The sequence below is a fragment of the Dunckerocampus dactyliophorus genome, chromosome 17 (genome assembly GCF_027744805.1).
Source record: "Dunckerocampus dactyliophorus isolate RoL2022-P2 chromosome 17, RoL_Ddac_1.1, whole genome shotgun sequence".
NCBI classification, from domain to species: Eukaryota; Metazoa; Chordata; class Actinopteri; order Syngnathiformes; family Syngnathidae; genus Dunckerocampus; species Dunckerocampus dactyliophorus.
The window spans coordinates 14,009,251-14,253,043 of NC_072835.1; the positions used below are offsets into that span (position 1 = coordinate 14,009,251).

The 243,793-nt window shown below is 41.6% G+C and overlaps 13 protein-coding genes across 29 annotated transcripts; 7 read left to right on the plus strand and 6 right to left on the minus strand.

Moving 5' to 3' along the window:
* The first annotated feature begins 35,807 nt into the window (after positions 1-35,807).
* Positions 35,808-57,739, plus strand: cabp7b (calcium binding protein 7b). 3 transcript variants are annotated; one of them, XM_054758003.1, is made up of 5 exons: positions 35,808-36,584; positions 48,814-48,957; positions 49,058-49,170; positions 52,430-52,577; positions 52,662-57,739. In XM_054758003.1, exons 1-5 carry the CDS (start codon positions 36,476-36,478, stop codon positions 52,787-52,789), a joined length of 642 nt encoding a protein of 213 aa, XP_054613978.1. In that variant the 5' UTR covers positions 35,808-36,475; the 3' UTR covers positions 52,790-57,739. The 3 variants fall into 3 exon arrangements, with proteins under 3 accessions (XP_054613978.1, XP_054613980.1, XP_054613981.1); XM_054758005.1 differs by having other exon boundaries at positions 49,115-49,170; XM_054758006.1 differs by having other exon boundaries at positions 49,118-49,170.
* Positions 57,740-59,846: 2,107 nt separating this feature from the next.
* On the minus strand, positions 59,847-62,719 carry zmat5 (zinc finger, matrin-type 5). Of its 2 annotated transcripts, none has more exons than XM_054758136.1 (6): positions 62,626-62,719; positions 62,202-62,391; positions 62,063-62,125; positions 61,904-61,984; positions 60,707-60,815; positions 59,847-60,635 (listed from the first exon to the last, which is right to left on the minus strand). In XM_054758136.1, exons 2-6 carry the CDS (start codon positions 62,326-62,328, stop codon positions 60,494-60,496), a joined length of 522 nt encoding a protein of 173 aa, XP_054614111.1. In that variant the 5' UTR covers positions 62,329-62,391; positions 62,626-62,719; the 3' UTR covers positions 59,847-60,493. The 2 variants fall into 2 exon arrangements, with proteins under 2 accessions (XP_054614111.1, XP_054614112.1); XM_054758137.1 differs by having other exon boundaries at positions 62,202-62,351; positions 62,626-62,713.
* A 216-nt stretch (positions 62,720-62,935) lies between these two features.
* On the plus strand, positions 62,936-63,581 carry LOC129170485 (cytochrome b-c1 complex subunit 9). The gene is made up of 2 exons (XM_054758138.1): positions 62,936-63,119; positions 63,293-63,581. Exons 1-2 carry the CDS (start codon positions 62,979-62,981, stop codon positions 63,338-63,340), a joined length of 189 nt encoding a protein of 62 aa, XP_054614113.1. The 5' UTR covers positions 62,936-62,978; the 3' UTR covers positions 63,341-63,581.
* Positions 63,582-63,895: 314 nt separating this feature from the next.
* Positions 63,896-67,922, minus strand: gal3st1b (galactose-3-O-sulfotransferase 1b). The gene is made up of 2 exons (XM_054758135.1): positions 67,646-67,922; positions 63,896-66,134 (listed from the first exon to the last, which is right to left on the minus strand). Exons 1-2 carry the CDS (start codon positions 67,753-67,755, stop codon positions 64,880-64,882), a joined length of 1,365 nt encoding a protein of 454 aa, XP_054614110.1. The 5' UTR covers positions 67,756-67,922; the 3' UTR covers positions 63,896-64,879.
* A 1,875-nt stretch (positions 67,923-69,797) lies between these two features.
* prodha (proline dehydrogenase (oxidase) 1a) lies at positions 69,798-82,761 on the minus strand. Its single transcript, XM_054756458.1, has 14 exons — positions 82,295-82,761; positions 81,646-81,854; positions 79,583-79,617; positions 77,636-77,785; positions 77,282-77,346; positions 76,705-76,821; positions 76,546-76,625; positions 74,800-74,881; positions 74,290-74,382; positions 74,069-74,215; positions 73,227-73,402; positions 73,052-73,150; positions 72,855-72,943; positions 69,798-71,245 (listed from the first exon to the last, which is right to left on the minus strand). Exons 1-14 carry the CDS (start codon positions 82,631-82,633, stop codon positions 71,055-71,057), a joined length of 1,872 nt encoding a protein of 623 aa, XP_054612433.1. The 5' UTR covers positions 82,634-82,761; the 3' UTR covers positions 69,798-71,054.
* Positions 82,762-83,027: 266 nt separating this feature from the next.
* On the plus strand, positions 83,028-98,872 carry srsf9 (serine and arginine rich splicing factor 9). Of its 3 annotated transcripts, none has more exons than XM_054756463.1 (5): positions 83,028-83,187; positions 88,497-88,676; positions 88,830-89,017; positions 92,346-92,518; positions 92,598-98,872. In XM_054756463.1, the coding sequence occupies exons 2-5, from the start codon at positions 88,519-88,521 to the stop codon at positions 92,814-92,816; spliced, it is 738 nt and encodes a 245-aa protein (XP_054612438.1). In that variant the 5' UTR covers positions 83,028-83,187; positions 88,497-88,518; the 3' UTR covers positions 92,817-98,872. The 3 variants fall into 3 exon arrangements, with proteins under 3 accessions (XP_054612438.1, XP_054612435.1, XP_054612434.1); XM_054756460.1 differs by having other exon boundaries at positions 83,041-83,187; positions 88,500-88,676; positions 92,598-98,871; XM_054756459.1 differs by lacking the exon at positions 83,028-83,187 and having other exon boundaries at positions 84,705-88,676; positions 92,598-98,871.
* Positions 94,327-106,962, minus strand: sgsm1b (small G protein signaling modulator 1b). 2 transcript variants are annotated; one of them, XM_054756456.1, is made up of 25 exons: positions 106,769-106,962; positions 106,634-106,677; positions 105,332-105,407; positions 104,657-104,819; positions 104,247-104,399; positions 104,087-104,154; positions 103,835-103,977; positions 100,967-101,098; positions 100,722-100,846; positions 100,586-100,653; positions 100,287-100,450; positions 100,082-100,211; positions 99,880-100,006; positions 99,753-99,817; positions 99,509-99,654; positions 99,308-99,436; positions 98,271-98,444; positions 98,084-98,152; positions 96,839-97,930; positions 96,643-96,767; positions 96,489-96,571; positions 96,184-96,293; positions 96,021-96,117; positions 95,782-95,949; positions 94,327-95,617 (listed from the first exon to the last, which is right to left on the minus strand). In XM_054756456.1, exons 1-25 carry the CDS (start codon positions 106,773-106,775, stop codon positions 95,529-95,531), a joined length of 3,747 nt encoding a protein of 1,248 aa, XP_054612431.1. In that variant the 5' UTR covers positions 106,776-106,962; the 3' UTR covers positions 94,327-95,528. The 2 variants fall into 2 exon arrangements, with proteins under 2 accessions (XP_054612431.1, XP_054612432.1); XM_054756457.1 differs by lacking the exons at positions 104,087-104,154; positions 104,247-104,399; positions 104,657-104,819; ... (1 more) ...; positions 106,634-106,677; positions 106,769-106,962 and having other exon boundaries at positions 103,811-103,943.
* A 2,816-nt stretch (positions 106,963-109,778) lies between these two features.
* git2b (G protein-coupled receptor kinase interacting ArfGAP 2b) lies at positions 109,779-122,294 on the plus strand. 3 transcript variants are annotated; one of them, XM_054757831.1, is made up of 20 exons: positions 109,779-109,967; positions 110,401-110,534; positions 110,613-110,737; positions 114,120-114,225; positions 114,326-114,412; positions 114,503-114,633; positions 116,200-116,294; positions 116,375-116,420; positions 116,632-116,683; positions 116,764-116,836; positions 117,311-117,408; positions 117,500-117,611; positions 118,121-118,272; positions 118,337-118,489; positions 119,049-119,258; positions 119,409-119,498; positions 119,864-119,940; positions 120,006-120,158; positions 120,930-120,993; positions 121,200-122,294. In XM_054757831.1, exons 1-20 carry the CDS (start codon positions 109,916-109,918, stop codon positions 121,392-121,394), a joined length of 2,205 nt encoding a protein of 734 aa, XP_054613806.1. In that variant the 5' UTR covers positions 109,779-109,915; the 3' UTR covers positions 121,395-122,294. The 3 variants fall into 3 exon arrangements, with proteins under 3 accessions (XP_054613806.1, XP_054613808.1, XP_054613809.1); XM_054757833.1 differs by having other exon boundaries at positions 116,635-116,683; XM_054757834.1 differs by lacking the exon at positions 119,409-119,498 and having other exon boundaries at positions 109,780-109,967.
* Positions 122,295-123,591: 1,297 nt separating this feature from the next.
* LOC129170354 (glycolipid transfer protein-like) lies at positions 123,592-128,937 on the plus strand. Of its 2 annotated transcripts, XR_008566584.1 has the most exons (6): positions 123,592-123,774; positions 124,787-124,845; positions 124,947-125,080; positions 126,213-126,363; positions 126,442-127,761; positions 128,157-128,932. XR_008566584.1 is itself a non-coding variant. In XM_054757787.1 (5 exons), the coding sequence occupies exons 1-5, from the start codon at positions 123,672-123,674 to the stop codon at positions 126,622-126,624; spliced, it is 630 nt and encodes a 209-aa protein (XP_054613762.1). In that variant the 5' UTR covers positions 123,592-123,671; the 3' UTR covers positions 126,625-128,937. The 2 variants fall into 2 exon arrangements, 1 of the variants encoding a protein (XP_054613762.1); XM_054757787.1 differs by having other exon boundaries at positions 126,442-128,937.
* Positions 128,224-152,987, minus strand: LOC129170353 (protein FAM222A). 2 transcript variants are annotated; one of them, XM_054757786.1, is made up of 4 exons: positions 152,767-152,987; positions 141,643-141,724; positions 140,881-141,052; positions 128,224-131,776 (listed from the first exon to the last, which is right to left on the minus strand). In XM_054757786.1, exons 3-4 carry the CDS (start codon positions 141,014-141,016, stop codon positions 130,542-130,544), a joined length of 1,371 nt encoding a protein of 456 aa, XP_054613761.1. In that variant the 5' UTR covers positions 141,017-141,052; positions 141,643-141,724; positions 152,767-152,987; the 3' UTR covers positions 128,224-130,541. The 2 variants fall into 2 exon arrangements, with proteins under 2 accessions (XP_054613761.1, XP_054613760.1); XM_054757785.1 differs by lacking the exon at positions 141,643-141,724 and having other exon boundaries at positions 128,225-131,776.
* A 3,032-nt stretch (positions 152,988-156,019) lies between these two features.
* On the plus strand, positions 156,020-179,267 carry cplane1 (ciliogenesis and planar polarity effector 1). Of its 7 annotated transcripts, none has more exons than XM_054757825.1 (51): positions 156,020-156,033; positions 156,472-156,565; positions 156,632-156,832; positions 156,892-157,027; positions 157,102-157,221; positions 157,515-157,747; positions 157,910-158,013; positions 159,098-159,254; positions 159,329-159,432; positions 159,507-159,689; positions 159,961-160,210; positions 160,975-161,178; positions 161,249-161,985; positions 162,102-162,283; positions 162,369-162,455; positions 162,525-162,689; positions 162,767-162,922; positions 163,194-163,425; positions 163,498-163,625; positions 163,700-163,917; positions 163,985-164,149; positions 164,235-164,379; positions 164,447-164,544; positions 165,326-165,469; positions 165,545-165,656; positions 166,331-166,613; positions 166,681-167,673; positions 167,750-167,901; positions 167,975-168,057; positions 168,139-168,185; positions 169,035-169,284; positions 169,348-169,680; positions 171,018-171,593; positions 171,663-171,838; positions 171,922-171,988; positions 172,063-172,126; positions 172,204-172,353; positions 172,468-172,536; positions 172,623-172,711; positions 175,554-175,803; positions 175,878-176,137; positions 176,212-176,362; positions 176,435-176,626; positions 177,143-177,185; positions 177,259-177,393; positions 177,468-177,654; positions 177,728-177,777; positions 178,038-178,214; positions 178,320-178,432; positions 178,503-178,696; positions 178,767-179,266. In XM_054757825.1, the coding sequence occupies exons 3-51, from the start codon at positions 156,752-156,754 to the stop codon at positions 178,923-178,925; spliced, it is 9,384 nt and encodes a 3,127-aa protein (XP_054613800.1). In that variant the 5' UTR covers positions 156,020-156,033; positions 156,472-156,565; positions 156,632-156,751; the 3' UTR covers positions 178,926-179,266. The 7 variants fall into 7 exon arrangements, with proteins under 7 accessions (XP_054613800.1, XP_054613799.1, XP_054613801.1 ...); XM_054757824.1 differs by lacking the exon at positions 156,020-156,033 and adding an exon at positions 156,071-156,130; XM_054757826.1 differs by lacking the exon at positions 156,020-156,033 and having other exon boundaries at positions 156,139-156,565; positions 177,471-177,654; positions 178,767-179,267.
* A 210-nt stretch (positions 179,268-179,477) lies between these two features.
* Positions 179,478-216,030, plus strand: LOC129170139 (WD repeat-containing protein 70). The gene is made up of 18 exons (XM_054757382.1): positions 179,478-179,520; positions 179,979-180,032; positions 180,111-180,194; positions 180,270-180,357; positions 180,425-180,614; positions 181,808-181,867; positions 182,118-182,251; positions 183,763-183,916; positions 185,632-185,708; positions 192,144-192,318; positions 202,088-202,187; positions 202,289-202,373; positions 202,449-202,587; positions 209,447-209,547; positions 209,637-209,716; positions 210,842-210,958; positions 212,026-212,188; positions 213,419-216,030. The coding sequence occupies exons 1-18, from the start codon at positions 179,499-179,501 to the stop codon at positions 213,504-213,506; spliced, it is 1,911 nt and encodes a 636-aa protein (XP_054613357.1). The 5' UTR covers positions 179,478-179,498; the 3' UTR covers positions 213,507-216,030.
* Positions 214,992-224,613, minus strand: gdnfa (glial cell derived neurotrophic factor a). The gene is made up of 3 exons (XM_054757383.1): positions 224,192-224,613; positions 223,564-223,816; positions 214,992-218,255 (listed from the first exon to the last, which is right to left on the minus strand). The coding sequence occupies exons 2-3, from the start codon at positions 223,793-223,795 to the stop codon at positions 217,714-217,716; spliced, it is 774 nt and encodes a 257-aa protein (XP_054613358.1). The 5' UTR covers positions 223,796-223,816; positions 224,192-224,613; the 3' UTR covers positions 214,992-217,713.
* Between the last annotated feature and the right edge of the window lie 19,180 nt (positions 224,614-243,793).

A 243,793-nucleotide genomic window follows, 5' to 3' on the forward strand; every position in this document is an offset into this window, starting at 1 on the left:
CAGTCCACTCACAGACTGACCTAAAATGAAACTGATGAATATTTAACTTGATGGAGGCTTAGTGTTGCATAGCTTAACCCTTTGTAGCAGCGGTCCCCAATCTTTTTTGACCCATGGACCATCTCGTGTTCCCACAAATCTCCGGAAGATGGGGAGGGTCGTGCGGGGTGGGGTCCAAAATTATAGCGATCTAATGTGCCGTATTTATTATGTATTGTATGAAACTAAGATCGTAACAACATCAAAGTACAAAATGAATACAGACCCACCATCCACCAGTATGTGCCTGGAGTTTGTTTGAAAAGATTATTACGTCGCTGTTTGATGTGTGTGGTAAAAGGCAGTGTGCTAGCATGAATTAACGTGAGGTTGTGCACCAACAAATATGCACATTAGCACTCAATAACGTCATCAAAACTTACCTTTATGCATTCCCATATACTATCAGCAATTGAGATCAAATATGAGGTCTAAGAAAAATGGGGAAAAATAGCGTGGAAGAATGTAAGCGCACGCACAATGGTGCGTTCAAGGACTGAACAAAGTGGGACGGGTTGCACTCGTGATGACTGGACACCATATGATTACTTAAGTTGTATTCACATGGAGTATTTTGGTCTCATAACCTATAGCGTAGCTTCTTGCTTTTCAGCTTGTATGTACTGTATATATGTCAGCTGGAAAACAGACGGCGTTCAAGGCACTTCCAACGCTAATTAGTGCGCATGATGGCGGTCCATGTCAGGTAGTGATCATTTTTAGATTATCTGTGTGGCAGAAACTGTGCCCATTATTCAGGATTAAATCAAGAATCAAGAAAAGACCAAATGTTATCCAAGATTCATTTTATCATCACTATACGTCAATAAGGTATCGATTTCAACCATGCAATGTCTATTTCCCCTACAGCTAACAATTTCAAAATATATATAGAAGAGAAAAGGTCTCTGCAGGTTCGGAGAACGTGTCATATATTGCAGTACTATGTGATAATTGGGGGTTTTAAATGATCTTTTAATGACTTTCCTCTAAAATTAGACTCCAAATTTACCTACTTGTTAGTTTTTTAAGAAGAATTAGCAACCTTTTTATATGTGAGAGTTTGCATGAAGCAGTTGGCTGACGTTTGGTCCCCCCTCTGTGTATTCCTGTAGTATTCCATCTGAGTGATGACGCTGCAAAAAATAATATATATACACTGCTAAACAAGCTTCTTCCATATCACCTGCACTGTGTACCTGTTGGCATTTTGGCCTGCTGACTGTGCGAAGGAGCACTCTTCAATGCAAGTTTTTAAAATGACTAAGTTGAATCTAAAGCCCTCTGAGAGACAACTGAGAAAATACCACGGCAGCCGAGATTGATGCGTTTGCTCTTACACCATCAATCCGCCCACACAAGGGAAAAAACAGTTTTCCTCTTTATTTGTCCTTCAAATAAATATTGCACAATATTGTCTTTCTGGGTTTGTGCACCGAGACCATACGTGATCACACAGCACTCAGACGGCTTGAAATTGATTTGAATAAATATGGCAGGATAAAATGATGTTGCGCGTCTACATAAACCGAGGGGGAAGAGGTAGTGTAGATGTGTGGTCAAGGAGAGAGGGCAGCTGGCGCCTGCTTTGCATGCACGGGGGGCTTCAATGTGGGGCGAAGGAAGTTGACAGGGCGCCGCAGTGCCGCCTGCCTGCCTCCTCTGGCTCTTAGACAACAGATGCTCGCAAAGAGGATGAGAAGACGACGTCCTGAGGGCGCTGCAATGTCTTGCTCTTTTTTTTTTTTTTTTCCCTTTACCTGCCTGCTGCCTGTCGCTTCACTGAGCAACAGCTAGCTAGACACATGTCCGACATACACTGTGGCATCCCTGTGGATGCATGTACAATCACCCACCACAACATTAGCTACACTCGCACACTATTTTCCAACTCCAAGCTGTATGAACCTGACTGCATGTTGGATTTAAGCATATTTGGTGATGTGTGCTGATGGCTGTGGCCTAAGATCACTCTGAAAAGTCTAACATTTTCTCGACAGGGTTGCAAGAAGACACACATGAAGACTCAAAGGTGAAGCTCCCAGAAGTTGTTATCCTCCAGCTGTCATTCCGAAAGTGAAACCTCCTTAGAGTGGCCCAAAGTACGGTATGGAGTTGTATGTGGGTGCATTGGAAGACATGCTCTCATACATGTAATACATATATCCTCAAAGTACTGTATTATAATCATTAAACAAATGGCCAATGACTTGTGGCCACTGAGCTGCGAGTTTGACGTTTTGCTTGATGGCGGCCATGTTTTTCAACAATGTTTCTCAAATTTTACAGACATGGGCTTGTCAGTCCCTGAAAGGTGTGTACCAAATTCCATGTTGACTGGCTAAACACTGTTGCACAGTCAATTTTATGTAAATTATGGGGCAATTATGCAGTCAAATTTGTTTTTTTGTTGTTGTTGTTTTTTTTTTAAACTCAAAATAACAGCGTCTGTATGTAGTCTATGAATGAAAGAATTAATAGCAGAGGCAACACATTAGGGATGCATGCTTTGACAAATTTTCACCCTTTTTTGTTCAGGAGTAGAAGAGTCAGTTTACACAAACAGAACACAGTAATCCCTCGTTTATCACGGTTAATTGGTTCCAGACCCGACTGTGATAAGTGAATTTCCGCAAAGTAGGATTGCTTCTTTATCAATGGAATATTTTCGTAATAAGAACATAGAACACCCGTGTACAGTACAACATTTTAAATACGGTTTTTAACATTACAGCCCTGTGGACACCAAATAACACCCCAACTTTATACTCTTATTGCCCAACATAGTAGACATAATAACAGTACTTCCTGCGGTGGCTATTGTCTCATTAATGTAACGCTATTGACACCCCGTGACCAGTGTCGAATACTACATCAAAGTCTTCTTATGCTTGATGAAATTAATTAATTAATTTGGGTGATGAAATTATGATTAAATAAGCGCATTTTTTGAGTAGACCGTTGTCAACCACAGGGGATAATGTAGTAATTAATTTTGGTGAAAAACCATGATAGAGTGAAGCCGCGAATAACAACATGGCCCCCTTCCTCACCAGACTGAAGCCAGAGTGATGACTTTTGGCCCAACTTAAAGGGGAGTTACGGTTACGGTGAAGGTAGACAGTGTCTCGAAGGCTGCTGCACAAAAAAAGTTGATGGTTAACAGATCAAGAATGACGAGTTTCTCATTTTTGGTCCATCCAGCTCGTGTGCTAGTTCAAAGAAATGCGCACGTGTACCTAATAAAGTGCCACGGTGTGCGATGACGTTGTGAAGCCTTGCCTGTCAGCAACACCCCAAGAGTGTTTCAGCTGTCATCATGAATTGCGTGGCTGTCTGCGCTCAAAGAAAACACTCATAAATCAAATGTAGCTTCAAGATGGGGGGAGGAAGACGAAGAATCACCGTTGATTTAATGCTAATAAAACGCTTCTTCTTATGCCGCCTTTCTCGACGCTGACAGAAAGTTGAGCCTTTGTGCAATTATTTATTATAAGTGGTGCTCGATGTTCTGTCACACTGACTTGTGACAGTGACGCCTTTTTAAATAGCATTGTGGCTTATGTTTGATGTGACAGCCCTAGTTTTCAAGCCTTTCCCCACCCTTTTTGGTGTCTGTATCTTTGCTCCACATAAGTTTCTTTTCATTCGTTAAAACTTTATTAGTGGGCTAATTAAGCCAAGCGTGTGTGTGTGTTATGGTTTTATGAAGGGTCATTCTGTGTTTACAAGACTGAGCGGACGCATTCATGTACTTGCAAAGGGGTGAGTGATGATGTACGTAGCGCTCATCACTTTGGAGGTGACCCACTTCTCAAATAAAAATCAACAGGAAGTGACGAGTCCAGGATTTCAGTGGACACTCATGAAGTCCGTACATTGTTTTGGTTGTGTCACAATAGCCAAGGAGAAGTCGTGTCTAGACGAGACAAAACAATCAATATGAGAGTACACGGAGACAAAGTAAACTTACAGTCCAAGACAACGTTTGAGGTTCTGTGCCAAGGTTGTAGAAAGCTGTAGAAAGCATGATCACATTATGGCCAGGTTTTAATTGAGATTACTTAAATCCGTCAGAAGACAGACGGTGTAATTCCCTGCACTGCTTCCCCAAGCCAGATGTGCACTGTGTGGTTCCTGAAGTGTGACCTCCGGTTCTGCCCTATGGAGCCGTCCTGGTTCATCATGCTTGAGGAGAACTCCAAAGACAGGCCCAAAACACCACAGCTACCTTCTGATAATGCAAATGTCTGCCAGTTCACATCTGTGGTTGTTTTCTTGTAGACTTAAACAGAGTCATATTCATAGTTTGTACTATCTTCCGTCGTCCCTTGTGTATCACGGTTAATTGGTTCAAGACCCAACGGCGAAGTGGGATTCAATATTAATAAATTGAATATTTTTGTAGTTGGAGCATAGAAAACCTGTTTGACTTTTTTTTTCTGTTTATGACTTTTTCAATATGGCTTTTACTATTATTAGAAGTCTGTAGACATGAAATAACACCCCTACAGTCATCTTTACAGTGCTGCTATTCTTTGTTTACAACATTGCGCAACTCTTATGTGCAGGATTCGGGATCACTGCAGGGACACGAGACTGCTGCCACCTTAAGCACAGCAAGCTACCACGCTGACGAGTTTGCCTCCAATTTATTTATTCTAAACTTAAGGGTTTCAAACGTAGTGGTTTAGAAGGACAAAGTAAGAAGCCAAAAACGTACCACTACCACACGGAATGGGAGGAGAACTTGTTTTCACTCAATGGCTAACTTCATGACTGCAGTGTTAAGGTAATGTAATGTAAGGTATTGTCTCATCAATGTTTTGTGTCATTACTGACAGCTTGTGACCAGAATACCACACATGACTTGTCTTTCAATACGTTTTGACTAATAACAGGTAATAATCAGCCATAAAACAGTAATCATGTATTAATTAATACATTTTTTTTTTAACGTAATAGAGTGAGTTAGCAATTGTCGAACTGCAAAGTGGCGAGGGACGACTGCACTTTCTTTCTCAATATAATTAAATGCATTGTTTTCAATTTTAAAGTTGCCCTTTTATGCAAAATTTATATTTTAATAGAATATCCTTGAACCTCCTTCCTCGTTGACGTGATACCTGCTCTGACCCGCCCTAGCTCGAGGAGCCTGACTTGTGTGTACAGCGGACAGCTTTGTTAAAAAATAAAAATAAAAAAATCTGTAGTGTTTGCTGCTCATTTTAAAATAAAAGAAAGCCTGTGTCTTTGCAAACTGTCCATCAGTTAGGCAAAAACATGTGAGCTGCAAGTCGGATAAATATGTTTTTCTTCAGTGAATAGGCTATCCTAGCATGATGTTGCTGTTAAAACGTGAGTGTAATGTTAGCACTGTAGCTCACATAGCTATGCTCGTGTTGCTAACATTTGTGTCCCACTCCTTAATGTTGTTATTGTACGTGATATGTGCCCCTATTACGTTGGACACGTGCAGCATGACATTGTATATGTAAAAGTGGATAAAATGAACAATAGCACTTCTTGGAGACACAAAGTCTTAAGGAGAAGGTGTGAACAGTTGCACAAAACGGCGTGTTCCCAGTAGGGCTTACATTTGGGCCAACACACTTTCAAAAGACTATTGTGGGACCTATTGTGGGTATTTAAAATTGGTGAGAAATATTGTAAAAGGGACTTTTAAACAATGGTAAGAACTTTGGTGTCATTGTTCTGCAGTAATTGATAAGCGTGTAATGAGACACCCAACTCACGAGACGAGACAAGATTTTAACATTAATGTTGTTACTACTAATGTAGTAACAACAACAGTAATAATAAATACTATATCATAATAATGCAATATGTCCTTTAATTTGTCATCTTTCACCACTCGACCACTCTCTAGTCAGTTCAGCATACTGGATCATTCGTGTTGATGGGCTCATCTTGCTTGTTATTAATATTCCCACATGGGGGCCGTGGCATTTGGCTTTGGAAGCATTTTTTTCCCTCCTAACGTCTACTACATTACCTTACTTGCATTGCTGCTCACGAAGCTTCACTCTTTTGCTTTGTGTGTATGCTAGCTACCTCGCTTCCCCCCCACAGAAACAAAGCAACTGGATGACTGACGAGGTCTCTCACTGTTCTCCACTGTTCTATGCCACAGCTATGGGTGAACCCTCTCTCCTGCCTATGTGGAGGCAAGACAGGAGGAAAACAGACACGCATGCACATGGCAATATATGGAGGCCGGCAAAATGATCGAGTTCATTGTCATGTATCGTTTGATTAATTACTTTATTTATTTATTATCGCAAGACAGTTTTTTTCAGATCGAGAAATTTTATCACGTTTTAACCTTGCGAGATCTTGTGAAACAAGATCTTTTGACCCCAAGTAATTGCGAGTCAGCTCCTCATACAAAAACATGAGAAAATAAGTGTTGTCCAGCAGCGAGTCAGTGTCTACAGTTTGCCCTTAAGATGGATTGTCTTTAGTGGCTGCGATGTCTCTGCCGTATACGAGCTGCTGAAGGGCATGTGGGCCTTGCTAAGCGAATGACTCAAAGCAGTGGGTGTGCATGTTCAATCACACAGTTATTCCGCAACACAGTTATCTAAATATCATGTCCAAATATATCCGCTTTAGGCTGATTTTCATGGTGACAAAATTAAATGCAAAGGTCACTCATTATGGAGTGGATTCAGGATTCAGGTAAAGATTCAGGCTGTTAATAATATTCCAAACATGACACATTGAGATGCCATCATCGACCCTATACCCTGACGCTTACATAAATCATGTGCATAAAATGATGTGGTTGTGAAGAATTTTTCCATTCGGAGGAGCAAAAACGCTCCGTTCTTGTATGTAAACAATACACTCAGTGCGTGATGCACATATATTTTGAGCAGGAACAGCTGTTTAAACCCTGAGAGCGAGTCAAGCAGTCGATGAGGGGCGTCACAGAGGTGATTCGCTCACCCCGCAGAATAGAATATGAATATGAGATGATTGGCTGGAGGACAGTCAGCTGTAATTAGGATTTGCTAACATTCCCTGTGGCTCACATTAATTCAGTCCCCCAGACTGGCCTCATTTGATATTCATCCTTAATATTATTATTATTATTATTATTATTATTATTATTATTTGGTGCAGAAAATGTGATGTTTCCTTGACTCTGTAGAGAAGAATAACAGTAGAATTGCACACCGCTGTACGCTATACACATACTTTATCCAAAATTCAATCCCATTGTGCATTCAAAGAGCACGATAGCCTCCTTTTGACCTCAGAAAGTAAACGGCGCACGCACGTAAGCCCGTGTAGCAATGCATCACCGCGAGGCCGCAAGGTCAACAGCAGACATTTATCAGTATTTCACAGGAGTGTGACCAGGAAAAAAAGAAAATCTTCCCTATTGACATTTTGTTCATCAAGATTGATAAACGTTAAAATTCTAAACAAAGCGTATAATCTCTTATCTTGAACCATCAAATAATACTGTGATTATACTGTATTTTGAAGCAACTGAGGCAAGATGGTTAGTGCATGACTTGGTTGCAGCCAGCAGGGGTGCTAATGATTCAGTTTCAACTAGTTGGCTGTCTGAAGAAGAACAACATGACCTCCGCTACGCGGGGTTGAGCTAAGTTTGTGCACTTGGAATGTGTATATGTGTACATATGTGGAATATGTATATTGTACAACACAGCAGCAGAAACAGAACCAATGTTGCGGTAGGAAGTAAACTGCTGAGCCAGCAATAATGCCACTAACGAGTTAATTAGTAATCAACAGTATGGTAACACATGATTATCAAACAGCTGAGTATCAACATTTTAAAGCGCATACAGAGGTGGATGCTGCTGGATGCTGACCACTCATGATACTTGAAATGTAGCTACTCTTATCTTGTGGAGTTAATGGGGGAAAAAACTACATCAGGAGTTGCCTACAGCCACAACTGTTAATGTCAATGTGTTTTGACTCAGTGGTTAAATGAATGGAGCCGTTAGTTGGAGTATTTATGATAGCGCTCTTATTGGATCTTAAGCCGTAATGTTGTAGCTGGTGGTCAGTGTGTAGTTCATGGTTGACAACCACGCTGGACCTCAATAAATTGGATGCAGTGTGCCCATCCTGAAGAAATCAGGGAATTGCCTCTTCCCTCTTTTTCCTTCCTTGTGGTCAGTGCATTTTTCTTTTCTGACCCACATCTCCCCCTCCCCATCAATACTTAATGAGCAGTGTTGACATGTGTGCAAGTCGGAGCTCAGGAGCAGTCATATTACGTTATCGTTGTTTCTCTACTGTCTTTATAGCATCCAGCGAGGATGTGTCGGGTTGAGATATGAGCTGGCATCATGCTGCGCAGCGGTGGCTCTCGCCGTCATGTTTATCTGCCATGTAGCACTCAAGGTCAACCAATTGCTGATGGCTAATTCATGAGTATGAGGCTTGGGACTTGCACCCAGTATTACACCCTCCGTGGACCAGGATTGATGAGGATTTAGTGGCCGTTGTGGTTGCATGTTGTCAAACTTGATGGGGAATGTTTTGCTGTTCACTTTCTGATGATGGAAGGCTGTCAAATGTAAAGGTTAAACTTTGTAAACCATTTAATCACACCTCAAGTGTTACCTGACAAGCCTACCTGAGCTGTCCTTTACCCTTCACTGTCATTGCTTTGTGACATTTCTTGTTGTCTCAACCCTCTGTAATACATCTTTTAATTGTTTATCAGGGTCATTATCACACACAGTCACAGTTGGTGATGCCAGGGGTAGATCCATAATGGCGTATCGCTGGAGTCATCCATCACAGGAAGGCTGACGTCTAAACCCAAACAGCACATGCAGATCTTTGCTTAAGCTCTGCTAAACGACTTTCGGGATGAGGATTGGAGGAGGAGATAGCAGGGAAATAAACACAGGCCTCTTTTTATGCGGCATTAAACCCGAGACAATTAGATTTGGCTTGCAGGATTCGGGTCTGGAGGATTTTTGTCTTTAGTTCAATCTTCCATTCGTAAATATAATAATAATAATAATAATAATAATAATAATAAAGAAAACGAACAATCCCATTTCATTTCATGTACAGTACAGTAGTGTGAAAAAGTGTTTGTCCCCCTGCTTTATTCCTTATTTTTTGCATGTTTGTCACACTTAAATGTTTCAGATCATCAAACAAATTTAAGTTTAGTCAATGAAAACACAATTAAACACAAAATGCAGTTTTTAAATTACACTTTTTATTCTTAACGGAGAAAAAAAATCTGTGTGAAGAAGTGAAAAGCCTCTCATTTAAAGCATAACTTAATTGTGGTTTATCACACCTTAGTTGAAGTGGAAAAGGTTATAAAGCCATTTCTAGACTTGCTGTGATAAATGGAACCATGAATTCTGCTGTCTACAAAAAAATCTTGAAGGTCTACCTCTGAATGTCTGAAGAAAAACAAAATGAAGACTTTGCAGTGGCCTAGTCAAAGCCATGACCTGAATCCTATTGAGATGCTGTGGCATGACCTTAAAAAGGCGGTTCATGCAGGACAACCCTCCAATGTGGCTGAATTACAACAATTCTGCAAAGATGAGTGGGCCAAAATTCCTCCACAGCGCTGTAAGAGACTCATTGAAAGTAACTGCAAATGCTTGATTGCAGTTGTTGCTACTAAGGGTGGCCCAACCAGTTATTAGGCTTAGGGGGCAATCACTTTTCCACACAGGGCCATGTAGCTTTGGATTCTTTTTTTCTCCTTTTAATCATAAAAAGTTTCATTTAAAAACTGCATTTTGTGTTCAGTTGTGTTGTCACTGACTAGTACTTAAATTTCTTTGATCATCTGAAACATTTAAGTGTGACAAACCTGCAAAAAAAAAAAAAAAAAACAGGAAGGAGGCACACACTTTTTATTGTTTTACTTGTATATATGTTTTGAATACCATGTATGATGTTTTCATGTTTGTGGGAACAGTATGGTGAAGGCCTTTCTAAAATGTTATCAATTAATAATATATTGTGTATAGTTACCTATTATACAAAATGTACTTTAACATAAATGTTTGTGTTTATGACTGCCAAACATGAGAAAAATCTATGACTCACTTGTTTGCTCTTTGTGAGAAGAGGTCAGCTTTGAAGGGTTTTATGACATCATCAAGGAAAACCCCCCCTTCATGATGGACATGATACCACCACTGACCCGCCTCAAGTTGGATAAGCCTGCCCCGTGCATATGCTAACCACTTCATGAGGACAGCTTTGTAAAAAAAAGAAGGCTTCACTACACATCTTAAAATAAAGCCTGGAGTGCTGCTAACTATCAGTCAGCTCCACACATGGGCAAGTTTGATCACATTGTTTTTCTTCAACATGACATTGCTGTGAAAATGTGAGCGTAATGTTAGCACTGGAATTCATATAGCTATGCTAGTGTCGCTAATATTTCTGTCCTCCTGTTCCACTCCTTAATGTTACATTGTTGTATGTGACATGGCATCTATTTCATCTGACTGTGCAGACTTAGTGTACAGTCGTCCTTCGCCACTTTGCAGTTTGAACATATCGCCCTTAGTTATCGCGTTTTTCAAAAATTAATTAATGATTGCTGTTTAGTGGTCAACTACGGCCTATTATTAGTCAAAAATCTGCATATTTAAGCAAATTTTATGTATTCTTGGCCTAAATTAAGTATTTTCAAGCATAAAAATGGCAAAATTAACAAAAATACAAACACAGTATAAGGCATTAAAAGATGATTAAATGTTATATTCTACACTGGCCACTAGGTGTCCCAAGTACAAATACATCTGTCACGCTCTGCAGGACAGGAGCTAGCGTCTCATGTCTTGCGCTCTTATTTTGCCAGGCTGTGCCCTCTCCGGGGAGGAAGAGGCAGCCGCTTCATGCCTGGTGGCTGCGCAGCTGCGGTCAATTAACATTAGTGGCGGTTAAAAGGCCAGCGCCGTCGATTGTGCGGCGCTGGTTCATTGTTGCTATTGTTGTTGTTCCTTGCACTCTCACCGGTGCTGTTACCCAGACATTCTCCTTACCTGTTGTGACTACCTTGGACGGACCTATATTGTTTTTTTCCACAGAGCCTTCCACTCTGTCGCCTTTTATTTTTGTGCTTTTGAGTATCTGCACCATTTAAAGATCTTTTATTTGTGCACGCCATCGCCTCGTCTCTGCATACTGGGGGTCAGACACTCGACAGCCACAAACCGGATCGTGACAACATCAGACTTGATTTCTGGAACAAAAGGCTTTTATTGTAGGTTTGAATGATCTGACAACAGACACAATAATAACATAATCATCATCATAATCAGAATCAGAATGATAACACGAGCTACTGTTGTGGCCGTAATCCAGGTAAAACACACTCGTCTCAACCCCTGACTTACCCCTTACCCACACCCGGAAGACATTTATTCCAACACACACGAGCACAAGTTGTATTTATATCTTAAATGGCTTATTTCATCTGATTGTATCTACTATGTTGGTTAATATGAATGTAAAGGTGACTATAGGGGTGTTATTTGACGTCTACAGGGCTCTAATGATGTTAAAAACCGTATGTAGAAGGTTGTAAACAGGTTTTCTATGCTCTGATAATATTCCATTTATAAATAAGGAATCCTACTTAAAATTCACTTATCACAGTCGGGTCTGGAACCAATTAACCGCAATAAACAAAGGATAACTGTATATATAAAAAGTGGATAAAGTGCACAATAGCGCCTCTTAAAGACACACGGAGACAGGCGTACACAAACACAACTCATTAGCATTAACGCTATGGACACACACACACACACACACACACACACAACGGCATAACCCCCCCGTAGGGCTCACTAAAAGCACTTTTCAACTGTGTAAATTCCAGAATCAAAGCTGGATTTTGGACGATTCACTCGTGTGGGATTTATTTAAAATTGTAGAAAAAAAAACCTTTGTGTACTGTGAATGCATTATCATAAACTAATCATTGCAAAGAGACAGGAAGTGATGACAGCTGAATGTCTGAAGAGATAAAACTTTGAGCTTTATTCTTCTTATCATGTCATAGTATTTGTTATTACAGGGTATGTATGCACACAACATTTACGATAATGTTGTTTTACTTTAATATCATTACATTCAGCTGTGAAACTACAGTGTGGGATGCGTCTGGTTATGTCTTATCTGAAGTCGGCAGCTTGAACGTTTGATCCCTCTGATGTTCCATCACCTTGAAGGCATGTCGACAAAAAGATGATCATCATTCTGCTGTGTTTGCTGCTCACTCAAAAGCTTGCCTTCCCTTCCCCAATTGATGACACTGTGCTTTTTTTGGAGAGCTTGCACAGCCGACGGTGTGTGTAGGTCCCTTTGTGGCATATTCGATGTGCGTGAGTCATGAATAATTTGTCATTTTCAAGTCAAGGTGAAGAGAGTCTGTCAGACAAACCAGTAGGAGAACGACTGCAGGAGGCGGAAATAGAAAACTTTTTTGTTGACCGAGATGATTGAGTTACACAGTATTTCATCTTTGCTCAGAGAGCGAAAGCTCAGCTAGACGAGTGTCACTTGTGTGGAATAATTGCACACCTGCGGAGACCGTGTCACAGCTGGTTCCTTTGGTGGAAAGACAAGTAGACACAGGTGGGAGAACCCGAAGTGAGGGAACTGACTGGCTGGCTATGCCTTGATGAGCTACTGGTAATCTGATGGATTCTCACCAAATTGTATCTCTTTTATACTGTAGGTGATTTGATAGTGTATTTGCCATGTGATTTCACCCATTCAGAAAAGCAGGCTTTGCTACGCATGTTAAAATAAAGCCCGGAGCTCTGCCAACCATCCGTCAGTCAGTTACACACGTGGGAGCTCTTCTTCAGCAAATCGGTTAATCTGCCATGAAATGTAATTGTAAGAAAGTGTAATGTTAGCACTAGGTCACATAGCTATGCTAGTGTTGCTAACATTTGTGTCCTCCTGCCCCACTCTTTGATGTTAAATTGTTGTATGTGATATATGGCATCTACTGTATTTTGCTTGATAAGTACAGGGTTACAGTGTTGGACAGTAAACAGTGGATAAAGTGCGCTTCTCGGAGACACGCACCCTGTCAAAGAAGGAAGTGGACAAACACAGCTCATTAAAGGAAAACTGCACTTTTTAAAAAATTTTGCCCATCGTCCACAATCCTCATGTGAGACATGAACACATGTCTTTCTCTTTAAGAAAAAAAAACAGCTTGAGCTGTCTTTTTTTTCTCTTTCTCTTAAAGACGGCTATTAAAACACCTCCAACAGTGTTTTATGGTTTTAGATACATGCCGTGACCATGTCGTGACAGGTACATTCATGATGATATATAACACTTACAGTATTTTGCGTATTTTGTTCATTACCGGAACTTTCTTTCTCGGCGCATTGATTTCACATAGCAGCATAGAAACGAACACCTAGCATTAACTTACCAAACTCAAAAATAAAAAGACAACAGCACTGGCGGCATCTCGAATATGGAACTTTACCTTTTGGTAGTAGTATGAGGCATTGTGAGCGTGGCGCTGCAGGCGAATCTGAGGTAACGCTCATCGCTAGCCAGATGGTAGTTACTCTGTGTGGTATGGCGAAGTGTCAGTGCGCCAGTAATGTAGTTCAATTTGCGTAACAATGTTAATAATAATAATAATATCGTTGTAGCTTGGTTAATATGAACGTCACACTATGTAAATGGAGCGTTGTTGCCACTTAGCTGGAGACTTTTTCAGATGACTTTATAGGCGGAATAAGTAAGCCCCATACGTGCAGTAATGAGCTGTCTCTTTTTATCTGTTTTTATATCTTTAGAACGCACAGAAAAGAGAGGCATATGTGTTCATGTCTCATATAAGGATTGTGGATGATTGGCAAAATAAAAAAGTGCAGTTTTCCTTTAAAGCTGCTGTGCAGACACATAAAATGGGGTGTTCCCAGTAGGGCTTACTAAAAATACTTTTAAACTGTCTAAATTCCTGCATCAAGACCAAATTTTTCCCAACACACTTCCAGTACTACGCTGCAATTGTCTATGATTAATACAGTATTATTTTTATTTCATTCACTTACTTTCAGAAATGTAAAAAGTCCACAAAGGATGTTGCAAACCCAAACCAAATGCAAAAAAACATTTGAGAAGATTACATGAGCAGTCACGTCTGGAAAGTAATCTGGATGGGTGATGTGCACAGAGGAGATTAATATGGCACTTGCATTGACACAATAGGGGACGCACGTGAAGTGCTTTAATAGGCCTGATCTATCTCAATCAAGACAGCGACTGTCTGCGCATCAATCTTGCCGCCTCAACAGCGCACGGCAACATCTTAATTGGCAGGCGACGCAAATCACGCGCTGGTTGCATAACAAAAAACACCATTTTTATGTGAGGCTGTGTGCCCACGGAAACTGATGTGGGATTTAGTTGATTGTCGGCTCAACATTCACACGCACACGCACACACACACAGGTACAGGATGCAAATGAATGTTTTAAAATAATGCAAAACTACAATGCAACACAGGAGAAAATTAGAAGCAGATGTAATGCTTGATCCCAGAAGGGTCTCTGCATTGTTATTCATTGAATGGCATGCTTGGATTTAGAGAGTTCCACACACACACTCGCACACCCTCTCACTGCACAATATTGTCACTTAAACCAATGAGGGTGCAATGAGATGGGTTTGTTTCTGCAGATGGACACAATGTAGCAAAGATAAAGAATAATATTATTTATTGCGCTAACGACATATCATTTTGCCCTTGTATGATGTTTTGTTTGTCTTTGGCATTTCAGCAGGATTACATAAACACTGTTGGCCAAAGACACAACCTATAAAATGTTCAATTTTGTGATAAATATTTGAAAATAACAATCAAAAAGACTGCACACTCTGATATATCTCATATGATACTGCATATATGGATTTTTTTTTCCCAAAAAGATGGGTTTTGTGGTTGTTTGGTTCTTGGGGTTAAACTTATTAAAATAAATGTCGCCACAGCATCTCCATGGACATCAGAAGTATATAATCAGAAAGTAATCAGAAAGTATATAATACTGTATTACTTTATCACAACAAACATGTATCAAAAAGCTTTTTGTCGAGAAATTTCTTAATAAAATAGCATACAGAAATTTACTAACAATTGCAGACCTGATTAAAAACTGGCTTTTGACCCTTCAGACCCTTGACTGCTGTACTGCAAATTGCTGCATGTTAAAAACATAGTTAATTAGTTTTTCTGTATGTTTTATAACGTTAACCACACCTTAAAGATCCCTAGATTACCATATTGTCCTGAATAAAAGGTGAGCCCCCCTCCCAAGACCTGTTTTTGGAAAATTATTTTCAAAGTTGTATTGAATCTATTTTTAAAAAAATCCTATTTTCAATATCAGTTGCTTCATATTTCATTTTGTATGCTTCATTGATCACCATTATCTAAAAAACTGCATTTGTGGTTCCGGACCAAAAATACAAGAAGATTGTCATGAGACAGAATGTAAAGAAGATGTGCATTAAACAAGGACTTGAAAGTAAACAAAAACAACAAAAAAACAAGGACTTGAGGACTTGGGCCGCTGTTGTGACAAACTGTATTACGTGACATAACTCAAATATTCAGAAATAAAATGTCATCTCACAACACACAATGGACGATGTGGAACTGTCTTGGTTGACACGTCTCTTCAACATTACATGGAAAGCGGGAACAGCACCTCTGGGATGGGGTCACCCTTTTCGAAAAGAGTGACTCCAACTACAGGGGGATCACACTCCGTAGCCTCCCTACTTTGGAGAGAAGCGTATAACTGTTACCCGAACCTCAGCAACAGGAGGTGCAATGTGGTTTTCGTCCTGGTCGTGGAACACTAGATCAGCTGTACACCCTTGCAAGGGTACTGGAGGGTGCAAGGGCTTTGCCCAACCCGTTCACATATGCTTTGTGGACTTGGAAAAGGCATTCAACAGTGGCCAGCTGTGTTCAGCGTTTACTGGGATGGTTCACAGCTGAGTGTGAAGCTTCTGGGATGAGACTCGGGACATCCATATTTGAGGCCGTGGTTCTCAGCCGAAAAACGGTGCACCCTTCAGGTTAGGAGTGACGCCTTGCTCCAGGTGGAGGAGTTCAAGTATCTTGAATTGAAGTATCTTGTCTTGTTCACAAGTGAGAGAAGGCAGGAGCGTGGGATCCACTGAAAAGAGAACTGATCCGGAAGGCAAAGCACTCGATTTACCGTCAGTCTACGTTGCTACCCCCTCTTATGGTAATGAGCTTTGGGTAATGATTGTAAGAACGAGTTTGCAGATACAAGCGGCCGCAATCAGTTTCCTCCGTAGGGTGGTTGGACTGACCGCAAGAGAGTGTGAGGAGCTAAGTCGTCTATGAGGAGCCCAGAGTAGAGCCACTGCTCTGTCACATCGTGAAGAGACGTTTGAGGTGGCTCTGCCATCTAGTCCGGATGCCTTGTGGACTCCTCCCTAGTGAGGTGTTCCGGGCATGCCCAGCTGGGAAGAGGCCCCGTGTTCGACCTAGACACGCTGGAGGGATTATGTCTCGCAGCTGGCCTGGGAACGCCTCAGTGTCCTCCCAGTGGAGATGGAAGAGCTGGCCGGGGACAGAGAAGTCTGGCCTTCCCAACTGAGTCTGTTTGTAGGGATCCATATAAGCGGAAGAAAATGGATGAATGGATGGATGGAAATGATATCTGATGGGTTATATAGGTAGATGATTTTCATATTCTGCTGTATTTACCAGCTTACTGTATATTTCACTATAAGCTTCTACTGTACAATATACTTTTAAAGAGCACCGTAACAAGTGCAATTTTGTTTGCATTGCGCTCTTCGATGGCTCTTGCACTTCCGAACTTGCTAGCTATATCACAAAAAGACTTCGGACCCCTTATTAGATTCCAGTGACCATTTCATATTTAGCCCTATAATGTTGAGAGGGCTCCTGTTGGTGTAATTCGTTAAGGACATGCTGCTGATCCAAGGTGACAACACCGAAACAGGATGCACCAAAGCACCTGGGCCAGATTCCAACATGTCATGGTTTCATGCCCACTGGTCCATGGAGGATCTCACATTGCTGCTGTTCTGCAAGTAATGGCGCATTGTTACTGCCCAGCAGCTCTACTGGGCTGCATCTTTAATGATATCCAATCTGAGCCTTTTAAAGATGCAGAATAAAAACTGGAATGGAATTCTGGGATGCACAAACCTCTGCCACGGCCAAACAATCCTATACCTTCTTACTGGGTAGCTATCTGGATTTTGTCATTAAGATTCATGCACTAGTCATGGAAAATGTAGAGTTCAGATGAGGGTGCAGCTCTGACACCACCAGATAATCTTCACTGACCATGAGTCCTGGCACAGCATGTTTCACCACCCTCTCCTCTTGGCCCAAACACCCCCTGGAGGGTCCTGATGGCTGATGTGCTATCAGGAGCAGTGGCTTGTTCCAGAGATAACATGGCCACGGGAGAGTGGAGGCAATAAGCTGACGAGAGCCTTGAAAGGAAGTGAATAAATATTGGGCATCATCAAAAGCTCTGCTTTCCGCCAAGTTGTACACATTTTGTTTCCATTGTAAAGGCTCCTGGAATAACTAAACCTTTTTGTCCAACATTTTAATTACATTTCATTGTGGTACTGGTCACATGAATATGGGTTTGTTGTACTTGAAAATTGTTGCGAAGGTGTTACAATGGCAGCTTTTGTGCAACTTTAGAGGGGTATTTTTCCCTAAAAATTTGTAAGGAACTGGGTCTTTACAGTACTGTGGACTATAACCAAGGAAGTATTGTAACTGCACCAATTAACTTCTGTATTCAATTAACCGGAGTCTCCAGTAGTCACAGGGTGCATAGTCTACGAAAGCAAATAACTGCCAGGGTCTCGGATTAGCGCTGGGTCCAAAACAGCATTAACGGCTATGGCTGTAGGAAATCTGTAGTAGATGTGTTTTTTTTTTAATTAACTCCAAGAGTTAATTATAGTATATAGCTGCATTTCAAGTATCATGAGTCGTCAGCATCCAGCAGCTTTACCTACCTCTGACTGCGCTTGAAAATGTTGCTAATCAGCTGCTGGTGTGAAACTCATGTGAGCATTACACTTGCCATACTGTTGTCTACATTGTGGACAGTTTGCTACTTACCGCTATTGCAACATTGGTTCTGTTGCTGTCGTGTTGCGCAATATACTCGTTAAAAAATGATTATTTCACTTTGCACGGCAATCATTCTAATAAAAATCTTTGTTATACAGTACCTATGGTTTTCTTAATTTTTTTTGGCTTTCCTTATTATTTCCGAAATCTCCGACAAAAAACGAAATGCACAAAAACTGAAGCAATTTTTCCATAGAAAAGAATGTAAATTTAATTGATCTTGTTTGACACCCAAAAATATTAACAAAAAAATACATTTTATAGAGAATAATTATAGTTTTACATGCAGAAAACAATGTGAAATGATTACCAATGACAAATGAAATGGATAAATGAATAGTTAAAATCACTTTTACCTTTTATTGAAGACTTATTGACAAAGATGGCGAGGAGTACTTTGCGATGAGTTATTTCTTGAATAGTGTTCTCACCTTCTTTATCAAATTGTTGGAACTTGCAACCTTTTTTGACCCAATGGCGGGCTATTTAGCGGTCTCCTTCAACAAAAAAATGCACCGACCAACTTGTAGGGTGCTTTGTTTTGGTCACTTGATTCTACAGAATGATGCAGGACACTGCAAAAATCTTTTGCCGTAAATTTTCGTCAAAAACCGAATCATTTGAAAACTGAGGCATGTATATGATTAGTCGCAGAAAAAAACGCCCCTCTCCAATTATTGCCTGCTTCCAATTAACGTCCGGTTCTGTTTAGTTAAATACACCTCGGTAGGCCTGTCATAACAAATTTTGCTGGATGATAATTGTCCCAAAAATTATTGACGATAAACGATATTATTGTCAACACTTTGATAAAAAAAAATTCCGTTAATGTAATGATAATATATGGCATAGTAATGCTAGTATGCCATTTCAAAAGCAACTAAAATTTCTCAAGAGCATTTAACATAACTGGAATGTCAAGAGCTTAAAATAAAGAAATAAAATACATTAAACAACATAAAACATTAAACAAAAAAAAAAGACAGGAAAAACCCCAATGAAAATAAAATGCCTCAGTCTTTTAGCAAAAATTGCACTTACATCACAATCACAATATCTCTGATTTTGAATCAATGTCACTTTCGTTGTTGTCTGGATATGGACAAAATAAAAAACGGATAAATAACCCAGAAATACTCTGAAGTTGACCTTGTGTGCGAAGCAGATGTCAGCTCATGTGCATAAACACTTCCTTGATTGACTTTTAGCAACATTGTGTGTGGAATACGCTGTTTACGTGTAATGGGGTGTAACGTTTTGTCGGAGTTTGGTCAAAGTACATGTTTTGGATGCAACAAAATGCGTCTGGTCCACAGGGAGGTTTTATACTTGGAGAATCACTGCAGCTGAAATGTACTGTAGGTTCCACCGTTTTGTATTCTTTCATTGTCTTTGTCCAAAAAATCATGTGCGCAAACGGGCTGAAATTGACATCAGATTGTCTTTTACACACAACAGGCTCGAACAAAGTAGTCGATCGTGTAGCACACGACACACACAGCTAGCGAGTGCACACTTGCTAGCGCCCCACCTCTCCGAACTGGGACAAAGAGGCTGAATGACAGGAGGGTTCACTCACTCCGTTCATTCCACGATAGAACCAGTGCGTTCAGGTGTTGTGACAGATGCACAGAGTGAAACCTCTTGTCATCCAGCCCGTTTGGTAGAGAGAGAGAGAGGAGGAAAACAAACACGCATGCACATGTCAATATATCAAGGCCAGCAAAATGATCAACTTCATTTTTATTTATGATGCGATTAATCGATTTATTGATTATCGTGACAGGCCTACGCCCCGACTACAATTAGTGTTTACAGTAATTTACGTTTGTGTCAGTTTTCTCTATACTGTGGCATAATTATTATAGCATCTTCACTGAAAATCTGAAAATATGCAGGAATCAAGTTCCTCAAAGCAATCTTCCCAAACCGCAGCTCCAAATCAAGTGATACAACTGGGGGCTGCTGTTGCTGCTGTAGCTGGGGTCCACACGGCCACGATTCTCGTCCTCCTTTTGGATGTGATAATTGAAACTGCGCAGGTGTGAAGCTCAGTGCACAGGGACTTCATTAGTAAAGAGAGAGCTTTCACCTGACCCATTTTTCGGAATACCCAGAGGGCTTCCAAGCACTTTATGACATCCCGAGTCTTTAGACACTAGGAAGAAGCGGTGATTAATTTATCGCTTTGGCACATAAATCCACAGAGGGGCTGGACTCTGGACCTTGAACCCTGAAAGGTCCACATTGGTAAGAGGTACAATGGAGTTGGAGAGCTAATGAATGACTAATTGCTGCAGGAAGATGCCAGGGAAAGAGACCTGTTTCTTCCTTTCACTGTCAACTGTGACGAAAAAGGCAAACACTGACAATGATGCGGCTTCCTTAAAAATGATCCTGCAGTTGTGTTGGATGCTTAATGAGCCTGGAGTCAACCCTCGGCACACAGACGTAACGGGTCATGAAAAGCTTATTTCACTCTGCGTCAACCAGGGAGGGCGGATTCTGATTCATGCCAAATCTGCACAGCCCCCCCATTTACATTTCAAAAGGCAGCAATCCTTCTAATTTCCATGAAATTGGGTGTATCAGCTGGGTGCCTTGGATATATGGAACACAGAATTGAGTGCCATAGAGGCGGCTGAGGACACAACACATGGGAGACAAACCTGCTTGTGGTCAGATTAATAACAAAACACCACCATGGCTAACATGGCAAGTTTTATGTTTTATTCACCAAGGATTTAGTTAATCATCTCCAATTATGGATTACCTCCAGGGGGGTCCCTAATAGTTTTAATTAAAATTGTCGTGTTTAAAAACATCAAGCCACTGTATTGCTTTTTTTGTATTTTTGTTTTTGTTTTTGTTTTTGTTTTTGTTTTTACCTCTGCTGCACTGGGATCACAGACAGCATTATGTAACTCTGTGATTCTGCTCACTTGGATCATCCTCAGATGTTTCCTGGGCAAGACAGAAGGATTTTCTTGACCTAATTCTCCCAATACACAATTCAATGTATCCGAAATGTGGGTCACCATGGCAGTCTTGTGTGGTTCAGGGCTTGCTGAATGGCTGCGACTAATACTGTATAAGATGTAGTGCAGCCAACATTGTATAGGACAAACAATGGACTGTAGTGTTCATAATTCCTACTGTGAATGGCAGAGTAGTAAGAAAAGAACTATAATGTCGACAAACTTAATTAATGATACCGTAGTGACCCGAATATAAGACGACCCTGAATATAAAATGACCCCTCTTTGGCACCCATTTTTGGGAAAAGTTAGCTAAGCACTTGTTTGCATGTTTAAAGCTCTAGACCCCGAATATAAGACAACCCGTCATTTTCAGACTGTCAGGGAAAAAAATAACATCCTATACTTAGATTGAAATGGTAATTATTAGTTGTGTCAAGGTACGCCATAGTCACGGTTGGGTAGTACAGTAATCCCTTGTTTATCACGGTTAATTGGTTCCAGACCCGATCGTGATATGTGAATTTTTGTGAAGTAGGATTCCTTATTTATAAATGAAATGTTTTCATAGCTAGAACATAGAAAACCTGTTTACGACCTTCTAAATATGTTTTTTTTAACATTATTACAGTCCTCTAGACATGAAATAACACCCCTATCGTCATCTTTATACTCATATTTCCCAATACAGTAGACATAATAAGAGTAAATAAGCCATTTTGGTCATAAATAAGACTCATGCTCATATGTGTTGCTATAAATGTGTTCCCTAGAGGAGCTGAGTGGAGGGCGAACAGGAAGTGACATCGGGGGTTCAGAGATGTGTTTTTGCATGGTGTGAGTTATGGCCGCAACGGTAGTCCGTGTTCTTATTCAGGATTATTGTGTTGGGATATAATTCAAACCTACAATAAAAGCCTGTTGTCCCGATGATCAAGTTTGGTGTGTGTCTCACCGAACACTACAGTAACATTACTCCTGGTGACCAGTGCGGAATATTACATATCATTCACAACATCTTTGAATGTGTCTTATGAGTGCCTTATATTTGTATTTAAGTTCATTTAGCCATTTTTATGCTTTCAAATGCTTAATTTAGGCAAAAAACACGTAACATTTCTTTCAGTATGCATATTTTGACTAATAATAGGCCATATCTAGCCACAAAACAGCTTAATTTATTAATAAATATATTTTTGAAAAACCGTGATAGAATGAAGCTGCAAAATTCGAATCGGTGAGAGACGACGGTACATCAGTTTTAAGGGCAAGTTTTGGTTCATGTTTGGTGTGGGAAGGAAGCAAAAAGCAAACTATAAAATTGTTTAGCTTTTGTGTAAACAGCTTGAATTACTTTTAAAATAAAACATGAAAAGCTGCAAAGTGCTTGCAAGGAGTTTTCTAATAAATGCAATTCTCAAATAAGGAATACAAAAAAAATTATTATAAATAAATAAATATAAATATAATAGTTGACAAAGTTTTTTTTTTTTTTTTTTTAGGAATGATGCAGAGAAATGCAACAGTAACAGTCTGAATAGTGTGAATTATTCTATTTTTAGGAACTTACTTATTGTCTGAAGTGCAGCATAAATAACTCTAATTTATAACCCCGTTCCCCATCTGTACTGAACAATGCCAGGACACTGGTTTCGTCTTGTCCACTTGTCTTTGTCAGTCTGCGTATTTTGCAAAGATGACAAAGGGTTCCCAAACAGCCAGGAGACTTGATGATAAAGGGTTTTCAAATTATGGCTTCTTTAGCACTATTTCTAGCCATGACTCCTATAGGCAGTTATACTTCCGGTCTCTAACTCCATGTGTACTGTGTGGGAACTCCACTTGTACCGTGCCGAATGTTTCATACAAAAAAAAAAATCACCATTAGTAATTATTATTATTATTATTATTATCAACTATCTTTCAGAGAGTGAGCATTTTATTTTTTTATAGAAGCAAAAAAATTGGTTCAGCTCAGGTATCGGCAAAGAAAAGTTAAGGGGAACATAAATGGGTCTTGGCTGAAGGGTCAGAGAAGTCGCTGAAGCAGTGACTGAAAGAACGATAAGGCCAACAAAATGATAACACACAAACGCGCCCTTGTGCAGAATTCCCGACCGTTTGAATCCAAACAATGTTTCATTTTCCAATTAAATCTCTTTCCGTCAAAGACAATGGCAAGCGGGGATGAGACAGAAAACAGCTTTAGAAAGCACAATAAAAGGGACTAAAAGAACGCAATTATACAGTGGGCGCTTGAAAAGTGATGGTTAATTTGAAAGGTCATTTATGGTAAACCTTTCATCCTCCCCCCCCCCCATATTGTAATTTAAGAGCACGAAAATACAGCTTCATTTGATCTGTCTAACATACAACAAATAGGGGCATTAAACACACTGCATCCCAGTTTTACAGCTTCTTAATGGTGACGGTGTTTTTGCAGCAGATGGGTGAAAGTGCCGAGTCAGTGTCCTTCAAAGTGTGTTTTTTGCTCTTTTTGTTTGATGAGATGTGCATCACGAGGATGTGAATACTGACCGTGATAAGCTCAGATAAATAGTGGAGAAATGTCCTCGCTCTGCAAAGATGCGATGCAGTGCCTGAGGCGGCGGGATGCTTTCTGAGAAGTGACCATTCACAAATGATGGTTTTAAAGGGATATCATTTGAAGGAGAACATTGAAAAGCTATTTATGGTAATCTTATATATTCTACAATTTTCCTTTGGTTCTTTTTGCAAGCGAAAACCTGTAGTTTGCAAAGGCATCTTTTCATCAGCAGTTCAATTTTTATTTTGATAGCAGTTCTGTGTTCCTCGGATGATTTATCTTCAGCATACTTTGTTTAATGGTCCTATAATCACAGAATGCTTTTTTGCAAGACTTCTATATGTTCTAAAAGTTCCCACTGTCCTATATTGTCTTGGATCGCTCTTCAACAAGGATTGTTAGAGTTCCTCAGAGTTGATCTTTTAAGAGCTCTGTATATCTTCCCACTTTCTGAGTGGATATATTTTTGCTATATATTTCAAGCATTCCTTGTCCCTGAGGTTCCATAAGATCCAATTGGTCTATGACATGATGGTTCTATAAAATATTCCCAGGGTCCTATATGTTCCCTTTGTACTATGTGTAACTTTTGTTTCACTTCATGAAAATACATTAAATTGCAGTTTGAATTGGAGGTAGTGCAAAATAACACGGTGTGCCAGCACAAAACAAGTGATCAGCTCAGCAACAATACGATTTTATACACAAATTCATACATTTGGAAAAAAAATTGTGTGTAAATGTTTTTCATATGTTACATCTAGGGAGTTGAATCACCATTTCCACATGGACCTGAATGAGAAGTCAAACAAGAAGTGAAAAATCAAGCGAGTCCAGTTGCTCTGATTCAACACCTAAGTTTAATAATAATAGGAGGACAGTTTCTCCTGTAGATCTATCTGCCCCTGCGTAGGCCAATTGATCGAATTGGGAATTAAACTGTACCGTCATACTGTACCTGGAAGTCTTCATTGTGGGTGGACTTTCCTCATGCCACACAACGTGAGCTTTTGCTTTATGCCGTGCTCTTCTCCAGTAGATATCCAGCTGTGTGTTGGACGGATGGTGCCTTAAGTCCACACTCAATGTCCTTCCGCTCTAGCTCAAACTTGACCAAGTCGGCTATGAACATGGCACGCACCTCGTGAAGGCGTAGCTAGCGAACAGCACAGACGCGAGGTGCGTTCATGGACATCGGGTCATATACTAGTTTTTTCTTTTTGCAAACACCCCGCAACCCACTGAAAATGGCTCAAAACACGACCCACCAGTTCAATCACTGTTGTCAAGAACGGTCATTTGAACATTCTGTTCTCAGAATTTAAATTCTGAGCTGTCAACACCATTCATAGATCACAACGTCTGTTATGACTCTTGTTTACCGTCTTGTCTTTTTTTTTTTTTTTTTCCCAAGGACATCTGAAGCATCTTTAGTACACTGCACTCTGTTGGTGATTGGCTGTCTGCTGACGCCATCAGTGGAGCAGTCTGAGGTTAAAGGGGAATGCGGGGGAAACGATGGTGTTGACCCCTCAAACTGGCCATCTGTTTAGAAAAACACACTTTGCTGATTCATCGTATTTAAAATCAGGAGCAAGGAAACTTCAGCAGCATCCATAGACTTTCTAAAAGTTTGGAAGATGCTGCCCTTCTCATTTTATCAGCCGACATGAACATCGGTTACAGTAGAGAACAACCTGAAAAACTTTTTTTTTTTGTACTTCAAAGTAATTAAAAATTGGTCAGCGAAATTGCATCGATTTGGCTTTTTAAAAGTGCTGCTGTGATTGGACTTGTAATGTGTCTTTGCAAAGATCGATATTATTATTCCTCATGTGAAGCAAAGGGATGAAAATTAAATATCAAGCATTCCGTTAAAACACTACAGTATATTTTTTGGAAGCGAATATCATCTTTGCCGTTCGTAAATGATCCAACCTTATGAAGACCTTTTAAGAGCAGCAGCTGGAGATTGGCGTTTTTCATAATTGTGCTATTGTAAACATATGTGAGACTGACCGAACACAGGACGCTGCGACCTTGCAGCAGTGGTCCCGACACCAATCTCGACATTGGATGAGATAGGGAGCCGGTACAACCAGCTTGAGTGGACAATGACTGATCGTCCAGGGAATGCTGCCTAGCATAATGCATTACCGCAACATAATTCACTTTAGTGCCGGACAAGATCCCCCTCAAACTTACAGTTAGACCTGAAGGTCATCGTTTTGGAAGCAAGGCAAGCAATCCCAGGTGTTCTTGTCAATATTTTTGAACAAAGCAAAATAGACAAAGGAAAACAATCATCCTTGACCTTGGTTACCTGCAGAATGTAGTCTAAAAAAGCAGGGCTTTTTCGATTTAATGACCACCCCTTTAATAGAACCCTGACCTCAAAAGCCAATTCAAGTGCCTCTCCTGGATAGTAATATTTTATCAGCCAAAATCCAATCAGCCCTTGCAGGAAAGCTGGGAGATTTTCTTCCAACGAACTGCCATGCATACCTTTTTTTCAGCAGAGAATTCTATCACTGAGTGTAGAGAGAGTGTGATGGCGCTGAAGGCAGATGCTTCTGTCCCTTAACGAGTCAGGCGTCAGTCCCAGGCCCAAATGACAGCATCCTTATCCTCGCCACCCATCAAGCAGCTGTCAGTCCGCTGTGCCTCATGTTCTGATTGATGCTACACCCCCGGGCGTGTAGTGGATGGGCGCCATGGCAGTATATTTGTGGTAAATGAGTTGCTGGAAGGTTTCCGCGATTGAATGTGTGGGTAAAGTTACAATCACACTTTGAGCAGGTACCAGTCCAACGAGGCTTGCGAACAAATGTGCAAATTTGGGATTATTATGATGTACAGCAGATTAGCATTGTTGTTTGGTTCTCAGAGGGATGGCGTGCAGAACTTGTGGATGGGAGTGGCATCTCAGATAAACATTAAGTTTTCCTAAATAAAAATATAACAAAAACTATAAAGTATATTAAGATGGTAAGAGAGGACACTGTGAAGTGTAGTTATAAGTTTTGACCATTAGTGGTGCCCCTGAAGTCAACCTTTCACCCTTATCTCTATTCTGAAAAAGATTTGATTGTGTACAATGGCAATGATAGTTTGATGGTCAAGGTGAGTGAATAACATTTGAATCTTAAATGTTACATTTTTCAGCAATGTTAAATAAGTCTCAGAGGTGCCAGAATAGTGTATTGCCCAAAGCCTCCCCTTGATGCTGGAATTTATTCTGTTTGAACTGCTTTTAGTAATTCTCCTGCAGCTTTAATGCAAATGAGCACTTGTCCACACCTGTCTCCAACAGAGTGTGTGGCTCCATTAAGCGTCAGAGGGGCTATCACATCCATAACATTCATGACGTCATGAAAACCTGGAGCTTTAACTTTACTTGCAGCTCTTCTCTCTCTTCTCTCTCAAAATGGGGGCTCTTTAAACATCACAATGAAGGAGCAGCTACTGTACATGTTACAGTATGTACCAGACTGCCTCTCCGGCTTATTGCTGCTCATGACTCAAACATGACATCATTTATCTAATCCAGTATGAATAATAATGTTCCTTCCTGGAGGCCAAACAAGAGGGGAAAATTTGCATTGTTGTGCATTAGAATATTGCAATATTTATGCTTTTGCGGTTTTGGTGGCTGGTGCAAGGATGACAGTCCAGCAATGCAATAGAAGCTGCAAGCACTGACTGTTTTTCAGAGAGGTTTTTTTTTTTTGCTGCTGTGATCGTGATGTCCCTCATTTTTTGGGGGGAACTGTGTCTCTGTGGGGTTCCAGGAGATGAGCGATGATAGAAACTAGTGAGGCCATTCAAGTAGAGTCCAGCTCACATTGGGCTGTGAAATGATTCCTTCAAAAGTCGATGGCTCGTGAGGAGCTGTGAGGTGGATAGGGTCAAGGTTTAGTGCGCACACGGGAGATGAAGGTTCCTCGTCTTCATCCTTGTGGGCGTGGGGGGGGTGAAGGATTTTATGGTCTGGCCTCTGTCAGTCAATCAAACATGTTTTTTGGTGCTGAGCCCTCAGCCTTGGAAGGGTCAAAGAACTTCAGATCATTAACTTTTAATAAACTATTCTTTTAAAACTAAAATGCCCATAATGATCAATATATTATTACGCCGAAAAAAAGTATTAATAATAAAATAAATAATAATATAATAAATAATAATAATAAAATGCTGCAATACTTCCAATGCTGTTGAACCCAAGGCAGAAATGTCTGATAGACCAGCCACTAACATTTTCATCCAGTCTCGTCCCGTCAACGAGCACTCACTCACGGCTTGTCACGTTTTAGTCACCAAAGAGCCATGTTTAGCTCGTCACCGTCTCATTTTTGTCATGAAAAAAGCCATTGTTGGTGAAAACAACATTGACATAGAATAAATAGGTTTATCGAGACTGCAACGACGCATGTAATAAAATGTATGCTGTTTTTCCTGTAGTTAAAAAAAGAGAACCCACCCAAACTATGCATCTATATATATATATATATATATATGTATGTGTATATATATATATAATATATGTATATGTATGTGTATATATATATATATATATATAATATATGTATATATATGTATATGTATGTGTATATATATATATAATATATGTATATATATATGTATGTATATATATATGTATATATATATATATGTATGTGTATATATAATATATATATATATATGTATGTATATATATGTATATATATATGTATATGTCTGTTATGGTCTCTCATAGTGTCTCATTTTCGCCAGCTTTTTTTTGTACCTGTTGGAATGTTTTTCTGTCTGCTGGGGTGGAAGCATGTTTCCTGATTGTGGGATGAAATGGACAAAGTGAGGACATGAGGCTGGAGATGACATAGTAGTTCTGCCCTTGCCACAACACCATAGCTTATGATCCAATGACTTTTTCTGCTTCATGTGAAAGATAAATTGGTCTGAAATTTAAAAAACACATGATATATGTGTTATGATATAACACATATATATGATATATACGTATACGTGTGTGTGTGTGTGTGTGTGTGTGTGTGTGTGTGTGTATATATATATATCTATATCTGAGCAATTTGCTATGAACTACTATTCCAAAATTGGTTCTGTTGCTGCTGTGTTGTGCAATATACTTGTTAATAAATGACAATGCGGTCAAATATATTAAAAGTATAAAAAAATTTTTTTTTGCACACACACACACACACACACACACACACACACACACACACACACACACACACACACACAGTATATGTGTGTGTGTGTGTCTGCAAAAAAAATCCTTTGTTTTTACTTTAATAACGATATATTTGACCGCATTGTCATTTATTAACAAGTATATTGCACAAGACAGCAGCAACAGAACCAATGTTGGAATAGTAGTTCATAGCAAATTGCTCAGACCACATCATTAGTTACTGACGAATGCATTGTTTACAACAGAGATGTGTTGTCGCCCGCAGTTGAGTAGCAACATTTTAAAGCGTATGCAGAGGCAGATAAAGGTGTTGGATGTTGACCACCCATGATGCTTCAAATGCAGCTACTGCAACCTTGTGGTAGACTGTGGTTAATTGAATAGAGGCGTTCATTGGCGCATTTACAGTGAGTTTTCCACCAGAGTGATGGTTATATAATAAAGCTTTACTCAGGTAAGCTATGGGACAGTTCAGGGACTGTTTTAATACATTTTTATTAGATTTTTTTTTTATTATTGTGTTCAAAGTATGAACCAATTAGATCTTACACAGGTGAAAAGGTCAGTGGTTGATATTTTTGACCAAGAGTTTTAAAATTACGTGTCTAGTGTATAATTTATGTAAAAAAATGTCAATGTGATGTCGTACAACTCTAACAAGACACTTGACTAGCCCTTGATCACTCTTGCATGACTCTGTCAGAGGATGAGGCCATTGTGTCTCCAACTAACGTGTTTTTAACAGGAAGTGTCCTCATTGATTTTGACTAACAGTGAGTTTTTATATTGATTCAACTCGTCATGCTTCTGACAGGCTTCTATGTGGGACTGACAGTTGGATGTCTTGCTAGTTTACTCTCTTCGCAGAGCCATCGGCTGATGAGGCCTGTGGAATTTGGGGAGGGGGGTTGCACCATCAATTCCTGCGGTACACCTCCCCTGGATGTGGATCAGCACCTGTAGATGTCCTCATTATGTTTTAATACATCACCTGGATATGCCATGGTGTCAAAATTCAATAAGGTGGTCCTCACAAGGCGTGAGACAATACGAATTGCACCGCTATTGGTCATGACGATGCGTGATGAATAATTCATCTGCGTTAATGACAGAGTGTGCCATCTGCCCGAGCCACAGGTAATTTAAGAAATCCATCATAATGTGTTGTCACAGATGTACATGATACAGTAACGCTGCAAAGATGTCTGGATGTCTTGTTCTCTAAGAATAATCAATACAGATCCACTTTCTGGGCTCAACTCGGCTGGATGCTGCCCAAAATTAAATGTAAGCGATGAATAAAACATCCATAGAGCTGCTTTTTTAATCACATTTTAATTGAGCGTAATTTGCCACGTGACGACATCATGACCTCCCTCAAAGAGCCAGAGCTGGCGGAGAAAAAAAACGGGGGCTTGGCCAAGGACTAGCCCGCGACACTCCCCACGAATAGGAATCGCTGTAAATGTATCAAATATTCATGAATCCCGCCACATTCCGGGTCTATGTTGTATGTGGATGTCTAATTGCCAATTAAACCCGCTGCTCCTGGGGCGCGATGGTGAAGAGGATAGTGAGCTTGTGTGTCGCCCCTTGAGGAGGAGAAGAAGCCTTTAAGTAGGACAAAATAACAGCAACTTCTGAAATGAATCCGTTCCTCAACAATAATTAAACATTTATTGTTGCGAGTGTGTCTTGAAGGGCACATGAAGGAGAAACTTAATCGAGAACGTGTGCCCTCCTGGAGACAGGAGAAGAATCCACATCCTTGATGTTCTTCTTAGAAGCCTGAGCGCTGCAAGCCATGTGATGCAAAAGTACACTTTGCAGGCCTCTTAGCATTCTCAACACGCCAAACATGCCTTGTAGGGCCGATCTCATACTTTCTACTACCAAAAAGGTCCTTGAGTCAATTACAAGTGTGATCAATAATCCCAAATGAATCTCTGACATTGTTTTGATGTACGTACCACTGATGAGATTTTTTCCCCCCTTTCCCCCTCCTTTTAAACTTATTTCTGCACTGCTAGTTTTATAGATTAGATTGCATTTGCCGCATCAGGCCGATACTGTTCCAAATTGTTTGTTTTTCAAAATGACCCGCATGATCCCTCGAGGTAGACACTGCCGACCAGACTCCGCCTCCTCTTTGTCCTCCTCCGTGGAGTGAATAATGAAGATATATAACAGTACGTGAATGTCAATGCGTATTTCTTACATCTTACAGCTGCACACATTCAAGGATTACGCTCAAGAGAAGCAGGTACAACATTGAGCTTATGTGGCTTCCAGTACCGTGTCCCTAATGTCACTAACAAGGTAAGCAAAATACCCTGCTCACTACAGACTGACATAAAGTTGCTCTTAACTAGAGGTGCTCAGTATTGGCTTTCTTCTTGGATATCAACAAATATCGATAAAGGCAAAAGTTCTTCCGTCAAGCTAATGCCAGCATAATGAATACATATATGCTTTTACTGTGATGCCACTGGATGCATTTCACAAATAAACTAAAATAAGACACATACTGCAATATGTAATTGAAGTTGTAGAAAAAGTGCCATATTAGAAACATTTTGTCTGAACAAAATAGTCATTAAAAAAGTTATGACCTATTATTATTATTATTATTATTATTAGCTGGCAAATGATTAAACATTTTAATCAAATTAATAACTATATTTTGATCCCCATTTTCCACTATGTGTGAAATATGCTCGTTTTTGCTGTATTTTATGAACAGAACGATAAGTGACAGGACAGGAATATTATTTATGCTGTAATTTCTGGTGTATAAGCCGCTACTTTTTTCTTAAACTTTGAACCTTATACCGCAGTGCAGCTAATTTATGGTCATGTTCTAATCTCGTGACATCTCCTTTACTTCAGAACTACTGCTAATTGATTAAATACTGTCAGAGAGGTAGCTTTTTCTTTGGCAGGAGCCAATCACAAGCTCTAAGGGAACTGAAGACGAGCTTATCGACCCATCGGAAATTGCAGGAGGTCATTCCTCAATATAACAGTCTGACTCACGGTGTCATCTTAGAAAGAATGCTAAAATCATCACACAGCAACTTAACACTCAAAAGGTAGCTAAGAAATATGAGTTTAGAATAAAAATCAACAACTATTTTAACTGTTTCCCTTCATACATTTCTTCCCAGCAAAGCATTTCATTGGCCATGGTTGCCAGGGCGCTGCAATGATTCATTCAGCTGCCTCTGTCCACCAGAGGGAGCCTTCCTCTGGTGAGAAAACTATTGAGAAGCGCTATTGTATAACTTAAACTTTGTACAAATTTGGTTCAACCGGAATAAGAGGATTGGCATTCACAGCTTTCACTCGCCGCTGTCTGGTAGTCACGTGAATGTCACATATACAATAGCAGTTTCAGGGAAGCCATCGGCAATTTGGAGTTATTGCGTGGATAATACATTCGATGATAGCTAACAGTAGTAGTAAAACTTCCAAGCCAAATCACTACTGTCAACTGACAACAAACATCTTATAAGGGTGTGTGTGTGTGTTATGTGGCGTGTAGCTTGCAGTGTTGGAGCAGGAAGTGAGCAGGGTATAGTTTTCGAGGGCTTGCGCCCCCATACAGTACCAGCCTTGGTTAGGCACCTTTTGAGGACTGGGCCAGGAGGACACAAAGGTCAGCAACACTAGTATAGCAAGATGAGCTACAGTGCTAACATTACAGTTACATTTAAACAGCATCCATTGCTCATAAATCAATCATACCTAATGTTTGTGTTTGACATGTCTACGTAACCTTTACTCCACTGACCCACTGACTTTTGCACATTTTTCAAAGTGTACTTTTCTGACTATATCCATCTAGACTTCCATCATCTTTGGCTCTCGACGTGTGTGTGACCTCGCTGCTTTCAGGTTTGCTGCCTGGTGTAGTTGACGCACAGCTCGCCCCGCAGGCTTAATTTGATTATGATTGGATGTATGATGGATGTCAGGACTGCGGCGGCGCAAGTGCACAGAGGCTCCCCCAGGGCTGCAGCGATCCAGCCTGTGATGGCTGCTCAGTGACCACCTTTTTCACTGGGGGTGGCTTAATTAACTTTACAGTAATGACTGTGAAACTATTGCAGCGCAGTGCATTCATCAGGACTTCTGTCTCGTAAAATTGGGAGCTTACTGTGCTCACACAGGCGTTTTAATAAACTGATATATGACCTAGCTTTTGCATTTAATGCTACTTGGGGATCTTTAAGTTGCACATTTGATAGCGGTGGCAGCTTTTAGATATGCTGCAAAGGTGCCATAGGCCTTTACAGGACGACTGCAGATGATCCCCTGGGGCAGAATTCCTTTACTTGTAACTCAGACCGTCCAGCAAATGCCACCTAAATGAAAGTCTGTGTGGAGCCTTCAGCCGCACAGACGGAGCTGCCATTTATAGTCACTGTAAATGTTCATCTTCCCTGTTTGCCCTCCTGTGTGCACCTCACGCTCCAAATTTGTACAAGATTGATTTTGAAGTATCCATAAAGAGTTCCAATTCCAACAAGCCAAGAGTCCATTTCAGCGGATTGTTGATGTTTTTAAATCAAAATGCAAATGCCCCTGCCAAATGTCCCTGTCCACACGCCCAGTGAGTGTCCCGGTCTGTTTAAAAACACATTTTGGACGCCAGTTGCTGACGTTCAGGTGCAGCAGACGGAGAATCGAATCGATCTGTAATCCTCCCTAAATCCTGGAAGAAGCCAACATTGGAACTCCACGTGCCCTCTCTTGGCGCATGACACACTTATCGCTTGTGAACCAGAGTGGAAAGACTCAAACACGGGCTTCACCGTGCATCGTTTGTGCCTTCTTTGTGAAGCGTTGCCATGTTGTTGGTGTGATTTGCACTGCACTGAACATCTCAGTGGTTTGTAAATCTGCTTTTCAACTGAAATATGTTGCGTTCTTGCAGGTTGCATTAAAAAAAAAAAAATAAAATGCACTGTCACCCCATGACTCTGGTAACATACTACTTTTCTCTTTGTTGACTGCAATTGAAGAATATTTTGCATTTTATTCAGATTTTATGTTCTCTGTCTGCTTTTTAGCCAGTTATCTGATTCCATTTACATTCATTATCGTTTTACACTGTTTACATTCATACACCATAGAGTATGAGTTATAACATGAGCATTTTTAAATGTTTAGAGGCCACCATAGTCCATACCAGTCAACTCTCTCGTTTTCCCTGGGAAACGCTTGTTTTGCCCTTCTATCCCGTAAATTTCCTGCATTTAAACTTTCATCCAAAAAAAAAAAACAAAAAAAACCTTGAGTACTAACAATAGTGATGGTATCCATGCTTGAGCAACAGCGCTGGCAGTGGCCATTTGGGTCAACCATGGGGTTGGGCATCAAGTCTTCAACGTTCCGATTCTTCCGGGGTCGTTCAAATTTTTTTATTTTGATTCCTAGTTTCAATGCCCAGTCCGCCGACCAGAAGAAATAGCCACGAACACCAACGAAGAAGATGAATAAAGGATGGAGCCACGACTGCAGGATGCAAGTTTATTCATGTACATGTACAGTATGTATTGATGTCTGTCAGCGCGTCTCTTTCAGCAAAAGTCAAGAGACCTTCTTAACCCACACAACACACTTCCAGACTTCAAAATACAAGCGATGTGCACTACATCCTGTTTGTGCTTACAAAATAAGGGTGTCATAAAAAGTAGCTTCCCACAACATTGCGGCAGCAAAGTATACTAGTGCTAATATGGTAGCTCAAGGCTCACAGCTCATAGACAAACCTTTTACAAGTTGTTTGATATTCTGCAGCCAGGTTAGTAAGTTTAAGTGCCTGCAGCTAACACATAAACAGCAGCATATGTGAAAAGGTGTTTTCATGAGCTTTTTAAAGGTAAACAAAACTCCTGTGAAAATAGCGCTGTAAGAAATTCATACTGTAATAAAGTTGTTAAAAAGTTCATATTAAAAAAAATTCACGGAAAAGTTTAGACATTTGGTTAGCGCCCTCATTTAAACCGTGCAAACTCTTACGATCCTACCTCTTAAAAACATCGGAATCGAGAATTGTGAAGAATAGGTATCGAAACAAGGAGTCGGAATCAGAAACAGAATCGTTCAAACTGAATTTTTCCCCTTATTTTCAGAGTGTTGACAGGTATACCACAGTCAAGGTGTTCAAACAACTGTCTCAAAGATTGTGCTTGGGTGGATGCTGCTGTTTGGAGTAGCACTGAGGTCAACTATTTTATGCTCACCATGTACTCGGGTAATTATTGTGTAGTAACTTCCTGTCTCCGCCTGAAGGCAACATCTTTTTGTTATCTTGAGTTGATGACTATTAAATGGACGGCAATTATTTAAGTAAATGCTTATCTTTCAGTTAATAAGTTTGAATATGAATAGTTACTTCATATGTTTCTAATGTAGTTTTATTTTTACTATTTTAAAAAGGAAGACTTCCTTAGCAGCACTTTTTTTTTAAACCGCTTACCCCCAATAAGATGCCTTGTCCTCTCTGTAGTTGAGTAAATTACAACACATTGCAACTATATTGGCATTTTTTTCTCTTTTGAAATTTCATGCTGCAAATATTTGATCCCCCTAATATAAAAACGAGTCAAAGATTGGTACATAAATTTTGAAATGTTAAATCCAGCTCACTGTTAAATTGCATTTGGACTTAGCAGCCAGACTAGAGTGCAGAAAACGATCCCATTTAAACAAGGAGTAAGTGAGAGAGAGAGAGAGAGAGAGAGAGAGCAAGTGAGTGTGTGTGCGTGCGCGTGTGTGTAAAAAGAGAGCGAGAGAGGGGCAGTGAATGAGTGGCACTCAGTCAGTGCAGTGCGTTTGTGTCAGAAAAGAAGGGGGTCGCCCGGGAATCCCTCGAAACTGTTTTTAAGGAAGAAAACCCGCCTCAAGATGCTTATTCCTCTTTTAGTGGATTGAGTCAACTCGCTGCTTTAGAGCCTTTTTCATCATTTTTTTAAGAGGATGCACAAGCCGGAGGGAAAAGTGACAAGGATCATGTCGAGATCATTTCACTAACTGTATTATTTTCCTTTACTAATATCACTTAAATGGACCATCTAGACGGAAAATAGTTGCTCCCTTTTGCTGCATTTCGGAGTTAATGGACATCATTTTTGGGAATGCATGCAAAAGCGTGCATTCTGCTATGAATTTCAACAGCAGAATGTGATATTTTCTGCGTTCTGTTCTGTCATATTCCTGCAGACATTTCCCACAAGGCGAGCTGGTGTCTGCATTGTTGCTCCATGCTGCTGCAAAGTGCGAGCTGATTCTTTACCCCCCCCGTCCCCAAAATATGCACAACGGGCGCTGAAGTTGCACAAGAAGAGGATTATTTTTAATATTTTGTGGGGAATTTAATTTGCTTGGTAGAGCCAGGAGGGAAAAGTGTGCGGAGGTGCAGCCAGACTATATGAGGATCGGCACACGGTTGTTGGTTCCCCCACGCAGAGATGCCAGTGCGCGCCGTGACCACCAGGTTCATGTACAAGGGACTGTGTACCATCCCGGATGTCCTCACCTACCGGACCCCTGTCAACCTGCCTGAGGATGAGGTGGAGGGTGAGTCTCCCTACCTGTTGGGGCTCTCTTTTGTTCACTTTTACACGAGGCCGACTGTCCGTGTGCTTGTCGTCATCATGTATGATCAGAACCTCGGATAGCTCCAGGCTGCGCACATACCCAGCGTCAATTTCGTATGTTTTGGCACAAAAACACCAACTTTAAAATTAACTAAAAGTAATTTCCTACGCTGAAGAGACAACCTGATGTAATCAAATTCAAGATTTGCATGCAAAATACAAGAGATTTATGAGTTTAGTGTATTTTATGGGCTGTATGCTCACTGGACACTTTATTAGGTATACCAGCATGATCTAAACCATCCATCCCTTTTCTATGCCGCTTGCCCTCACTAGGGTCGCGGGGGGGTATGCTGGAGCCTATCCCAGCTGACTTTGGGCGAGAGGCTGGGTACATCCTGGACTGGTTCCGGGCACATATAGACAAACAACCGTTAACACATACATTCATACCTATATGGACAATTTAGAGTCTCCAGTTCACCTAACATGCATATTTTTGGTATGCGGGAGGAAACCGGAGTACCCGAAGAAAACCCACGAGCGCACGGGGAGAACATGCAAACTCCACACAAAGATGCCCAACAGAGATTCGAGCTCAGATCTTCTCGATCTCCTGACTGTGTGGCCAACATGCTAACCACCAGGCCCGCATGATCTAATGTGATGTGTTAGAATATTCTGTCTCTAGACGGATGACTAAAAATGCATGGTAGTACACAACCACATTGTATCACAACAGGCACCTTCCAGTAGAAGTGCACTGCATCATACATTGGTTCTGAGTGTGATGCAGTGCAATCCACTGCAATCACAGTAATAAACATATTGTGAAAGGCATGCCTATAAAAGTAATCATTGTGTGAGCAATACCGTTGATTCTACTTATTGCCTCATGCAGGTGTACAGTTATTTTCCATTGAGTAGTTTATGATTACTAATGACGATTTTTACTCAAAATGCTTTTCTAAACGTCCATGCTGGTCATTATTAGCATCGTTATTACTTTTGGTTGACTTGTACTTGATATTAATGACGTTTACCAGCTGTATGTGTGTAATGTATAGCACAGGTGCAGCAGCCATGGATGATACAGAACCTTTGAGGTGGTGGCAAGTGACATTTAGCTGGGCTGAGTAGCTGCTTCTTAATGTTAATGCACCGTCACCAAAGATGGAGTGCACCATGAGCCTAGGTCCAAGTTGTTTGGGCAAGGGCTAAGGTAGAAAAAGCCATGAAACCAGGCTTAAGAGCTCCAAAGTAGGAACCTGTTGTGCATTTTAATGGACAATAACCATATGTATTTGTTGAAGATCTCTGGTGGATGAAAGCCATTAACAAGATGGACGACTTATACATTTCCAGACTTCAATTACATCCGCTCCTCTCCTCCACACTTTTTGTGTTGCTTGATGCATTGTGTTTTGTCATTAATTAACAAAAAGGGAATCAATACATGACAACGTTGCCACTGGTAAGATTTGTATGAGCTTCCGCCATTCCTCTTGCTTATAAAGCTTAAGCTATAAAAACCAAAGGTGTTGTTCTGGAAAATAGTGAGGGAAAAGTAAAGCAGACGGTGCCAGCAGATTGATTTGTTATCACAGAGTCTTTTAATGCGAAGGTATTTCAATTTGTTCTTATGTTGGAGGGTTGCATGGTGGTCTGCCCTTGCTTGGAGCCCCTCAGCTGACATTGACATTGACTGTCTGTAGTGGCAACATAAATTTGCAGCAAAAGGTTGATGACGAAAATGGAGAGAACATTAAAATGACACATGCATTGTATGTCAATTGAGGGACTTTTGTATAGTTCAGTAACGTTTAGCCACGGCTAGTAGAGCCAATAATGTCTGAGGTCAAAAGTCAAGAATGTGGTTATGATTGTGAGTGTAGCTTGCAGTGTTGCGGAACTGTACTGCACCATTCTGAGTGGGTGTTTCCACTGCAAATTGCAACCATAATAATAGCTAAATCATAATAAAAAAAACTGAGCATTGTTACCTTTTGCAAAGGCCGAATCTGAGCCTGTACTTGATTAATCTAGTCTGTCTCCGAGCCCTCCCCAAACACTTTTATCAATGCTAAAAGTTCCTCTTTTTAATTACTTCCCCTAATCATATTTATGATTTTATATACACATACACACACACACATCCAGACGGCTATGTATTGTGAGAAGCCTCATACAGTATATACACTACTGGTCACAAGTTTTAGAACACTCCAATTTCTTTGGAGAAAAAAAATCCAACCTTTTTAAGTGTTAAGATGGTCTGTCTCTCTACCATTGTTAATTCCCTTTTTTCTTTCCATTTTTGGAGCAACAAATTACTTTCTCCAGTACAGTGCTGTTCAACTGATGTTCACAAGGGTATAGTACCACAGTGTGTTCCGAACACTGTTTTTATGCAGACAGAGGAGGTAGTAAATCATCCAGAATTTGGAACACCTGTAGGAATTAGTTGCACCAGCTGCCAAGGCCCATTTTGTGGTCCCTCAAACAGGCCTTTTTGTATAATTCTGAAATACATATTATTTTTCAGTTTTGGGTAACCTTACCTTTTAACCTCTGGCACTTCACCACTTACCTTTGCACCATTTCAAGCTATTCATTGGACTTGAACTACTTGAATTTCAATCAATAACTGGAAAAATTGGGGTGTTTTAAAACTTTTGACCGGTAGGGTACATCTGCACAAAAATGCATTTTCCAGCATGCAATCTTGTTTTCAGGCAGTGGTAAATTTGGGAGGAAACTGTACTGAAGTTAAGGAAGTGTGTTAAGTTTGTTGGCCGGCTATTTTTCAGCAACATGGCCATCTTTGGACCAAAAAAAACATTTGCAATGCTAAAAAAAGAAAAAATCTACATGTTAAGATCACGGACGGAGGAGGGACTGGAGGATCTTTGGTACCACCAACCCAGGCCACCCAGTCAGAACCTAACCCAGGGATGTGTGGAGGGAGACCTGGAGGAGGGTCTTATTCAGATGCCACACAGTAAGGACTAAGCAAGTATGCAAACAAAAAGCATTTGCTGCTACTACTGTAGAGTGAAGCAATAGCTAAGCCAAAGTAGCAAGCATGAGATAATGTGGACAGATGCAGGATGGTGAAGATGGGAATACATTGTGGCGTCTGTCTGGCATGGAAGCAAGACTTAAGAAGGCCTAATCGCCAAGTGCCAACAGGTGTGAACCAGTGGCTCTCCCCAGGAACACCAAATAAGGACACCTGTCCTGTGGAGCATGACATTTAATGTACAAAATGTATCTGTGTCCCCCCACATCCTTTAGTTGTTCTTTATGCTATAGCTATACAGCAGAAGCTTTAACATGTTTTTTTGTTAACATGGAAAAGTTAGGCCAGAATTTTGCCTCGGTTTGCATACATTTTCCGGTTAGCATACAATACGGCGAGCGTCTTGTCACATTAATACATTGTGTGAGTGCAGATGTGTTATTAATGTATTTTTATCACAAATGTCCTTGTGAGCATCCTTAGCTTGCTTACAAAATGGCAGCCAGAACTGGGCGTAAGAAATGTCGCACGTCTACGATGTCATCACTGATTGACTCTCAAAAATGTCAACGCAAAACATGTTTTTATAGTTTTACAATTCTAGTTTTATATGCATAAAACAATTCTAAATGCATATAAAGGACGAATAACAGGGAGAAATGAACATTTAAGGTTACTTTTACCTTCAGCGAAGAAGTGACTGTTCCCTAATACACGATGTGGCAGCGAGAACAACACCTTTCTTCGGACACCACCTTCCTGGTTTGCCATGAGTTATTTCTTGAATTCAGTTGTGTTTCTCACCTTCTTTATCAAATGCCGGATGTTTGGAACTTTCTGTGACTCCATTGTGGGTTATTGAGGTGAGAAACACTATTGAATTCAAGCAACAACTCATGGCAAAACAGGAAGGTGGTGGTGGTTGATCTTGCTGTCACATCGTGCCTTTGGGAGCAGTCACGTCAAGAATCACGCCTTCCCGAAGGTAAAAGTAACCTTTAAATGTTCATTTATCCCTTTCAGTCATCATTTATATGGATTTATATGCATTTCAAAGTGGTTTCTGCATGTTAAACTATAATTGTAAAACTATAAAAACATGTTTGGTGTTAACATTTTTGGCTTTCTGGAAGGGATTAATTGGATTCACATGATTTCTGATTTCTTATGGGAAAATGGTCAGTGCCAAAACACACATCTCCTTTGTGTCACCTACACTTGTCATAAACTCTGATGTGTGCTCAAACAAAAGCCCATCCCTCCTCTTTCATCAGCGACAATGCAGATATTTTATGCGTGTTATGGAAATTCATGCTTTGAAATGTGGTCATAAATCAGGCAATAAATGTTGGATTGCCGTTTTGTTGCGGTACAGGTAAAAAAAAAAAAAAGGAAAAAGAATCCTATTAATGCTGCAACTCATTGTGCTAATGACCAAACTGGGTATCTCTTGAAAGCATCTATCAAACTTACAATTATTACCCGCGATAAATTGTTACACGCGCAACATGACCATCTCACCTTTTCATGGCCGCTATAAAAAGTATGCATCATGCATCGCCAGTGGGGAAAAGAAAAAAAATATCCTTTTGACTGTCAGCCTTCTTAAAAATGCTGTTTTTACATGCAAACTAATTGTACATTCAGCTCAGTCACTCACAGAATGACTGCTTTGCCAGTGTTACTGATGCCAATTGGACACATCATAAATTGTTCCTTTTAAAGGCAGCCGAGCACGTTTTACCAGTTACACTCTTGAACTCCATGGTGCTTCCCCCTTGACATATTTATACAGGAAAATCCCCACCCAAGCTTAGCCAAACTTAGACATACTCAGTGAAATTCACTAAGGATTGTAATGTATCTGATGCATCACTATATACCATAGCAAGCCCCAAAAATGCCCCCTATGGGTCATTTGTCATCTTTAATAATCAAGACCGCACTGAAAGAAAACCAACGGTGTTGCAGTGGTACCCTCATTCCCTTTCCCAACCTGCCTGTTGTTATTGTCTTTCTGCGGAGCAAAGAGACTTCCGGTTTGCTTAAGAGTAACCTTGTTTTGCTCTTTGCTAATGCTGCAGCATGTCGGTTTTACACTCGGGGTTAAAAATGCACACTTTATCTGCATTACAACGTCTTTGCAAGACAAGTAGTGTTTTTTCAAAAAAATAAAGGGGAAAAAAAACGTATTTGGTCAGTTTTATTCCCATTTATCTTCGCCTATCAGGCATTTCAAGATTCTAGTAAAAAAAAAAAAAAAGATGCTTCCACTTCTGCACTTCCTCAAAAACAACCCTTGTCAGATATGTTTTTTATCCAATCAAATTCCAGGAAGTGCACTGAGCCCAGCTCTCATCATAGTGCTAAAATTCCTTTTACTGTTTTTCCCTCTTCACTTGTTGCTAGGCAGAACTTGTAGGGCCAGTGTGTTAATTCGAGTTAGGCAATTTCTGTAAATGCTTCTATTCATTTTGAACCATTTTCTCCTATAGTGCTGCAGTATATGTGCGTGGTCTGCAAAAGCAAATAACCGTCAGGGTTTCTAAAGTATTGTAAAAAAAACATAGCATTAACATCTACTGCTGTAGACAACTTCCTGATGTAGTTTTTAATAACTCCACAAGACAGTCTTAGCTGCTTTTAAAGTATCATCAGTGGTCAGCATCCAAAAGCTTTAGCTAGGCTTTAAAATTATGCTAACCAGCTCTTGGTTGAAACGCATTTGTGTTACACTTTTTTTTTTTTTTTGTAATGAACTCATCAGCGGTATCAATTCTGTCACGACCCAAAGCTCGTGACCGTTGGAGAGCGTGGGAACATAGATCGACCGGTAAATTGAAAGCTTTGCTTTCCAGCCCAGCTCGCTCTCCACCACGACGGTCCGGAACAACAACCGCGTTACTGCAGACGCTGCGCTGATCTGCCTGTCGACCGCATGCAGGACCCCGAGATATTTGAACTCCTCCACCTGGGACAAGACCTCGCTCCCAACCCAGAGGGTGCAATCCACACTTTTTCGACTGGAAAACCAGGGCCTCGGATTTGGAGGTGCTGAATAGCATCCCAGAAGCTTCACACTCCGCTGTAAACCGCCTCAGTAAATGTTGAAGGTCACAGCCCGATGAGGCCATCAGGACCACACTGTCTGCAAATAGCAGTGAGATCCTAGGGCCTTCAAACTGGACTCAGTCGATGTGTTGGCTGCACCTAGAAATTCTGTTCATAAGAATTATGAACAGAATTGGTGACAATGAGCAGCCTTGGCAGGGGCCGACTTTCACCGGGAACAGGCTTGACTTATTGCCGCCAAAGCGAGCCAAGCTCCTGCTCTGGTTGCACAAGGACCGAATGACACGTTGTAGCGTGCCACCAATCCCGTACTGCCGGATCACCCCCCACAGGACACTGCGAGGGACCTGGTCAAATGCCTTTTCCATGTCCACAAAGCACATGTAGACCGGTTGGGGCAAACTCCCATGTACCCTCCAGTACCCTTGCAAGGGTGTAGCGCTGGTCCAGTGTTCCAGGACTAGAACGAAAACCACATTGCACCTTCTGTAGCCGTCGTTTGAATAACGTACCCTTCTTTCCAGCACTCTGGAATAGACTTTCCCAGGAAGGCTGAGGAGTGTCAATGGCTGGCAGATTCATACAAATAACGGTGTATGCCGTTGAAATGATTTGCTCCAATTGTGTGAGTGTGAAAGCTTGTCTTCCGCGTCAGACATAATGAATGTAGCTCTTTTATGCCTCTGTGTTCTTACACCAAGTCAAACTGCATGAATACATTCTTGTATATGTCCTCCATTGTTTTGTTGCTCTGTTTTTCCAAGGGGGTGTTCATTTAATAATGATTTTTGTTAAGTTCCCTCCCAGTAGCCTGCAGTTGACATGGGCGGCTCATATTTGCTGCTAGATTGTATATCCTTGACTGAACACCCGTTTATTTCTACAAATATTTGTTTTAAACAAGTGAAGGTGTGTGCTCATAGTCAAGTGTTAATGATGGGCCAAATACGGCTGATGCTGACTTTTTTCACATCTTTATTTGTTACTTTTCCATGTACTATGAATACTGGTGGTATATTTATGGTGTTTGTTGAATGATTGCACACTTACACAGTTGGAGCATTTAGAATAAGTGTTTATGAGGAAATGACCAATCAATACTTTTTTTGTTGTGAGTCAATTCTTTCTGCATTTCCCATTTTCATGAGTATTTTCGAGTTCCAACAAGATTTTAACTTCGGTTTTACTGTAAATTTTGCTTGTTGCTGCTCACTGCAAACTCAAGCGTGTCCATACTCGGCTCCACGTGACGAGGGACAGGTTCAGCAGGCACCTTTCTGCATTTTTTTGGTTGTTTCTTGAACTTTTGTCCCGTTTATGATGCACTATTTTAGTAATAACTTTTTCCGAAATCCGTATTTGAATGATTTCCGCATGCGAGAACAGCACTTGCATGTGGCGCTGACTTGTAAATGTGGCTTGTTTGACCCCTACCTGCTTGACCCCTATCTGCTTGAGCCTGTCACAACTGCAACAGGATATGACATGACAATGTGGTCAAAATAAGCTACATTTTCCTTTTCACTTTTCTCATGCACGCCAAATAATGATCAAAGTAAAAGAAACATTTTTTTTTTTATGTAATGAGTTTTCAAAGGCTGTCTCCAATTATCGCATGCTTTCAATTACTGCCTCGTTGTCTGTGGTTTGCAGTAGGCAAGTAAATGAAAGCATTCACAGTATGCACATTAATTTTACACTGCACTGTATTACATGTGAAGTTACAGCGGTGGAAAAAAACAGTGGCATATGTTGCGTGGGTATGACAGTGCACTGTATGGTCCAGATGTGAATAGGTCATCTCGTTAAAAAGGTCATGAATTTGTAATGTAGCATTGCATGTGTTTTTGTTTTACGATATCATGCATTTTTAACAGTTACAGCTGTTTGATCTCGCTCAAAAAGTCATGTTTTAGAACTCTCCTTCCGGCTGAAACAAGTAGTATGACATTCCCGGTGATATGTGGCATTAGAAATATGACATTAACTTTCCCATACCGCATGGCACTGGTCACAAAGGTCAACAGGGTCTATTTTATGTCACATAGAAGGTCAGAACACTTTCAAGCCCTCGCTCACGTTTCACGCATTTGGCTTCTCTCTTTGGTGCTGATATTTAAAATTAAAGCACCCCATCCAAAAAAGAAAATCTTTGAAGTCTCTCATCGAGGTTAATGGAACACATAATTGAAAACAAACACGCATAATCAACATCATCAATCTGTTGCTCTAACCTGTAGTGGAACTGACTATAAATATTTGAGTTCTTTTTTTAATGAATGAAAAACGGGTCCGTTCCACCAAGAAGATGGTTTATAATATCACTTTACATATTTTAATTTTGTGAGCAAAGCCTCTAGCGCAAACTCCATGGATCTAATTTAATCTCAGGCTTGAAAGTAAAGTGATTTTAGGAACTTTTGCGTCCACACTGCCACGAGTATTAGGAACCACATGTCTGCCTTTACAAAGATGGAATTGATGTAACAACATGTTCATTTATTAGAGTTGATGATGCATTGCAAAAGAATCAAATTAGTCTTAGTGGGGGTTTGTTCTGGCTCTTATTTGTCATTATTGTACAATATTAAAAACAAAAAAAAAAAGCTGACCTGACTGTGATCTGGTGACGCAATAGTTACGCTCAGCGCAGTGACTTCCCAGCATCCTGTGTCTTAATATGAGTCACCCGTCTGTATCTCTCGTTCTGAAAGATGACTTGTTGGAGTCTTCCAATCATCAAATGTAGTGTGCAACATTAAGGCGCCTCGCTGTCATATTGTTGCTGCTGCTGCAGGGAGAATGAGGAGTTAAGCGAATAAACCGCCATCAGGACATCCAGCATAAGGCATTTCATGGCCTGGTGCTGGCATTAAAGAACCAAGCTGTCATCCCCTCAAGTCGGTGCATCAGCGTCACTTATATTATTTTTCTAGCTATTTATTTCAGAACAGAAAGTTCATCATTATGAGTTTTTTTTTATAAACATTTATTTCATATTTGAATGGCTGCTTTGTATTCATTATCAAATGCATGTTTTTTGTTGCTAAATGAGTTAACCAAGTGACGTAGTTTTTGTTGCACACATGTACAGGTTCTTCCTAAATCTCCACCATGTTTGCAGGCTATCCTAATACGTTTGTCTGTCCAATCATGTCCTTGCCTGCCCTTGTGTTGTTCTACCCACCTGTGTCTGCTCTTTTATAATGTGTCTCGGTGTGTTTACTTCCCAGGCTCAGCTGGACTCTATTGTTACACCAGTTTTGACTTCATAAGTTGTTTTGTTTTGGAGGTTATGTCCTCTTTTGTGGATGGTTCTGTCTCTCCGTCACAGTCCACAGTCATTTTATTTTGGACCAGCAAGAGTTGTTTCTGTCCGTTTGTATTATCCCAATCCGCCCAGTCTGCCCTTGCGTCCTACCCAGCTGTGTCTTGTAATTAGTCTGAGTGTATTTGCCATCTCTGCCTGTCTTATCCTTGTTTTTGGTCATGTCGTTCCTGTTGTCCTTCCGGATTATTACGTCGTCTTTTGTTCCGCGTTGTCCTCCACTTGTTGACCTCCATCACCTTGATGGTGTAACATCAGTTGGTCATCATAGCAAACAATAAATAGCAAGGTGGGGGTGTATTATCTACAGCAGGGGTGTTCACGCTTTTATTCTGAAGGTTTTTAAAAATGCAGCTCGGTATCTATTGACACTCTATATAAGGTGGCGAGAACGCAACACACAGCGCAACTGCACCACATGGACATAACTATATCCGCATCTACAACCCACAAAGCATGCTGGGTAATCTGCCCTGTCTTTTCATTAAATATAAGAATTTCCACAATCTGGGTTGCCCCTTGTCATTAAGGGGTGATGGTGGGTCTTGCAGCCAAACCAATCAAGAACCACTGGCTTAGCATACTCTATATTGGCCTACGTTGGATTGGTTTTAGCATATTTAATGCACAAAATGTATCAAAGTACCCCCACATAAATGAATACCTCTATTATGCATTACACAGGGGTGAAAGTGTTTGTGTTTTTATCTGTTTCTTTGAATATTCACACTCCCCTCGGAAAAGGGAACAATCAGCAAGCCGGCAACCGCCGTGCGGGTTCAGTAAATTCATTATTTGTTACTAGCAGTGGGTCATGACATTGACTCAAGGTGGCGCTAAATGAAGATAACAACACTCCAGCCCCGGCACCACGTGTAATGTAGACAAATGTGTAGTGTGTGTGATGTGTGAGGCTCCCTTGCACACAGCATCACTGGCTGTGTCCACAGGGGGTAAAGTCAGCTGGCCTTGTGTACCTTGAGTAGCTCACATGTATCACGGCTGTGTGGCCTGTGTTTAACTTGCTGTCGTGTCGTATCCTAATGGAGGAGCGTTTCAATCACGAGGATCACATACCGCAGCCGTTCTCTACTGGTGGACCTCAAACCATAACAGAGTTCATGCGCTTCAAATGTCAGACTTTTTATTTTGAAAGGCAGGCGGCGTGCATGTGCAGTAGTGTATGTATGGTACAGTATTTATGACAGTTTTTCTTTGTTTATGTGTCGTGATGTGAGGACCATCGTTGATTTGTGCTATTTGATATTTTATGCACTTTTCATGTTTTTGTCCTCCATTTGTGAAACGTGTAATTTTGTGAAATTTTTATTTATTTATTTTTTTAAATTTATTTACTTTATGCAGGCAGTTGTCATGCTCCTGAGATAAGTGAAATATCTAACTTTGTGTACTTATTTGTGTGCACACACATGCAGTGTATATGCAATATGTGTGTTGTATACAGCATATACTGTATGTATGTGTATATACAGTATTAGGAGTGTCACATGATCTCATGCCACAAGATCTCGCGAGGTTAAAAGATGACAAGATTTCTTGTTCAGAAAAGTGTCACGTGGGCACTAGGCCTGGGACAACAATAAATTAATTAATCAAGAGTGAGCCCTTTTGTCAGTCACACAGTCTTTTTGTCTCAGTGGATGGAGGCGGGGCCGCTAGCATACACACAGTGCAGAAGAGTGTAGCCTCATGAGGAACAATGCAGTAGAATTAAACTTAGCATTGCACTGTATAACATGTTTTTAGATGTTTTCATTCTACTGTTCTTAAAAGTAATCTTGTCTCGTCTTTTTCTCGAGAGCCGAGTGTCTTGCTACTCCCCGTAGCATAAACACTCCTGATCAAAATTTTAAGGAAAATTGCGCTTAAAAAAACTTCAAGTGCAAAATACATGATAAGGTAATAAGTCCAGTCCTGTGTGCGTTTTTATCACCCCCCCTCTGTTGTGTTGAAAAGCCACATGGCGTGGGGGAGAACTCAGAAGTATAATGTCTAAATTTGTGGCCTTATTTATTATATTTTTAGATATTTTGTTGTATTTTACTCCTCGGTTCTGTAATAATGGACCCTGAAATGCACTTTGGACACGTAATTATGTGCATTTATGTTTAATAATCTGTTTTTTGAAGCAATCCTCCTTTTAAAAGTGGGTTACTACCGTGTTGGTAACCACTAGCATACAAAATATTAGCAGGTTTTGAAAAAAATAAGCGTCCTCCTTTTGCTTGCAGATGTGCAACTGCTCTTTTTAGCACTTCAAAGAGAATATAGGTATGCAGGTTGTGGAGGAGATCAGCCAAAAAAAGCGCTTGCCAAAAGGTGCACTTAATGAAAAGCACAGCGAGTGTAGCGCGTCGCCTTCTGTCACAAGCAATTGTGCTTAAAAGTCAGCCTGGCGGCTTTTTGACTCTGATCACTGATGTCTACTGCATTCTGAACAGGCAGGTCTGATGTTTGTTTTCCTCGTGGCTCAGATGAAACACAAGCTTTGAACAGCCAAAGGGGTCCATATCAATCAAACTGTGGAGAAAGCATCCAAATATTAACAATAATATATCTTTCACAAGGTTGTCCAGTGAAAACCATGAATCTCCCAAGTTTGGAGATTTGGTTTTCTTTCATGATCGTTCTTTAAAGAACTAATATTATAATAATATGAATATTTTCAAACATTGAAATGAAATTCTATTCATACAGGCAGAATTCCATGCTGTACCTAATGAGTCCTGCTACAGCAGCTTCCTTCTACCTCTCTTCTTCTATTAGAGATCCGTGAGGCGTTCAAAGTGTTCGACCGGGATGGGAATGGCTTCATCTCCAAGCAGGAGTTGGGCATGGCCATGCGTTCCTTGGGCTACATGCCCAACGAGGTGGAGTTGGAGGTCATCATCCAAAGACTGGACATGGACGGTGAGCGTCGCATGTGCTTCGTTTCATTTTGATACCAAGTCTGTGTGACATGACTGCTTTGTGTGTGTGTGTGTGTGTGTGTGTGTGTGTGTCGTCTCAGGCGACGGTCAGGTGGGGTTTGACGAGTTTGTCACATTGCTTGGTCCCAAACTGTCAGCAGCGGGGATGCCGGATAAGTTCCACGGGGCAGACTTTGACTCTGTGTTTTGGAAGGTGGGTTGGGCCACTCACACGCTATTTATCCTTAAAACATCCTCATAATGACGTATAACTCATCAACCATTTGCACAATACACTAACTCATGGGGACAACATTACAAAAAATCTAGTACACCTTATTTTGGCAATCTGGTGAGTTTAGCTTCATGATGATGATTTCCATGCATTTGCGTCCTATTATGATTGACATGCATACCAAATTATGTGTCAACCACTAAATCTGTACATTTTCACCGTGACACATGTAAATGTATGACATTTTCCAGTATGTTAAAGTTAAAGTAGAGAGTTGATTCGATTCTTTCGGTTAGAATAGAAAAACTAAATGATGCGGGGGCCATTTTAATATTCTTAGCTAGGGCTCTGAAAAGTAACGCGTTAACGGCGGTAACTAATTTATTTCATTAATTACACAAAATTGTTAGTGTAAATAACGCATGCGCACCAGAGCAAGCATGCCTCTCTGTTATGACAGCAGACGGGATCACAGTGGAGTGTCCCCACACAGACACACAGAGCCTGACGATCTTTTAGAACTTCGCTCTGACCTTATCACTCACTTTGTAACTCTTAATTCAGATGTACAATTTAAGTATGTCGGAAAATACACTGAAAATGAGTAAATTTACCTTCAATTACGTGGTGTCTTTGAACGCAACCCCTCATTGCTCATAATTACACGGTTTAAAGTGTGATCCAAATGTTGTGCTACTATTAAAGAGACTCGTGTTAGACAAATACATTTTGAGACTTGTGTGGTATCTTTTAGCTTGATGGACATGTTCAGTATATAATCCTGTCCTGTCATTTATCTTTCTGTTCATTAAATACAGTAGAAATACTGGCATATTTCAGACATAGTTGCTAATGGTGATTAATCATAATTAATTTAAAAAATTGTGATTAATCTGATTCAAATTTTTAATCATTTCACAGCTCCACTCTTAACTTTTTTTTTCATAAACGCGCTACAACTAATAAAATGTAGTCTGGGAAACTGAAAGGGACAAGCAGTTGTGTGTTGTAGAAAAATGCACAAAACAATCTTAAATGCAGTACAAAGTTGGCTGAGGGTTCATTTAATGTCCCTTTCTGTTCAATAGTCACAACATTAGACACACCTTCACGATAAAAAACAAGCAACATTTTAGCAGTTTCGATTGACATCATAAGAGAGGTTTTAATTTAAATGAATGTAAGACATTACAATGTACAGTTTATAAACTTATTAGTCATGTGCCTCGAGTAAGTGGACTGTAATGGCCACAAGAGAAACTGTAGGATTTGCAACGAAAAGTGAAACTATTCCCTGAGCACATTCCACCGGATCAACTAACAGGTGATGAAAACATGAACTTTTCTGGTGGGGTTGGGACAGATTATTGATATTGCGCTTACAGTATATCATGATAACAATAATACACTTTGACATGCGGACTGGATTATATAATGTAACATATTAGCATATCTATGATAGATGAATAAAAATACATTTTAGTTGCAGTGCACTTTACATTTGAAAGAAATGTGAAATGTGCCACACCACAGGGAAAAAAAAAATCTCAGAGCAAAGATAAAAACAAGAAATTCTAGCAAAAAACTCAAAACAAAACAAAAAACAATGAAAGCTACATAAAAATGTCCTCATAGGCCGTCAAGGATAAATATGTTTTTAACTGGCTTTTAAAAGACATTTTAAAAGATTAGCCTTTTTAGAAAATAGAACATATCAAAATGGCCCCAACGTCCTTTGCTTTAAAAAATAAAAAAAATAAAAAAATTTAGTATGCGCCCCCACTGTTCGATTCCATTCCATTTTCCTCCGCTTATCCGGGTCCGGGTCGCGGGGGCAGCAGTCTCAGTAGGGAAGCCCAGACTTCCCGGTCCCCAACCACCTCCTCCAGCTCCACCGGGAGGACACCAAGGCGTTCCCAGGCCAGCTGTGAGACATAATCCCTCCAGCGTGTCCTAGGTCTTCCCCGGGGCCTTCTCCCGGCTGGGCATGCCCGAAACACCTCACCAGGGAGGCGTCCGGGAGGCATCCGGACTAGAAGCCCGAGCCACCTCAGCTGGCTCCTCTCGATGTGAAGGAGCAGCGGCTCTACTCTGAGCTCCTCCCGGATAACCGAGCTCCTCACCCTGTCTTTTAGGGTGAGTCCCGCTACCCTACGAAGAAAACTCATTTCAGCCGCTTGTATCCACGATCTCGTTCTTTCGGTCATGACCCAAAGCTCATGACCATAGGTGAGGGTGGGAACATAGATCGAACGGTAAATTGAGAGCTTTGCCTTCCGGCTCAGCTCTCTCTTCACCACGACGGTCCGGTACAGCGACCGCATTACTGCAGACGCTGCGCCGATCCGCCTATCGACCTCACGCTCCAACCTTCCCTCACTCAGGAACAAGACCCGAGATACTTGAACTCCTCCACCTGGGGCAGGACCTCATTCCCAACCCGGAGGGAGCAATCCACCCTTTTCCGACTGAGAACCATGGCCTCGGATTTGGAGGTGCTGAGTCTCATCCCAGAAGCTTCACACTCAGATGCAAACCGTCCCAGTAAACGCTGCAGGTCACAGCCCGATGAGGCCATCAGGACCACATCGTCTGCAAATAGCAGAGATGAGATCCTAGTGCCCCCGAAGTGGACTCCCTCGACACCTTGGCTGCGCCTAGAAATTCTGTCCATGAAAATTATAAACAGAATCGGTGACAAAGGGCAGCCTTGGCGGAGGCCAACGTTCACCGGAAACAGGCTTGACTTACTGCTGGCAATGCGAACCAGGCTCCTGCTCCGGTTGTACAAGAACTGAATGGCACGTAGTAGCGTGCCACCAATCCCATACTCCCAGAGCACCCCCCACAGGACACCGCGAGGGACACGGTCGAATGCCTTTTCCAGGTCCACAAAGCACATGTAGACCGGTTGGGCAAACTCCCAAGTACCCTCCAGTACCCTTGCAAGGGTGTGGAGCTGGTCCAGTCACCCCCCCCCACTGTATTACACCCTTTTTTCATCTAGTTAGCACTTTGTTCTATTCGAATTTTGCATGTGGGGAACAATTTTGAACTGCCACTTAAGCAACCAAATATGCTTCCTTGCCCAATAAAGGCCTGCACATCAAGCATAACATTTCAACCTTAGTCAAATAATACTAATGGAACATTTCATTCTAGTGATCTGATAATAAGCTTCGCTGCTGGTTCAAAGTAAGCCAGGGATTTTCTCTCAATTCCTCCCGGTTTCCCTCAGTGCGACATGCAGAAACTGACAGTAGACGAGCTGAAGAGGCTTCTCTACGACACCTTCCGGGACCACCTCACCATGAAGGACATCGAGAACATCATCATGACTGAGGAGAGCCACCTGAACAGTCCGGAGTCCCACGTGAACATCGACAGTAGGTTCCGTCCACACCCCTCCGCTCGCCCTTCCAAGTCTCTTTAGGCTAACGTTGACCATCGTTGTGTGCATCTTTCCACAGCGAGCCCAACACAACAGGAGAAACACACGTGCGTGCGTAAAAGTTTGATCTGTGCCTTCGCCATTGCTTTCATCATCAGCGTCATGCTCATTGCTGCCAATCAGATGCTCAGAAGAGGGATGAAGTGAATGTTCACGTTACTTAGCGATAAACCAAATATTGTTTGTTTTTCTTAATGTTTCCGACATTTCACCAGCTTCTACAGTACAGAACAAGGAATCACATTACGAAAGCGAGAGACACTTCAAGGGCCGATCAGAGTTCTAACACTGTCGCAATTCACTGCAATACAAAATCAAATCTTCTCATGTCGTATTATACATAACCATATGTCTTGGCTCGAAGACAGCTGAGCTTTTTAAGGTGCAGATGCTGATTTGTTGTTTAAAAAAATATATATATTTTTTTTAATTGTTAAAAATCAACTAGACAATAATCAGGATACAAGGAAATCTGTAGTGAAATAACACATTAATAAATAAATGTGAGCCTTTTTTCAAAATAACTTGACTTTCCAAGTATTATATCGCCCCTCCGAGGATAAATGGTTGATGGTTTATCAATTACATGCTAGAATCGAATTAAATATACACTATAAATTAAGCAAAGGAAAACTGCGCTCTTTTTGGAATTTTGCCCATCATCCACAGTCTTTTTGTGAGACATGAACACACATCTTTTTCTTTTCTTTGTGTGTAAAGAGCGAAAAACAGCGAGCAGGGAGCCGCTAACAATGCACCGTAATGCTAAGCACAGCCTCCAATGCATAGCATCATCTCCCGACAGAAGAGCAGTTTCAGTGGCAGATTACTATCACTGCCCTGCTCAACCGAAAGACTTGAGCAGATCATTGCCTGTCTTGCCTTGTTTGTTTATTAATAACTTTGCCACGATTTTTGGAGAGCTGCTGGAAACGGGATTTATTCATGGAGATGAATAAAGCACTTTATCTATCATAAATCTATCTATAAAAACGGCAACAATGTTCCATTTACGTAACGTGACGTACATATTAATAACCAAGCTACAGCGACATTGTTATCGGAGGAGCTAACCCCGAAGAACTACTTTTCGGGCGTAGTGACACAGTGTCTACTGGAGTTGCTGCTAAGCTACTGGAGTTGCTGCATCGCCTATGAATTTGAATTGAATTTACCAGCTCAACGCGGAGCACAAGTCTTGTGCTGAAAGATACAACCGTCCCATCAGCATCCCAGTGCGACCATTTCACTGTGGTTGTATTCTGTCAATGAAACGTTTAGTACTAGTGCTACATGCTACCTTGCTATGAGAGTGTTTCACGGTAGCTGGATCTGCCTAGCACCCAGCAACATTATTCTCTGCCTGGGGGGTATAAGGGGAAAAAGTAGCTGGCGGCGGCTCGCAAAGTCTGCCATGATTAGCGGTAGCAAACGCTCTCTCTATGCTGCTGCTGTTGACGGAAGTAGCGTTCGTTGCTGTGGGCTCTGTTAGGAGTTCCAATAATGCTTAAAATGACCAAAATACGGCAAAATACTGTCAGTAGAAAGTGCCTGTTACTACATGGTCACAGCATGTGTAGAAGATGGAGTTTTTAGAGGTGTTTTAATAAAGGGCGAATCACATTACATTGCATTATTAGCTGCCTCTTGCTAGCAGTTGTTCAATGTTTACAACACAGAAGAGAGAGACGTGTTCTCATAAGGATTGTGGATGATGGTGTGAATGACAGGTAGGATGACGTTATTCAGTAGTTTGTAAGGGAGTGACCTCTTGCTTGTCAAATAGTGAGCCCGCAACTGCTTTTATCTACCCCTTTCTAAATGGTACAGCGGAACACGTTTATGTTGACGCCCCTCGGACCGGCTGACAGATGTTGACATGAACAGTTGTCGACATAGCCGAAACTGAAACCGAAATATGCTGTTGCGTGCACATTTACTTGTGAGTTTAGCCAGAGGCTCTTATGCAGAGATGCTGTGGTCATTTTTTGGTATGTCTTGACTACAAATGACAATAAATCTTTAGTACAGGCGCCAATCTTTCCTCCAGTGCTTTACAACTGGGTGCATTTTGTTAGTTGCTGTGGTATACTGTCATTATTTTGAAGCTTACTTTGCACTGAACAGGAAGTCTGTGTGCATGTTTTATGCTGTGTAACTAGGTAGTAATTGGTAGTTGTCTTTTTACGCTGCTTAGCGATAAAGTTAGTTATAACAATACAGACGTCCCTCGCCCCTTCGCACTTCGCGGCTTCACTGTATCACGTTATTTAAAAAATACATAAATTAATAAATCATGCTCTTTTTGTGGTTGAATACGGCTTGTTAGTAAAAAAAACAAAGCATATTTAAGAAAATGTTTACATTTATTTGGCTAAATTAAGCATTTTCAAGCATAAACATAGCTAAATGAACTCTATAAGGCATTCATCAGAAGCATTCAAAGACACTAATACTGGTCACTAGGTGTCAGTAATGTTACTGTAATGTTCAGTGAGACACACAAGCACCTGGTACAACAGGCTTTTATTGCAGGTTTGAATCATCTTACAACAGGCAGAATAATCCCTACTCCCGCTACTGTTGCGGCCGCAATCCAAACTAAAACTGAATTCTGAACCCCCAACGTCACTTCCTGTCCCTTAGCACCAGAACACATTTACAATTTTCTGTTATTATGTCTGCTCTACTGGGAAATATGAGTGTAAAGGCAACTATAGGGGTGTTATTTCATGTCTAGAGGGCTCTAATAATGTTAAAAAAAAAAAAAAAACATTTATAAGGTCGTAAACAGGTTTTCTATGCTGTAACTACAAAAGCATAGTAGACGCCTGCATGTAGAAATAAGGAATCTTATTTCACGGAAATTCACTTATCACGGTCGGGTCTGTGGGGTCCAATTAACTGATAAAAGAGGGGCTACTGTACATAAACTGTCCAATTTTTTGTACAAAATAGCAAATGTCAACGTCGACTTTTTAGTAATCAGAACACAGTGCACCAGGACTTGATGAGTTGGTCCACATAAACCAGGGGTCGGCAACCTTTGCTATCGAAAGAGCCATTTTGGCCCTTCTTATACTAAAGAAAAATAGTCTGGAGACGCAAACGTAACACGGGTTTTAGTCTTTTTAAATTGTACCCCTTACAACAACAGAACACAACAAACAAAAGTGCAGTTTGCGAGGTGTTTTTGAGTCCTTCTCGTATTAATTTGTGTAAAACGTAGCCTACTTTAATAGAATTTTTAAAAAAGCATATACTTGCAGCTTGGCACGTTTCTTGACTGGTCTAAAATAAATGTTTTTTTTCTGCAAAAAGTCATTCATCTGTGACCAGTATTGATGATAAATTATTTCTTTTTGGACGTATTCATGGTCATTTACTCTGGTGATTGCATGCTCAAGAAGCCACCTGCAGGTAATAGGCGAGGGCCGCAGACGTGCACGTGACGTATATCGTACTTGACTAATTAGAAACATTTTTAAAAATTCAATGTCGAACTGCAGGATATAAAATTAACCAAAGTAAAATAATATATATAGATAGTTTATTACAGTAACAAATAACTTTTTTTTTTCTTTTGTCACGACCAAAAGGAGCCACAGCAAGGAGGCTGAAGAGCCGCATGCGCGTGCGCACCCTACCTCTGAGAATAGACATACGGCTTGTCAACGTAAGCGGGTTCCGCTGTATTATCTCATTATTTATTCTTTTCCTTGCTCCTTTTTTTCCAGTCATGCAGGAAGTGGAACTGACACGATGAGAGATTAAACAGAAAGGCTGACCATAATGTGCTCGCCAAACAGCGAACAGGATGACGTGCACTAAAATAGTAGGAAAGACACCATATGTTTAACACCGTACTCTGCTAGAAATGAATGAGTTATTCCTGGCGGATCCTTCTCAATTCCAGTGAAAAAGGAATCAAAAGTGAGGTAAGGCTGCGCGCAAATAAACCGAAACACATGTGACATCATATTCAGTGCCATTTTTTCCTCAAAATACGCCCACACTCTGCTACAAGAAGCATATTTACTGTGAATAGACTCAATAATGACCAAGCGAACCGACGAAACTAAATGCGTACACTTGCATGTACATCCCAACTTGTAAGTAAATGTTTGTCCTGTGTGTGACTTAATAATAAGAGTCTGGATGCTGATGTCTGTATTTAAAGAAAATAATAATAATAATAATAATTATGCAACTTAACAAGTGACCACTGCGAAGAGAAAACTTGACATTTTTGTGTAAAAGTTGCTTTGAATGATCATGGGCATATCACTTTGATTGCAGTGACGCTGTGAACAATAATTTTACATATCATTCAAAAATATATATTATTATTTCAAGGTGGTTATATTTTCTTACTTGACAAGGTGACACATTCAATCCAAGGCAGATTATTTTGTAAAAAAAAATAATAATAATAATAAAAAACCCACAAATAATACAAAATATGTAAAAAAAATGTCGAAAAAATGATATATAGGTCATATCAGGTTGCTGATGTATCATTTCCAGGCATTTCTGTGTGTATATATATATATATATATATATATATAAATCATGCACTTATATTCTTACTTTCTTTAACAAATATTATATTTTTTCCTTATTATTTTTAATCACTGGAAGAAGTATCACTCTTGCAATAAAACAAATATTTACTGTAGCTCTTTTATCGACTGTATTATATGGCATCCCATTACCTCCACATGTAAACATATCATGGATGTACCGTATTATAATAGTGATTGTACCAAAGTATTGTCTTCATTTCAGTGTAATTGTCTGAAATTGTAAAAAGAAAAAAAGAATAGGATTCTGTCCGGTGCCTTTGCATTAATAGTGGTAAAAACTTTTAGACAAAAAAATGTAGTTTGATGCTGGATATCTGTTTGTAAATGATTAGCAATATATGATTATGTACGTGCATTGAAGGTGTTGTTCTATCATGCATCGACTCGACACTATCATGTAAGTGGTGTGTGAATGCATGACAGCCAATAAAAACAGGAAATAAAAAATGCACTGTTTGATCATGTGATGTCATCCCGACTCCATTTTACCCCACAGGAAATGATGGATATACGTGTTATGGTTATACAAGTGTAAAAGGAAGTGAACCACTCTATTATAAGACCTGCTCTTTGCTGTCTGGTGATGGGTGTGCCAGTGGGAGGTGAGAGAGTTAATAATTCCGTGTTTGTTGATGTGGGTGTCGTCACGTTTTTCCCCTCATTGCTGGTACCCTTCTGTGGCTGTGGAGCCCTCACAGAAAAAGCCTAGTGGAGTTCATCCTATAGATGCTCAGCAGGGAAGTTACCGTGTGTGCCTGTGAGGTGAGTCTCTTCACATAAACACAACACACTTTGTGTCATACATTGCATCCTTTCATCATCATCATTCTCACTGTAACCTTATTGTACTGAGCAGCCATGACAAAGACATGACTCATTGTTTTCCTTTGGGGAATTCTATGGTTATCATCATACTTCATCTTCGCTGGTCTTCTGATGTAGTGACATCATCATGCTCAAGTGGAAGATTCTGCATGTTTGTGAGGTGAGTCCCTCGACATTAAAAAGTACGCAGTTCAAGTTGCACATTGCATTCTTGTATGACCATTATTGTCACTTTAGCCTTATTGTACTGAGCAGCCAGCACAAGGAGACACCACTTTCCTACAATGAAGAGGTTCTACGGCAGGGATGTCCAAACGTACCACATACTGAAAAATGAAAGGATCACTTTGATATTTTGAGCGTATGCTAAAACGTTATGTATATACTGTAAAATTTATTTCAAGAAAAAAAACGGCATCTCAGTTGTGTGATATGGGAGACGAAACGTATTATTCGTATGAACTTCGGTCTTTTTTGTTTTTTACATTTTCTGATTATTTCAACTTTCTTCTTAAATAACCTTCATAAATGTAGTTTTTGTAATATTATGACTTTATTCCCATAATATTTTGACTCTATTCTCTTAACATTATAACTTTTTCCACAACCCAATATTCCAAAAATGACAACTTTTTTTTTGTTTTGTTTCTTTTTAATAAATAACTTTTTTTTCTTTAAATTCCAACTCTATGCTATTAAAATGACAGCTTTTCTCATATTATTCTCTTAAAATTGGGACTTTTTTCTTGTTAGAATACAACTTTTTTCTCTTAATTATTCTGACAAAATGAAATGTTTGTGAAATGTTTTATTTTCCAACTACAATATTTCAACTTTTTTTTGTAATTTTGACTTTATTCTCACAATATAACTTTTTCCAGAGCCGAATTTTCCAAAAATTACAACTTTATTTGTGTTTTGTTTGTTTCTCATAATATTACGACTTTTAAATAACGTCGTTTGTCTTTAATATTTCAACTTTATGCCACTGAAATGATATTTTTTTCTCATATTACAAAGTTATTCTTGTAAAATTATGACTTTTTCTTGTTAGATTACAACTTTTTTCTCTTAATATTTTCACTTGATTCTTGTAAAATTACTGCAGATTTTGTTATTTTTGCTGTTTTTTTAGTTTTCTTGTTAAATTATATTTTTAGAAAATTCCGCAGGCCAATAAAAACAACTGCAAATGACCCCGGGGCACACTCTGGGCACCCCTCTTCTACGGTTATCATCGGATTTTTCCTCTTTGCTGGTTGCCTTCTGAGGCGACATCGCAAAAAAAGCGAAAGAAAATGTCGCTGGGTGTTAATCCTCAATTGGGAGATGAGTTCATGTGCTTTCCTACAATGCAGTACGTTCCATTTACAGTACATTTGTATGGTTATTGGAAACATTTTCCACAAGAAGCCATGAAACAGAAGCCAGAAAAAGTGATTTAAGTGACTTGTGGATTTAATCCTTTAGATCATCCCTTGAAAATGTTTTGTTAGCTCTCAGCACATTTTAAAAATAAAACTAAAAAAGCAACAAGAAAAATGGGGAAAAAAGCAGTCATTTTATTATAAAAGAAAGTAGAAATCTTACAATAAAGTCATATTAATATAAAAAAATAACATTATGATAAAATCTTTTACCAGCATAGTGTTGTAATACTGTGAGTAAAAAATATATATATATATATATATATATATATATATATATATATATATATATATATATATATATATATATTCACTGTAATTTTGGCAATATTAATCACAAAACAAAGAATAAAGTTGCAATATTTGGAAAATTAGGTTTGGGGGGGGGTGTGATATTACGAGAATAAAGCCAAAATATGTGATAAAGTCACAATGTTATTTTTAAAAGTTACAATGTATTATTATATATTTGTAAACTTGAAAAACAAGAACAGCAAAAATAGAAAAATGAGTTGGTTTACAAATGTAACATATTAAAGTGGCCCTGTATCCTTTCATTTTACCGGATGTGGCCCTCGCTGGGAAAAGTTTGGACACCCCTGCTTTAGATGCTCAAGAGGAAGATCACTCCGTGTGCTTAGGAGGTGAGTCTCTTCACATACACAGCTCATTTTGTGGTGTCCATTCAATTTTTTTAGTATTATTGGCACATTATTCATATTGTACTGAGCAGCCGGGACACAAACGTGAGCACCACTTTCCTAAATGGTGGTAAGTTCCATTTCAAATTCCATGCTAATCATCACACTTCTGTGGCAGCATCACGAAATAGTAACTTATGGAGGCAATTCTTTTCAAAAATGTTGCTTCAATCCTAAATTGGTGTGTTTGATTTGGGTTCTATTGATGAAGAGTGCAAAATAAATAGACTGAGGAATAGAAAAACTATGTATTTTATTGGGAATTGTAACACCATAAATGTCCACTATTTGACACAAAAGTGTGATGATTTTTCAACCCCATTCCGTGTTGATGTTGACTTTCCAGCCGCCTGGAGGGGGAGGCACCAGCGAGGGTGGGAGGTCAGGAATGGAGAAGAGCTGTGGAGGTATATCACTGTGTGTTTCCTGGTGGTCTTCTATACTGGTCGCATCCCTGCACAGAGCAATGATTGAATGGTTCCATTCTAATTAGACAAGCATGGCGATTCAGTGTTGCGTTCCTACCCTTTGCTGATGAGGCCACTTTGCCTCTTTTCCCTCCTTGAGAGCCACTCCTCTGCAGTGGGCTCAGGCATCACAGGGTCCTCTAAGCCCTCCTTGTGCCGCCTTTCATCTATAAAAGAACCCAAAGTATTCTCTCAAAATGACTTATTTACACTCGTCTAGACAGCCAGCACTTGTATTTGTCTAACATCAATTTATTTGACAAGCAGGCGTTGTCCCAAGGTCCCCTCATATTTTTCTAATAATATAACAAGCCCCACCTGCCTCCTTTTTAGGATAAAAACACATCAACAACGTGCTTTGTCAGCTTTACTGTTTTCTTGGTACTTTTATGGTAGCGTGAACAATCATCATATATCACTGCTGTGCCTGCAATCACAATGTCAGAGTACAAATATGATTTAATAAGCAAATTAAAAGTAATAATATAAAGATATTTAATTATATTGCTATTTATTAAAAGCAAATGTTAAATAAGGTTTTAAATTATTGATTTTGAACTAAACGTAATAAATTTATAAGTACTTTTTTTTTCCCTGCTTTAAAAAAAATAAAATAAAGATATAAGTATAATAGAAAAAAATTAAAATATTTACAACATCTAGCAGTTTACAGGAAAAAATTAAGATCGAGATCATGGAAACAAAAATGATCCGTTGAGGGGTCAAGCAGTCACCATCATCACCTTTTTTTTAACTACACAGGCAAAATTTCAAGTAACATTTTAACATCCATCCCTAACAAGTGCAAGACTAACTTTATCACTGTAATATTAAAACAAATGACGACCTGTATGTATAATAGCAGAAGCCCGCACGAGTAGCTAACGCCACTTTAGAGGTGCACGTTGCCTCTTATTTTAAATAACATTTTATGTATTCTAGGACCTTTTGAGGCATTCAAATCAAAATGTTGCTGCACTTCTGTTTGAATGCTCTTTGTAACAAACTACGCCGGGTCTTTTATCATTGTAGCATGTCTACATTGTTTCTTTACAGCCAAACCTGTGGTAGGCTTTTAGTAGCTTTTTATCATTACATAAAAGACATGATCGTTGTTTATTGTCTGTGTTATTCTTGTGTGCGCAATACGACAACCAATCCTGTCGACAAAAGCAGTGTCAATTCAAATGTTTGTGTGTTGTGCGACAAATTTGCAAAAACAAGAAAACAGCGCCTTCATGCGGTCACAACCTACCTTGCACTTTTCTTTGTAAATTCATAAGCTCCACCTCAGTCATATGAGAAAACCTGCAAGATGGCCCAAAATCACAAACCCCTAAAAGCAAAAAGGACAACATTCATAAACAAACACGTTGTCATAGTTTCTATTAGTTGAATGTATTATGGTTGCTACCTCTTTGGAGAAACTTCCTGCAGGGTTTCTTTGCTTGTTCGTCCTTTAAAATATCAGAAAAGCCTACAAAAGAGGAAAACAAACAAAAATACATACTATACTATACTTACAGTATAGCATTGTGGTAGATCTATCTCACCTCTAAAATGATCAAACCATCCCTTTTTAGCCCTCTGGTGCTGAACACCGTTGAGATGCTTCTTCCTGTTGTGCATGTTGTCCTGGAAGGAGCGGTCACAGTAGTCGCAGTAGTATCTTTTACCCATGGCTCAGCTTGCTGGATGTGTCTCTTAACACAAATAACAGCAATATGTTGGCTTTTAAACACCCTGAAAGACGAAAGACGCACAATGGAATGTTAACAGGAAACGATACATAAATGTAAAATGAAGGCTATGAATGCATTATTATAACCAGAGAACAAATAACAAAGCTACTTTCATTGCTGTTTGTATATTTCGCATACACTGTCGAAGCACGACCTTCTTTCAATGTTTACTGTTTATTAGACCATATATGTGACCATATATATGACAGTAAAAATGCAATAAAATGTCACATACCTCACACAAGTCTCACTACATTAAATAAAGGTGTTTTACACCAAACCAACAGCGGCGTGTGTGCTCAACCAACGGAAGCCGTGTTGGGTCACGGATTAAAGCGGAAGTGAGTTTCGCACATGCGCAATGACTGATTTAAGGCGTCACAATATGGTGTTCTTTCTGTTTGCTGACGTTAAACACAACTCAAACGGCACAAATGACAGAAAACATGCAATTGAATTCTGAATACATCGGATAAGCCTTATTAAATCTATCAGAATGGGGTTTTAATAGCGAAGAGGGGCATTTGCTTAAGGAAGCGGAAGTTAGTCACTGCACATGCGCAAAGACTTGACTGAAGCCGTCTCAACATGGCGCTGGCAAAGACCGTGTACAATCTTCTCTTCAGGAGAACGTCCACTTTCGCCGTGACCATCATGGTTGGAGCTGTCTTCTTTGAGCGGATATTCGATCAAGGCGGCGATGCTATATTTGAGCAAATGAATCGTGGGGTAAGTCAACTTATTGCCACTAAAACAATCTGACCTTGTAGGTAGAGGGCGAAACGATGCTAACGTAGCTAAGCTACCTTGTTCGCAAATGCTAAACATAGGAAACGCTTCTATTAGTACATGTGGTGTGAGACATTAATTTAATGGATGACAACATGTTTCTCTCATGCCAGAAACTATGGAAACACATCAAGCATAACTACGAGAACAAAGACGAGTAAAGAGGGGACGCAGGCCGGTATGTCATTCGTCCACGTTCCATCGACCCTGGACTCAAATGCCGAACAACAATACAACCATGGACTGACTGTGCTCCCAAGTGAGGCGAAAATTGTGACCATACTACCCTCAAGATGGAGCAATAGACCCTTGTCACATCATGATCCATATTCCTGTCATTTGTTAATTCTTTTGTCATCCTCGCATGTTGTAAATTGTTAAATTAAACCTGTCAATGTCATACGTATTTGACTTTATTATATTAAGTAATGTTTACCAGCAAAAACCCCAAATAGTCGCAGCAAGAGAAAAATATGCTCATCTGTCAACAGCACTTAACACAGGACTGTTTTGTGAACATGGGCCAATACGAAGTCTCTGACCTCTCTTTCCAAAATTACTTGGTTGTGTTGAAGAGTCGGCTGTGAGTAACAATCAGTGTCCTGTGTTTATTTGGTGTAAGTAATCAGACAAAAGTGGTTGTCTGTGTAGCATTATAGAGTGTCCATACTGGGAGCGGAGGAAGTGTTGGAACGGGAAAAAAAACACGCATTCACAAGTCAATATATTGAGGCCAGTCAAATTATAGAGTTTGTTTTTGTTGATTGTGCGGTTAATTGATTTACTACCATGACAAGCCTACTGTATATGTACATTGTTTGAATCCTGTATAAGGACAAAGACTAAGGTGCCAGTTACTAAAACATTTATTCTTATGAACTGTACCAGTTAGTGTTCATGTTGGAACTTCTAGATACTGACTCTTGGACGTATCACAGAGTAGTAAAGTAAAATATTCATTTTTATTGATCCATCTTTTAAAACTACTCAATCCTGAAACATATCTAGCATGAATTAATGTCAGATTTAACACAAAAACACACCGAAGATCCTCAATAAATATCAGCATCCCAAAAACTGTGAAAATGCACATATCTGTACCATTCCAAACATCAACAGAGACACTGTATCATTTCAGTAGCAAGACAGTAGGAGGTGGAACATTTTATTGCATTCTTTCAATGGGAGAAAGTAGCACCATCTGGTGGATAAATATAACAAAAACTGAAGGTCAGTAGTCCAAATTGAAAAGTTAAAAGGATTATATTACGTTCAGATAAACGTGGGCTCAATAGTGGCATTTTCAATGGGATATTTTTGGTTGTGAGGAACAATCGTGTGAGTTTTTGTGTAGCGTATTTCAGGCTAATTTAAGGGACAGTGATGACGGTTCTAAAATGTTTTAAAACATGAATATCCTCTGTTAAGTTCCACCTATATTCATTCAGCATTGCCACAATGGCTTGGAAATAAAGTTTAAAAAACTCTATGGCATAAATGTCACTAGGCTCTCTTAAGGCAGCGTGGCAAGCTTTGTCTTTAAATATACTGTATCTGACATTTTGTTAGCCTTTTTACAAAAGGTTTGAATACCAATATGAACTTTGTTATTACACAGTAAAAAATAATAAATAGTGGTAATGCTGACTGCTTTATGATGTCAGCAAATGTATGGACTCCAGTTTACATTGCAAAAAGAGTCAATAAATGGCATCCGTTAACCAACCCCACAGTCTAGTAAGCCACAGATTGACCCCCAAGTCAGCCAAGAATTGTATTTCAGGCGTGAGCATCCTCTCACAGACGGTCCTCCACTTGGCATCGATATCTTTCCTCATGTTGTACCCCAGGATGGATTTTCCCCCGACGGGCTGCCAGGGTAAAAACCGTCTATCATGAATTGTCTGGGCTTCCACTGCTTCTCCACCTTCGATGCAGATGGCTTTCATCTCGGCGTTCCTCCTCCTGAGCTCTATGACTTGCCGCTTCATTCTCTCTCTCCCATATGCTTCCACCTTGGCCCAGAAGGTGTTGTTGAAGTGCTGGTAGAGCATCCAGTCGGCGCCGTTCCACCGCAAAGCCCTCTCCCTCATCTCTGGGGTCAGGAGGGTGACGGATGACCTCTTGCGAGCGTTGTGTTTAAAGTACAGGATGTCCTCCGTCGTCCAGCAGAGTGTTTCTTTGAGGAGGATGAGGGACTCCTCAAAGTGTTCTGCAATGAGAACCAGATGAAACCTTGTGGACAAATCCAAAATGGACTCCATCACTTTTGCATCCTCAGGCTCCAGGTTGTTATCCAAACCAAAGTCGAAAAAGAGCAAGTTCCTCAGGTAGAATGAGTTGTAGGCATCCACGCTGTAGTATTCCCAAGGGCTCTCGAGGAACGCCGCCATTTTGTTCTCCGCGGCGATCCTCCACGTGAAGGGAACCGCTCTGTGGTAGTAGTGGAAGGACGACTCGAAGAGGTCGGCCGGGTTGCGTAAGATGGTGACGTAGACAGCATCGGGAGGTAACAGCTTGGCCACCTCTTGGCGTTGGAAGCGCATGTGGTTGCACAGGATGTTGAAGCACTCGCCAGGCTGGTAGCCCTTCACCTGGGAGCACCGGAATGGTGACGGGTAGAAGAAGTCGTTGCGTCCGTCGGGGAAGGCGAACTTCAGCTGGTGCTTTTGCCCAAAGCGGAAAAGGATGTTCAGGAGCGTGCTGCTGGCCGTTTTGTGCGTCTTCATGAACATGATGTTTCCCACAGGGGAGCACTCGCCTGTTTGGACGCTTCCAGAAGGTCTTGTCAGGTTTTTACCGAGCACATTGAGGGCACAGGTTTCTTCTTGGAGGCCGTTTTGGCTCAGCACTTTCACGCAGTATAGCACCAGCATGATGTTGGCCAATAGAAACCACAGGAAGAGGTTTCGAATTACAGCTGTGCACTTGAGTTTTCCTGTGACGACCAACATTCTGAGAACACACGAATATCATCATTAAATAATTACAGTGGATCCCTGCACATATCCTACCCAGCATTCACAGCCTCTCTAATTCAAAGATTTTTGGTCAAAAAACATCTTATTCACCCTAAGCCAGTAATCATTGATAAATATGTGCTAATAGAGGTAAATATACATCATTTACAGAGTGATTTTACTGCCTACAGGAGAGCGGGGGAAATGCTTTATAATATCAGCGTGCAAATAGGGTGGATGGTGGCGTTCCGGAATGACGACAATGAGAAGAGATAAACTTGCTATGGTAAGAATTTTTCATCACAGCTCGAAAGTTCAGAGTGAGGTTGTCAAGCTGCCACGTGCTTTTAGGAATGGCCCTGCGGATAAAAACGTGACTGCTTCCATCTTAAAGCTGCAGAATGTCACCGGCCCAAGAATACTTCCCCAAAAAATATAAGAACAGCACCACCGGTTCGCATGTGTTCCCAATAGTGGTTGAAAGGAACAGATTGTACAAAAATGTCTGTGTTTTTCACAATTACGAGTTAAAATGCATATAAATTGGCATAATTCAGGCCGAATAAGATGAGTCGTCACTCGCTGCTGTCTGGTATTCCGCACACACAACAGCAGTCTCGGAGAGGCGAGCAACAACTGGCAGTCAGTGTTGTTATGATAGGCTATACAGTCATTTATAGCTAATATTAGTAGCTAAACTTAGCCAAATCGCTATCATTAGCTGACAACAAACATAACTAGTGCACGTGTTACCTCGAGCATAGTTTACGTGCTCCAAGCACGAAAAGGACGGCCAGTACGTTTAAACATGACCGCCCTCCAAGCAGCCGCTGGCTGTGACATCCAGCAGCTTTAAGTCAGTGTGGATATGCGCCCCCTGTGGTTTAATGGAGTATTACAGCAACAAATTCTTTTTATACTTTGTCCAACTGAAATCATTTTTTTCATCACATGTCAAGAAAAAGTGAACAATCTAAATAAGAGAAGATTTTATTTGTTGTCACATGCCAACATGCGTAATGATGAGTCATTTTAGTGTATTTGTGACGGGATTGGGATGATAGACCAAAGTCAGGAGCGATGCAACACATGAAGAAAACTGTTGAGCCCACTTAACCCTCATGTTTACCCTTAAACATATTTATATTTTTTAAGCTGACTTAAAAAAAAACCCAGAAGGGATGGGAATGGAGTCACGTTTCAGACGTTGTAAGTCTTGGACTGACTTTACGGAGAATTCTTTTTAAATGACGAATAAAAACTTCAAAAGAACTTAAAACTAGACAGCGGCCGGTATGTCAGGTTTACGACAAACTATGAACAGGCGACAATTACATTTCATTCAAATCTTAAAATGCACAATCAGTTGCAGACGGAAAGAAAGTCTTTCTTCTCATTCAAAGTATCAGTAATTACCACACCGTCACAGAGTGTACATCGTGAGAGGAAGCATGCATCAGCATCAGCATCAACAAAAGCGTGTAAAGAGGCCATGTATGGATTTACCTGTAGACAACAGTCTTCAACGTATCAGGCGGAGAGTTGCCAGAAACGAAACAAACAATCCTACATTGTGCTGTGTGTTCACAGATGCCACGGATAAGAATCCTACTCATTGGCTGTGACAGCTGAAAGAGCACTTAACACTCCTCCCATATGTTTGGAAACTAACACCCACACTGCATCATCACAAACAATTAGCTACAAAACACACATCTACTATAGTACACTATTACACTATATCAACCTTACCATACTGCACTGTAACGTAATGTACTGTACTTATCCAGGCCTAACATATACTTTACTACACAACAGTATACCGCGTGTAGCAGACTTGTACTGGCATCCGGGTTGAAGAACACACACACACCAAGTCGGGATCTGTACATTTATTTCTGTGGAAGAATGGCAAGGAGGGTACACTAGTAGCAGGCACACACAGCAGCATCCCCTGACTTTAGCTGCTCAAACGTCTACGTTATGGCAGCAGACGTACGTTTCTCCCTGTGTGCGTCGCTATAAAGGGTCCCCCTTGCAACAGCAACCGCAACAAAAATAAGTTCCATCAAAACATAAATGCAGGTTTTGAGAATGTTCACAACAAAAAACTGTATTTTAAATCAAAGATTTCACTCAGCTACACTAGTTTATCCTGTGCTACTGTATTAGGGTGTACACTACTATATTATAGTATAATGTACCTAACATAGGCCATTCTCTACTATATTAGGGTATACTATGTCATACTTTCCTAGGGACTTACAATGGGCAAGAAGTACGTTTGGAATACAGGAGGTGAACAAATGCATTGCGGCTGATGTGAAACGAATGAGGGGTAGGATCAAAATAAGCTTTGTGTCTTCCTACTCCTTTTTGGACTTGCGGAACTGTGAATTGTGTGACGTGATGTGCTCCAGTGTATTAAATGTATCCAGTGAATGAAACCATTGCTATACTGTACTATTCTATACAGTGTTCCCTAGTTTATCGCGGTGGATAGGTTCCCAAAATAGCCTGCAATCACTGAAATCCGAGAAGTGGCCAACTTGACTTGTTTACAATTATCATATATGGGTAACACTTTACAACAAGGTACACATAATGACAGTAGTTAATGAGGAATGAACCTACCTAACCTTAACCCTAACTACTACTCATTAGTTACTCATTAGTTCATTAGTTCCACAGTAACTACTTTATATTTATGTGCCTTAGTTCCTCATTAGTTCTTCATTAGTTCCTCAGTAACTAGTGTAAATTAATGTGCCTTAGTCATTAGTTCCTCATTAGTTCTTCATTCGGTCTTCATTAGTTCCTCAGTAACTACTGTATTTTTGTGTACCTTTATTGTAAAGTGTGACCCATGTATGTTTTAAGGCTGTCAAACCCCTCACAATACACTTTTCTCGGACAGACAATAACATTTTCTCACATTTTAAACACTCTGAAAGTTCAAATTTTGTTAGAATTTGAGTGATCAATCTACTATATTGGACACAATAAGTTATTAAGTGGCTCACCATATGCACTGCTCTGACCGTGCTTCGTCCTGGTGCTGTTCGGCTGTAGTGTTTTTGTATCCTTGTTAAAACATATCGCTCCTGCCGTCCTCCTCCTCCTCGTCCTACTCCTTGAACCGAAGATTCATTTAGTCGGTTTAGTTTCTTCTACTTCATCTATTGTTTCTTAGTGCCTTGCTCTAGTACACCACAAGGACGCAGAACTCAATGTGCGTTCATATGCTGTTAAAAAATATTCAAAATTGGACTTAAAAAACCCGCAAAACAGCGAATCCGCGAAAGGTGAGCCGTGATGTAGCGAGGGAACACTGTACTAGAGCTAATTTATGTCATGCTACGCTACACTACACTATACTATATGGAGCTTAACATGCTGTAATGCTACCCAACGCTGTACCATTTAGAATTTACTATATTATAGTAAAGACACTGTAAATTATTCCATGTTATACTATATTAGGGTATACTATACTACACTGAACTACACGGTTTTCAATAATATGTTCTCAAATAAGATGAATTCGACCCTTTGTTGCAACACTAGCAGTTCTGTTACTTAAAGGGGATATATTTTAACACACTTTCCACTCACAAAATCACCCTTCCCAGGTTTAAACAGGAGACTTTCTTTAATCTTCTGCTGGTGTCGTGTCTCCTTTGACACCATTTATTGGTCCTTCACAGTCAAAATAACAAACTGTCGTTATTTGCCGTGTTTGACAAAGAGGTCAAGATGTACTTGAGGCCAAGGCAACACCAGGCACGTGTCAACCTTTAGCGCACACTCAGCCAAAAATGAGATTGCGTGTGTGTGTGAATTGTCTTCCAGCACAACTACGGTACTTACAGGACTTACGATAGCAACAAGTCGCTAATCATTGAAACACAGACAGAACAAAAAAAAAAAGTTGCTGATGCTGACTTGGTTGATAATGATAATAAAGAACCATACAAATCTTTGCTTTGTTTCTGTACAATTTAAACCGCCATAATTACACAGCTGGGCTACAATACAAAACAAACCAGTTGCAGGTAATAGCTGACTGTCTCTCATAAATCATGTAAAACAATCTTTCAAGGCACTTTGGAGTGACAGTTCTACGCAAGATAAGAGTATACAAAACACACTACAGTACAGTAAGTTTCAGATAAATAATTGATCAAAGGCACACAGTTCAATTAGACAGATAAATCATCTGTTCCCCTTTACATGCATTCATTTACAGGGTTTTAAACCTTTCTTGCTACCATTTTACAACGCCACCATTTAATAGTTACCCCTTATTTTCGTAGCTCCTCATTAATTATATTATTTATACTATGATGTTATTTTGCCACTTTACATTGGCTCCAACCTCCAAATGACCACAGTATTACATAATAGATAGCGCATACTAGTATATACAGTATTAAAGAACATACAGTAACTCTACTACATAAACTGTGGCAGCGTCTCTTGCCAAGTAGTGAGCCAACCTTTTGTAAGCCTGCTGACACGTTGTAGGTCGTTCCGAATTGCTTATTAATGATTTAATATACTTAATAAGGACCTTAGTTACCTTTTTATGAGTGGGCATCACTATTTGGCAAGCTCTAGCTCTTCTTGGCTAATGCCTTAGAGCAGTTTATTAAGTCTTATAATGTTTACTAATCAACATCTAAACAACTTATTACCTTTATTATCAAACATTACTATCTACAATTAGTGTTACGCTTGTATTGTTTTTTAAACACAAGTGGAGATACATTATTTTCACCAGATAGTATATGATGGCAATAAACACCTCTCTAAGTGGAAAAAATAATGTTAATCCAACTCTAAAAAAAAAAAGAGTTAACAGTGTAGTGAGTCAAAAGTCAAGATGGAGGAATGCCCGAGGCCATCATGTGACTCAGTAGATGGGCCGGTAGAGGATCTGCCCCCCCAGCAGCCTGCGCTTCAGCTCCTTCCACAGCAGGCTGCGCTCTCTCTGCGAGCCCTTCATGAAGCCGCGGTTCTCCTGAGCACGGCGGGATAAATACGGGATGACCTCATTGACCGGCCCGTAGGGGACGTATTTGTAGACCGGGAAACCCGCTTGACCTGGGGATACGAGGAGACACACTGTTGTCAAGTTGATGTTCAATAACTAAGTCGTCAACCTGTGCCAGTTTGATCAGTGCTATTTATGAGGCTCAAGTACGTTACTGTTTATTAACACAAGAGACATTATTATTATCTTTTCTAAAACACACTCTTGGATTTCCTTATGTTTTTATATACAGAATGACTTATGTCATTATAGTTATGTTTTACAATGAATAATAACAATAGTAATAATGATTATTCAAATACTGTAACATGCTTTTTTCAAATAACTTTTTTTCAGATATTAGATATTTACGTATTTTAGATACGATTAGCCATAGTCTAGAACAGGGGTGTCCAAACTTTTTCCAGCGAGGGCCACATACTGAAAAACGAAAGGATGCAAGGGCCACTTTGATATTTTGTAAACTAACCATAGAGATATGCTAAGAAGCTGTACGGAGCTCAAGAAAAAACTGCATTTCGCCTTTGTAATATTGGTGAAATGCGACTAAAAATGACGTTTTTTACATAATAATATGGATTTATTCTTGTAAAATTGCGACTTTTGTTCTTCATTTGATGACTTTTTTCCTAATATTTTGACTTTATCCCCGTAAAATTACAGCTGTTTTTTTTTGTTTTTTTCCATTTCTGCTGTTTAATATTCCAAGTATTTCATTTCAGCTTTCCTCTTTTCTTCTCGTAATTATAACTTTATTCCCATAATATTTTTTATCCTAAAAAAAGATGTATTTTTTCTTTATTTCAACATTGTTACTAAAATTATATTTTTCTTCATATTACTAGTTTAGTCTCATAAAATTTAACTTTTTTCTCATTTGAAAACAATTTTTATCTGTTAATATTTTGACTTTATTTCTGCTGTTTTCCATTTCTTTTTTTCTTGATTTTTTTTGTATAATTTTCCCAATATTTCAACTTTCTTCTTGTATATTTTCTTCTCCTAATATTTTCACTTTATTCCCATGTTATACATTTTCCCCCAACCTAAGTTTCCAAAAATGACAACTTTATTCATTGTTTTTGACTTAAAAAAAAAACAACTTCTTTCTTCAATATTTCAACTTCATGCTACTAAAATGACAATTTTTCCTCATACTATTACTTTATTCTTGTGAAATTATGTTTTTTTTTCCTTGCTAGATTACAACTCTTCTCTTAATATTTTGACTTTCGATTGATTTTCCCATTTTTGCTGCGGTTGTTTTTTTTTTTTTTAAAGTTTCCTTGTTAAATTACATTTTTTGACTGTGCTGCGGGCCGATAAAATCACAGCCGTGGGCCGCACGGTCAGTACGGTATTTCAGGGAATTTATTAGTAAAGCCTCACATTACTGTATCATTGCATTACTTTTGCAATGTGGTGCACGCTCAGTACACTATGGACTCCTAACACCATCACCGTAACACTGATAACCTTCAGTAGTTTGTTCCTAAGATATCTCCCTTTTAAAGGTCGCTCTTTTCTTTGAACTTCAAAGCCCACGATGGCGACCGACGGCGGCCACATGAGTGTGTGACGCAAGCCTGTGATCCCACCACGTCTGTTTATTGGTAGTAATCAGAGCTTGGGGTAGAGGGAACTGGGGGGTCCACATACCCAGCGGGAAGCTGATCTGGTCACACATGCCGAGCAGCTGTCCAAAGTAGACTTTATTCTCAGTGGGTGAAAGGCCCATCTCGTTCATCCTGAGAAAGAACACACGTTGCTGAGACGTTCTTACATAACAACATTCCAGCCCGGGGTCGGGTGGGGGGACTGCAGAAATATCCTTGTTACGTGTAGGTTCTACTTACATTTCCAAAGTGAATTTCACTGTGTCCTCGTTATGAGTGGCAACCATGATGTTTGCTTTGCGGCTGTGCTCGATGTCCTCCAGCAAGTACGTCAAGCACCTGGAAAAAAAACACCACCACCACACGGTTTGGCAACGTTTCCGCTGTATAAGCGTCGCCATGTGGCGCAACTCACTTGTGGTACATCCTATTGGTGGCCTCGTAGTCCGGGTTTATCGGGTCCTCGTAGCCAATCTCCTCAGCTCTGGCCCTTTCCTGGTACATGTAGGCACCGCGGACTAGCTTGGCACCAAAGTACCAGCCCTCCCTGCGCGACAGCTCCACATCCACTGTCACGTTGTCATAAGCCTCCTGAAATTATTGATTCAAATATCGTGAGCACAAATACAGATGAACGCCCATCTGTCCATCTTTACATACTTATAGTACAAGACCAGTCACAAGTTTGGTGACACCTTCTCATTGAATTAACATGACAAAGAGTGTCGAAACTTTTGACTGTCTTAAGCAGAGGTGGGCAAACATTTTGAATCGCGGGCCTCATTGGGCTAAAAAAACTGGCAGAGGGGGCCGTCTATGTATGTGGTCATCAAACAGAACGACAGACTTGCTCACGGTGCCACGAAACAAAAACAAAACACATCCACAGCAATTTAACGCGTCACATAAATCAACTACTACTACCACGTGGGTGATAAACAGCAACTAAGCGCTAAACATAACACGTAACTTAAAACTCTTATTTCCAAATGCCCCCAAGGCATGCTGGGTAGTCCAGCGGCAACCATATGAACTAAGAGCAATAAAACATTGGATATCAAGAGTATGTTAACTCGTCCTTGTTTACTTCTCTGACGATGTCCTCAACATATTGCAATCAAGCAAAGATCAGTCAATCAGTCAAAAGTGCGTATGCAGAATGTAAAGGAAATGTTAAAGGTAAAAGTAAATGTTTCTCTGTGTCCAGTGTGTTAGTCCGTAATATGAATGAATACAGTAGGTCGACTGTGTCCTGACCTTCAGGTAGCACTGATAGGTGTTGAATATGATTGGCTTCTCTCTGTTGAACTTCCTCTGCATTTCCAGCGTCAGGCGACTGATGGCTGGCTGGAAGTACGTCTGCTCGGCGTCCACCATGAGTCGTACGCCGTTCTCCATGGCATACTGGGACGCACACATAAGAGGTAAGGATCCCAACAAAACAGTGAAATGTATCGGTAAAACGTTATTACGCTCACATTAGCTAGAACGTCCACTCTTTGCAGCATTCGCTTCATTTGGCGCTCTTCCTCAGCTGTAAATGTGCTCAGCAGAGGTTCCAGCTTGCCCGTCTGTAACACACACACACACACGGGCACATAAAAATATTTACATTGATTATGGAACCACTTATAATACAGCTACACAACTGGAGCCCATACAACAGCTACTGCACTGTAGGGATTGTGCATTTTTAAGTTTAAAAACCAACCAAAATATTACAAAGAGATGTCAGTATGATGCAGTGCACACCACACACACCGGAACCACAACAACACACGGATACATTCATAAGGCAAGCCTTTTGTATAGCTAATAGAAACCTAATATTATAATGCATACCTAGTATTGTGGCTCGTGCAATGCCCATTGCATATGACCTAATACGCTATCAAAGGTCATATCACTGCTGTACAAATGTGCCGTTGGGAAGCTAACAAGGACACTAACAAGGACTTTACTTAATTTTTTTACCATTATTGACTTACCTCAAGGTTTGGCACCATAAGAAGATTGGAGATATTGGTTGTATCATTTATCAAACTGTTCCAATCCAGCAGATCTATGGTTCTGGAAATAAAGATGTGAGCAACAGGTTATTAATGACTATTAATTTCAATGTAATTAGCCAAATAGGACTCTATTTCCTTCTGGAGGCCCCAAAACAGGGCTGGTCAACTGGCAACCCAAGGGCCAAATCTGGCCCATGAATGACATCACGTCAACCCGGGAGTTCAGCTCAAAACTTAGGAGTGACATTTTTGCAGCAGATTGCTGAAAACCCCTGAGCACTGTCATATAGAGGATCTTTGACTAGCATTTTTGGGGAAAATCCTTTAAAAACAGCTGAGGTTTCCTGGCAAATAGAGCGGTGATTCTCAACTGGTGGTTCGCGACCCACTAGCTGTTTTCATTGCGTTGCGGCCGTCTTCGCCAAAAAGAAAACCAAAAAAAAAGTGTAGTGACCCGATGTCTGTGAAAGCATTTCGCATCTGTGCTATTCGCTTGCTATGCCACCACGATGTGCGTGCCATGTTTATGGGCAACTTGGTCAAGCTGGAGTGGGAGGGGAAGGACATCGAGTGTGGACTTACTGTGCCGTCTGTCTGACACACAGCTAGATAGCTACATACCTACTGGAGAATAGCACGGCTTAAAGCAAAAGCTCACATTGTGGCGTCTGGGGAAATTCTGCCCACAATAAAGACTACCAGGTACAGTATGACGCCACTGTTAAATGCCCAATTCGACCTTTTGACCCAGGCAGAGGGGTGGTCTACAGAATAAACGGTCCTCTTATTATTATTACACTTCCCTGCTGAGTGTTCAATCACAGCAACTGGAGTGGCTTAACTTTTCACTTGTCATCTAGGTCCATGTGCAAAACCTGATGTTTGCAGACGTTTGCTGACGTTTATTCACTGTGGGTTCTGACGTTGATTTGACCGTTGGAACTCGGTCACTTCTCCCACCGGTGTTCCAAATTTGAACCCTCATGTTGAGGAGCAACACAAACACAACGTTGAGACAACGTACATTTGCTGACGTTTACTCACTATCGGGTTTTGATGTTGATTTGACCGTTGGATCTTGGTCACTTCTCAAATAATGTCCCAAACTTGAACGCTTAATTAAACTTTTTTTTTTTATTTTTTTTTTTTACATTTGACAAAACAGACGTGCCTGCTGGGCTGTGTTATTGTCCACTACCTCCAATTCAAACTGCACTTTACTGTCTGTTCCGTAAAGGGACTGTTTGCAACAGGCTCAAAATGACACCGTCAGCTCTTAGCGAAGGATCCTGCGCATGTGTGTGTCACCTGGGGCGCAGCTTACACGCTTGGAGCAGGAAGAGGGCGGCATATAATGCCTGCAACACGTTCAAACGTTAGCGTCCTCTAGGCAGCTATGTAACTGTTGCAAACAGTCTTTTTAAAGGGACTTTATTAAATAAATAAGATAATAATAAGATAATAAGCCTCTTGTCATTGAAGGGTGATGGTGGGTCCCGCAGCCAAACCAGTTGAGAACCACTAATATAGAGGATCTTTGACTTGCATTTTTGCTGTCGATCCACAAAAACAGCAGAACTCTCCTGTCATAAAGAGGATTAGTCATTAGGGTTAGTGATGTAGAGGACTAGTATTTTTGCAGTAGGTCCAAAAGTCATTTCAAAGATCTTTGACTAGCGTTTTTTTGCATCTCGTCCTTAAAATTCCAATGGTTACCCTTACCCCGACAGACCCAGCTTCTCTCCAGTGAACCAGTTTTCAATGACGTCCTTGGCAGCAACACCCAGCCTGGTCAAACTTTCCTACAAGCAAATGTTAGCATCAATTACAAAAAAGAAAACAAACATTTACTCCAGTGATTGAATATTCCTCGACACACACCTTGAGTTCTTCCGGCTCCAGTTTTTGCTCCAACGCCGTCATTTCTGATTTGCCTTGTTGGGCTGCCAGGAATTTAAAGAACTGCTTCCATTTGACCAAGACCTCAGAAAACTGGAGCTGTGCAGAAAAAAACAAAAAACAAGACAGCTGTTAAATATTATATCCACTATTATCTGCTTATGTGTTATATTGTAAGTTAGTGTCAGTGTTTGCAGGCAAAATAACAAACTTAACGTACAATCGTAAAAGTTGGCACCAGCTTATTCAGTATACAGCGGTGTGATAACTTAAGAGATAAATAGCAAATGATTGACTTCTGTAAGGAGATAAACTATTATCACTGGTATACTTGTCTACCCTCCCGTTTTCCCCAAGAAACTACCGAATTTTGCCCTTCTTGCCCAAATAATGGCCGGTGCTGGTTGAAACTGAAATTTTCTTATTTAGCCTCATTATTCCTGATTTTCCTGTAAGATTTTATAATGCAAATTTTGAGAGGTATGACTACTGGATGAGATAGCCCCCATGCTACCCTTGAGCTTGCCAGATAATATTGCGGACATTGCGTTCCACTCACAAGGAACTGTGGGCGTCCCAAGGCTGTCATTTTGATGGCCGAAAAGCCATCTGCAGAAGCACCACCTGAAATTAGACAGATAACATTGCAACTATGTGCTGTTATTGTGGTGGTAGCTAAAAGTGCTGTACAGTACAGCAGCACTGCGTCACACTAAGAAATGTTTATAAGAGTAATGCCGTCCATCATTCATCATTTTCTACAACGCTCGTCCTCATTAGGGTTATGGGTGAGCTGGAGCCTATCCCAGCTGACTTCAAGTATGAGGTGGAGTACACCCTGGACTGCTCAGCCTAACGGAGGGCACATATAGAAAAAACACCATTTTTAAAAATATGTAAGCTTTTTCCTCACCAGAGGCTTTGATGCAGTTGATGAACGTTTCCATTTGGTTGTCACATTTGACCTCGTCCGCGTAGAAGTACGTGCGGGCACTGATGACACCCCCGCGCCTGTCCCCAAACTGCCGATGGGCCTTGTACTTCTTCTCACGGTGTTCAGCATCTGAAGGGTGAGGGGAATAAAACCATTAAGTCTTTTTTCTGTCAAGAAAAGGTTAGAGTTAAATACTGAAAAGAATGGTATACTATATTAATGCCATATATGCTCCAATTAACATCTTCAGTCAATTAACATCCAAAAGCAACTAACCGTCAGGCTCTCAAACTAGCACCGGGTCAAAAAAAACTGTGGCTGTAGGCAACCTCCTGATGCAGCTTTTCAATTAACTACACAAAATGACAGCAGCTGCATACAATGAAGTATCATGAGTGGTCAGAATCCAGCAGCTTTATCTACATCTGCCTGCGCTTTAAAATGTTGCTATGTGTGTTACATTTTCCGTACTGTTTTTTACAGTGAACTCATCAGCGCTATTATTGCTAGCTAAGCAGTTTGCTCATTTTTGCTAACACAACATTGGTTCTATGGCTGCTGTGTTGTGCAATGTAGCGCAATACTTTTTTGCATTCCACTTTCTCATGCACTCCAAATCATTATTAAAGTTAAGAAATTACGTTCGGAAATAATAGGTTCGCTTCAGTCGTCGCTTCTCGCCAATTATCGCTTGTTTCCATCTGTCACGCTCTATCACAACGTCCTCTTTGCGGTAAATAAATTTACCACGTGTAAATAAACACACCAGCTACAATTACAGCATTTACGGTATATCGGTATAATAAATAAAATATATTCACTTTTTAAAATACTGAAGTAAAAAACTGTCCAACAATAATTTTCAGGCATAAAAATGTTGAATAATAATAATGACCTGTATAAATTCTGCCTTCACATAATAATATATTTAATAATATAGATAATAATGCTTTAAATCAAACTCGTGCCATGGAGGGCCGAGACACTGCAGGTTTTCTTCCACTAAAGCAGGTGATTGCAATGATCAGCACCTCCTTCAGTTTGAGGGCAGGAGCTCATCAATAAAAAAAAAATCACCTGCTGGAGAAACTGGTTGGAGAGAAAACCTGAAGTGTTTCGGCCACCCATGGCACAAGTTTGACTCCATCCCTCTTCTACGCCGCTCATCCTCATTAGGGTCGCAAGTATGCTGGAGTCTATCCCAGCTGACTTTGGGCGAGAGGCGGGGTACACTCTGGACTGGTCGCCAGCCAATCGCAGGGCACATATAGACAAACAACCTTTCACACTCACATTCATACCATTTAGAATCACCAATTAATGTAACATGCATGTTTTTGGAACATGGGAGGAGAGAACCCACACAGGCACAAGGAGAACATGCAAACTCCACACAGAGATGCCCAACGGAGACTCGAACACAGATCTTCCAGCTCTCCTGACTGTGTGGCCAACATGCGAACCACTAGGCCAGCATGCGGCCCTAACAGTTTGACACGTTCTTTAAATGAACAATTTTTAAATGAAACTATCATACAGAGTGATTTATTTAATAATATGGTTATTTCAGATATATTAAATATTTTAGATTGCTCCTTCTAACCTGAACCATAGTCGTCAGTCATTATTTGGTCTGGACCAGCTCATTCCAGACCCCACTTAAGAGGCCAAATATAACCATTCCTGGCAAGATCATATTATGTTTCGCTTGGCTGAACATACCATAGCCTTTACTCATAGTGACTCTTGTTGCACGGAACAAACAAACAGTCCACACTGACCGTACAGGAACAGGAACAACATGTACAATACCAGTCAAAGGTTTGGAGACACCTTCTCATTGAATTACATAAGAAAGTGTGTCTTAAGCTTTTGACTGGTACTGTACTTTTTTTTATCTTAAAGGAGGTCAGCTAATACACTCACCTGGACTTTCTTTCTCTGCTTGAGACACACATGAACTGCAAAATGAAAAAAAGAGTTGCATGAGATGTACAATGATTACACGAGAGAGCAACCTTTTTTTTCAACCTGCCAGCGCTAACTGACACATAAAAGAAATTACTAGTTGTTTTTATTGTATATCACGCCAGCAAACGTGACATTTGTCCATTTTGGATGTCCTATTTTTGTTTTAATGTTGTGAAACATGTTATTATAATGTTATTTTCTCTATTAAGACCATTGTGTAACCTTTGCAGGGATTCAGTACATTACTGTATAAGGAAACAGGACTTCTCAAGTACTGCCCCACGACAGGCTGAATAGCCAATCAGAGGAGAGGGGTCTGTCCCAACCAGCCAATAACAGACCATCTTTTTTTGTTCCTGCCTGACATTAAACAGCAAGCAAGGCTTTTTGTGCGCTTGTTTGTTCATGACGCAGGGCAGACGAGGTACTAAGTGTGATAACAGATAGCAGGAAATTGTGAGATTACGGGAGCAGTCGAATCAGGATTATATATAATACAAACACCAGATAAGGAAGGCTCCATCAAGTAACAAATTAAATGCTTTATCTTGACTAATATTGGTATTAATTTTACAATATGCTTATTATAAGGTTGCTACCAACATACGTAAATAGATGTTGACAGTTCAACAACTTTTATCAAGTAAATGAAATACAATGTTTTCAAACATCCTGAACAGTACACCTCGTTCGGTTCACCTGCTCAATCTAACAAGAGTTGCATCACAGATTAGGTATAAATTGCCCCATTTTGGTTGACATTTAGTTTCAATTTGACTGTATTGTGAGCGAAATACATGCAAAACTAATGAACATATTGTTAAATTAATAGTTAAAGGTCCTATCAGCCTTGTTTATGGGCTGACCTAGAGGCGCTAACTTTTGAACTTACTTCCTGCTTTGAGTATGTAAGCTACTCCCCACTAGTTATGTGTCAGCTAATGATAGCCATTTGGCTAAGTTTAGCTACTAACGTTAGCTATCATTGAATGTAGCCTATCATAACAACAACATGACTACAAATCGTTGATCGCCTCTCTGAGGCTACCTTTGCATGTGTGGACACACTACCGACATCTACGTGGATACCAGACGGCCGTGAGTGACCAATCATCTTATTCGACCTGAGCAACAATTTACGCCATTTTTATGCAGTTTACACTTAATTGTTAAAAATATTGGCATTTTTTGTCCAATTTTTTCTCTTGAACCACTGTTGATAACATATGCCAGCTAGTGGTGGTGTTCTTATATTTTTTGGTTGGAAAAAAATTATTTTGGAGATGAAGACATACGGCACTTTTAATTAATACCACCTACTCAATTGAATACAAGGGCTGTATTAAAATTATGTCTTTGGAAAGGATTGGATTTATATTTGGTTTTAATTTAGCAATTAGATTATCATTATTATTATTATTATTATCAAATAATAATGAAATAAAATGTTTTTTTATGTTATTGTATGCAGCCCTGAACAAATACACTCACCGGACACCTCATAAGGTACAACTGCTCGATCTAATACAAGGACTGTATTAAAATTCAGTCTTTAAAAAGGTTTTAAAAAATAGATTATTTGATATGTGGTATTGATTTAACATCAACAAACAAATAATTCAGAATATTACACAAAAGTGAAGCATTAATGTCTTTATAAAGGCTGTATAGATCAGAATAGATTGCGCAAGTGTAGCTAATGTTGTGGTCGGACAGCGTGTACTGTACTGTACCATAAAATGTACCAATAATGACGCTGTAATTACTGTAATAAAATGGGAAATGGACCTCTAAAGAATTCTTTTAATTCCCTTCACAATTTGAAGTTATTACCGTAAATCATGTGTTTGAGTCACATGATTGTTGTGTTATGGGGAGGGTTCTTTCAGTAAGTTGTGCTTTTTCCTTTTTTTAACCAATGTTACATAACACACGCCTAATTTGTGCTCATGTAGGCGTGTTAATAGGAAAATGACCCTTTGGTTTAAAGCGCCATCTCCAGTCAAACGTGAACTCACTCCATCTCTTTCCTCTCGGCCTCCTCTTGTGTCAAGTCCTCTTCCACGCTGTAGTCCAGCACGGCGCCAACGCCAAAGGCCTGGTTCTTCTTTATGAGGGGTTTGATGGCGTTGTGGTCTTCCCCGGCCACAAACTGCCCGTAGAAGGTCATCTTCATCAGCTTCTCAAACAGCCGCTGACCCAGCAGCTTCTTGCTCAGCTCCATTAACTTTTGACAACAATATAGTTAAAATATACCTGTATACATATACATCCTTGTGTTTAATGCTCTTTTTGTCATTGGGACACCTGATTTTTTTCATTGGCAATACACAAACTACGCAGTATTTTCCCAAAAATGGGGTGCAAAGTGGAATATTTGTGATTAGGTTATTACAACCTTGGCTAGGTTTTATAAATGAATATGTTTGGAGCTAATCTGAGTTATTGAAAAATGTTCCCCATACAAATGTAGCATTTTTGGTCACTGATGTAGGCTAGATTTTGGTGTAATGCATTTAACTAAACATAAAATACATCAAATAAACTGATGGTTCTGCCCTGTGTCCACTTCAAGATGCATTAAGCTCAAATCAACTTTCTATCCGGATCTGATCTAGATCGCAGTATAATCTGTCAACATGGGTGAAAAAAGTGTGCTTGCCTCACCTCCTTGTTCTTCTCCACAAGCATATCTACGGTGCAAAGCTTGAAGACCAACAGGCTCCTCAGCAGCTCGATGTTGTCCTTACTTTTATAAGCTTCCTCTGTGTTGTTGAAGTCTATATGGATTTTGCTCAGCTTTTGTCCATCTTTTGATGTGTTTCTGCTCTGGCTGATGAGTTCCACGGGGTCAGCCTCCACCACGGCGCATTCATCCTGCTCTTTCTCCAAATGCTGGTTCTTGGTGGACGCCACTGTGGACCTGCATCTCCTATAACAAAGGCGAAATTTGCCGGAGGCATTATTCGCCCGAGCAAGAGCTGACACGATCTTGGCGCACGACATGTTTTCCTCTTCTCCTCTTAGATGACTTCTGTCTGGAAAACGCGCGCCTCTGTGGGGTAGATGGAGCTGTGAAGTTGCGTAATGTTATCCTCTCAAGGGGTGGGTGGGGGGCGGTTCTTGTCTACGTTACATAATAACACCACCACAGCCCCTTTGCACAACACCCCAATTTATCACCCCTTCTTCTCACTCAACAGTTGTTTCCACCCTTCATCAAGCGGGACTCCACACAGTTACAGCATTAGTATTACTGCTTAAATTAAATTGGTTTTCTGACGCAAACAATTTACACTGAAAACAATGTAAAGGCTTCGTCATTCCAATGAAAAGTCGTCACATGCTTGCGCTTGTTTTGGTTGTGGTTGACACAAGCCGCTGGTGGCAGCAATCGGTAAATGTTCCCTCCCATCGACCCGAAATTGAGCCGTAGAAGAAGCCAGCGAAACTCTCGTGTTAGCCAATCTTGCTGGCTAGTAATTCCCACGGAAGCACAGCAAAGCGTCAACTGTTAGCAATTGACACTACCGTGGAAGGACCTCTCTTTGTCTGAAACGGTAATTCCTCAACATATAAAATTCTGTTGTTGTGTAATGTACTGGAAGAGTATTCAGTAATGACGTCGTTGTGTGCGATAAATGCTATACAATTGGAGACGAAGCGTGCTAGACGAGTTAGCTGACCTTTTATTTGCTGTAATTTGTAATCGTATTTTGCACATAATGTACATACGTGTGGCTATCCAATTAATTACGTCAAATTAAGAATGCATATTCACCAACGGCTCGGAAAGTACATATTTTCGCATAAATGAAACAAGCGCCGCGGCCTACTTTTGTTAGCAATGGCTGTTAGCTTTCCGCGACATTGACGACGTGCCACCCTTTGTGTAAGGCATTGCTTTTGATGATTAAATAACAAAGGTAACGCTTAATCACCAGCTAGTTTCAAACGTCATGTATCCATTTAAACTTAGTTAATGTAACTTTACGTTCCATTTCTCATGTTTAGGCCGCCGCGGAGGTCTTCAAGATTTTGTGGGTCTAACGTAATTCATCAACTTACTATGTAGCAATGTTACAAAACCCGATGCAAAATTCTGACACTGTACATAGCCGCTTGATTTGGAGAGTCCGTGGGGACGTCCTTTAAAATGCTATATTTTTTCCATAGGATATCGGGTGTATTTTCACTCGCATACATGTTAGGTAGATTACTTCTTCCTCTTCAATTTTGTGTTGGACCACATCGACTCAAACAAATGCTTCGAATTTTAAGTCCAACTTTAAGCCTTTCAAACTCATGAATCGGAGCTTCAGGACAAGATATAGGATATTAATTCATTAAAATGTAATTGTGCAACATGCCCCTCCCCCACTACATTTCGCATTTGGATTGTCCTATTTTCAATATGGATGCCTTAATTGTAAATGTAAAAGCAAATAAATTATGGATGATTTAGATATTATTAAAAAAAATCATGCTAAAAATATATTTTCTCAAATATGGCATGAATGGTGGGTTTTATACATTCGTGTCGTTGATGATAGCTAGGTATTTCTTGTGGTTGGTGTGGAAACGAATACAGAGCTTGCTGCTGCACTGCAGTGTGAGGCACATACATGAAAAATATGACACATGATTTTCTTCCCTGGACTTTCTGATTATCAAACAATTTAAATGGCTACTCTGTTGACTTTTAAAAAAAGGTCTTCACGGCCCACGTTGTCATATATTATGTAATACTTGCCAAGGTCTGTGGGTCGATCACACAGCTTTTGTCTTGACTCAATGTTAAAGCACTATTTTCCGGTATAAAATCTGCGCTAACTTATTTAATTTTGGGGTGGAGAAGGGAATGAGGTATCAAATTAAAGTTGAAGTCATGCTTTCAGATAGAATTAATCACAGACTTGATTTTATATATTAAAAATTTTGTAACATTGCTATACTATGTTTCAAGCATCATTAGAAGCAATAATGTATCTGTTATTTTAGATATACAATCAATTACTGTCAATACTATAATAAAATACATATTCTGTAGGGGTGGGTGGGTGGGATGAGTCCTGATTAATGTGTGTCGGAGGACGGCTGCGTACAGAGAGAACAGTTGACTTTGCTGATGTTTGGGGACAGTAGCCTCTTTTGTTTTTGCAGTAAATACGTTGTCCTTACACCGTCCGGGTAGACGTTACAATAACACTTGTATCCTTGATGATGGTCGCAACAGTAGAGTGTTGAAAGTAGTGTAACTACGCGTGAGCCAAACATGCTGTATTATTGCGCTGTAACTAGTTGTTGAGCAAGTCACGTGTTGCCTGACCGAAATTACGTTTAAAATTCACTTATGGCAACTACGAAACACCGTGAACCACCTGTATGCTTGCTCGTTGATTTTTTTATTTTTTTTTGCTCAAAATCAAAAATATTTATTTTGGGTGTAACTTTTTAAATTCCCATCTCTGATACCGATATTGCAGCCTTGAATATTGGCCCACACCGATATTGATCTGATATGAACACCAATCATATGTACATTTATTTTGTAGTGTGGAATATTAGAAATTTATTAGAATATTAGATGCCGATCCGATACTATGTGCAAACAAACCTAATGTGTCTGGTAAATAAATAAATAAATAAAAAAACAGTATTTGATTTCAAAATCCGCTTTAGAATGTGAAGAGCTGGTATCGAAAGGATCAATATTTCAATAAAGATCCACACATTGCTAGCGTGCTCTCCTGAATGCATTTGTGGCAATTTGTAGGATTTTGTGCAACGGGAGTCAATATTTTCTCAACCAAATGGTTCAGTGTAGGAGATTAAGAAGAAGGAGGGCAAGAATTTTGGCTATGGCAGTTCGTAGACCTCCACCTGCCACATCTGTTCTAAGGAGGGTGTGGGTGGATGTCTGAGGCAGGAGTGGACGGACACTAGAGCTGCTTCACTAACACCTTTAAAAAAAAAAAAAAAAAAAAATTTCGGATGAGAAGAACTTTTGCCTACACCGGTGAGTACCTTTATCCAAGTCTTGCACAATAAATCACGCCTTTCGATGACTGCCTACATCCGTGAGTACATTTTTTAAGTCTAGGTAAGGGTGGCAATACACGCCTTTTGATGACGTATAGGTCGGATATATGCGACCTGATTGTTTATGTTGCAGTCACATCGCATCCATACCAGATTTATATCCACATACAAATGAGGTCTGGGTCGCATTTGAAAAAATCGGAATTGTGCTGTTCACACTGACATGAAAAAAAATCAGATACAGATCACATATGACCAAAAAATCGTATTTGACCTGCAGTGTGAACATAGCCTATGACTTACTTTGTATTGTGGAATGTTAGTACTCAAAGACTAGTCAGCAACAGTATGTGTGAGGAAAAACTCACCCATTTACTTCCTCATGCGTGTGGTATAGTTTCAGCCACAATATAGTGACAGTTCCTAATAATATAGTGAGGTTCGAGTTGCTCAGTGAAACGCAACATTACTCACCACCGACAGGGCCTTGCTCTGCTCTGTTAAAGGTAATTAATTTTTGCCGTCCCGTGAGAGTTTCTCATGTGATGCCGCTTCATGTTGCTATGTGGTTATTTGTATTAAATTTTCACAGTTGTGTGCCACCATGGGAAACGTGTGCATGACAAGTATTGCACTCAGCTGCAACAGCTGACATCAGTCCTGCTCCTTCTTTCTTTGGTAGCACGCTAGCGATAACACTATTGTTATCACATGCGCTCTATCCGGTCAGTTCTGGATAGATGTGGTGGGGCGGAGTCTGGAATTGATTGCCTGTATCAGCGCCAATCTCCAAGCCGTTTTTTTCCCATTTCCTTTTTCTTTTTTTGGCTGATATCGGCCCTTTATCAATATTGGATCAGGACATCCCTAATTTGTATACTGTGTTTTATTCTGTTTATAATCAACAAATCAACTACAACAAACAAATTAAGGCAACATTACAAAATTATTAAATATATAAACATTTTTACTGCGGATGCTCCGATCGATCGGCCACCGATCAATATTGGCCGATTTGTGTAAAAAAAAAAAAAAAAAAAAAAAAAAAAACATGCGATCTGCAGATGCCGATAACGCCTTTCAAAGACGATTACAAAAAACGATTGGCGTGTGGCGGCAAATCCTAGATGTCTGCGGTGTCACTAAGGGTTGCAAACAAAATGACGCATCCTGCATTGAGCGTGCCGCAGCCTACGCCAATCAATGCCAGCGTATTTGATCACTCACTTACCAAACCTATACCAGTTTGATGATTCTTGCATCTTTAACACACTTTGCCTAGCTGTCACTGGCTGTACTTTGCACTGGCGGCAAAGTACGGTATTTAAAACAAAACAAGCAGTGCGGTTAGTTTGGAGCTCGCTTTTGTCCCCACGGGAAGCCACAGGTTGATATCACGTTCATGGGGTACTTACTAACTTTTTCAAGTGTCACTGAACAACTTTACTTTCTTGTTGTCATTAGACTAATTATGTCATGTCCCCAAAAGTGTGTGTGTGTGTGTGTGTGTGTGTGTGTGTGGTTGTTTAATGAACATAAACACATAATGTGTAGAGTCTTATGATGGTGATATTATCTCAGAGGACGCCTATCTCACAAGCTGATTTTGAGTAGTTCACCAAAGGCTCAAAAAATGTTTGCTTCAACTGTCGGTAGTTTTTTATTCTAACTGAATTCAGACTGGATGCCTTTTTATATAAATGCAAATGACCACAAAATAGCATAAAGACGATGGCCACACTGAGTGGAGATCTGCTTGGTAAATAAAGTAGTGTACAATTGGAATGTTGCCAGTCACAAATAAAACAAATATAAATTTCACATGTATTCGTATTACTACAAAACATGCATCAAATTACATTTGGATTTGTGTAAAATAGTACAAAAATTGTTTCACACAAATAAAGGCAAAAAAAAAAAGACAATCGCCCAAACGTAAATTTTTAATAATTACCTCCTGTACCTATATAATTATATAATATAATATACCTATAATATACACCTATATAATTATATAATAATTACCTACTGTCTGGCAGGCCCCCTGACCAGTACCACTCATCATAAGTAAATTGAAAAATGTACAGTTAATTCATGTGAACAGTATCTGTATCAATCTCACTCATGGATTATCAGAATGGGCAGCATAAAACTGATCGGAGCATCCCTAATTTTAAGTTAAAAGTATCTATCAGCAATATGGCTGCTGCGTTTCCTACTTGGTATGTAATTGATACCATGATGATCAAGCAGTATTGCAACCGCCAAAGATGGTGGTTGTGTGACGCATTTTCAGCCTTTTTATTAGACATGGCTAATCACTGGCCAAACTGGAAATACTGGCCAAATGTGTCTGTGTAGGCTCTCAGTCGTACAGGAGTTGTCCATCGAGGAAAAGGCTTCTTGAGACGTCATCTGTACTTCTGTGACAGAAGTACAGATGACGTCTCAAGAAGCCTTTTCCTCACTGGCCAAATGTGTTTACTTGGTGTAATTTATCATATATATTATCATTTTGGGATTTACCAAGAAGCAATGTTTTCCAATTTGTCATATTATTAAAGTAATATTAGTATTCTGACAGATGTGCATGCATTTCAAGCAGTATAATGTGTTGTCTTTTTGTAGGTTTCAGGATTTGATCCATGGTCATCTGCCGTTTTTCTTTTTTCTTGATCGCAGTTGTTTTATTTGTGTTGCAACAAGTCTGTTTTTTTTTTATATTTGGCTGAAGTAAGGAACTCAGCTTGGACCAGTGATTGTGAAAACACCAATTTTCCTTTAAAAATTCTTAAAATCAAAAGTTGCCACCTACTTTCTGTGTCAGCAGTGCAATTAATTCCTCCACCATGTCAGATGGCCGGATCTATGTTGGGAATCTTCCCATGGACGTCCAGGAGAGGGACATTGAGGATCTCTTCTACAAATATGGAAAAATCCGTGAGATTGAATTGAAGAACAATAGAGGCACAATCCCCTTTGCCTTTATCCGATTTGAAGACCCACGGTGAGTTTTGGGGATGGATCGGTCTCATTCCCCTATCAAGTCTTTTGGTATACGTCAAGTGACGACCAGCAGGGAATGGATGGAAAGGCACGTCCAGATCTCCATCTGCGACAGGCCCGCATTGGTAAGGAGTTCTTTGCTCTCTTCTCCTAGGGATGCGGATGATGCTGTGTATGGAAGGAATGGATATGGATACGGAGACTCCAAACTTCGTGTGGAGTATCCTCGATCCTCTAGTAAATTTGGTCCAATGGGAGGCGGCGGTGGTGGTGGAGGAGGAGGACCTAGAGGAAGATTTGGACCCCCAACACGAAGGTCTGAATTCCGCGTCATAGTGACTGGTAGGTGGATGTCTTCAGTCGTAGCTCATTTATAATTATCCTGGATGTCAAATGGAACAGTAGGAAGAGGATACAAAGTCGTAGGCAAATGTTTCTGTTATCGCACTCATGGCGGACTACAGCGTTGAGGAACTTGTAGGTGGAAGTCATCAGTCATAGAGCAATGTCTATCTCACCTGGCGGACCAAATAACTAGTAGGAATGTGGACATAAAGAGTGGTAGGCAAATGTCTCTCTCTTGTTCGCATGCCAGACTGCAGCCTAAAGGAACTTGTAGATGGAAGTTGTGACTCTTACACAGACACATCTTCATGCGCTGATGGTGGACAAATGGATTTGTAGATGGACGTCAATAATTAATGGCGGACTAACAGCCAAAGGGACTCATAGAAAGGAAAGACATAAAATGTCATAGGCAGATGATAATCTTTCATTTACGGCGGACTGCAATCTAAAGGGACTAGCAGGAAAGTGGACATACAGAGTCATTGCCAGATGTTGCTCTCATGCCGGACTGTCTGAAGCATGTCGGAATTAGTAGGAAAGTGGACATAAAGTGGCGGACTGGAGCGTGAACCTACTACAAAGGGACTAGTAGATGGACACCATGAGCCATAGGCAGATCTCGCAGCTCTCCTTCCTTCCTTCCTTCCTTCTACAGCAGAGTAATTGGCAGTTTTTTCTCTCTGACGGACTGCAGCATGAAGGGACTAATAGTTTGAAGTCATTAATCATAGCAGATATCTCTTGTACTCTGGAAGACAAAGGGACTACAAGATGGACGTCACAAGTCATAGGCAGAGCTTGCTAATGCCGGACTTCTTTCACTCTTGGTGGACTAGTAGGGCATTGGACATACAAAGTCAATGGCAGCTGTTGGTCTCCCATGGCGGACTGCAGCATGAAGGGACTTGTAGTGGGAAGATATGAATTGTGGGCAGATGCATAGCTCACACTCTCATGGCGGACTGGAGGACAAAGGGACTAGTAGCTGGATGGATCATGAGCCATAGGCAGATGTCTCTCACTTGTTCTTGGCAGAAGGACTGATAGGACAGTGAACATGCAAAGTGATTTGTGGCTGTGTCCCCCACTGCTTGCGGAACTCTGCATAATGACACTTGTAAATGGACGTTGTGAGTCATAGGCACACCTGTCTTGTATACAGTGAGGGTCATAAGTATTTGCACCCCCTGCGATTTTGCAAGTTCTCCCACTTAGAAAATAAGGAGAGATCTGAAATTTTCATCATAGATGCATTTCCACTCTTAGAGACATGATCTTAAAAAAAAAAAAATCACATTGTATGATTTATTTGTAAATTACTATGGTTCATAAATATTTTCACCCTTGAGAATCAGCAATAATTTTGACTCTTAGCTCTCAGTCCACCTTAAAAAAAAAAAAGACCACTTTTACCCCACGAGTTATCACCCACCAACCACCCCTTTGAGCTCATTAATGTCACCTGTGCACCCCACAGTCAGTCATACTCCAACTGCTACCATGGGCAAGACGAGAGAGCTTTCCAAAGACACCAGAGACAAAATAGTAGAGCTCCACAAAGCTGGAAAAGGCTATGGAACAATTGGAAAGCAGCTTGGTGAGGATAAATCAACAGTTGCTGCAATTGTTAGAAAATGGAAAAGGCTAAACATGACTGCTAATCTACCTCGGACTGGGGCTCCATGTAAGATCTCTGCTCGTGGGGCATCACTCATGATTAGAAAAGTGATAAATCAGGCCAGAATTACACGGCAGGAGCTGGTCAATGACCTAAAGAGAGCTGGAACCACAGTTTCAAAGTCTACTGTCAGTAGAACATGACGGCGTAATGGTTTAAAATCATGCATTGCACTGAAGGTTCCCCTGCTGAAGTCAGCAACTTCAGCAACTTGTGCGGGCTCGTCTCAAGTTTGCCAGGGACCATCAGGAATGATCCAGAGGGGTCATAGGAGAATGTCATGTGGTCAAATGAGACAAAAATGCTTTTTGATGCAAACTCCACTCGTCGTGTGTGAAGGAAAAAGAAGGCTGAGTTGCATCCCAAGAACACCATCCCTACTGTTAAGTATGGGGATGGAAACATCATGCTTCAGGGGTGCTTTTCAGCAAAGGCGACAGTATGACTGTGCTGTATTAAACAGAGGATGAATGGGGCCATGTATCGTCAGATTTTGGACAACAACCTCCTTCCCTCAGCCAGAGCATTGAAGATGAGTCGTGGCTGGATCTTCCAACATGACAATGATCCGAAGCACACAGCCAAAATGACCAAGGAGTGGCTGTGTAAGAAGCATATCAAGGTTCTGGAGTGGCCTAGCCAGTCTCCAGACCTAAATCCAATAGAAAATCTTTGGAGGGAGCTGAAACTTCGTGTTGCTCAGCGACAGCCCCGAAACCTGACAGATCTAGAGAGGATTTGTGTAGAGGAGTGGGCCAAAATCCCTGTTGCTGTATGTGCAAACCTGGTGAACTACAGGAAATGTTTGACCTCTAATTGCAAACAACGGCTTCTGCACTAAATATTAGCACTGATTATCTCAAGGGTGCACATACTTATGAACCATAGCAATTTACAAATAAATCATTCAAAAATCATACAATGTGATTTCAGGATTTTTTTTTTAAGATTATGTCTTTAAGAATGGAAATGCATCTATCATGAAAATTTCAGATCTCTCCCTATTTTCTAAGTGGGAGAACTTGCAAAATCGCAGGGGGTGCAAATACTTATGACCCTCACTGTATGTAATGGCGGAGGGAGAGACAAATCTACTAGTAGGAAGGACGACGACATGGGCAGATATTTCTCTCTTACGGCGAACTGGAGGACAGAGAAACTGGCAGATGGGCATAATGAGTCCTAGGCAGATGTGTCTTTTAATAATAATGTGATAGATTAATTAGATCCCATATTACAGTTGAATATGTAAAATAAGAGTCAATAGTATAGGAAATTTAGAAAGAAGATAATACATTTGTATAACTTGGACAATCTAATCGCATAGGCCGGAACCATAATCTCAAGATTTTTCTTTGTTAACAAGATCCAAGTAGATGAGCAAGAGCACTTTGGATCCATTGAAGTCCGATTGGAAAGGGGTCTGGGCCGTATAGAGGCACAGTGTTTTAGCAAAGTGGCCACGAATGTCTCCTTGAAGGACAACCCACAGTACTTGACTCGTTCATGCAAAATGTTTAGAAGCCCAAATGCTGTCGAGACAGGCATGTGGTCAATTTGGTTGAAGTCTTAAACGTAAAACATAATTTTTTTAGGTTTGAAGTGCTAGTGTTTAGGTTTCATATCCGGTATTTGCCACCTCAGGATTACCACCAAGTGGGAGTTGGCAGGATCTGAAGGATCACATGCGCGAGGCGGGCGACGTTTGTTTCGCCGATGTGCAGCGGGATGGGGAGGGCGTGGTGGAATTTCTCCGCCGCGAGGACATGGAGTATGCCTTGCGACGCCTGGATCGCACAGAGTTCCGTTCGCACCAAGTGAGTGGAAGACCCGATGAAACCCGCCTCGACTCCATACCTCGCTGGAGTGCACTTTCACTGTTGTCCTCGTTTGCAGGGTGAGACCGCATACATCCGCGTCTACGAGGATCGAGGAACCCCCAACTGGGGTCGCTCGCGTTCCCGCTCCAGATCGAGAAGCCGCTTTTCGCCTCCTTACCGAGGATCACCGCCGCCACGCTACCAGTCCCCTCCTCGCCATTCTATGTCACGCCATAGTCCAACACGGAGGCACGGACCACCCCACCACAGCCCACCACCACGTCATTACAGATAAAGGCCCAAATTTGATCAAGGAAACCAAGGAGAAATTTTTGTAATCGCCTTTTTATTTTTATTTTTTTTTTTTGTTTACCCACTGGCCGCTTTCATCGAACACTGTTTATTGCTACGTACATTCCATGGACACCCCGACCCCCTGCTCCTCCCCTCAGCCTTAACTTTGGTTTCCATGTACCTTTAATACGCCTATGTGTTTTCTCAAAGCAGAATGTTGACTTGTTTGATGTGCATTACGTTACGTAGTGTTTGTTTGGTAAGCCAAGTTTGTTTTGTATGTCCAGCTTAATAAAACCAGTTAACTCGATGTTAAGTCAAGCAGTCACACATTTAAGCAGAGTTCTATCAAATTTGTTTCCTCTTTACGTAGTTTTTGCTGAACAATCTGTGATGCTAATATCTTCTGATTCAGAACAAAGTGGTGAACCTTTTCAAATACTGACTCATGTTGGCTCTTTAGACCTTTTTTTTAATGTGAGCCTTACTGAAGTAGTTTACCATTTGAGTGCATATGTGTTGGCTTTTCTTTACCAATAAAAGGTTAAATTTTACAACTGTCTCCTTGATGGTTCTACAAGCTTTTTAAACACTATACTAGGGATAAGCTAGTACACCACTATCTGTATCTGTTCACCCATCTAAATTATCTGTATTCGTAGCTGTACTATAGTGGGAGGAACATAAACCGGAAGTGGGTGTGGTTGAACCAGAAATGGGTGGGGCTTAAATCTGTTCATTTTAAGTCTGAAATTGACGTGGATTGATCAGAAGTTGCTATAGTTATTATTATTCAGGTATGTGTGTACTGTCTGTAAGTGATCTGTAAGACTTAAGTATTTTTTAATGGTGTGCGTGAAGTTGGCGATTCATGCAAACATCCAGTGATGGCAAACAGGGAAATAATCTGTCAGCCTTGTTCATTGTAGTTTTCTCAAAAGCAACGCAACGAGCAAAGCTTTCCAACTGACTTTATACAGTATCACCAGCCAAATTAGAAGCAAGTAGACAAAAAAAAAAAAACACCGGCAGTGACTGACGCAACACGAGTCAGTTTCAGCTCTGTCTTGTCAAATGCACCGTGTACATAACGAAACAAGTTTATCAAGTAACTTTGGATACGAGCTGAAATGAGGAAAACTTTTTTTTTTTTTTTTTTTTTTTTTAATGTCCGGAGTGGATGCAGAGACCAACACTATACGAGCTGTTTTCAACTGTCTTGTACTCCTCGCTCTGGCTGTAGGGAGTCTGTCCAGGGAGGAGCTGTCGCTGTGTGACTGGCCAGTCACAGAGCGTGAAGAGTGAATACATAAGTAGTTACCCTATGAGGATTTTCCTTCATCACAATTATGGATAATGACGAGCTGTACTCGTTTCATGCGTTATCAGTAACTGATACTTGTCTAAAACGAGTATCCGGCTCATCCCTATGCTATACGGTTGTATAGCAGCCTTTGGAAAAGTCGGAACAACCTTCCCACTTTCTTGACTCAATACACACAAAACACATCAACTGCAAAATAGAATATTTTAATTCACAATAAATTAATTCTTAACAGCTCACATTTATGAGAAGACAGGAAAAAAATAAATGTCTCCAATAGAATATATACTTTTTTGTAGCTCTCCATGATAATCAGATAAAGCCCAATAAAGACATTGTATTGCATTTAATAAATATGTGCCAGCTTTGTTTGTACAGTGGTCTCACATTGTATACAGTTAATCTTCTGACACGGAGCACGGCAATCCACGAACAACACTGGCCTGTTTCAGAGAAAAGTACGGGACCACTTAAAGCAGTGATAATAAAACACTTACGGTTTAACTGATTGGCATCCATTAAATGTTTGTTACCCATGGATAGAATTTTGGCTAGTTGTGTTCGGCACTTGAACCCGATGCCTGAACCCCAACCCCCCACCCCTTTATTTTATTTTATAGTACACATTTGGTAAAAGCCTGCCATGAGAAAATCTTCACAAACCAAAATGAGAAAGTTAGCACTGAACTGACCCTCTAAAATGCAAAAGGTTTACCTCAAAGCAAGATCAGTCATCACACAACAATCCTAACATTCGCGGACCCTTAGTTTTGTTCATTGCACAATCTGGTAATCCACTTGATCTGAGCACAAAAGTGAGTCTGAGCACCAAAATGCAAGTAGGCAAAAAGCTGAACGGAAAACAAAATGTGAAACATGTTTGCTCTGGATTTCATGAGATGTGTAAGTCTTTTTTAACAGAATTTAGATTGCTTAGGCTATTCTGCAAGGTAGGTGCCAAACAGCCTTCAGTAGACATTAAGCCTTAATGGTTATTGACTGATGCATCAGGAACTACACAAGCCACTTGGACACACCCCAACACTCATCAATCTTCTTGCTTTTCAGTGTTACCCTATCTGAAACCCAATAATTGAGGGGGTATGTTAAGACTGTGAGATTGAATTGTCATTGGTTGTCGTATCCCTGAAAAAATAGCAACATTTAAGGCAAAATAACATCCTGAAGCAGTATCAATGAAGGTACATTCACGAGGTGAACAATAACACTTGGAAAATAAATTTACTGGCCTCTTAATTCCATCTCACTGACATAGAAAGGAGCAACTACTTAAAACCTCTCTGCACTCATCTGTTACTGCATCGTCATCAATGTTGTTTTTTTGTGTGGTCTTATCTTTAAAAGAACCTGAACAGGCATGTTTGCTGATTACTTATTTTCTATAAGCGTCTGCACTTTGTGGACTAAGTCTCGGGCCATCATCAGGACCTGGGGGACGTCGTGGCGTTCTGCCATTTCTGTGAAGGCATACAAAAAAATAAATTCAAAACATGTCACACGTGAGGCGTAGGAGGGTTTTCGATCTTTTGAGTTCAGCTCATGAAAAATGAGAGTAAAATGTATTCTGTAGTTCATGGTTCTGCCTCAACAATGTTAACACTTTTCAATACTAAAATATTACCGTTGAAGAACTTGATGATGTCCGTGAAGTCCATGTTGTTTTCCAAGATGATATCTCTGTACATCTCCACCAGCGCCAATGCGATGAAGAGCACAAAATGCTCAGAGGTTGTGTATGCCGCCGCCCAGATGGTTTCCCAAACGGAGAAAACATCATCGTAGACCATTTCTGAAAGCACAAACGTGTCACTTTACATCTGGAAGCAGCATGTAGAGTGTTTAATGCGCTTATGTGATCACCTCTTTTAAAGTCCAGCAGGAACCAGCGGTAGCAGAAGTAGAAGTGGGTGTAGTCACCATTCTGCTGCATCAGTTCAAACAGCTCAGAGTCCAGGATCTAGTTTGGTTGAACACAAATAACTAACACAATACTTGGAAGTACTGTATGTGCATGAGTGCATACCTGAATAAGAGAGCGCATGTTGGCAAAGTGTGAATCCATGGCGCCCCCATGAGGAAAATTCTGGTTCATCCTTTTCATCAGTTCAGTGAAGCAACTGAACGCCATCACCTCTGTGAAGCCAACACAAGTTTACTTTCTGCACAGGTAAGGATTTTCTACAAAAAAAAAATGCACTGTAGTTGGTAGGAAACATACACATTTTTACAATTACTAAGTTTTCCAAACTAACTAGTTACGACAAAGTATTATAGAATTTTGTACGATTTCCATCTTAATTCTCAGGAAAACACAGGGACGGTACTGACCATCATCCAGAATAACCAGCAGGGGAGCCAGTATATCGCACATTCCCTGGACATAACCTGTTTCCAGATGTTGCCACACATAGCTATAAAGATAAAGCAATGAATTAAATTCCAACATATTCCAAAGGACCCTCTGTGTTTCCAGTGATATTACCTGCACATGATGTTCCTCAGCTTCTCCAGGTTTTCGGGAGTGAAATACCAGTATGTTCTGTCACACCGTCGAACATCTTTGTCAATGCGATGCAAGTTGATCATGTACATATCCAGTGTTTCTTGCTGCCAAACAGATAAGAGAAGTCAGCGTGTTCAGGTTAAAGCTTAAGTACAGTGGAGCCTCTTATCCTTACAGAGTAGGCTTGGTGTGACAAGGATACGTCAGATTTGGACTCTCCTCCAGCCTCTGCAGTTTCCGGTGCAGCAAACACATTTTCGGTTTCGGGCTCATCTTCAGACAGTCCCAAGTCAGTGCCTTCAGGACTGGTGTTACAAGCAGTGTCCAGATGGTGGTCCATGACAAGGTCTTCGGGTGCTGTCTTCCCTCTCCGAGGCAGTGAGACGGGAGGGGCAGCAAGGGCAGTCAACGGCTTAATGTTCATTTCCTCCAGGTTCAAGCAGGTCACCCCAGCAGGGATGTCCTCCATCTCCAAGGCAGAGGGAGAGTCGTCTGAGTCCGGGGACTGCCGGGTGTGGGAGGACAGGGAAAGGCTCCCGCGGGATGCAGACTGAAGAGCGTTGAGTACTTGCCTGACAGGTGAGTTTGAGCCAGGTTTCTCAAATGGGATCTCTGCCACCTTTTTGGCTTCACACACAGTATCTATTAACTCCATTGACACTGCTTTTGCTTCTCGTTGTTCTGAATACTCTGGATCAGTTCCCATTTGTGGAATTTCATCTGGGGTTAACATACAAACAGACTCAGTTTCCTGAACTTTTGTATTTTGTGCTTGAGTCAAAGCTTGCCCCAGTGGAGGTGCTTGGAAATATTCATTTTGAATCTCAGTTTCCAGCTTGATGACATTGGTGTTCTCTGGGAGAGAGCTCACATCCTTTGTATTTATACTGTTTATAACACTGGATTGCCCATTAGCATTTTCAGACGTCTCAACTTCAGAGCTGTCTGGCTTCATTGTGATTCCAGAATTCTCACCCACATCACTTTCTGTCTCCATCCTCTCATTCCCCAAGAGAATATCCTTGGCAGTCAAGTCTAATATCTTTTCTCTAGCTGGCAGTGATTCATTTTCAGATTCCATGTTTAAGACGTCTGACTGCTGAGAGGTTGTAGATGCAGTAGCTAGCTTGGTTGAACCTAGAGGGGGGGGTAGGTTACTGGAGCCAACAGGACCAGCTGGGATGTCCTTTATTGGACTGTTGTGCTGCTTTTGACTTTCTTCAGGCCTCGTCTCCATCGGATCCCCAGCATCGACCGATACAAATACCTGAAGAACCAACGAAATTGAGTGACCAAAACAAAAAAGTGACTGAGTTGATGTATCGTACAACCAATGATACAGGCTAGCATCTCAGCAACAAGTCCAGATTCTCCAATATATTCCTGTGTGATTTGAACCAAAAATGGGAGTGGATCTTACTTGTGCACTACTGCTGGAGTCGCTCTGTGACTGCACATTCTGCTGATCTGAGTTGCTGCTTAGTGATGACTGAATGGGAAAGAATACAAAAGAAAAAGCAGAACTAAGTCTAGTTTGGTCCTAACACTATAAATACTTAAGTTCTCTTTTTACTCTTGTTACATAATATACTAAAAGGTAGACTTGCGTCTGTGCTGATGGTAGAGTCCCGCTCGATAGGCCCCCTCTCAACGCTGGCGCCCGACGAACACCTAGCAAGGGCCTCGGCGTGTTTCTCTTGCTCCCTCTGGCGCACGATTGCCTCGCAACCTTGCCACTCCTTCATGTTCTGCTCGTACACGGCGCCCATCCGTTCATCAATCTGAAACAAGTGCACGTCAATAAAAACGTCAATATAACACCAAGCGTGGATGTCTTGTTGACAAAATACACTAACAGAAGTCAAAAGGTACATATGCACAATCTCATAGGTTTTTGTCTGTTAAGATGTGATTACTAGTTAGTTAATGTAATTATGATATAGTGTTGGAGAACTGCTACATGGAGAGTACTTATAATCCTCTCAATTCGTTAATGTAAAAAAACAAAAGATAAAATATTTAACATATACTTCTATAGTATGCTTACGTGTAATTTAAGGCTCATTATGAGGTCAAGCAAATGTCAATAAAAGCCATAAATGTTTATGTACGAATGCACGACATGAAACTACATTAAGAAAATAACATCCAGTATTTAAATATAATTATATACTATTTTAAATGTAATACAAAAAATTAGAATTGTTCAGTATGATGGGGTGCATGTTAAAAAAAATAAAAATAAAAATACATTAAATTAAAAATTAAATATACATACAATTGTATACTATGTTACAGTTACGATGTAATTAGAAACAGCTCAGTATGATGTGCAGTTAAAAAAATATACATAAGATACATACGTTAAATATGTTGTAAATATAATTACTATATTGTCATATTCTAATATTAGGAAAAAAGTTAGTTAAAATGTTTTATACAAAAGCTGATGTATATAATGCTTTTGCAGGTTAAAAAAAAAATACAATAGATGAAATACTGACAAATACATAGAAAATCATAGTGTTAAAATATATAGTTGATCTACAATGATATAATGTAGTCTAAAATATACTACTACAGTACAACCACAATAATAAACCTATTGTGGGCTTAGTGTCCATGAACAGTGCTATACAAATACCTCCATCCTGCACTTCTCACTCATTGTAAACTGGTAGTGTCCCAACAGGAAGGGCCAGACCTCCTTGCGTAGTGAAGGTGCCACACCACCAAAATACACAAGCCTGTGTATCTCATGTTCCTCATAGGCCTGAACAGGGTATTATCGTTAAAAAGCTTAATATAGGGAGGCATGCCAATATTTAAGTAGTGTGACTATTACAGAGCTGTCCTGGAGGAACTCGGCCCAGACGTCCGCAGAGAGGCCTCCTTGTGCATCCGAGGGCACATCAGGAACGACGATAGTGGTGTTGACCAGAGCGGAGAGGTGTGTGCGAACTGTAGACAGATGGCGGCAGTATGCCAGCCCTGTAGTGGAAAGATAAGATAAGATAAGACAAGACAGTGAAAGAGAGTTTTGTTTTATTCATTCATTCAAGTGAACCATTGGCTGAATTTGCACTCACATCCGTAGAAAGCCCGTGAGATGATCTGGTACTTCATGGTGTCACAAAGGAGTTTTAGAGGAGCCCTGGTAGGGGTTTCGTCGGTGAGATCTATCCTGAATAAACTGAAGATATAACACTGAAATACCTTTCTTGATTGCAACCATTTGGCAGAGAGCCGTCGGATGATCCATTCTGTGAGCAAGAGGAGCAGGATGACTTCCTGGGGGTTGGTTGCCACATGGTCATACCCTGGTCCATCAGCTCTAGAGCCACTGCACACAATGACATACTCCCTTAAAAAAACAAGCATAAAGGTGTATCTCTTCTAATAACCCCTGATGACCTACTTAACTCCATTTGATTGCCAGGAAAGAGGATCCGAAACACGTAATCGGTTGCTTCATCATCCTCTTTATCAGACACCGAGTCACATGAACCATGCGGGCTCCTCCTTCGCAATTTGGGGAAAACCTTTCCCTAGGAATGAGAAAGAAAAACACTCCAGAACGCCAGGTAGAAAAGTCAGAGGAAGCATCCTTTATTCATGCTGACCTTTCCTCTCTGATTCCAGAGCGGCGGGTCCAGTTGGCCGTGAGGTAGCAGGCCCGTCTCCAGGCAGGTGAGAAACTGGAGCAAGTGCCCCCCCTTGGGGAAATGTAATGGGGGTCTCTGGATGCCGTCCTGGCTCACCAAAACCACTGTTCCACCGCTGTTCACTGATAATGTTTTCAAAGCTTATAAATTAACCTTTATAAGAGGTCCTTAAAATTCACTCCGACAGCCAAAAATGTACGTTTCCGGACATGCAGTAAAAATATTTAAAAAATACAAAGAGCTCAGAAGTAGATTACCTTGCTGATGACAGTGGAGATACACAATATCCTCCAAGCGAATTGTCATGGCATAGTCCCAGTAGACACTGCAAGAAATATGAAGACAATGGGGACAAGTTTCTGGCTTGAACAGACTAGCTTGTGTTGAGCTGACCTCCTCTCAGAGTCCAACTCCCCGACATTGCCATTCATCAGCTGATTGGGTGTCCACTTGAGTGTCATCAGATCTGCAGTTTGATGTAGAGACAGGTAGCCTGGGATTGCCTCCATGTCGTCTCTCTGCATGGAGACATGAAAACTCACAAATCAATCCATCATTACTAAAAATGTTGATAGATATTTCACATTAGCTTAGTACAGCTAATGTACAACAGTACAGTACAACTATAACATACATACCGGCTGCACCAGAACATTGTTCTTGCCGAACAGCAAAGTGGCTCTCGAGTTTTGGTGGAGTGATTCCACATATTCCCTTGCCCACACCAAAGGGCGATCATCCATGCTGCCACTAGACTGTCTCTTTTGGATCTGTCAGGGGTATCAGACGCCCATAAGGATTAGTCACTACTCAGTGTTGTGCAGTCAGCTGGCCCTTGTCACATACACATTATAAGCAATGGGGCTGTTTCTGTAGCCAATCAGATTTCAGATACACCCACAACAATAGCAGCATTTTTCCGTCCTCTGATTGGTTGATCAAAGCAAAGCAGTTCGACAAGGCAAGCTACGGCCACGATGTCTTGACTGAGGAAGAGAAATTGACTTCGCTGGTGAGTAGATGTATTTTACTTAAAAGGTTTTTGACTTAAAAGTTGTCTGAACCCTTAATCACTGAGCTGTTGAATTTACTTTACTTGTTACATTTGGCTGAGCGTAGTTTACATGCACCGTCAGGTGTATTGGTTACTATTCTGACATAAGGGGACTCGCGTTATCGATACAATGGTGGAGTTCCCCTGTAATTTTCTGAATGGCGCAATGATAACGATGTTTGCGCTCCACATAGACGACCAAGGTTCAAAACCCATGGTGTTCTCACCCATACTTGCTCTCAGTGCCACACTGAAGGTCCAGGTACCAAATGCACTGCCCGCCACTGTCATTACTTGTAAATTAGGCCACCATAAAGGTCCCCTATTATGCAAAATGGACTTTTTAATGATGTTCATTAAAACAAGTTTAATGGCTTTTTAATGATGAAGTAACACTAATGTGTCCCTAGAGCCTGTTTATCAGCACCAAAAGGAGAAAAAGCAAATTTTATCTATCATCTACCTCACTTGTTTGAGCTACTTTTGAGAGAAAAGCCGCTCACATGGTGTCTTTTGAAGCTCTAGGTTTTCATGACATCAAGAAGGAAAAGCCACCTTCCTCATGGACATGATATTGCCAATGACCCACCCCTAGCTAGACGAGCCCACCCATACGCCCACCTCGTATAATTTAAAAAAACAAGAAGCTTCCCTACACATCTTAAAATAAAGTCTGGAAGACAATCAGCCACAGACATGGGAGCTGTAAGTTTGATCATTTTGTTTTTCTTCAGCGAGTAGGCTGAGCTATCGCAATGCTGCTGTTAAAATTTGACTAAGCACTGCAGTTCATATAGCAAATACAGGGAAGAAACCTAAGGTGAAGCGACCGTGAGCGTGCCTTCTGAGCTTAGTTAACGTTTGAGTGCACACTGAGTTGGCTCATGGTGCCTGCCAGTTTCTTTTTGTCAGCATGTCGCCAGTAATATAATGTTGGCGAAACATTTGTTATACACCATGACTTTCTACAGCCTGTGTAATGTCTTTAATGTTAGTGTGTAAGTGTATTTCGGGTTTTTTATTTCTGCTAGCACTAGCCATCAGAAAATCATTCAATATACTTTTATGCCCTGCAGAATGAACGGATGAATTTGACGGCCAAGATGGAGTATTATACAGTATGTCCAAACTCAGCCTTTTTGGAGACACACACTTGGGCAAACACACCTCATTAGCATGAAAGCTACAAGCACAAAACGGTGTGTTCACGGTAGGCCTTGATAAAAGCTCTTTTAAGCTGTCTAAATTCCTGAATCAAAGCTATATTTTGGCCAACACTCTTACAATACACTATTATGGGACCTCCAATATGTTTTTAAAATTGGGGTAAAATACTCGGTTCGGTTAAGAGCCGTGTGTGAAGTGGTTGGATGAGAACACCTCCAAGTCCAAGTGCATGGTTCTTGCTCAGAATGGGTGGAGCACCATCTCCGGGTTGGAGCAGTTTAAGTACCTCAGGGACTTGTTCACGAGTGAGGGAAAGATGCAATTTGAGATTGACAGGCAGATTGGTGAGGCATCTGCAGTGATGCGGACCCTGCATCGGTCTATTGTGGTGAAGAGGGAGCTGAGCCGAAAGGCAAAGCTCTCAATTTACCGACTGATCTACGTTCCTATCCTCACCTATGGTCATAAGCTTTGGGTCGTGCTCGAAAGGACAATATTGCGGGTACAAGCGGCAGAAATGAGTTTCCTCTGTAGGGTGGCTGGGTTTTCCCTTAGATATAAGGTGAGAAGCACTGTCATCCGGGAGAAACCCGGAGTAGAACCACTCTCCTCCACATTGAGAGGAACCAGATGAGATGGCTTGGGCATCGGTCAGGATGTCTCCCGGACGCCTCGCTAGGGAGGTGTTCAGGGCTCGTCCGACCGATAGGAGGCCTCGGGGAACGACCTAGGACAACGGCGCAGGATCTGCGAGGAGGAAATCTGGAGGACAGGAAAGTCTGGGATTCTCTGCTTAGGGTGCTGCCCCCACAGTCTGACCTCAGAACTCAGACCTTCATCTTATCTGACCTCAGATAAGATGAAGATGGATGGATGGGAAAAATACTATAATAAAGTATGTGACCTTTGCTGCCCCTCTTCAGCTCCAAATTACACTTTTTTTAAACCAAAAAATATAAGAACAGCACCACCGGCTAGCAAGTGTTACCAACAGTGGTTTAACATACAAGGCATGTGCACATGCACAAAATCAGTCTGGGAGAGGTGAGCAACAATTTGCAATCATTGTGTGGTTACGATAGGCTATACATTAAATGATAACTAACATTAGTAGGTAAACTTTGCCTGAATCACTATCATTAGCTGACAACAATAATTAGTGCATTTGCAGTGTTGGAGCAGGAAGAGGGCTTGATATAATGCTTGCAGCACATTCGAAGTTTAGTGCCCCCATGCAGTACCTAACCAAGGGAGACAGCACCTTTAATGGGAGTGCCTAACTAACCAGAGCCGGTCTTCTTGAGGGAGAGTCTTGCCTACAGTGGCCGCTGTGGATGCGGTGCCTCTGTACCAGCTCGTCAGCAGATGGGTCCGTCCAGAAATGGTCTGCGGTCTTGACTTTGGTGTACTCCAAAGCACAAGGACCAACTGTAGGGAAGGGTCATAGAATGTAAACGGCAAAAACTACACAAAAAAATAGAAATGACAGTTAATACAGAGATTGCTGAGAATCATGTTGCTGCAGGTGTGCCATTACCCAATAGAGATGCAAGAATCGGCCCATCCACAGGATCCATCAGCATGGCTTCTTTCTCATAAAATGTACTGCGGGAAACATTGAAGAAACATGGCGTATAGATCTGTAGCCAATGACTAACACATACATTATAATGTAAAAGTATTTAAATCGACGATACCTGCAGTTCTCTACTAAATACAAGACAATCTTGTCCAGCAGCTTCTCCAGCAGAGCGGTTCGTATCCACAAGTGTTTGAGAGCCTGAGGGGGGAGATTGTTCAATTTGGACTGCCGACTGCGCTCATTGCTCTGTGAAGAGTTGTTTTGTTTGCTGGAAAACAGAATTATACACCACATCTATTAATAATGTTATTATACTCATCACAGGACAGGGTGTGTCAGGATGCATTACTGTGGTGCCTCTCAAGTCCAATCCCTCTAAAGGCGCACAATTCTGAATTTAACAAAAGTCCTCTGGAAAAATATGCCACACTACAACATGCTAGACACTAGACCCTGCAGTGGCTTGTCATCCATTCTTTAGTGCAGTAAATTGAGGGAAAAGAATGACTAGAATTGCATTTTCACCTGTTTTCTATAAGATGCTCCAGCTCTTGGACCTTGTGACAAAGTTGCTCAGCGGGCGAAAAGCTTTTTGCCACCTTCATGAAGAGCGCTGCAACCTTGTTACTGCACAGCAGCCCCGCTATACGCCGCTTCAGTCCATGGAGCACACAGGCCTCCACCACAGCTACACACATTTAAACACACACTCGTTAGTCAGAATAAGGTTTCTGTGCTTCCGTGTTTTTATCTAATAGTAGGCAGAATGGTTGCCAATTAAAAATAAAGAGAAAGGAAAATCAGGTGAAAGGAAGGCACAGGTGGCACAAATAGACAAAAACACTGTTGCTAGGATATGAGGGATGTGAATCTCTCACACACACACACACACACACATCACTCCTGGTTAGGATCAGCATCTCATAGAGGTGTTATCCGACTTAAAATACAAATTCATCCAGCCACCTTTTCCTAAACAGAGGTGCAATCTTAAAGGAGAATATTTGCAAATATGGTTGGAACCGCATGCTACAGTATCTCACTTCTGGCTGTACTGTTTTAATTAGAGAGACATTTCAATTTGCACAAATGATAATTACACATTCGGCCTATTATAGAAAAGGCCTAGGGAGAGTTGTTGGGGAGCCTTGCTGTGCTTGCGCTTTTCTCCATAATACACAAATAGTACAAATGTATTACCACAAAAGGAAATGATGTGGCTGCTGTCTGCGTGCACAAATTTCCTCGTCACGGCCTCCTCCATGATCTGTTTCACCTGAGGGAGAGATGACATGCATGCATTTGTTCATAATGTCCATTGACATAGGCACTGAACAGCTGAATGCTCCTGTCACATGTAGGAAATCTTTGACTGGCGTTTTTTTTAAGTTGGTCGTCAAAAATGGCAGGACACCCCATGTCATATAGAGGATCCTTGACTAGATTTTTTGCAGGCAGGGGATCCTTAAAACATCAGAGCACTCCTGTCATGTAGTGATTTTTGACAAACATTTTTGAAGTAGATCCTTAACACCAGAGTGCCCTGTCATTTAGGGGATCTCTCAACAACGTAAATGTATTGCAGCTGTTTTAATTTATGATTATTTGCTACCATTAGCACTGACTATATATACAAACAGTACATTCCCGAAATATTAATGTGACCCAGAACATTCGAAGCAGTACAAAACGAATGAATTGAGCTCTTGCACAATTTCTTAGTGTTTTTCCATTTTCTGCACCCATTCAAGAAATACATTACCTTAACTCAAAATTTGGCCTGGATTTGCATAATTTTGGTCTTATGTGTGTAACGTACACAACAATCGCCATAAAAACTAAGCATTATTATCTTTTAAGACACTATTTTTGGGTACAGCTCTTGTATGCCTGCTCGATGAAGTCTCCAGAAATACATATTATATCTGCATTTGAATGCCATACAAATCCACAATTCCACTTCAAACAGAAGCCCCTCCTTGCTGCAGGAGCTGGCAGGGAGGAGTCATGTATATGTTTGAGAGGCAATGAGTCACAGGTGAGGGGGAGCACGGACGCGTGATACGCCTGGAAGTGCCCGGCTTTCTCTGTCATGAATAAATCATCCTGTTTTCCCATTTTTCCCCGTCTCACATTATGGGGCAGATCAACAAGACACTGCACAGAGCGTACATAGCTCTGTGCTATTTCATTTCTAAACGACTGAAATAAAAACAGAAATTGCCAAATAATGTAAGAAGAAGATGTAAGAAGGTCACACATTTGAGGTTTTAGAATGATGCTTTAGCGAGACAATTAGTAAATGAACACATGAACACATCATCATCACTAACATCAGCACCATCATTGTCATCACTGGCATTATCATCACCATCCAGGGCTGCTAGTGTGCAATTTTCAATGATGGGAAACATATCTATTAATGATGCAATAATAAAACAGGGGGGGGTCTGTCGTGATCGAGATATAAAAATGGAATGGAAAACAAAAGCATGAACGAACCTCTTTCTTCACATTGCGCAGCAATTTCTGCCGCGTCTCAGCTTCTGTGACGGCACAAAAACACCATCAATCGTGTGAGTATCGGTAATGACAAGATCGATGCAAGGTATTATTAAAGAGATGAAAGCATGCTACCTCCCATCGCTGCAGGCGGGATGCAGGTCGCTGACACGCTCGGCTTGTTTCTTCTTCTCGTCTTAACTACAACAACAACGAGACGTGCACTAAAAAAAAGCAGGCAGACAGACGCGGCAACCTCGCCAAGCGTACGCTGTGTTCTTTTGCGACTAAATTAAACCTATCTGCTACCTCTCCACGAACCAACACCCCTTTAAAGCCACAGTAGCCAGTTCTATTCCCCCACCCCTCCTTGCATGAGCATCATGACTCACAGTGGACTTGTTTATTTAAAGTGACAATAAAGACTACTTTGGAGGCCCTTGCACACTGTAAACACAGCAGAGCCTGCAGGATTTCCACCACAGGAACACTGCAATACAGTTAATGAGGTCTCCGGGTCGCTGTCTCATTAAATGGAGTTGCAGCAATTATCATAATTAGGAGACAGAATGCAAGAGGGGACAACACTCCATCACAGCATGAAATAATGTAATAACAACAATGTATGTTGTATACAACAACATGATACAGTATGGTACAATTTAACCCTTAAGACAGGGGTGTCCAAAGTGCGGGACATGGGGGCCATGTGACCCACGGCTGTTTTTTTTTAATTAATTCCAAAAATACAATTAAACAAGAAACAAACAATAGCAAAAGTTGAAATGTTACCACTACTGTCACCTGTAACACAAGGTTGATATACAGGCTGTTTTTTTTCTTACAGGTATGTCCCAATATACACGCCTGATCAAAATTTTAAAGGGATAGTTCAGATTTTTTGACATGAAGTTGTATGACATACTCATCAACAGTGTAGTGCACCAACGGTGACTTACCCCGCACTTCGTCCCATTTCAGTGGTGAGAAACGTAGTTCCGGTTAGTTGGTGGGGCCACTTAAATAAAGAGTTTGGCTTCTCAAAACAATATGCGCTCAAAAGACTAATACACTCGTCACAAAAGTGCCTCCTTGAAAAAAATCAGACTTCACAATCACTCGGCATTACTTTCTCTCCCGATGTATTACTGCATGCTGTCGCCGGTCCATTGTTGTATACAGTATGTGTTCCACAAGGAATTTTTTATTTTTATCATTCTTATTAATATTTTCATTATTATGACCCTGAGATGGTCCAGGTTTGGCAAAAACACTGATTTCCATCCATCTTTTCTACAGTGTCAGATTTAAAACAAATCTCACACTTTAAAGCCTCAGGACAAAAAATGTCATCTTTCCAAGAACAGCTGTAAAAACATAGATACAGTTGTCCCTCACTCCATCGCGGTTCAAACATCACTCCCTCATTTTACTGCGTTTTTTCAAACATTAATTAATTAAAAATAATCACTTTGTGGTTGACTACGGCCTATTATGAGTCAATAAATATGCATATTTAACTAAATTGTACATATTTTTTGCCCAAATTAAGAATTTTCAAGCATAAAAGTGGCTAAATGCACTGAAATACAAATACGATATAAGCCATCAAGAACACCAACTTGTGAATATAGTATTCTACATTGGTCACTAGGTGTCAGAACACCACCGAAGCACCAGACTTGAACAGCAGGTTTAAATGATCTCACAACAGGCACAATAATAATAATAATAATAACATAATAATAACAGGGGTTGCTGTTGCAGCCATAACCCAGAACACGCTAAAACTCAACTTTGAAACTCCGACATCACTTCCTGTCCACCATCGATTCTGCTCCCCTACAAGGTAAACTGTCTTAAATGGCTTCTTTCTTCTGATTATATCTAATATATTGGGTAATACAAATGTAAAGGTGACTATGTGGGTGTTATTTCATGCCCAGATGGCTCTAATAATGTTAAAACGTATTTAGAAGCAGGTTTTTAAACAGGTTTTTTATGCCATAACTATGAAAATATCCAATTTATAAAGACAGAAACCTACTTAGTGGAAACTCGGTCGAGCCTGGAACCAATTAACCGGGATTAACAGCATTTTTAGTTGTTTAAAGGCCGGTATGTTTACATAACTCCACTGTTTTGTTTTTTTATTGTAACCCCCCCCCCCCCCCCCCCCCAAAGCTAAAGTGAAAACAGAAACAAACATACACTTTTTTTCCATTTTACATATATAAACTCTTATCCAACATCAACAGAGAAACAGTCTTATCGTTTCAGTTGCAAGGCACTCTTATAAGAAATTCTTCTGCACGCTTTCAATGGGAGGGCCACACGGTGGCCTCTGTGTGGAGTTTGCATGTTCTCCCCGTGTGTGCGTGGGTTTTCTCCGGGTGCTCCAGTTTCCTCCCACATTCCAAAAACATGCATGGTAGGTTAATTGGCAACTCTAAATTGTCCATAGGTATGAATGTGAGTGTGAATGGTTGTTTGTCTATATGTGCCCTGCGATTGACTGGCGACCAGTCCAGGGTGTACCCCGCCTCTCGCCCGTAGTCAGCTGGGATAGGCTCCAGCATCCTGCGACTCTAGTGAGGATGAGTGGCATAGAAGATGGATGGAGGGCTTTCAATGGTAGAAAGTAGCACCATCTGGTGGACAAATGTAACAAGTAAAAATTGAAATCTAGTACGTTTTCTTCAGTACTAAATCTTAAATGGTATTTTCAAGGAAACATTTTTTGTCTCTAGGAACAAATGTTTTTGTTGCTTTGTTTTTTCTTGCTTTGCTATTTTATTCTAATTTACGACAATTCTAAAATGTTTTTAAAATGAATATCCTCTGATATATTTCAGCTATTTTCATTCAGACAAAATGAAAAAAAATGAAAGGTGCAAAATCTCCACTGGATTTCTTCAGGGTTAATGGAATCCAATAATAAAAGAGCTGCATCAAAATAATGACATTGGTTATCAGAGTGACATTTAATTTTTATTTGGATATGGCTTTTTATTAAATCACTCCTCTGTAGTTGGTACATTCACAATGTAGGGGCAACATAAGCAGACAAATGTTACAGTTCAGAAAAGGACGCGACCAAGGAAACGAACAAGGACGCAAGGACGAGTACCCTCGAAAAGTGTTTGGTCGCGGCCGATCTTTGTTCAACAGTAGGCAAGGCAGATGGGCAGAGTTGTTGCTCTTTGCCAGCCATAGACAGCCAAGTCAGTCGCCCCAAATTATTTTACTGCGGTGTTTGCGTCTCTCGTTGACTCGACAAGGATGTCGAAGCGAGTGCGAAGCAAAGAGGTCTGCGCTGACTGCAGTGCTCCGGGTAATAATAATATTGATGATCTCAGACAAGCTAGCATTAGCTGTTCGAGCTAACGTGCTAGCTACCCGAACACAACACTAACGAGTTATAGTAGTTTATCTGTGCTAATGCTAATGGATTATTTGTTACGGAATGGGGTCTACATGCTTCTCTTGTGGTCAAAACGTGTTCGTAGTAGTGTTTTTGTGTGTAGGAGATGACATGCACCTTTCTGCGTATTTATTTATTTACACGGTGTGTTATCATAATTCATGGGTTAGCTGGTGAGGACCAATGATAACAGTTGTTACTAATAGGTCACTGACGTTTTGTTTGCAGATATCTTATAGGGAAACAAACCAAAATGTTACCATACCTGCCCTTTGCGTATGAATGTAGTAAGCTGCTCACTATGTATTTTTATATGACAGTTGTGATTGTTTGTGTTTTCGAGAACCTCGCTGGGCTTCTGTCAACAGAGGTGTGTTGATCTGTGATGAGTGCTGCAGCATCCATCGAGGTCTGGGACGACACAGCTCTCAAGTCAGGCATCTAACCCACTCAGCGTGGCCCCCCTCCCAGTTTCAGGTGACTTGAATTTGGCCACCCAGCGTCACACAACATTCTATTCATGCATAATTAGACATTTCCCACAATGCTGTATAGATGGTGCAGACACTTTATGGCAATGGAGCCAATTCCATATGGGAGCACAGCCTTTTGGACCCCTCCTCATCCTCCTCCTCCTCAGTGAGTGGGAAACGCAAAGCCAACCCGCAGGACCGTGTTCAGTAAGTGTTTGTGTGTGCTGCACAATCTCAACCTTTCAGCTGGGGGAATATGACGCTTCATTCATAATTGTGGTGTTTTTGTTTTGGATGTGGAATGCTGCTCCCAGCAGCATCGTGTGGTTGCTCAAAGATTTCTAACTTATTTCACCAAATAAAGATTTTTAGTAGGGATGCTCAGCCATGAATCAATAACGGCCAATTTCTGTGAAAAAGCATGTGATCGGCATACGCTGCTAAATGCCTTTCAACGGCAATCACAAAAGCCGATCACCTCTGGTTATTAGTATTGCAGCCTGCGGCCTTTCACGATACTTGTGCGCAATGTAGTGTTTTGCGTCCCTCGCCCACTTTACAGTGCACCGGCGCGCCAAAGCCAAAACAAATACGTCTGGCCGTGTGGAACTTACCTGACATTCGTAAGAGTGATATAAAATGAAAAACATGCCACGAAAAATATTTTGCGGGGGTAGCACGTTAAAAATTTAATACGGCATTTGCAGAACAAACACGTGACAGAGTATGGTGAGATTGCGAGGCTCATAGTGTGATCATCAGTAAAACGGCAGCTCACGCAGCCAACCATGGACACTCGCCCGTATGTGCATGACAGTCAGAAGGTTAAGCAAAAAACCCGAAAAATAATTGAATCAATAGGACTAGATGACCAGCCTTTCTCAGCAGTGGAAGACACTGGGTTCGTCTACTGCTCCCTCACTTGAAGTCCACCTACGTGCTACTGGAAGTCCTGGTGGAGCTCCACCAATGTCTCGAGCTCACTTCCAAAGTCTCCCTCAAGAAGGCGTCTCACCCCTCTGTACGTTTCACGAGTGATATATGTTCTCTTGAAAAAGTAAGTCAAATATGTGTTTCTCTAAATTCAGGTCATTTTATGGTTCCTTTTTTCATATCATATAGCCAATAACAGGGGTGTAGCTAGGAATTCTGGGCCCCATGGGGGGAAAAAAAAGGGCACGTTTTTATTTTTACCTATTTTTTGGGCCCCATGGCAGTCAGCGGACCTTGGAATTGTCCTAACTTTTCCCCCTTATATGGCATCCCTGGCCAATGCAATACATTTACAATTAATCCATGTGCTCGGTATTGGCCGATTTCACTCACGGATGATTGATATCGGAATCGGCAGCATAAAACCCTGATCTGCGCATCCCTAGTTTTTAGCAGAACTGAATTTATCATTATGTTTTATGAAAATCTTGCGGGATCTTTTAAACTAAGATCAGATCAAGTCACCAAAAAGGTGACAAAATGTCGCAATAGCCACTCTAGATTCAACAGACAGAAGAGGAACCTTTTGCTCACAAATACTACTTAACACTAAAAGTGTTGAGAAGTGCTAAAAAATACTGTGTGGGAAAGTGGCTTTGCATGCTTATTTAATTAAGTGCAGAAAAGACCCTGCATCAATTTGGCGTTTATTTGGGAGAGGTAGACTTTACTCATGCAGTAATATTGCAAGTTATTTAAAACGGTGTGAAAGTCTCAACACATAACTGAACAGTACGGTATTTCCTTATATAGTGGCCAAGGACGTTTGGTTTCTGAACTACAGACAGGCATACATTAGAAGTAGGTCTTGCACAGATGTTACACGAAAATATTGCACACAGATACCTCATTTTCTCATATTGATGTTTGTTTACTTAATGGAAATGCAAATTTTGCCCATTGTTCACAATCCTTATGTGAGACATGAACACATGTCTTTGCTTTTTTATGTGCGTTCTAAATATTGAAAACAGCTAGCACGAGGCAGCAAATAATGCACGTAGATGGGATTCACCTATTCCGCCTGTAAAGCCCTGTATAAGTAAAACAAAGCAACAACGTTTTATACACATGCTGTGGCCATGTATTAACAGGCACATTCATGATAACATGTAATACACTATTTTGCCCTATTTTGACCATTTTAAGCATTACCGGAACTTCTTTCCTGGGCGCATTGATTTCACAGAGCCCATAGCAACGAACACGGACTGTTTCAGTTTGTTCTGTCTCCTGACACTCTACAAACTGCAAGATTGAGCATTATCATTGCTCGGTGGGTGTTTTTTATTTATCATGGTACACAGATACATACCGGGAGCAGTCAACTGTCAGCTCTGGTCCGTCACCTTTAAGACGTCCGTGTGAAACATAAACAACAATAACAATTCCCATTGACCGGCATAACTTAGTGGTATAAATGTGGAGCTTGCCAAACCAAACCATGCCGACAGAAATCGAGTGTTTCTGCTGCACTGAGTGGCACACAGTGTTGCTTATTGTCAATGTACCATCATGTATCTGGCGAGGATACTGCGCTAAGAGACTGCATCACAACGCACAAAGAATTGTTGCTCCAACAAACCCTGCAGTGGTAAAAAACTTTTTTCCACCCACCCAAAATCAACTGGAAAAGATGCCCCACACCAGCTGGACCAGACGGACAACTGTCCATCAAGTAACTCACGCTGATATTGATTGTGACACATGGAACACATAGTGCTAGCTATCACTGTTATATACCCTGTACAGTTCATCTAGCAGTGGCACTACACCAGAAAATGAGTTCCTCCGTGTTAGATACTACAATAGCAATGTTGCTATAGCTTGGTTAATATGCAGGTCACAAGCGTTTTGGTGTTTTTAGAAGACTTTATAGGTAAAAGAGGGGATTCTCAATTATGTCCATTCTTTGTCAAAAACAGCTAGCAGGAGGCGGCTATGTAGAACACACAGAAAAGAGAAAGATGTGTGTTCTTGTCCCGCATAATAAGGACTGTGGATGATGCAAAATTCCCCCCAAAATACTGTTTTGCTCTAACTGCACAAAATACCTATGGACATGAAATAGTTTTTCAATTTCCAGCTTGCCCTAGCATCTTATTTACCTACATGTGCCGCCTTGTACACAGCAACACTTGTTTCATTCAACTGTAAGCTTTACAGATGTCATGTCTGCTTATGCGGTAGTGACATCTATTAGGACACAAGGGTGGTGTCGGTCATAGTAAAGGTAAATCACGTATTTGAGGAATTCCTGAGTGCAAAATACATAAAAACACATGATCCTCAGGCATTCCCAAATGTTCGTTTAGAGCGTTTTTGCGACAGGAACTCGCACGGCGGACTAAAGAACAATTTGAGGAGCCCATGATCATGTTAGACCACAGAATGCATTTCTTCGAGTAAAAAAAGAGTGCCTAACTTTGTATTATTCTGCTTGTTAGATGGGTATAAATAATATTATAAAATGTATAACGTGTTTTATCTCATGCTCGTGTATATACGATGTAATATGATACGGTTGTTTGGCTCAAAATTGACCTTGCAAGCGGTGAATAAACCCTGTTTAACATGCATGCTGTGTTGTGTCCAGTCCCAATAAGACAGAGTTCATCAAGGCCAAATACCAGATGTTGGCGTTCGTCCATCGCATGCCTTGCCGGGAAGACGACAGCGTGACCGCCAAAGATCTTAGCAAGGTGAGATTTCCATCCCTCTATTCTTCATTTCTTCACTCTGTTAAATATTTCCACAAGGGTTAATTCACTTGCACCCACTTGGCTCTCTGTATGTGTGCAGCAACTGCATTCCAGTGTTCGCACAGGGAACCTGGAGACCTGCCTGAGGCTTTTATCTTTGGGAGCGCAGGCCAACTTCTTCCATCCAGTGCGTGGATAACAGAACCATTGCATTCCCTTTCATGTATCACATTTATAACAATAATAATAATAATAGTTTTTGGGGGGTTGGTCACAGGAGAAAGGAAACACCCCGTTGCACATAGCAGCCAAAGCGGGACAACTGTTACAAGCCGAGCTGTTGGCTGTTTATGGAGCTGATCCAGGAGCTCTGGACTCCAGTGGGAAGACACCTATTGATTATGCAAGGTAAAGCAAGGACTTTGCATAAGATTTCTTGTTATTTTGAAGCACACAGCCACATCTCTTGCCGTGTATAGTAGTCTCTTGTTTATCAAAGTTAAGTGGTTCCAGACCCGACCACAGTAAGTGAATTTCCGCGACATAGGATTCAATATTACTAAAGTGAATATATTCATAGTTAGAGCATAGAAACCTGTTTATGACTTTCACTATACAAGTTTTAATATTATTAGAGTCTTTGTTTACATCACATTACGCAGGCTACGGGATCACTGAACACGCCCGTACACCACGCCGCCGACCAGGCAACAAGCCGCAAGCTCCAGCCAAAAGCCCAGTCCCCAAAACCGGGCTGGAGATACTAGTACACCGGCTACCCTCACCGGACCGCGCCGAGTGAGACAAGTGCAGAAGGGTCGAGCGAGAAGGAGAGAGGGAGTGACAGAGCGCAGCGATGTGCTTGAGCGCACAAAAGTAGTTGTTGCACGCTAATATGACTCAAAATCTGCCTTTGCTACCTCAAAATGAAGGCACAAGTATAATCCCATAGACGTGCACCTCCAAAAAAATCTGTTGTAACACAATGACCAGTCTCTCTCTCCTCACCACCGCTCGCCCAAGACACTGAGCCAACAAGCCGAGTTGTAATTTCGCTCATAGAGCCCTCGCCACAAGCCTGACCCACAAAGTAAGGGCTCATTTGTCATTGCATCACTGCAGAAACAAAATAACATTAAAAAAAACAGCAAAAATGGTAAAAAATAGAGCAAAAGGCATAATGAGAAAAAGCTGAAATGTTGAATAATAACACAAACGTTTGTATTTAAAAACAAAGCTTTAAATATCTGTCACCTTTTACTTTAGTGTCTACAAAATCCAAGTAAACATTTCTACAAAATAAATAAATATAAAATTGTATATATAATTTAAATATATTGTATATGGGCTCAAAAAGGTTGGTCACTACTGTTTTAGATGCAGGCCGATATAATCCGATCCGATTCTCATTTTTTTGCTGATAGAGAGCCCTAATTATTATAGAGGCACAGCTGAACGTAGTTGTACATCACCTGTTTCTGGTGAATAACTGGTAAGTGAAGTCATTAAAATGATTCCAGTAGAAAATAACTATTGTCTTGCTCACCATCAACGACCCACACACAGGATGTGAGCATATCCCTTGGAGGAAAAAACAAAGCAGATGTGCATGCTATTTATATATCACATGGATAGTCTTGCCTTCCACCTCACGCAGGCGTAAGGTGAAAACATAAATATTTTAGAAACTGAAACTGAATAAAAACAGCGCCTATGACATGAAGCATGCCGAGCTGTGCAACACAATGAACACAAGATGATAATGTCACGTCTGACTAATTCCATTCGAGTGAAGCATAATTGAGTGGGCCAGAATGCTAGCTGAAGCATCAAGTTTAGTCAGGATAGCACATAATGCTTCCATACAAGCAATGTAAGTATTACTGAATGGCTTCATGGTATTTAAAAAATCTGAATCATCTGATTGGCATTCATGCTCATGTGTCCTACTTGACGCGTGACTTTATATTGCAGGCAAGCTGGGCATCAGGAACTGGCCGAGCGCCTAGTGGAGATCCAATATGAACTTACTGACCGCCTAACATTTTACCTTTGTGGACGAAGACCAGGTAAGGAGGCGGAGTGACGTACAATACTTCCTGCCTCTTCCTTTTTTGTCCTCAAAATTAATTCAGAATATTGATCACAGATCACAGGTTTGGGCAGCACTTCATCATTCCTCAAATGGCAGACAGGTAATAGGTTATGTTTTGTTTCTACCACTTTTTTTTATTGGATTTAGTTAAAAATGAAAAGCATTGTATATTATACTAACTGCAATCATTTGTTAAATGCTGCCTTGTCATGCTTAAAGGAATAAGTAAGTATTCATCATGTCTTTGCAATTGTTAGACTGTTTCTTTTGTGTTGGAAATTAATTTCCATGATGTTTTTCCCCCTCCAAAGCAGTCTAGACTTGTCCGAATTTGCAAAAGCTGCAAAGAAGAAGCTCCAGTCTGTAAGCCCCTAACCCCTTTTTTTACTTGATGTTTTTGCTTGATTGTACAAAATTTCTCAGTTTGCTTTGTTCTCTTCCAGCTAAGTAATCATCAGTTTGAAGAACTTGCCATGGATGTTTATGATGAAGTCGACAGGCGGGAAACAGACGCAGGTAGGTGGTGTTTCACTGACGGCGTACATCCTCACTTTGGTGCAGTGAAACCACGTGCGTTGCAGTGTGTTAATGAACCATAAAACTTAAAGAAAATGCGCCAGGAGCGAGGCGCAGTGCCATTGTGAGCATTCACAAGCACAACCTTTTGAAAATGCACCATCACTCTTTTCGTCAGGGTGTCATTATCAATGTGGAGCTGCCTCACTGAGTGGACCTTGGACCTTGAATGCAGCACTTGTCCACATCTTCCAAGTTATTGAAATGCAATTCATGCTCCCCTCCCACTCTGATATGGCTCCCTGTGGCCTACTCCTTCCTGATTCCTGAAATCAAATTGTAGCTGAATTGTTATTGTTTTGACATCCTTGGCATGATGCAGGAGGGGTCAAAGCAGATTTGGTTTGCCATATTTTGCGTAAACCTTGTTGTTATGACCTGTTGCATTGGTATTTAATGTGTTGTTTTTTTCAGTGTGTTTGGCCACGCAGAACCACAGCACACTTGTGACAGACAGCACAGTTGTGCCTTTCCTGCCGGTCAACCCTGAGTACTCCTCGACCAGAAACCAAGCAAGTCCTTCCACCTGTTTTAACCCTCTGTTTGTATTCACTTGAATTGTTTTTATTAACCTATTGTATTTAAATGACTTCCTCTCTAAAGGGTCGTCAGAAGTTGGCGAGGTTTAGCGCTCATGAATTTGCTACCTTGGTCATTGATATTCTAACAGATGCCAAACGTCGACAGTGGGGGAATGCCTGCGAAAGTCCTAAAGGTAAAAATATTCTTACAGTTGGGGCCACCCCCATGCTATGAAAAACACAATTTTCTGCTTACCCCGGACTCTTTACTCTCTCAACGTAGGAATGAAAAATCTATTCATTTTGCCTTTGAAAACAACCGAAGTTAAATTAGCAGATTAGAAAAAGATAGTCTTCTTTATTGTGCCTTACACTTTGAAAACTAGAGTTTTACAGCATTTCTCGAAACTTTACAGTAAATGCCATGGGGCAACTACCATAACATGCAAACTAGTCGAGACTGAATCAACAACACCCCTCTGGTTGCAGCCAAGTAGTGCGCTCAACTTTGCCTCAGATTTTACAAGATGCTATAATCAACAGTTTCATGCAATAGAAGTACTAAATGACCAGTTAGTTGTTTATCATGCCCATGACTACTTTTCAAAGAAAGGGTAAAGTTAATAATTCCAGTTTTCTAAAGAAGACGGACCTAAGTTAGTATTTAGACTTTTTCAGTGGACTCGTGGTGTTCTGCCTACAGAGAGTGTGGAGCTGATCCTGCAGGGAACCAACAGTCGCCACAATAGTGACAGCCAGGGCAACGACCAGCCCGACTACGACAGCGTGGCCTCGGATGAAGATCCAGCCCAAGAGGCCACCTGTGGGAACAACTGCACAGATGGAAGAACCAAGGTTGTTATGACTTATTTTTTTTGTATTTGAACATGTCCAGTGAATTCTGTGGTCTTCGCTGCAGAGCTCGGAGTCGTCTGACATGTCCGATGGCCCGATCACGGTGCAAGAATTCATGGAAGTGAAGAGCGCCCTTACAGCGTCGGAAGCCAAAATACAGCAGCTGCTGAAAGTCAACTGTCACCTGAGTGAGGAGCTGCGAGTGATGCAGGGCAAGGTTAGTCAAGCAAGTCCTCCGCTACTGTCTCTCTTCACCCTTGGACATGAATCCTTTTATGTTGACATCAAGTCTGTTTCAGTGAATAAGACATTGTCTCATTTCCTGTGTTACACTGCTCACAGAGACACCCAACAGCCCCGTTTCCTTTTTCTCTTGGCCGCGATAGCTCACTTAACTGCCCCCTGCTGGTTAATGTAGCCACCACCATGCTGAAACTGACTTCTGGGTCATCCTTCTTTTTGACTTGCATTCATTTATATAATAACAAACTACATATAATTCATGAACCAGATCTGATCAAGCTATATTTCACACTACCTTAAGTTCACATTGTATGCACTGTGTATGTAAATAAGTTCCAGTGCTGATGTGTTATCTAATTTAGGCTGAATTTGTCTCTTAACTGAGGGCCATTCTACTTCTAAAATGTAGAAACAACCCCCCTAAGCAACAACAGAATAGCTTAAAGTAGAGGAACTACATTTTCTTGAGGCTCAGCTGTATTCTGCTGCATTATTGATGTCCTCGAGGTAAAACCTGTTTTTGTGTTCCTCAGCTGACCTCCCTGCAAACTGAAAATACAACCCTGCGATGGCAGGCCCCCAGCGGACAACAGCACGCCCAGGGGCTTGTCTCTCGACGCCAGACCCGCGGAGGTCGGGCCATGTCTATGTATGAGACCGGCTCCGCCCCCAGGCAGTATCCCCACCGCGACGAAAACACCAGGCGTGAGGACGGAGTTGTCTTACAGCCCTTCCCGGCCAACGTAAGCACACCTGGGACATTGTGGCTCCCGCTCGGCTGTTGATGTGACACAGTGATGATGCCTGGCTTGGAGCTGGTGTCGTTTATTTCTGTTAGAGTGGTTGTTCATTCATCGCATCTCATTAGTTTGCTCGACTTGACCCTTTTCTAGATTGGGAGGGGTCCTTTGGGAACGGCCGCTTCCTCCCTCCCATCCTTCCCCTCTTCCCCGTCCTGGTCGTGGGATGAGAGATCTCGAAGGGTTAAGTACTGGTCTACCCCTCCTGTGGTCCGCAGGGGATTTTGAAAGCCACCCTTGACTTGTGTCTTTTTACAAGCAGCTCTGTTGGCTGCACATGCCACTATTCTTCTCTTATGGCTCTGACCAACCTTTGGCTTTCCACTTTAATCTAGACACAGGGTCCAATTTCTTTGAACGAAAGGTCCAATTGCAGTGTACTTCAAGAACACTCACAATTTATGCCATCTTTGCATCTACTAATTGCATCCTCTGCATCTTGCCTTAAATACTTGCTTTTTGTGTCTTTTACAATGCATGTTGCTGATTTCAGCTGCGTAAGCACTTGGTCCGATTGACTGTTTGGTCATAGTACGGTGTCTCTGCAGGGTTGCAGTTTGGAGGGACAGGGCACCATGCTCAACTGCGACATTGCACCCAACCACTCTGAAGCAATGAAGACTGGGTAAGACATGTCTTGGAAAGTAACATTTTAATATTCTTAACAGACAGTAACAGCATTTCCCCCAGGTCCCTTCTGGCTTCTGAGGCAGAGGAGGGTGAGCTGGAGGGTGAGGAAGAGCCCACCCTGCCGTGCACGGAGGATGTCATCTGCAAGACTGAGCAGATCACCAAGAACATTCAGGAGCTTCTGAGGGCCGCCCAGGAGACCAAACATGAAAGGTTAGCGCATGCATTATTGTTGTTACAGAATAATCTTCACAAATGAGGGTTACAGATTAATTGAACAAGATGATTTTCATCCCTCTGAGTGATGCTGAAAAGGGGTGATGCCTTCCAGATGTTTATGTTGAACCCTCCACAGTGCTGTTGTGTGATTGCCACCGTTTGCATTTCACCCTCCTTTCACACTTGTGTGCCACATTTCTAGCCCTGCCGTGCATTCAATGTGTCCGGAAGCATTTTCAACGCTTGGAGAAGTGGTAGTGTTCCACAGGACTGCAGTTGATTGCATCAAGGACTCATATTATAGTAGTTTTCGGGAATTTTTACTAAATGGTCAATGTATTGGAAGTGTGTTGTCCAAAATCTAGCCTTAATGTTGAAATTTTAAAGGTTTAAAAGTGCTTTTAGTAACCCCACTAGGAACACGCTGTTTTGTGTCTGTAGCTTTAATGCTAAGGGTGGCCCAATCAGTTATTAGGTTTAAGGGGCTATCACTTTTTCACACAGGACCATGTAGGTTTGGATTTTTTTGTACCTTAATAATAAGTTTAATTTAAAAACAGTATTTTGTGTTCAGTTGTGTTGTCATTGACTAATATTTGAATTTGTTTGATCTGAAACATTTAAGTGTGACAAACATGCAAAAAAATAAGAAAGCAGGAAGGGGGCAAACACTTTTTCACACCACTGTATTGATAAACATAATTCAAAAGGCACTTTTGCATAATGGGCGACCTTTATTCGCCATTTATCTCCATGTCTCGCCAGCTTTCTGCCATGTGCAGAGAAGATCTGTGTGGCTGTGAAGGAGATGGCTGCTCTGTTTCCCAAGGTAACACAACTCCTACGCCACCCCCGTAACAATAGGATATGTTGGGTAAACAAACAGTTGAGAATGTGCCGACATGTCTGCTCTGCTTATTGCATTACTTTTGCTCTTCATTGGATTACCTTGTTTACATTCACACGCGCCACCATGAGAGGTTATTTATGGACGTTGCCTTGGCGACCCCACCCACCTCCTCCACTTCCTTGCAGAGACCGTCCTCTGAGACCGTGCGCGGCTCCCTCTTCCTGCTCACCTCCAGCGCCGGCCGGCTGCATGGTGAGTGTCATGGCCCGTGCCCCGCCGACGTCCAGCTGGTCACGCAGCAGGTCATCCAGTGCGCCTACGACATCGCCAAAGCTGCCAAGCAACTCGTCACCGTGACCACCAAAGAAAACAACAATTAGCAGCTAGAATTCCCCCTCTCCCCCAAAAATAATATCACATGAGGTAAACCTCTACTTCAATCATTACACGTCCTCGACACATACATTCCTTTTAGCTTGCAGCATTTAACAAACGGACGCTTTATTTATTATTATTTACTTCATGACTGATGTCATCTTACCTCACAAAGAGATTTAATCCACATATTTTTAAAGGTGCAATGTAGTATCTTGTGTAAAGCAATTAAAATAGCAAGTAGTTGAGCCATTAACAAACATTGTACCATCCCCCTTTTAGTGCTATTCAATAGGTGCAACCACAGTATTTCTTCAGTGTGTGTTTAGTATGAAAGTCTATTGTAGGAGCAGCGTCACTGCATCAATCACACACAACTGCAAAAAGGGTGCTACATTGCGGTTTTGGGAGGTATAACCCAGGTAGGGTAGGACCCTGTCTTACAAAACAGATAGGCTATGTTACCATCGCAACAGTCAGATATCCCAGTGTTTTTTTTGTTTTGTTTATTTTAATGCATACGTTGCTAGTGCTGTCCGTCTGCACTCTGTCCAAGATGTGCTTCTGAGTAATGTGTCAGTGATATTGGTACAGCCATACTTGTGTGAATATGTGTGTATTGCCTGTGTGTGAGTGTGTGCAGATGTCCTCAGTGGCTCATGTGAAATCCATTTAAACATTATGCAAGTGTGTATGGAAAAAAAGTGTATATCAATGTAATTCTTTTATCAAAATAATCCAAATGCTATTCTATTTATGTACATGGTCTCATACCTCCTGGAGGGAAGAAAACCTCAACCAGTGTTTGTTTTTGTAAGCTTTTGTTTGTGATGCTCCTCGCCAATTGATGTGAGTGGCCACCTTTTTTTTTTTTATCATCATCAAAGTTAAAACGTTCCCCTCAATCAACTTGGATCTCATTTTCCAGCCTGATCCGTTTCACCGGTGGTGGTGGAAAAAGTAACAGAATACCTCAGGCCACACGGAGCCCAGTGAAGTCAGTGCAAGTTAAGGTTACATTTTAGCCAATAAAAGAAATGCTTTCAAGCGTTACAACTTAACAGCTAAAAAAAATGTTAGCTGTTAATTTAAAAAATGCCAACTACTTTCTAGCATGCATTCTGCTTTCTTTCTTTTTTTAATGTGTGCTGAAACTTGGAGTATTTATTCCAAGGTGGGAGAAATGTGACATGGTATGTACAATGCAGAGTATACTGAACAATCAATGAATAAAAATGTATTTAGTATGTTTGATTCAGCTACTGTGATGGAAAGGCAGCAGGAACCCATTAACATGGAAGAAGCTTGAATTGGTGACGTTTTATTTGTAGTGGGAGAAAATTTCTATCACTATTATACATTATTGTAACACATATATATATATATATATATATATATATATATATATATATATATATATATATATTTTTTTTTTTTTTTACTGGATTTGTCATGTATTAAGATTTAGATTTATATATTAGATGTCTTAGAATTTAGAAGTTTTAATTTACTATTATGTAATTTTTTAATCTTTATTTTCATTATTTTTTTAAATATATGTTTTTAAACTAAAACTTTATTACAATATGCTTTATTTTATGGTGGGACTATAGTAAAACGTATTTACATTTTTATTACTACTATGTCATATTGTTTTAAATTTATTTTTAATTATTTTTTAACTATACTTTTTTTGTTACTATTTCATATTTTATCTTTATTTTCATTGGGTTTTTTTTTTTAAAATATTTAGATTATTTTAGTTGAGACTTTTATTATTCTTTGGACATTTTTTAATTGGAGCTATTATATGCGCTTACAATTACGTGGCCAAACTAATTAGAGAATATGTGTACACTAATGTTTGGAAAGTGAAAGTAGTAAGTGGTCCGTTGAAATGTTTTTTTTTTTTTTTTAAATGTAATATAGTTGTACCCAAGAAGGCAAATAGGTAAATGAATAATACATAATTAATATGATCACTTGCCGCAACATTAGTCGGTCACTGTTAGTATAATAATTATTGTGGTTGTATAGCATAATTATTATACTTACATTTATTTATTGTATGTTATTTTTGAGCACGCTAATAAAAATGACCGTGATTAGAAATGGCTTCAGGTGGGAGGGACCCCTGGTGGTGTGGTTGGCTAGCAGCCGGCTTAGGCTCCGCCCATCCGGAGACATTAGTTCCGTGTTCTCTCCCCGTCACGAGCGGGTCGTCACCACATGAAGGAGTAGTGGTAGTGGGCGAAAAAGAAGGACGAGGACGGAGCGGCGAAATGTCTCTTCTTCTGGACAACCGCTTTGGACAGCTTCCTCCTGACAACGCCGTCAACACCAAACTCTTCTTGGAGTCTGTCTCCCATCTGCCGTCCTTCTTTGGTGAGTGTCCACAACACACACAGGTCCACTTCCTTCACCTGATAACAGTCTCACATTGTCATCTTATTGGTTAAGGCCATTGGTGTTTGTACTTTTTGAGTCTAGTGAGGTCCGCAAGCTGATCAGGGGTCAGCTGTGCAAATCTTGTTGACACACGGCACACACGCAGAGTGCACACTGCATTCTTGCTGTGTTTGTGAAGGCTCATTGTGTGTGGGTGCACTCGTACATACATTGTTACCAGTGGAGCCCACTGGGAATGCTGGTTTTGTGCAGTATAAAAATGTTGTTTTTTTTCTTGCCCATATAGTGTATTAGTAATGTTGGAGATTAAATTCTTTGTAACCTAATAGAGGTCTCACGCACCACTCTGTTAAATAAATTTCACGTACCCTTACTTGTTCGTTAATCTCCAATTATGAGAAGGAATAAGACTTACACACCAGTAGAGGGTTAACAAAATTATTGTAAATATGTCAGAATAGTTTCAAATTCTTCTGATATCCAGACTAACTGTCTCTAATGTTCTCCTGCGGCTTCCTGGCCAGAAGAAGAGAGAGTATGCCCCACCTGTTGAAGCTCCCAGCTTTTTCTGGGGGTTTCTCCAGACAACTGATGTATACTCTCATACCAAGATACACAGATCTCCTAGTGCCGGATCGAAAAGCATTGATAGAACACCTGTGGCTGAAGGCAGCTACCACAAGATGACATTTGCTGCAGTAGAAGTATCATGTGTGGCCAGCATGCAGCATCTTTATCTACCTCTACATGCACTTTAAAAGGTTACTGCTCAGCTGTTGGTATGATAATTGTGTGTGGTACTCTTGCTGTACTGTTTACAATGAACTCATCAGTGGTATTAATGCTGACTGAGCAGTTTCCTTCTTACCGCTACTACAACATTGGTTCTGTTGCTGCTGTGTTGTGCAATATACTTGTTCATAAATGACTATGTGATCAAAGAGCTTTATGCAATCCAAATCTTCAAGCTGACATTTTTCTCTTTCAGACTGCTTGGGATCCAAAGTATTCTCAGTGATCAAGTCGGACATTAATGGCAATATTACGGTGAGAGTGTGTGTGAGTGTGTGTGTGTGTGTGTGTGTGTGTGTGTGTGATGCATGCAATACGATGCGATGGAACCAACCTTCTTGTGTTGTGTGTGTCAGAAAATCAAAGAAGTCTATGTGAAAGACCCAGAGAGGTACGTCACCCTGCAGCACATCCTGGAGGCCGAGCGACAAGACTTGGCTACTGAGTGGCCCAAAGTGGGAGCGACGCTGGCTCTTATGTGGCTCAAGAGGTGAGCTGGCGTTTACGCTCACCGGCCACATCATTAGATACACCTGCACACCTCAATATAATACAGTGGTTCTCAATTATTTTCTGTCAATTTCTGAAAACTTAAATTTTTTCACGCCCTTCCCCCCTGGTTTGAAATATATCTATTTATTTATCTGTGCTGAAAATGTGACAAAACGGAGACCTGTGAAGCATACAAGCGCATTCAAGAGTCAAACTGCATGTTGAGTACGATAAATTTGTACATGTTGGCAGGTCTGCAGTAACACTGAAAGTACTCCCTGCCTCTCCTCGCCCTTCCTGACAGTTCACTGCACCTCCCCCAGGGGAGCCCGCCCTGCTTTTTGAGAAGCACTGATCTAATGATAACGCAAGAGTTGATTGGGGGAAAAAAGGTCAGTTTCTTTTTCCAAGATAATGCGCAGTTTTGGGGAAAAAAAGGTCAGTTTCCTTTTCCAAGATAATGTGCAGTTTTGCCACTGAGAGAACAGTTCTCGGTGTGATGCAGTGTTGCAGCAATAATGAAGTTAGTTTTGTATAAGTAGCTCTTTTATTGGATGGCATTAGATTGTGCAGGTGTACCAAATGAAGTGTCCGGTGAGTGTATCATTACATACAGTATGCAATGCATTATGTACTGTGCTGTACATTGAATATATTATCTCTATGCATGCTTGTCTCTTGGTTTATTTGAATAATAAAATAATATTCATAATAACGTATTATATTGAACATGTATTTAAAGCTTTTTATTTAGAAAATGTGTATATGTAGCACCAGTCAAAAGTTTGGAGACACTTAGCATGAGAAAGTGTTTCCAAACTTTTGACTGGTACTATTTATATATTATAATAATATTTATTATTATTATTATTACTACATAATACATATTTATGATATATTTTACTAGGCTCCAGCATACAGTACCCTAGTAATGGTCTAAGGTTTATAGTGCCCCCTGTTACTTCGGCACATGCTTGATAGCGTTCAAATGCATACAGTATCAGGGGTTTTACAGTATCAGCCATATGTTTAGTGAAATTTTTTATTTAAAAGGCCTGTGGACATAATCTAAAAATGTTGCATGGTGTTGGATTGACTGGCTGTTTTGTGATATTTTCTTTGCCCTGCAGGGGTCTCCGTTTCATACAAATCCTGCTGCAGAGTTTGGTGGATGGAGAGCGAGACCACAACAACCCCAACCTCATTCGGGTCAACATCACCAAAGCGTATGAACAAGCACTAAAGAAATATCACGGCTGGTTTGTACAGAAGATTTTCAATGTGAGTTCTTCTTTTATTGTTATTATCAATGCTTGGATTGCACTGATTAATGCTGAGTTTGCATTTCTCTTCTTCCAGACGGCACTATATGCAGCGCCCTACAGATCCAACTTCCTCAAGGCTCTGTCCAAAGGAGAGGAAGTGAAAGAGGAGGACTGTTTAGAGAACGTGCGTCAGTTCTTGATCAACTACACTGCCACCGTGAATGCCATCTATGACATGTACATGCGCCTCAATGCAGAGCTGGACTACACGGTTTGATGTCAGAGGACAGTATGAGTGGACTGGAATTAGTTTATCTGTGTCCTTTACATGTGTGGTATTTATTATTTATTTGATTGTTTCCTTACGACATAACCTGTGAAGCCTTACATCCGGATGAGTGTTCCATTTTAGTGTCTTTTAAACTCTCATGCATCACCATTTAGTGCTTTTGTCTTTCAGGATGTTGTCAAGAGGATGTGGTCAAATAAATGCAAATTAAATATATTCATCAACAACAAAACACAGATTTAAAAAAAGGGTTTGATTGAAGAACGTGGTTCTATTGTTTTAGCATTTGTTCGTATGCTAATTTATTCAGTAGAGTATTCAAATGTAGTTCAGTTGAAAATGTGGGAGTGGCTAACATTTTTGCAGCAGATTCCCAAAAACACAAGATCTATTAGGTTTTTAAAAACAGCGCACGGCTGTCATATAGAGGATCTTTTACTAAGGAAGACAAGCAGTATAGAATTTTTTTTCAGTAGTGTCTTAAAAACAGCAGAGCACACATTTTTTAATGAATAAACAAATTATAAATATTAAAAATAATATTTAATGTTTGTGTCTATCAACCATTTGGTGATGTAAACATTTGAAATAAATAATAATACTGAACAGAGAAGTCACTAGTTTTCTAAAATGTAGCATAAAAATGTAGTTAAATTGCCCTTCATTATTTATACATTGTCCATAGGTATGAATGTGGGTGTGAATGGTGGTTTGTCTATGTGCCCTGCGATTGGCTGGCGATCAGTCCAGGGTGTACCCCGCCTGTCGCCCGAAGTCAGCTGTGATAGGCTCCAGCATGCCCCCGCGACCCTAAAGAGGATAAGCGGTAAAGAAAATGGATGGATGGATGTAGACGACTCTGCTTGATTCGAAAATTCATGCGACCTCAAATGCGTCTCAACAAACCACGTGAGGTTTTCTGATTGGCCAGTCGGCGGGCGCAAGAATATAAACAGGAAGGAGGTTCGGTAGCTTCACGACTGCATTAAGTGTGGCCAAACACACAACATGGAGCAATATTGGCGTTTGTTGATAACTGAGTGAACTTGTTCAACTTATCCTCGATGAAAAGAAGACATGCTGCTATCAGACAAGCTAACCCTGTCAATGCGAAACCAAATATGGGTAAGACAATGTTCTTACCTGTTTACACGCTACATACAGTTATGCCGTACTGTTTAATTTTGGGGGAACGAACAAGCGTTTTGTTTAACAACCTAAAATGTGCTTGTGCGAAAATCAGGTAATAATCACCTATTATGTTAGATGCTTTATTTTACACTAGGGGGCAGTATTGGGCCATTTTGGTGTTTGAGGTCGACAAACAAGTCAAGGCCTTTGCTACATGTGGTGTTAAACGACCTTAAACATGTCTTATTGTTTTTAATTCATTATAAGTAGATTGGGAATTGATGATAATGAAACATTGTTAATAATGGTTCATTTGGAGCACCACTCTACTGGATTTCACTCCACTAATCCCACCACATCAATCAACCATCCTCCCACTCTTCTTTCAGGCCAGTTTATCTGAAGTATGTCCCCGGAGGTCCGAGTGGCTCCTGTTCCCCTCCCAGAGGAACTAGGCCTGAGCTAATCGTCTGAACGACAGAGCGAGCGAGGAGAGCATGTCTGTGTTCCAGGTTGGTTTATCAGCACGGCGCCCCAGGCCTGTCCTGACAGATAAATTGGATGAAAAACGCTCCATGTCCAAAGCTGGTACACAATAGGCTTAAATCGGCAAATCACTCCCTGACACTGCCTCAGTGACAACAACACTGACCTTTAGACCTGAATTATTAGTTTGATCAGCCAGATATTGCTGTTTTATTCCCAACGGTGAATTGGATGACATCCAGTTAGGTCATTTGTGTTGCAATATATCCTCTAAAGACCATAAGGTGTGCAGACAGGCGTGCAATAACGCGTCCTCTTCCCCAGTGCTAAAATTATTGTGTATTATCATGTGATTTACATGCATGTTGATGTATTCAAATGACCTCGGCTTCAGCTTCCATCCATCTGGGCTCTAAACAGACCACAAAAGGTATTAAAATGATCTCTTTTCAATTTGCATTATTCATAGAATTTTATTTATTTATTTATGGCATCAGTTGTGCAGCCAAGCCAAGACGCTGCTAACATTATATACACGTCAAAATTGCAAGATCCTAACAAAATAACATAGATTCCTTAAAAATCAAAGAATAAATTGATTTCTCCTGGATACTACTGCAATAAAAGCTAAACCAATGTCTCATGTATTCTTGATTTTTACAAATATGCATCTTTTTGATTTTTTTTTTTAACGGACGTTTTATTTTTAATAAACTGGAAGTGACTTCCCTTAGCTTAATGTCGATATAGCATCAAACTACGCCATTTGAACCTTGTTTAACTTCCAGTAATCCAATAAAGTTATGGAATGCTATTTTGGAAACCTTTTCTGTTTAAAAAAAAAAAAAAAAAAAAAGAAAATAATAACTCATTGATATTGTTTGGGTCAAGAAAATGCCATTTACTTGACAATCCTTATGTGGAGGAGGGGGGGCAAGGGGCCGGGGCTTTAAGGTCACAAACATACACTGCTGCAAGTGTAGTCATTTCAACAACATACCTCATATTTATAGATATAATAATTGCACTTCTTAATAATATAGACACTTTTCCATACAGTTCAACAGGCAGACATAGTAATAAATAAGCACAGAACCAGTGCAGACACACACACAAGGAAGTACCCACCATATTTAGATTGTGTGTAGTATTGCCACAACATTCCAGAGAAGAACTTATGTGTCAGCATACAATCGCCAGCTTCAATATTAGGTACACCTGAACAATATAATGACCAAAATGTGACCTCCATGACGGTACTAAAACCATTGAGGCCCCTCTAAAATGGTTACACTTGTTACCCTTAGGTCCCAAAATGGTCCCTCTCATAAAAATGTTTCACTTTCACCGCATCAAACAACTTCGGACCTAATTAAATGAATTAATGTAATATTTTTTATGGTTTTGAAAATGAAAATCTGTTTTCCCTTTAATGTGAAGGTAGATTTATGAGGTATTTATGGTAAAAGTATGATAATTCATCAGGATTGTAGAACAGTATATAAATAAATATTTGATTATAGTGGAAGTCGATGGGACCAAATCTGTCCCAAGGGTAAGGAGTGTAAGCATATATGCAAATCTGCAAATAATAAATAAAAAAAAAACCCCATCCTGGCCATGTTTCATACAATTATCCTTAAAAGTGAATGATATATTGAGAATCAAATAAGCAGACTTGACAGGTTTGATACACCAAAGGTGTCAAGGGTTAATCAAAATGGAGGCAAAATTGATTAACTATTTAATCGCTGTTATGAGTTAACCACATTGCGTACCCTGCGTATTAGTGGCCAGTAAATGTAGCCTCTTAAAAATAATAACAAAGTCAATCTTAGGCAAACAAGCAAGGGAATCACTCTGCTTGATTTAGATCTGCAGCAGATGACATAAAAATGATGTTAAAACGTAACAGAATATTCATAAATATATCCTGTACTCATCAGTAATGCATGACAAAAAAATATTCACATCTTTTAACCCACATGGTCAAACTATCTTCCTCCAAGAATCATATTGCAGAAGCCTGAGTGTAGACTCCTCCTGAAAGAGCAGCGTTACCAGAGGTCCTTTCAAGATTCAAGTAACTTTTTTTGTGTGTATTGTTCTTGTAACCTGCAAAGTATTCACTTGTCATGGCAAATAATGAATAGTGTAGGTGCTCTAAATTAGTATTCACTGAGGATTAATGGCAGCTGAAGAGCAGATAACCCTCTATCTGGGGTCATGATTATTATTTTCCTGTCCTGCGTTTCAAACACCGTGTTTTTTTGTGACTATGAGACGTTTCATCTGTAGACGGGGAGCTGAATGTGGGCGTGAAGATGAGGCTGGTGGTGGTGCTGCTGCATCGCACCGGCAGCCTCGTAGCCGCGGCCCAGCATGCTCTCTTTGATGCAGGGCGGGTGGATCTCACTGATGAGGCACTCCAGAGACTGCAGACTTCTGCTGAGAGCTGCAGCGTGGCACAGACTAGCGCCCGGCGGCCCGCAACAGAGGTTTTGGTCTGCGCTGTAGACCTGAGGATGAGCGAGAAGAGGGGTAGGCTGGAAATGCGTCTGGTAGTGATTGGAGTGGAGACGGGGATGCTGGGGCGCCATTGTACCCGTCGCAAGCACCTGAGGAGTGTAGCAGTCGCTGTTGGGTGTGGCGGCGACGCTGTCCCACAGCGGCGTGAAAAAGTGTCGCACAGAGAAGTGACCCTGCATGGCGGCAAGTCGCTCCTGACCCACGTTGGGAGGATGCAACCCATATGTGGACGGCAAAGGGAGGCAGCTTTCGGGTGATTGTCCAACCGCACCGATGCCGTACATCCTCATCTGATATGTCTGCTGTGCAACCTGATGCCGGGGCTGCCACGCTGTGTAGTCCCCCACGTGGGCGGCGCTCTGCGTGGGAACCACCGCCCCACTGAACGCCATGCTGCTCTGCGGCGGTGGGACGCCGACATAGTCCGAGTGGGCTACCGCCGCCACTGCCGCGGCCGCCACCTCTCCCCCACACTGAGGAGGCGCCACCCCAGGCCCTCGGGGGACCCTCCTCATCTGCCTCATAAGGCTCTGAACCTCTGCCAGCTCTGGGCGAGGGAGCAGGCTGGGATCACCAGTGCTGGAACAAACCGTCTCCACTGGAACATCAGGGGGCTTACATGAGCTCACGTGATAGGCCTTGTGCCTGACGGAGTAGCCGTTATTCAGAGTTTTATATGGCGCCATGCAAGTCTGGCTGTTTGTGTGTTTAGTCCTTTTGCCCTCAGAGTTCTTCACCACACCTTTGACCGCTGTTGCTGCCACCGCGGCCTTCCCGATGGCCAACAGACCTTGGTAGTAGGGCTGCGAGTAGGGACTGTAGCACTGGCCGGTTGTGTCCAGGCCGTTCACCATCTTGCTCAGCTGTTTGTGTTGTGGCACCCGGATGTCAGACTGAAAGATCTTGATGGACAGCGGGTTGTTGGCGATCTTCTTGGCGAAGGCGTCCAGCTCGGCAGGAGACGGGTACCGGGAGGCCACCGAGGGTGGCTCGTCTGGGAAGAAAGAAGGAAGACAGAAGCGAGCGATTATTGTCGTATTTCCTTGCTGTAGTTATACTCATACACTTCTGTAAATAAACTGAATAGATTTGCATTGTAATTCCTGTCTTTGAGGTTTTGTTCCCCTTTTTGCTGATCCAAGGCCAAATTGTGATGGAAACATTACGAGTGGATCAGCAAGAGCGCTCCAGATTGAATTGTGAGCTAACCGAGACTGGATTTAAACTCCATTATTCTGGTCATTTCATGGCTGCTTAACGCCGAGCCACGCAGTAAAGGTTGAAAAAGGTGGCCCCGTTTAAAACAATAAATGAACCAAGGTTGTAAATTACAGCAGCTCATGAAGACAGAGGGCTCAAATTTGGAGTGGGCGACGATCACAGCAGGTGAAGAGAACAGAGGCTGTAATCCGCAATAAGAACAAAAAAAACGACACTTCATTTAATTTTCAATAACAAAAGCAATTCCATCTTTGCAGGGAAGAGCTGCCTCGCTCCCCGTTTGAAATTGATTTGGGAATTTATTTCATTTCAGGCCCACAGTGAGCGAGACTCTCCCTTCCACCCACCCTGAAAATGATTCAATCTATGCGATCCAGCCCACGAAAGAAATACATTGGGTGTTTAAGATGGAGGAGAAGAGGCAAAGAAGGAGTGTTGAAGCTAACTAGCGGGGAATTCTACAGAGAAATACCTCAAAGCAAAACACTGCTTATTATGTGGAGCACTACTGTGGAAAACAATAACATCCGGGATGTCGGGAGAGACGTTAATACTGCTTACAACGGAACCTCTCAGGCCACCCGTACCATGCTTGGGCCCACTTAACACCTAATGTCTGGCCTGATTTTCTACTGAGCTCAAGTTCAGTACACGTCCCCACCCCTGGCACGATTGGACTCCTGTTATTCTTTGTTTACGCCACATTGCGACGGCCACGGGATCACTGCCGCTGCTCATAGCATATACCAAGCTGCCGAGCTAGCTAGTTAGCCTCAAATTTATTTGTTCTAAACTTAAGAAGGTGTTTCAAACTGGGTGGGGAAGAAGGACAGAGTAAGAAGCCAAAAAATTACCACTTCCACACAGAATGGGAGAGCTTTTTTTTCACCATCATGTCGGACATGCCGTGGCTGACTCAATGCAGTGTTGTCTCCTCAGTGAAACATTACTGACGCCTAGCGACCAGAATGCTACATATGACTTGTCTTTCAATATTTTACCATTATTAATTAATACATTTAAAAAAAACGCAATAGTGCGAGGAAGTGATGTTCAACACATACAATATACAATACAATACATACAAACCGAGATGTAGAGAGGGGCGATTGTATTGTAATGCGACTGCTGGTCGACAGTTCTTGATAATAACCTCAACCTTTTATACTGTAAATCAGAATAAACACACTTAATCCACACACTCAAAACTCAAAACCATAGCTCATTTGCTCACTTGCAAGGACATTCGTGTGCGTATGAGTAACCTAGTGTGAGTGCAACCTAAAGCTGGCTTTCAGGTCACTTGTCTACCTCTGATTAGTTCCGTGACAGTGAAACACCTAAAGTTTGAACTTCAGTGAAAAATGACAATGTTAAGTGTGGCAAAAAAAGTCACAAAAAGCTATAATAAATAACTAAATTATTAAATTTTTCTTGCTGAACTGACATCTTGCGTTGAACCATGTCGTTTTGAAATTTCTAGTTGGAGTCCAAAGCGTGCAACCTCAGGAGCGTTCAACTGTCGCGTGTATCTTTCATGCCGTTTTTTCCCTGGCTTTTTGACAAATTGTTGCTGTCTGACAAGTATTTTACACGTCACACCAAACGCACACAATTGCAGCAGTTTCCCCATTTTGCTGGGGTCTGTGTGAAAGGCACAGTCGAAAAAAATGAAGATTCTATGGTCCCGGCTGTAATAATTTTTCTGGATGTCTGTGTAAAGGAGGCTACTGTAATAGTGAGCTGTGATGTTCCATGGTAAAAAAAAAAAAAAAAAAAGAGGTACAAGCAGATACCGAAGCATTTTTGTGCTTTGGCAAGTTGAATATTTATGAACATAAATGACAACAGTAAGTGGTTCTCATGGGGGGAAAAAGGCGCAATGATGCATTCAAAAGCGTAACTGCACAAAAGTGCTCTGTTTTCCAGGCTGGCCAATTACGGCAAAGACGGCTAATTTAGCAAGAAGAAATCAAAGATACTGTGTGAAAATGTCATCCGGCGTGGCGGTCTTTTCCACACGACACGCCCTCTCAGGATGTCTGGTTTTGTTAGGCCAGAGATTAGAGCTCTGTCAGTGTCGCCGAGACACAACACAGCTGCGGCTGCATCTGTACATCACTGCTATGGAAACCTAATTAGATAATAGGATTGATGCTGGAATTTAGACAGTTAAAAAGTGCTTTTAGTAAGCCCTACATGTTTTTTTGTATGTTTTTAGCTTTAATGCTAATGAGCTGTGTTTGTCCACACCTGTCTCCAACAGAGTGCGTGGCTCAAAGAAGCGCTATTATGCATTATATCCACTGTTGTAATATACACTGTAATTCTGCACTTTTCCAACGTAACAGGACCATATATCACATACAACAACGTAAAAAACGTTAGCAACACTAGCACAGCTACACATTTTAACAGCAACATCATGCTAGGCAAGCCTGCAGAAAAAAAACACACTCACAGCTCCCATGTTTATAGATGACGAATAGTTGGCAGAGATTTACTTTAAGATGTGTAGCAATGCTCGCTTGCTTTTTTTTTTTTTTTTACAAAGCTGACCTCTGTGCAGTGGTGGGTGTGTACACATTTCCCTTCCTCGTGTCATAACAACCTAGTGCTGTCGCCCCTCGCCAGTTAGCAGTTGGAATTTCGCAGCTTCACTGTATCACGGGTTTTCAAAAATATTAATTAGTCAATCATGCTGTTTCGTGGTTGAATACAACCTACAAGTAGTAAAAGGAAATATACATATTGAAGCAAATTTTACATATTTTTTGCCTCAATCATAAAAATGGCTAAATGAACTAAAATACATATATAAGGAATTAAGAAGACACATTCAAATTGTGAATGTGGTATTCTACATTGGTCATTAGGTGTCAGTAATTATTTGGGGAGACAAGCACCAGACTAGATTGCCGGAACAACAAGCTTTTATTGCAGGTTTAAATGATCTGACAGCAGGCACAATAATAATAACATAATTGTCATAATAATCCATACATTTTCTATGCTGCTTATCCTCACTCGGGTGGCGGGGGTATGCTGGAGCCTATCCCAGCTGACTTTGGGCGAGAGGCGGGGTACACCCTGGATTGGTCGCCAGTCAATCGTAAGGCACACATAGACAAACAATCATTTACACTCACATTCATACCTATGGACAATTTAGTAGTCATAATAATAACAACACAATCTACTGTTGCGGCTGTATCCCACGACAAGCTAAAACTCAACTCTGAACCCCCAAAGTCACTTCCTGTCCTCCACACTTCCGGAACACATTTACTGCAATACACACAAGTTTTATTTGCCTTAAAACGCTTATTTTCTCTCGTTATGTCCAGCATATTGAGTACTATAAATGTAAAGGTGACTACAGGGGTGTTCTTTCATGTCTAGAGGGCTCTTAATAATGTTAGAAACCGTATTTAGAAGATGGTAAACAGGTTTTCTATGCTCTAACTACAAAAATATTCCATTCATAAAAAAAGAATCCTACTTTGCGGAAATTCACTCATCACGGTCGGGTCAGGAACAAGCAAGTGAGGGAGATATTTTTTCACATTTGGTGCTCATTGGTGCTCATAAACTATATATATATATTTTTTTTTTAATTTTGTCCAGAATAGGCCCTAATACAGTAAGCTGTCTTATTTTTTTTTTTACTTGCACTTTCCGTCAGTTGACCATAAACTAACTGTGTTTAAATGGATACTTTATTGATCCCTAAGGAAATTTACAAACTAAGAACATTAAATCAATCAAATGTGTTTCATCTACACCTCATTGATTTATCATGACCATCCCTAATTGGGACAATCACAGGAACTGTTCATTGATTAACACGTGTGTCACGTTTGTCCATATAATCTTAAATTTAAAGGTTGGGTTTGTTAAATACTGTAACATGCATGCGCTGACTGCTGTGCACACTGATAAGCAATGGCATCAATTGGAGGTGGTTTCCAGAGCAACAGCAAGTGTTGTCAGGTAAGAAAAAGCACACAAAGATAATTAAAAGCCTGACCTTGATCACCCGGAAACCTGCGCACCACATGCAGGGAGAACAACAGTGTGGAAAAACAACCTTTTTTTGTCTGAGGGCATCATTTTTAATGATTTGACCCCCAGTGCTTGTCTGAGTACATCATCTTTAAAGCTAATGACACTGGATGCCCATAGAATAGTGATTGATAGATTTAATGCTGTTCTCTCAGTGGGAAGGAGGCCCTGAATGATTGTGGTGCCATGCTTTGTGCAAGTGAAACACTTTTACAGGGGAAACTACTTGTCCTGATTTCATTCTTGCGCGCAGGGATCCAATCATTAATCACAAGCATGGTCATGTATTGTGCATTATGCAAACTGTGATATGGAAATGGTCTGTCTTAAGCATGATTCCAAAGGGCGCCTTGAACAAACTCCTTGCTCGCTGCTTCTTTAAAAACAGGCTAATCTTTTTCCCGTGGTCACACTTGAAGCCTACACCACCCTCCCTCCTTGCAGATTAGAGTGGATACCTCATTGTTTGGGAGCAGTTAGGAGTTAATCACTGATTTATGGGGCAAAACAAGCCCTAGAGACAAGGGGGTTTGGACAAGCTCTGCTGCACGACCTCCAGCTGTTAGCCGGAGGGAACGCTCACAATGAGGAGCCGCCGGATGGATCTTGATTCTCACATGAGATAACGCTCATGCATTATTCCGTGATAATTTCCAAACGCTGCCATGGCGGCGAGCGCAGGTCTTTTGATTTCACGCCGAATCCTTATCCTGAGCACTTTGCTGTGATAACACCAGCAGCGCCGCACACTTAATTACAGCCCAGAGAGTCCTGATATTTAACGTAACAACCCCAGAAGGAGAAAGGCGCTTTTTTTTCTTTTTTTTTTTAAAAAGCTGGCACCGTTGCCATGACAACCTCCACAGTTGGCCTATTAAGCCCGGTCATTAGAGTGTAATTAATTGGCCCTGCCTTCCGTCAACTCTTTCTTTGTCAGCCTGGCAAAATATAAAAACGTAATTTTTTGGTTTCATTGATAACAAAAAAATGTCTTTTATTACAGCCCTTGCATTTCTACAACCATTTTTTATTACAGTATATGTATTTGTACTCAAGGGACAATACTATAGAAATCAATATACTTTCGAGTAAGGATGCGCCGATCTCCGATTTCCATGGAAAAGCAGGTGATCGACATATGCCTTACAACGCCGATCACAAAAGCCGATCACCTGTGGCTCGTACTATTGCAGTCTGTAGCGATCCCTGCGCGCAGTGTAGTGTCATACTTTTACGTCTCGGGTAGCGTCCCCCTCAGCCTTCCTTCACACTGCACAGGCGTGCCAAAAGAAAAACCCACATGTCTGCCGTGTGGAAGTTACCTGCCAACACGCGCTAAGAAAAATATCCCGCGGGGGTAGCACGTTAAAAACCTTTAATACGGCATTTGAAGAGCAAACACTTGACGGAGTACGGTGAGTCTTCGAGGGTCAAAGTGTGACCATCAGTCAAATGCCAGCTAATGCAGCCAAAACGCTGAACAACTCTCGCCCGTATGTGTGTGACAGTCAGAAAGCCAAGCAAATAACCCGAAAAATAATTGAATTCTAGTACGAGATATGCAGCCTTTGTCAGTGGAAGATACCGGGTTCGCCAACTGCTCTTTCATTTGAAGCCCACCTACGTCTTACCTGGAAGTCCTGCTAGGGCTCCACTCATGTACTCTCACATCCAAAGTCTCCTTAAAGAAGGCATCTCATGTTTTTGTCTAAGAAGGTAATTTTATTGTTCCTTTTTTCATATCATATAGCCAATTACAGAGGTGCCCCCAGAAAATCTTAGCCCCTGAAAAAAATAAATCACGTTGCGCCCACCCCCTTATTTTTTAATAATTACCTATTTTTTTGTCAGGGGACTTTGGAATTGTACTAACTTTTCCCCCTTATACGGCGCCACTGGCCAATAGCACACAGTATCAGAATAGCACTTGGTAACAGAATCGTCAGCAAAAAACCCTGATTGGGGCCTCCCTGCTTTAGAGTAGTCAGTGTACAGCTTGTACAGCAGTATAGATTTACTATTCACTGAAAATGGCTCAACACACAGCCATTATTGTCTACATAGCTGGAAACACCAGGGAAGACCAAGATAACTGTCAAGCATGGTGGTGGTAGCGTCATGGTCTGGGGCTGCACGAGTGCTGCCAGCACTGGGGGAACTGCGGTTCATTGAGGGACACGTGAATTCCAACATTCTGACAAAGAGACTCGGGCCACATGTCAGTTTTCCAACACGATAAAGAGCCCAAACACACGTCCAAGATGACAAGTGCCTTGCAGAGGAAGCCGAAGGTGATGGAGCGGTCAAGTATGTCTGAGCACCGGTGGTTCATCCTCAAGCAGAAGGAAGGAAAGTGGAGGAGCGTAAAGTGTCTAACATCCACCAGCTCCACTCGTGATGTCATCATAGAGTGGAAGAAGATTCTAGTGAATTCCATGCCCAAGAGGATTAAGGCAGTGATAGACTACAATGGTGCTCACACTAAAACTTACACTTTGGACACAACTTGTACACATTCACTTGTGTAGGCAAATATTTAGACAATAATGGCTAATGTTGACTCATTTTCAGTGAATAGTAAATCAATACTGTTAAACAAGATGTACACTAACTACCCCAAAGTATATTTAACTTTCATTTATGTAGTATTGTCCCTTGAAAAGATACTGTATCATGCTTCAGAATGTCAGAGTGCATGTTGGAATTCATGTTTTCTTCTCAATGAACTGCAGCTCCTCAGTAATGACAGCACTCATGCAGCCCCCACATCATGACGCTAGCACCACCAGGCTTGACTGTAGGCAAGACACAATTATCTTGTTACTGACTTGTGTTTGTATTTTCTGCGGGGAGGGTTGCCAGTTAATGGCTCCCAGTGGTCGCAGGATTGCGAACCGGAGCAGGCTTGGTCTTGAATTCCCCTCACACTAACATCTCTATTTATGACATCCCTTCTGTAAACACGCTCAAATAAAAATACAGCCCCATTTCAGCCCCATTTTCACACGCGGTATGACCTCGCGCTCGAACACTTAGCGGTGTGTGTGCCAGGAGGCTCTGGCGAACCGTCCTCAGCACCCGTGTCACTCTTCATTTGTTTCCGTGGCGCTCGGCCCAGCTTGGGCAAAGTTTTCCCCCTCTCATAAGCCGGCCTGAGCAAGGCCAGCAGCATGGGGGAGAAGGAGGAGGGGAAAAAAAAGCATTTTCAGGCCGGGCTTCCAAGCCGAGATAAGAGAGCGGCGCGTTCATTCACTCCCAATCGCATAATTCCTTACAGTCGTTTCACAGAAATGGTCCTCTTGGGTTTGCGTGGCCGGGGAGCTTTCATGTCCATTTATTGACAGCTAAAAATGGAAATGGCTTTCAAAAGCACAGCAGCAGCAGCGACTAAAGGCTTGTCCCCATTTTAACTGCATCCAACAACGACTCATTTAGAGGGGAGGCCACACACAGAGAGCTCCCATGGGCAAGACACGCTTCCTCCCCCGCTGGGCTTGAAATGCCAGCCTTGGAGGGTCCAAGTCCCTGCAGGTAAACAGGATGAGAAAGCCACCCCTGGTTCTGCCCAAAGTGAGGCCAGGCCTTCTGTTCCAGCGTTTAGCAGACAAGCTCTCCACTGATTCCCAATTAATATTTCATAACAGGAAAGGCAAAGATTTCACCCAGGGAGAGAAGTCTCTTTACTGCGTCTGATCAGAACCTTTTATGGCTTTTTAATATGTTCCAAGGCATTACAAAGCAGAAACTAGAACCCTATGAGGTCGAGGGTTTGAAGATTCAAGGAAATACCATACTGACCCGAATATAGGACGACTGCTCTTTTTCAAGACCCATTTTTGGAAAAAATCATTATTTTCTTTTTAATTATGTTTCATTCATTACGACCGCTGATGCTCTGTGCTCTCTTGGTTTGCATGTTCAGTAATCCCTCGTTTATTGCGGTTAATTGGTTCCAGACCCTGCCGTGATAAGTGCATTTTGCGTGAAGTAGGATTTCTTATTTAGAAATTGAATATTTTGTTCGTTAGAACATAGAAAACCTGTATACAACCTTGTAAATCCTTTTTTTTTCATTAGAGCCCTCGAGACATTAACTAACACAACCACAGTCACCTTTACAATCATATTACCCAATATAGTAGACATAATAAGAGTAAACAAGCCATTTAAGACATAAATAAGACTCATACTCGTGTGTTGCTATAAATGTGTTCCCTCGGGGAGCAGAGTGAGTGGCGGACAGGAAGTGACGTCAGTTCAGAGTTGAGTTTCAACTTGCTGTGGGTTACGGCCGCAACAGTAGCCCGTGTTGTTATTAGAGATTTTTATTAGGGATTAATGCGCCTGTTGTGAGATAATTCAACCCTGCAATAAAAGCCTGTTGTTCTGGCGATCAAGACTAGTCGTCGTGTGTCTCACCAAACATTACAGTAACATTACTGACACCTAGGGACTAGTGTAGAACACGTCTTTGAATGTTTCTTTTGAATGCCTTATATTTGTATTTTACTTCATTTAGCCATTTTTAGCCATTTTAGCCATTCGTTTTGACTAATAATAGACTGTGTTTAACCACAAAACAGCATGATTTATTAATTCATATATATTTAAAAAAAAAAACATCATAGTGAAGCCGTGAAATTCAAACCGCAAAGTGGCAAGGCACAACTCTATAAGCCTCCATACTTCTTGAATATAATACGACTTTCTCTAGGGAAATATCCTTTCTTATATTCGGATCAATAAAATACAGTATGTGCCAAAGTCAAACAGGGATCAAGAACATGAACAAAATCAGTAACTGAGACTCACCTGTATGTGTGCATGGCTGCTTCTGCCGTGCCGGTAGCAGCAATGGCGGCGTCAGGACATCGAGGCTTTTTGGCGTGCAGTTGAGATGCTGTGATGACGTGGACAGGTTCTGCTGTCTTTGAATGCAGGCCAGCATGATGGCACTCTAGGGCTGCACACAGCCTGGGCGGATCTATTTGCGGGTCATAAAAGAGTTTTGTTGTAAGCTAGGAAAATAACAAATACGATGCTCGTACGTGTAATTTGACATAATAATCTCAACCAAGAAGGTTGTGTTTTCATCGCCACTTGCAGTATTTGTTCTCCCAAAAGTGAGTACACCCCTCACATTTCAGCAACCATCTTCTCAAGAAACATTACACAAATAAACTTTGTATATGCTTTAGAGTAGTCAGTGTCTAACTTGTATAGCGGTATAGACTTACTATCCCCTGAAAATGAGTCAACACAGCCATTATTGCCTAAATAGCTTGTAACATGTGAGTACCAAGATGATTTAAGTCAAGCACGGTGGTGTTAGCGTAATGGTCTGGGGCTGCACAAGTGCTGCCGTGCTTCATTGAGGGAAAATGCGAAGCAGAGTACGATCCCAAGATTGTTTCATAGATACAGTAGATAGGTTGTGGGTCTGCATTTTGTCTCTGACTTCCCTGTGGGTTTTACTCTGTTTGCTCCAGTGTCCAAAATCACGCATGTTAAGTTATTTGAAAACTCTAAATTGTTCAGAGGTGTGAACGTGAGCATAAATGGCTGTTTGCCTACATTGTATGTGCCATGCCATTGACTGGCGACCAGTCCAAGTTGTACCCCGCCTCCTTGTTTGAAGTTCCAGAATCCTGCTCCTCTGCAAAAAATACAGTCAAGAGTATGAAGAAGTAGTGATTGGGTGGGAAAAAGAATATGCATCCGCATTAAAAATGGCGGTTAGTCTGAGTCCTTCTTAGTGTATTAGGGTCAGTGGGCTTTCTTCCTGTTACGGACCCACTCATGTGACATGAGTAACCACATTTTGATTGTTTTTATTTTGCATGACTTTCAAACAGAGCATTCCACAAACATTGAACTCTGTTTTTTAAACCACGCTACTTTAGGATAACAGCAAAAGTAACAAAAATAAGGTGCATTTCAACAGTATTTCATGTAAAGAAAACACAAGTGTGTCAAATAAAAATAAGATGCACCACAGCAGTATTTCAAGTAAATTAAAAGTGCATCAAATAAATTCTTAGTTTTTAAGAAAGTTGACCGATTAGATGTTATGTATATGTTATATGTAAGTTTTATAGTAAGAGGTAGATCATTTTGACTTGTAACACGCATGCTAAAAAAGTGTGTGCACCCCTAATATACATGTACAATGTACATAAATACTCATATTTCTAAATATACTAAATACAGTATATATATATATTCTCTATGTTTATAGTAGGAGGTAGATCTTTGGAACTTGGTCATTTTAAAAATAGCTCACAGGCTGAAAAACTGTGAGCACACTCTTCAATCAGTACATAATCTTTATGAGACGCATGATGCCAGAGGGTGGACAGCAGATGTCGGGCGTCTTCCAGCTCCGCCATTTGCGAGGTTAGCCAAGTCTTTCTTCCTTTTGTCACGCATAAAAGCGAGAAAAAGGCCACAAGTTTAAGGTGCACAGGCGGCTTAATCTTCATCCCTCTCCTGTGACATCCGTTTCAGGGATAAGCGACACAATGAGGCCCAGGAGAAGGCTCACTGGGGCGATAAAGGCCCAACGGGGCTTTGCCGTCCATCTGCCGTCCCCCCCACGGTGTTCTGATAAGGATGTTTTGGCAATCGTTTTGATTTTCCTATCTTTCCTGTGCGGATTAGGAGATGGCGCTCTTGTAGGATGATAACGAGGTCAGGAGGGGAGGGATGGGATGGAGGGGGACTTTTAATAGCTTTAAATGTTAAATAAATTTTGATGACAGAAATACACCTGGCAGCTATTAATGTGGCGTCGAACTGCCTCCAACTGGCAGAAAGAAAGCTGCTTTAAGCAGCTGACAATCTGCAATTGCTTTTTGCTGAGATGACGAGGATAGCAGGGTTGGCAGTTTCTGCAATTAGCAGCATGTGCTCTGGCAATAACGGGGCAGAAAATCTTGTAATTACAACATAAACAACATTTAATGGCACTAATTTTAAAGTGAAAGATGACAGGACTGCACCGTTTTTTTGGATCTTGGTATAAGGTTAATGGTTCCATGGTGGCAAAAAGGAAAGAAAAGCATTCTCACAAGTGAAAACATTAAAAAAAACATCGTAAAATTTGGTATTTTATTTTGTCTATCCATATTTTAGCTTGTAGGCTGCTTTCTGGTTCTTGCAGGGCGGTGTAACATTGGGTTTTGTTGAGCGTGTGAGATAGATCTCCAGTAAATTATGCAGAAGTAGCGCACCTGCCTGACCCCCCTGGAGTCACCTGCGACCTCCGGGGTCACAGTGAATATGGCGGCTAATTGCAATCCTCCCTACAATCACTCTTCTTCTCGGCCCCAGTTAATGATTAGATAAATTTCAAAAAAGGGCTTTAATATGAGCAGTCTATTCACTCTCCGACTGGATTAGCATGTGAGTGCTATGCTAATATTCTACTCAGGAAGTGCAGAAGAGCAGATTTGCAGGCAAAAAAAAAAAAAAGAGGTTAATTTAGGTGGAAGTAAACGATTGACAAAAGGCGCTGTGAGTGATGGCGGCGGGCGCGGTCAATGAATAACAGCCTCTTATTGTGGCATGAATTGCATATTATGCAGCGTGCAGGATGCTGTTTTAATAGTAGTTCGACACACTGACCGAAATAGAAACAGAATCGCAGTGCAGCTGCCGGATTCATCTCTAAACACCCCCCTCATACATTTTAAATAGAATCTATTACTTCTGGATTAGCCGATAAGAGCTGGCCTGCTTAAATTCTATAATAGTTTGCATAATTGCTATCATCACTCTATAGAAGCGCCCCATACTTCTCTGTACTACCCAAGAAATTGAGGGAAAAAAGGGGCATACTCTCATTCACCCAATCGTACTGTGCCTGGGCCCACTTCACACCTAGAGCACGGAACATTTGGCTGGTGTGAGAGCACTGAGTCACGCCCAGGCGCGGCATGCTTCACGACTGGAGGAAGTAGTCTTGGGCCCCAACACGAATGACTGTAATGCGACCGCTCCATGCAGATTCTTCCTGATAACAGACGCAATTCATAATGTAAATAAAATACAAAGACTCAGAATGATCCAAAAGTGAAACCCGCGACTACATTCGTGTGCGTAATAAAGACGTGTCATTTAATTCAAAAGAAATTATCGGAAAGACCCCAACCAAGACTAGAAATAGCCCACAAAGCTATATAAATTACAGCAACACAGCAGAATAGAAGATGTCATTGAATGAATGCAATCACCCCTCTTGCAAGTAATTAACGACAGTGGCAAACGTGTACAAAATAAATAATCAAAACAACTTCAAATAAGACTGGAAATAGTCCACACAGTCATAGAAATTGCAGTAATACAGCAGAATAGAAGATGTCATTGAATGAATGCAATCACCCCTCTTGCAAGTAATGAATGACAGCGGCAACAACAAAAGAAATTATCAGAACGACTCAAAATGAGACTAAAAATAGTCCACTAGTGTATAAATCAGAGAAGCTGTAGTAATACAGCAGAAAAGAAGTGATGGGACCAATAATGTGATGCTCAGTGTGAGCACTGGCCAGCGGGTGCCAGGAGAATCGCGCCCAATTTCAGCACAGTACGGATGGCCTAGTGTGAGTACACCCTATGGTTCACGTGTAGGATAATCAAACAACATGGAGCCACCTGCTGCAAGAACACCCCAGGCCTGATCATTTCCTATTCAAGCATACAAATGTATGTAAATACCACGCCTGGCCAACATGAGCACAGACGTCTACAACTGTCAGTGGGACGGACGTCATGCAGCGCAAAAAAGCTAGGAAACATTCGCTGCTGAATTCTTTTAAGAGATGCAATGGAGCCAACTGAAAACAACAATGGACAAGTGCAAGGAGAATCAGGAGAACATGAACAGAAACATGCCGCATCCTTCACTATAAGTAAGGTAAAAGCCCACAAAGCAAGGCCAAAGCCGTACAGGTGGTCTTAGGTTCACGGCGTTCCGTGTTCTGGCGTTTCATGGTTACGTACGCATCCCCATGAATTCATTAAAAACCTGGCATGTAAACATGTGACTGACAAGGGGAGGTGCTCCATCAACAATGTCTCTAGGTAGGCTACCGTCGGCCGAACCACGCCAAAACAACATGAGCAAACTCAAGTCTCTCCTCTGCATGCAGCTGTCCTCCCCCCCACACCCGCATGCACACAGTCAGGACTCATGTCACATTCACAGGCAACACTACAGTACACATAACTGCCACGTTGATGATCCGCAGAAGGTGACAGTAATAACAAAGCAGTGTAGTGGTCTTATTATTGAGATGGAACAGTTGCTAGGGCTTTGGCTTTTACCCATTTAATTATTGTATTTAATGTAGTCTTCAATTACATTTTGACAAAAATGCCATTTCCTGATTGGTTGTTTTGTTTGTGCACCGTTACATGTTTGCAGCTCTGTCTCGCTAATTGTTAGCACAAGTTTTGACATACCTAGTTGTATTTACAAATGGGCATCAATGCCCGAGGCTCCGAGCTAATTGCGCTAACATTATATCACTCCAGAATTAAGTCCACGTTACTGATTCTTGTGGCGAAATACGCAGCGTGTACCAAAGGTACCAAAGTTACTGATGCGCTAACGCCCCAGCCTGTGAAACCTCATTCCATAACCACACTAACCAGGTACCTACTGCCATGTTAACGGTTATTTTCCTTGTTAAAGATAGACCAGCCCCAAACATCGCCAGCATTACGTGTTTTTGGAATTCCTCATCACATCCTATTTTTGGATTTCCACTGCAGCCCGTCTAGGCAGCTAGAGTAACTCACAAGCAAGCAGTTCATTAAGTTCTCTCATTGAAGATGTAAGCTGTTCTGCACTTTTTGCAGCATCGATATTTCTGTTAAGAGCGTGGGGCAACACATCGGCTCTGTTCAATATCAGGACACCGCGAAAGACAAGAGACAAGACGAAGGGGATCCACAGATTATTCAGGTACAGCCATGTACTAGAGCAGGGATATTCAACAGGTGGCTCTTGAATGACATCAGACCGGCCTGCAAGTGCAGTTCAGAGCTTACTTGCGAACGTTTTTGAAGCAGATTCCTAAAAACAGCAGAGCACTCTTATCCGATCCTTTAACCTTAGTGAACCACTACAGTGGTTCTCAACCGGTTAGGCTGCGGGACCCACCATCACCCCTTAACCTGTGACCCAAACTGCGGAAATGTTTCAAGACAAAATAACACGAGTTTAATGAACATTTCAGGAACACTAAGTTTTTAGCGACAAACTCAAAATTATTTTAACAAAAAGTGTTTGGTCTTGCGTTATCAGTACATTGAAACTCATATGCACTAGCGATTAGCATTGCATGGCACCTCCAAATAAGACAACTAAGATGTACATTCCACTTCAACAGCTGATATACAATAAGGATGGATGCATGATTTTTGTTTTTTCAAACCAACACCAGTAACTTCCTGCGTCTTAAGACCGATACCGATACCGACCACAACTTTTTAAATCCATTATGTTAACATTTAGATTTAACTGCAGTTTGTGCACACCTGGAGATAACAATGACTCAAAAAAAGTTCAATTTGACAAACTGTACCTGTAGATTTGTCCTTAGCAAATATCATGGCATCGCTAGTAACAACATAACATAAGGGGTTTAATAGCCAACAGAAGGTGGTAACTTCAACGATGGTCGTCTGGTGCCATCACCTCCATGATGACATCACAGACCGCTTTAACCCTCTGGCAAACCTTTTTGCACTTTTCAAACGTGTGGCAACAGGAACAAGCTGATAAGGTTCGATGTGTTGAAGCTCAATGTTTCTTTCCCGTCATCGCAGCAATGTCTTCCTCTGAAACAGTGACAAGTCCCACACGATCAATGCCATGTTTGTTAACAAGCGCGCTCAGGGGAAGTTACGACAGGCCGTTTGCAGCACGTCACAGAAAAGCAGCGCTTGATTTGCTCACGCTAAACCACCTACAGCACAGTACGGGTAGAGCTTTTTTTTTTTATTGGGGTTTTCGGATTTATCGGTATGACATCATAATTACTCATGTTGGGGACCTCGAATAATAAGCATCAAATACTTCCAGGCACTTTCAAAGGCTCAACAAGATATAGGACTGACACATTCAACATTTTAATGGATGTGGACTACTAACAAACGTTGTTCATCTTGTTCTATGACAGCGGGTTTGAAATAGCACTACAGAGTGTTGTCACCACCTAGGAGTATTAATAGACAACACCTCGCTGCATGGCCACAACCCACCAGTTGAGAAGCCCTGACATTGAGGACCTTTGACTAGTGTTCTTCAAGTAGGTCCTTAAAAACAGCAGCGCGCTCCTGTCCAATAGAGCATCTTTGCCTCACAGAAAATATGACTTCATGACTTTGGTTATCCATTTGGCAAGCTGGCGGTGGGCAGTTGGGTGCGTGCGAGGGTGTACTGGATTGCAAACACCAAATGTTGGCAGCTCTGATATAGACAGGATTTGTCTGGCATTGTATTAAATAGCTGAATAGTTTCTGGAACAGAAGGTGATAGTTTGCACTGCTAAAAGACGACGGTCTTTTTTAGGTGGGAGGGGCGTGGAGTTAGGACTTTGGCGAAAACAACACAATTTAATTATTATCCAAAAAATGGAGCAATTAAGTGGAGTTTGCGAGTTGTGGACGGCCTTGGATGCCAGCAAATCCAAGGTAAAAGAAACACATGGCATGGGGTCTTATCTTATCCGCGTCCCGGTGCGCTCTCTGGAAGGACGATGTCCATGCTGTCCAACCTTTACAAAATGCCTTGACTTCAAAACGCTAACAGATGGTGAAAATGTTTAACAGACAGATAAGCTCTCCTAATTTGATTGTTTTGTGCCTCTTCCTGTCTCCTAGTTGTGGAACCACCAAGGGGAGGGGGGAGTTACAACATATTGTTAAAGATCACAGATGAATTAAAATCTTAGCAGCCAAAAAAATGTTCCCTGCACTCCCTGCATGGCGATAACCTTATGATAACCTCGCAAAAGAGGAAGAGGAAAATGGGCTGAAACTGTGGGAGTCCTCCAGCAGACGCCTCTCTATTTAGAAGCAATAGTGATGCATTAACTTTAATTTGACAGGCTGGGTTATTAATTTGAAGTAATGGCAGGGTGCCACCGCGTAGACAAAATAAAGATTAGCCAAACTCTAAATAAGCCTGGCAGTCGTGGCCCCCTCCCCGATGACCCGCAAGGGGCCCCAGTCCTTAACCTCCCACCCTTAACCCCTGTTTGGCTGCCCTCTCATCCTATTGGAGAGAAAGGACTAATTAGACAGATTTCAAAAGATGGCAGGCTGCCTGTAATTGCACATGACATGTCTCCAGCAGCTAAAAGGTGATCACAAAAGGGCGAATGAGGAAAAATCGCTAAGCAACCGAGCCAGGGGCATTATCCCCCCCCGTAAAATGGAAAGTCTGTGTGCCTGGCTAAAATGTCTAATCAGGCTTTGTACTAGCTGGGGTAATCATCAGCGCGGTCACAGTTGCGCCGAGACGCTTCATTCACAGTACTTTGGCTCGAAGCGAGCCGGAGGCAACTTCACAATAAATCAGCGCTGGCTTTTTTGGCTCATAAGAGAGCAAAAAAAGGAAGCAGGCAGCTGAATGACAAATCCTCTGCACTCACACAGGCTGGAATTACTGCTGGGCTGTGATGGGAGATCAAGAGGGAAGCCCCACAGGACACCTGAGCTCCCGCTCTTCATATTTCACCCACACTCTCCGTCTTCTGCAGTTTACTGACAAGTATGCGCATTTCTAGGTGTGGTGTTGAATCTAGTGGATGAAACACCTCCTGCCATTACTTGAGGCACTGATTACAGCTGACACCACTACAGTATGATGAAATACGGTATTCCTGTTATCAGCTTTTAAGTCTGTCAGGACTTGAAGATGAGTGAAATAAATTTATTTATTCATTTATATGTTTTAAGGCTAATCTGATGATTTCATGGCTCACCATTTACGTTATTTAACTACTTTTTTTTTTTTACACTTCTGTGACCTTATTGTGACCTGCTCATCACTCATTCAAGTTACGAGATTATTTCAAGAGTGCTTTATAGTTTTTACATGTTAATATTAGTGGTTAACTTATTTTTACACTTACATGCAGTTAAGAATGTCAAAAGATTAGTTGAAACATCACCTGTGCAGTTAACACATAGTTCATAACGGCCACAGTTTGACCCTGGAAATGAGTATTTTTGTTTCCACTCATTCTTACGGGATGTATGAAAGTTGAAATGTAGGATGAATATTGGAGATGAAGAGCCAAAGCTGGACTGAAACGCTGTAGAAATGTGTACAGTTGGCATCGCAGAGTATGTTGGAGCCTATCCCAGCTGAATTCGGGCGACAGGCAGGGTACACCCTGGACTGGTCGCCAGCCAATCGCAGGGCACATATAGACAAACAACCATTTACACTCACATTCATACCTATGGACAATTTAGAGTCACCAATTAACCTAACATGCATGTTTTTGGAATGTGGGAGGAAACCAGAGTACCCGGAGAAAACCCATACACGCACGGGGAGAACATGCAAACTCCACACAGAAAATGCCCAACGGAGATTCGAACCCAGGTCTTCCCGATCTCCAGACTGACTGTGTGGCCGCCGTGCGGCGTGCGGGCCCTGAATCAATCAGAATTTTCTCTATCCTCAGTTCGACCATCGACATAATTAGTCTACAGGTGGTGGTGGTTATAGACTTTGACTTACAGACACTGACACCTGTTATATAACTTTATACGACATGATGACGGCCACACAGGAGTTGAACTGACAAGATCTGGGGCAGAAACCAAGCACTCCACCACCTGAGCCATGTCATCTCTGTAGAATCAGCCCAATGATTCAGTAATGTAAAATGATTTCTCACCAGCAGAGGACACCTGCTAGGGCGTGCACATGATTTTCAATAGGAAAATGAATTCAAACAGTAATGGGTACCATTTAATTTGTCCATTTGTTTTTAGCAGACTAAAAACAGCAGCAATTGAAATGTTGGAAAGTAAGAATGGAGACTGAATGTTGAAATGTACAAACCGATGGGGCGTGGCCACCCGGCTCAATCAATCAGAATTGACTCTCTCCTCAGTTTGAATCGCCCCTAATTAGTCTACAGGTGGCTGCGATTAGAGGACTGTGATTTCTGTCTGATGTAATATAATTTTATACAACATGATTAAAGGAAAACTGCACTTTTTTGGGAATCATTCACAATCCTTATGTGAGACATGGACACATATTTCTTTCCCTTTCCTGTGTGTTCTAACGAGAGAAAACGAGTTAGCATGAGCCAGCTAACGTCATGGGAGGTAGGATTGTAGGTTGATGGACAAAATTCCCCCCAAAAAAGTGCAGTTTTCCTTTAAGACCTTCACAGGAATTGAACCAGCATCCTCTGGGATGGGAACCAAGCACTACCTGAGCCATGTCACTTCTGTAGAATCAGCAGAATAGGGGTAGTAGTAGTAGGGGGCGCCAAATAAATTGCCCATTCATTTTCAGTGAGAACATTTTGCATTGAAAATATGAAATTACACTATATGTGGGAATATTTTCAAAAGTCTGAATACTGTAGATAGCTACTTTGTCCTGAATGAGCTGAACATTTTGACATTGGATTGGTTTGTATTGGTAGAAAAAATAGAGGAGGAGTTAGCGGACAAAAAATGAGGCGGAATAAGAATAATTATAAGAAGAAACTGAATAAATAGATGAAAAATGGTGCACAATTTTATGTGTGTGCATTCAAACAACAAACAAACCATCATCTTGAACTAACTTGGGTGGTGAGGGGAGAAAGTTTGAGAAACCATGGCTTCAAGGATAACTGATAAAGCTAATATATGTGTAATACAGTATTTTAGGAGAAAACACATGTTGTCAATGGCCAAAGCAATTGTGCCTTATTGATTTAACATTAAACTTACTGGTAAACTTATTTTTACACTTACACTTTGACAGTTCATGTTGAAATTTTGCCCACTTCATTCGCCATTAAAGTTAATAGAATTTAAAGTGTGTTTTATTGTTTTACCGTATTAATATTACTGCGGTTGACTTCTTTGTACACTTATATGGCCATTACAAATGTTACAATATTACTTAAAATATTGCCTGCACAGTTAATAAATAGGTTACAATGGCCACGGTTTGATCTTGGAACGGATTATTTACATTTCCATTCATTCTTATGGGAAAAACTGTTTAGAAATCCAAAGAAATGAACTTTCCTAAGGTCTTGGGCAGACAAACTTTGGGAAACTGTGGCTACTAGGTTAATAGATAATGGTAAATATGTGTAAAATCTTATGAAAAAACGCTTGTTTAGAGTAGGTTACATTAGATTAGATAAAACTTTGTTGATCCCTCTGGGAAATTTTGGTTCCCGTAGCAGCAACACAGTAAGACAGTAATTGCAATAGCAGCACAGCACGCAGAGTAAAAAAGCCTAAATAAAATAGAATAAAAACAGCTATTAAAATACAATAGTAAAAGCCTTATTATTCCACCTTAAAAAATGTACACATCTGCATATACACTAGGCCAGTCTTTCCGAACATTGATTGGCACAGCACCAAACAAAAATGTCACAAAACGTATCTACGCAGGTGAATTATGTACCTTCTCGCATCAATTTAATTGTTCTGCTGGTCACTAAAATATATGACACTCCCATAGATACAGTAGATAGATGAACAAATACTACATTATTTGGAGTTAAATCATATTTGAACCAACTAAGTGGAATTGGATAATTTCCCGACACACCTGATGATCTCACAATGTAGTGGTTGAGAATCACTGCACTAAGCAAGAATGATTAGTGGAGGCTTCATGTTCAGTATTAGGTTCCAGCACATGCGAAATTATGTGCAATTTGAATGCTTTTGAAAGGGAAACGTTGGGAAAGAAAAAAACAGCTGCAAGATGTGCACATTTCTCCACTTTGGTTACAAAATAGCCCTCTAATCCCACTAAATTGCAGTTCTATTTGCCTTTTCTTCCCTCAAAGGATGTGACACCCCCCACATCTGCTGATAATAATAAAGGCTAAGGCATAGACAGGATAGAATTTCACACCTGGCCAATAACAATAATCATCTTTTCAAGCCCTTTGCTTGTTGTGCTGGAAACCACCACTGTGCACCCGTCCTAGCAGAGGTGCTATCATCCCACTTCCGGCCTGCACACAATGGACGTGGAATGGAGAGAGAGACAGAGTGGGGTGCTGAATGACCCGTGATAAAATACTTCAAAGTGCTTCTCGGATCCACGGAGATGCTGCTGACACATGAGGCGCCTTTCATGAGAGCACAAAGGCACCATCCATCCTCCTCACACACATGGAGCGGACATGCACTGTATGGAACTATTCTGCCCCCCTACCCTTACTCTATTTAGAACCAGTTTGTTATGCAAATCATCCGTGTCACATTAGAATAAGAAATGTGAGCTTATATTTGGAGCCTCTAATTTATGATCATTCATGTAAATAAGATAGCTCTAATAAACACCAGACAAGAGCTTTATTTTTTTCCCAGCTGACCTGAACGCATCTTCACAACCTTTCTATATGTTTTAGTGGATACGCTACTAATAATTGAAGGTGCATGCCACATTATTTTTTTTAAAAAAGGACTTACAGAGTTGTCTCTTCTCATACGGCTGGTTTATCTTTGGTTGTGTGTCAGTATATTCCTCCTCGAAGGCAATCTAGACATAGATTCCGCGATATGCACCAAGAAGCATATGGCTACTAACTCCATTTAACTCATCAACATAATCACCACATGTATCTTTTTTGTTTGCGTATCTTGTTGCTCCTAGAGACGTCCGTTGGGGTAAATGATAGTCCAGTACGCTAGTGATGAAACCGGCGCTGGAGCCAATCAATCAAGGGCTGCCTCTTCGGATATTCCCACAGCTTCAGCCAATGAGGTGAGAGCAAGGGCGGGGCTCTGTAATGACGTCAAATTTTCAAAGGAAGCACGTTGCAGTTTCGCGGAATCACTTAAAGGGGAAGCAGTAGGCATTGAATCACAAAATGCACAAGTTTGTGATGGTAGTGGTTTAGTTAATTTCGAACATTCTTGAAAAGGTAAAATTAAGTAGGTAAAATTCAACATGAAAAGGAGTAAGAAGAAGAGGAGCTTAATTTAATGTCCCAGCAATTACAGTACTTACTGTTTGCTCACTTCCTGTATTGAACTTGCTTCTATGTTTATATACATATATATATATATATAAATATATATATATATATATATATATATATATATATATATATATATATATATATATATATTTGTTTTTTTTAAAGGGAAACACAGTAAAATAGTCGATTTAGAACGGTAAATACAGCAGGTGTAAATTTGACAGAAACTTTGTATAATGAATAAAGAACACATGAAATGCTATTAATCAGTCATTACACACTTTTTCTGTCAGAAGAAGTGCAGAAGAGTGTAAGGTAGTAGAAATTAAATTAGTAGACTGCAATATTTTGGCATGTGTTTTTTTCATTGTAATTTTCTTAAAGGTAATGTTAAAATCCTGTCTCGTCTCGTTCTCGTAGGCCCAATCTCACGTATTGTTTCATCTCGTGAACTGAGCTTTTTGTGACACCGGTAGTATTTACTATTGTATTTATTCTTTCATGACTGAATAAGCTAGCTATTTATTATTGCAATATTTATTCTTTTTTTCACAAATAGAAAATGGGAGCATAAACAAATACAGGAAGTGAATAGTCTCACAGTCATTGCTGAGACAAAGACAAGGGTAGGATTAAACAAACTTTTCTTCTTCCTACTCCCATTCAGACATATCATGTTGCTTAATGTAACTTTAATAAACTATACCACATATAGAATTAACATAATGTGGCCCAAAACTAATTGAAAAACTGTCTTTTGTTGGTTATAGCTTTGGATAACATCTCATTTGGAAGTAAAACTGCAGATTTATCAAATACATTACAGTACATGTTGTTGGAGTAAACAGGTACTCCCCTTGTCACAGTTGCATCATGCACTGCAACGTACTGAGTGGAGCACAACTGTCAACATCTTAAAAACTTGACGTAGAATCTTTGTTCATTCAGAACTAGTTTGTCTAGTTTGTTTCTGTCAGTGGCGGTAGGCATTTCAAAGTATACCACATTTGTTTTATAGGCTCAAATGAAGACATTTCGACATGTCAGAACAGAAAGGAATCAGGCTGGATTCCATTTAGCTGTGTTGCTGCACACCTGACATGCATATAAGTAAAAGCATTAATAATGCATGGAAATAATGTTTGTCTCTGAAATAAACCTGTGTCACCACAAGCGTGCCTGCTTCCTGCCTGCTGGCTGTGTCCTCAAACAGCAGGTACAAGAGAGGTATTGATTTTCTCATTTATCCCCTCAACAAGAAGGCAAACAAGAATGTTATGCATGGGCCAATTTCAAGGCCGGGGCGTGGTGACTCCCTGGAAGGTCCTCTGGTTGCTTGGCAACCTCTGGGCAATGACAAAAATTCATTCAAGGGAGTAGATAAAACATTTTAGTCTGTAAAGCAAATAGATATAAAGTGCAACTTTATATGACAATGTATCATTCACACAATTCATGTATTCATTAAATTCTCCTGCAGTATTTCCAACATGTGATAATTGCACCCTTTCATAGGCGAAAGAGAGACAATCAAGTGCACAGCATGTGACATACATACTCTGACCCACTGTGATGTAAGATTATTAAATTGTGTCTTGACAGCTCCCCAAGTGTCACTGTAGTATGAATAGACCTGCAGATGGCAAACGAGGTTACCATGCCAACTGATGTCCCCATGTTGAATAGTGAAGATTGGGAATTGTTCTCCACTTAATTACATGTTGTTGCGCAGCTTTACACTTTATCATTCTATGATTTTTAGATGGAGGCTGCAGTGTTAGCAAGATGCACCTAAGGACATGTAACAAAAGGATGCAGATGAACCCTGATTGAATATACTAAATATTAGCTATTTTTAATGTTATCATGTCCAGATGTCTCCCTCTTCAGACGGTCGTGCTCAACCAGAGTGAACCTGACTGTGACAGTCATTTAGAGCTCCAGCTGCACATGACAGGCAAATGAAGCATCCTAATAAAAAGGGGTGAGTACAGTTATAATACTGTATAATATATGCAATGACGACACGTAACTCCCTGTACAAGCTAATAAGGGACTGTAAAACAAGTTACGGTACCTTTTGTATTGATATACAGTATATAGTAGATTAGATAAACTGCACAAAAGTCATGACATATTACCAAATAAAAGTGCTGATGTACACACTGACGTACACACACACTTACCATGCATGCAAGGAGACAGTTATCCTCTGTAACATGTTTCCACCTACTGGAAGATGGTTGCCTGTGCCACAAATTTCTTAGTAAAAATTTTAAACAAAATTGCACGCTGACTCAATCTACCACAGTTTTGTGGATTATAGTAAATCGCTTTGCTTTCATTGTAAGTTATTATTACTATTATTGTGCTGCAAAGTAATTAGTCGTACCAGAATCTTTTCCCCGTTGTATATGTGTATACTTTGTACCTAAAATATATTTCGGATACAAAAAAAATAAAACTATTATGCAGAGGAGCTGTCACTGCGCAATACATACATGGCTTATAAATTGTCCACTTGCACCATGGATATGGTATAAGAAAAAAGATTGATTATGTTGTTTTTTTTCTCAAATTTCTAATAACATTTTTAGGAGTGGAGGGGGGACGTACATTGCTTGCTGCAGTAAAATTAGATCAACGGATGGCGTAGATTACACATGCCTAACATGTGACTGCCGAAAAATAGGCTGATCGGATGTAGACACGTTTTGCACATGCGTAGAACACAGTTGAATCGATTGCGTTCCGGGTACGTATTGCGCAGTGACAGGCACATTAGTGAGAATTTGTTTTGAACCTGACTACTTTCGTAGACGTCACTACGACCACGCCCCCATGTTCCTACGGTAACGGCTGGAAGCTTGCTCCAAGAGAATCATGGGAAATATGTTTTGCCTGCGAAACGGAGGGAGTTTCGAATTATTTTTCATCTTTTGTCGCGTTTAAACACGCTATTGTAACGCTGCGTTAGCTATTAAAGTTACACGACGTCTTAACAAAGCATGTGAATCTAACAAATATCCAGTCAGGGTTTATTTTGAAGACCAGCGCCTACAATTAGCTAGGTGGCTCATGCTAACAACCGCTATGTCTGTTTGAGTGTTTTTAGGAGCGACAAAGTGACAGAACAAAGAAATTAGATGAGGAGTTTTGAGGGTGAATGTAGTTCTGAATTTTTCTCATACAGGACACAGAGGTGGACAACACTGACGAAGTCTTCTAAATGGCTCAGATGAGGATAACAATGGTTGTTGTGAAGAGAGCCTTTCATCCTCAGCAAGGTTTGTACAAGATAGTTGTACTGCTAAATAAACATTCATTAATGCTAACATTTAAAACTTTAACAGCATATTTTTGTTGCGTACTTCCTCCGGCAACTGGAGATGAGCTGCCATAGAGAGGAATTCAAAGCGCAATGAATCCTTCCTGAGAGCATCACTGAACACGAATGTTGCCTCCCTGTCAACATGGAGCTAAAGCTGGAGGTTGTTTTGTGCTCCAGCATCAAACGGAAGAAGCCATGGCCACGCTTCTGTTGGCTTGGACAGGTAGGAAAAATAAACTCTGTTAGAAATACCATGGAATGTTAATAAATCCTGTCGTGCAGAAGAAGGAGTCTGTCTTCCTGTTGGATGACAAAAGGATCAGCGAGATCAACATGGTCAATGGTCGCACCAAGAAGAAGACCCCGAAACTCCATCCTTTGCTTAACAGTGTGGTGACAATGGCTCCATCTCATAATGGTAACGAGACCTGGCCTCAATTTGTGGCGTACTTACTTTTTCTGTGATAAAACTGCCTTGTGTGGTTTTTCCAGGTTTGTGGTTCTGTGGACTTTTAGGAACGGGAGAGCTCTTTTTATGGAACAGAGATAAAGACTTGTTGAAGACGACTGTAGCTGTCCCTGAAGTTGCTCAGTTGATTGCTTCTATCCAAGGTAAAAGATAAAGCTTACAGTTCCTGGCTGACTGCATACTGTACCTCCAGGTTTTATTTTAAGATGTGCAGCAAAGCCTCTTTTGTTTTTTGTTTTTTAAACAGTAAGAACTTCATTTGAGCTTCTCTAATTTTGAATTAACATGTTCAATAACTTGCTGTTCTCTAACATAACAGTTGTGCATATCCCTAACTTTTTGTGATAATAAAACTAAAACAAAGGCCTTGGATTATTCTGTGTGATGTTGTTTGGTTTGTTCGGCAGTTTGACAGTTTATCTGTGCATTTTTGCAGGAAATGCTGCTTGGCTGTCTGTCCAGGTATCAGGAGACGGTATGCGCGTCCTGGTGGTCTCCACATTGGGGCAATTTTTCCTATGGGAGTGTTTGGATGTCGGAGACTTGATGGTGGTACCAGGAGACACCATTAAGGGACGCTGGGCTCAAATACAGCCACTTCACGATACCGTTCTGCCCACCATAAAAAACAAAGAAACATCCCAGTGTGCCATCTTTTTGAAGACACAGGTTTGTTTACAAATGTTTGCAATGGTCCTTCAATGCTTTTCTGTAAGGGACAGATCATTAGGCGCACCTGCTCAATCGAATGACATCCAATGCAAGAGATAAAGCAAATATTCTGCCTTTCCAAAGATAATAGTGCTCACTTTGGATGTATTTTTGTTGCAGTCTATGGGTGACACCTGCCTATCAGCTTTTGTGTTCACGTGTGGGAAGAAGCTAATCATCACCTGCCTCAAAATCCAGTGGGTGGATGACCACATGAACTTGGGGTGAGTAAGCATGTTGTCATCTAAAGCAGGGGTGTCCAAAGTGCGGCCTGTGGGCCATTTACGGCACGCGGATGTTTTTTTTAATGGCCCTCGGCAGATTCTAAAAATACGATTTAAACAAACAAAAACAACAGCAAAAATTGAAAAAAGCTGTGATTTTACAGGAATAAGGAGGAAACATTAAGAGAGTAAAGTCCTAATATTAAGAAGAAAAAATAGCATAAAGTTGAAATATGAAAGGAAAAAAAGCTGCTACACGAGAAACAAACAAAGAAAAAAACCCAACAAAGAATAAAGTGTCAATTTTTGGAAAATTAGGTTGGAAAAAGTTCCATCCATCTGTCCATTTTCCTCCGCTTATCTGAGGTGGGGTCACGGGGACAGCAGCCTAAGCAGGGACGCCCAGACTTCCCTCTCCCCGGCCACTTCGTTTAGCTCCTCCCGGCGGATTACGAGCCGTTCCCAGGCCAATTGAGAGACTTCCCAGAGGCCTCCTACTGGTCGTACGTGCCCTGAACAACTCCCCAGGGAGGTGTCCGGGAGGCATCCTGACCGGATGCCTGAGCCACTTTATCTGGCTCTTCTCAATGCGGTGGACCAGCGGTTCTACTCCGAGTTTCTCCCAGATGACAGTGCTTCTCACCCTATCTCTGAGGGAGATCCCAGCCACCCTACGGAGAAAACTCATTTCTGCCGAAATGGGAAAAAGTTATATTATGCTAATAAAGTCAAAATATTCTAAGAATAAAGTCATAACATTACGACAAAAGAATGTACAAAAGGAAAGTTGAAATATTTGTAATAACAAGCCAGTAAAAAAAGTGTAACGTAAGGAGAAAAAGTTCATACTAATTACACACTTTGCCATTCATAACACAAACCTGAGATGCAGGCTGTTTTTTTCTTTAAATATAAAAAACACATTTGATTATCTACATTGGTTGGTTTAAAAAATGTAAAAGTGTACCGCGTACCCTTAGATTTTTCCAGTATACGTCTCTTGGTGGAAAATATTTGGACACCCCTGATCTAAAGCCAGACTATATCTGAGAACACATTAAAATAACACATTTTTTGTGTGTAGTTCCATGGCATACAACATACAATGGGCCACCAAGACCTACTCCATGTCGCATCTTACCCCGACCTGCCAACCGGTGAAGTCCAGAGGGGCTCTGGTGGTTGACTTCTCTCCTGATGGACAACTGCTAGCCATCGTTTTGAACCAGCGGCAGCCTAAGGTAAGAATTTGAAATTCTCTGCCTTACTGGTCTTGTTTGAGTTTCCTCTGTGAAATATGTTTTTTTGGCTTCAGGCAACACAGGTTCTATTTGTGAGCACACAGAACTTTGTCTCCGTATCAAGCAGCCTTGGTGGATGTGGGTGTAAATCTGAAGGGATTCCTTCGAAATACATAAGGTATGAACTATATGCAATATCAGTTTGTTTGATTTTGCACGGGAGTTGAAAGGTTTTTATCTCCGTCTCTTAAGGTCATACTGGGTGGGCAGTCTAAGCTGGTCACATGATGGCCTTTTTCTGGCCTGTGTTCTGAAGAGAGGTGCCCTTCTCATACTGGCTCGTCTTGGCGGGCTACTCTCTCTGACAAGCACTGGTTGTAATGTTGACTTTGGACCTGCGCACTTCCTTCCCCTGCACCCGCTGGTCACTTACCGGTTGGTCATTATGTTTAATTGTGTACAATTTAATGAGATGCAATATAGGACATGTATAGAAAATGATGCATTTACAAAGATAAGAAGGCTTTGAGCGTTAACTGATGAAGCCTGCTAAGATGAGAGGCAAAACATCTCCTCAGGCAACCTGAACAGTCCATTTGCAATTAATTCAGTGCCCTGAGAATTAATTAGGAGAGTCTCTCCAAGGGTCTCTCATCCCTGTGTCCTAATCTATTTAAGAAAGTTGCATATTTTTTTTGCCCTACAGACCACAGGCCGAGACCGGAAGTGCAGAGGCCTGTCTTTCCAGCTCGAGCGTGTCAGCGCGAGACGTCATGAGGCAGCGATATTCCGTGACCTGGCATCCTCGCCTCTTGTACTGCATTGTGTCTGATGGCTACATGGCCACGGTATTGAGGGTCCTGAACAGGCCTTCTCCTGCAATGTTGGTGAAAGCCGAGTTAGATAACACCAGCAAGGACCTTCGGAAGGCCAGCCAGCTTCTAGATACATCACAGGTGCTAAACTGGGAACGTGAACTGTCCCATATTATTGTATTATCAACCATTTGAAATAAGAATCAGAGGAGGTCTGCAGAGGCCGCATAATCGCCCTGATGCTGGAATTTAGAAGTGAATTTAAAAGTGCTTCCAGTAAACCCTTCTGGGAACATGCTAATGTTTGTCCACGCCCATCTCGGACAGAGTGTGTGTCTCCAGTAAGTGCTATTGTGCACTACATCCACTTTTTCCATATACACTGTAACTCTGCACATGTCAATTGTAACAGATGCCATATATCACGTACAACAACATAACATTAAAGAGCAGGACAGAAGGACACAAACGTTAGCAACACTAGTATAGCTATGTGAACTACGGTGCTGACATTACACTCACATTTTAACAGCAACGCCAACATGCTTAAAAATATATATTAAAGCTGTCCTCCATGAAGTGGTGGCCACTTACATGGGGTGGGCTCATCTAGCTAGGGGCGGGTTAGAGGTGGTAGTATGTCCTTGAGGAAGGAGGTTTTTACTCTTTGATGTCAAGAAAAGCTGCAACTTCATAAGCAACCATTTGAGCGTCTCTTCTCTCAAAGGTGGCGCAAATAAGTGAGGAAGATGATAGATTTTTCCCATATTTGGTGCTTATAAACAGACTTTAGGAACACATATTACTGTTAAAATGTCATTAGAATGTACATTTTGCATCACAGGAGACCTTTAAACTGTTCTGCAGTGCTATTGCTGATGTGATTGTTTTATCTTTGTTTTCAGAGTCACGTGAAGATGTGGTTGGATTTGGTTGTATCTTACCACAATCTGGACCATGGCTTTGAGGACTCCAAATCATTCACCGCAAGTGTGCCTCACACTGCCGAGTCTGTCCCTTCCGTAGACACACAAGAGTCCTCTTTGCCTCTTTTTCTACAGGACCAGGGGCTCTTCAGTGGCACAAAAGAGCTTCTTGAAAAAGTGCAGGTCTGTTGAAAGGGATATTGTGGGTTATTATGCCATGGATTCTGCTTTAACTATTGTGTTTAACTTCCAGAACTTCTTTGAGGATGATTCCGAAGTAGACGGACCTCCTCCTGGCTCTCAGCCAGCGGATGGAGGACGTCTGGAGTATGCATCCATGTTTGATACACTTCACGCGCTGGACCCTAAACTTGTGCCTAGCCCTGTTCCCGAGGAAGACTCTGAGGATATCACACAGCGCTTTCAACATGAACTTGCGAAGATCCAAAACGGACTTTTGACAGCTTGGGCTCTCTGCATGTCTCTGGGAAACGCAGTGGAAAACAGAGCTCACCTGCTGAAGTACACAGTCTACCTGATAGCACAACTTAGTGCTTTTCTCCACTTGATCCCAAGCGCTGATGTACACTCAGGAAAAAGTAGCTCATTGGGCTCTTCTTGGCTCTTCCAGCTACTCAAAACACTTTTATCATTTCTTCCCTGGGACCACTCAAGCGCGCCTCACAGCCTGGGACTGGTAGTTGAGCTAAGCAAGCAGCTGGTACACTTGTTGCTGGGTTCTCAAGCTGAGGCCTGCCCAACAGGTCGGTCAGACATTCTGAGAAGAGCTGTGCTTATCCTAAATCTGGTCTCTGATTCCCTCGACCGGGCCTACAGCCTGCAGCAAAGAAGTGTGTGGGCTTCAGAAGAGAAGGACTCTCAAATTGTATCCTCAGATGTCTACCATGTGCCTTTACTACAGGATGACAGGGAAGACAAATGTAGAGTTGTACATCAAGGTCTACCTGTACCCCAGAGACCATCCAGCAGGTATGGCTTTTTATTATAGGAATAGAACAGCACCCCTCAGACCTAGATTCTACACTCCTAATGTCAAGATTCTTTTTCAAAAAATTAAACACTGATGTGATCCCCTTGTCTTGCAGGCTGGTTGGAGTGTGGCAGTGGGTGTATAAGGTCACCCGGCAATACCAAGAGGAGGTGCAAGATGGCAATGGCTGTGAAGACGAACAGGAGCAGCTGTCTGTAATCATGTCTGATATTCAAACAGCTCTGCAAGCTACTGGAGAACAACTTGAGGAGGGTCCTGCGCTGCTGAATTACACAGGTATACGAATCCATATATGTATATCTATCCATTAATTAGCTGACATTTGAAATGTGTAACTAAATATAAAGGATTGTGTCATCAGGTGAACAGCTATTCCTGTGTGGCTTGTACCAAAACAGTGCAGAGACATGGCGGACACAAATTTGGGAACAAAGTGAAAAAAGTACCGGTGTGTCAATTTACTGCTTTATTTTGTCCAACTTATTGTCTAATAATAATGATAATGTGTGCCTCTTAGCTTCTCATCGTAGTGTCTTCCAGGAGACAAGGCTTTGTTTGGCTCTCCTCTACAGCCTGTTGGCCCAATACCACCTGAGAGAAGCCATGGAGTTGGGAGAACACATGGCCCACTTGGTGCTGCACAGTGCTGGACATTACAGTAGCGACGCAACTTGCACAATGTGTCAGTTAAAAAAAAAGCGCTGTGCTTTGTTTAGGTCTTGTGACATTACTGTAATCATCTAACTTTGTGCTCTGCAGACGACCCGCTTCTGCCGATGAACCTCCACGACGACGCTGCCTACGCTGTGATTTATGCTCTGGCGAGATTCATGGCCTCTTATTTCACTAATCAGCCGCTCAAAATCTTGCCACCGCACAATGTGGCCATCCTGCCACCGTTACATCTACCTCATGGTACGTGTTGAACGTAATCTAGTGAAGTAGTTCTGCTACCGCCACTTGCCATCACTATTTAGCTTCCAAAAATTGTATTTGAATTAGATTTTATTGAATCTTTGATTAATTATTTCATATGTATTTTGTATTTTCTAAGGTCATGTCCACACAATTATATATTTATTTAAAATACGCATGTATTCTATACATTTCAAATAAAAATTGTGGTGCCTCCTCACAAGCTTTTTTCCTCATTTTATATTGACATTTGTTTTTTGTTTTGGGCCAGCCTCAAATGTGGGACGTCTGGTGCCACTCAGCCAGGAGGAGGTAGCTCGAGCAGTTCGCCAGCAACACCTGTCAGAGAAGTGGACCGTGGACTATGCCCTAGACATGCTCCTTCTTGGGGGTCTCCTCCCAGAGACTGCATGGCTGGCATTCAATCTTGGGGACTGGAAGACGGCGGCCTCCGTTAGCCTAGCTTACAATAATTTCTGCACTGACCACTTGGACTTCACGCGGTCAGTGTGTGAGCAAATGAATGAATTCAGGTTTTTGTCACTATAGCTGAAAGTTTATTTTTTTAAAAACAGGATGAACCGACAGGAGCTTCACCTACCAAAAGCTTTACTCCCTCAGAGTATTTTTCAGGCAGAGTTGCAATGTCTTCTTGACAATAATGCTCTCGAGCACACGGATATCACCGACAAGAGCTTTATAGGTTAGTTATTAAAAATATCCATTATGACAATAAGCTCTTTCATCCACCAGCATTTTGTCTCACCCTTTGTCTAGACCCTTTGGAAGGAGAAGACTTGGGAGTGTTACAGGTGTCCATCCAGGAGATCCTGAAGGCATCTGTCATGGCTGATGTGAATGTGTTGTCTTCACCCTTGACCTCCTTATTGGACTCAGCCAAGGACTTGTGCTCAGGCCTTCCTGCATTGGTGCACAGTGGACTGTATTTGCCGTCACCACCTCTTTATTGTCCTCAGCCTTCCCCCAACACACAGGTACATTATAAACTATATTACTTTTAGTTTAGATATATATTTTCCTATATTTCCTCACAATTTCCAGGATCCAGTAGGGACGGTGGGGCAGCTTGCAGAGGTTACAACACGCCACAAAGTGTCTGGAGTTCTCCAAAGGATGCTATTACTCCTCAGGTCGGCTCATTGTTGTCATCCTGCTGCTCAGTGGTACATTAATCATCTACGCCGTGCCAGGCATCTACTCTTCAAAGTACTGTACTCTCCAAAGCTGATTTGAATATATCTTTGCATCTTTTAAAGTTGGTATACTTTTTTTACCTTTTTTTTTTTTTAAGATCAAGAAGCGGTACTGTTACCCATCTGCTGTTGAAGAGGAAAAGGCTCTCCCAGAAGGCTTGAGGAAGTTTGTCAGCCATGGGGGATTCTTCAAACGGGTCCCGAACAACAAGAACCTGGACGTAGATGCTATTCAAACTATTAGTAAGATGCCACTTTTTTCTTATCTTGTCTCTCTAATAATGTACTCACATCAACCTGTTCAATCAAGTCTGTTTTAGGGAGCTGTGTGGTTTATGCTGGATGCTTCATGTCAGGGACCAGCTTTCTATTGCCTGTAGGAAGTATCAGGCTGCCAGAATGCAACAGGTAAGTGTTGCATTGTGTACATAATTATCTATACCAGTCACGTGGTGTAACTCTTCCACTCATGAACCACTGCACATAAAAGGGTGAAAATTTGTCAAATCATGCACCCTTACTGTGTTACCTGGGCTAAAAATGTTTTTTGACAAATACACCACATGGTGGCACAGATTTTTAAACCCAAAAGTTTGACCCTGTAAGTTGGAATGATATAGTGATATCTTGATATCAACACAAAACACCCACTGTAATGTTATGGTGTTAAGACAAATCACCGTGAAATTTGGTACACATCTTTTGGGGACTGACAAGTACATGTCTGTAAAACCTGAGCGAGATTGGTTGAAAAACATGGCCGCCATCGAGCAAGATGTTTTAGCAACCTGTCAACTCCTCAATTTTCCTGTCGTGTTTCCGTTTAAATAATTTCCTTTTAAATTTCCCGTATTTTACTTGTTAAAAGACAATATCAAACAGATCAGGTACTGCTGGTGACAATGGTGATGGTATCCATTAGGCCAGGGGTTGTAAATGTAGAAGTATTCATAGAGATTTCCCAAATTTTCTGGAAAAAAATTCCTTCATTTTCAAATGCAAAATGTCTTTGCCATGCTAATGATTATAACTGATTGAAAATAATGATTATATATTTTTTGTATATCTGCACCCATAACGCCACAGCTGTAATTTAGTCATATGAAAAAATGGGGACACCCCATGGTGTTCTCATGTTTTCACATGTATGTTTCCAGATTACATATTGATTTATGTATGTGTCATTTAGGCCGATTCAGAAATCCTATCAGCCTGTGTGGATGCTGTTCTCTGGGCCCACCGTTATTTGCCCTTTTCTCACTTCTTGAATGCAGAGGAAATCCTCCAGGACCTCATGCTCAGCCTGGTGTCTGAACTGCCACCTCTTGCTCTGGTGAAATGATGGTTTCTCACTCTCCTCCCTCAACCTCAACAACAAAAAATATATTTTGTTGTTTTTCTTCCTTAGGTGGCAGACACGCTGGTGCTGGCCTTCCCAGAGAAGGAGGAGTCTGTCAGAGTCCCCCTGAGGGAAAAGTATAAGTCACTGCTGCAGACGCTGAAGCAATGCAGTGTCACTGGTATGTACACACATAATAAGTATTTATATATATTATAACTTTACTGGTTTATTAAATGCCTACATTTGGTACACCTATTGGGTAACCCATGATAAGTTTTCCCAAACACACTACACTACAGTATATTTAACAAATTATGTGACTCTTCAAAAATGTAACTAGCCACACAGATACTGACTTTTTCTGGTCTTATTGGAAAACTTTTTGAGACTGACATGAAAGCATATATCGTTCTTCTCAACAAGCATCGGGTCCTGCTCTGGGCCCCTCCCCAAGCTAAAAGCATCCAAAATCTTGTTTCTGATGTTTAAAAAAATCAACAGAAGGAGGTTGGTTTGTATTTCTAAACCTTATTATTATGCAAGCTGAACGATGATATCATCCAACCCGTCCCCCTGCAGCCCACTGCTGCAAATACAGTACATTGCAGTCCTGTATGAAACACAGTATTATAGATAATATGTATTATCATCATCAAGTAGATGGATACATTGACAGGACAATTCATTATGGACACAAAGACAATATTGCTATTTAACCAAAATATAAATATCAGGGACACCTGCCATTATGCAGCCCACTTCTAAAGCACAATTGCTAGATGTCTTGTATTGCCCATCAGTATACAAGATGTGTTTATAAACATACTCTCCTGGATACTGTCTTCCCCCTAGAGGGGAACAAAGAGCAGGCCAGTGGCTCGATGACGGTTCTGATCCAAGACAAACTCAAGCAGAGGAGAAAGCACCTTGGGCGTATGCACAGGCACCTGGCTCCTCTTGAGCTCCGACTGTGGGGGAAAGAGGATGAAGAGGAAGATGCGGGATTCACACCCGGGACGTCCGTGCCGAGGCAGCCCTCACCTGCCATGAGTGTGAGCGCTAGCACTTTAACCGATGGCGATACAGTGGAGCTTGAGGGTGTCTCTCCTACCACACATGGTCAATCCAAAACAAGGTAACCAGTGCGCAACAAAAGCTATGTTTTTTTCAGGTGTGGCTTATTCTGCGTTGCCTTTTTATAGGGTGGCAAAAGATAACAAAAAAAGAACTGCTGTTCCAACGAAGAGGGGGCTTAAAGAGCAAAATGTCAGTCACCATGATGCTGCGCTACCTTCCCTTCCTGTAGTTGGTACCTGGGAGTTTGAACTGGAGGACGACGAGTATCTAAACTTCCTCGAGCTCTTCCTCAGCTACATGCTGGAGAAGGACAGTGCAGAAGGCGGCGAATCTCCCTTGCTGAAATCCTTTTGTTCCACTCTGAGGGAGAGAGAACTGCATTCGCTCACCTTTGATGTACTCACGACGATGCACCGGCGCCAAAGAGAGGGTGGGCAACATCTGGCGGGGAAACACCGTAACAACGATCTTCCTGTTTTCAGAGCTGGCTGCTGCCACAGGACAGTGAAACGGGGTACAACACCTGAGTCGCAATCGACAACCAGCCCCTTTGACCTTGCTCTGTCTGGGAGGAAAACAGGTCTGTTTAGCCGACAGCAGAGCAGTACACCATTACAGAGAGTCTCTGCTTCTGACTCAAACCAAAGTGCCTTGCAGCCAACAGAATGTTGTTCAGTATCTGTGGAAGCCATTGTAGAAGTGCAACAGGTCTTGGATCCTAAATTAGAGGCTCAATTCCCAGAGCTTGGCAGGCTGCTGGAGTGGATGTTACGCTGGGCTGACAGGAGGGTTCTCCAGGGGCATCCCGGCAAAAAGAAACCGCAGAGGAGAGAAGGAATGTCCGATGAAGGAATAGTCATTCGTGTCAAAGCTTCTGCGCCGGCTGTCCTCACCTCCCTCAGCCTGCTGGAGCGCAGATTCACTCCTCTGCTTGAGCCCAACTGCTTCATTGGTCGCATCCAAGTCCCGGAATCACAATTGACTGCTGCCCCGGTGGTGCAACCTGAGGTGGACATGAGGCTGGGGCGAGAGAGTAGTGTTGATACTGGCTACCCTGGGTCGGCTAACACTCCCATTGGTGCTCTTGATCACAACCTACAGCAAGGTGAACCTTCCATGTAAGTTCAAATTTCACAAAGCTTGTATACAGTAATTTTATACAAGCTGAACTGATTATTTATTACACCCTTCTAGTGGTTCTCATGCAGATGAACCAGCAGAGATGATGTTTGAAAGGACGCCTCTTCCCGATGACCCAGATGAGCTCAATTTCAGTGCTCCGAGGCCTGTCCCAGTACCGCAGCGACCGTGTTTTGATGATTTGGATGTTACACCTGAAAAAGAAAGTATGGCACCACAATTATAAATGTCTGTGGTTCCTATAAAAGCATTTTAATCAACAACATGTATGTGTCACAGGCAAAAGTGATAATGACCGCACTGAACTGTCATCCTCGCTCTCTAATACGATCATATCTGAAAATCTGTGCTCACCTCAAACAGTAAATATCAGCCGCCCATTCTCATTAAATTGTATTACCGTATGAGTGTACACGCACAAATGTCTGTTTTGTCTTTTTCAGAGTTTAAAGGTAGCAGATGCTTTTGAGACATCCAGCTCCACATCTCTGTGAGTTCTTATTGTATTACATGTCAAAATATACCCTCAACACATTTGAAGAGCACTCGGAGAGACAGACACGGATGTATTTGTTTGTGTAAGGTAAATGCTGCCCACAAAAGCGTGAAAATATGTCAAAACATACACGCTGTTCTAAATCCCATAGGTTGGATTGACTTGAAATTTCTCACACAGCTCAATGTGCTCTACAAAAACACCCACTGTAAGTTATGGTGTTTAGCTCAATTCAGCTCAAATTCACGCCCCTCCGATTTGAAATACTATGAAGAAACTGATAATATCTATTTATCTGTACTGAACTCGAAACTGAAACCAGTAAAATGCAACAAAATGGAGAGCTGTGAAACGCACAAGCTTTTTCAAGAGTGAAATTGCATGTTGAGTATGATAAACATGTTGGCAGGTCTGCAGTAACATGGAAAGTAATCCCTGTCTCTCACGGCCCCCCTGACAGTTCATCACACCCCTCAGGGGGACCCGCCCCACTGTTTGAGAAGCATTTCTTTAGGGGAGTGACAAGCACATGTAAAATGTAAAATTGGAGCAAGATTTGTTGAAAAACATCTTCCCTCTCAGCAACTTGCCAACCTATTGTTCATAAGTCACTGACTATTTTTGTTTAACAATTATAAAACTTTAAGGATATCTGTAGTACATGTATGCTGGCATGTCTTCCAAAACATTTTGACCACAACCTTGTCAATGTCAATTACAGTCATGTGGAAAAAAATTGGAAATGCATGCATTTCAAATGTAAAATAGGGTTATTCAGTGTTCAATTTTGGTTGTGAAATTGTAATACATGATAGTATCATAATCTTGTTTTGTTTTTTTAAGCTGTAGTCAAGCAGGAAGCCATCCGTCTACCCAAACAACAAGTGATCCATACCCCCAAAACACTCATGCTATGCAGCCTGAGGAAGAGCATTACATCAGGAGACCAGTAGACCACCCATCAAGTTCTCAGCCTCATACTTCCATACCCTGTGCACCCGCTGTGGATCCTATTGGCCCTAACGATCCATCCTACATTGAGGCATCACCAATGAGACAGCGTGTTGGTGAAGATTTATGCAGACTGGTCCAGGTAACAACATTAACCCATTAGACTCACCTTGGATTGATACTAATGTGAAATGTTGTGTTGCAGCACATCAACTACATGAGCCTGATGGAGGTTTTGGGAGCTTCTTTTTCCAACCTGCAGCTCGCCCAGCAGAATTCTTCCTCTTTAGCTCAGTTCAGCACGAGCCCCTTGCATCCTGTCGTGCCTTCATCGTATCTTGCCAATGTCCCACCGCAACAAAACCTTGCCACCCCCCAATCACAACAAATATATGTGCCAAATCCAGACTCTAACAACCCAGCCTCCATGTATGCACAGCAGCTTCCCATACAGAGCATTCATATTGAACCCTCTCCATCAGATGTTCAATATCACAACACCAGGAACCTACCCTACACTACACATGGAAATTATCAGGTAATACATGTATTTTTATTTATTTATTCATTCATTATATGGCAGGGGTGGCCAAACCTTTTCCACCGAGGGCCCTATACTGAAAAATTAAAGGATGCCAGGGCTAATTTCATATGTTAACCTTTTTATTATAAAATTTTATTTTTCCTTTATGCATTTTGCCCCCATTTTAGCTGTAGTTTTGTGGGGGGTTTTAGCCACAAGCCAATGACAAACAAGCTGCAGGCTGGACGTTTTTGTTTTTTTTTTAAAAAGGCAGCTATATTAGTGACAAGATTTCAAGCCTTGTGCTTGCATGTCTGTTTTCCTCGTCAGCAGGAAGAGGATTCACTCTGTGAATTGATTTGGTTTCGGCACCTTGGCACATTTGTTCCATAGAACAAAGCCCTTTTGTCAGTAATAAAGTATCTGTCTCGGAGCATACACGCAGAGTGCAGAAGAGTGCAACGTAATAGAAATTAAATTAGCAGATTGCAATATATTGTTATATATTTTTTCATTGTGCTTTTCTGAAAACAAATGTGAAAATCTCATCTTGTCTCGTTCTCGTACGCCCAATCTTGTGTATCGTCTCATTTCCTTTTTACTATTATTATGAGTAGTTGTAGTAGTACACACTTTTTCTTGTTACACTACGCCTCAAGCTCTTTTTTTATTCTTACATGCTTTTGTTTAATTGTATTTTTGGAATGCTAATTTAAAAAAAAAAAACAAGCTTCAGACCATAAATGGCCCCCAGGGCGGACTTTGGACACCAACCCTGTTAAATGGCTTTTGTGCCCTCTGTGATTGTTGTGGGTAATGCACATAAAAAGGTGCATTGTTGGTGATTCCCGATCGTAAAGCAGACAAAATCCCGGCCTCCAATCAGGAGCATAAAGAAGGAGCAGTAGTGCATTAATTACGACTAAAAACAATGTCTAAAGACCAGTTTTGGTAGCGAACGAAGTTTTTTTTTTGCGTTAAATCAGGACCTTCGTGCCTAATTATGCACATTACGTAGACTTACCTTAATTGTTGACATCTCTTTTACTTTTTATCACATTCCAGTGCCGATCAGATGGGGTTTATGTACTCGTGCATTCCAATGTCGTGATGTATAATGTTCTTTTGTTGTTTGCTCGTCACTATATTCGGAAAAACGTCATATTGAAAGAGGACGTGGAATGACGACGTGTGGAGCCAAAAACATGCATGACAATTTCAAATTAGTGCAACTAGTTAGTAATAAACAGACAATTACCCCTTTACCAGTTTAATAACACCCTTATGCACGTGTCCTTTACTATTTCAAATCAAAGAAAAGTTCGGCTAATCAAATTATTTTATCGTTTCAGGGACTTCAAGCCCGTTCTGTGCAAGCAGAGTCGCCAAAAGTTGAAATAAGGAAAAACAAGATCCCATCAACTCAAGGGCTTCTCATCACCACTGATACCAGTCACACGGCCCCTGTGGTTGCGCCCTCAAGTGGGAACGTTAATATTGACCCATCCTCTCAAGCCTCAGGTCTAAAATTACTTCAACTCCAGCAGACATTTCAGCTGGAGCCTCAGGTGCCACATGCTCCAAGCCATACCACTGTAGAGCCAAGTATTAGAGCTGCATCAAGAAAGAGAGACAAGAAAAAAAGAGTTTGGTCTTCAACTACAAAAAGGCTTCTCCGATTTAGCCACAGAGCATCCCCCGAGTCCACCTCAAGGAAACAGACGTCCGAGGGATCTGAGCAGACGGCTCAGACCCCTGCACCGACACATGGCCTTCGTCTGCTGCACCTGCAGCCTGCTCCACAAGGACACATCACATTCCCCAGAATACCATCGCCGCCTCCCCTGTCCAGGACCTTTATTGTCCCTGCTGTTCCACTGGGAGAAACTAAGCTCCAACTTCTACATATAAACCCTAAACCAAGAATGGTGAGTAACCCATGGGATAACCCAGTGTTTCCTTATCACCCACCCACCTATGTCTGTCTCTTACCACAGATGTCGACCCCAGCGCCTCGCTTGTCCCAAAAGACTCGCCTCATCTCCTTGGAGGAGTTGACGGGCTTAGTGGCGGGGAGGCGCAACTCTGAGGAGGCTCGACTCCAGCTTCTCAGAGTGAACGACCCCACTGAGACAAGCAGAGGGGCTACACCCACCTTGGATTCCAGCAAGAGGCAAACTAACCTTTAGTGTAATCTTAATGATTTGGTATTTTGATTTCATATATTTTAATAATTGTGTTTTTGTGTGTTTTCAGGCAGAAGAGGAGAGAGAGGACACTAAGGGCAAGTAAAGCAACTGAGTCTATCATTATTACACAAGAGGTAGGAGCTAATGAAGATAATGCAAACAAGCATTATCCAAGCACAGTCATTGTTTAATGGTCATATTTGTTTAGCCAAAAGAGGAGCCACTTGTTGCAGAGGAAAAGACCCCTGCAAGAGTTGCTACCATTCACCTTGGTTCGTACCAAAAAGTTGTGCTTCTGATGCTTCTTTCTTTTCAAAATAGTCCAAATGCACACATCTTCTTCCCTCAGGATCTTTCAGCTCAGGCTCTATCAACCCTATGCCCACTGGTCGGATATTATTGGACAGGGCAAGGTCTACTTCAGCCGAGCTTCATGCCTTCGCATCCACATGTAAAAGACCCCCTGAGTGCCTCGATGCGTTCACCAACACAGAGCCAAGTAAGCTTTCATGTAACTAACCAGTTAGAAATGTGTCAATTTTTTTCCCCTGGCCTCCACTTAATGACACCTAATACGCCCAGGTTGTCTTCAAAGTCTGTGTTTGTCTTCCAGAGGGTTCCCCCATGCTTGTAGATAAAGCTGTGTCCACCCAAGCATCTGTAGCAGCCACCACTTCTGAAAGTAAGTTGCATACTCACCATAGCATACATCTCGCTTTTTATTTGCAGCTATGATAACATGTGTCCATATTTATTTGCTTTATTCAGCACAAAATTCAGAGAAAGGACAGCTGCGTAGAGAGCGCCCTCCTCGAGAAACACATGACAGCCTACCATCACAAGAGAAAATTAATTTGGTAAGAAACTAGACTGGATATTTTTTGGTGTTATTTTTAGGGTTCTCCGATAATATCGGCCGTCGATAATTATCGGCCCGATATTGGCATAAATATGTGATATCGGCCAACATCGGTATCGTTTTTTTCACTCCATTAAAAGCCAATATAGATTTTTTACCATCAATGTCACAGAATGGTGCTTGGGGGGTATCATTCCAAATACCAATCTTACTCACGGTGTTTTTAAAGAAAAAAAACCCCATCACACAGCAATGTAATATAGTTAGATAACAACAGACAAGACACAGACCAACGAATAATGCTGAACAATCAACAGCTATGTGAGCCCTAAACGTGTAACTTAGCATCCATTTACAACAACAGTACAGCAAAGCACACTATGAAACAGGCGGTGCTGTTGTCAAAACCATACACGTAGACGCAGAAGCGAGCGCTGAGCTTTGCGTCAACGTCGCCGCCATATTGGATGTGGCAAGGCTGCACTGTAAGTGAATACAAAAAAATGTACTTACTTTCATAAAGCACCTTTCTACAAAGAAATTTAAGTTCATGCGTCTCATTTATACATTCACACACGCACTAATACTTGGGAAACAGTTCAGCAATAAGAACTTTATTGATCCCACTGAGTAGTTTTAATGCAATAAAATAAGAATATAAAATAAGAACATGAAAGTTATCGATCAAAATAATCAGCAAATTCATGTATTTTAAACAATACCCCGTTAACTAAAAATAAATTAAATCTTTCCGAAACAAGAAACACAAATGTATTCTTATATAAAATATTTGTATTGTATTTGTACTTTATTTATCCCACAGCAGGGAAATTCACTTGTTACAGCAGCAAGCAAGATACGCAAGTAAAGAGTACAGTGTAAAGAATACATATTGACTACAACATGGTTCAGGTGGTGCAGGTGTTGTAGAGCCTGACAGCGGTCGGTATGAAGGACCTGCGGAACCTCTCCTTACACCGTGGGTGTAACAGTCTGCTGCTGAAGGAGCTGCTAAGGGAAACAACAGTGTCATGTAGCGGGTGAGAGGTATTGTCCATGATGGATGTCAGCTTAGCCAACATCCTTCTCTCCCCCACTTCCTCCACGGAGTCCAGAGGACCGTCCAGGACAGAGCTCGCTCTCCTGATCAGCCTATTGATCCTGCTCCTGTCCCTGTTCGTGTTGCCCCCTCTCCAGCAGCCCACAGCATAGAAGATGGCTGAGGCCACCACAGAGTCATAAAAGGTCTGTAAAAGAGTCCTGCACACACCAAAGGACTTCAGTCTCCTCAGCAGGTGGAGGCGACTCTGGCCTTTCTTGTAGAGGGCGTGGGTGTTGACGGACCAGTCCAGTTTGTTGTTAAGGTGAACACCCAGGAATTTGTAGCTGTCTACCAACTCTATGTCCGCTCCCTGGATGTTCACCGGTGTGAAGTGAGATGTTTTCCTGTGGAAGTTAATGATCATCTCCTTTGTCTTGCTGGTGTTGAGTTGCAGCTGGTTAAGCTCACTCCAGCTGACAAAGTCCCTGATGACCGTCCTGTATTCCAGATCATTCCCCTCTGAAACACAACCCACAATGGCTGTGTCATCGGAAAACTTCTGGATGTGACACTGTGTGGAGTTGTGTGTGAAGTCCGAGGTGTAGAGGGTGAAGAGGAAAGGGGAGAGCACCGTACCCTGAGGGGCACCTGTGCTGCAGAGTACCATGTCAGACACACAGTGATGGAGCCTCACATACTGTGGTCTGTTGGTGAGGTAGTCTATAACCCATGCAGTCAGGTGTTGGTCTACTCCCACACTCTCCATCTTCACTCTGAGTAGTAACGGCTGGATGGTGTTAAAGGCACTGGAGAAGTCAAAAAACATGACCCTCACAGCGCTCCCGCTGTCCTCCAGGTGTAGCAGTGATCTGTATATGTAATATATTAATTATCTACTCAGAGATGTGTGGAGTAGCCAACAAAACAACTGTACTCATTTAAGAGTATTGTTACTTAAGAACAATTTTACTCAAGAAAAAGATATGTGATGTTACACATATCTGTATCGGTTGAGATAGGAATCGGAAATTGAGAGTTGCACAATGTCGGCATATCGGTTATCAGCAAAAAAGACAATATCGGACATCCCTAGTTATTTTGTTTATAATATTTATCCTCTGTTATATAGCTAAAAGTCCCATATTATTGTAGTTTTAGACTATTGTAAACAAAAAAAAGTCCCATGATAGTGTATTGGAAGTGTGTTGTGCAAAATCTAGCCTTGTTTCTTGAATTTAGACAATTTAAAAGTGCTTTTAGTAAGCCCTACTGGGAACCCGCCTTTTTGTGTGTCTGTAGCATTAATGCTAATGAGCTGTGTTTGTCCACGGCTTTCTCCAACAAAGTGTGTGTCTCCAAGAAGCACTTTTGTGCACTTTATCCACTTTTTATACATACTGTACACGGTAACGCTGCACCTGCTCAATGTAATAGATGCCACTGTATATATCACATACAACGTAACATTAAGGAGTGGGATAGGAGGACACAAACGTTAGCAAGACTAGCATAGCTTTGTGAGCTGCAGTGTTAACATTACACTTCCATTTTAACAGCAACATCATACTAGGTTGCAATATTTGCTGATGAACTCCCACGTCTGTAGCTGACTGACAAACAGTTGGCATAGATACAGGCTTCATTTTAAGACATGTAGAACTTCAAAGCAAGCGTTTCTCTCAGAAGTGGAACAAACAAGTGAGGGAGAAAATACTCATAAACACTACTGTACTGTTAAAACATAATGGAAAAGTCAGTCAATCAGCCTGTGTTTCTCTTATGTTTCCTTTTCTCCTAGGATCAGGTCAGCCGCAACTTCCTGAGCGTCTTGGATATCGAGGAGGGAACACAGCATCAGGATTTGCCACCTCTTAGCTTAGGAAGGCAGCAAAGGAAAGATGCTTCTGCCTCCATCCCTCCCGTACTCACCCCCGCTCAGCTTCATTTACTTGCATCTTCCATCGTTAATGGCACTCATCCTGCTGCTCCAGATCCACACCAGTCAGGCAGAATTCCAGAACAAACCAGGAGACCCGTCACACAGTCAGGTCTGGATTTAACGTGATGACCTCATCATTATCTGTTGGCCAGATTTGATCCCAGTATTTGTGGTCTGTTCTAGGTCGCACTGAGGACTCTGCTTCTGTCAGCTTCACTGAGCCCGACAGAGTCACTCCACATTACACTGAGGATTCACCTGACCCTGAGCTCTATAAAGCCATTAACACACCACTACCAGATAGACCTCGCAGTCCACTGTTAAAAAATCCTACAGTCTGGTTCTCATCCCGCCTGTCCGAGTTGGATTCACAGCTCGCTGCTCTCCAGAACATTGCTGACTGCTTGGAGAATGACCTTCCTGAGTCTACAATTGCAAATGAGGTGTTTGCATATTTCTAGTCTCACAAAATGTTGGGCGACCCAAGTATGACATTAATGGTTTATGCATTGTGTAGTTGAAGAAGCCCGAGCACGTCTCAGCAGTCTCAGCTCCAAAGCCTGCGATGGCAGCTAGAAAAACAGTTAGACTGTCTCTCCCTGCGGAAGAGCACAAAACAGACCTGGAACTGACGCAAAACAGTCAAAGAAAGAATGCCTTTGCAAGCAGTAAGTCACATTTTCCTCACTATGACATTATTTTTTGAAAACTACTCAATAATATTTGCCTGTGTACCTCAGAAGCTATACAGCCACCTCAGGCTTTACCACAACCTGACATCTGGAATGTGGAAGAAGAGGATCAGGAAGAAGACCATGATGTGCTTCACTATAACTCCTCCATCCCAGACGGAAAGACACTGTTTCTGCATCCACCATCCTCTTCTCAGCTTGGTCACGGCCCCCCCTCCTCTCACCACAACTCCCCTCCAAGTACAGATGCTCTAATAAATGTATACCGGCCAATTAGAATGGCAGCTGCTTTCATAGTTATACTGTATATTGTTATACGTAATATATGTTACACCAGCTGTTTTCAAAGTGTGAGGCATGTGTCCCCTGGCAGGCGCCAGAAGACTTCAGTGGAGGCGCAGCAGCTTGAAAAAAATAAAGATAACATATTTTTGAAACCTACTAAGCTAGAGTAACTTCAGTTATGTAGGAGAGGCTCATGTGCCACACATTACTAAAAAACCCTTGTGTTAGACATTGCACATTATACTGTATTGACCCAAATATAGGACGACTTTGAATATAGGAGCAGTGGTCTTTATCAAGACCTGTTTTTGGAAGAAAAAAAAAAAGAAAGCACGACGGTTTCTTGATGACTCTGCCTCATTGATTACCATTATCTTAAAATTGGCATCATCCAGTCTTGTATTTCAGTCAATATGGTATCAACCACAACATGAGTCATTTTTTCATTTAAATAATTTGTTCTTCCTACAGAGCTTAAGAATCTCTCACTAGGCACATTGGAAACATTTGACGAGTAAGTGGATTTTAAGTCTTTTTATTAACAATTCATTTTTTTTAAACTGTTGTTTTCATGTGTCCTTCTTTAGGACAGCTGATGGGAGTCTGGACCAGATGGGGTTGTCTGATACCATGGAAATCTTAGAAGGCTTAGTAAGGGAAGGTTATTTATCTCAGACTGACCTGGAAATGTCATTTTTGGACACGGCTGCACTTGACACCAGGTCTGGTGCTCATTCATGATGCGTTGCATGTTGTATGAGAAGCACTGAGTTAAAAGACAATGTGGCCCATACAGCAGAAAGGAGCAGCGGGAGCAGCAGAGTTGGCAGATATCACCGAAACGTGCTCTCGCGGAGGACGACAGGAGGGAGCTGAGAATGTGGATGAGGCGGAAGCAGAGGGAGCGAGTGTCTGTTTATCAGAAACAGAGAGCGAGCCTGCGAGAGAGAGAGCGCAAACCTTTTACGGCATCGAGAACATTGGTCAGATCCAGCTGTCAATAAGATAGAATATTCCAACCACATGGTTACTCATTTGCATTTTCTATCGTTGCAGAAATCTCCCAGCCATGTGACCAGTTGGGGGAACAAAGAGGAAAAGCAAAAGTATGCACGTATTTACATTGATGTCAAAAGTTCGGTCCGGGGGGTGTTTATAGCAGCTTATTTCTTATTCAGTTATGACTCCACATCTATTCACTTTGACTTTGACACCTACTGTTTTTTATGTAAATATATATTAAATTCAGCATATCTTGATATTTTTCACCATTTAATTATTAAACACGGGCCCCCACATTCTTTTTTTGGGTAAAGTTTAGCCATATCTGCTTTAATATGACATGGATGTCATTTTTGGTGACCAGGACAATGCTCTTGAAACAATTCAACCAGAGGATCCGTGAGGCCACTTCTTTGGCTGATCAACTTCACAGCAACCCATTCACACCGTCTAGTACCTTTGTGATTGATGCGAGTCCGATGCCCGCCCCTGCCATCACTGTCCGGTCCGCCTCTGCACCACCAGGCACTAGTAATCGCAGGTACCTTCTTGCAGCAAAAGTTCAGGAAAACCTGTTTGTGTGTTTGTTCATAGTGAACTGGTATGAGCTTGCTTTTAGAGCAAAATCTTTTTTGCCTGCTTTCAGCCATGAGAAAAAAAGTCTGAAGCATTCTTCAGGACAAACACGTGCCCAGCATCGGCCTTGGACTGCTGATGTGCCAGGACAACCTTCTGAAGACAACAGGCTGCCAAGACCAGGTAGCATTGTCAGATACTGATATTTAAATGATATTTAAAGACACAAACCTTTGGGCTATCTTGGTGTCAGGGACCTCTCTGTCGAGGGAACATCCAATCTCCTCAGAAGGCTTGCTGACCTCCATAGGGAGCCATGAGGAGCAGCATTTCAGAAATCTCAGGCCGCAAAGAAAGGTAGCAGACTTTGAGGAGAAAAGTGCAGCAAATCTTAGAGGCCCCTCTTCAGATATCTTCAAGTTGCTTGGCCTAGACAAGACAAAAGCAGTGAGTAGTGCTGGGTATTATTTAACCAAGGTATTAACTGTTGTTGAGTGATGTCCTGTTCTGATTCCAGGAGTTACTGACAGGACTTTCAGACCAGCAGGATGATGGTGCCAGAGCTGGCGCGTCAGGTATGGACTGGCTGAACAAAGTGACAGAGAATGGTGGCAGCAGCCTCAGCGAGATCGACTGGGCGGCCATCGAGAAGATGGCAGCTGCAGGGGAGCCCTGACCTTCTGCTGCATCATGCAGCAAAATCAACACCAGAGTTACAGATAACTGATGTGCCTTTTCAATATATACACTTACAGTAGAAGTAATAATGTTGATGATTTATGTCCATTGATTAGAATTAGGTTGATAAATAAATACCTGTATACCTATGACAAATAATGTAATTGTAACATTGTATCATAGTACTGTATATTCATTACATTGACATCTGCAATTATAGTTACACTTTTTATTTTATTTTTTTTATGTACCATGTTTTCTAGTTTGTCGATTTTGCACAGACTTTACTATCACAATTAAATATTTCCCTGTTTAATGTCTTTATATAATGTTCTTAATTCATGATTGTCGGTAGTTACTTTTATTGTCTGTTGCATTAAAGTTTGTAATTTACATTTCGTCACATTTCGTAGCTTTAAAGTGCTTATTTTTTATCAGAAAGTAGTAGATTAGTACACTGCTGAATAGTATTGCCATCCACTTTTGAAATCGCTGGGGGCGCTGTGAATACTCCGTAAAGAAAGACGAAGAAGCACTTCCGGCGGTCAAAGGTAAAATACCGTTTACAAACATGGATTCCAACAACGCCGAAGGTAGCTACTGTTGCCTCTCACATGTTCCTAATTTCTATCAATGACATTTGTCCGCTCATATAATAGGCTCTGTTTATATTATTATATATTTTTGCTTACATCATTGTTCGACTGTTTATCAGGCTTTTGCTGGGTTTATATTATGTTCTATTCACTTAGTCACTCTTTTCCCATAATGCTGAAAGTTTGATCCCTATTTCCACCATACACGTAGCAGCAAATGATCCATAAAATGATAAAGAAAGTCCGCATTTAGCGGTTAGTTTATAAACCAGGGCAATAATGATGTATTTATGGTAAGAAAATAGCTTCACTTCAGCTTTGTAACATGAGATAGGACGTATGCGGTCATGCTATTGATGTAGCTTCATTATCATATGTGTAGTTTTATTATCTAAACGTGGTGGAATTTCATTTATTTGCCTTTTACAACAGCATTTAAAAAATATTTATTCCAGACAATTTGAGTGGCGATGGAGACATCACTTCTGTTATGGGATTCTCTGGATTTGGTAATTATGGCTTTCATAAACTGACTGAAAAGTATATCGGCAACATGAGTTAAACAAAGTTTCATCTCTTGCTCACAGGAAAGAAGGCCCGCACGTTTGACCTCGACGCCATTTTTGAACAGACCCGAAGGACTGCCATCGAGAGGAGTCGACATGTGTTAGGTGAATTAATCAACCAGTGTTAATCGTCCTTTATTCTGACTGTGTGCTGTTATTAAGAGCATTGACTTCTTTCAGATGAGAGACAAAAAGCAGACGAGGAAGGGCAAAGCTCCACCACTGTCCCCACGCAGAAAGACAAAAAGATTGCACCGGCTGCCTCAAGGTAACAACATGCAGAGTTTAGTCCTCCTTACTCATTTGCGTGATAACCTTGTTGCACATCTTTACAGGAAACAGGAAGATGACAGCAGCAGCTCAGACTCAGAGCCTATTGGTCCTCCATTACCTCCAAAAGAGGATGACGTGGACGATGATGATCTTGTGGGACCGCCTCTTCCGCCCGGGTACAGAGGCAGCAGTGCTCTAAGTGATGATGATGATGAAGACGACGAGGCACAAGAAGATAACGAGGATGATGACGTAAATGACAGTGACACCCCAGAAATACATCATAATATATCCACATTGTATTGTGGTTTAGGGTGCTTTTCACTTTTTACCAGTAGATGGCAGCACTAGAAAACATCTCTTACTAGTTGCACTGCCACAATATGGCTCTGTTTCAATCCGAGCACTTCCACACTTATGCAACACTGAGAAGTAAGGCAAAATGCAGTGTGTCGTCAGTACCCGGACGTTGCACTCAACACTCCCCAAATAGTGAATGTGAAGTACCCTAATCACCCGCTATCATCACCATCTTGGCTACCTATTGGAAGGGGAGGGACTAACTTGAGTGGTTGCAATTAACAAAGAGAAAAGAAGATGATGATGAAGCGGAATATTGTGATAAATATTGTCATTGTCAGTGCGCAGTGACTAATGGGCTTGGCACAGCACTACACTGTCAAAATTCACGCCCTCAGGAACTAAGTACACGGTACACAGTATATAAGTGTGGAAGTGCGTGAATTAAAACACAGCCTGTCAGGGTACTCAATTCAGCATTAGAAAAACAAACCTAAACTAATAATTCTGAACTGGAAATGTAAGTTTGTAGTTCTCTCATCTCTCATTCCTCGTGCTTACTTTGCTTCGCTTGTGTAATTAAAATTAAATTGTGAAATTAAAATAAAGAAAAAATCTAAAGGCAGAATTTTCTATTGTTTATTACAAAAAATAGTACAATTGTTTTTTAATTACATTTTTAAGTTATTCATTCATTCTTATTTCAAGCATTTAAACTAACAAAGCAAAGGAAACATGATGAAAAAGGGTTTTGAAAAAGTAACAAAGGTTAATAAAAAGCTTTAAAAAAAGGAATGGATAAAAGAAAAAGTAGAAAACATTTTTAAACATTTAAAATAGAGTAAGCGTTTAAAAAAGTTAAAAAAAAAAAAGAAAATGGTATTGTTTTTGCTTTATTTTAAACATTGAAATAAAGGATAAAAATAATGAAAAAGCTGGAAGTTTAAAATATATAAAAAAAATAAAAATATATATTTAAAAAAATAATATATATGTATATATATATACATTTAGAAAAAATACATTTTTCAAGCAGTTAAAGTACTGAAAAAAGGGAACAGACTAAAAAAAAAAAAAGTTGAAAAATGGTAATAAAAATAGTGTGGTGGGAAAAGTTCAGAATTTGTTTCTCTTTCTCACTTCAGAATCCTGTAAAGAAGATTCCTGACACACATGAGATCACTCTCTTGCATGGTACCAAGACGGTAAGGCCCGCTTGCTGCTTTCAGCATGAATTGTAATATTAATAATACACAAATGTCTTATGAGAGAGAACGCAAATAAACATTACAATAAATGCAGTCAATGTGGGGTCTTGCGTAATAATTATTGCTATTTTTGTACAATTCAAAATCTGTTTATGTTTTTTTTTTTTGTATTATTGTGTTACACTAACAGCGACAACATAATCATAATGTTTATTTACTCCATGCATGCCTCTTTGATCCCCCTCAGGTTTCCGCCCTTGCCCTAGACCCTTCTGGAGCCCGCCTTGTGAGCGGTGGGTACGATTTTGACGTCCGCTTCTGGGATTTTGCCGGGATGGATCAGTCACTGCAGGCCTTCCGGTCCCTGCAGCCGTGCGAGTGGTGAGTTCCCCATGTGGTTGGTGCGTGTCATGCCACAACTAGAATGTTTTCTGCAGCGCAACACACACACCCCCACACACAGAAACATTTGTTTATCCTGCTTTCATTCAAAATGAGCCCTTCACAAGCAGATGGTACATGTTTGTTTGCATGCGCGTGTTTACACCGTGATTCACTGCAGCTAAAAATGAAAGATGCAGATCTTATTTGTTTTTTGGGGGGACGTGAGATGGGGCAAACTTCCCTTTTTTATCAGGACTAATGTGTGCAACATTTAAGTTGCTTACTGTGGAAGCTTCCGTGTTTGCTGGGCCCCACTGCTCCTCTTTCCTCAGCCGAAAAGGAAGCTTCGCAGATGTTTTTTAAACCAAAAGATTGAGGAAACTGCATTTAAATTTGAGCTTTTGTAACTTTTTTTGTATGCATGTATGTTGATGCTTCCATCTACGTCCTGCTGTGTTAATGCTATTTGATATTGACCTAAATTGCTAATCTCACTGGGGTTAAGTGGTGCAGATAGTTGTGTGCCTTTTCACTCGCATGCATTGCTGAGCTGTGCAGAAAGATCACATCCTTAGTTTGCGGTCGTTTGCACATTATTCTTTTTCATGCTGGACATGACTTGTTAAGTCTTAAAGCAAAACTGCACTCTTTTTGGAATTTTGCCCATCCACAATCCTTATGTAAGACATGAACACACCTCTTTCTCTTTTCTCTTTCTCTGTGTGTTCTAAAGATATAAAAACAGACTGCACGTAATGGGACACACATATGCCGCCTGCTGTTAAAACACCTCCAAAAACCTCCAACAGGGTTTTTTTGGTTTTATATCCATGCTGTGAACATGTACTGTAGATACATTCTTGATAACATGTAATATTTAAAGTGTTTTGACGTATTGTGGTCCTTTTAAACATTACCGGAACTTCCTTCCTGGGTGCATTGATGAAAAAAACAGGTTTTGTTACACATCTTAAAACCAAGCCTGGGGTCTGCCGTCAGTCAGCTACAGACGTGGGAGCTGCAAGATTGAGCATTTTGTTTTTCTTCAGCAAATAGACTAATTTAGCATGGTGCTGCTGTTAAGATGTGACTGCAGTGTTAGCACTGCAGACCCTCCAACACGTACACATTTTTCCTACATGGCGCTCATTTCGACCCTTGAATACACTTGTAAGCTTTGCTGCATTTCCCTGACTTTAGTTTCGAGTTCAGTCTCTGCGCTTAGCGTGACGTGCAGCTTCAAAAAAATCTCTGAACTGTGATGACGTGGAACATTAATAAGACTGTAATTGGCCAGCTTGTAATACATTATTTCCTGTGTGTGTACAACTAGTTCAGAGGGTAGACAGCCCACCTTCGCAAATGTCTTCTACTCCAATTTTGGAACATTTGCAATAAAAGCTATTGTGGGACTTCCTCAAATTATTGAAAAATAGTTATGGGACCTTCATATGTCTTGAATTATATGACTTGTAGGCCTAATCTTGTGTTCCTGTTGACCCCTTTAGCCATCAAATCAGATCGTTGCAGTACAGCATCACAGGGGACCGCATCTTGGTGGTGTCAGGAAACGCACAGGCCAAGGTGTTGGACCGTGATGGCTTCAATGTGATGGAGTGCATCAAGGGAGACCAGTACATCGTAGACATGGTCAACACTAAGGTATGACATGACGTTAGGTACACCTGCAGAATCTAACAAGATCAGATGTATTCATTTCACTTGTTGTGGTTTGCAGTGGTGTACAACTGCGCTACATCATAGTGGGAGCTGTTTGTAATATTGTAAATACTGTATAAATGAGGTGAATATCAATATGGTGACTTTTGCAAGCAGGTCCAAGGCAACATCATAGAAAAAATGTGTTCTTATAACATCAACAGCATGACCTGCTAGCTCACTCCACAATACATTCACACATGTAAAAAAGACAAGTCAATATGATCGTTGATGAATGCCTTGCCGGCCAGGGTGAGTGGGCTCTGCTGCTCTGGCTGACATGCGGGACGGGGATAGTGAGGAGGAAGTGGTGACCGTCATGCTGACAACAGTCCGTGCTTTTGATAGTAAAAAACAACAACAAAGTAAATATTTAGAAATTACATTGCATGTTTGTGTGAATCGAGAACGCAATTTTTTTTTGTGCAGCCCTCATCTTGGGGGTAGGTTGCAACGTTTCACACACTAGATGCATCTTTCAATAAATAACCTTTTAAATCAGCATTATTCTACCTACTTTCACCTATTGGTTTTGCTGGTATTTGGATAACATGAGTGCTGATTCTGAGAACAAGCTGCATGTGTTTTTTTTTCCCCCTGTCTTGGGGGGGGGAAACCCCTGCCAATGCATAATAACAGCAAGGTGCAGCCAGGAGCTACCAGGTTGTTGTTGTGTGCAAACATAATATCACCTCTGGCTTGCACCTGCATCTACAAAGACGGATGTTAATTGATTGGCTATGTTTGGGTTTTACTGTGTTTAAGACAGCAGGGTGGTTGTTTACCAAGCATCTGTGTCTGTGTGCTTACACACCACCCGTGTAGCCGATCAAGGCCCATTGAGATGTAAGTGGTGTCCCTAAGTGGTGAAACTTTGGTTCAGTGACAGCGTCCTCACAGATGTGCAGTGCTTCATCCTGCTCCATAAAACTACCAGGAGCCTCCCCCTCCTCCTCCGTGCTCCTCTCCGACAGTGGGTGGGTTGATGGATCAGAGGCGAGGGGGCTCTCCTTCTGTTATTCCACTTGAGTCGTTTGTTATGAGGAATTCCCGCTGAGGAAATGGCTAAAAACAGGTTGCGCTACACTTTACTGACACTCTTTTATGGCCAATTTGGTAGTTAATCTTGCAGAGTTCCTACTGGACATATGTTTTTAAACAGCTATAGTCTGCAGGTACATTCAGCTCTTTGATGCAGCAAGTGCATTGGAATTTGTCTGTGCTGAATAAACCAAACAATGGCAAGCTAAGGTGTTTCATTGACAGGTGATTGGAAGATTGCATCATTTTGTGTACTTTAATGTGCATGATTTTTTTGGTCTTTGTTGGAGACCCCTGACATGTACCAAAAACCACAATAAAAAAAAAAGCAAGTTTTAATCACAAATATGCGTAATTGCACAAATTTATTTCATTAGAATATATTAAATGCACGGTACTTATTTATGCTTTTCCAGCTTGGGACTTGAATGATATGGATGCAACAAGCTGAAATGCAACAAGCTGAATGCGTGTATTTATTTTTTGCATTAAGATGGAAAAAGAATACATTTTAATGTTTATGACTCCACATCAGGAGCACGGCAGCCATTTATCAGTATTATTATCTGCAAAAACATGTTTTTATTTGTCATTTCTAACTCCCTGCCTTCTTTCAGGGCCACACGGCAATGCTGAACGACGGCTGCTGGCATCCCAAGATGAAGGAGGAGTTCATGACATGCTCCAACGACGGGTTAGTTCACCTCTTGCCTTTGCTTACGGGTTTTTATCCTCTAAGGTACTGGTGTCAAAACTTTCCACATAAAGGCTGCACACAGGAAAAATAAAAAGAAGGATGCGGGTGCCGCTTTAGATAATACTTTTCACTTTTTGTGTGCAAAAACCAAAGCGATATAGGGAAAAATATGCGAAATAGTTAAATTCATTCAAGAAAAAATCGCAGATTTGTGTTAGAGGTGACGAAGCAAATGTTCAGATGCAAATTTGATGTAAAAATATTACAGTAAAAATAAAAGCTAAGGGTCGCAAATGTTGGACATTGGACACCCCTACTCTAAGATGACTACTTTTCAGACATAAAGCTCTCCTTTTGTCCTACACATTTAAGCCCTGCTTACCTGGCAGTTAAACGGTGCTCACCATATTAAAGGGAGATACTCTTATCTCCTTTGCCACCAGCAGGGAGTCCTCTAATGCAGAATATGATTGAGCCTCACCTCATTGACACCTGCAGTGGATATAGAAAGTCAACACTGCCCTGTTAAAATACCAGGTCTTCCCTCATATTGAAAAATTAGAACATGCTAAATGATTAAATGTATTTTCCAAACCTAAATGTTTTTACATGCTACTTTATTTAGTCTTGATCGATGCTCTGGAAATCCTACCCTGGCATGATCAAGAGCCGAACAGCTGCATGTGTTTTTTGGTGATGGTTGTCCATGGTCCTCACATTTCCTCATCGTCACGAGTGCCTCAACATTTTCCACATTTTTAATCAAACACTTCCTCTTGTATCAACAGTTGCCAGCTTTTCAAAATGGGTCATTTGCCATCCCTCTTCACATGAATTTTCAAGTTTGGCTCTCTGAGCAAGTATGATTAAGGAGAGTCTGTGGTGAAGGAATTACCTTTATGCATCAAGGGAAAATTTGCCCCCTATAGGTGAAGCTGCTGTTGTGTAGACATGAAACAGATGTATACAGTCCCATTATACGTGAATCCTTTCATGAGAACGTATTAAAATGGGGATATTGTATGCGGCCATCGGTAGACCTCATTTGAGTGGACCCTAGTTGACCGACTGTATCAGTGCATGTTAGCTACTGGCTGTTGTAGGCTTTTAAACATCAGTCCGACACTATTCAGTCTTTCTTCCTTTGTCGGCCTAGTTAGAACGTCTTTGTAATTTCTTTGAATAGGTTATTAAGCATGATCACTGGACCGCCTCAGACCCTTTTAATTAAAGCACCAGTTGCATGGACTCTCGTTCATAAAAGCTGCCACCCAGCTTCTTCAATAAATTCACTACACTAGCCCGGAATTTTTTTCTCTTCACGGAAGGAAGTAGAAGAAGCAGCAGGGTGGTGGCAATTGTCTCTGAGGGTTTAAGAGTTGTTTTAACATAAGTCTTACTTGAACACATTTGCTCCATAATTTGTATTGGATAGATAAATGTTAAATTAGTGCTGTTATGTCATACTTAACACTGCATCTTAATAAATTAGAATACAGTGTTTCCTCGTTTATCACTGGTGATTGGTTCCCAAAATAGCCCGCAGTAAGTCAAATCTGCGAAGTAGCCAACATTAATTTTTTTTTTTTTACAATTATTGCATATGTTTAAAGGCTGTAAAGCCCCTCGCCATAAACTTTATACACTTCTCTGAGACAGGCATTAACATTTCACTCACATTTCTCTCTTGTTTAAACACTCAAAAAAGTTCAAACTTTTGGATTTTAATGATCAACCTACGAGGTTGGACACAAGAAATATTAAGTGATTTCACTCCTCTGTTCGTGCCTCTTCGCCCTGGCGCTGTCCCGTTGTGCTGTAGCGTTTTTGTATCCTTGTTAAAACTCCTGTTGTCATATTTTCCTCCTCCAGAAGTCCAACTTTTTGGATAGCATCCTCTGCCTTTTGGGTGCGACCGCACGTGCCGTTGACGGTGCAGAACGTTTTGTTGACATTGTTGGTGTTGTCGGGCATAACACTTGCAAACATACAGCACTTCAGACTCACACTGCTAGCAATCGAACATTTATGTAAGTTTGGCAAGTCGAACACATTCTGTACTGCACAGGAAGTGCACGGAGGAGATTGAGTCCCTTGGCCAATCAGACACGCAGACACAACGGGTGCGTTCTCTCTTAGCCAATCAGGACACAGAATACAATGCACGTTCATAAGCTGTAAAAAAAAAAAAAAAAAAAAGCACAAAAAAAATTCTGCGGAACAATGAGCCCGAAAAAGGAGAACCGCTGTGAAGCGAGGGAACACTGTATTTAGTTTTAGGGATTGGCCATCAGTATCGGCCAATTTCTGTGAAAGATCACATCATCGGCATATGCCGATAAATGCCTTTCACCACAGGTCACAAAAGAAGATCACCTGTGGCTAGTACTATTGCAGCTCGCAGCTATCCCTGCTGGAGTGTAGCGTCTTGCCCTAAGTAACGTCTTGGGCAGCACCCCCCCGCACTTTCCTTCACCCTGCGCAGGCGTGCCAAAAAACAAACAATCATGTCTGCCGTGTGGAACTTACCTGCCAACACATGCCATGAAAACTATCTTGCGTGGCAAAACTATCTTATAAGTTTGACTGTAATACGGCATTTGAAGAACAAACACTTGACAGAGTGTGGTGAGTTTTCGAGGCTCATGGTGTGATCGTCAGGCAAACGGCAGCTAACGCAGCCATGTGGACAACACTCGCCCGTATGTATACAGCCAGTAGCAGGGGTGCATATATTTGTCATTGTAGGCTTCTTAAAAGTAACGTTAAAGTATCATCCCATCTCATTCTCATGAACCCCATATCGTGTATCGTTTCGTCTTGTGACTTGAGTGTATCATGACGTCCCTAATATCTACTTATGCTTATATCTGTACTCTGCTTTACTTGAAGCAGAATTGATGGATGGCCATTTGCCAATTGAATCCACATGTCACGATCCCTGAGACACACGTGCACACATTCACATCCCAAACACACGATATTTGAAGAATGTTTCCATGGATCCCCTTCACATTGGCCCTCTTGCAAGGCCACAGCTGGATTTGGATGTGGAGCTGTGATTCACAAGGACAACATGCAGATCCTTTTCCTTTCGAGGAACAGGCGATTTGTCGTGATCAGGTCTTGGAAACAGCTAACAGAGGTAGAACTTCGATTGCATGAATATAGCCTAAGTGATTGTGAATATGTGTGAATATAGCCTAAGGAGACAGCTCACATTGTTCTCTATACTGTATTGTTTACGTAATATCCATGAATACGTCACAATTATTCTATGCATCGAGCATGACAGAACAAGGATGAAAAGCCACAAAAATGTGTGCCAGCATGTTGCGGTGATTCAGTTTGACACATCGGGTTCATCCACAGTCCAGTGCGCCTCTCACTATCACCTGCTTTACACTGCTAGTCTTCCATATCCGGCACAGGAAAACATTCCATAACATCAAGAAAAACTTAGTTGTTGTCCAATTCAAGCCACATGAAAGTGGTGAGTTTGCTGGAATTTGCATCTCTTTGCTAGCTTACTTGCCTGAGTCCCATTATGGCCCCTCCCAAATCCCTTGGTTGTATCCCCACTTTATTTTGCCCAGTTATGATGGAGGCTAGAGCATATCCCTCCTAATCCTCCTTTCCCAAAACACAGCCCCCGCCAGCCATCACACAGCATACCCAGTCACCACTGCGACAACTTGACCATTAAATAACCCTACACAACCTGTGCACCTCTCACTTCCTTATCTCCACATCGAGGAAAGCGATCCTACAGCAACCATCACCTCCTGCTAGGCCTGTAACCTGATGGGCAGATAAAATCTGGGGTCCGAGAGAGTGGAGTTGTCTCTGCTCATTTGATGTGTGAACCACTGGGCCGCTTCATAAAGTGCCCACGCATGACTGGAGATGTATGGTCTTCATTTTATTACATTCACTGCTGTGTGTCTGAAGCTTTTGTGTATGGTGGGGGTGGTTTGGGTTGGGGGGGGGGTGCTGCTGAGTGAATGGAAAACAATGTTGCAGGAATAAGGATTGAGCTTTGAGGTTGTTATTGCCCCACAATGTTTTCATTGGCTTCAAATGCCACATATGATTCGGGCTTCCAAATTGAACCACCTTTTTTGGTCGCTTGAGGCTTCCTTTGAAATATAAGGTGCGATATTTGTTATAATGTGGAACAAAGTACAGGTACCTACTTGGCTCTACTTGCATTTCCATTTCCCGTACCCGGGTAGCCAGGTTACATAATGAACACAAAAATAAACATTAGCCTTAACTCTTTACTTTGCTGCACCGCCGCGTTTTCTTGCTCCCCTCAGTCTCCTTTCGAGTAACTAAGTAAATTACACTCTCGTTCTCCTAAGTTGTAGTTTTTTGTTGGCATGTCGCATTACGATCGTGCATTTCACGTGGTATGTTTTTATCTCAGCTGTCTGCCTCCGTTTGAGTAACTTAGTAAATTACAATAGACATACGTTCTACATTGTTAGCATGTTTCAGTATGTGGCATGGTTTTCTCTGTGCCCTCAGTCTCCTTTTAACTAAGCAAATTACCGGAGACCCTTGTATTCCATTTTTAGCATGTCTCTTTACGACTGATGCGTGTAGCACGGCATGATTTTCTCTTTGCCCATAGTCTCCTTTGGATAATTAAGATAATCGGGGGGACCTTCACTCTCCTCCATTGTTGTTTTTTGTTAGCTTGTTCTAGTAAGGTATTGTTTTCTCTCTGTCCTCAGTCTCTTTTTGAATAACTATGTGAATTACAGATGACAGATGTTGTCCTCCTAGATAAGATTCTTAGATAGCGTTTACCTGTAGGACTGGAGCGTAACTATCGCATGGCACTCCATACTTGTTTGAGTGTTTAGGATTGTTCAGCCTTGGTGTAGGTCTGCACTCCACAGAGGGCCACTTTAGTTGGGTTAGTGTTGATTTAAAGCCAACGATGGATCAAACAGAGTTTTATTTGACCCTTGCCAGCTCTTACTCAAGCTGTATGTCTTGAGTTGGCATTTGTGTCACATTGTTAGACTTTAGCCAAACACTGCTGCGTGCGTGCGTGTGTGTGTGCGTGTGTGTGTTTGTGTGTGTGTGAGACTTTGTAGCTGGCAGTGGAGGAATTATTGCCTGGCTGTTAGTAGCAGCCCCGACTGTGTGTGTTTACACTCCTCAGCTGACCTGGTGACCTAGAGGTCACCATGTTCACTAAAGCTGGCAGCGGTTCGTGGACACATTCGGTGTTGTTCAGGCTTTCAGTAGGCCAACTTATAATGACATCAGTTTGTTCCTCCACTGCAGCTTGCATTATTGTGAAAGGAACACCTTGTTTTTATGTAAACAACTTCATGTTCGCAGTTAGCTGTCGACAAAAAACATGTATGATGATGTTTTCTTTTAAAGCCTCGTATGGCTCATTTTCACAACATTTACCAGCTTATTTACCAGCTTCTTTGATACTTTTCATTAATAGTGGAGAATTTATTGGTATGAAGCAGGCATGGGCCGATTACTGGTTTCAAACGGAAGTGTGACCTGCACATTCACCACTATGAAATAATAACGTAATATTACGTTTTTCTTATATTATTAAGTTTTATTAAGTTTTTCTTCCAAATATTATTTATGTTGTGACCGTCTTGAGCCACTTGACGGCATTTGTTTGCAGCATTTTGCTTTGTTTTTTTTTTGTTTTTTTTTCAAGTTTGTCTTTGTTTTGCATTCTTGTTTTCCAAATTGATGGTGAAGTTGTTGCCTTTACGAAGTTATTGAAGTTATTGTCTTTAGAAATTCATAAGCATGACTGATTCTTGAGCATAATCAGCATTTGATGAAATATGATTTCAATATTTAACTTTTTTGATTACAGTTTGCATATTCCATATATATTTTGATGTCATGAATCTCTGTAGATGTTCCATGCAAGTGTCATAGCAAAGGTCATAGTTGTTGTTCTTCAGGACACAAACTTCAGACAGTGCCTCTGTTGGTTGAAGACAAGTACTGTAGTACTTTATTTCAACTCAGTTTCTGTGAAGAGAAAATTAATCAACAATGTATTTTACAAAGTGTTCATCTGTGATAGTTCATAAACTGAGTCCGTATTCCAGTCTGTAGTCCTAGAACTAGAAATACATTGGTCCTGTGTAGCGTGCTGAGCAGATGTACAAAAGAATCAGGTTTCATGGAAGCTCCAGGCCCATCAGGCTGATGTACTGTTTTACTGTTTGCTCCCCAAGAACCCGCTAGATTTAGCTGTCTTAAACACATGTTCACGAGAAAGTGACCACGGTATCTCTTCAGGATTGTGAGTTACTTCTCCAGGGATGGCTTTAATGACCAAATATGTTTGGATGGACATCTTCTTTATGAATGATTCATGCTGCTTGGTTGAAGATCAATGACATTTGCGTGATTTGATTGTTTTTGCAGAACCGTACGCACCTGGGATGTAACCTCAGAGAAGAAGCATAAGTCTGTGTTTAAGCCCCGCTCGTTCCAAGGGAAGAAGGTCATCCCCACGTGCTGCACCTACAGCCGCGACGGGAAGCTCATCGCTGCTGGCTGCCAGGATGGCACCATCCAGATCTGGGACAGGAACCTGAGTGTGAGTCTTAAAACGCAACACATACCAGCCACCTCTGTGCGCTTGTAAACATTCAATATTTGTTTACTTACTGAGGTCAGCGAGGTCAGGGTTCAAAAAGTCAGAGTAAGATGACTTGAAAATGCATTTATCCAAAGCTGAGGAAGACAAGAATGCACTCCATAGGTCATAGAACAATGCTCACTACACCACGGGGTGTTCTGGTTTTGTCAGGTGACTCTAAATGACTTATTGGTACCCCATGTTGGTTGTGGTCAAAATGCTTTGGAAGACATGCTAGCATACATGTAATGCATATATCCTCAAAGATTTATAATCAGGAGACAAAGAATAGATGTTTTTGTTGATGGCCGCCATGCTTTTTAACCAATCTTGCACAAATCTAAAAGACATGTGCTTGTTCGTCCCCTAAAGGTTTGTGCCACATTTGGCGGTGATTCGGCAAAACACCCTAAAGTTACAGTGGGTGTTTCTGTAGACTGCATTGAACTGTGGGAGAAGTTTCAAGTCAGTCTGACTTATGGGGGGGTCCAACTTTTGGGTTCAATAAATAAAGTAATAAAGTAATAGCAAAGGCAACACAGTAGGGGTTTATGTTTTGACACATTTGTGTGCAGCATTTCAGTAGTGGAAGAGTTATCTTATAACTTCATCATGGCGTGAAGGTTATCATTTAGACCAGCGGTCTCAAACTATCGCTGTAGTTGGAGTCTGGGCCACATCAAATATAAAGTCCAGAATCACATTTCAACCAAGTGACTAACTCGTCAACAAACAGGAGATCATTACTCAACATAACCGTCTGATTCATTGTGTCTTAAAAAAGCAATCACGCTATAACCATCACACAGCAAGAACACGCAACATGTTGATAACACATACACAGTGCAACTTGAGCAATGTTTTACAAGACGAGTGCCGCAAAGCATGCTGGCAAGCCAGAAGCACCCCCAATGATCCTTTTGAGTGTGACAAGCACACTGCGAGAATCAGTGCTGGCTATTGCTTACCCAATTAAAGAGGCGCTTCCTGTAAGCAACCAAAAGTGCCTCTCACCATCTCCCCAAGGTGCGCGGGGCTGCACTAAATTTTGACGCCAAGTAGGGTGCTACAAAATATTGTTGCGGGCCACGAGTTTGAGACCCCTGATTTAAATTGATTTTGTTCTGGTATGTACGAAGTTAATTGTAATCCAAAGCCTTGACAGAATGGAAATGTCCAAATGTGCAATTATATGACCATTTCTTTATCTAATCTTCTAATTCTCCATCTGACTTTATTATAGAAATGATCATGGTGCTGAAAAATGTGAGCTATCATTACAGCCTTAACGTCATCTGGGATTCATACCAAGAAAAGGGGCCAGTCCGTTTAGCAGATGTTCATTTTCAGGCAGTCACCTGCTGCTCCCCTGAGAGGGAAAAGTCGAAGGTCAAGCCCAAAGTCATTAGGATTAATCATTGGGGCACCGTGGATGTCTGTACCAAATTTCATGATAGTCCCCCCTACAGTTGTTTAGATAATTCATGTCTGGCGTGGACCATACATCACATTGCTGAAAGCTAAAGCTGAAGAAAGTCAGTTATGTAACTGGATTACCTGACACGTTAAGAGTTGATGAAAGGGTCCAATCAAAATTTCCCTCTTTCCATTTTCCACTATTAGTGCACCATTAATGATCACTTGCGCATTCCATTCTTTTAAGACCGTTGAAGTCAGTCGTTGATTTTGGCGCTGTTGGACCTTATCATCCTCACTGCAGCCAAAAACGCCTTCCTTGATTAACTTTAGGATGCATCTCGTCCGTCTCCCATCAGGAACCATTTCTTGGTACTTTGATGTATTTATTTATTTATTTATTTTTTACATAAAGGATGTTTTATCATATTGGCTTTACTCAGGCACTCAGGATTGACCTCGAGGGCTGTTGGGAAGATGGATTAAGGGCCGATAAGGGCTTTATGCGGGATTCTTTCTTATGGAGCTGAACTTCTACTTGTGTACAATATTTTCGGGATATGTGGCCGGTACAAAACAACAAACATGCAGAGATATGACTATTATGCATGTATGGAAGCTGAGTCTCCTCACATAAATGGCGGACTTTGCCGTATACACTCTGCCGTTCTTTTATTTCCATGTTGTCCTTAGATTTTAGCGGTAGATTTTTGGTTCTGTGGTTTTTGGCTTTTTCACTTGGCTTGTGGCTTTTTCACTTCCGATCCGACACCGATATCACAGCCTTAAATATCGGTTGATACCGGCATTGATGCGATATCAACACAAATCATGCACATTTATTATTTATTTTGTAGTGTGGAATATTAAAAAAAGCACAAATCATACATAGTTATGTGACTTATTTTTTTGTGTGGAATGTTAGAAAAGGCTTGATCAAGTGAACAATAAGCAACAGTAGGTATGAGGGAAAAACTCACCCATTTTCTTCTTTATGCAAAAGGTGTATAGTTTCATCCACAATTTAGTGGAAGCTAGGTGTAATATACGGAGGTTCAAGGTGCTCAATGAAAAGTTTAAACTCGACATTACTCACCATCGAGAGGGGCTGACTCTTTTCTGTTAAAGCTAATTACTTTTTGCCGTCCCGTGGGATGCCGCTTCATGTTTGCGATGAGGTTGGTTGAATTAAACCTCCCACTTTTGTGCCACCATGGGAACTTGTGCATGACAAGTTTTGCACTCAGCTGCAACGTCTTTTTACTCCTGCTCCTTGTTACTATGTTAGCATGCAGCATACACTTGTTGTGGTCACATGGGCTCTATCCGATGCTGCTGGGTAGGTCTGCTGAGGTGGAGTCTGCCATTGCCTGCTTGCATCGGATTGCCAATATAGGAGATTTGATATGCAGGCCGATATAATCCGATATTGTTTTTTTTGCTAATATTGGCTCGATATCCAATATCAATATCAGGTAGGGACATCCTACGCCCTGCGTCTTTTAATCTTTTTAATCTTTTATATTTTATTTTTTTTGGAAGTGTAAAAAGAACAGACTTGAATAGGTTTGCTTTAGTTGCTCACTGTGCTGAAGTCTCGCGAGACAGGCTGAAATCTTGAAAGAGGTGTTGCATATGAACAAGTTCATCATACAACAAATTGGTGTAAGTGCACGATTGAATTGTTCTTGGCCCTCAATTTCTCAGTGCTCTTTTTTTTTTATCCTTCCCAAATTTTCACCTTCACAAGCCCTCATGTGGCTAAGGTTGGCTGCCTCTGTTATTTCATACAAGAATGGCGATGGGTGACAGTTAAGCTTGCGGTCGGTGAGTCGGAACAGCTTGATTGGACAGAGGGGGCTTATCCAGATTAGTCAAATGGGAAGTAGGCTACACGATAATTACTCATTCAACAGCCAACTTTGTAATCAGATAACACACAATGTACAGTAGTTAGTGGGAGGGTTATTTTTGTAAGAGTGGCTGACTATTGTAAAAGGCTCGCTCCTCTTCCATCCCTGGACTGCTCGTAGCAGCACACTACTGAGAGATTGGATTAAGGCTCTCAAAATTTATGACCCCCTCCTTGTCCAAACTAAATATTTACCATGCGTCCCATAGCAGCTTACAATAGTCATGTCTGTTCCCTGACCGCTGGAGCCTGCCCCGTCTGAATGGCTCAAGAATTTCACTGGTGCCCTCTGCCCTAATCAGCAGCCTACGCCGCCAACTTCAGTTCAACCTAAAAAGGAGTCAACCTTGTTCTTTTATTGCTGCTGCCCTCCCTCTGGCTGCCCTCTGTATTACTTCATAGTCAGACTATGCAGGCAGATCAATCACGATCAATCATTTGCACTACCTTGATCCAGAGGTGCACTATTGGGGTTGACACGTCGTGCTCTTGAAGCCTGACATAGCTTGATTAATCCTATGATGGCGAGTCAAGAAGAACTCCTACAGCGAGTGATTGCTCACTCTGATCAGGTCGAGTCAAAAGAACGCCGTCACAATACTCTGTGCATGGAAGGTGCAGGCCTCTGTTCCAAAACATTGCCCAAGAGACTTGCGGAATGTGATGATGTCACTGACTGCCTCATACTACAAAGCGAGGACCCCCGAAAGACCTGCTTTTGATAAACTCATAGTGGTGAAGACATTTGGACCGTATGGTGAAAATATAGTTTTTTTAATTGACCGTTTCACAGTCAGCAGACCCTAAAAAGCTGAAGAACTACTGTATATTTCCATGTGCAGATTGTGATTTTTTAGTACATAAAAGATAAAGTTGTGGAAGATTCCACAAAGTCCAAGTAAAATGTTTACAAAACTATGAAAAAAACGATAACTCAGTACGGATGAGTTGATCATAGAGATCTGTCATGAGCTGCAGGACAGAAAAGTCTTCTCAAGGGACAATACGATAGAAATGAAACTTGGATATACTTTTGAGTAGTCAGTGTGTGCCTCACGCACAGCTACACTGAGGGTAACATTGTGTATTAATTAACTTTTTGTACTTCATTTTGTCTCCCAAGCGTAAGGCAGGCTACTCTGGTGCCAGTGTGACAAAGAAAAGGAAAGCCATCTTCATGAAAGTGAAAATGAACATTATAAAAAGCTCAGAGAGAAGATCTCAGCCGCTCGACTGTTGTGACCAATAGGGGTGGGAATCTCTGGCCACCTCATGATTTGATGCGGTTACGATTCAGAGCCCTGTGATGCGATGATCAAACGATTATCGATGCATCTCGATGCACCTTTTTTTGTGATCAATAGTTTGTCAGTTTTTTCATGCATAATTTTTTAATAATTTCTTTTTAGCATATTTGTAATGATCCACAATTAAAACTGATTGATTTACTTCCATTATCTTTTAACAATTGTAAGGTCACATATACCAACATACTGTATTCCCCATTGCACAGAACCAGCAGGAAAAGTAAAGTGCACCAGTAGCAGCATGTATAAAAGTAACAAACTTCAGCATATTCTGAGTAACCAACATAAAAAATCTGCCATTATTCACAAATAAATAATTCTTCTGACTTCTGAATTCAAACTAAAATCCTGACAAAATATTATTTTTGCTGTATAGCAGACATCAGTATATTATGGATAACCAAAACAACTAGGCCACCCTTATTCACAGTTGCAGTGTCAGTGAAATAACGTTGCGATGGGACGTTGTATCTGGTTTCCAAAGTGCGCAACAAAGCACAAAAGTCCTGCTGCTCAACAATCAAATACGGCCACAAATCCTTCGCAATAAAAGTTGTGATTGACTTTGTGATTCGCTTTGCCTTCTCCGAGTTGGGTGGAAAATTAGTTATCACCTGCTCGATGATTCTCTGGTTGGCAGCAACTTCAGCTGGCTGTTTTTCCTCCTGGTTCGGGTGGAAACGTGCTATGGGGTTTCTCATATTTGTCGTGTTCCCAAAATATTTTAAGCTTGTATGACAACGCTTGCATATTGTCTGGCTCTTGTCCAGCTCATTTTTAGCTTCAACTACGTGTAAGCCAAAGTCCTTCCAGATGCTTGTTTTAAATCCGGCGGGTGCAGGTCAGAGTTTATGGTCAGTCATTTTGGTAGCGTCTTACACTTAGGTGCACCACCATAAACTGTCCCGGCGGCACTTCTGCGTTCCGTCTTTTCATTCTGTTTTTTTTGTTCCCTTCAACGTTGATTATTGACATTTATGAATCGATTAATGATCGTCAATGTCTGCATCGATTATTTCCCCCACCCCTAGTGACCTTGACTAAGCAGTGTTTTGGTCTCATTATTGAGATGGAAATGTTGCGATTGCTTTGGTTGGAAGACCAGAATATATGCTGTATGCCAGTGAGTTTTATGTTTATTCAAGAGAAGGCTGAAAGACTGTTTGAAACCTTGAAAAATAAAAAAGGGGAAGAGCTTGAATGTGACGTGTTGGTCGCTAGTAAGGGGTGGTTTGTGTGGTTTAAGGCTCGTGCTAATTTGCATAACCTTAAGGTTCAAGGCGAAGCTGCTGGTGGGGATGATAAAGCAGCAAGTGAGTTTCCTGATGCGTTGGCTGAGTGTATAAAAGGTATAAAGGTACGGCATTGTTCTTTTTTATTACTGCTTCATATTGTCCATAGGTATGAATGTGAGTGTGAATGGTTGTTTGTCTATATGTGCCCTACGATTGAGTGGCGACCTATCCAGGGTGTACCCCACCTCATGTCCAAAGTCAGCTGGGATTGGCTCCAGCATACCCCCACGACCCTCGTGAGGATTAAGCAGCATAGAAAATGAATGAATTCATGAATTGCTGTATTGTATGTCCTTCATGTGTTGTGTGTACAGTGTGAGTGACTAACATCTTCATTTAGGTATGAGTTCCAACTTGCACTAAAATTTTACTTGCAGCACATAGTAGGAACTGTACACTGACTACTCTAAGTAATATCCAGGTTTTGGTAGTATTATCCTTTGTGAATATATAATAGTTGCTAGTGTTCTTTTGTTCTATTTTGAAGCTACAAAACTTTACTTGTAGTTGCGGCTTGCAGCATTAGCACTGGTCTTCTACCAATAAGCATCACTCAGATTTCCTGTTCTGCCTGGAAAGTACCCTTCAGAAGTGAGCCCCACTTCCAAGAACCAAGATGGTTCCCGTTGTCTGCAACTCATGCACAGAAAGTCGGCAGGAGAAGTTTTGTGTAAAGGGAACACGCTGTCAGATTCTAGGGTGATACTTCAACACACACGCTCATGCATATCTGCTGCCTCACCATCACCACTTGTTGACTTCCATGAAAGATCCGAGCAGCTGTTCAGCACTGCGGTTTGGCCACTTGATCCCCCCAGAAAGTAACAGAGGTCAGCGTGAGATGTCATTACTGGCTGCACAGTGGCCGTCGTTGAATGTTTCTTAGGTGTGTGCGCTTGTAAAGGTTTTGATGTGGTGAGCAGAGGGAGCGGTGGGAGGGAAAGACAGAGCCTCACGGTATTCATATAATGATACTCGGATAACTTGGCGAGAACAGTTGGCCCTGCGGTTGACTGGTATCACTGGCGGCGCGGGGTGAAACCCGATGCGCTGTTCCCTCAGCTATTTATCAGCTCTTGCCGTCGATCTGCGGGTGCATCAGCTTCTATGTACAGCATGTCAGTGACACACTAGCTCGCAGAAGACGACTGCGGCAATTTAGCCTGATGCTAAGAGAGAAGGGCACAGCTCATAGAAGATGTCACACGGCAGTGTGAGGGGGTTTCGAACAGTGTACGGGAATCCGGTTTCATGAGCTGTCCACGTAGCTTATCACAGGAAGCAAACGCCCTGGCATCCAGCAGCACCAGCCAACATCGGGATAGTAAATAAACACTCAGGCTTTCACAACAACAGTATATGAGCTAGAAATAGCTTGTGGAGGGTCTATGTGGCTGCCTATCACTGGCACCAACTTTGATTGACAGTGATTATAAAATTTGAAAGACTATTACATGCTTTTACTTCATTTATTTTGTTGGTTAGGATTACTCAAAAACTAGATTTTCACTTTCCAGGTCCCTAAAGGTGTAAACACCCTAAAGTTACAGTCGGTGCTGTATGAGAAATTTCAAGTCAATCCAACTTATGGGGGTAAAAATTTAGGGGTTTAATATCAGCACTACCATGTGGTGTAATGGTCCAAACAATAATAGCACAGGCAACGCAGTAGGGATGCATGTTTTGACAAATTTTCACCCTTTGATGCAATACAGTTCAGGAGTAAGTTAGCCTACACAAACCAAATACATATTTTTTTAGCAGACTGGAGGAAATTACTATATACTACTGGTGCAGGTTAAGGGATTTATTCTGACTTTTTGCCATTAGTCCATTTGCAGTGGGCCGAGTGGGGTGGCGACCCACCATATCTAGCAGATGGGGTGGTGGTTGATGCAGTCTTGGTTCTGTTTCTTCCTTTGCCCCTGTCACCAGAGTGCTTGGTGGTAGACTCCATGTGTAAAGTGGCTTGAGATCTTGACATCTTTCGTGAATTTTATATAATCAAAATTTACTTTGCACTTTGCACCCCTTTATAAATAGCATTTCTGCTGCCTATCAGACTGGAGTACATTTTGATGTTCTGTATGTAGAGCCTTGACACAAGTCTGCGCTCCACTGACCGTCATTGTAGTTGTCTCTGTCTATGTTCAGATGTCCACAATTTATGTAGCATCACATTTATCTGCCACACGAGTATTCCCCGAAATACTTCAACAGATGTGCAGGAAAGACTCGTCTTTCTTTGGTGGTACAAAAAAACGGTACACTAAAGTTAGTGTAACCGCGCAGAAGACGACAACATAAGAGGAGCTTAAACACAGTGGGTGCTAACCGCAGATGGTATTAATTTTAGAAAGAGGATCCTGATGGAAGACGGGGGTCAAACAAGTTCTCATAACTTGACTTCCTGGTTAAACATGAAGACATCTCTGGCTGGATGTATGTTTAAGAATTTGGGACTATCTACAGTACTAGAGGCCAATATTAGTAAAATGGGTCAGGCCTGGGTATGTTCATTTTATACCCTCAAGGTTGAGCACTTTGTGTTTGACTAGCTTTAAGCTTTAGACCTTTGGTTTGTAGCTTTTACTTTTCAGTGTTCCAAACGTGCCATAAACTTGGAAAATGTCATTATATTAGGTTAAATTCTTAACTTCAGCGAAGTGAGGAAAAGAAGTAGATAGGTAATGATGGAAAAAGCGTCAAATGGATGTAAGAGTCTGTGGTAAAATGATGACGGTGAAAAATAAGATCTTCCCCGGAGACACTCACAGACAAAAGTGTCGAAAGTGGAATACTGGTTATCTACAGTTCAAGGTGGCACCGTTATCTGTTCCGTCCCAGTTAATAACCCCAGTCCATTTACTTTGCAAGTCAGATATGGCCTCAATTCCCTCATGTATCACAAGGGCACATCACTCTTTCACCTCACACTCTACTCTCCCCACTTTTTTTCTTTTTATACTTCTCTATCTTATCTGTCTTTCACACTCTGTGCACTTAAAATTCCTTATCCGCATTTCTGAGACACAAAAAAGCCCCGTATTGCTCCATTCTCTTTTCACTCGTTTATTTGCATTGCGTTGAGAATTAATGAGATTGTAGCTGTATAAACCAAGGTTATGTTTGTTTGGGTGTTAGCAAGCCTACCTCCCCAAACTATTGCTTCACCTGTCTTGTAATGATCGATCGCTTTTATCTCTGCACCGCTCTGTCTTCACACAACGAAGCATCCCCTGGAGGAGCTAATTAGCACTCGGTTGATATTTGTCTTAAGTTATTAGTTTATACATACTGTATACAATGAAAAATAAACAGCATGCTTCTAATTAGACAGTAATTATTATTTTTTACATTAAAACCCAACAATTGTCAGTCTTACTTTCTCATCGATCACTATTCACACTGTTCAGCTTTGTTTCTGTCGCTTTTCTTTTGTGTGTGTGCGTGTTCGTGTGTGTGTTTGTTTTGGCTCACTTCCAGTCTGGAACTGCACACCTTGGCACATACATACAATGTCTGAGCCACACAAGTCGACTAGGGGTAAAACTCAGGTGTGTGGGTGTGCGTGCATGCGCGTGCATGCGTGTATGTCTGTGTGCTACAAGAATTTGTTGGATATGCTATGTTAGGTATGCGTTTTATGGCTATACATATTGGTCTGTCATTTAGGTAGCTAAAGATGGTTCTGCAATGGGAAAAAATGTTTATTGTTGCTGTTTGCATCAGACCCTTTTTTTTTTTTTTTTTTTTTTAAATATCATGCTTTATTTTTTTTTATTTTTTATTTTTAGGTCCACACTAAGTTCCACTGTCGGCAAGCCCATATTCCAGGATCTGACATCTCCTGCCTCTCCTTCTCGTATGACGGCTTGATCCTTGCATCACGTGGAGGTGAGAAGTTGCGTACATGAAGTATTTAGATTCATTCCATTTGTAAAATGGAGCACCATTTTTCCCATGTAAATGCGTGAACATGTTCTGTTATCTTCTAGGTGATGACACGCTAAAGATTTGGGATATACGCAACTTCAAGAAGCCATTGAATATGGCTAATGGACTGACTAACTACTTTCCTATGTGAGAATTTGCCATATGTGCCTATTTCACAAAAGTACGCATTAATCCAACGGTGTATAATTTTCTCCTGACCAGGACGGACTGCTGTTTTAGCCCAGATGACCAGCTTCTTGTGACGGGCACCTCGGTGAAGAAAGACGAGGGTCACGGGAAGCTGGTGTTTTTTGAGAGAGCTACCTTTCAGCGTGTCTATGAAATCGATGTCACTAACGCGGTAGGTGATGCTTCAGTTACTGTCATTTCAGCCTGTCCCTAAAATGATGCACAGCATGAAAAATGCGTACCATGGAATTACAAAGTCATTTAAATTGTCCTCTATGCCAGTGTACAGCTTGTATAGTGATATTCATTACATGCATGACTCGACATACAGCCATTATTATCTAAACAGCTGGCAACAAGGTAATTGTCTTGACTACAGTCATTAAATCTAAAGTTTAATTTCTGTACTATTGCCACTTGAGAAGATATACAGTAGATCCCCACAGGGGTTACATTCCGAGACCCTCCACGAATAGCAAATAAATGTGAGGAATTGAGACTACAATAAAAATGTCTATTTTTGGCACTTGAATAAAGCCTGGATTATGCTGCTGCATCGAGGCGCCACTGTACACTGTGACGGCTCCCTCCTCCCCCTCCAAACCCTCCTGCTATCTTGATGTTAACATTCTACTTCAATTTTGGATCAACATTTGCAATAAAAGTGACTGTTGTAATTATTAGATTAAATTCGGCTTCAGAAACCTCCCTGTCTCTCTTCAATTGCCATTGTTCACTCGCCATGAAGGAAGCTAACAAACTAAATGCCTAGAAGCACAATCCAGGTTTAACCCCTGAATATGCCTCACACACTTATTAAACACATGTGAAATGATAAAATGTAAAGGTACTCAACACTAATGTATAATAATGATGATCAACAGAACAGATAGAATCCGAGTCACAGTCTGGCTCGCGCTACAACTGTGCTTCCGTTTGCTGTGGTGCCGCCTCCACCTCCCACGAAGCATCTAGTGGAAGTATGCGGCTCTGCTGCTCCGCAGGCCGCTGGGTTGTACCGACTAGCTGTCAGAGGAGGCATTGCTCCAAGCCGTGTCTACATAATCCGCACTGCTTTCCTGTTGTTATTCCTGTAACGACTTACTATGTGTTCACCTCTCTGCAAGTTTTGAGGACGGATTATAAGAAGGTTGATTTTGGAAGCAAGGGCTTCCGTTGCCACACAGAGCGCCGCCATCTTGCACTGACGTTACGTCGTCCATGTATGCACTACTGTTTGCTTCATTATTATCTATGCTTTACTATCACGTGCCAGTACATTAATAACGACTTAGGGTGAATAAAATGAAAACTGCCATTTTCAGAGAAAAAAATATTTAAATAATACATTTTTGACATAAAATCTGAACATTTCTGGGGACGTGAGTGCTGAATCAGGAATGCACTGTACTGTTGTGGTGATGCTTGCTGAAATGTGAGGGGTGTTCTTATTTGATACGGTAGGTTATTATAAACTTTTATTAAATCGTCAGAAATGTGATTGTAATTCAACTCAGTTCTTTCAGAAAGCACATGTAAGCTAGTCTCATGATTTATCACACTAAATGAATATTTCATCTCGTGGTATTCATACATGCAAGCGCGATCAGGCGAAGGGAAAGTTTTTTAAATGTTTGTCAAACTTTGAGAATGTAGAGTAATCTGATCTTCTTTCCTGACGCATGTCCTTCCCACAAAGCTTTGGCAAGACCATCTTTTTGGCACTTTTTGCACGGCTGAGTTTTTTTTATGTTAAAATTGAATTATGTGAGGACACAATCAGCATGTTCCATGAGCTTGCAGAGGTGTTGCTGTCAGAAACGCACCACTTCTCCTCCTTTTGTGGTCAATTAAAGCTAGTAACTGCAGTCAAAACATTGGCATCTAACAGAGCACTAAGTCATAAGCAAACTGGCTGGAGAAAGGTGTACTAGATAAAACACACGCAACATCTGAGAGGATTCACTTGACCCATTTTGTGCATTATTTTTAAACTGCATCTGAACTGAATTTCACCTCGCTCAGCTTTGGATGACTGGATTACGTAGACAACTCGATGAGATGTCCCTGAGAATCAAAGTTTAATCCAGAAGATCAGTCAAAGGTGGCAGGTGGTGTTGTTAAATTGGGAGAGCGCAACCAAATCCCAGGTCACATGATTCAGCGTCTTTGAGTACCTTGAAAAACTCAATACACATACTGTGTTTTTTTTTGCTTGTGTAATCTAACACTTCTACTCCCAAACTGCTGCACACAAAAGGATGAAAATTTGGTAAATCATGCACCCTTACTGTGTTGCCTGTGCTGTTATTGTTCTGACAAATACACCAAAGGGTGGCGGTGTTATTAAACCTCACATTTGACCTCAAGTCCGACTGATTTGAAATTTCTATAAAATTTGAACAAGAGGAAAAACAAGGTGGAAAAACATGGCCGCCATCAAGCAAACTTTTTGCAGCTTAGCAACTAATTGGCCATAAGTCATTGGCAATAAGTCATTGACCATTGATCATTTGTATAATGTAAAACATGTATGCTAGCATGTCTTCCAAAGCATTTTGTCCACAACCCATAGGGGACGCCACAGATGTCATTTACAGTCAGGCTATAAATGCAATGAATCATTAGGTTCTACTTTGTGGTCGTGTTGAACTGCACTGCATCATGCTGAGAGAACATTTGTAAGAGATAGTTGTCTTTATTTGGCCACCTTGTCTGCCATTGTTAGAAACGTCAGCTCTGCTTCTGCACAAAAATGTTGCAGATGTCCCATAAGCCCATAGGCACTGGCACGGAAGACCAGCTAATTTGTGTACATTAGAAACCGTGTAGCGTGCTGTTTATAAGACAGATCCATTACTGTAATCTCACTTAAGTGCATTTATATTTTGCTTTGCTTTTTGGCACATCAACTTTATTCTTTTGGGGCTGCACATTTTATATTCACGTTTGTGTTAATGTTGGGTCCTTTTCTTCAAATTGACTGAACTGGCAAATACGGCTACCACCTCTGCCCCGTTGTGCGTTTCCTTTTTTTTTTTTTTTTTTTTTTTTTTGCAGCGGTATGCACTCACTGAACCTGATGAATGCACTATTTACTATGTTTACATCAGACATCAGGATCTCCTAAGGCCTGAGAATTTAAGTGCACTGCAGTCCAGGCAGGGGCAAGGAAGTGAAAGGAAGAGCCACCAATCACTTGTAACTCAGTCTACACAGCAACATCAGATCCCCATCCTGCAGGGGATTTTTTGAGCTGATGCATGCATCAGACCCTCACATTGAGATCGTCTTAACAGAAGAGGGAAGAACCTACATGGGAGTATTACAACCATACTGATGAGAAAAAGATGTGATATTGTATGAAAAGAGTTGTGACTTTAACAATTGAATGTCAAAATTTCCACACAAATCTGAACAGTCAGAGACATCATTTTTGACATATTAAAACTTCAACTTTTCAACTTTTTTTTTGTTATCACAGAGCTGAAAACCACTGTTGCTCAGTATTGTTCACCCGCCAGCACGTTTTTCTCGGCCTTAGGCTAAACAGTAAAACTTGGCATGGCGGACACTTTGGGGAGGAAGCCAATTTTATGTTCCCGCTTGGCTGCGTCTTGTGTCGTGCTCCTCTAAAAAACCCAAAAGAGATGCTTTTGATATGTGTCTGCCTTTTGTCCCTCCATACAAGAAATGAAAGCTATTATTCATTCATTGTGTGAACGCTCAGAGACAAGCATCCCCACAAAGCTATTGTCTGTTAGAAAATATTTTTATTAATCTTTCTTTTATAGCAGCAGCATTTTTAAACTCCAAATTCAAACTCCAACAACAGTTTGTACTGCTTGTTCAAAAGAGACTTTGACACACGCATTAAAATAAAGCCTGGGGAGCCTCATCCAACCATCCGTCAGCTAAACACATGAAAGCTGTAAGTTTGATTTAGTTTTTCTTCAGCGAATAGGCTAACCTAACATGACGTCGCTGTTAAAATGTGACTGTCATGTTAGCACTTCAGCTAACATACTGTATCTATGCTAGTGTCACGTTTGTGTCCTCCTGTCCCACTCCTTAATTTGACATTGATGTATGTGATATATATGGCATCTATTACGTAGGACAAGTGTAGAGTTGTAGTAGTGTACAGTCGTCCCCCGACATTATACGCCTCCAACTTCACCTTATCATGGTTTTTCAAAAATATCTTAATGAATCATGCTGTTTCATGGTTGAATATGGCCTATTATTAGTCCAAAAATCTGCATATTGAAGCAAATGTGGCGTATTTCTTGCCTAAATTGAGCGTTCTCAAGCATAAAAATAGCTAAATGAACAAAAATAAAAATATAAGACGTTCACAAGACAAATGCAAAGACGCTGTGAATGATATGTAGTATTCTACACTGGTCAGTAGGTGTCAGTAATGTGACTGTAATGTTTGGTGAGACACACAAATACCAGACTTGATCACCGGAACAACAGACTTTTATTGCAGGTTTGAATTGAATGAATCTCACAACAGGCACAATAATCCCTAATACAAATCTTTAATAAAAACACAGCTACTGTTGCTGCTGTAACCCAAGTCAAGCGAAAACTCAACTCTGAACCCCCAACGTCACTTCCTGTCCGGCTGCCACTCTGCTCCCCTTGGGAACACACATGAGCATGAATCTTGATTATGTCTTAAATGGCGTATTTACACTTATGTCTATTATACATTATATTATTATATTATTGGGTGTTTGTTCACATGTAGAGCACTATAATAATGTTTAAAAAAAACTTATTTAACGTATTTAAACGTATTTAGAAGGCTGTAAACGGGATGGTTTTTATGCTCCAACTATGAAAATATTCAATGTATAAATAAGGAATCCTACTTTACAGAAATTCACTTGTCACGGTTGGGTTTTGAACAAATTAACTGCGATACTGTAAACGAGGGTTTACTGTGTATGTTAAAAGTGGATAAAATGCACAAGAGCCACACCCTCTCTGAGACAAGTGTGGACAAACATCTCATTAGCATGAAAGCTACAGACACACAAAACAGTGTGTTCCCATTAGGGCTTCCTAAAAGCACTTTTAAACTGTCTAACTTCCAGCATCAGAATTAGATTTTGACCAATAAACTATTGTGGGATCTCTGAGACTATTACGATTACAAATTACGAAGTACATTTCTATACAATTAAATACGATAATATAAGGGACCTTTTAATATTCTCAGTTTCTCAATATTGGGAGACACAAAGGACTTTATCCTGAGAGATGCCGAGTGTTGGCTTGTGTGACTTTTACTGTCAGAAGCACATTTGGATCCACTCAGCAGCCACTAAACAAGAAACACAGCTGTGGCCTTCTCGTCCCATTAGTGCAGCGTAATTTTTTCATATCCAGCGGTATAAGGTCAGCATTTGCCCCAGCGGGAAAATAGATGTTATTTGTTTATTCCATTGGTATGTTAATGCGACGGGACAACAAGGTTACTACCGAGGAATGGGGCTCATTAACACTTCCCTATTTTAATGTCATTTTTCTAGCATAAACAAGGGAGTCCCGGCAATATAAACACAACGGTCATAATATCTGGACCACTTTCCTGCGTTTGGACTGGCCGAGCTGTTCTTGGATGGGGTTCTGCTGGTGTGGGCCTCACTGAATTGGACTCCTTAAGCCTGTTGTGGTCTGTTGTTTGGGCTTGTTCCGTTGTTGTGACTCATTCAGTGCGGACTGTTAAGCCACACCAGGAGTTTATTGGTCACTGTCAATCAAGCAGCACTTACGATGTTGACTTTTTTCTTTTTTGTATTTTTAATACAAATACTTATGCACAAGGTTAGGGAGGCATGCACAATATAATGACATCCATTACAGGAGATGCCTCTCAAAAAGACTCACAATAGTGCACAAAGTCAGTCTGCAGTCCACCTGCTCAATGTAGGCATGTCGTATAATTAATGTTGTTAATGTTCTTCCTCTCTCCAGTTGTTCCTCTGGCCAGTTATTGAAGATAACTGTCATGGAAATAAATCAAAATACTTGTAATAATGCACAAAGTTACATCTGCAGTACACTTGCTCAATGTAGACATGTCCCATAATTAAAGCACCTCCCACCAGTTATAAATGAACTGCCACCTTTAATAAAGAAATAAACAGAAAAACTCATAATAATGCACAAGTCATTAAAGCTGCAGGAATACAGTGTTGTATAATAAAGTGGAGGAACAGAGCTCAAATCCAGAAGTACACCCTTCATGACAAATTGCAGGCATGTGCAAGGAGATGTGCCTCCATGCAAGTGTATAATTTGGTGAGTGCTACTGAAGATGCACATGTAGATAACTAGTTCATTGATTTATATTCAATAGTAAAAGAGTGATTTATGAGGTGGCATGAATGAGCGTGCCTGCGTATGTGTGCGTGTGAGATTGAGGCTCCTTGCCCTGGTGTCCTGGTGGGAAGCTGAACAGCTGGACGTTAAGCAGCTTTTCACCCTCACCGAATCTGGACGTCCCAGTGGTTGCGCTACCCAGCCCCCATGCTACACACTACTACTGTCCTAGACCCCAACCCACCCCCCACACTGTTGTACTGTTGAAAAAAATCCGCATACCTCCAGATGTCATTAGGTCATCACAGATGTTATTGGGGTGAATGGAGAATGGAGAAGTTGCCCGAGATGGTGTAGTCATTATGTGTTGGTCTTTTTGGTGTATTGCACAGTAGCTCTTTGTGCAGCTTCTGTGCGTGTAGTCTGCAGTTCTCCCTCACAAACACACACACCTCTGGATAAATGTGGTCACATTTGCCTTTTGGTACTGGGCCATCTGTAACACACAGTCTCTCATCCCAACATCCAAATATAGTCAAGCAGAGCAGCGCTGCACTCTGAAGCTCATCTTCACTGTATCACATCTAACCTTCATCCTTTTCACACATAGCATGAATGGTATGATGACAGTAATGTGTAGATGACCTCCTTCTCCCGCTTATTCTTCCTTTATATGTGTGTTTCCATGGCAGAGTGCGGTGCGCTGCTTGTGGCATCCGAAGCTCAACCAGATCATGGTGGGAACTGGAAACGGCCTGGCCAAAGTGTACTATGACCCCATCAAAAGCCACAGGTTGGATTTGTCATTGGATTGTGCAGTTGTCTTCACGGTGTCCACTGATGCTGATGATGCTGACATGTAACTAACTGTCCTCCATCCAGGGGGGCTAAGCTGTGTGTCGTGAAGAGCAAGCGGAAACAGAAGCATGCAGAGGCCCTGACCCAGGAGTATGTCATTACACGTAAGTATTGCTATATCTCTTCCTCCACACATGCAGTGTCAATGTGGCTTGGGAATTATAGTGTCGACCTCTAGCAGTTGACCTTGAAAGACTGAACCTGCTGAGAGCTGCTCTTCTCTCGACTGGGTGTCATGTGGAGGGGGGTGGACCACGCGGCGTCCACGGCTGTCCATTAGCTGATGGGCAGCGATGAGTCGTGGATGAGTATGTCTTCCACGCCACTGCCACGTGTTCCCGTCCAGGTCACGCCATTGAAGGCAGGAGAGGCATCTGTCCCTGGTGTGATCACAGACATCGCCCCTACCTGTCATGTTGCCCCCCCCGCAAAACAACACCAGGCAACCGGAACAGCACACACAACGTAGACAGAATTATCTCTTTTGTTTGGGCGGCCGCATCATGTGATCTCATCTCCACGCCGCCGAGGTGTGACCCTGCGAGTGACGCACTTGATGCTCCCATGGTGCTGCTGGAAAATTAGAGGGCCAATTGAGGAAGAAGCGGGGGAATCTGTTAACAGTAACCTTTTTGCTTAATGTGGCGTGGAGAGGAATTAAGAGCGATAGTTGCTCCACCCCATGGAAAATCACTTCATCTAAGCCGTGGCTAAAGTGTCTCTTTGGAGCCCCTCAGGATAAGAAGGCACACACACACACACACACACACACACACACACACACACACACACACACACACACACACACGCGTGGCTCATTCACATTTACTTATGCACACGTGCACTCTCATGGTGTTAAGTGCTGGGGGGCTTTTATTGTGATAGTGTTCACTAAGGTGTATAGTGTGAACCTAAACAAGGCTTTATGGACAGTGGACCCTCAAAACTCAGACATATTGAGACTAATTGGAATGTGTAATTTATGTGTAACAAAGTGGAAGGATAATCTAGACTCAGCATCAATATACTGTACATTTTCACAGAGGAAAATTTTAAAAACTGGACTCACGTCCCCATGCAAACGTAGGTTTTTGTTCTTAAAAACTCATCTTTATGAAAACTCGGACCAGAGTTCAAAAGCCGCTCATTTTTGCCGTTAAACAAGCTGTGATGTTGCACTTAAACTAAAGCGTGTTAATGACACTGATTTCCCCTTCTTTCTCCCCCAGCTCACGCCTTGCCCATGTTCAGAGAGGCCCGGCAGAGAAGCACACGCAAGCAGCTGGAGAAGGACCGCCTGGACCCCAAGAAGTCCCACAAACCTGAGCCTCCTGTATCCGGACCAGGTGACCACGCAAACTTTTTTCTGTTTTTTTGTGCAGATGTTATAGTGGATGCTGCAGCAGCCCTGCTTGCTTTGCGCGTGTGCTGCAGCTATCCAACAAGCTGCAGTGCCAAGGCCACTTTTTTTTCCCCGGCTTTGTGGCATTCCAGCTGGCTCATCACTGCAGTATTTAGTTTTTTCACACATCTCCTCAAACAGCCTGATGTTTCCACAGTGTTAGAAATACATATTTGGAGGATTCAGACAAACACATGGCTTCCAAATGTGTCAAAAGTTGTTACTATGGTGAAGGTTTTGCAAAATATTGTTTGTCTGAGAGACAAGCAGAATTGTCAACAATGTCGATATGAGAATGTTTATTGCATTAAGAAAACATGTTATGGTTCGACAGGAAACACAAGAACGTAGCTGTCTGCTGTGCGGGAGAAAATGTGGCTTGCTTGATAGCAGGGTGCACGTTATCTGACCACATGCTGCCTTTGTCTTGTTTGCCAAAACAACTTCAGTGTGATTTAAGAATCCTGCAAACAAACCATTAGAACAAATACAAGGATCAGATTGGTGCTCTGGAGATTTATAAAGGTGTTTTTTAAGAAGATGCACAGTCCAAGCATGGCTGATTGGGTTCCAAAAAGGGTCGCTGGTTACTTTTTATTAGACGCTCGTTGTCTCCTAAAATGCTGTAAGCCAGTTTTCAAAAGGATGTTGCCTTAACTGTGCAGTATGTCTGTTCACACAGCGACATAGAATCATTACATAATTAGATGTGCGGCCGCATCAAACAAAATACAAACCTCGGTTTTTGTTCTAGAAAGTCCAACGAAAACCAAAATGTATGAAAAGGTCATCAAAATGTCATTTTGCATTTTTTTTTTGCAATCCACCAGTTATTTCACTAATATTGAAACGATGATTGCCTTTGATTTTCTCTTAAATATATTTATGCAAGAACAGGTCTACAAAGAAGGGTCGTCAATACATTCATTTTGCCATCAATATGTAGTCGTCTTGGTGCTACTACCGGAGCCTTCCTCAGCTTATTGTTCATTAACTGTGGGCTCCTGCCAGGTCGAGGCGGCAGAGTGGCGGCTCACGGCGGCACATTGTCCTCCTTTATCGTGAAGAACATCGCTTTGGACAAAACTGATGACAGCAATGCACGAGAGGCCATCCTGCGTCACGCCAAGGAAGCTTCGGAGAACCCTTACTGGGTGGCTCCGGCTTACAAGAAGTAAGAAAATCCGTTTCCTGCCTTTCCTTCACCACCTGTATTACATGTAAATGTTTAAAGAGGCACGCTAGTTTTGCAGGTCCTCATTCAAAGAGCAGAGCGAGTGGTAATGGACAGCTTTAGATGGCTATCGCATGCAGGCTGCCATGCTGGCGTGGAGCAAAGCTGCGAGGTTGCACGTCCGCATGTTTGCACTCCTGAGCAGGTGATGTTAGTAAAAGACCAGTGGAGTTCATCACCTGGAGGGAACAAGTCATAGCATACATTGGGATAGAGCTATTACAATGTATTGTCATGGTCATGCGGAAGTAATGGAGGCATAACCAATTGGACAACTTGGCAACAAGCAGTAGACATCAGTATGTCTGCAATAACACAAATTTGCTGCCGTAATTTAGCCGCCAGCACTCGGCTGGCTACTATGGAGCATTTTAGCAGGAGAAATGTGGATTGACTTACTGACACCTTGGCACGCTTTTCCACAGTCCGTCTCTTGTGTTTTTGACTTTTTATTTCCATCTGCGGGGCTGTGCTGAAGCATTTGTCCCACAAAGTTTGCAGATTATCTGACAAGGTAAATGGCGCCTTTTAGAGCAAAAGTCGTCAACACAATGAGCGGGCGTAATATTAAAAAATAAACAACAAAAATTTACAGTGAACTAAGGCATAGCAACTGCCTGTAGTCAAGGGAACTTGCGGGTAGGCTCGTCTGGCTTAGATGTCACTTGCTTCTCCTCCTCCAGATCCGGAAGAACCGACGAACATTTAAAAAAAATTTAATTATTTCAATATTCGAGTACACATCCAACACCGGAAATATGTAATGTTTCATGGCGGAAATAACAAGATTAACGTGTTTTGGTGTCATGAGCACCTTTAGTACTTAAGTACTGTAAATGAAATTTCTTCTTCAAATTAAATATGATATAGAAAAACATGCTTACAGTTTTCTGTAAAAAAAATATAAGCATATATTTCATAAAAAAATTATTTAATAATAGAGTGAGCATTTTCCTTGATCATTTAACAAAAACTGAGGATGCTCATTGGGATACAATGTGTCATCTACAGTACATATTTTGGATGGAAATATTAAAGTGAACTTGCACAAAAATAAGCAACAATTCCATGATTAATTCCATTGAATTTTTGGTCATTTCTTAGTCTGTTCATCCTTCTTCATCTTATTGATCATTTTACATGCTGCCTTGTCATTGTGTCGTTCTGCAGGACCCAACCCAATCCCGTGTTTGCGGAGGATTCCGAGGAGGATGAGGATGCTGAAAAGGAACCAGAGTGGAAGAAGCGTAAGATCTGAAGCGCTGCCTGGAACATTCATTCAGCCTCTGTGCGGACTGGAGGCTGCTTATCGAACATTCGGTCAAGCCCAGAACAGAGGTACTGTCTGGCTCCACTATTTACTACAAGGGCCTGGGTCTCTATGCTCGTATCTTTTTAGAGCCTACTTAGTGTTTTTATGTGCAGGGTAAGTATAATATCTTTCAGCTTTATGTTCCGAAGACCAAATTCACTTTTTGTCCTCTCCATCATGAATCACATCCAGATTTCCTTCTGTCTGGCAGTTGTGCAATTGCAGGTTTGATTCCTAGTACATTGCATGAAGGTAGAAACGTAGTTATATTTCCTGTACACCGCCTTCAATGTTTGATTCATTAATGATGATTAGTCAGACATAGTAAGTTACATTTAACATATAAAGCAAAGCATACTTGAGTAAGGCAAAGCACATCCAGTCCTAGTAAATCATTTACAAGCTCATTTTTTCCAGCGCTATTAAAATGCTGTGTTCCACTATATAGTTGCGCATAGTGTGGAAATGTCAAGTACCGTTCAAGTGAGTAAGTTTAGGAGTTCCCTAACTGACCATGCGCAGTGTCAATAAATATTTGAGTTGCCGTACATAATGCAAACTATCTTCTTGGAAAGCGTACTCACCAAGGCCCCGTTTTTAAAAATAGACCTAGAAATGACAACACAACACACACTCGATATGGTGTCATTGAGCTGGAGTTTCTACTGGGTGACTCACATTGGGTGGAAGTGGCGAGGGAGTCATCCAAGAATGTCATCCAGACAATATAAAATTCAGACGGAATGTCTTTTGTCTCCTGGCTGTTAAAGTGAATAGGAGACAGACATGGTGGTGGGACAAATATGGAAGACCATGTGAATGCTTTTCCCAGTGGCTCGAAAGCACCAAATCACACACTCTTATGTAAAAGTACACATATAAATGACCATGTAGAACTCCTACTTGTATATTCTCAAGTGACAGTACTACATAAATGAAACTTGGATTATACTTTAGGAGTAGTCAGTATAGATTTACTATCCACTGAAAATGAGTCAATTCCCAGTCCTTATTGACTAAATAGCTGTACCCTCACAGTGAACATGTCCAAATTGTGTCAGTGTGAGCACCACTGCCCTTAATCCTCTTGGACACGGAATAGACCACAGCTGCACAGGTTGTCACTGGAATCCTCTTCTACTCCTCGATGATGACATCACTGGTGGAGCTGGTGGATGTTACACAGCTTGTGCTGCTCCACCTTCCTTCCTACCGCTTGAGGATGCCCCACAGGTGCTCAATTGGGTTCACGTTTGGAAGCGTGTACTTGGCCACTGTCACCTTCAGCTTCCTCAGCAAGGCCCTTGTCATCTTGGCAGTGTGTTTGGGCTCCTTATCATGTTGGATAACTGCCATACGGTCCAGTTTCCCCAAAGAGCTGTCGCAGTACACATTGGAATTCATGTTGATGAATGATGTCTATCAAGGCAAGACAGTAATCTCTCTACGGTTGTGAATTGAGTCATTTTAAGTGGATACTAAATCTATACTGCTATACAAGCTGGACACTGACTACTTTAAAGTATATCCAAGTTGAATTTATGTAATATTATCCCTTGAGAAGATATTGTAATAAAAATGCTTGCTGAAATGTGGGGAGTTTTGTGAGATACTGTGCATTCACCGTGTATAAACGTATTAAGCGTAACATGTCCATCATTGTTTTTCCGCCATGGAAACAGTCTTGACTCACTTCACAGCCGCCGCGTTTTTGTTTACTGTACGATCCTGGGCTGGCGTTCAGGAATGCAGCGCAGGAAAGGGCCGCCCCCTTCCTCAACTACCCCAACGTTCATCCTCAATTTTATACATTTAGTTCATGTAAACACACCACGAAGCAAATGAGCACCATGTGTCACGTCCAGGGCTGAAGCAGACACCACACATTTCTTAGAAAAAAGTTTTAATTCTGTAAAAAGTTTTATAATAAAAAAACATGAATATTGTACAAAAATAAAGTTTGCCCATAGCTTTGGTTGTAGAACACAAAACACAAAACAAAACAAAACAATGACTTTTTTTGTTTTGTTTTTTTTGCCCACGAAGATGCCAAGAAAATGCGCAAGTGGATCTTGCATTGCTAACACTGACAAATGCTTCACATGATGTATTTCCTTTGCTGCTTTGTGTATTTAACTAGAACAGGGTTTCCCAAAATGCTCAAATGCATGGTGTGCTGCCATAAAGTACATAAACTAAGGATCAAGAAATGTCTGCTTGATGATCAATAAAATAGCTTGGGAAACCTTGCAGGAGGAGGAGTTTAAGTACCTCGGGGTCTTGTTCACGAATGAGGCAAGGATGGAACGTGAGATCGACAGGCGGATTGGTGCGGCGTCTGCAGTGATGCAGACTCTGCATCGGTCCGTTGTGGTGAAGAGGGAGCTGAGCCGAAAGGTAACGCTCTCAATTTACCGGTCGATCTACGTTCCTATCCTCACCAATGGTCATGAGCTATGGGTAGTGACCGAAAGGACAAGATCGCGGGTACAAGCGGTCGAAATGAGTTTTCGCAGGGTGGCTGGGCTTTCCCTTAGAGATAAGGTGAGAAGCACTGTCATCCGGGAGAAACCCGGAGTAGAACCACTGCTCCTCTGCATTGAGAGGAGCCAGATGAGGTGGCCTGCCCGGACGCCTCCCAGGGGAGGTGTTCAGGGCACGTCCAACCGGTAGGAGGCCTCGGGGAAGACCCGTTGGAGAGACTATGTCTCTCAACTGGCCTGGGAACGCTTCGGGATCCGCCGGGAGGAGCTGGACTAAGTAGCTGGGGAGAGGGAAGTCTGGGCTACCCTACTTAGGCTGCTGCCCCCATGACCCGACCTTGGATAAGCAGAAGAAAATGGATGGATAGAAACCTTACACTAGAATACTAAGAAACACTGGTGCTGTCTAAAGAAGCGGGGATCCTTCTGGGACTTCTCCAGAGGTGTCATCTGGAAAAAACCCTGTGGACCAATCGGTATTTCTAAGGAGAAGATGATCCAATTGATGAGGTATGCTGCCATAAAAGCCAGTTTGGCCTAAATTCATCTCTATGCCGTGGATTTACGTGTGTCTGTGTCTGTGTGTGTGTGTTGGGGGGGGGGGGGTGGGGGGGGGGGGGGATTAGATGCTGTAAAGCTGCCTTGCTTGTTGCCGGGTGGGCACAGATACCTTGGTCCCTAATCCGTGGTAACGTCAAGACCCTCCCCGAGGAGGAGGACTCTCTATTCCCCTTTGCCTCTGGATGGGTTTTATCTGCGATGTCTCGTTCTTGAACAAGTTATTGCGTGTTTAAAGCTGTACGTCCCCTCTTAAACGTTTTTGCTTTTGTTGGAACGTCACTCGTACAATGACAGCCGCTACAGTAGCCAAAGTCTCCCTAAACTGCCTTTCGCCAGCGGGGTTGTTTGCTTAAGACTCGTGTTGAAGGGGGGATCGCTTTCAAATCCTCTTTCAGAGAGTAAGACCTGTCTGTCAGAGGCGGGACAGAAGCTTGAAAAGCCTCCCGGGACAAGAAGGTTTCGGGTAGCTGATTGGCAGGAGGACCCTGTGCTGTTTTTTTACACCTCCTTATAAACATGCAACCAGTTGACAAAGTCCCAGATGTTTCCGCCTGGTCACATGACACAAAATCAGGCAACGAGACCACTATGTTTGGTCCTGAGTCTCTTTTTAAGCTCATGCTTGAATGGGCGGGTCACTTTTAGGACATGTGTGGTTTTGGCTTTGGCACCATCCAGGACAAACGGAGCTTTTTAATAAATAAGAGACAACAACTTGTGTCGTAAATGAAATAAATAACAATAAGTTAGTCTTAATAAATATACCTCTTACACACAAGCGTTGCTATATAGTTAGGGATTTATATATATTTGCATTTATACATTTATAGATGCCAAAAGGTCTTTGCTGAATCCTGGTGGTGTGGCTCTGTAGAAACCAAAGAAAGAAAGGAAAAAAAAAAGTGATATTCCTGGACTTTTTCCACAAGAAAGAAACAACTTTAGTCATTTGTTTGAGTAGTTTTTTTCAGAAAAGGCAGGAACTGTAACAGTATTTTGTTGTTTGCTTTCTCCCTGCTGACCAATCCAGCGTGTAGTCCACCAAAATTAGCTGGGATAGGCTCTAGCTTGGATGGTTGTACTTTCCCTCCAAAAATGGATCCGTCCTGTCACACACAGCCGCACTTCTTAGCTGAGTGTTTCTTGAGCGTGTGGTACACAACGTTGTCATCCAAGAAGGACAAGTCGTCGTCAAAAGCGATGGGCCGACAACACGTGCGAGAGGGCGCGTCCTTGTCCAGCTTCCTGCTGTGGCTCAGGTTGTTGAGGATCTTGTCGTAGTTGGTCTCGGCTTCTGCACACGGACCGCTGCAATAGCGGAAGATGAGCTCCTCTTTGGTCTGGTAGCCCAGACCCAAGTCCGTCACATTGAGGTGGACCTCCTTCAGTAAGCAACCTCGACTCTGTCCTGACGTCCTCCCCCTGCCTCGATCGCCACGGCCTCCCTTGCCGCCTCCTCGACTCCGGCCTCGTCTCCTCTCGCCGCCGTGTCCTCTGCCCTCGCCTCTCGAGCCTCTTGTGTTTGCTGCTCCCCTCTGCCGCTGCTCCCTCTGGCCCCGTGACTCAGAGGATCTCCGCAGTCTGCCGATGGTGGCCTCGATGAAGTCCATGACGTCATCAAAGTGGTCGGAATCAGGACCCGTTGTGTCATCTGGGAGAAACCATAGTCAACTTTATCAGCTGTACTGATTTGAGCAGACAGGACATTTAACCCTGAAAAGCCGCTCATAGTTCAACCAACATTTTGTGGAAAAATACGCAAGAAAATAATGCGTACCCTCTGCAAAATTTGCTAGATCTCAGCATATATATGTCTTGAGCTTTCTTTGTGTTTACTGCGTGATGCCTCCACAAAAGAGTGTTAGTGTTGGCAAGGAGGAAAAATGTAATGACGGCCATAGAGCAGGAAACAGCATCTGTGTTCCGCCTGTTCAGTACAAACAGGCTAAATCAACAACAAGAACAATAATAACAGAACAAAGTACACTAGCAAGTGAAGTGCTGCATTTTTTTTTTTTTTTGGAAGACTCTCACCTCTTAGGCCACGTTGTAGTCTACTTTTGCATGTCCGAAGGGTGAGTGCATTTTTGTCTTTTTCCACTTGTATGACAATTAAGAATGTTGAAAACATTCATGTACTGTTTATGAAGGTTTTTACCCTTGAATGGATTGATTCAATTTCCATTATTTCTACATTCTTCATTATTTCTATTTCTACCTACCTACCTACCTACCTACCTACCTTCCTTCCATCCTACATACTATTCTACCTACCTAGCTTCCTTCCACACTACTTATTAAGGGTGTCACAAGATCTCGAGAGATTAAAACTGGACAAATGTTTTTGTTAACAAAACACCAGGACTGGAATGATAATAAATTCATTAATTAATCACAATAAATGAAAACTGACTTGATAATTTATCCGGCCTCAATATACTGCCATGTGCATGCGTGTCTGTTTTTCTCATCTCTCGCCTCCAAACAGGCAGGAAGAGAGTTCACTCTGTGCATTGGTTTCAGCACATTGGCGTGTTTGTTCCATAGAACAGCATGAACAGATTGAGCCCTTTTGTCAAAAATGCAGTCTCTTTGTCTCAGTGGGTGGAGGCGGGGCCGCTAGCGTACACACAAGAGTGGAGAAGTAGTAGAATTAGTGCACTGCAATATATTTTTTCATTGTACTTTTCTTAAAAGTAATGTTAAAATCATGTCTCGTCTCACAGACCCAATCTCGTACCTTCCGTCTTTCCACCCTACATTCCTTCCTTCTATCCTACCCACCTATGTTCCCGCCTGCCTTCCTTTTTTCCTACCAACGTACCGCCCATCCTTTCTACTTTCCTTTCATCCTACCTATCTACCTACAATTTTGCACCCTAAACTGTTCTAAGATACAGTTTGTTGTGTACACATACCATATATAGAAAAAGCTAAGCCCCCCCTCCCACTGCAAGTCCATCTTTGGTGTAAAAGTTCCCATCAGAAACACCACCATCACTGATAGTAGACATGTTGTGGGTGTAAAATCTTTACTTTCATTCCAGCCTCTTCGAGTCTCTTATCAAAATGTAGCCAGCACGTGAGCTGTAACGCCTGCCATTGTTTTGTGTTGTCACTGAAGTGTCTGATGGATCTGTTGTTCAAAGGAATTATTTAGATGGGAGAAGATGATCTGCTCATCTGCTAACAGGGAGCAGCTCCAAAGTCTTTCCAGCCTCATGTTTCTTTTACACACAAGCATCCTCTCTGGGAACAATCATCTATGAAGACGTTGTAAAATGAAACAATTAGGGCATCTACAATTACATTCCTGCTCTGTGTAGTCTGCCTGCAATGAGCGTGCGTGCGTGTGTGTGGTTTGTATGTCGCCAAGCGTCGGTGTGATGTCTGGCAGGTGGTGGTGTGGTTCGGAGGTGTCACCTGACTCTTCTTCCCTTTGATCAGTTCTGACACAGCACACGCCACCTGACCGGTCCGTACTCTACAGCTGATTTGACCAACATGCTGTTAGGAGGCGGGTCTTAACTGTTTAAATACCACGTCGCCGTTTAAGATCAGGCAATCAAGCAATCCCATTCAAGTGACAACAAACGTAAACGTAATATGCATGCCAGCCCACTAGTTGGCAATGTCACTTTGACATTGAAACTTTGACTGCGTTGTATTTGACATTATGCAGATGAACTGGTGCTGATATTTATTGTGTTCTCACTTATATTTTATCATGTATGCTTGCTTTTGTTGTTAGTATGATTCTGTCATACTACTTTTAGTAGTAAAATATATTAGATTTTGATGCATCTGAGGAGTGTGGCTCTGTTGGTTGCAGTACTGGTGCTGTACATGCAAAGTCTTTTAAAACTCATTGTTTTCACCAACACAAAGATCACCACTAGCAAAAACAGTAGCCAGGTTACACCACCTTCCACTTCCACCTGTTTCCCAATGTTTTTTCAAGCTCCAAAACAGCAAAAATGACGCAGGTTTTTCCACAATTTTCAGTTAAAAACATTCTGTAAATAAGCACTTAGAGTATTTGAACTGTCACTTTCTAGCTCCAGTGTGCTCACACGTACTGGCTGTAGTACGACTGCCAGGCCACTGTCAACTTTGTAAGATACACAGGAAAAGCCTCTTAGGAAGCAGGGCTGCACCATTATGCAAGACGTTTTTTTATTTTTGCTTAGAATTGAGATTGCAATTCTCAGGTGATTATTATTTTTTTTTTTTCCATACAAACACACACACACACACACACACACACATACACACCATGTTCTGGGCCATGTGGTAACATTTTTAAAGAAATCAGACTTTTTTAAAATTATTTTTATCTGTATAATTAGTCTCCTCATTGTGTTTTTCAGCTTTAAATAAACTTCCAAAGGTCTTTGTCATTCTCCATGCAGGGCTTTCGTGATAGAAATGATTTAAAATAGATTTACGTAAAATAGTCCATCAAAAACACGGCACCCTTGCTCACGCGACCGTACAATCGTGAGTAATAAAAAGTCAAAAGAAATGTCAATTAATGCAATTGCTCTTTCTGCGGTAGTCAGCGGCAAGAAGCATGGCAGCATAGCCCACTCGCCCTGTGAGACTCGCTGGGGGTCGGGGGAGTGAAGTGTTGTTTGAGTAAAATGTCAATGCTTGTCTGTGATGCAGCTCATTAATTACTTTTTTTTAAGTCGTCATTTAGATGATTTAGATGGCACGTTTGTGTGAATTGAATTGCCCTGTTATGAATATGCATGCTTTTTATCCACATAAGGTGTGATTTACGCTTGGGCAGTTGATTGACAATGGGGAAAATTCCTGAATGTTCTGAGCCCCTGCTTCCATGCCAGTCGTAAGAAGCAGAATAATGCCACCTGAGTGTATCTTAATCTCCCATTTGACTTCTTTAGTCAACAAAGCAGTTGAGTGTACCAACATTCCGTGTGTATGTTTCTTCTTACACGGCCTCAGGGAGTGATTGCTGGTAATTGGGTCACTAGTGAGTAGTGATCATGAAGTGTAAAAGCAGCTTTTGATGGACAGGCACTGTGCACCTGCTGTGAGCCACACAGGCAAGTTGTTCTGCAACAGTCCAACTAATGAGAAGCACACAAATGCTATCCCTCGGCATCCACGGCAAACTGTATTTGTTCACTCCTCGCTGTTATGTCTTTACATGCTGCGTTGTTTAAGCTATCTTGGCTGATGTCGCGCTGGTGGTAGCTTAAATCCAAATGTTCTATTCTAGTTGGATCTTGTTCACCGTCCTCCTGGGTGAAGATGATGCAGTGTCACTCTCCTCCAAACACAATAAATCCCCTGCCCTCCGTGGCTGTTAAAACCAACATATACAAAAAGCGTCAAACTTTCCGCTCTGTTTCCAGCAGGATTTCTGACTTCTGGCGCGCTTGGGTAAAAGGTCGCGGGTCTCTGTGTGGTGGTGGTGGCGGCGGAGCGCAGGCAAGAGGCAGTAATATAAACAGCGGAAGAGAGGTGAGCATGTTTAGCATCATGGTTTGGTTCAGTGGAGTGTGATGTAACAAGGAGCAGGCTGCAGCCATGAATCAGCAATTGGAATCTCCCTGCAACGCTTTACTATCCTTTAACTTGCTCTTTCTTTAGATGGATGAGCAACTTTGGACTTATGAATGAATTTGCAACACGCAACCTGCACATGCTGTGTACTGCAGTGAATGGCAGACCTCCGCCAGGACACAACAACCACTGACTTGGCTCAGTACGCGCTGCACTTGCCTTGTTTTGTCATCAGGTTGTATGTTTCGTCATCCATACATTTCTAAGCAAAACGGCCTACAATGGTGCATCTTCACCTTTTTTTATGCAGTTTTTTTCTTTGACCATTCGCATTTTTGCGTAATCCTGCGTACTAACAACCAAATATGACACAGCAGACCTTTGCCAAGGCTAAACTGCTTCTGAAAATGAAACGCATTATGCAAAAACTATTTAAGTGATTCCTACAAACACCTTTAAAGAGTTCCACCTAAAATCCCTAGTTGTGCACTTATACCCAGATCTGCACCAAATGTCCCAGTGTTAATGTAGTTCTGCTAACGCAAAAAACATGCGCAACTAGAACTCTGACTTCCTTGGAAGAGGTAATGCAGCAACTCAAGTTATTATTTATTGAAGGGTGTTTACCTAAATCGCCAAGATGAGGGGCCGTGAATTGGAAGCAGAAAAGACTATGTTCTTTCCCAAATGTGAAAACTCATATATAACAAATTAATTGTTGAACTTTAATAATGATTTGGAGTGCATGAGAAAGTGGAAAAAGTGGGGGGAAAAAACACAGCAGCAATTGTAATAGCGGGTAAGGAGCAAACTGCGCATCCAGCATCGATACTGCTGATGAGTTGATCGTAAACGACCGTATGGCAAGTGTAACAAGCACACGTTTCACACCGCCAGCTGAGAAGCTGCATTTTAAAGCTCGTGCAAAGTAGATAAAGCTGCTGGATGCTGACGACTCATGATGCTTCAAAAATGCTACTACTGCCATCTTGTGGTGTTAATTTAAAAAAACGACGTCAGGAGGTTGCCCACAGCCACAGCTGTTAACGCCAATGTTTTTGACCCAGTGCTAAATAGAGACCCCAGCAGTTATTTGCTTTGTAGACCAAGCACGCGGGGACTAGACCTACTACTGCCAGGTCCACTCACGATAACATAAGATGACAGAGCTGTACCATTTTTGATTGTGTGCCATATTTGTGTGTCTGTTTCTTCTCTTCTATTTCCTCCTTCACTTTGAATCGGACTCTCTTACTTGCATTCTGGAGTGGGCGTAATAGCTATGTGTATAAATTCCAGAATCTGCACCTTTATTCAGATCCTCACCAACATGTAAAAGGACGTGTAGTCTCTGTAATAGCATAACTTCTAGTGTGTTCTGTACAGCAGTGCAGGTAAACGTGTGATGCGCGTTCAAACCTCACATTGATCCTCCATGGAGACTTCCTGCAGGCTGTGCTCCTCGTGGTGTTGCCTCAACAACAACAACTTCTCCTCTTTGTCCTCCGCAGAGTCGAGTGCAGCAGGTTCAGTATAGCTGTGGGGGGAGTGGTAGGTCCTCTTGGCTGGCTGCGGGGTGCTTTGGTGGTAGAGAGGCCGTGTAGCAACAGAGCTCAGGAGCAACAAACACATGGCCGCAACATCCCATAACTTCATCTTAGACTCAGTTCCTATGAGCTGTGTGGGGATTGTGGACAACGCTTGAGTTAAAGAGTGGACTACAACGTAAAATGAATCAGGTAAGTCATTCTGGAGGTGTACACTGGTGCGTAAAAGCGTGCGTAAAAGTGAATTTTCTTTACTTTACGCACGCCATCCTGCACCAATCTCACATTTGACGCTTACTGGACAATATTGTCATGTGATATCAGGTGATGAGATTGTGTCTCTCAAACACAAAAATACGAGGCATGACGGCACCAAAAGCGCTTTGGCGAGCGCCTCCTCCTCAATGAGTGAGCCAGCCGGCCGTGGACGGCCGAAGCTGACGTGACTCGTCTATTGACGTGTGATAAATAAAGAGAGGGGTTAAACATGCGTGGTTCTTCTCACCTTAAATATGGCCCATGCAGACCTGCAAGTCGCTGCTGTTACAATCCAAACGCATGTATTGTCCCGAATAGGTTCAATCCAAAAAGAAATAGCAGACAGTTTATGTCCAACAGGGGAGAAACAGCACACAGGTCCAGATCCGGTTCACCAAAAGTGTGCGCACTTTGGACCGCTGCGCCTCTCGGGGTGCACTCATGAAGACACGGAGTAAAAACGAGGCACCAAGTGTTAGTTTCCACCCTTCCACGACGTCCAGACGCGCCGTTACATCCACGTTCCAAGCTCACACCAAAAACGCAACCAAACGGGACGATTGGTCTCCATGTCGTCCAGCTCTAACTGCTTCTTCCCACGCCTGTCGTCCTCATCGTGGAGCAGCGCCGAGCCGCGCTCCGCTGGCACTTTGGAGAGATTTATAGTCCCGTGCGCGCTGACGTTCGGATCGCTTGGTGTCCGCCCCCTCTTTCATGATCCCTGCGAGAGCAAACCGTGAGTAAGAGCAGCCACGCTTGGATGGATGCATGGCGCTCCAAAAACAACCCCCAGGAGCCACCCTGTTTAGAGTTTTTAGATATATAAGGGATTATGTCACACATCCTGATGTCCTTGGATTTGGATTTCAGTATGTGGAATCTGGGCATGATTGGATGCATGGTGTCAGGTTCCCACTCTGGCTGCTTCTTGCTATTTGCTAAATGTTATGTTTATGGTTATGTAAATATGATGATTTAAGGCTTTGCTGGCCTACACGGGCCTGTTTGGAAGATCACAATAACAACTGCAGTGGTACCTCGGTTTTTGTTATGAATTCGTTCCAAAAGGTCAGACGGGGAAAAAACATAGGAAATGAAGTAATTTACATAAATCAGTTCAAGACAACCAAAAATATTAACACAAAATACATTTAATTGAGAATAATCATAGTTTTACATGAAGAAAACGATCCAATAAATAATTCTAAAGGAAATAGATAAATGAACACTTCAATGACTCTTGTTCCACACCAAAAAATCTCAATAATTGTTGGTAAACTTTACCCCACGTCAGCTTTCATTATTTTTTTCTTCTTCGCCAGAATGGAAGGTGTTGCTGAGGCAAATGGACTAGTTTGTGTAATGTTCTCATTTAAGTTTGACAAATGAATGAGCCTTAAAGAATACAGGCTATTGTTGTGTCAACTAAGTACTGTATCGTGCATACAACATGGCTGGATACACAAGCAATGGTGGGATTATTGTCTGTAAACATCTTTATTAATACCACAAGACTCAACGTATCACAGAGTAAAATACAACAGTTTATTACGCATCATATGATACGATACCGCAGGCAATGTACGAGAACACAGGCAAAGGTTCTGTTGAAATCCAAATCATACAAAACCCGGGATGTTCGAAAACCGAGGTTACTCACAGGATGGGTTTGCCAAAGTACTCAAAACTATTTTTATTGTACCGCCAATGGTGTATCATGCATGCCAGGCCACTAGTCGGCATTGTTACTTTGGAAAGAACCTGCTTGTTATCGTTTGAATATCACTGGCTGGTGTGGAACTAATGTTAGTAATGTAAGTAATGCCACTCCATGGATGTGCTCTAGTGTAGCCTAAATCCTGGGTTATGCTGATCCTTTTATAGCTCTTTGTGCGTGACATGCGTGACAATACTACTGTAGGGGCTGTGTTTCCCCGAGAGTCGACTCGGTGAGCAACCACTCGTCTCGTTGACCGTTTAGCATGTTAGCTTCAACAATGGAAAGTAAACAAATGAGTGTTACTGAAGCTGCAACTAATCCATGCGTTCCAACAGTCACTTTTATTACAAATGCTGATGCGAGGTTGGGGAAGAAGGTTGTTTTATGGCCTTTTTTCGGTGTTTAACAGTAAATGCTGACATTGCCGTTGTCAGAGGCTTTCACTTTGAGAGAAGTCTTTAAATGTTTGCATTTTTTAGGCTCCAAAGCACTGCTTTTGTGCAAACAAGTGGCTAAAACTAAATTTTTGTTCCCTTGATTTGTTAAGTGTTGTGTAAACACCATTGAAGGCTCTTATTGCCACTGGTAACATTTTAATAACATGTTTTAAAAATTCATGCGTGATTCATCATGGTGGTTAACTGAAAGAATACGCGTTATCTAGCAAGCGCCTAGAATTACGCTGGTTCTTTTTGCTGGCCACTTGTTGTTAGACAGAGTTCAAGTAGGGCTCAATCATAACTGCCCCTATGGCCAAGAAACTTTGAATAACAAACTAGTGTCAGGAACAGGATGTCGGACTAAGCAAATGACTCTAAAATCCTCACTGTAAGGATGGGGAGACCTTGGAATTTGAAATTGTCTGTATTAAATATAAAATGCATGATGGAAAAAAAAAAGCGCTATCTGGTGGGGCACCGTCCCTTTTGCAGAGGAAACACTGGAAAAAACAATATGATTCAACAAATCGTGTGTGTTCATTTAGGAGAGCGGGTTTCCAGGAAGTACCCTGCCATTCGTACACCCAAAATCCACAACCTGACAAAAAAAAAAAAGTTCCAACTTGTTTGCTCTCGGGATGAATGCTCCTGTCAATACACGTTTTTTCCTTCGTCAGAAGAGGATCTGGTTGTGCCATGCCCCCTTCTTAAAGGTCTACAGGGTGCTGAGCCAAGTCCTCATTGTAAGAATTCCTGGCTGTCAAGTCCTCACATGGCTGCATTGAAGTGCATGACAGCACTCATTTTCCATGTATTGTGTACATGTGGTTTGCCTACAGGCCTCGTTTTTGCTGTGCTTTCTTGCTAATTGTTTTGCTGGAAGGCCGCACTTTGGCGTCCAAAAAGGCAGCGCGGCAGCTTCTCATTGCCGCTTAATGTGTGATTGATATGAAAATCCTTTGACGTACTTAAGCTGTCCACGCGGATGCATGTGTGAGATACGGTTCCAGTCTGCAGCAGACCAGCGTTTGTTTCAAATGTGAACGTGAGCTTAGTCCGTGTGATTTAGGGGCGGCAGAAGGCCCGTATGCGCTTACATCAAAAAAAAAAAAGGCATCACTAGTTGTTTATCTACACAGTGTGCATCGCTTCTTAAAAGCACAGTGGAACATTTAGCGTCCAATGACTGAACGTCTGCGCACGAGAAACCCTTTCATATCAGCCTCATTGATTACGTATGTTTTTATGTGACCGTTTTTGGCTGCTTGTAAGCTCACACAGATGCTACATTGTTCCTCGAGAGCGGAGTCACCAAGAAGTCCCCTTGATGACACTCCGATGTCTCATGCAGATAAAAAGGCTCGCTAGAGAGTGTTTTGGGGGCTGAAACATGACTAATACAGTAGCTGCTCCAAACATCATCATGTGCCGCGTGAGGCACACATCCACTACTCGCACCTACAACACAGCATTGGAAAGTGTTGTAAGAAAGGGGGGGTGCGGGGATAATGATTATCTATGATAGTGAACAGAATGATAATTATTGTAATGCACATCATTGTAAAAAAAAACTATAGTCATACTGCTGATATCACCGTCGCTGTAATAAAACCAACAACATAATAACACCCTGGTTAACTCAGTGAGTAATGTGGAGAAGTACGTATGTACTGTGAGTGTGCATATGTACAGGTATCTCTGTATGTGGGGAAGACTTCATATATTTAAAGGTGCAAGAATGTGTGGGCGTGTAATTGTTACTGAGAATGCATGAAAGGAAAGGGGCCGCCCTCCACCTCCCAGAGAGCCCCGCCCCAAATAGCCAGGCCGAGCCCCCGCCGCCAGAAGGCCACCAGGCCCACAGGGGCAGGCAGCACAAAGATCAGCGCCCCAAGAGCCAGCCCAAAGAGCCCTCTCCCCCGGCAAGACCAGCCAAAGACAGGGCGCCGGCGGGCCTGAGGACAGCCAATCCCTGAGACCAGCGAGAGATCACACCCCACAAAGGCAGACGAGTACCGGGGGCCACACACCGGCAGGCCCAGAGACGCCCCCACAACCGGAAAGAAGCCCGCCCACGCCGGGAGTGCCAATCCCCCCCACCACCGCCACTCCCAACCCCAGGGAACGGAGCCAGCCCCCGCCCGCCCCGCGACACAGGACCGCCCTGCCCAGGGATGCAGGAGGCACACCCCCCACCCACCCGGCGGCGGCACGGGTGGCAGAGATGTATCACCCAGACCCGATCCCACGGAGCAAACCCCTGTATGCCCCCCCCCCCAAAATAAATAACTAATATAAATAAATAAATAAAAGCACACACACATACGCACGCACATACACACCCCTACACACCCACACGCACGCACACACACGGATACACACATGCGCACATGCGCACACACACGCGCGCACACACAGTGGTCGACTGCCCAACACCCGGAAGCCTCGCTCTATCCCCCGTTGGTAACCCAAGGAGCAGTGGAGCCGGGGACCCCGGGGTCCCAGACATACAATCCAGAACCCAGTCGCGGACCACCGGGGAGCAGGAAGACACCAGGCCACACCATCCCAACGGTAGGACGCCGCCAGCAAGGCAGACAGAGTAGCAAGCAGGCGGGCAAACGGGCGAGCAGCCAGGCGAACCACCACACAGCGCCAGCCGACACCCGCAGGGCAGCAAACCCCGGAGAGGGAGTGGGAGCGCCCCAACCCAAGCCACAGGGAGGCCAAGCACCAGAGCCGAGAAGGCGAGACCAGCAGCACACCAGCCGACGGACCCCACCAGCCAGCAGAAGCCTGACCAGCCACATGCCACCAGAGCTGACAGCGCACCCCCCCCTCCCCGCGCACCGGAGCCCCACCCCCGACAAGCCCGCAGACAGACCGGGGGAGGTAAGGACACAGACAATGGCCCAGCAGAGCACAAAGAGCAGCGGCGACAAACGCCCAAGCGCCTGGCAGAGCACAACCCTCCCAGGGGGCCCGACGCCAGGGCACACCCCCCCCCCCGCCACCCAGGCCCACAGTACCCGCAAGCATGACCAAGCCCCGACCCTGGCGGGCAGGCGCCGCGGAACAGGCACGAGGCACCCCAATCCAGCCCACTCCACCCGTGTATGCGATAAGGTGTGATTGTGTCTATTATGCAATTAAAAAAATAAATAAAGTAAAATAAAAGAGGACATCTATGAAGAGCTGGTCTCTGTGTCCCTGAGGGGGTGTATCTGTGTGCATGTATATGATAGGGGTGTATGTGGATGATAGCTAATGATGCAATTAAAATCGGGGGACAGCTGCCGCTCGGTGGGCCCCTCACCTGACCAGCCCCCCCAAACCTTAAGTGTCTACTGTGCGATTAAAATTGGGGGGCAACAGGTCAGTGGCACGGCAGGGGCAAAGGAGCCCCGCAAGGCAACTCCCCTCCCCAACCACGCCCGACCGTAGGCCACCCCCCAAAGTCCTATATGTATGTGAGGTGGTGCAGTGGAACAGGAAGGATGGGAGCCCCACATGCCCACACCCCAACACCGCTCAAACCGAGAAGGGGGAGACCAAGGACACATGACCGACCGGCCACCCACCACAGCCCAGGCTCGGGCAAGCCACGGGCCGGAGGACACACCAGAGGCCCTACCCGGCCCACCAGGATGCCCAGTCCGGCCCACCCGACCCCCCAGAGGCGATACCCCCAGTGCCCCCCAAGACCGGAGCCCCACCGGAGGTAGCGTCCACAGCGTCACCCCCAAACCGCCAAACACCACGGACCAGCCACACGCCCAAAGGCAGATCCGACTGCCACCAGAATAGCGGGAACCGCGCCCACGCGCTCCCCGCATACCACCACAGCCGGCAAGGAGCAACACTACGGCGACCACAAGAGTACCGGACCCCACATAGAGCGGAGCACGGCCACACCCACGAAGCACGCAAGCCAGAGGCGCCAGAGAGGGACAGAGAAGCAAGCACCGCACAACAGGGCCCACGAGAGGAGCGACCCGGCGCCCAAGCAAACGCCCCCGCCCGCCCCGCCCCCCGCCTCGCCGCAGACCGGCCACCACCCACAACTCCACAACTCACTCTGAACCGAGCCACGTTCTCTTTTGCTACATTTTCCCCGGTAACTTCCCACATGTAAATCTGTGCCGTACTATGCGGGATCCCGCTTTGATGTGTTTATAAGGAGGTCCACAAGTCAGATTTCTATAAATCAGTTATCTAGGAGCCCCTGGTATGATGTCATACAGTTACTGAGGCAGTTCATACTTTCCACCACACGATGGCACTGTTTTCACACTGATGTTATAGTCTACCAAACGATAAGTGTCATGTAATACACATCTTACAACGGTAGAAAAATACTCCTGGTAAATAAAAGTATGTTGCATTTGAAAGGGTGTACATGCATTTTATCATATATTTCATTCCATTAGTGCAGCGGTAAGGAACCTGTGGCTCGGGAGCCCGATGTGGCTCTTTTGATGACATCTCGGACATTCCCTAACGCTATAACATTTACAGATGAAACATTCTTTTGCTGACATTTTAAAGTAAAACATTACAGAAATCACAGCGTCAACAAATAACGTTAAAAATATAAAACGGCCTCGTGCGTTTGAATCCATCCATCAGTTTTCTACCACGACGAAGGTAGCCAGAGCCTATACCAGCTGTCCATTCGATATTTTCCGGGTCAGACACCAAAACTCGATTATCACTGATTAATTGCCCACTCGGGACATTGAGAGGTCAAGAAGTAAACTTCCCTCCTTTGATCAAATGGTCCGCTAGCTAATTCTGCAGAGCCTTTTGACGCAAAAAGAAAGATAAGGAGTGCAGTGCAAAACCACGCAGCACCAGAGGTCACATTCATGGTAAGAAGCATTTGATTTATTATTGATTTAACAGCGTTTTTACAAAGAATACATTCAGACACTTATTCAATTCAGAAATTGTTGGTCCTGCTTAAAAATACACGCATTTAGTTATATTCAATGATAAAAAATATTATATGACTCTCACGGAAATACATTTTAGAATATGTGGCTGCATGTCCCGACCCCAGCATTAGTGTTTCATTTGATCTCGACAAACTTTTGACAACAATATCGTTGATGTGTGATGACGATGATATCCCGGTATGACGAAGTATATGGTGGAAAGGAAACACTTAGCGGTATTCGGGAGACCGCACCCTAGCGTAACGCCGCCTGTTTGTGTCCGTGAGACCTCACCCTTGATGCCTGAGGCCTTTATTGTTGTTATTAGAAGGCAAATTAAGCTGTTTAAGACAATTTTACACAAACATTTTTTTCTATCCAATCAGACTGAGGCAATTTTCAATAATAAGACAATATTGAGTTCTTATATTGCTGCACATTTGCTCTTAGGAGGAGATGTAAAGGTCTCAAAATGTCCATCCATCCATTTTCTATGCCGCTTGTTCGGTCAAAAAATCGGATTTTGTGTAAAAGAATGTTTCTTTTAATCCATTAAAATAATCATTCCTTTCAGTTCGTCTCCAGCAGCGAAGCTTCATCTCTGTATTAACTTCTATTTAGCAAGTGTGCATGTGTGTGTTGTATAATCAAACATACACACGCTCACACACAGATCAGGTCGTTGAAACAGTCAGCTGATCCATTATTAGGACATGGCACAATTGGGATGTGGCCCTCAGCCAGATGCCCGAGCCATTGTGGCACTCGGGTCGGCGCCACTCTTCCATCTGTTTCGCTCATTGCGCAAACCTTTCAGTCGCTGCTTCTCGGATGCAAAAATACACACTCGCACATGTGTGTGTGTGTAAATGAGATCACTTGGTACTATCACAGTGCAGGCAGGAGTATGACACGGTTAAAAATAGCCAAGAGGAAGTAAGGTTAAATCTCTCCCACACACACACATCTATACTAAAAGGGGAGGGTCTAGAAGCCTGTTGAAGCTTTTGAGCCACCCAGAATTATGCAGTACATTTAGATGAGGGTCATTTGTGGCATTATTACTATTCATTCCATTTTTAGACATGGGGATGACTTCCTGCAGGCCTTGGCGATTGCTGCAGGGCGTGTGAAGAACTCTGTGTTGGTCAAGGGTGAATTATCACCCTACTAGTGACTGCCGCTGCCACTAATCTCTCTCCCACGACCACTGAGTCGTCACACAAATGAAGTCAGGAAAAAAAAACGACATTTTCTTGACTTAACTGTCATTTGCTCCCAAAACCATAATACATCAAAATCAGTGTTACCAATGAATGAGCTAGCAAGGCTGTAATAAGCTCATCACCATTCTTATTAGAATTTCTCGCAAAATATTGTATAGTTAGTGTTTTTCCCAATTAGACATAAAGAGCATAAACGCATAAAAAAATACAAAGACAACAAAATATCCATGGTTAGATCTGAAGTTGGAATTTTCTGCAGTAAAGTTGAAAGAAAAACTAAGCTAAATTTAAATATGTTGCATTTTTATTGCACTTTTATGAGCGGGACCAGGGTGAACGGTCAAGAAAGTTGCATAAAGACGTTCACTGCCTGCTTCTGACATCTACCTGGCACGACTTTGACCTTTAACCTTCCCCAGCTGTCATCGGAGCGACAGACATGCGGGCCCCCTCCCCCCAACCGGCCCCCACCACCCCCTGGAGGTGGCACCGTGTCAGCCTTAATGCCGGCTTTACGGTTTTTAGCGTTCAAAGAGCGCCCGCCGCTGCCTCCTTCTACCGCGTTACTAAACAAACAGCGCTGGCTGAGTGCCGGGGTGGAAGTGGAGTTAGCATGTCCGCTTGTTTTATACACCAGCGTCTCCTCTTTCAACTGCGAGGTACTTTGACTATAACCTCTAGCAGTGGTGATTTTTGCAGTATGGAACCAGTGGGGAAGCCTCCCGCCAGTGCCAGCAGAGGGCGTTGTGGTGAACTAAGCTTGCTGCTTCTATAAAACGTGTGATACTAGAGCGGTGATTCCACTGTGCAGTGATTGCGTATGCGTTCATTTGCCATCTTTTTCCTGGCTTTTTTCCATTGTCGCTAATCTGTGTGAGCAGCAGCGACGCCGAATGGGAGGAAGTCAACCCGGCAATTTTCCATCTTCGGAGGTATCACGATCTGTAACAGATAGGGATGGGGCCGATGCCACCCCAGGTTGGTATCGGGCTCCGATATCAGCGTAATTCATGTAAAGAAATTTCCGATACCACCTGCAGAGATTTCTGATGCATTGTGTTGAAAGCAGTTGTCGCAGTCGATCGAGTATTTTGTACGTCACACTAGACACTGGCGGCTTCTGTGTGAAATGCACTGAAGAAACGGCTCAGATATGGCAATTTTACAGAATCCCTCGCTAGGCTTTTTCTCTGTTGCAGCGAAATCTCCCCGTCCTTTCCCTGCTATGTGGGGCAGCTGCTTCAAGTTGCTGAAGAAACATCGTATTTTTCCTTTTTCTTTTTTTTTTTTTTAATTGGGCATTGGGACAAATGCTGAGCAGCAAGCGGCAGCACAAACATGACCAGCGTGAAAACAAGCCAACAGATTCTGTAGCTCCACATCGCTGCACATGCCAGCTTGGTGGTTTAGTCACGAATCATGTTGACCATTTGTTTTATGGGCGGTTTAATACTTATTTTTTCTGGTGTGTCACAGCTCTTCTCTGCCCCCAAAAGTAACGAGGTCAGTGGGCCTGGCCAGGGAAGAGTGGACGATGTCTTTGGGAGTGACACCAGCCAGGGTGAGATCCGGTTCCCAGTTCTAATCCAGCCTGGTATGTGTTGAAACACACAAGAGCCTGAAGCGGGCCCGCTGGGTTAAAAAAAAAAAAGTAACATTTTCTCTTCCTTTCTGCTGCACGACTAAAAGGTTTTACGGTGAGCCGGACAATCCGATAACAGGAGCATGTGGCTAAACAACCTGCGTTCTTACATTTCAATGCACAGTGACACACACGCACATGCATCGGCACCTCATGCACACAGGCCCGTGAGAAAGACTATAGGCGCACACAGCGACGGTCGTCATGCACCGCGCTGTCAGTAATACCAAGAGGATCACGTCGCTCTCGGCTGATCAGAGCAGCATGACCGCATAGTCACTTCTCACTAAATCACGTCACGCAGTCACCTTGGAGCTTGTTCTCGGAAGGATCTATTGATACGTTCACACCTCACTCTTCCGTTGGCATTTCCCTGGTAACGACACTGATGAGGTCATGCACCTGACGCCATTTGCTTGCAAGATTACGCAAACTGCAACGCTGGAACACATTTGCGGTGTCTTTTTTTTCAAATCCATGCATACACCCGTTTTTAGCAATATGTTTGATTTGATAGTTGGAACAGTCTGAAACGTGCCACCAACACCTCCTAACTTTGACGCTGTGTCGCAAAGGGTTTCACGCAGGGGTGGACATCATTTTAACTCGCGGGCCGCATTGAGTTAATAAAATTAGTGGGTGGTGGCCAGATTATATATTTGATAAACGCACACTAGTTTGAGCTTATGATTCTAACAGTCTTCCTGGAATTATTTGTCTTCTTTTATCTGTAAAAGTGTCATACTATATGTGCTATATGTGCTTGTGTCCCGTGTTCCGGAGCACTTTAAACATCAGACCGCATCAAATAACCTAATTGATTTTTTTTTATACTGAATAAGACCCCCGGAACGTACATGAATAAAGGACGTGTGACATACGTATGATATGAACTATGAACAATAACACACTGACTATTAAAGAGTATGTGAACGCCCCTCCTTTTTTTACGTCCCACACGGGGCAGTGGGTAGGTTAAGTTGTGTGTCACGTATTTGTTGACTTGTGTTTGTTCGGCACCACCGGTGAGGAAGTTGCCTGGATCGCTGCATGCGGAACGCTACTTCAACCATCAAAAGGTTGTCTCAGATTGACCGACTCTGACGACTTGCAAGTCATGTTACCAGATTTTATGTTAAAGGTTGAAGTTAAACACTTTGGAAGCGACTGGCGGGCCCGCCGATTTTTCTACTGAAATTCTACTCTCCGATTGTGCGGATTGTAGCCTCAAATTCTTGTTCTTCGAGGACAGGAATGGTTTGGTCGTCTGCGAGTGCAGTCTATCATAATGATAACGGCACTTGTTAGACGAGGATCACATGGGTGTGTGGTATCGTTTTCTCCCGTGAGTCAAACATGGAAGGCAACCTTGAACTTTGCTTGATGAATAGCTTATAAGGAGCGACTTAAGAACAACAGAACAGAGCGGAGCTTATTGCCAGACAATCGGACTTAATGCCACAATAATCTAATCAGTTGGCTCAGGATAGGAGGTCATGGGAAACTCTCACTTCCAAGGTCAAAGAAATTAGTGCTCGCTACTGGTTGTATAAGTGGATCCTTGGGATTAAACCAGTTGTGGTGTTATATCAGATAGGAGCCAATTAGATATTACAACCTTGGTTGTTTCATGTTCAACAAAAAAAATAATAATTGTGGGTGTGTGATCTGCAGCTGATTAAGAAGTGCAGAAGGGTGTTGGGATAATCGTGTGTGTTATCGTGATTATTGGACCATAGAGGTGGTGTTTGTTTGCTAATCGCTAAGGCGTTCAGCCCTGGAAGCAGGCCTGACATGTAGCAAATAGTGTAGTGACTCACTCGGGGAGGGGAACAGTTGTTTGGAGTCCACCTGATAGTCCAAGATACATACGCTGGGGTTAGGGGTCAAGGTTTGAGTGTCAGATGTTGAACCGCTCCGAGCGTACCTCCTTAAGAGGAAAAGTCTGTCTAGAAAATGTTGGTAAAACATATTTGAACGTCTGAACGCTTGCGCAACCACATCCCCTTCACCCGCTCCAATTTTGAGACCCGTTCTCGGCTTAAACGCCACACTGTCCTTGTAAGCGGCCGGTGACACGCCAGCTGGCGGCAGGTTAGGATGCTGCGTTCAAATTCAGGTTACCAACAACTGGCACAAGTGCGGGCTTGCAGCAGACAAACAACGGAAGGGACACACAGACACTTTGGTTTGTCGTACAAGTCTTTGGATTTTATGGCGTTTAAAATGAAATGTGCTGTTTGCTTGTTGTCAACATATAGCAACATCGTCAGGGCCCTTCTTTGGACCTAAGCGGTTAAATAGACACACCTCCCTCTATCGGGTTGTTTAAACTCACTAGTCAATCATCGACCCCAAAAATCTTGATCATGTAAAGTCGGGACATTTTGGGGCCCACGATGATGGTCATCAGCCACATGTCAATCATCACACACAATCACGCATTCCTTTTGTGCTCTTTAAAAAAGTACCAGGGGGACAAATAAAGGGGGTGCAGAGGGCAAAGCATTGGATCGTATTTCCAACACATTTCATCTTGCAACAGAAGAATCTTTGTACCTGCTGCAAGTGTACAACAAAGAGGTGTCAAAAGTGAAACGAGATCGGCCTACATGTGACAAAGCCAAAACTCCCCCTTCAGTCATTCGTTATGGCCGCAGGGGGAGGCCAGAGATGACAACGACTACGAGCGACTACAAAAAAGCTGGCAGACGCGGCTGGACTGTGAAACATGTTCCACCAGGGACAGAAGGCTTTCACTCACCTGGCCTTTGGTGTGGCCTCATGTTACCAGGCTTGTGGTGAGCCTCCACCCAGTCCGCCTGTGCTCCATTGTTCTGGGCTGCGTCTACGCACAATGGAGGACTAGAACAGGGGGGCCCGGCATTGGGAGTGGGAGCCACGTTTTGGGGCTTTTTGTTCCCCGTGTATCTTTTTCGAACTAAATTGAGCGACGGCGCTGATCAAAGGCTGCAGATATCATTGCTCGGCTGGGGATCGTTGCTCGGGAGTTGCGAAGTGGCCATGTAGGAGGAACAAACGACGCTGTAGACAGACGCGCACTATATCAACTTTGAAAAGACGCACCTGGACCGTGTTTTTATAACTGCGTACTCATCCAGTGTCTGCCGCCATCTGTCTTATTCAGACATCTCATAGCTTTAATGACGACTTTTGTTGTGTTTCGCACAATGCCAGCCAAACTGAGAAAAAAGGCCAGCAGGGTGTGTGGGTGTGTGTGTGTGTATGTGTGTGTGTGTGTGTGTGTGTGTGTGAGTGACACAATCCCAGCGGAAGACCTGGCCGAAATCCTAACACACCCCAGATGTGCTTAAGCCCAAAATAAGCAAGAGCTGAATCTAGTAGGGAGTCCTAGTTCCAAAGACGTAACCATAATCCTTCACTTGCACTACTGCCATAATGGGACACGGTGGGATTAAAGCGGATCAAAGAGTACAAACTAGAACCTCATCACCAGATATAGAGCACAAGACATAGAACAATTACGGCGCAGAGACGAAGGAGAACATACTGGAACTGGCTTTTTTTTTTTTTTTCTTAGAGAGGGGAAAGTAAACAAACAGCGGAGGACATAAACAGTAACTTGAACCGAGGCCTCCACGCCAGCTACCTTGCATGCAATGCAGCTGTTTTGCTACAGGGGAGCACACAAACACATGTACTGTAAGGTGAACATTTGGAGACTCAATGCAGCAGGCAGCCGGAGGTGCTTGGAGATGGAGAACAGCCCACCCGCAGGTGGTAAAGTAAAGCTTTCAGGGGCGAGAGGTCACAGACAGCGGCGTGGTCACACACGTGTCAGAACACTATTTACAACTGGAGAGGCCCAGCTACGACCACCTACAACTGTTGCGACTAGAGAGATAATGTCGGTCAGCAAAGAGTGATGCGCATCTCCACCCACTAGGGGGCGATAAAGTTCCCTTTAACGCTGCCACTGCAGGCTCAACATGCTGAGACATTTATCTTTTTTTCCATGATAACACAGGCAATTACAGCGCGTACCTTTTTAAATGGTGTTACATGGAAGCTTTAGCATATTTGCTGACCTAAGTGACATTTTGTCCTCATTCTTTAAGTAAGGTAAGGAAGAGAAAGTATTCTTGAAATCCATCCATCCATCCATCCATCCATTTTCTATACCGCTTCTTCCTCATTAGGGTCGCGGGGGCATGCTGGAGCCTATCCCAGCTGACTTCGGGCGACAGGCGGGGTACACCCTGGACTGGTCAGTATTCTTGAAATGTAGGAAAAATAATATTTTTTTTGACTATTTATTTTATAGTGGAATCAGGACAAGCATCAGATGCTTGAACAATGTTAGGTGTGTGAGTGTGTGTGTGTAAAAATATAAAAATAATTTTACCCCTTTACTTTAAAATCGGATGGATTATGTCGCCCTCTGGTGGACGATAAAGGTCATGCAATGCATGTTATACTAATTCCAAAACCTCAAAGCTGATAATGTCCACGCTTCATGGGGTTCAATATTTTTTTTTCTAGTAATTAAAGCACAGATAATGACAACATAGTGCTGAGTTTTAAATCTGAAGCTAATCGATCATAATAACATGGTCAAAAGACGGAGGCTTAATAATAGCGGCCTTGTGTTACTGATGCTTGAGGACACAGTAATGGAGTGCAGCAGCGTTTATGGGGTCTTTTCAGTAGAAGGCAAACAATACTGCCTTCAGTGGGAAACAGGAAGAGGATGTAGAACAAATGTATCACAGAGGGGAAGCAGCAAGATGCTTCCAAACACGCTGGTGTTGCCAAAGAATGCATGAACGTCACAGTCAGCCTTTCCCGATCATAATTATCTATTCATTTGATGTTTGAGGCAGCAAGTGATTACATTGCTTCTGTGTCTTATTGCACCGCACTGCAGGTGCTCCAACTTTAAATATTCGTCCTCTTTGCACGATGGCGCCAGAGTGTATTTCGACAAGCTCCTAACATAACACCAGCGAGACATAAGCTGAACTCAAAGAACTCAGACTTCCTCTAGCTACGATAATATTTCCGGAGAAAGTGACCCCACAAGTCCGCGGGGCAGTCTTTTGTGTAATCCTGCAAAGAGACATAGTTGCACCATGTTGTTTAGGAAATAGAAGACTGTTATTTCCAAATGCCCGCAAGGCATGCTGGGTAGTCCATGGGCAACAATATGAACTATGAACAATAAAACATTGGATATCAAGAGTTTGTTAACTACTCCTTGTTTATTTCACTGATGATCTCCTCAACATATTTTTGGGAGGAAGAGTACCACAAGCTACCCAGCATGCCTTGCGGCGGGACTATATGGGTGTTTTTTTGGCATGGATATTGGGCGTAGATATTTATTGGTTTGCCCACATGGTGCAATAGGTAGGTTATGTTGTGCGTCGTGTCTTGTTGATGTGTTGATTGCATCTGACTAGTTTGGCGACTCAAGTGTGCGACAAGAGCACTGCAAAGACTGACAAGCTCTCACTCCATTCATGCTGTTGTTCTGTGGAAAAGGTGCTGAAACCAATGCACACAGTGAACTCTCTTCCTGCCTGTTTGGAGGCAGGAGACGAGGAAAACACTCATGCACGAGGGCGTTAGTTATTTGGGGGCCCAAGGCAAATCTAGTCATTGGGGCCCTCCACACCCTTCTACTAAACTACTGCTACATTCTACTAAATGTATGTAATTTAGGCCACTTTTTTCCACAGCCATGTTTATATACCCTCCAAAAAACAAAGCGATTTTAAATATCGTTTATCATCTACTGACACGTGTGAAAATGAGAAAATTTTATTTCCTGAGCTAGATACAGTCTCAATATACTCACACCTTTGTGATAAAACGTGCCACTCTCAGCTTCATGCGCCTACTTTGCTGCGAGTGTGAAAAAGGTTGACGCCTTTGGTTGTTTTGATAAAATCTGTTTGTTTTCCTCTCGCCTTCTCCTCTTCTCTGCTCCACCGGGGGAAACTCCACCCCGACAAGTTTGTTTTGCTCCCGTCTTCCGGAGTCAATAGGCACACGCGCGGTAACATGGAATAGAATAATTGCATGAGAAGGGAGGGGGGGCGGTGTAAACGGTCATGATGGATTACACATTTACGTAAAGTTTTAAGCATTTGAATTAAGACTAAAACAGTAATATGTATTTTAAATCAAATAGAAAAAAATCAATAATCAGTTTTTATGAGACGTTTGGGGACCCCTTGAAATTGCGGGGCCACAGCCAATTGCCCGTGTTTGGCAAATGGTAAGTCCGCCCCTGCTCATGCACATGTCAATATCTTGATGAATATCTTTATTATGTGAGACAGTTTTTTTCTGAAGAGAAATCTTGTCACCTACTGTGTTTATTTGGATATTTTTTATATTATGATGTGTTTCAGTGTCAGGTTATCTGCTGAATGAGTGAATGTGACTGCTAAAATGGATCCAAGCTCAACAGAAGATGATAAGACTTATGCAACAAAGTAACCACGCCTTTCCTGGAGAGGGATAGTACTTATTTACAAATAAAAGGTAAGAACACAGATCTTTTTTAGTTAAAAAATAAATCATAAATGGGACAAAGAAGCATCTGTAAACAGTGTTGTCAATGAAAGTGAATTATTCTCTTCTTTCCTGTTATCCTCTTAATGGGCAACCTGTGTTAACATCAAAAAAACCTCCAAAGGAGTCCGCGCCTCACCAGCCATCAACCTCACAGCACGTCACTGACAGCAGGTTATGCCAATAATGGTGATGGTTTCATTTATTTCGGACATGCATACAAGTTACATTGAAATGCATCACATAGCACGGTTCAATTTCCACATGTCCAAAAAGGAATAGGAGGAAGCAAAGCTAATTTAATCCTACCCCGTCTGTGTTTCACATCAATTGCCAATACATTTGTTCACGTTCTGTATTCCAAATGTACTCTTTGGCAATTTTGAAATACATAAGAAAATGATAAGGCAGTATAACAATGTGGTACAACAGAAGTCAGGGTTTATAATCACCATAGATGAATATAACATATATAATAATAAATAATAATAAATACCATAAATTCCAGTGTATAAGATGCTACTTTTTTTTAAAACTTTGAACCCTGCGACTTATACAGCGGTGCGGCTAATTTATGGCTATGTTCTAATGTTGTGACATCTCCTTTACTTCCGAACTACGCATAATTGTTTAAATACTGTGCCGCTCGCGAGTCGGTGAAGAAATGGTAGCTCTTTCTTTGGCAGGAACCAATCACGAGCTATAAATGAACTTACGACAGGCTTGTCAACCCATTGGAAATTGCAGGAGGTGATTACTGATTAGAACAGCTGGCTCACGGTGTCATTTTACAAAGAGCAGTAAACTCATCACACAGCAACTTAACACTCAAAAGGTAGCTAAGAAATATACAAGTACCAATATGAGTTTAAAATATAAAAAACAGCTATTTTAATTTCTTCCAATTGGCATCCGTTACATATGTCGCAATGAAATCAACAAAGTTGGTGGCGGCCTAAATTTTTGCATAATGTTATGGGGGTTGGCTTCATCGATAATCTCCCATTTCTGTAACTAAATCTGTGGCAAATCCATATGTTAACACCTGCTGGAGGCTTAGCTTTAATATAACCGAGTACTGTGTAGCTGATCCTCTGTGCCATTAGATAATACATTTCTCCTAATTCCATATCCATCCCGTGGCCCTAAATATGTGGGAAAAAAATCAATACAAGACACTAGCGACAGTCACCTGGAAAGGCACAATGTGGAGATTATGTACAATAAATATTATCTATAGCAGAAACAGTAAACAATAATGGTTCAGAAATCATTTTTGCATGTTGGATACTTGTATTGACTGACAAATTGACCCGTACATGGACACGTTTGTTTTTGTTCACACCTCTTAGCAGGGAAGAGATTACGTTGAGAGTAATTGGACGGTGGACAGACGCGTCGTGTGGTGGCCTCGGGCAAAGGAAGCAAACATCTACTGCTTGGCATTCCTGTCTGATAACCGGAAGCCATCTCGGCTCAGTTGGCATCATCCTGCGCCCGCTGGTTGCATCATCTCCTCACAGTCCGTGTTAAAGTAGGTGATGATGCAGAATGACGAGTTTGTCTGCTCCTTCTATGTTGGATACATTTTACTGTTGACTGGTAAACATTCTAGTTAAAATGCTAAGATGGACTCCTCACCATCGAGAGGTCAACCAGTTTGAGCTGCATACATGTCTTGCATTTGTGTCCCATGGGGAAGCCACAAGTGGATATCACCTTCATGGGGTGCGTACTAACCTTTTCAAGCGTCACTGAGCAATTTTGCTCTCTTATTGTCATTATACTAATTATGTCTTGTCTTGAAAACACTATTTGTGTGTAGTTTGTTTAATGAACATAAACAGTAACACTTTACAATAAGGTACACAAAATGACAGTAGTTAATGAGGAACGAACCTACCTAACCTTAACCTTAACCACTACTCATCAATTACTTATTAGTTCTTCATTAGTTCCTCAGTAACTACTTTAAATTTATGTGCCTTAGTTCCTCAGTACCTACTCTACTCGTTAGTTCCTCAGTAACTAGTCTAAAATTATGTGTCATTAGTTTCTCATTAGTTCTTCATTAGTTCATCAGTAACTAGTCTAAATTTGTGCCTTAGTCATTAGTTGCTCAGTAACCACTCTAAAATTATGTGCCTTAGTCATTAGTTTCTCATTAGTTCTTCACTAGTTCTTCAGTAGCTAGTCTAAATGTATGTGCCTTAGTTATTAGTTCCTCATTAATTCTTCATTAGTTCCTCAGTAACTAGTCTAAAATTATGTGCCTTAGTCATTAGTTCCTCATTAGTTCTTCATTATTTCCTCAGTAACTGGTCTAGAATTATGTGCCTTAGTCATTAGTTCCTCATTAGTTCTTCATTAGTTACTCAGTAACTAGTCTAAAATTATGTGCCTTAGTCATTAGTTTCTCATTAGTTCTTCATTAGTTCCTCAGTAACTAGTCTAAATGTATGTGCCTTAGTTATTAGTTCCTCATTAGTTCTTCATTAGTTCATCAGTAACTAGTCTAAAATTATGTGCCTTAGTCAATAGTTCCTCATTAGTTCTTCATTAGTTCCTCAGTAACTGGTCTAAAATGATGTGCCTTAGTCATTAGTTCCTCATTAGTTCCTTATTAGTTCCTCAGTAACTAGTCTAAAATGATGTGCCTTAGTCATTAGTTCCTCTTTCGTTCTTCATTAGTTCCTCAGTAACTGGTCTAAAATTATGTGCCTTAGTCATTAGTTTCTCATTAGTTCTTCATTAGTTCTGCATTAGTTCCTCAGTCACTACTGTATTTTTGTGTGCCTTATTGTAAAGTGTGACCACATAAGCACATAGTGTGTCCAGCCTTATGATGGTGATATTATCACAGGGGTCTCCTAGCTCGCCAGCTGATTTTGAGGAGCTCAACAAAGGGTCAAATAATATTTGCTTCAACTTTCAGTAGTTGTTTTTTATTGTAACTGCTGAATTCAGACTTTATGCCTTTGTATAATGACAAATGAACACAAAATAGCATAAAGACGATGGCCACAGATCTGCTTGGTAAATAAAGTAGTGTGCAATTTAAATGTTGCCAGTCACAAATAAAACACAAATAGTTGACAGCTCTAATAGTGATGAAAGTTGGAGACGACTGCAACCTGGACACTCAATTTATTCTGTTTTAAGCTGAGCAGGAGAGAGTTCTATTTTTAAAAAGATATTTATTTGTATTATCTTATTCTGTTCATTTTGTTATCTTCAATTAAAAAATAAATGATTGAACAATTCATTTCCCGTGTATTCGCATTACTCCAAAACATGCATCAAATTCAAGTCAGGTTTGT

Coding starts and splice junctions, on each gene's coding strand:
- prodha (XM_054756458.1), bottom strand. CDS start 82,633: ATGTCGTGCGCCAAGATCGTGTCAGCTCTTGCTCGGGCGAATAATGCC. Junction 76,822..77,281: donor TGGGACGCCCACAGTTCCTT/GTGAGTGGAACG, acceptor TTTTCTGCACAG/CTCCAGTTTTCTGAGGTCTT. Junction 73,151..73,226: donor ACCAATAGGATGTACCACAA/GTGAGTTGCGCC, acceptor TTTTTTTTCCAG/GTGCTTGACGTACTTGCTGG.
- cabp7b (XM_054758003.1), top strand. CDS start 36,476: ATGCCAGTGCGCGCCGTGACCACCAGGTTCATGTACAAGGGACTGTGT. Junction 36,585..48,813: donor GCCTGAGGATGAGGTGGAGG/GTGAGTCTCCCT, acceptor TTCTTCTATTAG/AGATCCGTGAGGCGTTCAAA. Junction 49,171..52,429: donor TTGACTCTGTGTTTTGGAAG/GTGGGTTGGGCC, acceptor GGTTTCCCTCAG/TGCGACATGCAGAAACTGAC.
- srsf9 (XM_054756463.1), top strand. CDS start 88,519: ATGTCAGATGGCCGGATCTATGTTGGGAATCTTCCCATGGACGTCCAG. Junction 88,677..88,829: donor ATCCGATTTGAAGACCCACG/GTGAGTTTTGGG, acceptor CTCTTCTCCTAG/GGATGCGGATGATGCTGTGT. Junction 89,018..92,345: donor ATTCCGCGTCATAGTGACTG/GTAGGTGGATGT, acceptor TTGCCACCTCAG/GATTACCACCAAGTGGGAGT.
- LOC129170353 (XM_054757786.1), bottom strand. CDS start 141,016: ATGCTGGCCTGCATTCAAAGACAGCAGAACCTGTCCACGTCATCACAG. Junction 131,777..140,880: donor GCAGCCATGCACACATACAG/GTGAGTCTCAGT, acceptor CTTTCTTCCCAG/ACGAGCCACCCTCGGTGGCC.
- cplane1 (XM_054757825.1), top strand. CDS start 156,752: ATGGAGCTAAAGCTGGAGGTTGTTTTGTGCTCCAGCATCAAACGGAAG. Junction 172,712..175,553: donor CACAAGAGAAAATTAATTTG/GTAAGAAACTAG, acceptor CTTTTCTCCTAG/GATCAGGTCAGCCGCAACTT. Junction 177,186..177,258: donor ACATTGGAAACATTTGACGA/GTAAGTGGATTT, acceptor GTCCTTCTTTAG/GACAGCTGATGGGAGTCTGG.
- LOC129170354 (XM_054757787.1), top strand. CDS start 123,672: ATGTCTCTTCTTCTGGACAACCGCTTTGGACAGCTTCCTCCTGACAAC. Junction 123,775..124,786: donor CCATCTGCCGTCCTTCTTTG/GTGAGTGTCCAC, acceptor TTTCTCTTTCAG/ACTGCTTGGGATCCAAAGTA. Junction 124,846..124,946: donor ACATTAATGGCAATATTACG/GTGAGAGTGTGT, acceptor TGTGTGTGTCAG/AAAATCAAAGAAGTCTATGT.
- gdnfa (XM_054757383.1), bottom strand. CDS start 223,795: ATGAAGTTATGGGATGTTGCGGCCATGTGTTTGTTGCTCCTGAGCTCT. Junction 218,256..223,563: donor AGTCTCCATGGAGGATCAAT/GTGAGGTTTGAA, acceptor GGTTTCTCCCAG/ATGACACAACGGGTCCTGAT.
- zmat5 (XM_054758136.1), bottom strand. CDS start 62,328: ATGGGTAAAAGATACTACTGCGACTACTGTGACCGCTCCTTCCAGGAC. Junction 60,816..61,903: donor TTTACAAAGAAAAGTGCAAG/GTAGGTTGTGAC, acceptor GTTCTTTTATAG/ATGAAAGGCGGCACAAGGAG. Junction 60,636..60,706: donor AGTGGCCTCATCAGCAAAGG/GTAGGAACGCAA, acceptor TGCTCTGTGCAG/GGATGCGACCAGTATAGAAG.
- LOC129170485 (XM_054758138.1), top strand. CDS start 62,979: ATGGCGCTGGCAAAGACCGTGTACAATCTTCTCTTCAGGAGAACGTCC. Junction 63,120..63,292: donor TTGAGCAAATGAATCGTGGG/GTAAGTCAACTT, acceptor CTCTCATGCCAG/AAACTATGGAAACACATCAA.
- git2b (XM_054757831.1), top strand. CDS start 109,916: ATGTCGAAGCGAGTGCGAAGCAAAGAGGTCTGCGCTGACTGCAGTGCT. Junction 118,273..118,336: donor GCACAGATGGAAGAACCAAG/GTTGTTATGACT, acceptor TCTTCGCTGCAG/AGCTCGGAGTCGTCTGACAT. Junction 119,259..119,408: donor TACAGCCCTTCCCGGCCAAC/GTAAGCACACCT, acceptor ACCCTTTTCTAG/ATTGGGAGGGGTCCTTTGGG.
- sgsm1b (XM_054756456.1), bottom strand. Junction 97,931..98,083: donor ACTCCAGCAGTAGTGCACAA/GTAAGATCCACT, acceptor TTGGTTCTTCAG/GTATTTGTATCGGTCGATGC. Junction 96,572..96,642: donor CTGAGGAACATCATGTGCAG/GTAATATCACTG, acceptor TTATCTTTATAG/CTATGTGTGGCAACATCTGG.
- gal3st1b (XM_054758135.1), bottom strand. CDS start 67,755: ATGAGTAGGATTCTTATCCGTGGCATCTGTGAACACACAGCACAATGT. Junction 66,135..67,645: donor TTGAAGACTGTTGTCTACAG/GTAAATCCATAC, acceptor GTGTGTTCTCAG/AATGTTGGTCGTCACAGGAA.
- LOC129170139 (XM_054757382.1), top strand. CDS start 179,499: ATGGATTCCAACAACGCCGAAG. Junction 180,033..180,110: donor TATGGGATTCTCTGGATTTG/GTAATTATGGCT, acceptor TCTTGCTCACAG/GAAAGAAGGCCCGCACGTTT. Junction 180,195..180,269: donor GAGGAGTCGACATGTGTTAG/GTGAATTAATCA, acceptor GACTTCTTTCAG/ATGAGAGACAAAAAGCAGAC.